The 288,358-nt window shown below is 45.9% G+C and overlaps 8 protein-coding genes, 1 long non-coding RNA gene and 1 other non-coding gene across 17 annotated transcripts; 5 read left to right on the top strand and 5 right to left on the bottom strand.

Annotated features, from left to right (window-relative positions):
- Positions 1 to 23,701: 23,701 nt before the first annotated feature.
- LOC112901637 lies at positions 23,702 to 26,346 on the top strand. Its single transcript, XM_025970590.1, has 2 exons — positions 23,702 to 23,742; positions 24,334 to 26,346. The coding sequence occupies exon 2, from the start codon at positions 24,365 to 24,367 to the stop codon at positions 26,246 to 26,248; it is 1,884 nt and encodes a 627-aa protein (XP_025826375.1). The 5' UTR covers positions 23,702 to 23,742; positions 24,334 to 24,364; the 3' UTR covers positions 26,249 to 26,346.
- Positions 26,347 to 103,338: 76,992 nt separating this feature from the next.
- LOC112900096 (cysteine proteinase 1-like) lies at positions 103,339 to 105,688 on the bottom strand. Its single transcript, XM_025968831.1, has 4 exons — positions 105,117 to 105,688; positions 104,918 to 105,037; positions 103,983 to 104,226; positions 103,339 to 103,896 (listed from the first exon to the last, which is right to left on the bottom strand). The coding sequence occupies exons 1-4, from the start codon at positions 105,618 to 105,620 to the stop codon at positions 103,607 to 103,609; spliced, it is 1,158 nt and encodes a 385-aa protein (XP_025824616.1). The 5' UTR covers positions 105,621 to 105,688; the 3' UTR covers positions 103,339 to 103,606.
- Positions 105,689 to 141,181: 35,493 nt separating this feature from the next.
- LOC112900052 (protein MICRORCHIDIA 7-like) lies at positions 141,182 to 154,008 on the bottom strand. Its single transcript, XM_025968777.1, has 20 exons — positions 153,583 to 154,008; positions 153,024 to 153,101; positions 152,866 to 152,900; positions 152,696 to 152,786; positions 151,715 to 151,807; positions 151,556 to 151,640; positions 150,831 to 150,906; positions 150,425 to 150,550; positions 148,498 to 148,596; positions 148,315 to 148,416; positions 146,601 to 146,759; positions 146,424 to 146,519; positions 145,946 to 145,997; positions 145,751 to 145,862; positions 145,337 to 145,410; positions 144,136 to 144,494; positions 143,335 to 143,432; positions 142,700 to 142,775; positions 141,751 to 141,873; positions 141,182 to 141,639 (listed from the first exon to the last, which is right to left on the bottom strand). Exons 1-20 carry the CDS (start codon positions 153,980 to 153,982, stop codon positions 141,571 to 141,573), a joined length of 2,403 nt encoding a protein of 800 aa, XP_025824562.1. The 5' UTR covers positions 153,983 to 154,008; the 3' UTR covers positions 141,182 to 141,570.
- Positions 154,009 to 156,793: 2,785 nt separating this feature from the next.
- On the top strand, positions 156,794 to 159,651 carry LOC112900573. Its single transcript, XM_025969420.1, has 3 exons — positions 156,794 to 156,818; positions 158,634 to 159,482; positions 159,596 to 159,651. Exons 1-3 carry the CDS (start codon positions 156,794 to 156,796, stop codon positions 159,649 to 159,651), a joined length of 930 nt encoding a protein of 309 aa, XP_025825205.1.
- Positions 159,652 to 176,994: 17,343 nt separating this feature from the next.
- On the top strand, positions 176,995 to 179,160 carry LOC112901377 (4-coumarate--CoA ligase-like 9). The gene is made up of 3 exons (XM_025970272.1): positions 176,995 to 178,596; positions 178,682 to 178,749; positions 178,839 to 179,160. The coding sequence occupies exons 1-3, from the start codon at positions 176,995 to 176,997 to the stop codon at positions 179,071 to 179,073; spliced, it is 1,905 nt and encodes a 634-aa protein (XP_025826057.1). The 3' UTR covers positions 179,074 to 179,160.
- Positions 179,161 to 182,354: 3,194 nt separating this feature from the next.
- On the top strand, positions 182,355 to 185,679 carry LOC112901540 (NADH dehydrogenase [ubiquinone] 1 alpha subcomplex subunit 2). Its single transcript, XM_025970471.1, has 3 exons — positions 182,355 to 182,544; positions 182,651 to 182,757; positions 185,364 to 185,679. Exons 1-3 carry the CDS (start codon positions 182,459 to 182,461, stop codon positions 185,468 to 185,470), a joined length of 300 nt encoding a protein of 99 aa, XP_025826256.1. The 5' UTR covers positions 182,355 to 182,458; the 3' UTR covers positions 185,471 to 185,679.
- A 581-nt stretch (positions 185,680 to 186,260) lies between these two features.
- Positions 186,261 to 192,403, bottom strand: LOC112900572 (wall-associated receptor kinase-like 6). The gene is given in 8 exon segments (XM_025969419.1): positions 186,261 to 187,328; positions 187,330 to 187,747; positions 187,829 to 187,987; positions 188,071 to 188,529; positions 188,627 to 189,214; positions 189,799 to 190,052; positions 190,262 to 190,317; positions 191,972 to 192,403. Coding segments are annotated over 8 exon segments (3,186 nt in total). The 3' UTR covers positions 186,261 to 186,508.
- A 4,075-nt stretch (positions 192,404 to 196,478) lies between these two features.
- On the bottom strand, positions 196,479 to 232,163 carry LOC112899604. 8 transcript variants are annotated; one of them, XR_003230079.1, is made up of 8 exons: positions 230,260 to 232,163; positions 230,101 to 230,180; positions 229,928 to 230,007; positions 217,953 to 218,083; positions 217,597 to 217,753; positions 197,352 to 197,519; positions 196,874 to 197,050; positions 196,479 to 196,790 (listed from the first exon to the last, which is right to left on the bottom strand). It is a non-coding gene; the product is annotated as an uncharacterized LOC112899604 (long non-coding RNA). The 8 variants fall into 8 exon arrangements; XR_003230078.1 differs by having other exon boundaries at positions 217,597 to 218,083; XR_003230080.1 differs by lacking the exons at positions 196,479 to 196,790; positions 196,874 to 197,050; positions 197,352 to 197,519; positions 217,597 to 217,753; positions 217,953 to 218,083 and adding exons at positions 228,810 to 228,875; positions 228,983 to 229,012.
- On the bottom strand, positions 200,585 to 200,691 carry LOC112901806. The gene has a single exon (XR_003230384.1). It is a non-coding gene; the product is annotated as a small nucleolar RNA R71 (small nucleolar RNA).
- A 36,094-nt stretch (positions 232,164 to 268,257) lies between the features above and the next one.
- LOC112900571 (wall-associated receptor kinase-like 8) lies at positions 268,258 to 281,790 on the top strand. The gene is made up of 7 exons (XM_025969418.1): positions 268,258 to 268,545; positions 274,811 to 274,839; positions 275,187 to 275,194; positions 278,852 to 279,457; positions 279,565 to 280,032; positions 280,141 to 280,296; positions 280,372 to 281,790. The coding sequence occupies exons 1-7, from the start codon at positions 268,258 to 268,260 to the stop codon at positions 281,595 to 281,597; spliced, it is 2,781 nt and encodes a 926-aa protein (XP_025825203.1). The 3' UTR covers positions 281,598 to 281,790.
- Positions 281,791 to 288,358: the final 6,568 nt, after the last annotated feature.

Here is a 288,358-nt window from a genome sequence, read left to right as displayed (position 1 = left end):
TCCAGGTTATCAAGGATATTGAAACAAGGTAGCAGAACATGAAGCTTAAATTACAAAACAAACTTAATACATTAGGATGGTTTGATTGCTATGGGTCAGACCATATGTACACATGCCACATATGGTACAACAAGTGGCTCCTCGCCTGGGTAGACTACCCACTACCTATGTCACATCTTCCTACACTAATTACATCTAGACTATCGACGATTTAGATGAACTAGAAATCATCGAGATCGCCTACGGAGGACTGACTGCCAGACGAGGAGTGATTTGGCTGAGGGTGAGGCTCTGGGTCTCCATGCTCGGAATCGAGATCAGAAACTCCCTCGATTTCTTCTGGATCTTCTTCTTCGGCTTCGGGTGCTACTGGTACATCAGGAGGTACTGGCTGCTGTTGGAGTTCATTGATATGAGCATGGGCGTCGTCAACCTCAAGGATAAGGTTGTGGATCTGCTCCAGGAGAAACTCAATGATCATGTTGCGTTGAGTGATCATTGCATCACTCTCATTGATCTGGTCCTCCCGGTGAAGAATTGTCTCCTCTCGTGCTGCGATAATTTCCTCCTTCTCTGTAACCAAAGCTTGAAGCTGCTCTATCTGCGCGACTTGTCGGTCAGCATTCCTATAGTGACCTTGCGCGATACTGGTCAACTGACCCATACCGCGGCGTAGCAGAAGTTGATAGTGATGCTGAACATTCATGAACCTGATAGTACCTCGAAGCATTTCTTCCGCTGAGCCTCCCAACCTGTGACTATCATGGGCTACCCTGAGATTCCACTCAAGATCGCTGGAATCAATTGCAGGGAATAGGCCAATGGGATGCTGGTTGCAGAAGAGATGGATGGCTTCCAGAGTTGCAGTCTCAATAGTGTCGAATAGATGGTAGCCCACCACATCGACCTCGATGGGCTGCCACTAGGAGCGGAAAGGATGTTGAGGAATAGTCATCTTGACTCGACATCGAGGGACACCTTCTTCCTGATACTCCACTCCGTCATACTGTGGGGGCTCGGTGTAGAAGAATGAACTTAGTGATTCCCATAGAAGACGGGGAAAACCCTCCCAGTGCAAGGCATTGGTGTGGAGATGACCTGTGTGATCCTAAAAGACGTTGGAAGGGGCCGCCATCGGCAACAAGAATGCAAATGGTGAGATATATTTACCCTGCTGAGAACTCACAAGGTAAATGGAACGAGACAATCGATTCTGATAACTGCAGAGGCTGGAAATCAGATGGGTGCTTAAGATACTCAACCAAAGCTACCACAAGAATCTTATTGACACCACATAAGAGATAAACGACTCTTTATACGTCCTTAAAAGAACAACACATACCATGCATTCACTTATTTGATGATGGATTATGCATGCACGTACTATACGACCTCAAAATCAAAACAACTGCCGAATATCTTCAGACTTACGTGGTTAATTTCGGTGGCATAACACATACGTCTCTCACTAATAACTAGTCGATAAGTCTTATCCATCTTAACCTCTTAATCTTGGTTAGTGTACCTGCAGAAGACCACATATATATAACATGAACCTTTCATAGCAGCATGACCTGAAAGCGTCCCCAAACAGTACTGTTCACCATAGAAATAGCATCCGTACCATTACGACCGTAAAGACAACGTTAACATACGTCGTCAAAACAACGTATTCACGGGGGTACCGCAAAATGCGGGGGTATGAACAGCGATCGCCATACCCTACACTGAACCATATACTCCCAATATAACCAACCTAAATTGATATATTGGCAGCATCTCAAGTAGGCCACTGCTTGAGAAACAGCGTTCGGTTCGCATCACCGACGAGAAGGTTAACTCCCCAGTTAGCTGAGGATCCTTACCTTCTTACCTTACCATCGAAGGTGTCGTTACAGAAAGTAAAGTTGAGTTATGCATAAATTTAAGTTTTGACAGAAAGTAGTGCTACAAGTTAGAATTACACCTTATACATATATATATATATATCAATAGCCACCTGATTATTCTCATATAAGTCCCTAGGTCTTTACGATCTAAACACCAACCTTAATGGATCCAACGCACTTTGTAAATTCATTTGTTTAGCAAATTTTTATCCTGAAAACACTTTTTAAGTGCTGCTGCAGTTGTAAGAGTAAACCTACAGCTCTGATACCAGTTGTGGCAGAACCGTTTGAATTATTCCGGCTCAAGTGCACTAGTCATCGCTATACAGCCGATACTAACTTAACGCACTTCAAATGGAACAACCCATTGGTCTATCGGGTCTCCGCCCGATACAACCACGGTTCAACAGGATCGAAGCAGGTTTACCTCGCACGAAGACGAGTTTACAATCACACATCAGCTCCTCAACTTTTAATTTATAGAATATTAAACATTATTACAAACTATTCAGATGTATGTAAACTTATACAAATATTGTTCAAATGACAAGCTAAACAGCTTGTCCAGGTCCACAGTGGAGGCAAAATTCACGCGCGACTACACTCGTCGCGGAGGGAACACCATACTCAGCCCGAAGTATGGAGTCATTCAGGAGGGTCACTGCTAGCCAGGGACAGATCCCACTCCACGGACCAGCCAAATGGAACAGAAGTTGGCCATGCGGAGCTATCCGTGGGGTTCTCAAAGGTCATACCTGAAAAATTGACTAGCAAGACTGCGTAGACTAATACTCAGCAAGACTTAACTGCTTCATGGTATATTTAGCCATGTAGCTAGACTCATGAAGGCTTGAAATGGTTCTGGGTTTAATTTTAGCGAAAAACGCAACAAGGAGTATGAATTAATTATTATATTTTAGCTTCTAGATTCTAGTTTCATTAACCATTCTAGGTAAGCACCTATACTAGACAAACAAAGTAGGGATTAACATTCATCAAGATTATTCTCACAATGGTTACTGTTCTTACTCTATGTGGCACAAGGAATAAGCAGTCTCAATATCCGTGAGAAACGGAGGATTCTGAATCGAATTTCATAACCTTGCAAGGCAAACCTAACTCACACGCTTGGAACATCCAACGATAATTTTGAAGCAACCGTTTGCCTTTCATTCCGACTCGTGGAACAGGGCCACCACAAGCGACTGTAGGACCGTACGCACACCAATTGTGCAGGATATATGTCTGTAGCGCGATTACATGACCGTACTCCTGTCCGCTGTGTGGAATGTACTCCCGCACGTCGGTGCATGAGAAAAACCAAATTACGAGTGGTGGGAGGTATGTCCACTCCTCGGGCTGATTGGTTACTAGGCTTACCGATTTACCATATTTCGCGGCATGTGGCTAGTACTTTCAAACGCTTAGCCACCACTCCCACACACTGCGACCTTATCAACTTTTATCAACACAGACGGGGTAATCCTCTGAGTCATGATACTGCACATGACCCCGTCTATCATCCTTATAGTGATTGCAGAATAGTAAACATTCAACTCCTATATCGTGCGAGTGACAGGAAATCACCCGACTTCTGCCAGTCCTATTAGCAGAGCATCTATGCGATAAGAACTCAGGTACAATAAATTGGATCCTAGTATCCATGCATCTAGGGTTTCATTTGAACTCCTAGACTTAATGCAATATATAATATATATGTATAAAACTGCATAAATGTAGTAATTTGAAATAATGAGTTATGCACCGGGGCTTGCCTTCTTGAGTGGGGTTGGGGGCAGGAGTGTCAAAGATTTCCGAACTTTGGTTCGGAGCTTCAGTTAGAGTCTCGACGATGCTCACCGGGTCTTTAGGAAACCTTTGTTCTTGTTCCGAGACTAGCTCGTAGTCTCCGTCGTCGAGTGTTTGTTGACTCTACATGATATGTAATGATTTAAGTGAGATGGTTCTTGAGTTAAGGATTTTACTTCACGATAAAGTTGCAATCCAAAAATTTAACAAACATAAACTCATGAAACAAGGGGATGGGGTGGATCCAATTCTACTATTTGTATGTCAATTTGATTATCATATTCATTTAATTACTTTGAAGTAATTTGACTAGTTGATTTTTATTTTAAAACCCTAAAGGTTCTAACCCTGGATTTTTATGGGTATGCTTATTCCTAGTGGATAGGCTTATTATGAATTTTTCGTAATTTTCTGAATATAGAAACTAGGGTATTTGAATTTTAGTTCACACTTCAAGTTTAAATGCAAACTTTAAGTAAAACAGTGTTGTAAAATCCTGACATATTTACTATGGACTATTCTACTGTAGATCATCACATGGTAAAAAGATCTAGGTATAAAATCCTTAGTAGCATGCTTAATTAAATTCAAACCCTTTCAAGCTTAATTTGCATAAGTTTAAACTAACTTAAGCTAGAGTTTAGTACTGTAGTTGAAAATTGCAGACAAGCTCATTCATAACATACTTAGGTTATACACCAAAAATCACAGGAAAAAGAGCTAGCATGCAAAAGTTATACACAAGATACCCTTTTACTAAGGTTTAAAATAAATCAAAAAGCATTTAGTTTCAAACTAGACTCTATTAACAAAAGTTGTAGAGTTAAACTTCTAGATTCCAACAAAACTGGTTTGGCAATTTTTAGATTTTTATACAAATTCCTATAGATTTTACAAGTTGGCTGTTTTGAATTTGAGAGGGGAACTGTTTTTTCACAGATAGACCCCTAGAAAGATTTGAACCGTTGCAATTAGACCCTTGGTCGGGTTTTACAGAGGGGACAGATCAACGGCGACCCAAATCCGGTGAGAGGGCTCACCGGCGGCGAGGAGCAAGTGAGGGGAAATGCTCACGGACTCACGGCGGTCACGTGGGTGGCCGGTGTCGGGGAAGAGAGGGGCTGTAGCGGAGTAACGACGGCGAACAAGGGCGGGCGGCGGAGGTCCGAAAGATGTCGTCGGTGTTCTGGTGGCCGGAAGGCAGGAGGGCGGCGGGGAAGTGGCTAGATAGCTTCTACGTGATGATGTGGTGCTGGCGGTGTGCTTGGCCGGGGCTAAGAGACAGTGGATCGACGGGACGACGACGAGGTCGATCGGCGGCGGCAACTCGAGCTCACCGGCGTAGTGGTCCGGTTGTTCCGGTGCACGAGAGCGAGATTGGGCGGGTTGGTGAGCTTCAATGGGTGACGGCGATGCTATTTGTGCACTGGATCGGGGATGGGAAGTGGCGTGGGTGGCTGTCGATGGTGAGCCGAGGTAGCGGCGGTGCTCCGGCGGGGTGTGGTGGTCGAAACAGAGAAAAGGGAGCAAAATGGGCGTGTGCAAATACAAGAGCGAGTGCGTGGGGAGCTCCAGGATGTGCCCGGGTCCAGAAGAAGGTGTGGTTGCGCGGGAGCAGGAGCTGGCAAGCCGGCGGGAGTCGTGGTGGCTTGGGCGGCGGCGGCGCGACATGGAGATGCAGGAGCAGGCCAGCGCGAGGCCGAGGAGCGGCGGCGCGGGTGCTGGGGTGGCACGTGGCATGGCTTAGGGCGGCGCGGGGGCGGCCGGTGCACGGCACATGGCCAGAAAGGGCGGCGGCAATTGGGCGCAGAGAAAACAGAGGAGGAGAGGGGCTGGAGGTAGACGAAGAGGGTCTATTTGCAATTTCCTAAAAGTGCAGGGACTCCTCTGTAAAGTCTAGATAACTTTGAAACCCTAGCTCAAATTAAAATGTGCCCAAAATAAAAAGTGTAGATTTTAACAAGATCTACAACTTTGCTTTAAGGTTCAGTTACAAAAGAGTTAAGGATTTGAAACTAACATAAAACTTGGCAAAGTTTTAAACTTTAATTAAATCCTATTTAAAAACTACAGTACACTTACATCCTATGTGTAGTTTCATCTACATTTACGATTTAAAAGCAAATTCTTGACTTTTGCAAAACAACCTTCATATATTTGGATTCTACCTCCCATTCTCACCCATTTAACACTAAAGGACCTATATTTTTCATAATTACATAAATGTTCTTTTTCCCCTTGGCATTAAAATTTGAACACACATACACAAAATCAAACATGCACCTTTTATACTAAAATTTAGTGTGTTTCAAAATCTAATACCTGACTGTCACAGCTAGCGCCCAGCTACACCACGTACGGCAATGTGGTACACAGGAGCTCAAGTTTGAGGTAGCTACCAGAGACAGAGTATGACATGGCATGAGACGTCAGACTCCTGTAAAGGAGTGCATCCTCAAGGTTGATGGTACTTGTTGTTGCTCATGCATGAGGCCAAAGTTGCTACACATACCTTGTTCTCATGTAATGGTTGCTTGTGCGGATATTGGACATCCTGTCGATATATATGTTTCCCATTACTTCAGAAAGGAGACAATTGCTAGCACCTGACAGTATGAGATCTATAGGTTCTATATGGTTGGAGCATTCACTGAGGCAGCGAATCCTGTGATCTATATTCCAGACCCGAGAACAGCTCAGGTTAAGAGAGGGCGCCGTCAGACACGGCGTATTCATAATGACATGGATGAGTCAGAGCTCCGTACGAGGATACAGCGCTACAGTGCATGTAACCAGAGTGGACACACGTATAAACATTGTCCGAACAATGATGCTGGGCCTAGTTCTACTGAAGCTGGCCCTACAGGTGATGCTACAGATGGAAGACCTCCGGTTGCATCAAGGAGTGGGAGACGTCGCCAATCGAGTGCTACTACGACATCAGGCATCGTTTAGTTGTAATTTTATTTGAACGTTGTTTGCTCATGTGTAATATTTATCGCGTTGAGTTTGTATCAGATCTGGATGTGTATTTGTAATTTTAACAGACCATTATGTGTATTTGTAATATTTGCCGCAGTGACTTTTAACAGATCATTATGTGTGTTTGTAATTATAACTGTGACTTGGCATTTGTATATTTAAACTATTTTTTGTATCATACTATTTTATTTTTAATGGCTTGATGTATCGTACTATTGTAATATTTGGATTCTACGTTGCAAAATGTTATGGCTTAACCATCTTCATACGAGTTTTAGATACCGTAATCTTCTTCGTAAAATTGAACTTAAATTTTTTATGTATACAAAAGAGTATGGCGAATAAATCTTGTATTTGAAAAAGTATGAATTTTAAATAGTTTATAAAACATAAATTCCAACAAAAAAAAAGAAATAGGGCACCTCCCGCCCGTTGGGCGGGCGGGATTCCTTAGGGGCCTCTTCGTAAATAAGAAAAGTTTCTTATTCGCAAAAAGACTCTCGGAGGGGCCTGGAAAATGTTTTGGCACCTCCCGCCCATTGAGGGCGGGAGGTCTCCGGCCCCACGCCTCCCGCCTGTTGATCGAGCGGGAGGTACCCATTTTTCAAAAATTTGCGAATCGGCACCCCTTTTTCAAAAAATTTTTTAACCGTTGATCGGGCATGATTTGGACATATGCAAGTCCAAGAAAAAAAAGAGAGAAGAAGGAAAGCCCACATCCAAAATATCAAAATAAAAAGAGAGAGCCATATAAAAAAGGGAGGTCTTACACAAAGTTCAAATATCACACACTCGCACATTTTGATCAGACTGCATGATTTGTTTCTTCTTGGATCTCATCTTTGGCTTAGCAACATGAGCAAAGCAAGCGTGCTTCTTTTCTCCTACCCTGAGCTCCACATAAGCCTGATTAGATGATAGAAGAAAAAAAAGGCAACAACATTGTCTTGGTGAGGGCTTAAAAATGAAAAGTGAGAGTTTCGAGAGAATAATTTGAGGAGCAAGACAATTTCTTGGTTTCAAAATCAAAAACCCAAGTTTCTAAACAAGAAGAGCTTGGAACCTGAAGTCTGCTTTGTTCCATTTTTCAATTATCCAAGTAAGCATGGTAGCCACTCAAAAGTTCACAAAGACAAGAGGAAGCTTGGAATGACTTGTATGCAGGTTACATCAAAGGAGTTGCATCCACCCTAGACCTCGCACCTTTACTCGAGGACGAGCAAAGGGCTAAGTATGGGGGTGCTATTGACGGTCCTTAAGTCCAAAATCAATCGTCAACTCCTGCATCTTTCATTATCAATTTAATGACCAACCTTAGCTATAGATTTTGATTCTAACAAGTTCCACAAGTTTTGGTGAATTGTGATATGCAAGCACCCATGAACAAAAATTAGGAGAATACATGCTTAGCACGCATAGAAACTAATGCACAGAAGATCTCCCTCGGCATCACATGTGATCGAAGGGGCCCACCGCATAGAGCACACCGACATAATATGGCGGAAACACTGCATGAACGGGGCAAGGACCCAACTGCTAGTGCACCATAGAAGGTTGATGGCTAGGGGGCCCACCTGGGGGTCGTACACTGTTGACGGTCCTTAAGTTGAAAACAAATTGTCAATCTTTGCTTCATCCAAAGATAAATAATCACCAAAACCTAAAGATAGAGGTTTAACTCTAACTATTTCCACAAGCTTTGGTGAATCACTGTTTACAGGATACCGTGTCTGCATACGAAGGGAAACAATGCTCAAGCAAAGGAAAATGTACATTACAGAGCATTCTATGTGAACATAAGAATTGGAGGGCCGACATCCCAAAGCAAATCAACCCAAGAGATCAAGAAACACACCTCCAACCAATTATGGGAGGCACACCGATTCAAGGGCCCACCTAGCAGAGCAAACAGCCTTGCCACAGCACGAACCACGAAGGATCAACATCACGGCCCACCTGCCAGCCAGTCAGAGGAAGGCAGTGCCGGGGAGGTGCCACATGGGGTCAACCGAACCCCAGGTTCGGCTGAACCTGGACAACCTCCCTGCATGCGCATCTTTGGCAGAAAGATTGCCCTTATGCTCCTGAAGGTGGTGCCTGGTGTTTCCATACTTAACTCGGCTGGGAACCGCCCTTGGAGGACTATATAAGGAGGAGAGCCCCTCATTCAACACACCACAAGAGAAGAAGAAGAGCTCCACTCCAAGGCGAAGCCTTACCTCCGTAGTGCTTAGAAAATCGGGAGAGAGTAAGGGGTAGTTAGGGGGGAGTGCCAGCTTGTCGGCAATCTCCCCCGACCTTGTACCTCAACGGATGTTTTCTTTATTAAGTAAGTATTCATGATCTTCTATGGTGGTGAGTCTCTTGGTTAAGTAAGTTTTACTCTTTACTTGCTTGTGGGATCATTGTCCGCTCTTGAGCGGTTGCTTCTAGCTTAAGGACTTGAGTCTTAAGACGGAGTCTGGCTGGGGTTAGAAGTAGTAATCGATAGCGTAGACATGGTGTCTAGGCTTGAAGTTACCTTTGTTTGCTACCCTTCCCCACGGTCTGTCGGGGTAGGTGACAGGTGGTGACAGTCCTGTCCATCCCTTGTAGTCCCCCACGTTTGGGTTGGGCATAGAGCTAATAGCCGGAGGCATTTGGCAGACCAGGTGTAAACCGATGCCCGAAGTAAGCCATAGAAACTCTTAAGCCATAGGAATCATCTCTATCCTCACCTACTTACCTCTTGTTGTCCTTAGACGAACCAGTAATAAGTCTAGTACCTCCATTCCTTGTGGAAATACGATATCCTTGAATACTTACAGGTGAAGTGCTACAGCGGTATCTTGTTGCGCTTGCAGATTATTCCGTGAACATTAAGATACCAACAAGCATTTCTGGTGCCGTTGCTAGGGGACGGTTGCTGTCTTACCTTCGAACCTAGTTCATCCTCGTATCTTTTCATAAAAAAATCAAATCATATCCTTTGTTTTTCCTTACCTCTACCTTCACCCAAGCTACCCAGTTCATCTTCATATCTTTTGTTTTCCTTATCTCTACCTTCACCCTTGCTACCCATGAAAGGTTATCCTTGTCCATACCTTTCGACCATTCAGGGCAAGTTCTTAATGCCACAACCCTCTTCTAAGCCTACCACAGCTTCTAGCTTGGAACTTCACCCTGGTTACATTGCCTTGGTTCGGGAACAACCCTTCTCCGGAGGCGAGAATGAAGATCCCCACGATCATCTGCGAGAGAACTATGTTCATATCTGGTTATCCCAGGCATAACACAGGAAACCTTGAGGTGGAAGTAGTTTCCTTTCTCTCTCATAGAGAGGTGGAGCAATGGTACACCCATAATGTGGGAAATGTGAATGGTGATTAGGGAAAGCACCGAGATGATCTTCATCACTCGTTCTCTCCTTTATCCCTCACACCTTCTCCATGGAGAGACATTCTCTTATTTGAGCAATCGGAGGAGTCCCTAGGAGCAGCATGGGCTAGATTTTCACGCCTTTCGGCAATTAGCCTAGGCATGCCTTTATCCGATGAAGTGTCATTAAACATCTTTTGCGCGAGTTTAGACATGACCTTTGCTCTAGATCTTGACATCGTTGCTGGAGGTTCGTTTGCATACAAAACCCCAACGGAACGAATGAAAATCCTCGACCACATCCTAGAAAAACACACTTCCTCCATCGTAGTATCCAAACCGCTCCTAGAGAAAGCCATATCATGCATCGAGGAGTCCTCATCAGCCAAATCCAACTCTGTATCTTCTCTATCCATAGATTGATCTATTAAGCCCTCACCTGAACCACGAGCTTCGAAGGAAGGAGTAGTTTTCCCTATCAAACTTGATAATTTTAGTAACACCTCAAACTATTCATGACACAAGAAGGCTACAACACCTCTTTCTCATCCTTCCAATCTTTCTAAGAAGGCTCTCCCCAGAAAGGAACCACCAAAAGAATGGTTAATGGAAGTGAAACGCTCTTCCAAAGCAATTCAGATTCATTCTCCTTCCACGACCATATCTTGTTCTATAAACGGAACTTTCATAAAAGCCCTTCGCAACCCCACTATCAAGGCAAGTATCATGTCTGAATTCCTAGCAGAAACTCTCTCAGGCAACATGCCTCTAGCCCCGGCTAACAAGCTCTTCACAAGTCCCTCGAGACTTATCTTTGAATGTCATAGGATCGCAACAGCTGTGCCATTTATCATAGACAAAACCGAGGTGCACTTAAATGTCCACATCTATCCTATCATCAAATTTTATCTTCTGCTAGGCTACTCGATAGAAGAACTTATTGGGAGCCTAGATAGGGAATCCGCTTCCGCCATCACTTGCTAAAAAAATCACATGGAGAAGCCTCTTTCCGAACCAATCCCGCTCGAGAAGGTGATGCGTGTATCTCTGTTCATGCCACCCTCCACCCACAAAGAAGACGATTCGGAAGAACTTCACCTTGGTGAAACTGAGCAACCTCCATCACCCTTAGTCAAGCAGCGTCCCTCTAGCCCTTGGAACATTGTTCTCAATGGAGGTCGGGAAACAACCTCGATCTTCCTCGATGAATGTCTTGAGAAGGAGGACCCTTGTGCCCTGGACATTCCTAAGGTAACGACTCCGGAGTCCAAGAAAAAGAATTCCACAAATGAGCATGAAAGCTTCTTTTTCGAAGAATCATGCTCACATAAGGAGTCTCCAGAGTCCGCCTCGCTTGGTGCCACATGCTCCTACAGGGACCACAACCACCTTTTGGTCCTTGTTTACAAAATGTTTAGAAGGATGGTTGTGGATGCTTTTGTTTATCATAAACATTGTAAATTTCGTGGATGCACTATGGCACTAACCTTATAGCTAAAGCTTCAATAGCACTTCTTCAATTGGTGGTAATAGGGGAATGTTACCATCGGTGATAGATGCAAGAAGAAGTTCCCCATGGTCGAGCTTGTGACCATAAACAAAGCACTGCCGAGAGATAGCTCAGATTATCTTTAAAAAATAATAAAAAATTAATAAATATATAAAAACTTTCTCTTGAACAATATAAGCAAGGACATGTTTTTAGGATAGTGTGTACCTTTGGGTATTTTTGGTCGTAACCATTTCAGGTTGAGATTAAGAATAACAAGGGTCATGCGATGCCCAAGAATATGGGTGTTGGCGTTTTTTATGCCCTATGAATATGAATTCCGCAAGCGCACAAAATCCACCATTGTAGCACTTCACCTTGGAGTATTCCAGGGTATCGTAAATTTCCATGTGGAAGCACTACGGTCTAAAGAGTATCAAATAAATGAGGGATAAACTTTACAGGAGATATTCACCAACTAACTTAGTTCGGGTGAGCCAGATCAAATATGCTAAGATAAATGGCCAGACAATGACAATTTGACACAGGAGAGACTAAACTTTAGAGCAGTAAGCAGCTAGGAGGACAATGAGCGAGAAAGACTTTCTAGACTAACAAGCTAGCCTCTCAGAACTAAACCCCTTGCTTCTAGCTAGCTATTGGGAACCAAGAACTTACTTCGGCGGCTAGAGAGGAAGGACTGCAGAAAGGGGTGAGAGAGGAGTCCAATGGCAACCTGCAACTACTGCTATGAAAGCACCCGAATGTGATGGACTACAAGAGATGGACAGAGCTGTCACCACCTACCACACCCCTAGCTAACACTAAGCTAGACACTACGTCTGCACTCGGTGTTAGGATTTCTCTTGAGGCCTTCGAGAGAAATCCCCCTCAACCTAGGGACCTAACTTGAGCTCCCTAGTCCGGGCTAGAAAACCCGTAAGGTAAGATCCCGATAAAACAAGAAAGAGAACAAAGCCTAAGCTAGAGGACAGAACTTCTGCGCACAAGCTGAATAACTTGGAAAGATAAATAAATGTGGAAAGTAAAGCTGACTCAAAAAGATAAAGAAGATAAATTATATTGATGAATGTCAAAGGGAAAGATAAAAGAGCTTATACCAGACTTCCGATTATGACTCCGGAATTCCAAGACAAGCTCAACTTTACTCTAGCTCCCAGACTACTAAACCTAACTCTAGAAAGTGAGATGCATAGAGAACTCCTTGGTATGTTACAAGTGGGATGTGCTGGTCTATTTATACTAAATCTAAGTTGGTTCTTAAAGCGTAGCTTGTTCTGGACGCAAGTATGACGGTTGAAGTAACTTCCACACAAAGTTGATCATGTGACGCTGCAGAGTGGGGCCGGCTAGCCTCTCTCAGGCCGGCCGGCCTGGGAGTCTGCAGAGTGGGGCCGGCTAGCCTCTCTCAGGCCGGCCGGCCTGGGAGTTGTGCCACTTGGCACCGCCTTCTTCTGGACACCTCTGATTCATTCCTGGTGTCAGTGGCAGTTGGCATCATAGTTAAATAACCGACTCTTGTATGCAGGTGGGCCCTCCAATCCATGGGTCAAGCCTTTCGGGTCTTTGGATCAAACCGAGTTCAAGTGCATGGCTTAGGATCAAGGTATATGTGTTTTCTTGCCCCTGGATCAGTGAGGTGGCATTTGGGTCTAGTGCCAGGCCAGCTGGTCTAGGGGAGGCCGGTTGGCCTGGGTTTGTCCCCAATTTGCCTCAATTTTGGTGCATTTGTTCCTGCATTCACAACTTATCCAAAACTTGTGAAACTTGATTAATTTGAATAAAATATGTATGGAACATGATGCAAAGCTCTATTTATTCCTGAAAAGTTGACGGACAATGTGTTTACTGGCCATCAATAATAGGAACTGTTTCAACTAATAATGACAGTTCTGGCTTGCTTGTAGAAAAGAGAGAGAAGAAAAAAAGAAAGAAAAAACAAAAAGGGGGAATAGAAAAAAAAGAAAAAGAAAAAAAGAGAGAAAGGAAGAAGGAAAGAGTGAGAGAGAGCCGGCAACCTACACGTAAACCTTCATCCGGTCCTAGCTCCACACAGCTTCACTCAATCAACTCATGCACGCATACAATCAAGAGGACACTCCTCTCCCTTTCCAAGCCTTTGCTACTCCACTCCGATTGGCACTAGCTCGCATGCACAAAAGGAGATGTATTCTTTGTCTCCAGACCTACAGCATTGTGCCAACGGATCATGCCTTCAAGGAACATGGTTCCCACACACAAGGCATGAGGACCACTCACCTGAATTGGCGTGGTCAAAATACCTTCCTCTGCTATAGTCCATATCAAAATGGAGGAGCAATCAACCACCATACGTGACCATGCCACCGCTGCAGCAAATTTTAGATCATCCATCCTCATATGCCGCCGGTAAGAATACTCAGGTATGCAAAGGTAAGATTCACCAATCCCTTGCTCATATTTATCTTCAAATGAACAGAGCTTGATCATGCAAAAACCTTGCTTCCTTAGTTTATGTTTGTATGCTTTGATTTGGATGTATTTGTATGGTACATCCATAGGCTTTTTAATTAAGCATGGTGCTTAGGTTAAATAGCCTTCTTTAAACAAATTTGACATGGCACCGAATTTTGGTTAATAAACTTTAAAGTTATTACTCTCATAAACTCTAGATGCATATCTTTTGTGGACTAACTCTTGCAGGAAAAAAATTCAAAATTGATGGGCAAGTCCTCAAGTTCAATTCATATGGGAGATAAACCAAGGCCCGGGACACACTTCAACAAAGGTTGCATGGCATGCAAGGGAGGCATAGATCACCTTACAAGGTTCACCATTGTGAAATGCCCTTTTGTTATGTTCATGCAATTTTATCTCAGTCTTGTTTGAGTTATGCTAAAAAAGGTTAAAAACCCTTTTGTAATAAAATCTCTCGAAAAAAATGATGATGAAAAAAAAATAATGGCAAGCAACTTGGGCTCCATGCTAATTGAATCTTTGAATTTGATTTTTCTAAGCATGGATTTGAACAACTAATCTCAAGGAAATAATGAGATCCTTTCAAACTTCTTCAGCGTCCTTCATTCAAAACCCCTTGTGCATCCTCTCTCCATGTTTTCTCCCTATTTTTTTACCTAGCTTGCCCAATTTGTCATGATAAAATATATATATATATATAAAACTTCCAAAATAAAAAGAATCTCTTGGAAACAAATATGGAAATAAAAGTTGGCAAACATGTTGGGATCCATGCCTTTTGAACTGTTTGAGTTTGTTTTTCTTTGAGCATGGATATGAGTTAACCTTCATGACCAGTTTGCCTTGACAAAAGAAAAAGAAAAATAAATAAAATAATAACAATAAAAGAAATTAGGGTGCCACAATCACTTTAGGCGCCATGAGTTTTTTCAATAAGGTTTGGACTCCCGAGTATTTGAACCGGTAGAATTTCTTTTTTGTTTCCACCCTTAGTTTCTTTTGATGAATAAAAATAGGTACAGGAATAAGTGTGGGGAGATCTCTCAACCATATACCCAGTCATTCGAGATCTCCTCCCAACATGTGGCACAACGTCCGACGGCCCAGCAAACTGAAGAATAGGATACATAGGAGCTAGGGAAGGATGGCTGAACCTCTGGTTCGACTAAACCACCTCTAACTCCCCTCAGTTTCCTCTTCTTCCTCTTCAATGATGGTTTGTGCAGCACAACCCTCTAAATCCCTAATTTCTTGAGTTTTAAATGAGCTCTATAAAAATCACTAAAATCAAACTCAATGAACCATGCTTCGCCCATCACGCTAGTATGCACTTCAAACTCACATACCTGCCCGATAAAAAAAGTTTAGGCCTTATGCACTCCATGCACTTCGTGATAAACATGCATACTTCTTATTCCTTGTCTTTCACCTTGCACTTGTGAACAAAAATTTTATAGGGAACCCATGCTATCTAATGATTGACTTATGTGATATGGTTGGATGAATGAAACCTAGCTCTTCCTTGCAAAGTACTTGGGATTCATTTTAGAAAATTATAAAAAAAATCAATAGCATGGCTCCTCAATTGTTAATAAAAGATCATGTAACTCATCCCCCCTTCTCTTCTTGTAAGTATTTCTAAACCATTGTAAATATTTGCTTCTTTTGGATGAAAATGATGTGGGGATCTCCCACACAGTTTTGGTTCAATTTTTTTAATAAAAGTCCTAACCAAGGCCATATGATATTCATTTTAAAAACTTTCTGCATATGCAACTTGTTCTCTCTTTGAGCTTTGTCAAATTGTTGTGATCCTTTATGAAATGCATTTCATACTCCCATGATCAAGATCACGTACATGTCTCACCCTTTTGCTAAGCTTCTACGCTAGAAGATAGCACTTCATTCATCTGCCCACAAAGTAAAACTCCATGATGTTATATGGCCACTCTCTTAAAAGTTATCGTTATAAAAAGAAGGACATGGGCTATGAAAAAAAAGAAATAAAAGACATGCTCAACAAAGCATGAAGAGAAAAAAGAATAGAAAAAAGGATAGTCCATGTCCAAAGAAAAAGGAAAAGGAGAGAGATGGTTCATAAAAGGGAGTTCGTACACCATCCCAAAAATATCCATACACATGCACATCTTGATCAAGGTTTATGACTTGCTTCTCCTTTGGATCCGGTCTTGGAATTAGCAACATATGAGAAACAAGTATGCCTTTGAACTTTTTCCCTACCCTGAGCTCCACATAAGCCTTACTAGAGGTAGGTGAAAAAGAAGGCATCACTTTGCCTTGGTGAGAAATTCAAACAAAAAAGAGGTCCGAGAGAACAATTTGAGGAGCTAGGCTATATTTGATTTTGAAAAGTAAACAAAACCCAATTTTCTAAGCAAGGGAAGCTAAGGGACCTGAAGTCTGCACCGTTCCAAATTTCAATCACCAAGATAAGTTTGGTAAACACTTGAAAAGTTCACAGGTCTAGGAAAAGCATGGAATAACTTGTATGCAGGTTACACCAAGAGAGTTGCATCTACCTTAGTCCTTCAACCTTTACTCAAGGACGAGCAAAGCGCTAAGTGTGGGGGTGTTCTTGACGGTCCTTAAGTTAAAAATCAACCGTCAACCTCAACTTCATTCAAAGACAAATAATCACCAAAACCTAGAGATACGGGTTTAACTATAACCATTTCCACAAGCTTTGGTGAATCATTTTTTACAGGAGACTGTGTCTGCATACAAAGGGAAACAATGCTCAAGCAAAGGAAAAGGTGCATTACAGAGCATGAGAATTGGAGGGCCCACATCCCAAAACAAATCAACCCAAGAGGCCAAGAAACACACCTCCAACCAATCAGAGGGAGGCACATTGATTCAAGGGCCCATCTAGTAGAGCAAACTGCATTGCCATGGATCAACATTAGGGTCCACCTGCCAGCCAGCCAAAGGAAGGCAGTGCCGGAAGGTGCCACCTGGGGTCAGCCAAACCCTAGGTTCAGCTGAACCAGGACGGCCTCCCGGCCCACGCATCTTTGGCGGGAAGATAACCCTTATCCTCCTGAATGCGGTGCCTGGTGTTTCCATGCTTACCTCGGCCGGGAACCGCCCTTGGAGGACTATATAAGAAGGACGAGAGCCCCCCATTCAACATACCATTAGAGAAGAAGAAGAGCTCCACTCCAAGGCGAAGCCCTACCTCTGTAGTGCTTAAAAAATGGGAGAGAGTGAGGGGTACTTTCGGGGAAGTGCAGGCCTGTTGGCACTCTACCCCGGCCTTGTACCTCGATGGATGCTTCCTTTCTTAAGTAAGTATTCGTGATCTCCTATGATGGTGAGTCTCTTGGTTAAGTAAGTTTTACTCTTTACTTGTTTGTGGGATCATTGTTCGCTCCTGAGTGGTTGCTTCTAGCTTAAGGACTTGAGTCTTAAGATGGAGTCTGACCGGGGTTAGAAGTAGTAATCGATAGCGTAGACGTGGTGTCTAGGCATGAAGTTACCTTTGTTTGCTATCCTTTCCCACGGTGTGTTGGGGGTAGGCAGCAGGTGGTGACAGTCCTGTCCATTCGTTGTAGTGTCCCACGTTCGGGTTGGGCGTAGAGCTAATAGCCGGAGGCACTTGGCAGACTAGGTGTAAACCGATGCCCGAAGTAAGCAAGTAGAGGTTGAGGTTAAACCTTTCTTTACCAGAACTCTTAAGCCATAGGAATCCTCTCTATCCTTGCCTACTGACCACTTGTTATCCTTGGACGAACTAGTTAGAAGGCTAGTACCTCCATTCCTAGTGGAAATACGATACCCTTGAATACTCACGGTTGAAGTGCTACAGTGGTATCTCCATGCACTTGTGGATTATTCTGTGAACGTTAAGAAATACCAACATACACCTTGGCGGGGAGAACGCCCTTATCCTCCTAAAGGCGGTGCCCGGTGTTTCCTTTTTTGCCTCAACCAAAAACAGACCTTAGAAGAGTATAAAAGTTGGAGAGCCCCTCACCACAACACACCATATTTTGGACAAGAAGAAGTAGAGGAACTCCACCATACTTTGTAAAATTGGGATAAGGAGTGTGTGAGGAGAAGGACCGGAGAAGAGCCGGACTTGTCGGCCTCTCTTCTATCTTGTACCTCAGTAGGTATGAATATTTTGAGTAAGTACTTGAGTTTACCTAAGTGGTAAAGTTCTTGGTTAAGTTATTCTCTTGTTGTTATTCATTTATGGGTTCATCATCCATTCTTATAGTGGATACTCTAGTGGAGGCCTCCTAATAAAGACGGGATAACGCTACGCAATGCTAGAGTAGTAGTTGATGGTATATACATGGTGTCTAGACTCTAGATTATCTATATTTGCTGCGAGCCCCCATGGTGTTGTAGGGTAGGAGGCAGGTGGTGACAGCCCTGTCCGTTCACCATATTCTAACGTGGTTTGTGAAATCCCTCACATTCGTGGTTTGTGAAATCCCTCACATTCGGGGTCAGAGTAGAGCTAATGGCCGAAGGTCTCTAACAGATCAGAATCAAAGCGATGCTCGAAGTAAACAAGTAAAAGCTAGTTTATCCTTCCTTGATCCTTTTTCTTCGACGAACCACACTACCCAAGGCCATTCTATCTCTTATTCTTCAAGGTAAACTAGTTAGAAGACCGTTACACCTCTGTTCCCTAAGAAAATACGATATCCTGAATACTCTCCGGAAGAAGTGCTACAGCTATATATTCGTGCGCTGGTGGATTCATTCGTGAACCTTAAGAAATACCAACACTCATCGGCAACGGCACTTGGAGGCTCGTTCCAACACTCAGTTCCAACAATCTAACAGGCATATGGATCTTAAAGCATAAGTCCCACTCTTACGGCACACTTGGACACCACAAAGCGCGTTGGGTGGTACGTGGCTTCTCTCAATGCCACAACATTGACTACGATGAGACTGAGGTAGGCTTACCAATCTGTTGTCCTTATTGTATGATTGATTTGTTTGAATCTGAGATAGCTTCACGTGATAATTTGTTTCTCATCCAAAATTTTAATGTTAATACTAGCATGAAACGCGTTTGACATCTATCTACAGGAATACAAGCTCCATTTGTCCATGCAGACGCACAAGACAATTGCAGCGCTACATAGTAGTTGACTCATTGTTAACAACAATCAGCGCCTTATTTATATTGGTTCACTGTTCTGTTATCATGAACACATGAATGAGATTTTATTTCGTTTTCATTCTTCCAAAATGTCGTACTGAAGACTTTGGTTCTCGTAATTTACGTACTGCTGTTTAATTTACCTCCTTTGGTTATTGAGCCCTGCAGAGATAGCCAGAAGCACCAGAATAATCATGCTGGCATATGTACTATTTGGTAATCAAGTCAATTGCTCTTAATAGGAAATTAGACCACATCAGTCAGTCAGACCAGTGGCGGACGCAGGACAACAAACTAGGTGGGGCGAAGAAGACCGGTCACGACAATCTCCTCATTTACGTATACAAACAAGAATAAAATTAGAGCTGCTCTAATTACGTAAACGTGAGGCTGCGAGGAAATAATCTAACCTCGATCGCGGATTGGGGTCGACGGACGGCGATCTGCTGTGAATTGTGCTGAATTGGGAGATTCAGTGCCTTTTTTTTTGTTTTGGGGGGGGGGGGGCGCTCGAACGGCGGGGCGGGGGGGCCTTCTGCGGGCAGGCGCCTGGCGGCGCTCGACCGGGGGGGGGGGGGCAGCGTCTACGGGCTGCGCTCGAACGGCGGGGCGGGCGGGGGGCCTTCTGCAGGCGGGCGCCCCCGGCGGCGCTCGACCGGGGGGGAGCTCCTGCGGGCGGGACGGGCGGCGCTGGGGGGGAGGAGGGGCTCTCCGCGCGGGCGGCGCTCAGCGGGGGCGCCGGGGGGGGGGGGGCGGCTGGCGGCGCGGGGGTCGGGGGAGGCCGGGAGTGGGCGGGGGCGGGGGGTTTGGGGCCGGGCTGGCTGGGTGGGGGGGTGGGGCGGGGGGCGAAGTGCCGCCGGATGGTGGGCCGAGGATGGGCCGTGGGCGGGACCGCGGGAAAGAAGTGGGCCGGGTGGTCTGCTGGGCCAAATTTAGCATAAGAGACTGTTTCGCCCCACTTGTTTAATTTTTTTCTAATTTTGCAGTGCACCAAAAGGATCTCAAAATTTGAGGTGGGGCGATGGCCCACCTTGCCCCCACTGTGGGTCCGCCCCTGAGTCAGACAACAGAGTTCTACAATGGTATGTCCTTTTAGGTTGTAGCAAATCATGTCAGGATCAATCAGAGTTCCTTGAACTTTTTATGGTTACAGATGAGGATGATGTGACTGTATTCTCTTTTGGTAACTTTTAAGATGGTTTTCTGTTTTCCGCCGAGAGTATGGAACTTGGGTGAGAATGTGGGCGTAGCGCAGTGGTAGGGCGGCTGCTGTGCACCCCGCAGGTTGGAAGTTCGACTCCCTGTAGGTCTCACGAAGTAAAATAGCTAGGCCACTAGCTGTGCTATTAAACAGGAAATGCGTGGTCAACTGGCGGTTGCAGCGTGATATGCGTCCGCAGGTGCGCCCCCGCCGCTAGTGGTACGTCCTGGATAGCCGCGGTTCATGGCCTTTTCTCGACCCTGCGGAAGAGGAAACTTCTATCTTTCATGTCAAACCTTCGAGAAGTCATCTAAGGGGTTGAGTTTTTTTATAAAATTTGGGTAGCTAGTAGAATGCATATATATACTTGTTCGCAACATCGCGTGTTTACCATTCTACTAGCTTATACAATTATGTGAACGTATTGAACAGGAGCTGAGCAGCTAGAGGAACGTACAGCTGTAGCATATATCTAAACATTGCTAACTCACATCAGGCATAAACGCACCCACTTACACCCCAGCATTATATGCTCAGGCTTACAAACTACACACAACCAGGATCACATCAATATTGAGATCGAGCGAACTCAAATATGGTGTCAAATTCCCAATATGTTATCTTCACATTTCAGAGTCAATGAAATTTATTTGGGGGCAAGCCTAGTAGGACACCAATGCAGCGGGCTTGAATGCTCTGGGAAGCATGCGTAACCACCGATCCTAGCACTTGGTACCAGCTCGAACTCAGTGATGTGATTGATACGATGCAAACAAAGACTCTGGCTTAATTCCCATCCCAGGAGTATGGCTACTTGGCTAGTCTCATGTGCTCTTCATGCGCGTGCGTTTTATGTATTTGATCTGATCACATTCTCATGCCCACACAAATCTGTTTTTCTTGTTTTGGTTTGGGCCGGGGTGGGAAACCTGTCCTCAAGATTGAATGCCAAAGAGTCCCCTCATCATATATAAATTATAGATAAAGCAGAGCAGTGTTGAACGCAAGCAAGCAGCATTTTTGTCCTTCAATATATAGCAACTTATGATATATCTTGGAGGATAATAGTTTCTTCACATGTATAATGTTAAGAGTTATTTATGAGTACCTCCGTAATTGTCTTGATAAATTTTATTGTTGCCAAATATTCTAGTAAGAAATACTATTCTTCTCCCATTGTATGCAACCATCACTGTTCTGCTTACGTCGATTGCAACATGAACAGGTGAGGCTGAGCCATTGGTCTATCAACAACCTAAACGAAAAGAAATAAGACTATCCCACGACATCGCTGTATATTTGTAAACGATACAGGTTAGTAGGAAAGGCATTTGGCGCCAGAGCACGCCTCACTCTGCGAAGACAAAGGGGAATATGTAATTCACATGTGGATTAGCAGATTGATGATGATGCGTCGACAGTAATGTGCTGAAGCTGTCATGTCATTCACAAAGTAAAACAAGGCATCATGTGTTAGCTTCTTTCCTAGCACCTTCCATTCTCATTGTCAATTTCATTTAACCATGAAATCGTCGTTTGTGTATATATATTAGTGTTTGTTTTCTCTCCGTCATATCTTCCGTCTCCTCTGCGAATGGTAGCTCATGGAGTATATATATACATTCAAGATGATAGTGGCCGTGTGGAATAGTACTACCGAAACGTTATGCATCACCTTTATTTAGTGGTAGGTGCCGATTTTCAATTTCATTATGTGGAACCAACAGAAATTTTAAAGCATTATTAATGTTTGTTTGCACGAAATTAAAGTTTCTTTTACGCATGCATGTTAATACGAGCTCCTTGGACATAATTTCTAATCGGCAGTTTAATTTACTTCCGAATACTAAGAATCTATTTGATCCTTCGAATATTGTTTCCTAGCAGGTTCTTTCAGCTTCATGGATCAGTAAAGCAGGCACTCGACTTCACAACCAGTGATCGGTGAATCCTGGGAGGCCCGGGGAAAATATGTGGCAAACATCAGGCTTAGAAGCTTCATGGGGTATATGCAAGAAAAAAAATTTCGCGAAAGCTTTACAAGATCAAATTAGCACTGCCAGCATACTGCGCCCGACCAGCGTGAGAAGTTCCCTTTTAATTTTCTAGCCATTTAACCTGCCAGGAATTTTGCCCAAGAGCGGTTCGAAGCCCACCCTTCTATGTTTCCTAATGTGCAGACGCAAACCAAGATATATGGAGGCAAAATTCCCTAGCTTTGCTGAGAAAGCTTGGAGATCCGTTCTCTAGTCCTTCACATCGAATTGGATAAATAGATTTCTCAAATTTTTTATGGAACCATCTAGCTATGCCATAGAGATCTAGAAATGTTTCTAATGGCACTAATAAGTGCGTCTATCTTGAGGATCTGCAAAAATAGCAGCGTAATCGTCGTACAAAGAAACTCTGACAGGGCAGGCCAATGTTGCTGAGAGATGGAAACATGAAGAGGGTGTTGCGAGAGGCGCACAAAACTAGTCTCTTCACTTTTGGCCATACTTTGTATCAGATTTCGGTCCCTTATCGCACCACAATGCAAGTATCAGTTCGTCCTAAGCATTTTGCTTTGCTCCATCCTATGCGAAAGGAAAAGTTAAAGAGTTCAAGTATCCAACTCACTCATAAGAAAAGCATCAAGTGTCTTGCTCTTTACTCTTTGCTGTCCTTGCAAGAAATGAATCAAAGGACGACATTACTAACATGAGAGTTCAAGTTTTCATTTACACCTTTGTTCCTACAGTACAACTATGAGCATCATATGGGGCATACTTCTAAGCATGTAAACAGATCATGCAAGCTTCACATGCCACAGCAAGTTAGAAAACGCATATCATCAGACATGCTGTGTGAATAATGAAAGCATTCATATAGCTAGTCCAAGGTATGAGCTCTTTTATTTCAATATATCCAACTAATAGGGGCTTGTTCTTTGCATTGTTTGATCTGGATCACATAGACTAAGCTCACTGTTGTTTTCTCTTCTCTTCATGTTTTGCACTCGGTTTCTAACTTGTTTTTGTTTCTAAATTTCGATTATGCATGTGTATCGCTCGTAAGATATGACTTAAATGAAACATTATATCTCTGTTCAATCAAAGAAATATCTATAATCTTCTCTAGACTCTGGAGAAGATTAAAAAGTGAACTGAAATTTTTCTCATGAACAAGACAAAAATATATATCAGCATAAAATAGGTTGATTATTAACGCAAGCCAACCTAATAAGGTATCTGCCATTTTTCCAGTCGTTCGATCTTCCAAGGGCAGAAGCGTGACACCTTATTGACTTGCTTAATCGAGCTCATCAATACTAATCCAAGGACCCAAGAATCCAACCATCCACTGGCAAGCAGGCAACGATTACTCTTTTTCCTCTATTTTAGTTATCCTTGTGAGTCTTTTTTATAACTCGTCTATTTCTCCCTTATTGCTATTGAGGAGGGTAGATCCTCAAATTGTATTTAAATTCAGAGAAAAAGTTCAATTTCAAGTTTATTTCAGTTGGATGATATTTATAACTTTCCTATAATCATATAACAAAATCTTGAATTTATATTCATTTTTTAGATTTATTTAAATTTAGTTATAGCTCATAACTCGAATGTATGTGCATTAAAACCAATTTACCTCTGAACTATATATATGGGAAAGATTGAAAAAAATTTAGAAGACAGAATATCCCCAATGTTTATCAAATTAATGGTTGGATATGTTTCGATTTTTATGAGATTTTCTTGTATTGATCTTTTTGCTAACACACTTAACATGGACCCTCCAAATAGTAACATAGAGCTTCTTGAAAGCTTTCACCTAGTAGAAAGGACATATCAGGTAAAATTAGGAATGAAAAATGAAGTCCTAAAATAAGGCTTGATAACTTTCTTGTTGTAAAGGCATAAAGGAGAACCAACTTTTTCTTGAGTTATAGGATCATGCTGTTTTCCAAAATGTGCAGACTCTTACATAAATAATATTCCACCAGGCAGTCTGAGATATACAATACAAGTTTTATCATGCCTGTAATGGAGAGTTTGATCAAACTATTCAATGAGTTGGAAATCCAGCTACTTGTGCTCCTCAGCTTCACACTACAACTGTTTCTCTTCTTTGCTGGCAACCTTCGCCGCAGTAGCAGCAACAGTCTCTTAAGACTCTCCCTTTGGGCAGCTTACTTGGGGGCCGACCTAGCAGCAGTTTATGCACTCGGCTATCTCTCACGGCATGAGCAGACCCAACAGCTAGCCTTCTTTTGGGCGCCATTTCTCCTCATCCATCTTGGAGGGCAGGACACTATTACTGCTTTTGCTATGGAGGACAACAATTTGTGGTTGAGGCATCTGTTGAATCTGGTGACACAAGTTAACCTAGCTTTATATGTTTTCTGGAAGTCCATTGGAAGACACAATGTCGAACTTTTAATTTCCGGCATCTTTGCATTTGTTGCTGGAATTATAAAGTATGGAGAAAGAACATGGTCTCTCAAATGTGGCAGCCTTACAAACCTTGAAAGCTCAGATGCATATCATTACAGAAAAAGACTGCCGGAAGGAATTGGGAGTGATTGTGGCTTTGTTCGTGCTGCTCTGCAATCTATGCCATCTGTCATTGATGTTTTATCCGAGCGCAGCTTGCTTGATGTACCAACCGATTTAGTAGACACCATAGATGATTGCGACCAAATGATTGGGATGGTGAGACTTCAGCTTGGCATGATATATGATGATCTCTACACTAAGGCTCTTGAGCTCAGAACTCGCAATGGAGTTATACTCAGATGCATCTCCCAGGCCTCTGTTATCATTGCTTTTGCGCTATTCTATGCAAGTGACAAAGAGAGGTATAAGAAAGCTGACATTGCGATCACCTATTCATTATTTGTCGGATGTTTTTTCCTGGAACTCTGTTCAATGTTTATTCCCATGATGTCACCATGGACATGGGCATGGTTGAAGGTTCAAAAATGTGATGGACTTGCCAAATTGTCGTGGTTTATTTTTTGTTGTGACACTGGATACCCAAAGATCAAACAACGGTGGCCAAATTTGATTGGACAGTACAACCTGCATAGCTGGCTGACTGACAGTGACCTGCAACCAAAGACATACAGCAAACGAATAATGATATTGTTCAGAAAGTTGTTTGTGGATTTCTTCGGTGTTGGAAAGAAGAAAATATTTTGGCTGAGCAAGATATTAGACATTGAGTACGTGGATGTGGATAGCATGATTGTGGAGTTCGTCGGAAAAGAGGTTAGACTATTACTGTATGAATTCCCAATTGATCAACCCCAAGAGTGGCGACATATTGGCCTCCTGCTTAAAAATATACAGAAAGGCTTTGTTAGAGATTTTGGCCAAGGTATTATTGCCATGCATCACGCCACTGAGACATTCTTGAGAAAATATGCTGCTTCTCATTCAGACATGGAGGCAAATGCTACAAGGGCAGAGGTACCTTCTGGTCTGATGGACGTATGCCGGAAACTATCAAAGTACATGATATACCTTTTGGTTACCCAACCTTCCATTCTGCCGCTCTCCATCAGCGCAGCAGCTACCTTAGATCAGTTTCAGGAACCTAAAGTACTTGGAGAGATCACGGGGATAGTCGATGAGCTATGTCAGTTGGATCCAAGCAAGGAAACACTAGAGGAGTTAGCGCGCATGTGGACGCGGCTCCTCCTTTACGCTGCTGGCAAGTCGAGGGCTGCGATGCATGCTGTGCAGCTGAGCAGAGGAGGAGAGCTCATCACATTCGCCTGGTTACTCATGGCCCACTGTGCAATGGGCGATTCCCATGTTAGAAGGATCGAACTGACCAATACTGATACTACTTTAGCTAGAGATGTACGGTTGAGGAAGACATATGCCTTCCTTGTTCCTCAAGACGAGGATTAGCGGTAACTGAAAATCGGTCCTTGTTTGTTTATTTTTTATTTGCCTACTAAACTGCTAGTAGCCAACTAACCAGCAGCTAGAGCAATACAGAACATTTTAAAGCAGGTCGGATGAGTATGTCAGATTCATCGTGCTTGTTTGCCATGCATATTGTTCGAATGTCCGGGAGCACGGGAAGCCTTCCTATCCCCTTCCGTTCGTGACCATGTGTTTTTCTTCCTTGGGGTCATACTCTTCATTGTGCAATTATCCTTCTGTTTTTGTGGAGCCTGTCATACCTCACTGCATGAGTGGTGATGCCAAAAGGTATATGAATGAAACTATGGAGAGCATTGTACACAAGTACACAAATGCTCACAAGTTTCAGTTGGAAAATCTATGTTGTTCCGGTTTCTCAACTGGGGTTGTTCCGGTTTCTCATCTGGGGCCGCCAATCCGGGACTAAAGGCTCGGGCCTTTAGTCTCGGATCTAGCAACCGGGACTAAAAAGGCTCCCAGCCGCAGCGAGACATGTCTATGGAGAAATACTGTACCATACTGGATGGTTGCGTATTCATGTGTAATATCACGTGTTTATATATTTTCATAGAAATTTTATGGCTTCAATAATTTTCATGTTCCGTGACTGATTATCTTCCTCTCTAATAATAAACGAAATTGAGGAACAGAAGACATGATTGCTTGATGCATGACCTGAGAGAGCATGATGAAGACATGAGAGTGGTGGGTTCAGAGTCTTCGGATACCTTCGGCAGTGAGTGCCCTGCTGCCATGAACTGTCTGTCAATCATAGAATAGTACTAAACTTTAGCCTTCATATAATCTACGGATACTCATCTGCCAAGACATCTGAAGAGCCCCACAAAGCTTTAGAGCTAGCATTCTACCCAATGTATAGCTATCTCTTGACCGTACCTGCCCATCCGATTCCAATGCATTATTTAGCGTGTTCTCTACGCTGTTTGCTGGCTGCGCTCTGAAGCTAGGTCGCTTCTTGCTTCGAGCAGCGGCTTCTGATTTGTATGACACCATTATACTGTGCTCCTACTTGCATTGTCATATCCGAGGCAGCAACGAAATCTTGATCTGATCCACTAGTGGGAAATGGCCTAGACCCAGACAAAAATACCAGTTGCAGCTGAGCATCCGTACCGGCTCCAACGGCGGGGTGCCCTGGGAGAACCTTTGGCACCGGGTCGTGGCATGACCCGGTTTCGTGGATTTGTATGCCACGACCCGGGTCATCAAGCAATCATGTGGCATGACCCGTTTCCTGGATGATCCAGCATCGGCACCATGTTGTGCCATGACTCGGTACCAAAGACTTCTCGAGGCCGTAAGCATAGGGTCGTGGCATGACCCGGTGCTAATGGAGCGTATATTAGCACCGTGTCGTATCACGGCCCAGTGCTAATACCTCCACCGGTACTAGTACTGGGTCGTGGCATGATCCGGTGCTAATGATTGACCATTAGCATCGGATCACACCACGTCCTGGTACTAATAGCGCCCTCTATATATATCAAACCCCCTCCCTCTTCCCGAGCTGCCATGAATTTAGCACTGTTCATGGCAGCCGAGTGATGGGAGGGAGGGGAATTTTGCAAATTTTTTTCTAAGGTTAGCAATTTACTTCATGAGTTACCAATTAATTTTTGTAGATGCGGTTAGCACCTTGTCGGAGAAAATCTCCAGCCGGGTGGCGGAATGCACCCGCCTAATCCTAGTTAAGGATGGGTTTGGAGGAGATCTAGGAACGCTCGATCGTTGGGCTAATGGACGCAGGAAGAACACGAGTATTTTAGAGTGGTTCGGGCAGCCGGAGCGTAACACCCTACGTCCACTTGGGAGTTGTATTGATTGTGCAAGCCTGTCTGTGAGACCTTGCGGGAAAACCTGTCTTCTAATGAGTGCACTCTCCCTTTTATAGTCCAAGGGGAGTGCTTACACTGGGCGGTGCCATGACAGGCGGGCCCGGCCAACAAAAGCCTGTTCTACGGGAGATATGGGGGTCTTCATCCCGGATACGGCCGTGTGTAGCCATGCCTGAACAGTGTCTGCTGTCAGCGTTACTCAACAGTGAAGCCGTGCTGTCACTGTTGGGATGGAACCTTCCGCCAGGTGATGGTACAATGCTGACCCGTGGCGTGCGCACTGTTACAGCGCACGCCGTGGCCCTTTTGTCGCAGGCCATCATCACGCACGCGCGCAGCGCCGTAACGGGACTGTACGCCACTTGCGCACAGTAAACGGTAACACGACGCGCCGCCTTGGAAACAGGCGGGCTTACCGTGGTGTCAGCCTACCTGCCCCGTGTGTCAGTGGCAGGCCACGCCTTTTGACTTGGGCGCGCTCGGCCCAACTACCGCATTAAATGCTGGTAGGTGGGCCGGAGACCCGTGAAGTGCCTCCCTCCACGGGGTTGGCACGTGGCGGCACTGGACCTCTCCCCAGGGGGAGGGGGGTCCGGGCCCCCGAGGCCTGTTGGAGCGGTCAGGCCTGCGGAGGCCAGTCCTCCGCGCGTGGCGGCCCCGGACCTCCCTGGGGAGTCCGGGTCCGCGGGGGCCACCCTCTGGCTTCTTGGGCACGCGGAGGCCCCGGATCTCTAAGAGCACGGGGAAGGTCCGGAGACCATGGTCCCAGCTATCAGGCCCGGGCCGCACGCCACGTCACCCTGACGATGAGGTGGAAATTATGGATGGTGGGACACTAAGGGCCTGCACACCCTAGCAGGAGGTACCCCTGTCCGTATGTACCGACAGAGGCCCCCGGGCCCACCTCGGGTGAAGGATGAACCCGCAGGTGGGGCCAGATCCCAGCATTGCGCCGGGTGGACAGCTTGTTCCCGCCGAGAAAGGGCATGGATGTCTTCCCCCCCATAGCGGGATCCCCAAGGGGCCCGTCCCCCGCCCGCGCCGTGCGCGTCAGGCGGTTCAGATTCTTGTCTCATTCGAGCCCGTCCCGCGGCTCGAGCGGTTCGGATTCCGCCTTTCCCCCTTTCCTCCAGCGACCACGCCTTTGATTGGCGGGCCCGAGCCCACCGGTCATTGGGTGTGAGAGGGGGGAGCCTGGTGCAGGCAACCGTTCGACTTCTTCTCGGTCGCCGCGGAGTGCGAGAGGGCAACAGCTTTTGCATAAAAGGTAGGCACCGAAAGGATCGGCTACCTTTTCGCTCTTGCCATCAACAGACGCTGTAGCGCCCCTTCATCTCCGCACATTCCTTGCGATCTGCTTCCTTGCGCACGGCATCCTTTCGCCTTCCTGCTTCCTTGCGATCCATCCCCCGCCATCGCTGCGTTCATCGCCATGTCTTCACTTCCTTTTCTGCGCCGCTTCCAGAGCCAGGCCCAACTGGACCTGGTGCGCCGCTTGGTGGGATGGACCTCGCCAGAGAACGCCAAGAAGATTAGGGCTGGCAAAATCCCCCTCCGCGACCTTGCCGCGGGGGAGTTCATTCTCTTCAACTCGTACGCCATGTGCGGGTTGGTCCCTCCGTTCTCCGCGACCTTGCCGCGGGGGAGTTCATTCTCTTCAACTCGTACGCCATGTGCGGGTTGGTCCCTCCGTTCTCCTCCTTCTTCCTTCTGCTCCTGGAGGAGTTCGGCCTCCAACTGCATCATCTCACCCCCCCCACTCCATCCTCATGGCGGTCTTCGCCCATTTCATGGAGATGTTCGTGGGGGTACGCCCCTGCACCACCATCTTCAGGCATTTCTATGCCTTGGTTGGGACTTGGAGGAGCAGGCGCGAAGTCGGCGCGTACTACTTCCAGCTCCGGCAGGGGGCGGCGAGCTCCTACATCAGCGCCTTCTCCAGCTCCAAATGGGAGGACTGGCGTGAAGGCTGGGTCATCACGGAGGCCAACCCCCACGACCGCCTGGAGCTGCCAACAGAGGGTCCCCAGAGTAACCGGAGCACCTGGAAGGCCAAGCCAACGGTACCAGCGGAGCTCGGCCCGGTCCTGAACCGGATCAAGGAGCTGGCGAGGAGCGGCCTGACATCCATGATGGTGCTGGGCGACTTCCTGAAGCGGCGAATTGCCCCCCTGCAGCAGCGGATGAGGATGGCCTACATGTACACAGGGCTAAATGACTGCTGCAGGATCGCGCGCGGGCCTGGTGCTGACTTCACCAGGGCGGAGCTGGAGGTCGCGATCCGGGGGATGACAGGCGACGCATTCACCTCAGAGTCCCTGGTCCTCCCGAGCGGGGTGAAGGCCCTGTGCGAGGACCAGGCGCTGCGGGCGTCGGTCCTGGCATCGATGCCGACCCTGGACGAGGGCGGCCTGGCGGTCCGGCAGCTGGGAGGCGACCCCAATCGCGGGCTCCACATCCCCGGCGCCACTCCGGATCGCCAACAGCGTTCCAGCCAAGGTCCTGGGGGGCCAAGACCCGGGGGTCCGGCCCCCAGCGGGAAAGGAAAGGAGAAGGTGCCGGTGCCAGAGCACCGGCACAAGGATGATACGGGTGCCGCCCCGGCCCGAGGGAGCGACGAGGCCCAGGGGGCGGCGCCCGCGCGGGGCAGCCAAGCCGAGGGAAGCAAGTCCCGGAGGCTCCAGCGTGGCGACGGCTCCTTGGTGGGGGAGCCGGCCCCCAAGCGCAAGAGGATGGCAGAGGCGGAGAGGCCGAGCGGAGCTCCAGCACCTCCGCCGCAGTGCCAGCAGCCGGAGAGGAGGCCAGAGGAGGCGCGGTGGCCTTCTCCGAAGCGGCCGAGTCCTCCGCCGCCTCCACCGAAGCCGAGGCCGCAGACCCCACCCCCGCCACTAGAAGCACCAACGGCCAGGGAGCAACACCAGAGGTCCGGGGGATCCTCAGCAGGGAGGAAGGTCCCTCCATCTGCCCGGGGCAGGTGGGAGTGGTTCGACTTCGCATAAGTAGTCTCCTCAGAGTTTTTCATTATTCCTCTTAGCTTCTGGGCCCTAACGATATGGGTGATACGGCAGACCCCAAACTTCTGATGCTCCAAGCGCGTCCTCCGAGGCCGCTTCAACTGGGGGAACCGGCCCCTAGCCAGCGCCGGAATCCTCGGCGTCGACACCTACAGGGCCCCCGCCAGGGCCAGCACCAGAGGCCTCCGGACCCAGAGGTCCGGAGCCGGAGGCCACCATGCCGCCACGACCCGAAGCCACCCCCTAGGAAGAGGCCGCCGGACCTGCTGCGGCGATCGAGGCACCGGCAGCAGCGCCGGGCGTCGAAGCCAGGCCGCCTCCAGCTGAGCCGGCAGCAGAGGAGGCCGCTGCAACGGCGGAGGCTGCAGCGCCTGAGGCAGTGGAGCCGGAGGCTGCAGAGCCTGAGGCAGCGGCGCCGGAGGCTGCCGAGGTCGTCAGCACCACCTCTCCACCTGCGTAGGAGGAGGAACCGGAGGTGGTGCTGGGAAGGCGCCTCCTCCCGAGCACAGCGGAGATCCCCCTCCCCCGACTCTTAGCCAAATGCCAGCAGGCCCAGCAGGAGCTGGAGGCTGGCATTCGCCAGGAGTGGGAGAAGCTGGAGGCGGAGCGTCTCCGGCTCTCCGACTGGGAGGACCGTCTGGGCGACCGCATCAAGACCGTCTCTGCCCGCTACGCCAAGGAACGTGTCGAGCTCGTGCTGGGGCGCGAACTCCTGCAAGAGCAGCTGCAGCAAGCTCTCAACCAGGAGCCGGCGGCCGCAAAGCAGGAGAGGGCGGCCACACGGCGGGAGGCGCACGCCCTCGAGCGGGAACTCGCGGCGGAGAAGCGGGTGCAGGCGGCGGCGGAGAGGGAGAAGATTTCCCTGGAGCTAGCCAAGGAGGCCAAGGTGGTGGCGGAGGCGTCCAAGGCGCAGGAGGCCGCCTTTGCGGAACTGGCGGCGACCACGGTGGAGAGAGAACGCAGGCTCACCGCCCGCGAAGCAGAAGAGGTGGCCCGGCTCCAGGAGCTCCAGAGGTGGGAAGAGGCCGTGGAGGAGGAGCTGGCAGCCGGGACCCGGAGGCTCCGGGAGCGCGAGGCGGCCCTCCAGGAGAGGGAGGCCAAGGTGGAAGGACTCCTAGCGGAGCGGAGCGCCAACATCGGCCGGATCATAAGATGGGCCGATGAGGTGAACCCTTCGCTGGAAGCAATCGGAGCAATCCCCATCCGGGTGTCGGAGGCTCCATCTCCACTTGGCACCGCCTTCTAGGTGCTGGACTCCACCGCCGAGCGGCTGCGGGACCTGGAGGCCGGCATATAGGACCTCCTGGAGACAGAGGGGCAGACCGTTGCCCGGGGGACGGCGGAGTACATCCTTACCTCCTTCCGGAGCCACGACCCTGCCGTGCAACTGACTCCTGTCCTGGTCGGATCCCTCCGGGCGAAAGCGGCCGCCGCGCAAGGAGTCCAGGAGGCGGCGGACATGGTCGTGGCCCGCATCCGGCGCTGTCCCGAACCTGCAAGAAGTGGGGACGCTTCCGGACCGCCAGGACTATAGGACTAGTACCTTTGTTATTATTTTTGTAATATAACTTTTGTTATTGCGATGTAATATAACTCCATGTACATTATCAGTAATGTATTTAAGTATTTCGTGCGTCTACTTTTTTGCGAAAAACTTAGCTATTTTCCTGATTGTCGATCCTGTAAAGTGTTTCTCAAGCGTACCGAGGCCCCGTGGCCCCCTGGGAGGTAGTCGCGATAGGTCGGGGCTAGCTGCCATAGAACCGAGGTCCTGCACACATCTTAGGATCGACGCTTAGTAGACGTCCCCACGAGGTCCTGGTCTGGCCAGCGAGGACCTTCTGAGTTGCGTAGCGGGTCAGGGCGCCAAGGCCTAGGTTCGGGGATTAAAGGGGTCCCGGCCCCCGGGTCCATGGTTTAAGGTACAACCGTACTCGCTCTAAGGGGGCAGGGCATGTAGGCTTAGGGTACGGAACCAGGCTAAGTGGCTACATGGCCCCGGACCCCAGCGAAGGACGAGCACGTCTCCCTGAAGCCATTTTCCCGATGGCCAGTTCCTTTTCTCCTACGAAACGGAGGTCCTGGGGCAGAGACGCAGCGTAGCAATACAGGGGAGGTCTCGGGCACGGCACAGACGTAAAAGGCCACGTGGGGGGTTAGAGTAACGAGATGTAAAGAAGAATAGAATCGTACGAACCCTTCGGACACACTGAGAATAAAAATTTTTCCTTAATGAATTGGTACAAAAGAGTTGTGCGATGTACGCCAGGGGCCGGATTTACGAGGGCGGACCTCCACCGCCCTGGTCCGCACGGTGATGCTACCAATTACAAAGGAAAAATTTTCTCTCAACTAGGTCCTAGGGATAGAACTTACGGAGGTGCTCAATGTTCCATGGATTGGGTAGTTGCATGCCTTCCTCTGTAGCGAGACGAACAGATCCGGGTCGGAACACCTTTGTCACCTTGAAGGGCCCTTCCCAGCTGGGAGAGAGTTTGTGAAGGCCCTCCCGGTTTAGGATTCACCTTAGGACTAGGTCCTCGACCCGGAGCTCCCTACTACACATGAACCGTTGGTGATAGCGCCGGAGCGCTTGGTTGTACCATGCATTTCGGACTGCTGCTCGCCATCAGCGCTCGTCGATGAGGTCCACATCTTGGCGACGCTGTTGTTCCTGTAAATCCTCATCAAAAGCCTGGACTCGTAGAGAGCCCATGGTGATCTCCGGGGGAAGGCACGCTTCGGCCCCGTAGATCAAGAAGAAAGGGGTTTCCCCTGTTGCCCGGCTGGGTGTGGTCCGGTTTCCCCACAGCACACTCGGAAGATGGTCAATCCATCTTGCGCCATGTTTCTCAAGATCGCAGTAGGTCCGGATCTTGAGTCCTCTGAGGATCTCAGCATTAGCCCGCTCGACTTGGCCATTGCTCCTGGGGTGCGCCACTGAGGCGAAACAAAGCTGGATGCCAATGTCCTCGCAGTACTCTTGAAAGTATTGGCTCGTGAACTGAGTCCTGTTGTCGGTGATGACCCGGTTTGGGACCCCGAACCAACACACGATTGACTTGAGGAAAGCAGTTGCTGACGCCTTGGTGATGTTGATCACTGGGGTTGCTTCCGGCCACTTGGTGAATTTGTCAATGGCGACATAGAGGTACCGGTACCCGCCGACGGCCCTAGGGAAAGGTCCCAAGATATCCAACCCCCACACAGCAAAAGGCCAAGAGGGAGGGATCATCTGCAGCGTCTGAGCTAGAGTGTGTATCTGCTTTGCATGGAACTAGCACGCTTTGCAGGACCTTACCAACTCAGCTGTATCCTGGAGCGCTGTTGGTCAGTAAAAGCCATGCCGGAAGGCTTTACCGACTAGCGTGCAGGATGAAGAATGACTTCCGCACTCGCCTCCATGGATCTCCGTGAGCAAGTCATGGCCCTCTTCCTCCGCATGAGGATGCCGTTGGCGCCACGGCGGTAGAGATCCCCTTCTACCACCGTGTATCGCTTAGCCATCCGGACTATGCGCTCAGCAGATGCTTGGTCTTCAAGAAGGAAATTATCTTTCAGGTAGTCCCGGACCTTAGAGATCCATGCATTGGGACCTTCCTGAGAAACTGGGCATGGCTCCCTGAGGTCTTCGGGACCCTCGAGGGAGCACACGACCCTTGGCGGGCTCCACGGATGGAGCGCCGTTGGGACCGCTAGCTTCGAGGTGCTAGTCCGACCCCCATCGCCCAGATCGGCAGGCTGGGCAGAAGGCTTCAGCAGGCATCTCTGGAAGACGCCCTCGGGCACGGGTGCCTGAGTCGATGCGCTCGCGGAGAGCGCATCGGCTACTGAGTTGCCTTCGCGTGGAACATGTTGCAGTTCCAGCACATCGAAGTCCTTCTCCAGCCTCTTCACATGAATGAGGTAGGCTGCAAGCTGGGGATTGTTACAGCAACATTCCCCCCGGACTTGCCTGATGACGAGTTGGGAGTCTCCTGTGACCAGGAGCTCCCGGACCCCTAGGGACAGAGCCGCCGTGAGTCCAAAGATTAGGGCCTCATACTCCGCCATATTGTTGGTGGCCTCAAAGTCGAGGTGCACCATGTACTTCAGCTGCTCGCCACGTGGGTCGATGAGGACCACGCCAGCCCCTGCCCTCTTGCTGCGGGCGGACCCGTCAAAGAATAGCGTCCAGTGGGGTCCGGTGAACACCAGAGCCCTGACTTCCGGACGTGGGGGGTCCGTCCCATGGTCCGGACCCCTAGGGACACTTGGTGCTGGTGTCCACTCCGCGATGAAGTCAGCAAGGATCTGGCTCTTGATGGCATGGCGTGGCTAGAAGTTGAGTTGAAATCCAACGAGCTCAGCTGCCCACTTGGCGATGTTGCCCGTGGCGTTGGAGTTGTGGAGGATGGCCCTCAAAGGATAGGTGGTTACCACCACAATCTTGTGAGCCTGGAAGTAGTGGCGGAGTTTTCTGGACGCAACGAGTATAGCATAAAGGAGCTTATGCATCTCTGGATACCTGGCCTTTGCTTCGTGAAGGACCTCACTGACGTAGTAGACCGGCTTCTGGACGGTCCTGACTCTGCCAGGTGGACTGGATCCTTCTGCTTGAGCTAGGGACCCGTCGGACCCCCAGTCGCTTGGTGTTTCTCCGGGTCGGGACCCGGTCGGACCCCCCGAAGTAGGGCCGGTTGTTGGAGTGGTGGAGGCCGGACCTACTTCTCCTGCAGGGCGAACCGCAGGGGCCCCCTGCGGGAGATGCTCGGGCCTCTCAGTGACCAGCACCATGCTGATCACTTCGCCCGTCGCTGCAAGATAAAGAAACAATGTCTCACCTGGGTCTGGTGCGACCAGGACCGGCAAGGAAGTGAGGTACTGCTTCATCTCCTGGAAGGCACGTTCTGCCTCTTTAGTCCATGTGAATGGACCGGACCCCCTCATCAGCTTGAAGAAGGGGAGTGCCCTCTCCGCCAGCCTCGAAATGAAGCGGCTGAGGGCGGCAAGGGACCGCGTCAACCTCTGGACATCCTTGAGGCGCGCAGGGGGTCTCATTGCCTCGATCGCCCGGACCTTATCCGGGTTGGCCTCGATTCCCCGGTGGGAGACCAGGAAACCAAGGAGCTTTCCCGCCGACACGCCGAAGACGCATTTCTCGGGGTTAAGCTTGGTGGAGGTCGCACGCAGCTTGTCGAAGACTTGAGCTAAATTTTCTAGGAGGGAATTTGATTCTCTAGTCTTAACAACGATGTCATCAACATACACCTCAACTATATCTCTAACTAAATCACCTAAAGTGATGTTCATTGCACGAGCAAAGGTGGGTAGAGCATTAAGCAATCCATAAGGCATTACTATATAACAATAAAGACCATCCACTGTTACAGAAGTTGTATGCTTCTTATCATCCCTAGCCATTTTGATTTGGTGAAAACCAGAATAGGCATCTATGAAGGATAGCAAATCACACCCGGAGGTGGAGTCTACAATCTGATCTATACGCGGAAGTGGATAAGGGTCTTTTGGACATGCCTTACTAAGATTGGTGTAGTCGATGCACATTCGAAGCTTCCCGTTAGCCTTCGGGACCACGACTGGATTGGCCAACCACACTGGGTGGTAGACCTCCTCAATGAAGCCAGCCTGCAGCAGTTTGCGGACCTCTTCATGAATGAAGTTTTGCCGCTCGATGGACTGCTTGCGTGGCTTCTGCCGGACCGGCCTGGCGTCGGGGTGGATCTTCAGATGATGCTCAATCACCTCCCTAGGGATCCCGGGCATCTGTGACGGTTCCCAGGTGAACATTTGCCCGGAGGAAGGCGATGAGCGTGCTTTCCTATTTCTCCCCCAGATTCCCCCTGATGCGGGTGGTCTGGGAGGTCTCCGCTCCGACCTAGACGGTCTTCACGGGAACATCGTCCGTATCAGATGGACGGACCTTGGGTGCCTTGGCCAGAGCCTTGGCACATGAGGTCGAGGGGTCGGACCCCTGGGCGCCAGCTGCGGGGGCAAGTCCTGTTGCCAGCGCGTGGAGTTTTTCAACTGCCACGACGGCAGCAGCCCGGTCACTCTGGACAGTGAGGATGCCTGCCGGAGTAGGCATCTTCAGGACCAGGTACCCGTAATGGGCCACGGCCATGAACTGGTACAGGGCCGGTCTGCCAATGATGGCGTTGAAGGGGAGGTTAACCTCCGTAACCTCGAACTGCACGTTCTCGGTACGGAAGTTATCCTCTGTCTCGAATGTAACTGGCAGGGAGATGGTCTCCACCGGGTACACTGGGTCCGGACCCATTCCGGAGAATGGGCGCGAAGGAGTCAGTTTGGACTCCGGGATTTGCAGGTGTTTGAACGCTGCATAGCTGATGATGATGAGGCCGGCACCTCCGTCGATCAGCATGTGGTGGAGGCGGACGTTGGCGATGGTGGGCGCCGTGACAATCGGCAGCACACCAGCCCCGCCATGTTCTCCGGGCAGTCTGACGGCCCGAAGGAGATGGTGATGTTCTTCCACCGCTGGTGGGGCGCCGCCTTCGGCATCGCCGGCTTCACCAAGAGGACCTCTCGGCGAAGGGTCTTGACGTCCCGCCGGGAGACGAGCTCCGAACTACCGCCGTACATGACATACAGCTTCTTGCGGCGCTCGTCACCACCGGACTCGGAATCGGACTGGTGGAAGAGACCCTTGAGGTCTTTGTTGGGGGTTTGGTACCCCAACTCCCTCTCCGTCGCAGCCGTGTCGGCGTCGGAGGCCTTCGCCTTGCCGAACCACCGCGGAGGGGAGGAGCCTTCCCTTGAGGCTTGGTCACGCCTCTTGCTAAGGCGCTCCGCCAGCTTCTGAATCTCGCGGCACTCGGTGGCGCTGTGGCGAGCCCCAAGATGAACAGGGCACGACTCGAGGTCGGTGCGCTGTTGCCGCGGGCGCTTGCCACGGGGTTTCTGGCCCCCGGTTGTCGCAGCAGCAACGTCCGAACCCCCGATCCGTGGCCCTTCATAACCACGGCTCTTCTTGTTCTTCTTCTTGCCACTGCCAGGGGCAGCGACGCTGGGCCCGCTCGTCTGAGCAAGTCCTGCCTGGGTTGCAGAGTGCCATGCACGGCCTTCTGCAGCCCTGGCGCATTTGTCCGCCAAGGCGAACAAGGTGGTGACGGTTTCCACCTGATGAGTCGCCAGCTTCTCCAGCATCTTTTCATCACGGATCCACTGGCGGAAAGCCGTGATAATAGACGCATCGGAGATACGTGGTATGGTTCCACGTACCTTGGTGAAGCGGGAGATAAAGGCCCGGAGTGTCTCTCCAGGTTGTTGCCTTACGGCGTGGAGGTGGGCCTCCACACCATGCTGCTGGTATGCACTGGCGAAGTTTGCTGTGAACTGTGCGCAGAGCTCACCCCAGGACTGGATGGTCCCCGGAGTTAGGTTCATGAGCCAAGTTCGGGCCGGCCCGGTCAAGGCTACATGGAAGTAACTCGCCATAACGGCTTCGTTACCTCCTGCCACTGTGATGGCGGTGATGTAGACCTGCAGGAACTCTGACGGGTTGGTGGATCCGTCATACTTTTCTGGCAGGTGAGGCCGAAACTTGGACGGCCAGGCGACCGCGCGAAGGTGGTCCGCGAGCGCTGCGCAGCCCACACCCGACATCGGCGCCTGAGCGAGTCCCTGCGGCCTGGCCGCAACCGCATCGAGTTCGGGCGCAAGATCCCGACCCTCAACATTGTGTCGTCGGTTGCGCGCTCGCTCGATGGAGATCCGAGCGTCCTCTCCCGCATGTCTGCGGTTGAGCTCCGCCCGGTGGTCTTCGGTCCGTGCACTCCTCACTGATGGTGAGTGCACAGAACCGGATGCGCCGCACTGACGACGGCGCTGCCTGGACACAGACCCCCCCCCCCCCCCGTTGAGCCTGGGGAAGCCTGTGCCAGGTTGAGGAGGCGGTCGACGTCGTCACGCCACTACCTCTATGCGTCTGGCGAAGCCGCCTCACCAGGTGGGTTGCGGAGCAACTCCCTGGCTGCCATGAGGGGCCCGTTCGGTGCGGGCATCGATTGGGCCACAGAGGCCCGCTCCGCCGCACGCTGCGGAGCAGCACGCACAGCCACCCTGGAAGTGGGACGGCGCGAGGCGTGTGGCGTCGAGGACGCCACTTCCTCACCAATCAGGAGATCGTGGTGACCATTTTCCTGCGCCATTGCGGTTTTGAGGGTCGACCGAGCGCAAACCAAACCTAGAGCCCCTACTTGGCGCGCCAAATGTTGGAGGAAATTTCCTGCCGGGTGGCAGAATGCACCCGCCTAATCCTAGTTAAGGATGGGTTTGGAGGAGACCTAGGAGCGCTCGATCGTTGGGCTAATGGATGCAGGAAGGACATGAGGATTTTAGAGTGGTTCGGGCCGCCGGAGCGTAACACCCTACGTCCACTTGGGAGTTGTATTGATTGTGCAAGCCTGTCTGTGAGACCTTGTGGGAAAACCTATCTTCTAACGAGTGCACTCTCCCTTTTATAGTCCAAGGGGAGTGCTTACACTGGGCGGGGCCCTGATAGGCGGGCCCGGCCAATAGAAGCCTGTTCTACGGGAGATATGGGGGTCTTCATCTCCAGCTCCTCCCTGTAGTCCTCTCTATCGGGAAGTTGATGTGCGTATCTTCAGCCCGGATACGGCCGTGTGTAGTTATGCCTGAACAGTGTCTGCTATCAGCGTTACTCAACAGTGAAGCCGTGCTGTCCCTTTTGGGATGGAACCTTCCGCCAGGCGATGGTACAACGCTGACCCGTGGCGTGCGCACTGTTACAGCGCACGCCGTGGCCCTTCTGTAGCAGGCCATTGTCACGCACGCGCGCGGCGCCGTGACGGGACTGTACGCCACTTGCACACAGTAAATGGTGACACGACGCGCCGCCTTGGAAACAGGCGAGCTTACCGTGGTGTCAGCCTACCTGCCCCGTGTGTCGGTGGCAGGCCACGCTTTTTGACTTGGGCGCGCCTGGCCCAACTACCGCATTAAATGCTAGTAGGTGGGCCGGAGATCCATGAAGTGCCTCCCTCCGCGGGGTTGGCACGTGGCGGCACCGGACCCCTCCCTGGGGAGAGGGGGGTCCGGGCCCCCGAGGCCTGTTGGAGCGGTCAGGCCTGCGGAGGCCAGTCCTCCGCGCGTGGCGGCCCCGGACCTCCCTGGGGAGTCCGGGTCCGCGGGGGCCACCCTCTGGCTTCTTGGGCACGCGGAGGCCCCGGACCTCTAAGAGCACGGGAAAGGTCCGGAGACCGTGGTCCCAGCTGTCAGGCCCGGGCCGCACGCCACGTCACCCTGACGACGAGGGGGAAATTACGGATGGTGAGACGCTAAGGGCCTGGACACCCTAGCAGGAGGTACCCCTGTCCGTATGTACCGACACACCTAATTTAGTTTATAATTATTATACATTTGATAATTAATATTTGTAGATGCCGTTAGCACATGATTTAGTTAATAACTATTATACATTTGATAGTTAATTTGTGTAGTTGTAGTTAGGAGGTGATTTAGTCTATAATTATTATACATGTGATAATAATTTTTTTAGATATAGTTAGTGGGTGATTTTATTTATAATTGTTATACATGTGTTAATTATTTTTTAGATGTAGTTACCAAGTGATTTATTTTATTATTATTTTATACATGTGTTAATTATTTTTCTAATATAGTTAGCAAGTGATTTAGTTTATTATTGTTTTATACATGTGTTAATTATTTTTTTAGTGTAGTTAGCAAGTGATTTAATTTATTATTTTTACAAAAATTGTTGCACATGTGAGATAGTGTATTCAACTTTAGTTCTAATTTTGTATTCTGAATGAATTATTTTGACACTCTAATGATGTATATAATGGACCCCGTGCAAAGTTGTGAATCCTGATTGTTCAAGAATAATAGACTAATGTGAATGTAGCGACTCATTCTGAATTAATCCATTATCATTGAACGGTCAAGGTTCTCTTAAAGTCTAGACAAACCGAAGAGTGTCAAAATAATTATATTGACTTGTGTACTCAATTATCAGTTAATGAGTAATTAATATTTAATCTATAGAAATAGCTTTGCAACATGATGCATTAGAGCATCGTGCGTCCGCTTAGGCGTCGGTACGCAATCATTTGGAGAGGGCGTCGGTACTCAATCATTTAAAGTGCACCGGATATTCCCTTCAGTACCACATTTAAGAGCATCTTGAACTTGTTAGCGAGAATTTGATTGCCTCGCGCCATGTAATGCAAGGTGCAAATTTGAGCTTGTATTTGATGTCGAGTTGAATGGTACGGATGATGATCACAATTTGATGGCTTGACATAGTGTAAAGGCACGAAGTGTTGGGACGGTAGAAATTGACCGTTCGGTGTCAAGAGTTCGTGAGGTGGTTCACGAGGCATCGGTCAATATTTCTCTTGAGTAGTTTGTATTAGCATGTATCTTATTCGCTATTTTAGAATTTTTGTTTAATCATGTTGTGTAATGGATAATTTTGATCTTTTAATTAATCATGGTGCGTGATGGATATTTTGACCTTTTAATTAATTCACGTTGTGTAATGGATATTTTGGGTCTTTTAATTATTCACGTTATTGTAATTATGAGAATTTATTCATTTTTTTGCATTTATTTGATAATTGTAGTGAAGTCTATCCATTTGAACATAAGCAATTAGCAGATTTACGCTTTATTTTTTCAGATAAGTCGGCAATGGATGTACAACGCCGATCGGTGTTCAATGGAGTTTATTAATAGCATGCACAAACTCATCGATGTGGCCAAGAAACATAAGCATGACGGTTTCTTTCGTTGTCCATGATGAATCTGTAAGAACGAGAACGATTACTTATCAACAAGAACCATTCGCAGTCAGTTGTTCCAAAATGGTTTCATGCCCAACTACAATGTTTGGACTGAGCATGGAGAAAGAGGAATTATGCTGGAGAATGATGATGAAGAAGAGAATGCCATTCATGACTTTGGGGACTTTGGGGACGATAGCAGTGCCTTCTTTGAAGATACTACGTACAATGGGTGAGCCTGAAGAATATGCTGAGGCACAGGTTGTAGAAGATGATCTTGCTAGATATTGCGTGAAGCAGAGGAAGTCTGCGAAACAGAAAAGGAATCTAGGGATTTGAAGCGTATGTTGGAGGACTACAAAATATTGTTGTACCCAGATTGCAAACAAAGGCAAAAAAATTGCACATTGGAATTGTTGCAATAGAAGGCATCAAACGGTTTGTCTAACAAGGGATTCGAGGAGTTGCTCTTATGAAAAACCTACTCCATGAGGATAATATATTGTCCAAAACAACGCACGAGACAAGATGTGTTGTTTGTCCTCTAGGACTAGAAGCATAGAAGATGCAAGATGCATGCATGTTCTAATGACTGCATCCTCTATCCTTGTGAGGAGTATAAAAATTTGGATGTCTATCCGTTTTGCAAAGCATGTCCATATAAGATCCCTCAAGTTGATCTAGGTGATGTTGAGGGGTGCTTACCAAGAAGAGAGTGTGTATATCACACCCTAAAATTTTAATTTTGGGTTGTGAATATCTTCTTGAATAAATTTATCCATCTTATAGAGTTTTAAAAATATTTTCAAATTTTGCTAGCTTTTATTATCAATTTTTCTAGAGTAAATCCAATTCTTGAAAACAGCCAGAGTCCTCTTCGCGAGCCCAGAATATATTATTCAAGATTCTTGTGTCCTATATGCGAATTTGGTTCCAGAATTTTTGAGTTAAAATTAACTAATCTTTTTTCCCTCAGTTTTTTCTCTCTTCCGCCCGCAAATTCATTTTCTTCCACTTAGTCGAGCCAGGTTTTCCTTATCAACGAAGATGTGCCAACCCAACTTTCTACTCACTTCTCTCTCCTTTAACAGGCCAACCTAGCTCAGTTTGGGCCCGACCCGACCCGCCACAGCCTGTCTCTGCCTGCTCAGCAGTCCAGGACGGACTCGGCCTGGGTGCACCGCGCCGTCGCTCGGCGTGCGTGCCATGGCTGCCGCGGCAGCACGCCGAGTTAGGGTCCCACACACTCGGTCCCGCGGCCCAGCCCTGCTCCCGTGCGCCTGGCGCATCCGCGCGCTGCCCTCGCTCGCACGACGCGCCGCCGCGGCTCGCACAGCACCGCCACACCCAGCGCTGCCTCTACTCGGCTCGTGCACATCTTCTGCCATCGCTGCCTCTGCCCGCCTGTGGAGCAGATGGCAACCCCGCAACACCCTGCGCCTCCGTTCCCCTCCTGCTCGCGAGGCACCAGGAGACCGGGTGCCAAGCCTAGCGCTGCTGCTGGCCGCCACCCCTGCGCAGACCGTCGCCGCCTCCTTCCTGACGAGGTTCCAACCACCCTGATGCATTCCCACGGCGAGTAAGATATAAAATGGAACACCCTCGTCGTCCTTTTTCGTTTCCTGCACTCCCCGTGACCTCTCGTGCGCCGAGTCGACGGGAATTTGATCTATAGTACCCGCCGGCCTCCATTGGAGCTGTTCTCGAGCTTTTGCTGATTAGCCCCTAGGATATGTTGTTTTGTCGCAAACAGGTCCCTGCAGCCTTGTTTCTTCAATAGTTTCCACATTATAGCTTCATTTTAATCCGTTCCTTTTGCGTTAGTTTTATTTTAGCGTGATTTATAGTTTAGTAGCATTGTTATTTTGTAGCCCATATTTTATAATTAATTTGATTAATATCTATTTCAACTAGCTTTTTGAATTAAAAGTTAATTAGAGTTCCAACTCGGTTTTTATGATTAATGTTAAATTGATTAACATCAATATAAATATGTCTTTTAATATAACTAGTTTGAGCCACTCTAGTTGTGTTCACATGTCTTTTATTTGCTAGTTAAATAATTAATTGGCTTAATTTGTACATAAACTTGATAAATAAAATTTGACTAAGTTTATCTCGTCTTTACTAATATAAATTAATATGAGTTAATTATAGTAATGGATATTCCTTTTAGATATCCTTTACATATCTTTTCTTAATTAAAATAAATTCAGCTTATAGATTTCTTTTCTATTATAACATAAAATCTTCCTATAGCTGTATCTTTTTAACCGTAGCTCTGTTTTTAACGTTTCTTTTGCTCTTGCGATCATAGTTTCGAGCCCTCTCCTTTAGTACCTTCTTGTAATACTTTTCTTTTGTTTGTTGCCCTATCTTAGTTGTGCTTGTTTGCTTATTTCTTGTATATTTGTGCCCGATATTTGTTGCTAGTAGAAGGAACGCAGTTCAAGAGCTGAAGGTTAAGAGTTTCAAGAGCGAGTGTTGAAGACTCTAAGCAGCTTTTCTTGGAATAAAGGCAAGTATATTCCTTGATCATACTTTCTTTCTAAAAATCTTTATTTATTTTATGCTTGCATGCATTAACTTGACGGGTTCCTACTTTATCCCTATTTATGATCCATGTCCTTGAAGCTGGATTCTTTCAAAATAATGGGTAGCTTGCTTAGTTGCTAAACTATGGTTTCGAGTTGTTTATGAAAACAATACTTGAAACATGATTTACATTTTTTAGAACCACTGTGATGAATGATGTTAAATGATTAATTTCAACCATCGAGCGACCACGTAAGAAAACAGTGCATCCACAAGAAGTATATGGCTCTGGTCTTAGCTAAGTAATTAGATGTCTCTAGCTTGTTAGTAGCTTATCGAAAGGCGCATGAGGGGGGCCTATGATAAGGGATTCGCTGCCTGCCAAGGGTGTACTCTTCTGTTTGGTCTTTGTCACGCCTCGGGGAAGGTTCACTCATGTAGCTGCTGAAATCTTAGCGGGCTATTGGCTTGTTAGGGAGTCTTTGGAAAGACTTCGTAGTGAATTTCTGCCACTCACCTTGAAAGTGTTTAAGAGGCTAGCTACCTCGGGCATCAAGGGAGACATGACTTGTGGGTAAAGTGTACAACCTTTGCAAAGTGTGAAACTGATATATCAGCCATGCTCATGCTTAAGAGCGGCACAGACCCTCACATGACAACTTAAATTGAATCAATGGTAAATTCAACGGTTATTTGTTCCAAGCTCCATTTATTTATCAGTTATCTCTTTTGTTTCATAAATGTGGGATAATATTCATTCATTGCTTACTAAATAGTTTGTTTAATATTTAACTGTTCATTAAAATGCTTACCGCTTTATTCGGCCAGCCTTTATCCTTGTTTAAGCCTTGCATGTCATTTATTTCCTAATATACTTGTTGAGTACCAACCATAAGTGTACTCATACTTGCTAAAACTGCTGCTCAAAAGAGGAAGTTGCTATGAGGTTTGTTGAAGATGTTGCTAAGTTCTAGGCGTACGCAACCCCCGATCCATTGCCTGTAAAGTGTGAAACCATCGTTTCCAGGATAAGCTTCTGATAGGCATTTTGTTGCAGTAAGTCTCTTTTTCATGATATTGTTGCTCATTTTTCCATAATGATATCACTATATGTATGGAATTTGATCCTACCATACATATAATTATGCATTCGGTTTTATTTTAAAAACTGGGTTTGACAGAGTGGTATCAAAGGCATGTCAACCATAGGACATGAGCCTAGATAGCAATGGTCGTCTTCTAAGATCAACCTTGATCTAAAAGACATTCTTGACATAACTGTGACCTCCTAGTTCACTATTCTCATCCCTTGGGCTTTTATCTTTTCCTTGAGCTAATCTCTTGTTCTAGCCTATTTATCCCTTCCTCAACTTTTTTTTCTCTCCAGTATCTCAATTCACTCCAGTACATCTCATAGTTGACCTAAAGAATAGGGGCACCGATCATCTTAAGAAGCCAAGCCTAAAGAAGCCGATCACTCCGATGAATGATCTCAAAGACGTCAGTGAAGGATGCTAACACCGTGAGACATAACCCATGCTTAGGAGGATCCCTTATAGCTCTAATGACAACTTTAGCTTCGTTTCTATGTTTGTGTGATTAACCCTAGTTAAGTGTGCTTGTGTGACTAACCTTGGTTGAGAATGCTTGTAATAATGTTTTGTGTTTGACCTTGATTGATCTGACTCCTTGCTTTTAGCTGTTGATGTGCGTCACACCCGGTTTTTAAAGGACAAAACCGAATGCATAACTATATGTATGCCAGGATCAAATTCCATACATATAGTGACTTCATCGGTGAATAATCAACAACAGTATCATGAAAAGAGAATTAAAAGACTATAAAAATTATCAGAGTTATACAGCTTATCCTGGAAATGAAGACTCCAAACTTCACAGGCAATCAACCGAGGGTTGCACAGGCCTAGAACCCAGCATCATCTTCAAAAGAGTTCACATCACTTTCTCCTCTGAGCAGCAATTATAACAAGCGTGAGTACACTTATGGTTGGTACTCAACAAGTGTTGGAAATTATATAACATGAAAGCTAAAATTAAGGAAAGGCTGACTGGCTTACTACGATAAGCAATTTTAGTTGGTCAAATTTTATTAGCACCTGATTACTATGGTATAAGTTCATACCAAAATCCATATTAAAAGAGATAGAAGAGATATAGCATAACCATAACCATAACCATAACCATAAACATGGTCCACGATTTAATTTATCTTCAAATTCAATTATCATATGAGGGTCCAAGCCGCTCTTAACCGTGTTTTCCAATTCGTGTTTTCCAATTTTCCCGAGGTAGCTAGCCTCTTAAATATTTCCGAGGTGAGTGGCAAGGGATTCACTACGAGGCTTTTACAAAGATTCCCTAACTTATGATAATCCGCTAAGGTTTCAAGCCGCAGTGATCATAACCCTCCCTAATGAGGAAACGCCTTAGCCAAGGACCACATATATCAATATGTCTCAAGAGGACCGGGCTATACCCCATCAACGCACTCCCCTCTTGCCCTTTCGGTAAGATCATCACAAGTTAGAGTTTCTAATTAATTAGCCAAGACCAGAGCCATATAGTATTGTGGTTGCACAGTTTTCCTGGATGGTTCTTCATGTTTCGATTAAAATATATGATCTTGTGATTAACAACACAAAGAGCATGAACATGGATAAAATAGGTGTAGTATCATCATCGTTATCATCATGGTTATATATTATTCCCAAACCATAACCAGTTATAGCAACTAAGCAATAGTTACCCAACATAAAGGTAAAACCTAGGTTGACAAGGAATGATCATAAAGACTAGGCATATCCTTAATTAGGATCCATCAGGTTAAGACACATGCATGCATATAGAAAAAAGTTATATTTATTGTGATTATTAGGACAAAAGCATGATCAAGAAAATACTTACTTTCTTTTAGAGAATAGCTGCTCAGAGTCTTCAACTCTTATTCTTGAAACTCTAAATCTTCAAAGCTCTTGGATCACGCTCCTTCTAACGTCACACAAGCATCAGGCCGAAATCATACAAGCAAACAAATAAACAAGAACAACTAAGAATGGATAGACCACATAAAAAGAAAGCTTTAAAATAGCATACTAAAGGATAGGGCTCGCTGCTACGGTCAAAAGGGCGCAAGAAATGCGGAAAACAAAGCTAGGGTTGAAAAGAAATAGCTACCGGAAGATTTATGTTAATAAAGAAATAAAAGAACGATAGGATTTCATTTATTTTAATTTAGAAAACTAATGTAAAAGATATAAAAGAGAAATATCCCTAATTATAATTATCTCCAATTATATTTGCATTTATAAAGATGAGGTACAACTTAGTCAAATTTATATATAATTGTCTATGTACAAATCACACTAATTAAACAATTAATTAGAAAACAAAACTTGTGAGAACATCTAAACGCATAACTTTATGATTCGAGTTAAACTAAACAAATTAAATTACAAATACATTTAAGTTGATATAAACCAATTTAACATTAATTATGAAAATCGGAGTATAGACATAATTGGATTTTATTTAGAAAAACTAGATGAGAGGATATTAATCAAACTAAATCTATATTAAATTTGAAAAATAGGAGCTATGGTACAACAATGCTACTAATCGATAGCTTAGGGTTTTAGAAGACTAACACAAAAAGAACGGATCAAAACAGATCTAAAACGCGGAAACTGCGCATGAAACAATACTGCAGGGACCTATACGTAATTAACTCTAGACTTCAGGGGCTATAACTTCTATGGTGGGGCTGGATTGAGAGGATGTAATAGATCTAGGGGGTTTTCTACAAATTTCGCAAGATACAAAAATTTACACGATAATTACAGAATCTTCCAGGGACTAAATTAAAAAAGCTTCACAGCAAGGGTCGTGTAGGCGCGGCAGGAGGCGCGATGCTGGGCAATCCTGGGCGCACGGGATGCAGGAGGGTGGCATCCTGGTGCCTGGCGGCGGCGCACTACAGGGGCGGCGCGGTAGATGGGGCCATGGGAGGCGGCGGCAGGAGACCACAAGGGTGGCGAGCGGAGTAGGGGGCAGGGCCGGGCGCACAGGAACCAGGGGCGGCAGGGGGATTGCAGACGCGCAGACACGCAGGGGGAAGGGCGGCTGAGGCGCACGCGGTACAGGCAGCAGGGGCCAGGGCTGGCGGCGCGCAGGGAGCAATGTAGAGGGTCTCATGTAGATTTTATATGGGCGCAGGGACTTGCGCACAGGGGAAAGGCGGCAAGCAGAAGAAGCAGATTGGAACTGGGGCTCGACTCGCGGATTTTTATTGAGTGAAACGCCCTGGCTCGGCGTGATAGATACGCCAAGAAAAGGGGATCATCATGCAGCACCTGGACTTGATCGAGCCTAGCTAGCGGAGGGTTCTGGGCTCAGGGTTTAGCGAGCAGAGGGAGCGATAAAAGACTGAGGGGTGTGGCATGCAGATGGGCGCGAGGCCAAGGGGTTCAGTTATGGGCCGAAACAGGTTCGGATGAGGCTGAACATAAAAACATGCTGACAGAGCTGGTTGAACGCGAAAGGGCCATTCGAGAGCACGATACAGAAGATATATATACAGAGAGGAGGATCGGCCTAGGTTGTTCGTGGTCAGACCGGGTCTTGCAACGGCAATGCAGGTCGCCAGAGCTGGCACTTACGAAACTAGAGATATCATCGGAAAACACCGAAGTCGGCTACAACTCCATTTCAAGCAAGGTTTGATCGAGAAGAAAGGTCAGAGGATGGGTACCACGATGGGGCATCTGATGGTCTCGGATAGGATAGAGGAAAAACGACGGATACTGAGGAAACGAATTGGTCCGTCTACAATGAGAATTTGAACTTCGGGAAGGAAATCTACTTTTTTATGGCGGAACTCGAAACACGATGAGATTAAAGCGGTGGTCGAGCTCAAGCTTACGCGCAAGACGATTTCAGGATTTAAGACGGAATAGACCCAAAATGAGTTGAATCCAGCTCGAGAGAAAAGAAAACGAATTCATTTTCCAAAAGATATTTCCAGGCCTAAAAATAAATCTAGAAATGTCAGATAAATTTTTAAACCACGAAAAATATATCCAGAAGAATTCCCCAAAAATTTCGAGGAAAATTCGGGAGGTAATTTGGGTCACGAGGAAATCCAAATAAAATATTTGGGACTCATGAAAAAGAATTTTAGAGCTTTCCAAATAAAATAGAAAAATGGATCTAGCTCTAGGATAAATAGAATAATTGCCAGAAAGATCTTTAAAAATTCTTGAAAAATTCCATTGATAGATGAACATATTGTAAAAGATATTCACATCCTAAATTGAATATATTTTAGGGTGTGACAATATGATACAGAGCTTGTGCCTACAGTAACTTCACCCATCCTATCGTTATCTGATCAATGTTATCTTCTTTCCAAAGGAAAAGCAAGCGCAGAAGACTTGAAGCCAGATCTCTCACTCTTTACCAGTCCTATTTCCTTCTTATTGGAACCCGTTTTGCCCTGTTGTTGCTGCTTACCCCTAGACCTTGCGAATCTCGGGTTCTGTTCACGGGTAGTTTTGTTACACCCTAAAATTTCAATTTTGGGTTGTGAATATCTTTTTGAATAAATTTAACTATAAAAACAAGTCAAAGTGGATTGGAATATTTCCAAATTTTCGCTGGCTTTTATTCTCAGCTTTTCTAGAGCAAATCCAATTCTTGAAAATAGCTAGAGTCCTCTTCGCGAGCCCAAAATATTTATTCAAGCTTCTCGTGTCCTAAATATTATGTGGGATTTGTTTCTAGAATGTTTGGGTTAAAATTAACCAAGTTCTTTTTCGTTGTCTATTTTTCCCTTCAACTCTTTTTCTCTCTCCCGTTCCGCAAATTCCTTTTCTTCCACTGAGTCGAGCCCAGTTTTTCTTATCAATGAATATGTGCCAAGCCAGCTGTCTTCTCCCTTCTCTCTCCATTAACGGGCCAAACTACCCCAGCTTTGGGTCCGAGCCGACCCGCCACAGCCTGTCTCGGCCTGCTCAGCAGTCCAGGACGGACTAGATTTTTTTAAAAAAAAGGTTAAAAAAATTAAAATTCGAAAAAAAGGTGGTGGCTTAGAACAATTCGAAAAATAGGTGCCTCCCACCCAATCAACGGGCGGGATGACACATCCCGTCTATCCAACGGGCGGGGGGCCGAAAAAATTTTCGCAGGGGCCTGTTCGCTGGGCGGGGGGCCGAAAATTTTTTCCCAGGGGCTTGTTCGCGAAAGTTACATGACATCGCGCCGTTCCAACGGGCCGGGGGTCCTCCGAGGGGCCTCCCGCCCGTTGGAACGGCGGGAAGTTCCCCCGAGGGGCATCCCGCCCCCCCAACGGTCGGGATGTCCCCCCCTCCCACTATTTAAGCCCGCCCACCCACCCCAAATTCTCATAATATTCATCAAAAATTAACAAAAAAGAAAAGGAGGAGAGGAAGAGAGGAGAGGAGAGGAAGCGGCAAAGCCTTGTCCACACGTCGGTTTGGAGGTATTAATCGTATAATTATTAATTATTTTTACGAATATTTGTTAGGGTAGTTATACGTAGAATAGTTTTCAGTATTTTTAATAGCTTTTAGAAATATTTGTTAGGGTAGTTATATTTTAAATAGTTTTGAGTATTTTTAATAGGTTTTAGATATATTTCTTAGGGTAGTTATATTTTGAATAGTTTTTATAATTTCAATAGTTTTCAGATATATTTTTAGGATAGTTATATTTTGAATAGTTTTTAGTATTTTTAATAGCTTTTAGAAATATTTGTTAGGGTAGTTCTACTATAAATAGTTTTTAGTATTTTCAATTATTTGGAATATGTCTTACGGTACTTATATTTTTCATGCAGATATGGTGCAGAACCGGAGCTCCTTGACGCGCACGTTGACGAACGGCACAGGTCGTACCTGGCAGCGGTGGAGGGGCAGGAGCTTCACGAGTTGCGCCCTCGTGTAGCAAAGAAGTTGTTGCACCTGGACGACCGCTGGCTTGACAGGTGATACTTTATATTTTTTATGAAACTAATGTATAGCTTGTACGATAATTGTAACCACAATGCAAAATATACAGGTTACGTGAGGCTGGTTTGCTGCCACTCGCACGTATACTTCAGGCCGGCGATGGCCAAGACGGTGGCGCCAAGAAGCGGATGCAGCTGGACCGCTCTCTACTTGCAGCGTTGGCGGACAGGTGGTGTCCGGAGACGCACACGTTCCACTTGCCGTGCGGGGAGATGGCCCCCACGTTGCAGGACGTGTCGTACCTGCTCGAGCTTCCCATTGCGGGTGAAGCTGTTGGCCCGGTTGCCGTGCCACCTTTCTGGAGGGCGGAGCTGCAGGAGCGGTTTGCTCCAGCGAACCCGCCACTTGTTTGTGAACGTACCTGATTTGCCCGGCCCCGCCAAGAGTTGGATAATACAATTTAGGGTACATCTAATTATTTTTTAATTAATTTAATTGAATCATATGTGACTACCTCTAAGTATTGAACAAATATATTTCAGGCTCAGGATCTGCACCCTCTGGCTGGGCAGTACGAGGTGTCGCGATGCCTGGAGGCATATCTGTTGTGGTTGTTCGGCTGGACTCTTTTCTGCAACTCTACCGGCAATTATGTGGACAAGGTGCTCATGCAATACGCGCGCGCGATTGCGGATGCGGAGCCGGGCCAGGTACCTGGGTGGAGCTGGGGATCGGCAGTGCTTGCTGCCACGTACCGAGGCCTTTGCCAGGCCTGTTTGAAGACGGAGAGGACCGCCGTCATCACAGGCTGCCCACTTCTGCTGCAGCTATAGTCGTACGAGCGATTCGCCATAGCATGTCCCCTAATTAGCGAGGAGCCTTATCCACCCGAGATGTATGGGATGTGGGACGAGGATAGCCCCACGATGGGTTCGCTTTGGACCGATCGACGGGTAAGTTCTTTTAAGCTCTTTAATTTACTGTTGTACGTTTCTGTATATGAGGAGTACCGATGCAGTTGTGTAATTTTGCAGATGAGCTGGGCACATCGGCAGGTCCGAAAAGCATACCCGCAGTTCGTGTCCGAATTTGATCGGATGCGGCCACAGGATGTCATCTGGACACCGTACACCGCTGCGGCTATCCAGACACGTGCGCCGCACGGGTTGTCTTCCCTCTGCACGCGTGACGAGAAGTACTGGCTGACAAAGGCGAACCTAGTGTTCGATATTCTCGTCGAGCCATACTGCGTCGAGCGTGTGATGAGGCAGTTCGGGCGATGACAGCACTTTCCTCTCCTACCTCGAGCGTTCCAGACCGTGCTGCGCAACGTACACGAGTAAGTTTGTGATAACTCGTTTTGTATTAATTATATATTCGTTATCATAAAGCAATGTTGTCTTTCAAATGTTTGCAACAGATATTCGTGCAGGGGATGTCATGCCAACGAGGTCAACTGGGTCGTCAAGATGCAGGAGTACGTACAAGGGTGGCTTGACGCACGTGACGATGTGTGGGACAAGGGGCAGCCACACACGGAGGCGTCATACGGCGCATACCTCCGCTGGTACCTCCTTCGCACGTGTCCGTACGTCACTCTTTCACGTATTGATGACGCGGAGCATCAGCACCAGCCGACCATCTCGGACATGTATCCCTCGTACCGTGATCAGGAGCAGCGTGGCGCGGTACGTCTTTCGCAACTTGAATTATTAAATCTTTTTTATAAAAGATCAATAACAATATTACTCTGCATCCCATTAAAATCTGATCAACTTCGCGGAGGTCGAAGCTACATCTCAGATCACGTTGCTTGAACGTAGAGTACGTGTACCGGAGGCACAGTATAAGGACAGCTTGCGTAAGATTCAAGACAACTTGACGCGAGCGTTACGTGCACTGACGTGTCGCGGCAAAGACAACGTGGGGGCCTCCAGTTCATCTCATGTGTCCGCCCACGTGTGCACAGCTGGCCCGTCGACCTCTGCAGCACCGCACGCAGCGTCTAGCGGTACTGCCGCTAGTTCAAGCTGTAAGTCCTTTATAATTGCCATTTCGATCACCTTTGAGTTACACGACTAATTTCATTTCTTTTTATAGTCATGCACTCGACGGCAATGGGACCTCCTCCTGCAAGAATGGAGCCTCAGACGTTTGGCGCCTATGCTCCAGAAATGTCTCTCCCGTCGGGTTCGATGCCAGTTGCACCAGCTGCACCGTACTCTCAGGGCTATGCTCAGCATGCATGGTCAATGGGAGCTCCTGCATACGGTGGTCCATTCGGTGTGCCGGACTGGGACGACTGGGAGGGCGGCTCCGCCACTTGGTCGGAGCTGGTGGGCGGCAGCGCCGAGCCTGACATCATTGGTCCATCCCAGACGTATGACGCTCCAGGTGCACAGTCCCAGGATGACCCGTTCACGCCTGCACCTCCTCCGCCTCATCCTCACCGTGCTCCAGATGCATTTACGTACTCGGAGGACCACATACGCCGACGGGCTAGGACTAGGGGCGGGGGGCAGGACCAAGAGAGCGCGAGGTCCGGGACAGGCGGGGTAGATACTCCTGTTTCGGTGGACTTTTTATATTTAAACTGTTTTTGTATGATACTATTTTCTTTTTAATTGGTTGATCTATCATACTATCGTGATATTTGGATTCTACGTTGCAAAACGTTATCGTTTAACCATCTTCATATGAGTTTTAGATAGAGCAATCTTCTTCGTAAAATTGAATTAAAATTTTATATGTATACAAAAGAGTATGGCGAATCAATATTGTATTTGAAAATAGTCTGAATTTCAAATAGATTGTAAATCATAAATTCCAACAAAAAATAACAAAAAAAAATAAGCAGTGAACATCCTGCCCACTGGCCGGGCGGGATGCCTCCCGCCCTTTGGCCGGGCGGGTTGCCTGCCTCAGGGACCTCTTCACGAATAAGAAACTTTCTTATTCGCGAAAGGGCCCTCGGGAGGGGCTTGCAAAAATTTTTTGGAATATCCCGCCCTCTGGGTAGGCGGGATGTCCCCGGCCCCACGCCTCCCGCCCGATCAACGGACGGGAGGCACCCATTTTTTAAATTGTTCCCAACTGGCACCCTTTTTCGAATTTTAATTTTTTTAAACCATTTTTAAAAAAACTCGGACGGACTAGGCCTAGGTGCACCGTGCCGTTGCCCCTTTTTGGGCGTGCGTGCCATGGCTGCCGTGGCAGCATGCCGAGTTAGTATCCCACACCCTCGGTCCCGCGGCCCTGCTTTGGTCCCGTGCGGCTGCCGCATCTGCGCGATGCCCTCAGTCACATGAAGCGCCGCCACCGCTGCCGCTCGCACAGCACCGCCATGCCCAGTGCTGCCTCTACTCGGCTCGTGCACATCCACACCACCTGTGGAGCAGATCGCACCCCCGCAGCAACCTGCACCTCCGTTCCGCTCCTGCTCACGAGGCACAGGAGATCGGGCGCCAAGCCCAGCGCTGCGGCTGGCCCCTGCTAACCGGCGCCCCCCTGCACGCGTCCGCTTCCTGCACCTCCTACAAAACTGCTCGCCACGAACAGAGCCACCGCCACCCTGTGCAGACCGTCGCCATCTCCTTCCCGATGAGGTTTCGGCCACCCTAATGCATCCCCGCGGCGAATAAGGTATAAAACGGAACGCCCTCGTCATCCTCTTTTGTTTCCTCCGCTCCCCGTGACCTCTCGTGCGCGGAGTCGATGGGAATTCGATCTACAGTACCCGCCGGTCTCCAGTGGAGCTGTTTTATCGCAAACAGGTCCCTTTAGCCTTGTTTCTTCCATAGTTTTCTCATTATAGCTCTGTTTTAATCCGTTCTTGTTATGTTAGTTTTGTTTAGCGTGATCTATAGTTTAGTAGTGTTTTTGTTCCGTAGCTCACGTTTTATAATTAATTTAAGAATTAATTTGACTACTATCTATTTCAACAAGCCTTTTGAATTAAAAGCTAATTAGAGTTCCAACTCAGTTTTCATAATTAATGTTAAATTGATTAACATCAATATAAATATGTATTTTAATATAAATTTTTTAGCTCAAACATGAATCATAAAGTTTCACGCTAGTTGTATTCACATGTCTTTTATTTACTAGTTAAATAATTAATTGGCTTAATTTGTACATAAACTTGATAAATAAAATTTGACTAAATTTATCTCATCTTTACTAATATAAATTAATGTGAGTTAATTATAGTAATGGATAATTCTTTTAGACATCCTTTACATATCTTTTCTTAATTAAAATAAATTCAGCTTCTAGATTTCTTTTCTATTAGAGCATAAAATATTCTGATAGCTGTATCTTTTTAACCGTAGCTCTGTTTTTAGCGTTTCTTTTGGTCTTGCGATCGTAGTTTCGAGCCCTCTCCTTTAGTACCTTCTTGTAATGCTTTTCTTTTATTTGTTGCCCTGTCTTAGTTGTGCTTGTTTGCTTATTTCTTGTATGTTTGTGCCCGGTGCTTGTTGCGAGTAGAACGAACGCAGTTTGAGAGCTGAAGGTTAAGAGTTTCAAGAGTGAGTGTTGAAGACTCTAAGCAGCTTTACTCTAGAATAAAGGCAAGTATATTCCTTGATCATACTTTCTTCCTAAAAATCTTTATTTATTTTACGCTTGCATGCATTAACTTAACGGGTTCCTACTTTATCCCTATTTATGATCCATGTCCTTGAAGCCGGATTCTTTCAAAATAATGGGTAGCTTGCTTAGTTGCTAAACTATGGTTTCGGGTTATTTATGAAAACAATACTTGATACATGATTTACATCTTTTGGAACCATTGTAATGAATGATGTTAAATGATTAATTTAAACCATGCAGCGACCACCTGGCACGGATGAAACGTGACTCAGTAGAAGTAGGCAATTTGTACATTCCAAGCCCTAGAAATGTCCTTAAGGCCAGAATATTCTTAGAATATTCTAGGTAGGTAGGGGCATAACAAGGATCATGTAGCGAGGGTAGGGGGTATAAATACCCCCTCCTTTTACTGTAATCTGGATGATTCTTTAAGATTTTGAAAGTGCATATAAGGTTATTCCGTTGAGTCAGAACAATATTTTTATTTTTCTGTTTGGGGAAATATCCTTCGGATCCAAACAGAGACGCCCACCATGTTCTCAGCTTGAAAAAAACCTACGATGGCACCACCAAAGAAGAAGGCCATGAGCTCCAGGACAATCACTGAGCTTGAGCCAATGGCACCAAGCACTAGCCGCTCGAATGAGGAAACCCTACCTCCGATACAAGGCCAAACTCCTAGAGCCAAGAACTGAGACCCTCGAAGACACTACCCAACAAGAACTAGTAGTAGAGCCCACACTGATGGAGGTCCTAGCACAACTCAAAGCCATGGAGAAAGCAAAGGGCAAAATTACCACTCAAGTAGCGGCTAAGAGAAAAGAAGCCCAAGAGGCCAAGCAGCTGGCAAATGCCACGTGCAAGCTAGCAGAGATGCAAGCAGAAAGTCGATGACCTTTTAAGAGCTCAAGAAGAGTTCGAACAAGAAGAGGAAACACCTTTCGATAACCAAACCACCAACCACTGCACAGAAAACCATGGCTCTCACCACGAAGGATACCACCATCATGAAGATCGTTTGCAATGGAAAACCCACCAACCATCAACCCTACCACAAGCATTTGATCCTAGTTCACCACTGTTGGTGACACTGCACCAAGTTCCATGGCCTCAAGGCGACAAGCTTGTCCAACTTCCAAAATACAATAGCTTCACAATTGCATCTACTGGAGGGGATGATCCTATCATGGCTAAGTCATTCATCATGGCTTGTGAAGGTCCAGTTGCTACCTGGTACTCCTATCTGCCACCAAGGTCCATCACAAGCTGGAGTGATCTTAAAAACAAACTCAAACAAGATTTCCAGGGATTCAGGAGGGATGACTCATCCGCAGCTGATAACTACCACTGCCTCCAGCAGGATAAAGAACCCTTCTATGACTACTTGCGATGGTTTGTCCAGAAGAAGGCACATACCCCAAACTTCCCATAGCGCATGGCAATCAAAAAATGCATCAAAGATTAACAGCTAGGGCCACTAGCATCTCATTTGTCAAGAGAACCTCCGAAAAACCTTCATGAGTTATATACAGAGATGAAAAAGTATGCAAGATCGACGCAAATCACAAGAAGAGGGTAGAAATGAGAAAATGATGAGGCAGAACCCTCGACCACAGAACCCACAATACATCCTCCCAGTTCAACCTCAACAAGAGGACGAGTCCCAAAGCATCTTGTTATCGCCATAATTCAGGCAGGCCAGAAAGCTGGGCCGAGGAGCAAGATGGGCTCGAAGGATAGCCATAGTGGGCTTGCGAATCGGACCTTATGCAGGTGTTTGAGGCCAAGGATTGGCCATGTATCTAGATGGGCATGTGTGTTTAAATAGTTAGATAGAGATAGTTAAGATTTGTGTCATGTTTAGTTAGAATTGGTTAGGGAAGTAAAGTCTACGAACTATAAATATGTACCCTGGATAAACAATAAAAAAGAAAGGAATCAATCATTCACCAACAACTCTCGGCGCATCGCCACCCCTGTTCTAGGGTTTTTCGGGTAAGTACCGTGCGGCCCCAATCACGCCCTGCGTGATCGAGGCGGTATCGTCCTTGCTTATTTACCTTTCGTGTTTCTCGTTCTAAAGCATTGTTGATAGCGAGTAACACTAGTTATCTTAGCATTTATAGAGTAGCATCGGCTCTTCTATGCTTTAGAATTGTGCATTGCTTGTTACCTGTAAACGTCCGGCTGCCCCTATATTCGATTTCGGGTATAAGGGCAGTGCTTTGCTCTGTTCTTGTTTAGTCGATCCAATCTGTTATGGTTAGTCTTCATCGACCGAGGATTTAGTTTAATATCTGCATGATTAGACCCTTCAAACGGGTTGAATGATCCGGTAGTGTGTTTGGTGCTTTCTAACAGCTTAAAAAGGGATTGTTTCGGGAATCAGCTTTTAGTTGGTTTTTAGGCCTCTGTTTAGGTTGTTGTTTCGTTAGGCTCAATTACGCGTAGGATGTTCTGATTACACAGTGAAAGCTTTAATCGTCGTAGATTGGATTAGCTTAATATTTACAGAGCAGTATTTATATTACCATTGGACATATTTGTTTTATTTATAGATCTGATCCGGTACTGAACACAATCGGCTCTTTACAACCGATACTGGAAATCATTTGATGAGCCGATCATGGCTCGGACTAATGTTTATACGTGTCTGTGCATGCAGAAAACTAACATATAGCACCTTCCTGATCAGGTACAAGATCAGGTGGCACGCCTAGCAACTAAGAAGCCAAGACGTGTGCCGGATCTCGGGCCGTTGACCGACGGACCGGGGCCCACCAGCAGTCCCGGGAGCCTCCCGGTTCCTCGTGTTGCCTGTCACTGCTCGCTGGCGGGTTTCGACCGACAACACATTCTGGCACGCCTAGTGGGACCGTCTTTATCATCTTCATCATCTTCATTAACTTCATCATCTTCATCAACTCCATCGACTTCTGTTGGCGAGATGACGAGGGATGATTCGATCACCTACGAGGAGCTGCTTGCTGAACACAAACAAAAATACGACGAGATTAAAGCTCTCTTCGAAGCCGATCTCATCGGCTCTTTCGAGAAGACCCGCCACCATGGCGTCAGGTGGAAAGGATTTTCACCCGAAGGCACCCTTGATGGCCTGGATCTGTCCACCCCGTCAGAAGATCATACCAGAGCTCTACGTTAGGAAGTAAACTACGTGGTGGCCCACTCGCTACACCGACATTCCAAGAGCTTGGTTAATGCTTTCGAGCGTGTTGTGCTGCGCGTGGTCTAGGAGATCATGAAGCATCAATACTCTCCAACGGGACCTATCTTGGGGAGTTACAAGGGAGAATTGCCATTCCAGGCTAGGCCACCACTGCCTTATGTGCTTGCGGCTTCAGAATCACACGGCTCTCCGGCCTATGTTGTCTACAAGGTGGGAGGTGATCCTGTCGATCACCAGTTCTTCAGCGAGCCATCCAAGGAGATCCCGCATGGATATATGTGTGCTTATATACCGGATAGCAATAATCCGGTACACTCAGTACAGAGGGCGGCTGGGGGAGTTTCTGGAGCGGATGCAGACAAACAAGCGTGGCTAGCTGCCTATGCCACCGGACCGAGTCATGATAGTGCGCACTCGTCCCTAGGAGCACAGACGGTAGATCAGATCAGCGCCATCCTAAGAGATCAATTTGTTATTCTACCAAAAAGAGGAGGGCGATCGGCTATACTAAGCCGTATCCTAGCGACTATGATTTAATTCCCCTACCGAAGTATCGGCTTCCTGAGTTCACCAAATTCAGTGGAGCAGAAGGATCTAGCTCCATCGAGCATGTGAGCCGATACTTAGCGCAATTAGGGATGGTCTCAGTGTCAGATCCCTTGCGAGTGAGGTTTTTCTCGCAATCTCTCACAGGGCCAGCCTTTGGATGGTATACATCATTAGGCCATGATTCGATCCACACCTGGAAGCAGCTGGAGGAGCAATTTCATATTCAGTATCACTCGGAAGCTGCGGAAGCAGGAATTGCTGACTTGGCGCAAGTGCGGCAGAAGCGTGGGGAAACTGTGGCGGAATATATCCAACGCTTCAGAGAGGTGAAGAACTGGTGTTACTCGACCTGGATTTCGGAGAAGGAGGCGGTCGAGTTAGCATCTTTGGGATTACTAAAGCTGATCAGGGATCTGGCTTTCCAATTGGAGTTTAACTCTTTGGTGCATTTGGTGCAAAAGCTAAAAACACATGAGCAGCGCCACCCAGAGCTATACCAAGATAAGTTCAAGCGTCAAGTGACATTGATCGACATAGAGGAAGCTGAAGACTCTTGGATGATCAGGAAGTGGCAGTCGCAGAATAGACTCGGGGGGCAAACCCTGTATCCTGTAAGTGGGTGAAACAAAAAGGGCCTGCGAAAGGTTTTGACTTCGACGTGAGCAAAGTTGAATAGATATTTGATCTGTTATTGAAAGAAAAGCAGTTGAAGTTACCTGAAGGATACAACCCTCCTACAGCGCAAGAGCTAAAGGGGAGATCATATTGCAAGTGGCATGACTCGTTCACCCACAGCACAAGCGACTATTGAGCAAGGCCGATTGATCTTGGGTCAAACCGCCATGAAGGTCGATACCCAGCCCTTTCCGAGTGTGAACATGGTGGAAGGTCATGACCGGTCTGCGAGGCGGCAGTTGGATTTCGCGCTCGGCATTAACATGATAGGGTTCGCACCACGTCGCCAAACCAAGAGTGAAGAGGCTGATCCTTGCGATCGGCCCCAAAAAGGAGAAAAGGGATATATCACAGAGGAACAAGTGAGGCATGTCAGGAATTAGCGGCCAGCTTCTTCTGATCTCCTCAAGAAGTATGAGTACCAGTACCAGCAGTGTCTCCGGCATGAATCAGAAGAAGAGGAGTATGAGCGCCGTACTGGAAAGCGTTTGAAGAAATAGAAAGACGCACATGATCATTGGCATTGCCCTTCAGGTATTGTTGGGATTTCGGCATGAGTCGATTGCCTACTATCAAGGACTGCCCGGAGTGCGAACCCGGAAAGCAAGATGCAAAGGGGTCTCGGTTTTCCAGCATTTGGGACCTGTGCCATCTCAGCAAGAGCAGATTCAACCATCACAAAGGAGGGTGGACTTCGAAGAAGAAGAGGATAAGTATCACCGTCTGCGCTGGTGCCCTGATGGACTTAACTGTTCTCAGAAACGCAGGGTTCAGCGGTTGCGCAGCCTGGAAGAGGCTGAGGCTAGATATCTTGAGTCGCTGAGGAAGGCGCGCCCAGATTTGGCGGACAAAGTCCACTACACGCAGAAAAGGGAGTCGCGCCCTCCCAGGAAAGAGTGGCGGCCGAAGTCAACAAGAGCCGATGTGAAGACATCGACTGATATACATATGGTGTTTGTGCTCCCTGCAGAATTCCATGCTAGAGCCCATGAGGAGTTATCGGTAGCCCAGCTTGACTTGGGGCCACGGCCGGTAATATTTGAGAAGCCACAAGCAAAGAACTACAAGCATTTGAAGGCTTTATATCTCAAGGATTACATAAACGGTCAGCCTGTCAACAAGATGTTGGTTGACACAGGAGCAGCAGTTAATATAATGCCGTACTCAGTACTTCACCGCTTGGGGCGGTCCGCTGGAGATCTAATCAAGACTAACGTCACGCTAAGCGATTTCAACGGGCAGACATTAGAAGCTCAAGGCATCCTTAGTGTGGATCTGACCGTCGGAAATAAGACTTGGCAGGGATTAGATCCATACCAACTGCTGCATCCCTTCCACAATGCATCAATGTCTAATCCAGTGGGATAGAGATGAGGTAGTGGTGGTTCATGCAGATGACTCGATCGAGATCTCACATGCTTCTATGAGCATTTGGGACGCGGAGGACCAAGAGCAGATCTCAGGGATCAGTTTGGAAGGCTGAGAATGCATTGAAGCTACAAAAAATAGGGTGAGGCTGTTCTTATCCACTGGCCTTACAGAGTAGATGAGTCATGAAGAACGAGCTGCTCTGACGCATTTGATGAGGCCGATCCCCGCGATCGGCCCCAAAAAAATAAAGTGCAAACCTTTGATGTCAAGTGTTGTACAGAATCATAGCAGTTACAGGAAGGCCCGCTTTGACAGCCAGCCTTACTCTTGTTGTAAAGTTTCAAAAAAGTAATGAAGGATATAAAGCGGCCAATCTCGACGATCGGCCAAAATTCTTTTTATTATCTTCTTTGTCCATCTGCAGTGTTGATTTAACAGATGATGGAAAACTAGGATTTGGGTTTACATCGGCTGACGAGCTCGAAGAGGTAGATATTGGTCCTGGGATAAGCCACGATCAACATTTGTCAGCAAAAAGTTACGCCCATGTTTACGAGAGCTGATGATAGCTTTGCTAAAGGAATACGCAGATTGCTTCGCTTGGGATTACACGGAGATGCCTGGGTTGGACAATAATATAGTCAAGCATCGGCTCCCTCTCAAGAATGGATTTCGGCCGTTTCAACAGCGAGCTCGAGAACTGAAGGCTGAGGTTTTGGTTGAAGTTAAAAACGAAGTGGAGAAAATGCTAGAAGTAGGATTCGTCAGGCCTTGTAGGTATGCCGAGTGGATTTCAAGTGTTGTACCTGTGCAGAAGAAGGACGGTTGATGGTGAGTTTGCATGGACTTCAGAGACCTCAACAGGGCTACTCCAAAGGATGAATATCCGATGCCTGTTGCAGAGACGTTGATTAACGTGGCTGCCGGTCATAAAATCTTGAGTTTCATGGATGGCAACGCCGGTTATAACCAGATATTTATGGCTTCCGAGGATATAAACAAGACTGCATTCAGAGTACCTGGGGCAGTGGGACTGTTCGAATATGTGGTTATGACTTTTGGGTTGAAGAATGCTGGCGCTACGTATCAGCGTGCCATGAACTACATTTTCCACGACTTGATCGGCAAGCTGGTGGAAATTTATATTGATGATATCGTGGTGAAGTCTATGTCGGTTGAAGGGCACTTGGAGGACTTACGACAAGTTCTGGAAAGAACTAGAAGGTTTGGGCTTAGAATGAATCCGAAGAAGTGCGCCTTTGGAGTTTCGGCCGGTCAGTTTCTGGGTTTTTTGGTTCATGAAAGAGGAATCGAGATCAGCCTAAAAAGTCAAGAAGCTGTGCGCACCATGGTGCCACCTACTACGAAGACAGAGCTCCAGCAGCTCATCGGTAAGATCAACTTTGTTAGAAGGTTTATTTCCAACCTCTCCGGGCGAATTGAGCCTTTTATGGAGTTGGTGAAAATCAAAGCCAATGAAGAGTTTCGCTGGGGGGCAGAGCAGCAACGGGCATTTGAAGAGATCAAGGAGTATTTGTCAAAACCACCTGTGCTTGTTCCACCCCAACAAGATAGGCCATTTTACGTGTACCTATCGGTAGGTGACACCTCCATTGCTTCAATAGTAATACAAGTGCCTAACGACAAAGAGAGGGTTGTGTTCTACCTCATCAGAAGGATGCTAGATGCAGAGACAAGGTATCCTGATATCGAAAAATTATGCCTTTGTTTATTCTTTACATGCACCAAGCTTCGTCATATCCTGCTATCAGCCGAGATAATTTTCATCTGCAAATCGGATGTCATAAAACACATGCTATCGGCTCCTGTGTTGAAAGGCTGACTTGGAAAATGGATGTTCGCGTTGTCCGAATTCGATATCCGGTACCAACCCGTGAAGGCGTTCAAAGGGCAGGCGTTTGGCGAATCTTATTGCAGAAAGGGTTAATACTGACATAACAGCACTTTCCATACGTGCATGGGCCATGTACTTTGACAGGTCGGTTTGCGGAGATGGATGTGGCATAGGTATCCTGCTTGTGTCGCCTCGGGGGGCAACATATTCTTTTTCTATTAGATTCCCTACTGCTTGCACCAATAACCTCGCAGAATATGAAGTGGTGCGTAAAGGTATGGAGTTGCTTCTGGAGGCCGGAGCTGAAGCAGTGGAAATTTTCGGGGATTCAAAATCGGTGATCTCTCAGCTCACATAAGAATACAGGTGTGAGAGTGAGTCGCTTTTCTCGTTATGGGTGCAGTGTCAAGAGCTGATGGACCAATTCAGGTACATAAATTTCTATTGGATACCTAGGGCTCGAAATTCGAAGGCCAATGATTTGGCACAGATGGCTTCGGGATACAAGGCTATAGCAGACAGAACTGTCGATGTTTAACCAGCTGCCCACCGAGGGATATACCCAAGGTGGTAAGTTTTCGGTGAGGAGACGCCGAGATCAGAAACTCGAAGGTACAAGGAACACAAACTTAGACAGGTTCGGGCCGCAAGATGCGTAATACCCTACGTCCTGTATGGTGATTTGTATTGCCTTTGGTGTAGAATGATCTGGAGATCGTGTTTTGAGAGGATCCCTGTCCTCCCTTATATATCCGAGAGGCCAGGGTTACAAAGATACTAACCAACACCAGCTAAGGAACTGTACCAGAACATATCTCGAGTAGATTCCTCCTGTATCGGTTAGCCTTATCTCTTATTTAAATGGGATAAATAAGAGATAAACGAGATGAAGAAGAGATAAGACGGACTTAATCTCTTAAACTACGCTATGTATACAGCCCCGTGGCCCCGGGTCTGACAAGCCCCCGAGCTCTTCGTAGCTGAGATCTGCAGGCTTATCGAGTACTTTCGAAGTAGTCTTCGACTTCTTCCTTTGAAGCTTCGTCTTGAAGTCCTTCTTCGAGTACTTGCTTGGCTGCATCGAAGCTATGAGGTGCTCATGCCCTGAAATTTTGTTATGGTGTGCGATTGAAAAATCGCACTCCATATGGAGTAGCCCCCGAGCCTTAGGTTGAATCAGAGAATCAGGCTGAGGATCACATTAGTCTTGAATCTTCCTTACTTACTTTTCAAATAAATTTGAAAAATAATTAGTCGATGCCACGTATCCCGCAGCCCCCGAGCCTTGAATCCAAATCCCTCAAAATTGGAGATAGGGATCCGAAAACCGTGGCATGCAGGCTGAAAATGTCAACTTGTTAAATTACCAAAATGATGATACAAGTGATGCAATTTAGATCATAAATGCGAAAACCCTCTTTTTTCGGGCTAATTAACCCTGAAAAAATGATTAATCGGATATTTAATCCAAACAGTCCACCAAATGACCCCTCATCTTCGGAATATTTCCAAAAACGACTCTTGAACTTCGGAATAGTAAACTTTTCCCCAACCACTGGTTATTTAACCCCGCGGCAACAGTGAGAAAAAGACTGTGCTTCCAATCTGCAATCTGCCAAGAGCCGCAAAAATCCCCAAACAGAGCCACACTCCGCCGCAATCTTTCTGAAGAAATCCCCCCACCCCTAACTCCCCGCCCCTCTCCCCACAGCCCCCGAGCAACTCGTGGCAAACAGATCTGGAGATGGCGCCCAAGAAGTCAGAGATCGAAGGAAAAAAGAAGGAGGCGCAGCCATCAACCGGAGAATGGACATACAGTAAGTGCTCCCTCACCGATCTGAATAGGCTAGCTTCCGAGGGATTGCTGCAAGAGAAGAACCTTGTCAACTGGCACCCCTCTTACCGCGAACCTTTCCCCATGGAAAATGTTGATGAAATCGTCACATTTCTCCATTTTGCCGAATAGGGATTGGCCCTCCCCTCTTGTTCTTTCTTCCGCGACCTTCTTTATTATTACGGGCTTGAGCTCCATCACCTCAACCCGAACTCCATCTCACACATTTCCAGTTTTATCCATTTCTGTGAAGCTTTCCTCGGAATCGAACCCCACTGGGATCTTTTCCGCTTCCTCTTCCGTGTCAAACCACAGCCCACCACGAAAAATCTTTCCGTTTCAGGGGGCGCCGGCATCCAGCTGCGTCAGCAGGCCGGCGATAAGTATTTGTCATACAAATTCCCGTTCAACCTTCTCGGGTGGAAAAATTATTGGTTCTACATCCAAAACCATGCCCCCAACTCCCAACAAAGTCAAACAATCCACCAGTCGTGAGGCCGGATTAGAATCTTGAACTGTCCAGGGGGGACATGGATCAGGTTGAGGAGCTCCTAGACATCATAGAGGCACACAAGATGATGGGAGTGACCGGCGCGTCCGTTATGTTCTCCTTCTTCAAACGCCGAGTACAGCCGATCCAACAACGCCACAAATTTGGATTCGAGTACTCAGGCGCTGAAGATCCGTCTCATATGTGCGCAGAGGAACTGACAAATGAAGCCGCACTCCATCGAGTCAGATGAGTACTTCTGGATGTGGATGCAGTTCCATATGTCCCGCAGCTATTCACTGCCCAGAACCCTCCAAAGCCAGTAAGTGTTCGACTACTTTGTATTGGAAACGAGTTCTGTTTTGCCCATGCTAATTGAAATCCTTCTTCAGGGACACACGGAATTGTACCGCAGTTACTCGCCACAGCCTGACATCCCTCGGCCAGACCACCTTCTCCCCAGCACCGCCGTCGAGGCAAAGAGGGCTCGCATAGCTGCAGCTCAACGCGACAGCGAGTCTACAGAAAGCGAGAGCCCCTAGGCGGAAGGGGAAACTGAAGGAGAGGCGAGACGGGACAGCTCCTCCGGGCCAGCCGTGGAGTTGACCTAAGCTCTGCCTTTGGTGCCGCAGGGTCATCGGGTGGTGAACAAGCGAAAGCCGCAGGAAATCGAATCTTCCGGGTACTAATCGCTGCCTTGTTGTATTGCTATATGTTGATATTGTGATGTGCTAACAATACCCTCTTGTAGTCCTTCCGCCTCCTCCTCCCGGACCGTTCCCGAAGAGGAAGAGACAGCTCCATCGGCCACCGCAGCCATCACCATCACCGTGGCGGGGACCGCGCCATTGACTGGTGAAGCCCCGCCGCCAACAACGGAAACGCCACGACAGGCCTTGCGGGTGAAAAGGGCCATCAAGAAGAAGTCTACAATGTAAGTTTGCACCTGGTTGCACGATAAACGTTCTTATTTTTTGACTTGTCTGATGACTGACTCGACTTCATTAGGGCTGCAAGTGCCGCGGACCTCCAGCTGACGCTGGCCTCGACTACCCCAGCCCCCGGGTCTTCGACCCAAGAATAATCTTCAAGCGCGGGGCCAGTCAAGGCAGCTCCAGCCCCCGAGCCGTTGGCCCCCGAAGGGTCGACGCCCGCGGAGCAAGCCCCCGAGGCGGACGCGACGCTGCCCGACTTGCCGCCTCCCGAGCTCCAACAAGTCAAAACCGGAGCTGGTGGCGGGGAACAAGTCGAGGCCCCCGATGCCGCTCCTACGGATGGCACAGGTAAGCATCTGACCGCCCCGGCTAGCTGCCGAGATCCGCGCGCTATATACTGAGAATATTTGTGATTGCAGGTGCTCAGCAGTCGCCTTCTGAAGAAGCCATGGGAACCTCAAGGAGACCCGTTGAGCTGCTCCTGAGCGGGTCTGGTTATCGAGATGCCGTCGCCGCCGACCTGGCGGATGACCCGTTGCTGACAGACAACAACAAAGAAAACTTCAAGAAGGCGTGTGACTTTGCCATGGTAAGACCTGAGTACTTTCCTGCTGGTAACCATGTCGAGTTGCTTATCTGAATTTCCCTCCTTATGCAGAATGTGATCGCCCACTCCCAGAAAAAATCAAAAAAAGCTGAAAACTATTGTGAGTGATCACCGAGAGCTCGCCGCCCTGGAAAGGCGCATCACCGACGACAAAGCAAAGATCTGCTCCCTCGAGAAGGCGAATTCCGAACTCCGAGAACAACTCGAGGTGCAAAGGAAAGCGCACCAAGAGCAGCTCGGAGAGCAGGAAAAAGTGCACCAGGGGCAGCTCAAAGATCAGAAGAAGGCGCACCAAGGTAAGCCATTGCTTCACTCGAGTACTTGCCTTTATCAAATTGTCCTGGATTCTAAAAAAGCTCTGCACCACAGAACTTAGGAAAATGTTAATATATAAAGAAGAGCTGCTTACTGACATGAAGAACCTGCTGTATCAGCGTACAGATGATGTCGAGAGATTGCAGAAGGTGATCGGCGACACTGAACGACAGTTCGTCGACTGCCTTCAGCAAATCAAGACGCTGGGCGAGGAGAAAGAGCAGCGACAGAAAGAGCTTGAAGACCTCAGGGGGGCTACCCAGGAGCTGGTGGATATGGTGGATCCACCGGAGGAAGGGGAAGCAAACCCTCGGCCCCTACTAGAGCGACTCCGCGAAGCCCCGAAGAAAGTACTCAAATTCCTCTCGGAGGCTCCTGTCGCATGCATCAGCAACGCCCTCGCGATTGTGAAGTCCTTCCTGCCAAACGCGCAGCTGGAAATATTTGCTCAAGGGATGGCAGCGGACTGCACCGAGGATCAATTCGACAGATACCTCCTAGAAGCCCAACCTGTATCAGAACGAATAGTTCAAAGTGTAGTGCAGGATTAGAGTGTAAAAAACAAGTACTCATTCCCCTGCATAAATATTGTATGAGATGTCTCTTCTTGTGTTTGTGCCATGGCTAAATTGGAAACCAGGCTTAAAGGCTAAGTAGTAGACACTACCCTGGGTGCAGCGACCCGGAAGGTAGCCATAGCTCCAAGTAGGAACTCATCTAATAATTTAGCCGCAACTCGATCGAGTGGGTCTAAACTGTTAGGAAAGAACGCGAGCATCGTCGCGGAATTGCCGTGCTTAAGGCAAACAAAAGTACCCCGAGTGCATTGACTCTGGATGTAGTCGAAGTCGCTCCTCATATGAGCGCGCTCCTTGAGTTAGGTAAGAACCGGACGGACGGTTCGAACTCGTTGGGAGCAAACGCGGGCATTACCGCGGTTCTGCCATGTTCATGGCCAAAACAAAACTACCCTGAGTTCAACGACTCAGGATGTAATCGAGGTAGCTCTTCACGCGAGCCCATCCAACAAGCTGGATATAAACCAGTCGAACGGATCGATTTTGTTGGGATAAATGCAACTACTGTCGTGTGCGACCATCCAAGGCCGCGGCGGAGATCGATTCGTAGATGATATGAGCGGAGCCGAGGGTTCCGTCAAAACGTTCAGTCGATAAGTTATAGATGTGGCCGTAGCCCCCATATAATTCATGACAAGAAGTCGATTTATATAAATAGTGTACGTGGCCATAGCCTCCGTGTGTTCCTGAAGGAATTTACAACCCGAATCTTGTGGCACGTAGCCTCCAAATTGTTCCGGGTAAAGGAGACTGTTTGAGCCCCCAAGGATTCAGCTATCACCGGACATCTTCTCATGGGTAAAACTTGCGCAGGTTCTGGATGTTCTAGGAGTTCGGAACGTCTTGACCCTCGGGGTATTATAGTCGATATGACCCCGGTCTTGTAATCTGCTTGACGATGAACGGACCCTCCCACCATGAGTTGAGCTTGTGTAGGCCGAACTCGTCTTGAATGCGACGCAAGACCAGGTCACCGGTGCTGAATGACCGCTCCCTCACGTTGCGATCATGATATCGCCGAATCCCCTGCAGGTATCAGGCTGACTGGACAAGAGCGGTGCAGCGACCTCTTCAACAAAATCGAGCTCTAATTACCTCACCTCGTTCGCCTCGCCTTCATTGTACATTTTAACCCTTGGGGATTTCCACATGATATCGGCCGGTAAGATAGCCTCAGATCCGTATACGAGGAAGAAAGGCATTTGTCCTGTGGCTTTGGACGACTGAGTCCGAAGCCCCCAGACGACATGTGGCAGCTCATGTACCCATTTGCCCCCCTTCTTGCTATTTTCATCATAGAGTCTCTTCTTGAGGCCGTCGAATCAAACTGTTCGCCCTTTCAACTTGTCCATTAGCCCTTGGGTGTGCAACAGAGACATATTTAACCTCGATGCATGCATTCTCGCAAAACTCCCAGAACTGGTTGGCCGTGAAATTCGATCCCAAGTCTGTGATGATTGTATTGGGGAAACCGAAGCGGTGCAAGATATCAGAGATGAAGTCAACAACCCGATCTGGTGTGAGCTTAGCTATCGGCTTGTACTCGATCCACTTGGTAAACTTGTCGATAGCCACCAACACATGGGTGAAACCGCCCGGCGCCATCGTGAAGGGCCCAATCATGTCGAGGCTCCAACAAGCAAAGGGCCAGGATGGCGGTATGGTGATGAGGCTATGGGCTGGAACATGAGACTGCTTGCCGAAGAATTGACAATTTTGGCACCTGCGCACGAGATCCTCCGCGTCGGATACTGCAGTGGGCCACCAGAAACCAGCCCTGTATTCCTTCCCCACCAGCGTTCTTGAAGCTGCGTGGTTACCGCAGACACCCTCGTGGATCTCCCGCAGTATGTCGTAACCCTCTTCTTTTGTGACGCAGTTCATGAGAACACCTGACCGAGCGCCGCGTCGATAGAGCTTGCTGTCGACCAGAACAAAACCCTTACTTCTGTGTATGACGCGTGCCGCCTCTGCGCTCCTGGCGTCGATTCCTGCTGGTAGCTTGTGATCTCGGATGAAGTCGATAAAAGCCTCTCGCCAGTCCTCTCGCAGCACCATAACCTCTCGATCGGGTTGTTGGGACCCGCGTCGATGGTTACCTGCAGAGAAGACTTGATGGATGGCTGCTTGAGCTCCTGGACGAAGACTCCCAGTGGGACCTGAGCATGTGTCGACCCCAGTTTGGACAAGGTATCTGCGCCAACATTGTGCTCTCGTAGCACGTGATGAACCTCCAAGCCAGAAAATTTATTTTCCAGCTTGCGCACTTCCTGCACATAGGCGTCCATCATCTCCTTGTTGCAGTCCCACTCTTTGTTGACTTGCTGCACAACGAGAAGAGAGTCGCCATACACAAGTAGCCGCTTGATCCCTAGTGATATCGCCAAACAAAGCCCATGAAGCAAGGCTTCATACTCGGCTTCATTGTTGGATACCGCCCACAGGATCTGAAGGACATACTTCAATTGTTCACCTCATTGAGAAATAAGCAGATTTCCAGCGCCGCCGCCGTCGAGCTTGAGGGACCCATCGAAGTACATGGTCCAGTGCTCTGGCTTGTCGATCGGAGTTGGGACTTGATTCTCCCTCCATTCAGCCATGAAGTCGACTAGAGCTTGAGACATGATTGTAGTACGTGGCTTGAAGTTGATTGACAAAGCCCCCAGTTCCACTGCCCACTTTGATATACGCCCCGTGGCATCTTGATTATGAAGAATATCCGCCAGCGGAAAATCCATAATCACAGTGATCTTGTACTCGTCGAAATAATGGCGCAGCTTTCTTGATGCGATTAGAATTGCATATAAAAGCTTTTGAACGGTGGGGTATTGTACCTTGGATTCGGAGAGTACCTCACTGACGAAGTAAACAGGCCTCTGCACTCCAAATGCATGGCCTTCCTCGCCAGGCTCGACTACAATGGCACTGCTGACAACATGAGTTGTTGCCGCGATGTAGAGTAATAGATCCTCCCCCGGTAATGGTGTTGTAAGGATCGGAGGAGACTGAAGGTGATGTTTTAGATCTTGCAGAGCCTGCTCAGCCTCCTCCGTCCATTGGAACTTATCTTGGCGTTTCAGAAGCTTGAAGAAGGGTAGTCCTCTCTCCCCGAGTCGGGAGATGAACCTGTTCAGGGCTGCCATACAGCCTGTTAACTTCTGCACATCCTTGATTGTGGCCGGAGCCCCCATATCAGTGATGGCTGTGATCTTTACAGGGTTGGCTGCAATGTCCCGGTTGCTAACGATGAACCCGAGCAATTTTCCTGAAGGTACTCCAAAAACGCACTTGGTAGGATTGAGTTTCCACCGAAATCTACGCAGACTGCTAAATATTTCCTCCAAATCTGCAATCAAGTCATCGGAATCCCTGGTCTTGATGACCACATCATCCACATAGGCTTCAACATTCCGGTGCAGCTGATCCACGAAGCACATCTGGATCGCGCGCTGATAGGTTGCCCCTGCATTCTTCAACCCGAAGGACATGGTTTTGTAGGCGTATGTCCCGTACGGGGTGATAAATGCAATCTTGATTTGGTCCTCCTCCTTGAGCGCAATCTGATGATATCCTGAATAACAATCAAGAAAACAAAGGACACAACCAGCCGTCAAATTGATAACTTGGTCAACGCGCGGTAGCCCAAAGTGGTCCTTTGGACAGTGCTTGTTGAGATCAGTGTAGTCGACGCACATTCTCCATTCATTGTTCTTTTTCTTTACAAGAACGGGATTACCTACCCACCCTGGATGGATTACCTCTTTAATGAATCCAGCCGCGAGAAGTTTAGCTATCTCCCGTTTGATGGCCTCACGCTTATCGTGGGCAAACCTTTGCAGGCTCTGCTTCTTAGGCAAAGCCTTTGGGTGTACATTCAAAGCATGCTCGATCAACTCCCTGGGCACCCCTGGCATATCCGCTGGTTTCCACGCGAATATGTCTCGGTTGGCCCGAAGGAAGCTGACGAGCGCGAGTTTCTATTTGTCACCTAAGCCCGCGCCAATGACAGCGGTTTTAGATGAATCTCCCTCCTGGAGCTGGATCGTCTTGAGGGCCACATCGTCAGTCGACTGGATGCTCGACTTGCTAGCCTTCTTGGAGGGCATCTCCAGCCCAGACTGGGAGAGTTGCTGCACGTCCGCGAGTACTTCTCCGGAAGCATCTGGCACACGAGTAGTCGAGGCGTACTGAATTGCCTCCTGATTCAAGTCGCCTCGGAGAGTAAGTACTCCACTTAGCCCTGGCATCTTGAGAAGTAGATAAATGTAATGCGGCACTGCCATAAATTTGGCAAGTGCCGGACGGCTCAAAATTGCATGATAAGAAGATTCGAAGTTAGCTACTTCAAACTTGATAAACTCAGTACGGTAGTTCTCCCTCGTGCCAAAGGTGACTGGGAGGACAACCGTACCAAGTGGGTGTGCTGCGTTACCTGGGACAATGCCATAGAAAGGGGACTTGCTGGGAACCAGCATGTCTTTGAAATCCAGGCCCATCTTCCTCAAAGTGCTGACGAAGATGAGGTTGAGCCCGCTCCCGCCGTCGATGAGGACCTTGGTGAGCTTGACCTCTGCCACCACAGGGTTGAGGACCAAGGGGAACTTTCCGAGTTCCGAAAAACTTGTCCACTGGTCATCGCGAGAGAACGAGATGGGGACCTCCGACCAACGGAGTGGTCGTGGTACCGCCGGCTCAATGGACATAATCTCCCGAAGAAGTAACTTCTGGTCTCGCCTGGAGCCAAAATCCTCATCTCCCCCGAAGATGACGTGGACAACCTTCGAAGCATCCTGGAACTTCGGATTGTGCCCGTGGTCCTCTTGGTCTTTATCATCGGGTTCTTTGTCCGCAGGCTTCTTGTTCTTCTTACCACCACTGGAATTGCTAAACATCCTCCGAAGGTGATAGCAGTCGATGGCAGCATGGTTGGCACCTGGATGACATGGGCACTTCTTCTGCAGGAGTTTCTCGAGCTCCTCCTGCGTAGCTGACTTCTTGCCCCGTGAAGGACGATCCATAGCCGCGATGATATCATCTGGCTTACGTTTCCGGGGCGGACCCGAAAAGTCCCGCTGGCCTTTGTCGTTGCGGTTGTCGTTTGGACGCCTCAGATTGCTGTCTTGGCGCCGCGGGAACCGCTCCCGCATCTTTTCCTCCTGTTCGGACCAATCGTGCATCATATCACAAAGGCCCGCAACAGTCTTCGGCCTGTTCTGCCCAAAATCTCTGTAGATGCCTGGGTCGGTGATGCCGTTGTAGAAGCGGTCGATGATGTCGTCCTCCGAAATATTCGCGATTGTGGCACGAACGTCGAAGAAGCGACGTGTGTAGGACCGCAGGAGCTCGTTACGTTCCTGTTTACACTAAGCAAGATCGTGACGAGTACCTGCACGAGCGATCGCTCCTTGGAAGTTGTCGATGAAGACCTTCTTGAGATGCTCCTAGGAGTCGATGGAGTTACTGCTGAGGCTCTCCAGCCATGTAAGCGGCGCAGGGTCCAAATCCATCGGGAAGTAGAAGACCTTGGTGATGTTCGAGCCCCCTGCAACCTCAATGGCCGTGGAGTAGCAACGGAGCCACTGCTTAGGAGCCTGCTTGCTGTCGTACTTGGTGATGCCGATCGGCTTGAAGCCCTCAGGGTACTTATAGCTGCTGAATCGCATAGAGAAAGCTGGGAACCGATCACTGCAATCAGTCCCTTCAGTCTCGACTTCTTCATGTACCTTACGCCTGGAGGAGATCACAGTCCGCGCATCGCGGCCTTCATTAATGTGCTGGCGCAAGTCTTCTGTAGGAGACCGATGATTGGCCTGTCGTGGGTTACCCCCTGGAGGTGGCTGTTGCCACCCGCCAGGAGCCTGGCTCCCGCGAGCGTTGTTGTTGTGGCTGGGCTGAAGTCGAGGGCGACCACCAGCCGTTCGACTGTGAGCTTGGCTCTGACTCTCACCCACGCGCTCCTCCCTGATGGTGGACGCCGGGTTTTGCTGATCTAGCTGGATCCAAGCCCTCTGCGCATGAAGAAGTGCTTGACGCACGTCGGGATCGTGGCTGCGCTCGAGGATGGCCGTTACCCTGGCAATGTTGGCCACCGGGGTCCTGAAACCCCGTTCACTTATGGTGACAAACTCAGGGTCAAGCTCGCAATACATAGATCGCCTACGCTCGTTGGCCCTCCTTTGCCGGATTGCGCGGGCCCTATTCCTGGCCCTCCGCACCTCGCGATCGGTGTCGTTCTCTTCGCCGGTGTTAGTAGTGGCCTCATCTTCAGAGACCGCTTCGGAGTCAACGATGGGAAGACTATCATCATCCTCGCCTTCTTCCACCATTAGCTCCTGGCGGGAGGTGAGCTCGTCAGAGCTTGCGTCGACTAGTTCAGTCGACCCCTCCGCCACGGTAGCCAACGGCCTGCCCTCTTGAAAGGGCAGGGGCTCGAGGTGAGCCACAAGTCGACCCTCGGCCTCGAGTAAATTGGAGAACTCCATGCCTTTCCAGTGCACAATGCGCCCCTCCGGCGTGGAGGTGACCATCAGATCACTGGAGCCGAAACAACCCGAAGCCCCCCGACACGCAGTGGCTTCAGGCCTTCCAATCTGGAGCAGAGAGTCCAGGTCCTTTTCTAGCATGGAGAGGGACCCAGAGACGTTGGCCTCCTGAAGATCAGTGGCCGGATTGCGTGAACCGAGCTGGGATCGATTATGCGAATCCTTAGATTGGAACGAGTCCAACCCAAGGGAAGTTGCCGCAACGTTGGATGAAGTTGAGGCTGGAGCAGACTCCATCTCGATCTTTGTTGCAGAAGCGTGGGTCGACAAGTCGTCGAGATCATCGACGAACTTGTCGAGGTCGCTGCGGAGATCCGCAGCTGAAGTCTTTGGCTTCAAGTTGATGAGGAATTGCCGGAAATTGCCCGCACCATCTGCGATGCAGACCCACGAGCCAAAAACGAATGTCGTGCCCTGGGAGGGAACTGACCTGGTGAATTTGAAAGATGCCATCGAGCTCGCCGACGTACTCCCCTACCGGCGCACCAGCTGTCGGTGTTTAACCGGCTGCCCACCGAGGGATATACCCAAGGTGGTAGATCAGGAACTCGAAGGCGCAAGGAACACAAACTTAGACAGGTTCGGGCCGCAAGATGCGTAATACCCTACGTCCTGTATGGTGATTTGTATTGCCTTTGGTGTAGAATGATCTGGAGATCGTGTTTTTAGAGGGTCCCTGTCCTCCCTTATATATCCGAGAGGCTAAGGTTACAAAGATACTAACCAACACCAGCTAAGGAACCGTACCAGAACATATCTCGAGTAGATTCCTCCTATATCGGTTAGCCTTATCTCTTATTTAAACGGGATAAATAAGAGATAAACAAGATGAATAAGAGATAAGACGGACTTAATCTCTTAAACTACGCTATGTATACAGCCCCGTGGCCCTGGGTCTGGCACCGATCTTCAGGTACACCTACTGGACCAAGGAGATTGGAGAGCCGATATCTTCAATTATTTGAAGGATTCGGCTCGGGGGGGCACCCAAGAGGATACGCTACAAAGCTATGAGATACGTCCTGATAAACATGTTCTACAGGACTTTAGAAGGACTGCTGCTCAAATGCCTGGGGCCGGTTGAATCCAATCGGCTCTTACATGAAGTCCATGAAGGTACCTATGGGACTCACCAATCGGCTCACAAGATGAAGTGGCTGATTAGGCGATCAGGATATTACTGGCCCACCATGCTTGAAGATTGCTTCAAATATTACAAAGGATGTCAAGCATGTCAGAGGTTCAGGAAGATTCAGATGGTACCAGCGTCAGTGATGAACCCTATTATCAAACCGTGGCCGTTCAGAGGCTGGGGCATGGACATGATCGGCAAAATTAATCCTCCATCCAGCAAAGGCCACTAGTTTATTTTGGCCATCACAGACTACTTTACCAAGTGGGTAGAGGCGGTCCCCATGAAGTTGGTAGCATCCAAAGATGTTATTAATTTTGTCAAGGAACATGTCATTCATAGATTCGGGATCCCTCAGACCATTACAACAGATGGAGGTTCGGTCTTTATTTCAGAGAAATTCAAGAAATGCACTGCTGATATGGGCATCAAGCTGATCAGGTCCTCTCCATATTATGCCCAAGCAAACAGACAAGCTGAAGCATCCAATCAGAGCCTTATCAAGTTGACAAGAGAAAGATTGATGAATATCCTAGGCGTTGGCACGAGGTCTTATCAGAGGCATTATGGGCATACCGTATCTCTTGCCATGGAGCAACGAAGACTTCTCCTTATCACCTAGTGTATGGATAGGAGGCTGTTTTATCGTGGGAAATTACGGCCGGCTCGAGGCGCATAGAGTTCCAGAATGACTTAATAACTGAAGAGTATGCTATTCTGATGAATGATAATGTGGAGGACCTCACAGAGCTTAGGCTTTGGTCACTTGAAAGGATCAAAGAAAATAAGGCCAAAGTAGCCCACGCGTACAACAAGAAAGTCAAGCTGAAGGAATTCCGAGTTGGAGATCTGGTTTGGGAAGCGATGCTACCATTGGGGACTAAAGATGCAGCGTATGGCAAATGGTCTCCAAACTGGCACGAGCCTTACAGGGTTGACCAAATCCTATCGGGGAACGCATATATGCTATAAGAGTTAGATGGCGTGAAGTTCCCAGTAGCGGTCAACGGTCAACATCTTAAGAAGTACTTCCCGAGCATGTGGGATGGCGAGCAGTAAAGCCGATGCTACACATCAGGCTGTAAACCAATATGATCAACGGGCCCGAATAAGAGAGAGCTGAGGCTGTGCGGAAGGATATGAGCCGATAGAACCCGATGGCTCGTACAGATGGAGCTGGTGATATGTGCCAAGATAGGAACAAGGAAAGAAGGCCGATGCATACAGTCGGCCTACATATATAAAAGAGAGATAAAAGTGCTTTGTACCAAACACATTGAGTCGATCGAATAGCCAATGTCTAACCATCGAATTTAGAGTCTTAAAGTACCTAACACATTGAGTCAATCGAGTAGCCGATGTGTGACTATCGACTTTAGAGTCTTGAAATAAATACATGTAGGTTTATCTGTCAGAAGTAAGCCTACTGAAGGAACTCGTCGATGGCAGCAATGGCCTCAAGACGGACACGATCAGCTTCAGCAATCACTGCTTCGTCTTCCTTGTCCACTCCTAGCACCACCTGCCTACTCAAAGTGCTCAGCTCCGCAAGGTCCACCTTCAGTTGAGCGGTCAGGGCTTCTACTTCCCGTTTGGAGCTGGCAATAAGGTCTTTCTCTTCTTGGATGTGGTGCTCGGTTGCCCGGACCCTAGCCTGGAGGTCTTCTAATTCCTTCTCCAGAAGATGAAGCCATTGAGAATGCACAGATGTATCAGCCTTGGCATCCAGAACCGCCTTCTTCTTGTTAAGTGACCGGCACCTCTCGGCAATGTTGGCCTTCAAAGGAGCTTGAGAACGACGAGTCTCAATCCTATGACGAGCCTGTTCTACTCTTGCCCGAATAAAAGGGAGGTGCCCGGTCAGCCAGAGCTTGATTTGAAGGACTGCAGGAAGTTGAGAGTTGATCTCTTCAAGAATCTGCCTTACTGCACTGGAATCCTGGACCAAGGCGTCGATCGGAGCTAATAGAAGGCCCTTCATGCGGAGAAGTTGACTGGCGATACTGGTCGAATCTGGTTGAGGATCGTTGACTTCTAGTATGGCCGAGCCGACAGATGCAGGATCAAATGCAAGCAACTCTGAGAGGTTCAGACCCTGAAAGAAGGCATAAGAGTAGGGCAGCACAGGGAAAAGATGTAAACAGTGTAGTGATAAAACATACCTGTTCTGGAGGAGGAGTAACGACACCCGATGACGTAATGATCGGTTCCTGAGGATGCGCCCTATCTGGAAGAGGAGCAATGACAGCTGGTGAAGCGATGATCAGCTCTTGGGGACTTACCCTTTCAGAAGGAGGAGCGACAGCTGAAGAAGCAGCGGTCGGCTCTTGCAGGCGCGCCTCTTCCGGAGGAAGACTGACACTCGACAAGGTGACAGTCGGCCCCTCGAGAGAGGGACCAACGTCCAACGCGGCGATGACCGGCTCCTGTAGATCCTGAAGGGTAACCAAGGCGCTGACCGGTGCCAAAGAATCTTCTAGAGCTTCTGGAGCTGGTTCTTTTGGGCATGCGGGTTCTTCCCCACTAGAAATGTCTACAACGTCGGATTGCAAGAAAGGGAAGAGCAATCAAGTTAAAATATATATATTCAGAGGATCAGCTACAAGAGGGGCGATCCAAACCTGGCTGGCAATCGGAGCTTCTTGATTGGTGGAAGACGGCCCAGTTTCCTTCCGAATTTTTCTGACAAGCATCTTTCTCACCTTAGTGTGGGCTCGGGGGGCAACAGCGTCAAAAGACCGTTTTTGCTTGGGGGTCAACTTCGCGGTGCTGGGCTGGATCCGCATGATGCCTTTTGAAGGGGGAGGTGCGTTTTTGCCAAAGAGAACCACAGGGGCAACTGCCGAAAACTGAAACTTAGAACCATCATCGTTCTTAGGCTCCGGGCCATCCTCCTGCTGCAAAAAGAGCAAATGGAATCAGAAAAGGAATTCAGTGAAATCAGAAGGAAGAACGATGAGCTGACAGTAATACCTCTTCCTCAGGGATTTCATACTCAGCATGAATCTGCTCCAGCATCGGCCCCAGGGCTTTCTGGAAGACATGGGTCTTCCACATCGACCGCCAGTTCTCAAAGTCGATGGCCGAAGAGGTGAACATGAGGTCGATAGGGATCGGGATGAGAAGGTCTGAAAACAGGCTGTAGCATCTTTGGGTGGTGACGGCGTCAGGCAGGTCGATTCTGTTGGATGTTAAATGATGAAGGAGGAAGTGTGGAGGAACTTGCCCATGCCTAAACTGCTGGGCTACTACAACCGGCTGATAGAACTCATATCCTGATTCGATGATCCAGTTGGAAGTACTCATGCCGACCGGGAGGAGGCAAGGGTGAATCATGACAGAATACAGGCGCCGAGTGTTGACATCATCAGTAAAGTCAGCCAACCTGAAGGTGGCCGGGTTCTCGAAAATTTCAGACTCAGTGTAGGGGAGGAAGATTGGGTTGTCCAGGCTCTTATAGAAAATCCGAAACCATTGTGAAGCATCTGAAGGATTCAACTTGCCACCAAGGAGGCTGTATAAGGCCTGGCCGAAGCTGGTGCATCGGATCTGCCTCCCACTTTGGTTCGGGAAAGAATTATTGGCCAAAGAGGGGAAATTTGGGATGAAATCCTGAAAGTAAAGGTGAGCCCACAGTTGGATGAACCACCAGGGACCACCAGTCCTAAGTTTCTTCTGGGAAAGAAGGCTCAAAGACATCAGATGAAGGTATTTGTAGATTTCTCCAAGGAATAATTTACCAAGGCCAACAGTGTGACCTTTGGCCAGCTCATAAGCTAGAGGGAGATAATTCTTTGTTGGAGCAAGGGAAGTACCGCAAAATAGGAAGTGCTCTAACCAAAGATTCAAGAAAGTTGTGTGTTCCTTCTCTGTCACAGGACCTTTGGTTTTTAGGTGCTGATTTAGGTATGCACCCCAGTTTGTGCACTCTGTTTTGGAAGATAACTTGAAAGGAACTTCAGATAGCCTGTAGGCAGAGGGGCAGGTTGATGAGATATCCAGACCAGTGATCATCATCACATCCAGAAGGGTTGGAGTCATCGGCCCATGACCAAAGGGAAAACAGTTCAAGGCATTGGACCAAAAGTAGCCGATAGTCTTCAGAAGGTTCTCGTTCTTTTCAAGAGAGGATAGAGACAGGGACAGAGCATCGGATATCCCTATGGACTCCCATGTGGGCTGGTAGGTGTTCGCCACTCTGTTATACCAAGTTACCCAGCCCTCGGGAGGGTTCGGCCAGGCACGGAGGCTGTCGGGCTAGGAGTCTAGATCTATGTTTTGGCTTACGAATGGAATTCGATTAGCCTAGCAAGAAATAAGATCTACGGGTTTCTCATAAGAACGAGGCCCGAGACAAAAAAAATGGGGGAAGAAGGATGCGGCAAAAGGATATCGAAAGCCTGAAGGAATCCATGAAAACCAAATAATCAGAGAAAGGTCATTTAAGGGCCCAGGGGATCTCGTAATTGCTGCATTAAATTAGCAAAGGTCAGAGTCTTACCTTCAGACCAAAGATGTTCGCATCGGTGTTCGAAAACTCCGCCATCGGAAACCCTGATGAAGATCGAGGACTTGGGGACTAGATCTAGGGTTGGCGGTGCAAGATCAAGTTCATGTTCTAAGGCTCAGGTGCGAGTCTTGTGACTAGGGTTTATGAGCAAAGGGTTTTGGAGAATAACTTGGATTCGGGGAATCTTCGGAGATCTGCTTTGGGGAAGGTTCCGGATTTAAGCGGAAAATGAAATGAATTGAAGAACTGGTTTGGATCCGGATCGGCATATTTTGAGGAAAGGAACCGATGCATTGCCATCGGCTCTTAACGGATTGGCTTTTAAATGAGTCGCGGTTGAAAGAGAAGATTTTATTTACAATAGGGAGTAAGTACAAAAGAGGAGCCGATTGCTCCTAGAGTCGATTCTATCGGTTTAATGCTACAGTCTACCACCAGTAGACGCCGGAGGTCTTGCGGCGCTTGGTTGGTGGAGCCGTGCTGACATCGCTATCTCTGCCGCTGCCGTCGACGTTGCTACCATCGTTTCCGCTGCTGCTACTGGTGAAGCCGTTGTTGTCTTCGGTTTCTTCGTCGTCGTCATTGTCATCATCCTCCGACGATCCACCAAGGAGGAAGTCTCTTGCTACTGAGTCCTCCTCGGATGAGGAGGAATTGGCTTTTTCTTCCAAGGAAGAGGAGAAGTCTTCTTCCCAGGATGCATCATCTTCGTCTTCTTCCTCCAGCTCATCACCAAGGAGTAGCTGGAGGTCTTCGCCGTCGGTCAGCGATTCGTCATCCTCTGACCAAGATTGGAAGTCCCATTCCTCTGCATCCCAATGCAGGGGGGCAAGGACTTCGTAGGTAGCTATAGGTCGTATTCTGGAGTAGGCTCTCGAGTGGAGTCAGACTCGAAGGAGATGGTGGAAGAAGCAGAGGAAGAGGAGGAAGCCATTACGAGAAGAGGGAAATCGAGTTCGGTATTGTTGCTAATGGCTGAAGGGAGAAGACGATTAGAAGAAAGTGACCGGGGATAGGTTTATAAGGATGAAGTGGAAGGTGAATTGGCACCATAGCAGTTTCCAAGGAGCCTGATGCAGAGCAGTCACATCCCCTGCAAGTTGAAGAGGCATGCCTGTACGGATTTCAGAAGTCAAAGAGGCGAGGCGATTAAAATAAAAATGGGTTTGGAATAATTATTGCTGAAACTAGGGGGGCATGTGTTATCGCCATAATTCAGGCAGGCCAGAAAGCTGGGCAGAGGAGCAAGATAGGCTCGAAGGATAGCCATAGTGGGCTTGCGAATCGGACCTTATGCAGGTGTTTGAGGCCAAGGATTGGCCATGTATCTAGATAGGCATGTGTGTTTAAATAGTTAGATAGAGATAGTTAAGATTTGTGTCGTGTTTAGTTAGGATTGGTTAGGGAAGGCAAGTCTATGGACCATAAATATGTACCCTGGATAAACAATAAAAAGAAAGGAATCAATCATTCACCAACAACTCTCGGCGCATCACCACCACTGTTCTAGGGTTTCTGGGGTAACTGCGTGCAGCCCCGATCACGCCCTGCGTGATCGGGGCGGTATCATCCTTACTTATTTACCTTTCGTGTTTCTCGTTCTGAAGAGTTGTTGATGGCAAATAACACTAGTTATCTTAGCATTTATAGAGTAGTATCGGCTCTTCTATGCTTTAATTGTGCATTGCTTGTTACCTGTAAACGTCTGGCTGCCCCTATATTCGATTTCGGGTATAAGGGCAGCACTTTGCTCTGTTCTTGTTTAGTAGATCCAATCTGTTATGTTAGTCTTCAACAACCAAGGATTTAGTTTAATATCTGCATGATTAGGCCCTTCAAACGGGTTGAATGATCCGGCAGTGTGTTTGGTGCTTTCTAACAGCTTAAAAAGGGATTGTTCCGGGAATTGGCTTTTAGTTGGTTTTTAGGCCTCTGTTTAGGTCGTTGTTTCGTTATCTTCCATATCTGTTAGGCTTAATTACGCGTAGGATGTTTCGATTATGCAGTGAAAACTTTAATCGTCGTAGATTGGATTAGCTTAATATTTACAGGGCAGTATTTATATTACCATTGGACATATTTGTTTTATTTATAGATCTGATCCAGTACTGAACACAATCGGCTCTTTACAGCCGATACCGGGAATCATCCGATGAGCCGATCACGGCTCGGACTTGTAACATCCAGGTATTTAGGATCTTGAACACTAGATCTTAGTGTTAAGTGTGCATGTTTGATCTTGTTTATGTGTGTTCAAATTGAGGTGCAAAGGTAAAAAGGGTGTTTATGTAATTCTGAAAAATATAGACCCTTTAGTGTTATTTGGGTAAGAATGGGAGGTAGCATCAAAACCTAGGAAAAATATAAGACTAGGTGTCAAGTTCATATCACCATAGGAAAGAAACTGCAATAGATATGCTAAATCCTAAGAAAATAGGTCTTTATGTGAAAATAGGGACCTAGGTGTGTTTAATGTAAAAACATGGGTCCTTTTGTGCAAAAGTAGTGGAATATAAAAGTAACATTCAAAGTTTACTTAGGGCCAAAATGTAAGAATGCAAGTCATCATGACATCACATGAAAACTTGTAAACATATCCAAAGTTACATCAAATCTATCTTGGTAAGGACAAAAGTAATTCAAATTTTACCTTTGTTCAAAATTTAACAGGTAAAGCTATAAGATTTGGCTTTTTGAACTTAAACCTTAAATCAAAGTTGTAGGGTTTGAAAAACTCTCCAACTTTCATTTTGGGCATTTCCTCATTAGACCTCTAGATCAGTGGGAAATTTTACTTTACCGAAAGGTCCCTAGAGTCATTTAGTTTTGCACATAGGTCCTTTGGACCTCCTCCCTCTCTTCTTCTTCCTCGGGCACGTGTTGCCCTGCTTTGTTTTCCCTGCCGCCGGTGCAGTGCGTCACCCCTGGCCGCCGCTCTGCCACCGCCACGCGCTCCACCTCCTGCTTCCCCTCCCTCCACACGTCGTTTCCCTTCTTCCCCGGGCTTGCTCCTCTTCCCTGACGCCCTCCTCCGCGGGTGCCACGGCCCCCTTGAGCTCACTGCCGATCGAAACCTCGCCGCCGCCGTGGCACAAGCTGAGCGCCCTCTCCTAGCCTCTAACCTCCTGCCCTTAGGCTTCTTCAGTTTCTGCCCAACTCAATTGAGCTCTTTCCTCCTCCTACACAGCACTCCGAACCCCTAATCATCGCCGCCGCCCGCTCCTCCTTTCCGGTGAACTACTGGCCACCGTGGGCAGCAGCCATCAGCCACCCATTGTCTCCACTGACTCCTAAGCAAGCTTTCCCAACCTCTACTCGTGCTCCCCAGCCCCCAGCCACCCTCCAATTTCGACCGGAGCACCCTTGCCGACGATCGTCGTCCGCCGCCGCCTCCTGCTCACCGTGGACAGTCCACCTCCGCCATCCCCGCACCACAACCACCCTTCAGCTAGCACCACATCTACCCCGTGAAGCTCTACCGCATTGACTTCCCGACGCTCGCCGGCGTTTACCTCCGCCGCCATCGTCACTGTCCCCGCCGGTCGCCCCTAATCCGAAGCTGATGTTCCCAATTGACGGCACCAATACCTTCCCCACAACAAACTGGTGTTCCTCGCCGGTGTTGGCCGCCGGAGCATCGCTGTCATCGTTGACCCCTCCGCCGCCGCTTCGGGCTTCCGTCGAGATTCCCCTTTCCGGTCACCTCAACCCTCGACACGTGGCCCAGTCAAACCGCCGTGAGCCCCTGAAGCTTTCCCTCCCCTCGGACCTCGCCGCCGGTGACTCTCCTCGCCAGAACACGGCCGTCTAACCCCTGTTCCCCTTCCTCCTCTGGCCAAGGACCTCGGGTTTGAAAGAAGCAAAAGCCCGAGGGGCTATCTGCAAAGCATGTGACTCATGTGAATAGTGCAATAGGGACCCCCTTTTGTTAATTGTGCTGTTAAATTTGAAATTCTATATCAATTCAAGGGAAAATCATAAAAATGCAAACTAAAATTTGTTGGATTCCTTATTCCAAGAACTACAACTTCCATTATAGGTTGACATTCAGTTTCTGAGTGGTGTATACTCTAATTTAAATGCTAAGTTTAAGTAGTTGTAAGCTAAGAAAATGCATAATAAATGGCAGAAAAATGGTAAAAATGTGAAACCAATTGTGTTAGTTTTTTTTTGACATGTAGTATTTAGGAAAAATAATTAACCTACTGTTTGTATAATATTTTCATAATGTGTAAGTTTAATTATGAATAATGCCTATTTAACCTTGCATATTTAATATCTATGGATTTAAAGGTTCAAAAATCATGAAATTATTTTAAAATATTAGACTTGAGTAATATAACCTATGCACAAAAATCTAGGATAAAGTCTTGCATGTATATATATAGATCTAAATAGACCTATTAAATTAACTCTATTAATAATTATCCTTGTGGCTTAGTTTCTATAGAAATAAAATCTTGATAACTTTGCAATGACTTAGGCATAGCTTAATCTATAGCTAATAAAAATTTCAATCCAATGCTATAGTAGCTTATTTGGGCATGTTGCCTAATGAAGCTAACTAAATTAATTTACACCCGATAAATGACTGCCCAGTGGAGAAGAATACGATATGTATGATGAGTAAATTTATATTTTCGTTGGATTGCAACTTTATCGTGAAATAAAATAAAAATATATGCATCCCTTAAACTATATATTTGCATATCATATAGACTCGACTACTCTCGCCGACAGAGACTACGAGCTGATCCCGGATCAAGGAGTGGAAGTTTCTGAAGACCCCGGGAACGCCGTCGGAGATTTAACTGAAGCTCCGAACCAAAGTTCGGAAAACTTTGACACTACTGACCCCAACCCCACGCAAGAAGGCAAGCCCCGGACATAACCCCTACTTTATTTACACTGCAATCTATATTATTTATACCTATCTATGCATTAAGTTCTTAGGAATTGTATGAGAAACCCTAGTTGCATTTTCCTAGGAACCAATGTATTGAATATTAGCACTTGAGTTCGAATAGCCGCTATGCTAATAGGACTGGTAGAAGTCGGGTGATTTCTTGTCACTCGCGCGATATAGGAGTTGCAATGTTTATATTCCTGTTATCACTATAAGGATGACGGACGGGATTTATGTGAAGTATCATGGTTGAGATGATACCCCGTCTGTGTTGGTGAATTTGGTTAAGGTCGCAGTGTGTGGTAGTGGTGGTTAAGCGTTTGAAAGTACTAGCCACATGCCGCGAAATATGGTAAGCAGTAAGCCTAGTAACCAATCGGCCCGAGGAGTGGACATACCTCCCACCACTCGTATTTGGTTTTTCATGTTACTCGCTTTGACGTGTGGGAATACGTGTTGCAGGGCAACCAAGAGTATGGTCATGTAGTCGCGCTAAAGACATACGTCCTGCACATTGGATGTGCGTATGGTCCTGCAGTCTCTTGTGGTGGATCTAATCCACGAGTCAGAATGAAAGGCAAACGGTTGCTTCGGGACAATTGTTGGATGTTCTAAGCGTGTGAGTTAGGTTTACCTTGCAAGGTTGAAATTCAATTCAGGAATCATCCGTTTCTCGCGGAGATTGAGACTGCTTGATCCCTTTACCACATAGAGTAACAAGAGAAATTCTATGGTTATCAAAGATGATGTTTGGCTAAAGATTCTACCATGCTTGAATAGTTATAGGTGCTTATCTAGAATAATTAATTACGTAGAACTGGAAAGCTAAAATTTGAAATTAAGGATCCACTCTTTGTTGCTTTTCAGCTAAAAACTTTACCCATAACCAGTAAAGCCATCATAAGTCTAGTTACATGGCTAAGTATACAATGAACGGGTAAGCCTTGCTGAGTATTAGCATACTCAGTCTTGCATTGTGACTTTTTGTTCAGGTAATCCCCCTGACGACTCCGCTCTGCCTATGCCATGGCCTTACCCTCCGCCTGATGGTTGGTCCGTGGAATGGGACCCGTCCCCAGCCAACACAGATCTCACCGAGTGATATCATGCCAGGGCTAGCATGATATCTGTACTGACGACATGTACAGTGCCCGTGTTTTAAACTCCGCTGCCGTGACTTGAAACTTAAACTGTTTTGTAATAATTTCCCTTCGTTGGGAACTGATGTTACTTTTAAACACTCATGTAATATACCTGCTTGTGATGTAAAATGTGATAGCATTTGTATCTCTGGACTCGCCTTCATGCGAGGTACCTTGTTTGATCCTGCATTCGGTGGTTTATCGGGACGTTACCCAACAGGCCAAGGGATTATACCATTTGAAGCACGTTGGAGCCCTCAAGAGTGGACTCACGTACTTGAGCTGGTGTAATTCAGGTTGGTTCTGCCACAGGACTAATGTTTATACGTGTCTGTGCATGCAGGAAACTAATATATAACACCTTCCTGATCAGGTACAAGGTCAGGTGGCACGCCTAGCAACCCAGAAGCCAGGACGTGTGCCGGATCTTGGGCCGTTGACCGAGGGACCGGGGCCTACCAACAATCCCGGGAGCCTCCCAGCTCCTCGTGTTGCCTGTCGCTGCTCGCCGGTGGGTTTCGACCGACAGCACATCCATCCCTTCATCACCCCACCACCGACCCAACAAAGCACCACCTTCGATCAACCCTCACATCGAGGAGGGCGATCCAATAGAGCTAGAGGAAGAGGTCAAGGCCGGGGCCGCGGCCGAGGACCCCTCGCATCAAAACAACAACCCCAACGAATCTAAAAAGTTCTTCTGTCACTTCCATGGAAGAGACTCGGACCACACAACCAATTATTGCCCCGAAAAGAAAAACCTTAGAGAGAATGGAGGCAGAAAAGAATGCCCAAAAACTGGTCAGCCATACCACCTGGGCACCACAACCTTCATTCCCATCCTTCTCCCCAAACCCAAGCTACAACTACCAGCCACACCCGTTCCCTTGGTAGAACCCCCTTCAATCCACAAGCTGAGCACCTTCGCAAGCTGCTAACCACGCTCCACACCAAACACCCAAAGAAGAGCTACCCCCACCTCCGCAGATGCCTGCTCCCAAAGAAGAAAAGCCAAACACCCAAAATGCCTTGCCTACCTTCGGTATGATAATGCCCATAGTCGGCGGATCCTCGCTGGAGCTCGAGAACAAAAGGTACAGGTGTGACTACTTCAGACAAGTCCACAGCATCCTAGTAGACGGCCCGGTGGTCAAAACTCAATGGTCACACATGCCAATAACCTTCTCTAAGCAAGACATCAATCTCATCAGCTACCCACACTCAGATGCCATGGTCATAGAGGCAAATATTCAGGGATGGTCAATTGGAAAAATCCTTGTGGACACCGGTAGTTCTGCTGACATCATCTTTTCCAGCACCTTCGACAAGATGAACATTGATAGAAACCTCCTACAGCCAGTAGGAATTCCACTAATAGAGGTAAAAGAGTCAACCTTGGGAAAAATCCCACTTCCAATACCCTTCGGGGACCTAACTAACCCAAGGATGGAAAATATCATGCAAAGGTGCAGTGGAGATGAACTACCCTTCTCTCGCCATCTTTGGGCGAGGATTCCTGAACAAGTTCAAAGCAATCGTACACCAGCTGTACCTTTGCATGAAGATCCGTGCAGCCAAAAGAATTATCATAGTCCACGGCAACCAGCAACTGGCTAGAGATATAGAGAGGGATGTCTCCCCAGGTCAAAGAAACATGCATCACGTCGAAGCAAACACCCAACCTCCGCCATTCTTAGATCCCATAAGAAACAAGGAGAAGGAAAATTTCAAGGATGACTGCCAGATAGAAAAAGTCCTCCTCGACAAGCATATGCCTGGCAACATGGTGACAATAACTGCAAAACGAGAGGAAGCAGAGGAGAATGATCTCCCTGAATTCTTGTGCAAAAACAAATATGTGTTCGCATGGTCCGCCAGTGACCTTCACGATGTCAGCAGGGACATCATCGAACATAGACTCAACATTGACCCTTCAATCAAGCCCAAGAAGAAAAAACTACGGAAGATGTCTGATGACAAAGGTCGCAGCAGTTAAAGTGGAGGTTCAGAGGCTGCTAGATGCCAACATCATCAGAGAGGTCAAGTACCCAACATGGCTGGCAAACACTGTGCCGATCAAGAAAAAAATGGGAAGTGTCGTATCTGCATAGACTTCACTGATTTGAACAAGGCATGCTCGAAGGTTGACTTCCCGCTCCCAAGAATCGATAGAGTGGTTGATGATGTGGCCAACAGTCGGCTCATGTCACTCCTGGACTGCTTCTCTGGATATCATCAAATCTGGATGAGAAAGGAAGATGAGGAAAAAACAAGCTTTATTACCCCCTTCGGCACCTACTGCTTCGTCAGAATGGCCGAAGGTCTCAAAAATGCCGGACAATCATTTTCCAGAATGTCCTCGGAAGTCCTGGCCCCCCAACTGAGAAGAAATGTATTGGCTTATGTGGACAACATTATTGTAACTAGCAACAAAAGGCAAAATCATGTAGCAGATCTAGCAGAAACCTTTGCCAACCTCCGAGCTGCGAACCTTAGCTTAAATCCAAAAAATGCATCTTCAGAGTACACAAAGGGAAAGTTCTAGGATGCCTTGTCTCCACCAAAGGCATCGAAGCCAACCCAGACAAGATGAAAGCATTGGCCAGCATGGAAGAGTCACAATCCATTCGAGATGTGCAGAAGCTTATAGGAAGAATAGCAGCCCTGAACAGATTCATCCCTCGCTCCGCGGATCGAAGCTTGTCATTCTTCAAAGTCCTTCACAATGCTAGCAAGTTTGATTGGGGAGAAGAACAAAGGGAAGCCTTCAATTCCCTTAAAGACTGTCTCACCAAAATGACCAAGATGACAACACCAGATCAAAAAGACACACTCCTACTATACATTTCAGCTTCACACTTACCAGTCAGTGCAGCACTTGTGCTGGAAAAAGAGATCGAAGGATCCCTCAGACAAGTGATGGTATACTTTGTTTCGGAGGCACTCACGGGCTCCAAACTATTCTACTTGGAGCTCGAAAAAATTGCATATGCTATCATCATATCATCAAGGAAGCTTCACCATTGCTTCGAAGCTCACAGAATCATGGTAGTCACCAATCAACCACTACATGATATCTTCAACAACAGAGAAGCTTCGATAAGAATAAGCAAATGGGCTTCGGAGCTCTCAGAGTACTATGTTGATTTTGAAAGAAGAAGCACAATCAAGTCTCAAGTCCCAGCAGATTTCATTGCAAACTGGACATCACCAACCTACAAAGCAGAAGCACCTATAGAGCCCTGGGCCATGTACTGCGATGGAGCTTAGTGCAAAGATGGTGTAGGGGTCTAAGCCATTATCAAGTCACCTTCGGTGGTCAACTTAAGGTATGCAGCTCGCCTAAACTTCTCCAAGCCAGATCCAAGCACAAACAACACAACTGAGTACGAAGCTCTACTGCTGGGGCTCTGCAAGATGAAGGCTCTCAGCCACCCAAACTTCACAATAAAGTCTGACTCGAAGGTCATTACAGATCATGTCGAGAAAGAATCTGAAGCCCAAGGCCCAGAAATGGTACAATACTTGGAGGTAGTAAGGGTCATGGAGAAAACACTTCCACGGCTTCACAGTCGAGCACATACCAAGGGCATTGAATGGTGAAGCAGAAAAACTGGCGAAAGCAGCAGCCAGAAAACAACCATTGCCATCAGATGTTTTCTATGAAGAAATCACACAACCTTTGGTAAAGCAAAAGAAAGAAACTTCAGCACAAATAAATGCAATTTTCAGCGAACGCTGGAGGTCACCAATAATGGCATACCAATAATAGCATAGGCACGAAGGTCATGTTCACTTCTGTCTATCACCCGCAATCCAACGGGGCAGTTGAAAGAGCAAATGGGCTAATATTCTCTAGCATCAAAAAATGCCTCTTCGATCAAAAGAAGGGAAAATGGATAGATGAACTCCCGAAGGTTATATGGTCACACAATACCTCCGAGTCCAGAACAACAAGGTTCACTCTATTCAGATTACTCTACAGAGCAGAAGCTATGAGCCAAGAAGAGCTCAAAATCAAAAGCCTACGGGCCCAGTCACAAGAGAACGAAACACATCCTTCGAACGAAGCTGACCTAATTGAGCTTGATATCTTACAAGCAACAAACAACCTAAGCAAGTGTAAACAAGAAACAAAAAAATGGAGGGACAAAAAGGTAGTGAGAAGAGACATATCAGTAGGTGATTGGGTGCTCAAGAGGAAGCCCAACACTGAAACCATTGGAAAGCTACACGCCAAGTGGGACGGTCCATTCCTCGTGGTGAAAAGCTACAGATCAGGCTCCTTCTACTTGGCGGATAGTGAAGGTCATGAGCTGCAGCATTCTTAGAATGTTGATAGCCTAAAGAAATACTACATCTATGACCCTTGTAACAAGCCTGGGCTATAGAACTATAAACAGACCCAAGCTTGGTAGTCTACATTGTTTTCCTTGTAAACTTTTAAGGACCATACTCTTTTCCTCACAAAGGGGACTCCACATTGGCGGTGAGATTTTTAGCGAGGCGGATCTGATGTAATAACTTTCCAAATGAATAAAGAGTTACTTTCCCCAAACTTGACCCCCGAAGCAACAGTGCTGCGAATATCGACTATCGCCTTACGAAGGCTACAGCTATGTAAGTTAGCAAAGCTCGCATGCCTCCCAAGCTTTGCGTACTTATCTAAGAAGTGCAATGTTCACTAAAAAGCCAAGGGGCTATCGAACCTAAGGGTATCGAAGCCAAAACATCTTTAGCTCAAAAATAAAAAATGCAACGTGCACTAAAAGGCCAAGGGGCTATCAAACCTAAGGGCATTGAAGCCAAAACACCATCGGCTCAAAAAGAAAAGTGCAACGTGCACTTGAAAGCCAAGACGCTGTCAACCCCAAGGGGCTTCGAAGACAAAACACCTTCGACTAAAATAACGTGCAACACGCACTTGAAAGCCAAGGGGCTCTCGACCCTAGGTGGCTTCGAAACCAAAACACCTTCAGCTCAAAAAGAAAAGTGCAACAAGCACTAAAATGCCAAGGGACATCAAAGCCAAAACACCTTCGGCTCGAAAAATAATATCACAACAAGCACTAAAGCCAAGGGGCGGTCAAAACTAAAGGGCAAAATATTTTCCCCGCGCACTGTAACCTCCGAGTCACAAAGGTTGTATGACATTATGACTCGAAGCAAACGACTGCACGAAAAACATAATATACATACACCAGTTGACACTAGGTACTAAAAAGTACGAAAAGCACTAATAAGCCAAGGGCCATCGAACCTAAAGCTATTAAAGCCAAAACACCCTTGGTTCCAAAACAGTAAGCACTCAAGCGCAAAGACGGTAGCCTTCCAACAAAGACTAGGAAGGGGGGAGATGTTTTTCCTCAACCCAAAACCTTTTTAGTCTTCATTGCAGCATCGACCAACAGTCAAAACTTTACACCACAGCTACCACGCAACCTTCGCACAAAAGAGACTTGGAAGGGGGGAGATGTTTTTCCTAATTAAAATAGGTGCCAAGTCTCTATTGCGATGAAAGTCTATAGTACAACAAACTCAGTTGCCCAAAACAAGCTCCGAGTCACAAAATACTAGGGAGGGGGGAGACATTTTTCAAACGCAGAGCATGAGTCTTTACGCCTCGATGGACACAATCAAAGAAGCATTACATCACAAACATTCCCACATAATTCTTAGTTTAAGGGTTAGAGGATCATCAGTCTTCACACTCGAGGGATTAATCGCACACGCATACAAGAACTCACTAACACTAGCTCCGGGATGAGCAAAACTTTCTAGTACCTAAGCAAACTTTCTACTAACGTTTTCCAGGGAATGTTTAGACTTATTCTTAACTTATCTAAAAGATTGTGGTGCACCAGATGCCCATATGTTCAATCCCAAGGCTTCCATGCTACAAATTCCTCTACTTGATTGCAAGCCATAGTCATTTACTAAATTGTTATGCAGTCGGTGAAAGTCCTCCTCATTGTAAACATGTCATAACAATCATTACTATATTCTAGTTGCTTCTATAGCCACTGAAATCACATCATAAGTGATACTTTCCTAGGTTTCTTCACTATACCTGATGTCACACCCAGTTTCAGAAAGAAACTACATGCATCTTATATATGCGCCAGGATCAAGTTTACACACATATGACAGACGTCATAAGTGAATATATCAAAGACAATGTTCGAAATATAAACAAGAGAGTAAAATAACATTATTAAACTCCGAATAAAATAGACACAAAGGTCTTAAGCGTTTCACCAAAATCCTAAATGACATCTGTAACAAAGCTTCTTCCACAGGCGATTGACTGGTGAACGCATGCCTAGAAGTCCTCGAAGTCGCTGTAGTGTTCCACTTCCACATTCTCTTCTGAACAGTAGTTAGGCAAGGGTGAGTACTCTTATCGTTGGTACTCAGCAAATGGGGGAAAGATGCAAGGCCATCAAAGAGAGGCTGGGTCATAGCAGTTAGCATTCTTAGTTGATCATATTTTATTAGCAAGCACCTGTTATCTAGGTATAAGTTTATACCAACCCACTTAAGCATAAAGAAAACAACATTATAGCAAAACCAAGGAACCACAGATTAAGTTATTCTTTAAGTTCGATTACCATGTGAGGGTCCAAGCCGATTGTAACCAGGAGCACAGCTAATATATCAGTTGTAGTTGTACACTTTCACCACAAATCGTGTTCCCCTGAATCGCCTGGGTTTGCAAGGCCCTTAAACACTTCCGAGGTGAGTGGCGAGAGGTTCACTATGAAGCCTTTACAAAGACATATAGAAAACTAGATATCCCGCTAGAGTTTCAGTAGTGGTGTGAACCATAACCCTCCCAAGTGGTCAGCACCTTAGCAAAGGCTACTACCCCAGGAGGGCCAAGCTATACCCCAACACCGACCCTCTCCTTGCCCTTTCGGTAAGGCTATCAGTTAACCATATGCCTAATTATTCAGATAAGATCAGAACAGTGTGACAATTATGGTTGTACGGTTTTCTTGTGTGGTTCTCCATATTCCAATTAAATAAAGTGATCTTATAAATTATCCAGGTATAACAACAAAAGACATGATTAACATTCTTCAAAAGATTGTGACAACACTATTTCCAAAGTTAAGCAACTAAGCATTTCTACCCAATAAAAGATTAAATCTGGTTTTCAAGGCTTGGGTGAAAGAACTAGGAAAATCCTTAGCAGGTATCCCATCAAGTTTATGCAATACAACAATAAAGTAAAGTGAATTATCATGCTATTACTGGGACAAAACAGAATATGCAGGTGGAGAAGGCCACTTACCTTCCTCACCAAACTGATGTGTCACTTCCTCAAACTGCTGCTCTTGACTTTCCTCGAACGGCGCGTCGTCTATACGATCACACAAGCAAAACATATAACAAATAAGAAATAGCACAACAAACAGTGCAAACAGAGCAAGATAAGGTGATAAAGCTATAGAGCATGATGCAAGAATCGCGTGAGCACAAGAATTGATGAAAACGGATGAGAAATGCTAAAGGTATGGCTAAAACATGGTTCAAGGGATTTATTTGTGAAAAATTTGAACTTCCAGGGGCTAGACTGAAAGAAACCAAGGGCTAGAACCCAATTAAACCTAAAATATAGGGGTTAGACTTGAAAATAGAGAGGGCTGGATGGCGGGTTCTATTTTTAGAAAGATCAGGGACTAAAACAGAAAAGAGAGGACTACTTTGGAATTACTTTTGAACGGTGGTGGACTGCGGCTTGATTTTGGAAAAGATAGGGGGTTCTTTGGCAAAAGTGCCAGGATTGACCAGTATGAGGGGGAGTTGACTCAGGTCAGAACTGATCCGACCTGTCGGATCAAGATCTGACGGCCAGCGCCGGTTGGGGGGGCTCGGGCGGCGACGCAGGCGGGAGCAGGCGGCGGCTAGCGGCAGCTCGCCGGAGTTGGCCGAAAATGGCGCTCCGGTGCTCGGTTTTGAGCACGGTTAGGCCTGGGAGAGAGAGGAGGTGATGGGGAACGCGATGGAGGGGTCGATGCTGCAGTGCAGCGGCCAAAGAGGGCGGTCGCTGACGGAACGCAGATCGTGGGCGGAGGAGCTTGCCCGGGCGAGCAATTGCGGGCGAGGGAGAGAGAGAGAGACAGAGAGAGAGAGAGAGAGAGAGAGACGGAAAAGGGGGCTGCGGTGGTCCTCACCACAACACGGAGCTCCGGCAGTAGTTGTGGGCGACTAGAACGTGGTGGAACGGCGAATCGACGGCAAGCCCGAGAGCTTGGCGACGGTGGTGACGCGAGCGAGAGGAAGAGCGAGGCACGAGCTGGGACGAAAGGCAGGGTGGACGGCGGGGCTCGGTGCACCTTATATAGGCCGAGGGAGGGGAGAGGGAAGGCATGCAGCCAGGGGACGGAGGCGCTCGGGTGCTAGCCATGAACGCAGAAATGGCAGCAGCCATTACTGGTTGGGGGAGGAGGGAAGGCGATGGGGTGTGGCGGCTCGTCAAGAGCATTGAAGAGGGCGGCGGGTGCACAGGGAGGGAGACGAGCAGGCGCGGGAGAGGGGTGGCCGGCGGCATTGCGCCGTGGGAAGGTGGGCGGCCTGAGGTGGAAGAAGGCTCTGATAGGTGGATCCCACCTCAGCGGCAGGAGGGAGAGGGACGGATCGGGCCGGGGAGGAAGCTGGGCTAAGCGGGAGATTGGGCCGAGCGTAGGAAAGGAAGGGAGGGAGAGAAGAAAAGAGAGTTGGGCTGGACCGAGAGAGGAAGAGAGAGAGAGAATGAGAGAGAAAGAGAGAGAGAAGATGGGCCGGATGAACTTTCTCTTCTTCTCCTTTTTTTCTATTGGGTGTTACACCTGAGCCTCCATGATGGTTCATACATTCCATAGCAGCATATGCAAGAAATCATCTTCACTACTGTTGTCACCACGGTTAACATTTTGTGTATTGGCACAAAAATCATCACGTAAGTCTTCATTTTGACTAGAAGAGCTCATCCGCATACATCATCATAATCATCCCTAAGTGAAAATAGACAAAAAAAAAAGTGGTCTCATTACATAAATAAACCACAATGGTTTCAGTAAATAAACAAAGGGTGTCCCATTATTAAACAAATAAGGCATAGAACATAAAAAGTTCGAAAAGACATATCATAAAAGGAAATAATAGTAGTCTACACACTAACGCTTCCTCTCCTCCTATGCTCTCCTCAGCCAGTTCAATCTACCATTAGGTACCTTCAACATGATAAAGACATTATGATTCTTCTCTCTTTTTTTATGAAGAAGTTGTGTGGCGTAAAAGTGTTAATCACTACACTCTTCCACCCTGTCTTGAATTACCAAATTCAACATGTGACGTATCTCAACTCTATCTAGATCAACAGTAGGAGAAGTTGCAGAACTACTCTTAGCCTTCAACTAATATGCTTGAACCAATCGTTTCGTGTAGTGATCTTTCAAAGTCTTCTTCTTTTTCTTGGGAGAATCATTGGCTGGCCTCTTTCCCGTGTTGCATCTGAACGATGGGTGAGAGGACATGGGTGTAAGATCCCCTTCCTATGTCTCACCATCAACAGCATCCTCACCTGCAGTGTTACCATCACCTTCACCTGTACACACATCTCTAGCAGCCTCTGGGTCAAATGAGCTCTCATTTGTACAAATAATTGAATGAAACATGATCCGGAGATCATCTTCATGCTCAAGTGGTGCATGTTTAAACTTAATACAATCTGGCAGAGCCTAAAGTTTTGATAGAACAAATATATATTTCAAAAATAAATAATGTGGTAATTGCTATTATAGAAAGAAAGAAGCTGACAATTGTATCCAGATAAACAGTGCCCTCATGTTCAGATAAAGAATTCCTGCCCAAACCAATCATCATCAGCACTAATGCATCCAGATAAAGAATTCCTGCCCAAACCAGTGCCCTCATGTTCAGAGTTTTCCATTATGTTTACATCCACTTCAAACCTATTCTTCATTTGCACCTGTGTGTACTGCTTCTTGGTCCTTTCATGAAACTTTTTAATCAGATTTGCATAGCCTACATTATTCTGACAGTGCACACAATCGGTGGGATTCTGCCACAAACGTCAGCCAGCAGTGATTTCTCGAGCACGTTGTTTTGCTCGTTCTCCAGAAAATCGATTCCCATAGAATCAGACAGAATCATGGTATTTTGGAGGGTGGCTTGATTTTTCTTATAGGAAGCCGCTCAAAATCGTAAACAAACAGGGCCAAGAAGCCATTGAATTATGTTAGCTAATCCTAAAGCACTAGATTCTCGTATGGGGTAATAATTTGAGAGTCTAAACAGTCAAGTAAGGATGCGTATTCTTAGGACATATAACTACCGTTATATCGGTTGTCGAATCTTCAAGCAATGGTTCAATCATAGGCTAGTATCATTTTTTTACCTTGTATACAAGTTTTATTTAAACTTAAACTTTACATGGTCTCAGATGATTGTTGCTTTATGTACCCATATTTTTGCTGAAATTTTTAAGCACTTGTAAGGCACATTTTGTGTTTACTAACATGGTAACACCACATCGTGACTTCTCTTACACTCAAGACACACTCTATATCAACTTATTCTGCCCGACATTCATATTTAGATTGAAATTATTCATCACGAAATTGTCTTAGATTGCAAATGTATTTTCGCTGAAGGATGCTCTCCAGCCACATTTCAACGGATAAGTTATAATATATGAGCTTTATAAAAACAAACTAGTCGTGATTTAAAGAAAGAAAAATTCTAAGCTTGAATATTACTGACCATGTTGCATTGGATTCATATAGTCGGCCCTCTATACTTCGGATCCACTTCCCGGAGGAACTATACATTGCTTGTGCAACAAATCGTAATTCTATCATCCGAAAAAATCCCACCTAGAATCGGCCAATAACTTTTCTGCCAAACAGGCCCGCATATCCTGCTACGTATGGGTAGGTTGCTGATGCTAGCATCATACACTAGGCAAGTTTGCTGCACTTACATATGCACACGTGACAAATTGACGCATGCGTGCTGCATCGGTGGCAGTTTTGCTGCGCAATATTTTTTCCATACTTTTTATTTCTCCTTCGCTTTTCTTCTTACAGTTTTCATTTTCTTTTCTTCTTTCTCTCCGGTCATGCTAGTTATTGATGTAGTATTTTTTTCTTTTTTCTTTCTCCTGCTCGTTTTCTCTTCTTTAATATTTCTTTCCTCACTATTTTTATTTTTCTATTCTTCCACATGATTCTCTTTTTTATTTTATTTCCTTTTGGTTAAATCTCACATTATTGATTTGTTAATAATTTTCTCTTAGTTTGTCCTATTTTATACAATTTTTTTCCTTTTTTATTTTCTTTTCTTACTTAGTCTTTCTTTTCTTTTTTCTTTTCTTTGTATACAACATGCTTTATTCTATTTTGGTTTCCTATTTTAAATTAATTTGCTTATTTTTTATTTAGTTTTCATAAATATTTGTGCATTTTCTTTCTTCCTAATTTTCGTCGTTTTCGCTTTTGTCATATATAAAAATAATTTATTCGTGTTGTGTACATATTTATTCCTCATATATAAATAATATTTTATTTATCTTTTAGACTAATTTTTTTATATTAAATTATTTTTTTGATTTGTGGACTAAATTGTTCCGTGATGTTAACTTATTTTTTCGTGATATATAGTTTTCAAATGTTCGCAATGTGCAACCATTTTGTTCGTCTTGTTTAATTATTTTATTCATATAAAGCAATTTTTGTTCTAGTCGTTAAAGTATTTGTTCGTAATAGTCAAAATTAATTATCTTATATATTGTAAAAGATATTCATCCAAATATAATCAAGTGTGGTCTTGATTTGAAGATCTTATCATAAGAAATATAATGGTGAAATTGAAATTTAATTTAGATACTCGGTTTGTGATTTATGACTTTTTTATGTTGAATGTGTGTTGCACATGAAGCCACGATTTTATATACTTTTACTTTGCTAATATTTTGCTTTTATTGGACAGTGCATGCTCTATGATCATGATTATCGTACGGCGGATAGATTCTTTTACCGTGAAGTGCGTTGCGCGCGCAGACGGTCCATACATTGGATTGTTGGGCTGACAGCCCATTAAATATAATTAGTGGGGGAGTCTACAGGTGCAGTTGGTGAAATTATCACCTCTGGTGACCAATAACCACACCCTCCGCTCCCGGCCCAAGTCTAACTACAATATATAAAGCCCAACACAGCCAGCCGCGAGAGTTTTTTTAAAAAAGGGGATAAAAAAATTAAAATTCGAAAAAGGGAGCCGGATGGGAGAAATTAGGAAAATGGGTACCTCCCGCCCACTGAACGGGCGGGAAACGTGGGGCCGGGGACCTCCCGCCCACCCATAGGGCGGGAGGTTTAAAAAAAAATTTTAGAGGCCTCTTCGCGAATAAGAAAAGTTTCTTATTCGCGAAGAGGTCCCTGAAGCAGGCGTCCCGCCCAGCCAGCGGGCGGAAGGCTTCCCGCCCGACCAGTGGGCGGGAGGTCCCCTGGTTATGGTTTTTGTTATATTTTCTTAGAATTTGTGTTTCACAAACTATTTAAAATTCAGACTTTTTTCAAATACAAGAGTTATTCGCCATACTCTTATGTATGCATATAAAATTTTAATTTAATTTTACGAAGAAGATTACGGTATGTAAAACTCGTACGAAGATGGTTAAACGATACCATTTTGCAACGTAGAATCCAAATATTACGATAGTACAATACATGAAGCCATTAAAAATAAAATAATATGATAACAAACATTACAAATATTACAAATACATGAATCCAAATATTCTATCTTCAGTCAATGCGGCAAATATTACAAATACGCATCCAGGTCTGATACAATCTCAACGCGGCAAATATTACATATGAGCAAACAACGTTCAAATAAAATTACAACTAAATGATGCCTGATGACGTACTAGCACTCGATCGGCGACGTCCCCCACTCCTTGATGCAACCGGAGGTCTTCCATCTGTAGCATCACCTGTAGGGCCAGCTTCAGCAGAACTGGGGCCAGCATCATTGTTTGGACAACGTTTATACGTGTGTCGAATCTGATTACATGCACTGCAGCGTTGTATCCTCGGACAGAGCTCTGACTTATCCATATCATTATGAATCGCCGTGATTGACGGCGCCCGCTCTTAACCCGTGATGATCTTGGGTCTGGAATATATATAACAGGATTCGCTGTCTCAGTGAACGATCCAACCAAATGAAACCCATAGATCTCATACTGCCAGGTGCTGGCAATTGTCTCCTTTCTGAAGTAGTGGGAAACATATATATCGACAGGATGTCGAATATCCGCACAAGCAGCCATTACATGAGAACAAGGTAAGTGCAGCAACTTGGGCCTCATGCATGAGCAACAACAAGTTCCATCAAACTTGAGAATGCACTCCTTTACAAGAGTTTGACGTCTCATGCCACGTCGCGCTCTGTCTTTAGGAGATGCCTCAAACTTGAGCTCCTGTGTACCACATTGCCGTACGTGGTGTAGTCGGGCGCTTTCTGCCTTCTTAGTCATATATTCTGTTACCATTTTCCCAAAATTTCTGTCAGGATCTTGCATGAATACCTGATTTTTAGTGAACCGCTCCCTAAAGTAATCGGTACACCCGCGGACGATGAATTCCACAATTGCAACCAGTGGAAGCCCACGAACACCTCGCAGCACCCAATTATAAACCTCGGCGAAGTTAGTGGTCATTATGCCGTACCTTGCACCATCGGTATCGTAAAGTAACGCCCACTTCTCCTTGGGTTCATTCTCGATCCATTCAGAAAAGGTTTTCACTGCTGACCCAGACCTTCTGCGAGTACGTGCAGTATCTGTTGGCAAAGGACACAAAGCCTCTGCTTCATCCTGTGCAGTTATGTTTTTTGATGCGTCCTCGGCTCTTTTCTTCCCGGTCAGTTCATCAAGTTTCTGCCACTGCTTGTTAAATTTTTGCTGATTTGTTTCCTTGCATAGCCTTTTAAACATATCCATAAGGTGCTTGTTCTTGAATTGCCTGAAAAAGTTTACACCGATATGTCTCATGCACCACCTACTGCGAACATCACGCCACTTGGGCGGCTCTCCGGTCTCCACACACCCCTGCTGCAAATCTAGTATTGCCCTCAGTATGCTGGCGTGACGATCATGAATCAGGCAGACATCTTCCCTATCCCGAACGACTGCAAGCTTAACCCGTTCCAGGAACCAGTACCAACTGTCTGTATTCTCACTCTCAACAAAAGCAAAAGCAACAGGAAGCAATTGATTATTTCCATCCACTCCAATAGCTGTCAGCATTTGCAATCTATACTTTCCTATAAGAAAGGTCCCGTCGATGCACAGAAGAGGCCGGCAGTGATGGAATGCGTTAATGCATGGACCCAAGCTGAAAAAGACCCGCTGCAATGTGTAGGGCGGACCTTCTCCTTTGTCTAGAGTTTTCAGGTCATAATAGCTTTCAGGATTTCTTTGATATAGGACGGCCAGCAATCGAGGAACATTATCATATGCAGCCTCGAACGTACCAAACCTCATCTCCAACACCTTTTGTTTTGCACTCCATGCCTTGCTGTACGAGATGGTATACTTGTACTTTTCCTGAATATACCTGATAATAGACTTTGGTTCATATGATAAGTTCTCTACTATCGTCCCGTACATCTCATTTGCGATGTATTGCGACGTGAGGTTGCGATGGGTCTTCTGCACCCCCGGCAAATGACAAGTGTGCTGAGTGACAATGGAGCATTTCCAATAATTTTTCCATTTACCCTTATAGGCATGCACCCGCCATGGACAGCCCTCCTTCACACATACCACATCGTACTTACGAGATTTGCACTCGACTGTTTTAAACTCTCGCATAAGAGAGAGAGACCAGCACTTAACAGCTTCTTTCACCTCTTCAATTGAGTGGTACCTCGCACTCTGGATAATTTCATTCTCCCTGCAATCCGAAGGCCAGCTAGATCCGTCATCTACGACAAGATGACTGAAGTCGCTGCTTACCCATTCTTCAGGCACATCATCGTCATCATCAGACGAATCGGCATTCATTGCTTCGTCCAATTCACGTTCTTCGTCTTGTAGCTGTTCAACAATGAAGGGTATGTTCCTCCCTCATCAACCACGCATTGAGGTGCTGCGGTGCCACCTGCCTCAATGTTTCTCTCCTCAACTTCTTCATCAATATTTTCATCCCCCGGAGCAGCTTCAATGTTTATCAAAGGGTTCTGGTGCACACTGATAAGGAGTACCAGGGGCCATTGCCAATGACTTGCATTTTGCAGATAAGTTAACCAGTCCTCGTTGCTTGCAAGAGGCATCAGCTCCCAGATCAAAGTGTGAGTGGTACAATTTATGACGCATTGAACACTCACAGTGTGTGTCTCCTGATTAATCCTTAACCCCCTCATTAACCAGTTGCATAGGGATTCAAATGTCCTCTCGTGCGGTCTGGTAATTCCTCAAACCGCACAGTTGAATTCACTTAAATCTACCCCATTTGACCCATAAATCACATTTCCTTCTCCGTAATATATACTGAAAATACCCTTCTCGGAAGACATATCTGAAAATACCGCACAGTTGAATAAACTAGTTATACTACATATTAAGACACAATGACGACCCTAAGTTTCAGCGATTCTCAAATTATATTTTACAAATTCTAAACTATTCAGAATATAAATTATACTAAAAACAAATGAAAATACTAAAAACTATTCAAAATATAACTACTCTAAGAAATATTTCCTAGATTATAGTTATTTTCAAGTAATTAGACGGCTAGAATGAGAATATACCTCCAAATCGACGCGTGAACAGGGCTTCGTCGCTTCCTCTTCTCTCTTCCTCTCCTCTCTTTCTTTTTTTCTGATTTTTGCTGGATAAAATGAAATTTTTGGGGCAGGCTTATATAGCCGGGGGGACCTCCCGCCCGACCAAAGGGCGGGGTGCCCCTCAGGACAACATCCCGCCCTTTGGGTGGGCGGGATGCCCCCGCAGAGACCTCTTCGCAAATAAGAAATTCGCGAAGAGGCCCTCGGGTAACCTCCGCCCGCTGGATGGGCTGGAGGTCGTCTCCCGCCCGATCAGCGGGCGGGAGGTACCCATTTTTCAACATGTTCCCCACCGGCACCCTTTTTCCTAATTTTATTTTTTTATCCTTTTTTTAAAAAAAGTCCCAGCCGCGGCGTAAAGCGAACGGACTCCCCATTTCTCAGCACACTCTTTCCAATTTCTCTTGTGCCAAGTTTCCCAGGTCAGCAAGACTGCAGAGTCTCGTTACGCCTTCCCTTCTACTCCAGCTGCTAGTGTCCCCATGCCGAAGAGAAGAGGCTTCTGAACGAGGCCTGCAAACTGTTGGTTTGTTGCTGGAAAGAGAGCAAATTTGCTAGGGAGCGTGGCTCACTTCTACAGACCGCGGACTCTGAGACATTCTACAGATTAAAAATAGATGGATTGTCATTTTGTGGGACATTACAAGGACGGAGGACGGGAGTTATTGCTAGGCCATTTAACCTGTCTGCTGTGAAAATTCGCATACTCTACAGTACCATATCCGGATTTGAGGGGCTGCTATAAATCAACAGTCTAATATAATAGATCTCATGAACATGTTCATCATTGGCATTTCCAATTCAGAACCACAGGCATCTTGATTTTTTTAAGGTCCCTACATATCTATAGCACATTTTTGGTAACATGTTCATATATTTACCATTACAAACATTACCAATGGTTAATGTGCTGGTGTGACAAGCATCCACAATAACTTAATCCAAACGTACAATACATCCATCGAAAACAGTTTCAGATAATGCCATAGGATAGCCCTCACTGGCAAATGTTCTAGCACAAGATCACATCATATGGAATGGTATATACAGACGAGGACAAATCAGAATCTATTCCTTCTTAGAGGCGTGGATGGCAGTGACCGTAGAAACCATCGAATCAACACCGCATTTGTTTTGCATATGCGGACCCCTGCAGATCTTGTAGTAACCATTCTCACCCCAGTTCTCGCCCCAGGAGTTCTTGATGATCCAGTAGGGCTTTTCCTTGAAGCGGATTGGTGCGTAGCCAGCAGATCCGTAGCCAACTAGGAGAACACCATGGTCAAGATGCCTTCCACAAATGTATGGGCACGAGACACCCCCGATGTATGTCTGCATGAATACTGCATTGATACCGACTGCAGGACAGAAAGCATGAATCAGTATATTCATCATATTCATAGGCTAATTTTCGGACCTGCGACGATCAAATGTTTATCCTTACTTGCGAGTGGGCCATGTTTCACCAAATTAGCAGCAATTTGGTCTTCATCCACAGATACAACGCTGAAGTTTTTTACTTGAGCTACAATTTTGGACTTGTCAAACTTGCAGGTGCTGTCACTCCCAGTGTAAGGGTAATCTTTCTCACTCTCTAGGCCACCAACTTTCTCGAGATAGCTGAAAGCTGTAGTCATCAAGCCACCATTGCATCCTGCATCGCATGAGCGTGGGTCTGATGCATCACACTGCAAGTTCATGATACCAACAGAGCACAGAAATCAGATATGGGAGACAGCAGTGATAAAGCTAACGGTGTCCTAGCTTTCAGTCCCTTTAAATTATTTCTCTCAATCATCTAAAAGTTACAAGTATACGTACAGACTAAAATTATAATACTGAGTTATTGGTCCGAAAAAAAGACCAAGAAGTAACATTTTCAAACCATTGAAAATTAGACACTTCCATTCATAAGAAGTGAACTGTTAGAACAACTGAAACAAGAGTTTAGATGATGTTTGATACTGCTGGTACCTTGACTTCTAACCAAGGAGAAGTTTCTTGCGGCCATCAGCCAACCACCAGTAGTTGACTTTATGCAACCACAATGTGGATAAGATCGAAGCAAGCAATTTGGTGCCTAAACAAATCGCAGCTTTCTTGTAGTCCTCCATAGTCAATTTTTTGTTTCTCTTTATCAATTATCTTCATATTATCTTTTTTTTCCTACTTCTGAATTCTGATCCCCACCAACCAGAACAGAGGAGACCCAGAAAATGGCATCGCAGCAGAAGGCAACAAGACAACCCAGAGGGCCAGAGGAATATTATCGCATCATCCTTTTAGTCCAATAGAACAAGAATGAAGAATTCAAAGTGGAATTTTGCTACTTGATAACGAAAGTGATTCTACGAGTAGCAGTTTTCTGCCGGTGGATACCTCGTGGTCGCAGTCGACCATCTGCTGCTCGCTGAGCACCTCGAGCTTGCCGGTGGCGAGGTAGTGCGCCCCCTCCAGCGCCCCCGACGTGCTGAAGGACCAGCACGACCCGCACGAGCCCTGCAGCCGAAGAAATCCAGATCAAGTCAACACACGATCAATCGGGGAACGAAACCAAGGCGGGCGGGCGGCACCGGACCTGGTTCTTGACGGGTCCGACGGCGCCGTGTTCGCGCCAGTCGAAATCGGTCGGGAGGCCGTCGGTGGGGAGGATGGGCGCCTTGTGCGCGGACGACCCCTTGAGCAAGTCCCGGGCGGAGGAGCTTCGGAGGCCGAGGAACTGGCGGCGGAACTCGGCCGGGGTGAGGTCGGAGAACTGGGTGACCCCGTGCACCGCCGTGGGGTCGAGCCGCTGGTGGCGCCGCGCGCGGCGGAGGTTGGCCTTGAACACGGACATGCGGTGCGCGCGCTCGTCCTCGTCGCGGTAGGACTTGCCGAACCGGCGGACGAAGCTGGCGAAGTGGGCCTCCGCGTTCAGCTCCAGCTCGTCCCCGTCCGCGCCGGCCCCCACCACCTGCTCGATGAGCGGGTCCTCCGCGTCGGAGGCGTCCTCGGGCTCCGCCGAGCAGAGCGCGGCGGCGGAGAAGAGGGCGACGAGGAGGAGGGCGGCGCCGGCGAGGGGACGGAGGCCGCGGCGAGCCATGGTGGTGACCGGCCTGGCCCGGTGGGTTGGGATATTTTTTGGCGGTTGTGGTGTGGTAGTAGTTGGTTACCCGGCTGGGGGTGTTATTTATGATTGAGCTTGCACTGGTGTGTTTGCTTGCGTGGTTGCCGTGTTGGATGCGGTTGCGTGGAGACGATAGCCATCAAGGAATTTGTGTAGTATAATTGTTGTATCAAACTATTGGTTAGTGCTGTGATAAGGATGTTAATGCTAATTTTTAGGTGTAGCGTATTGGATTGTATATCAGCAAGAGGATGATATTCTTATCTGCTATTCTTATTGTAATTGTATGTACTATAGGAGGATATAAAATAGTTGTTGTTTTCGCGAGAGATCAACCTTACGTGCAAATCATTTTGTTATCAACCATGAGTTCTGTTGCTCATTTGTGAGTTCATTCTCCATGACCATGAATCGGTCTAAACAATATGAGAGGGGAATAGAAGAAACTTGCACAATGGAAGACGTGCTGTCACTGTTGGGTCAATTCCTGCTAACAAGCGAAGGAGCGATCTCGACCTGTCGTGCTGTAGCTTCCGCACACACTGTGGCAGTCGACGCCGTAGTCCTTCTACAGCAGACCATAATTACCCTTTGCTCACGCGCGCGGCGCCGTGATGTGACTATACACCGCTTGCCCATGCGCAGAGCGCGGTGTTATGACGCGCCGTCTCGGTAACAGGCAGTCTACCGCGCGCGTCAGTCATCCCTGCCCAGCGTGTCAGTGGGCAGCCCATGCCCTGTCATGGGCACGCGCACCCCAACCACCCGCATTTAATGAGGTAGTTGGGCTGGCGTCCGGCGGAAGACTGGAACCCTCCGAACACGTGTTGGCGCTGGTATGCAGGCGCTCCCGTAGGGTCACGTGGCGGCACCGGACCTCCTCCCTGGAGGGATAGGAGGTTCGGGCCCCCTGGCAGGCCCAGGCGCTCAGGACCCCTGGGGGTCCGGCTTCTTCACGTGGGGGCCCATGACCATCCCGCGGTGGTCCGGCCTCGTGATAACCGTTCCTAAGCATATTGTTCTTGCGGGTACGCAGAGGCTCCGGACCTGCCAAGGCGTGAAGGGAGGTCCGGGGACCGTGCCCCCAGCCATCAAGCCCGGGCTGTACGTCCTGTGGCTCAGAAGTTTAGCGCGTGGTTACGGATAACCTCACGCTCCTCGGACTGGACACACTAGCAGGAGGTACCCCTATCTGTATGTACCTAATATATGAGTTTGAATGAACAAACGGATATGAAGCGGGTGACGTTCCTAAGAGGTGCTAATACGACCAGTGGATAGAGCACTAAGATGGCACGTGGTGCAAAGGAAGCATGAAGGCATGGTATTGACTTTGCCTCACCTCCATTTTATTATTCATACGATTAAATATAATATTTACAAGGACAACAATGGGTCCTGTAAGTGTTGTTCTTTATTGAGAAATCAAGTAGCTGTGCTAGCCTCTCTTGAGAACACATCCTTGAATTCAATTTCAAGTTATCCTCAATCATCAATTTGTCTACTTCCCATGCAATAAAACATGTATCGCTTCAAAACCTACCGTTGTGGAAAAAAAAATAAAACAATCACATGTTCCTTCAACACCTGTATTTGCTTTGGAAATAATGAAAAAGTCTAAATTACTCCCCTCAACTATAGCCAAAATCTGGATAACCCTCTGAACTATCGTTTGGTTCATTTTATCCCTAAATTATATCCTTTGCTTCAAATTACCCCCTAATACAATTTGCCGTTTGTATTTCTCCATACAGAAGTTGAATTTTAATTTCAAATTTTGTAGGGTAGTAGTGGACATCACAATCATATTACAAAAAATGTTATAATTTTTTATCGTTATTTTTCATATAATTTTGAACTCCAATGATTAATTTATTATTAAATATTCTAACCTATCAAAATAATGATAAAAAATTATGATGTGTTTTTTTAACATGTGTTATGATGTGTACTATCATCTTGTAAAATTTCAACTTAAAACTCCACCTATGGATGGAGAAATGAAAAGGACAAATTATATTAGGGGGTAATTTGAACCAAAGGGCATAGTTTGGGCGTAAAATGAACTAAACGATAGCTTAAAGAGTTATCCGAACTTTAGCAATAGTTGAAGGGAGTAATTTAGACTTTTTCCTTAGAAATAACACCAAAGTTTGTAGCTTTTGTTGACCTCATTTGATGCGCTTCGCAATGTTTTCAGTTTGAATTTGAAGTTGCTTAATTAACTGTGCATGCCGCACACGGCGACTTCGTAATGATTTGAGGTTGTAGAGACGTCAATAGGCTTCCAAAGAAGCTCACGACACATGACTACATGGGGTGCTATTAGGCAGAAAATCCTGATCCACCAGGACATCATCGCCAGCCACAGTAGCATACAAGTGAGAACTGCTACATAGAGCCTGTGACAGGTGGGCCAGCTTGTTGTTTGTCCCTTGTGCCGGTCAAAAGACAGGCAATAATAAGACACAAAAGAAGCCAAGAGAAAGATGATTCCCCTGGAGTCCGGGAGCTCGCGGAATCGATCGGACGGCTCGTGCTGCTCCGGCCGTGTGCGGACGCGATCCACGCGGACACGTGTCCGCTCGCTATATATCGTTGCTTGGCACACCTGCTGCCTGCCGGGCTGTGGGTCCGGTCCACAGCGAGCTAGCCACGTAGGACGTCGACGTTCCCCAGGCTTTGCTTGCTTGTGGCCTCAACTGGCCGGGCCCACATTGTCATCCACCGCCACGCAACGCAACGTTGCTTTGCTTGTGGTCATCGTCAAGACGTCAACTCAGCAGCTCATCATGGATCGAGATGGAAGCTGGGCGAGCGGTACGGTTGCTGGCACTCCACTCTTCCTGCGACTCAACGGCCCTGCCTCCTTGACTGGAACGTCTCTGTTAGGAGGAGCCAGCATTGTTGCCGCAGTCACTTCAACTAGTTGACTCGTTTTGGCATGGTTCTCTATCTTTTATAGGTCATATTTGAGAGAAGGATTCCCATATAATTGAATACTATTCTCTGCTATATACAAGAGCAGCTCCGGTGTGCAAAAAGTTACACCTTAGCACCAAACAACTGAACAAAGTATACAGTGTAGGTTAACCATTATGTGTCGTATCGGAAATCGAAGTCGAAATAGCACTTAAACTCAAGTGGAATAAAACAATATATTACGGTATGGTTGTTGGTTACAGTGCACTCACCAACCATAAAACTAACCAAAATAAATTTTATAGTGCTGTAAGGTGCATATGACCATTAGTTTTGAGTTGTTATTCATGCAAGTAACTGTTGCTTGTTCATACAGACATTTGACACACCGCATATTTGATCCTAAATATCCACATCTAGTTTCATAGCTTTTCTTAACTCTGCAGCCTCAAGTCCAGATCCTGAAAACCCAAAAACAATCAACAACACTATAGGTTCCCACTCCATTTTTCCATGAATTCCCATCCAGTCGGTTTGGCTCCAAGTTTCACCCTCAGTATTATCTACCAAATTTTAATCCATTTGGAGTTCCACCAGATTACCCGCAATTTCCATCTTCAAGTTATCAACATGGCATTCCTTTCAATGGCAATTTTTATGGTGATAGTACCGCTACTGAGCCATCATCGTCGGTTAGTTCAGCGGCTTTGTTTGTTCAGTTGTTGTTGGTGGTGATTGTTCAAGAATTGAGGATCTCAGTTTCTCTAGTCATATCCTTAACCACTCTCCACAAATACTCAAATGCAAAGTGCTTCTCTGTTTGCTTCACTTTTTTCTAATCTTCACGAATCATATTCATAATTTTCTGATATGGGAATCCACAGCGATATGTCTTTTATTCCTGTCCAACGCCTATGGAACTTTGAAACAAGGGTGTTGGTTGAATTCCAATGTTTCTTGCAGTTCATAGCTTTCCTTTAAGGGCACACATGTTGTATTTTTCTTTGACTTGGTTCTAGCAATGATGCCCATTCTTGAAATTGCCATCAATCAGGTCATTGGAGTTGTTTATCCAAGAACTTATCAACTACAGATTGCCTTTTTTATACCAATGCATGCGCTCTAAATGGCTTAACCGATATGGCTGCTGCAATTACGGATGAGAAATAAGGTATATTCATCACACTTCATCAAACCGAGATACTGATGATGCAGCTGATACTGACCGTCGTCGATCACGAGGCCAGAAGCAAGAAAAAGAACAGCGGAAGGAGAAGGGGAAAGGTTGGCTGTAAGAGGAAAATGTGGGACAATTCAATAATATGTAAGAAAAATCTGAGGCAATAGAAAAGATGGTAGTTGCTGAATAGAACATCCGCAAGCCATTGCTGCTCAGGCTGAAGCTGATAATGATAACGTGAAGATGGAGAAAATCAAGCAGTTCAAGGAACTCATAATGATTGACATGGCACTTCAACATACAGCAAGGCACAAAAAGCATGCCATGAAAAGATGGTAGACTTTTATAAAAAATATGGTAGAGATTAAGTTGTATGGATCCTTGTTTAGGTCAATGATGTAGTGAAGTATTAGAACCCTCCCCTGCGTCATCTCCCCTGGGAGGCAACCCGGGCGGCACCCCACAGTCCACCGCCGCCACCCGCTCCCAGACCTCCTCTCCACCTCGCTATTGCCGGAGCAGGGCACCGGAAGCCTATGTGCCTGCTAGGAAGGCGGCGGGGGGGCTTCTTTCGTCGGCAGGTGTGCTCCTGCCCAGGTAGATGATGCGGTGGCGCCGGCCATGGAGGCGGCTGCGGCGACCCGGGCCGGCAGATCCGGCGCCCCGGGGACCGGATCCGGCACCTCCGGGGGCGGATCTAAGTGGTGCGGCAACGGAGGTGCCCTTTGACTGGCCCGGCGGAGTGCGGCACCGGCGATGGCCACATGGGGCGCGGTGGCGAGGCTCATTTGGAGGCGGCCGTGTGGGGCTCGGTGGCGAGGCACCGGAGCTCGTGAGGCCGGCACACGAGGATGCGGCCGGCGGTTGCAGACGCGTAGACGAGCAGCGTGTGTGGGCCCACAGGGCATGCGAGGGGCGTGGGCAGGCGCACGTGGGCCTGCGGAGGCGCATACGACGCGTAGGCACGCGGGAGTGGCGCATGCAGGCCCGCAGGGCAGCTGCGGCGCGAGCTCGCGAGCGCGCAGGGAGGCTGAAGCGTAAGCACGCGGCTCACGGTGGCTGCAGCGCGAGCACGCGAGCGCTCAAGCGGCGCGGCGCGTGGGCATGAAGGTGACCACGCGGCTCACGGTGGCTCGAGCGGGTGCGTTAGATAGGCAGCATCGCAGCGATGGCCCGAGGACTTGTCCGTGGAGTTACGGTGGCATGGCGCATGGAGGCGCAGCGGTGGCGACGCTTCGGAAGGGGCTGTGGTGCGGAAATGTCACGCCGTGCGCGTGTAGCGAGGGGTTGGGATGCTCCAGGCGAAAGACCTTGCCGGCGTCCTTGCTGGTGGGATGACGGCCGTGTATTATTTGAACGTTGTTTTCCCCGTTGGGGCTATCATTTTAGAGCTACAACCCTGCTGCACTGGGTTCTCTAGGTGAAAACCCTGTCCAGATACTGGACGAGTGACGGCAGCGCTTTTGGTGTCGTGCCCTCCTTGGAGGCATTGCCTCTAGAGGCCCAGCTCGGTTTGTGGCATCGCCGGTCCATTGTCCATGGCGGCTTTAGCCGGTGTCAACAATTCCACCGCGTGGCAAGCTGGAAGGGTGTTGTCGAGCCCACGCGAAGGCGGTCGCTGTCTTGGTGGCAGGTAGGGGTTGTCACATGGTTGCTGGCTGGCTTCTTGCAGCGTACCGTGGCGGCTGGCGTTGCTTGGCAATAGTCAGTGCAGCGTGGAACTGCATTAGAGGACGGCGCTTGCGGCAACGGCATCGTGGGATGACTAGGCTTGCAACGGACCGCGGCAGGTTGCTCAGCTTGGCTGGGCCCACCTGGTGCGGGACAATGTCAGAAGACGGCGCAAGTGACTTCCTTGGCTTGCTGCTATGGTGGCGGTGGCTAGGTGCGAGGGTGAAGCAGTGAGGCGAAGTCGACCTGCGGCGACGGCTTGGCTGTTTTGATGGAGATCTTAGGGAGTGGGGCATCTTTGCTCACCATCCCGACGGTGACATAAGAAACGGATCCGGGGCGTGAAGTACTGTGGCAGGCGTGGAGAGGCCCCCGTGCGCGGTGTTTCTTCGAGGCGATGAGAGAGAGGTAGAGTCCAACGGCGGATGCAGCGAGGCCCCCGCATGTTGTGTTGTCATGATGGCGACTGCGAGACAGCCTGCGAGAGGCCTGGATCCAGTGTTTTTCACTCTGTCGGGTGGAGTGTGATGTTGCAGTGGCTTCGCGGCGAAGGGTCCTGCATGGCGGTGGCCTTCTTGGTGTGGTGGTGTCTGCCTCCTTCGATTCTTATCGACGCAAGGTCACGCTTGAGGTTTCGACGACAACAAGAGTGTGGACTGTGGATGGGTGCTACGATAGTGCTTCGGCTTTGCTGCCGTCGTCGAGTGGTGTGGTGCGGCCGTGTTGATGTCCCAATCCAATCGGTTGTTTGTTGAGTAGAGTTTGAGTGGAGTTGCGTGGTGTAGGATCAAGGATACCGACTAGAGGGGGGTGAATAGGCGGTTTTAACTAAAATCACAAACACTAGGCAAATTTAATTAGTAACACAAGTGAGCTCCTACTTCTATTAAAACCTATCACTAGTGGGGTTTTGCAACCTAGGGTGACAAGTAGTAATTCAAGCTCTAGTAATATAAGGTGCTCAAAGTAATTTTCAAGAATAAATTGAGTAAAGAAGTAACCAGGCATGAGACAAGAATTTTTCCCGTGCTATTGATGACTTGTCGGTCACCCCTAATCCATGTTGAGGTGGACTCAAAGCTTCAACCGCTCCTCTATCAAGAACCTCTCTTGATCTTATGCCAGCTTGAATCAATAAGCCTCTCCAGACCTCGATTCCACTAAAGTTGCTCTTCACCACTCCGGCGAGGTGAGCACAAGGACCTCTCACAAACCAAACCGGGGCTCCTTCACACTATTCTTGAAGGGCTCAATGGTTTCACCTTCTCCAAGCCATCTAGGAGGCGGCAACCTCCAGGAGTAACAAGTTGATGACACTTGCTTGAAGACTCCCTATTTCCACAAAGCTCCAACTCTTGATGCAACGCACTAGGATGCTCTCACACTCTCAAGAATGCAACCACTGAGCAAAGTGAGCGAGAGAGAGGAAGGAGCTGGTTCAAATATGTCAAGGAAGCTTTCAAATGTGCCAAGAGACCTCACCCACGGCCGGGCATGAGGTATATATAACCACTCCCTCGAATCTAGCCGTTACACTCAAAACCTGTCGAAACAGAGCATTCGTGGACTATCCACCTCACAGAGACCGGACCGTCCGCCATTCAAACCCAACGGCTAGAACTGCAATAAATGCGTATCAAAGTCGACCGTTACAGCCCTGGCGGACCGTCCACCTCATAGAGTGCGGACCATCCGCAGTACAAAGACCCTGAGCACACAGAACCTCCCAAGTTCTATCCGATTTAAAAAGTTAGCTGGCGGACCGTCCTCACCCCAGGGGCGGACCTTCCGCCGTTCATTCTTGCGGTGCCATCAGAAACAACAAAGTTTCTGGACAAACTTTTGAAAGGCCGGCGGACCGTCCGCTCCCCCTGGGCTGGACTGTCCGCCTTCAGCATTTTGCACACCAAGGACTAACCAACTAAATTGGTCCAAGCACGAGCACACCCACCGAATCAATCGGTGGGCGTGGGACAAAAACTGTTAGGTGGCGGACCGTCCGCTCCCCCTGGGCAAACCGTCCGCCATTCACTTTTCAGCTCCCACCAGAAACTCCAAGTTTGTGTCCAAAAATTTTGCAAAGATGACGGACAGTCCACCCCACTAGGCCGGACCGTCCGCCTTGGCGTGTCAGCCCTCATTTTGAAAAAACAAGTTACCATTTCTCAAACCAAGTTAACCCTCATGCATGCAATGCAATTGTTTAAGCAAACTGGCAATATAGAACCGTCAAGCAAAGGCACAACGACCCCTCTTGATAGTACGGCGATCTATCCTATTAATCCGGTCATTTCTCATCCTCTAATCACCTTATGACCGGCAAAAATAGAAAAATCCTATCTTATACCTTTGCCTTGAGCATATCCCTCTATATCATCTCCAAGCCTTCTCATGGCATTAACATGTGCTCATTTTCTCATGGACCAACCTATACTCATTTCTTCTCAAGAAATTGTTAGTCCACAAATCTTGTCATTAATTACCAAAACACGAATTAGGAGCCTAGATGCTTTCAGTCTCCCTCTTTTTGGTAATTGACGACAACACTTCAAAGAAGTGATATAAAAAGGTTCAAGCCAACTTTATCCACAAGGCATAAGGTAGACTTGAGACTGAACTCCGGTTTTACTTACCCATTATCTTGAAATATTCGAAGTAATGTATGGATAAATTTCACCAAAGTTCGATGAGTAGAGAGAACTCCCCCTTGATATGTGCATATTGAATTCCAATAATACCAAGAGCACACATATATATTATTTGAAATTTTGACGGAGCTTCCCTACAAAGTGGAGATCGAGGCATACAAGATATATACAAAATAATATGGAGTTTAAGCTCAACAAGGTTAGCACCACCTCAAATAACCACAAGAACTAGATCGGCTCACAAAATAATAAGCGAGATAATGAACGAGCCAACATAGTTCACCACATATTACAAACCAAGTTCAAGTTCAAGCACACAAGTTCATGCAAGTGAAATAAAACATGCCAAGTCCATGCAAGAAGTCCAACAATCCAACACACATAAGGTTCAAACACAAATGCATCAAATAAACATGAGCTCCCCCTAATTCACTCCTCCATGATTCTCCAAGATTCTTCTCCCCCTTTGGCATCAAGTACCAAAAACTAATCATCCATCTGCGGCGGAGGCGGTGGTGGAGGATAGAATGGCTGATGTGGATAGAACTGAGGAGGAGGCACTGGAGCTGGATAGAAGTGATTTGAAAAGCCCGAGAAAGTAGTATTGAATGTGTTGAAGTCATTCTGAAGCTTTTGCTGCCTCTCAACTAGCTCCTGATGCTGTTTTGAAGTGGGAAAATCATCAATCCTTGAATCAACGGCTGCAATGTCACCGTGCAAACCTTGCTGAATATTTTGCATGCTAGTCATTAGGGGCTGATACACCTGATTGTGTAGCTGCTGCCCAAAAGCCTCAAAGCCTGCATTCAACTGCCCTTGAAACTACTGGTTCATATTCTGAAAGCCCAAGTTCAACTGCTGCTGCATCTGAGTTGCCAAACCATCAAACTGAGTACTAAAGCCCTGCTGCATAGTGGCAAAATATGGATCAAAGTAACCAGTGGGAGGCACCCATTGTGGCTGCATAGGAGGTGGAGGAGGAGGCATAGCTTGTGATCAATATTGGCACCCTCATTTCTAGCCTCACCTTCATTTGCATTTTCTTCCTGATCAACCACATCATCAGGCAAAGGAGTCAAAGGCCTCTCGAGAAAAGTTATGTCATTTTTGAACGGCTTGAAAGGTAGGTGCTTAACCTCACAAATTCCTCTAAATCAGGTCTTGGCCTTGATCAAAGACATGATATATGGAGCAAAATAAAGGTTCATCTCAAGGTTGACCCTCAAATCAGCCAACTGATCTATGATAACAGCAATAACATCCACCTTGTTACCATTCATAACATGAGAGATCAAGTTCCACTACAAACCTCTAACTCTATCCTTGTTCCCACTCTTAGGCATGACAGTCACTCTAGCAATTTTATTGACAACCGTTGGATGATGCCTAAGACCTTGCGTACCACCAAACACACGAGGAATACCAATGCGAGCAGGCTCATAGAATGCAGGGTAATCATTCTCATCAAGTGGGTTTTTAGCCATCATATTGGTACTATGTTGATCTTTGAGAAAATTGTAATCTAATTCATTTGCAGCAGCAAACTCAGCAAAGGTAGCATGATATCTCCTCTTTCCGGTCATCCAAACTAATGTTTCTTCAACCATATCAATTTTAAGAGTAGCATAGAACTGATGAATGATAGTTTCATTGCAATCACATCTATGCTGAAAGAAATTTGTAAGCCCATGTGCTCAAATCTATCAATCAGATCAATCATGAAAGGCTAACTCCCAACATATCCTAGGTCTATGGTTTGATGTCTAAATATTATTTTCTTGACCATATGATCAAAGAATACATCTTGTTGTACTTGAGTATGAAAGAAGAGAATATTTGTGTCCCTTGCAAGGTTGTACTGATTTTCTGATCTTGCATTTGAGTATGCTTTAGCTGTCCAATGTCTTCTAGGGAAGTTGAGAGCATTGATATCAAGTATTTCATCCTCATCACTTCCATCATCTTCGTACATTTCAGAGTCATCTCCTGCACCTCCCACTGAAGATTCAGCCGCTAATTCCCTGGCATTGGGTAGATAATCATCATCATTCTTTATCTGCCTCTTTGAAGTACCAATTTTTTTGATCTTTGATGTGACACTCTTGAAGATCTTTCTAGTAGGCCTGAGATCAGCAATAAGCATAATCAACATCAATATAGGTGTTCAATATTGATTAATCAAGAACTCATGCTATTCTGCAGAAAATAGTAGCTGGCAGACCGTCCGCCAGGGAGGAGCGGACCGTCCGCCCGTTACTATGCGCGCACAAGAACAGCACAGTCATCAATCCAATCTCATCCATGAATCTCAAGTTCTAGCCCGAATTAACCAACCAAAATTTAACCAAACCATCTCCTCAACATGAGCAACAAGTCCCCCCCAACCAATTTTATGAATCCATGGCCAAATAATAGATCACAACCTCAACCCTAACCATCTCCATTGATGAAAACCAAGAACATGAGATGGGGAATCAATGAAATACCGATCGGACATGATGGAGAAACTCGCGGAGTGTCCGGGGATGTGCTCGGACCATCCGGGAACCACGCCAAATGCCCTCCCCCTTTGGAGCTTCTTTTCCACGTGCAAGGGAGAAACAAAGAGTTTGTGGAGACTTGTGGCTGGTTTGGTGGGGAAGAAAGAGATGTGGGAGAAGACAAGCCACGGCTACCTTGGGCCCACAGAAATCCCGCAGGGGTGGACCATCTGCATTCCACTGCCAGACCGTCCGCAAGTCAAAATATGGACCCTAATAGAACCACTAATGTTTCTGGTCATTTTCAACTCAACAACCGCGGACCGTCCGCTACCCATAGGCGGACCGTCTGCTTCACAGTCTTTCTGCCCAGTGTGTTCTAAGACATTTCTATCTGATTTTATCAACTGCGTGCGGATCGTCCGCCATGTACTGTCCAGACTACCTAGAATTTCTGTGATATTTCTCAAAGTTGAATTTGAATTAGGGATCATTGCTCATAAACACCTTCAAAACTTTCAACAAAAGTATGCAAGCAAACAATGAAGTACCAAAAGCATGTTGAACCAAGACAATAAGATAGAACAAGTAAGATCAAGGATAAATCAAAAATACCTCAAAAATACACCAAAAAAGCGAGAAAGCCATGCTCAAGTATGCACAAGAGAGATGTATGTCACATGCACTAGATTTCAAGCCACATTTGAGAAGTCAATGGCATTTAACTCATTTCTCAACTTGCAAAACCGTTTTTCATCCAATGGCTTGGTGAATATATCTGCCAATTGATCATCGGTGCCAATCATCAATCCTGATACCACCCTTGTTCACATAATTTCTAAGAAAATGATGCCGAATATCAATATGCTTGGTTCTTGAATGTTGAACCGGATTAGTTGCAATTTTTACAGCACTTTCATTATCACATAATAAGAGAATTTCCTCAAATTTCACACCGAAATCAAGAAGTGTTTGCTTCATCCATAACAATTGAGCACAACAACTTCCGGCTGAAATATATTCCGCTTCGGCAGTTGAGAGAGCAACTGATTTTGTTTCTTTGAACACCAAGAAACAAGTGACCACCCAAGAAATTGACAACCACTAGAAGTGCTTTTTCTATCAACTTTTCAACCTGCATAATCCGAATCCGAATAACCAACCAAATCAAAATGAGCATTCTTGGGATACCATAAGCCAATATTTGGAGTGAATTTCAAATATCTCAAGATGCGCTTGACAACAGTCAAATGACATTCTCTAGGAGCAGCTTGAAATCTTGCACACATGCACACACTAAACATGATGTCGGGCCTTGATGCGTTTAGATAAAGCAAACTACCAGTCATGGACCTATAGAGTTTTAGGTCTACCAGATTACCTCCCCCATCAAGATCAAGATGTCCATTTGTAGCCATAGGAGTCTTGACAGGCTTGGCATCTTCCATGCCAAATTTCTTCAATAAATCCTTCGCATACTTAGACTGGCATACAAATGTGCCTTCCTTGAGTTGCTTGACTTAAAGTCCAAGTAAGAAACTTAATTCACCAATCATGGAAATCTCAAACTCCCTAGACATAATCTCACAAAATTCTTCACAAAAACTTTGATTAGTAGAACCAAAGATAATATCATCAACATAAATTTGATAAATAAACAAGTCATTTCCGATAGTTTTAGTGAACAATGTAGTGTCAACCTTCCCAATTTTGAAGCCCTTAGAAATGAAAAAGTCTCTTAGTCTCTCATACCAAGCCCGAGAAGCTTGCATAAGACCATAGAGAGGTTTAGAAAGCTTGTACACATGATTAGGCTTCTTTGGATCTTCAAAACCGAGAGGTTGTTCAACATACACTAGTTCACTAACTCTACCATTTAGAAAAGCACTTTTTACATCCATTTGATAGTGTTTTATGTAATGTGAGCATGCATAAGCTAGCAAGATTCTAATTGCTTCAAGTCTAGCTACGGGAGCAAAAGTTTCACTGAAATTCAAACCTTCGACTTGAGTGAAGCCTATTAGACCCGGGCCTACGGGACTGCGCACATGGCCTACATCTTAAAGGATAAGGGGTGGGACATGGCCCACGCCCTACACCAGTTGTAACTACTCATAACATAGTAGAACTAATCATACCGTAGTAGAACTAGTCGGAACAGAAGGAGATTACCCGAAAAGTACTCGGGTAGGACTCCTGAGCTTGTATGTGGTTAGGATTTCCATGTCAACTTGTTCCCCCAGACTATATAAGGGTGGGCCCCCTCCAAACAGGAGACAAAACGTCAACACCTAAGGTAATACAAATCACACACAGGATGTAAGGTATTACGCTCTCTGCGGCTCGAACCTGTCTAAACTTTATGTTCCTTGCATCTTCGAGTTCCTGATCTCGGCGACACCCTACCTACAAACTCACCACCTCGTGGGTATCCCTCGGTGGGTGTGGCGGTGCACTCGGTGCACTTTCGGCAGCTCCGCCAGGTCCTAGGTTCAGGGGCTAGACGCCGCTCAACCCGGGCGGCTGCCCACGTGAAGACTGCGTTCCGATTCAAGGAGGTTTTCCGGATATCTTTAGGGAACTTATGTAACCATTGTCTTGAGTTTTATCTCGAAACAAAGGGTATTTTCCCAAAGAACCCGTTCAACCACTCGGTCAGGGAATCAATGAATTTACACAAGACAGGGCTTTTGTCTGTTCATCCACATTTCAGTGCCATCTTGGCCCGCCCAAGGAATTCCTTCGGGCTAACCAAGTCATCTTTGCACGACGATCACTTCCGTAACAACGCATGTGAAGGACCTCATCGTCACTTCCTTCGGGCCAACCGAGACATCTTCGCATGGCAACATACGACTTGTCTTGGCCCGCCCAAGGAACTGATCAAGATCAAGTGAAGGACCTCATCGTCACTTCCTTTGGGCCAACTGTGATATTTTCGCCTAGCAACATGTGAATTCTCATGGTCCGCCCAAGGAATCGACTAAGCTACCAGCAAGATTTTGTTTCTCTCCTTGGCTAGTTGATCTCCAGTCACCTATCTCTACTTCCAGTAACGCTCAGATTACTAGTTTCCGACTAATATTCTTTGTTACTGAAGTGGCCTCGCTCCCATACTTCCAGTAACACTCCGTTTACTAGTTCATGACTAGTACTATGCGTAGTTTACTGACGAGGCCTCGCTCCCATACTTCTAGTAACACTCAGACTACTAGTTTACGACTAGTATTCTATGTTACTGAAGGGGCCTCGCTCCCATAATTCAAGTAACGTTCAGATTACTAGTTCTCGACTAGTATTCTACGTTACTGAAGGGGTTTCGCTCCCACAATTCCAGTGGGGTTTCGCTCCCACAATTCCAGTACTACTCCGTTTTACTGGTTCACGACTGGTACTACGTGCAAGTTTACTGAAGGGGTATGGCTCCCATACTTCCAGTAATACTCCGTTTACTATTTTATGACTAGTACTACGTGTAGTTTACTGCATGGGCCTCGCTCTTCCAGTAACGCTCAGACTCCTAATTTCCGACTAGTATTCTATGTTACTGAAGGGGCCTCGCTCCTATAATTCCAGTAACGCTCAGATTACTAGTTCTCGACTAGTATTCTACATTACTGAAGGGGCTTCGCTCCCACAGTTCCAGTACTACTCCATTTTACTGGTTCACGACTGGTACTACATGCAAGTTTACTGAAGGTGCCTCGCTCCCATACTTCTAATAACACTCTGTTTACTAGTTTACGACTAGTACTACGTGTAGTTTACTGCATGGGTGTCGCTCCCATACTTTCAGTAACGCTCAGATTACTAGTTCTTAACTAGTATTCTATGTTACTGACGGGCCTCACTTCCATACTTCCAGTACTACTCCGTTTACTAGTTTACGACTAGTACTACGTGTAGTTTACTGCATAGGACTCGCTCCCATACTTCCATTACTACTCCATTTACCGGTTCACGACTCGTACTACGTGCTAGTTTACTGAAGGGGCCTCGCTCCCATATTTCCAGTAACGCTAAGATTACTGGTTCTCGACTAGTATTCTATGTTACTGAAGGGGCTTCGCTCCCACACTTCCAGTACTGCTCCGTTCTACTGGTTCATGACTGGTACTATGTGCAAGTTTACTGAAGGGGTCTCGCTCCATATTTTCAGTACTATTCCATTTACTGGTTCACGACTGGTACTACGTGCAAGTTTACTGAAGGGTCATCGCTCCCACAATTCCAGTAATGCTCAGATTACTAGTTTTCAACTAGTATTCTATGTTACTGAAGTGGCTTCGCACCCACACTTCCAGTACTACTCTGTTTACTGGTTCACGACTGGTATTACGTGCTAGTTTACTATAGGGGCCTCGCTCCCATGCTTCCAGTAACGCTCAGATTACTAGTTCTTGACTAGTATTCTATGTTACTGAAGGGGCTTCGCTCCTATACTTCCAGTACTACTCCGTTTACTAGTTCACGACTAGTACTACGTGCAGTATACTGAAGGGGCCTCGCTCCCATAACACTGCGTTTACTAGTTCCCGACTAGTTTTACATGTCGTCAGCTACTTCGACTATTCATCTCGCCTACTAGTCGGAATCAACTCCGACTAGTCGGCTTCATCGACAGTTCAAGATCTAGCGGCCACTTGGCCAATGCCTAGGCTCGGGGGCTGGCGCCACCGACTACTAGGTGTATCTCGTGCGACTCATCTAGCTCCCAAGCTTGGGAGCTGGGCTTGACAGAGCACTCAGCGTGTTTTCGGCAGATTGTTTAAGCTCTCACCCTTTGAGGCTGGACGCTGCAAAACTACTCGGAAGATCCCGATTCAAGAGGCTTTTAAGAATTTATCTTGGGAAGATAATTGTTTAACTATTATTTCAGGGTTTTATTCCGAAATAAGAGGTTTTTCAAAATTTTAACCCAGAGGTCTTATGTAGCCTTTGACTCACGGAACAAGGTTTGATTTGAGTGGTAATTTAGGGCGCCTTTTGGAGAAGTTATTTGTTTAACCATTTTTTCAGGAAATTCATCCTGAAAAAAGCAGTTTTCGAATTTCTGAACCAATTTGCCCATCTTAACCATCAAATCTTTACCATCATATATTGCATGCCACGATTCTTTGGATCCCTTATTCAAAACCTTGAGGATTTGAATTCAAGGCTCGGGGGCTGCAGGGACATGTGTCATCAGCAACTTATTTTTCGAATCTTTTGGAAGATAAGGACAGAAGACTCAAGACTAAATTGACCCTCAACCTGATTCTACGAGTCAACCTAAGGCTTGAGGGCTACTCCATATGGAGTGCGAGTTTAATCACACCCCATATAAAAGAAGACTTGACAACTACTCGGAGCATGAGCACCTCATAGCCTCGATACAACCAAGGAATTACTCGGAAGACACCTTCAAGATGGAGTTCGGGAGAACTCGAAGACGCCTTTAGAAGTATTCGGAAGCCTGCAGTACTCGACTACGAAGAGCTCGGGGGCTTGTCAGACCTGGGCCCACGGGACTGCGCATGTGGCCTACATCTTACAGGATAAGGGGTCGGACATGTCCCACGCCCTACACCAGTTGTAACTTCTCGTAACGTAGTAGAACTACTGATACCATAGTAGAACTAGTCGGAACAGAAGGAGACTACCCGAAAAGTACTCGGGTTGGACTCCTGAGCTCGTATCTGGCTAGGAATTCCATGCAACCCTATCCTCCCAGACTATATAAGGGCGGGTAGGGACCTCCTCCAAACAGGAGACGCACTGTCAACACCTAAGGCAATACAAATCACACATAGGACGTAGGGTATTACGCTCTCGGTGGCCCGAACCTGTCTAAACTTTGTGTTCCCTGCACCTTCGAGTTCCTGATCTCGGCGACACCCTACCTACAAACTCACCACCTCGGGGGTATCCCTCGGTGGGCCTGGCGATAAAACATCGACAAAGCCTTGTGCCACCAATCTTACCTTGTTCCTCACAACAATTCCATCTTCATTTTGCTTATTTCTAAAGAACCATTTTGTACCAATAACATTATAATTCTTGGCGCTTTGCACTAGTTACCAAACTTCATCCCGGGTGAAATTGTTCAATTCTTCATGCATGGCATTCACCCAATCTGGATCTCTTAGTGCTTCATCTACACTGTTAGGCTCAAGAGAAGATACAAAGGAATAATGTGCACAAAATGAAGCAATGCAAGATCGAGTTTGAACACCCTTACTAATGTCACCCATGATTTGATCTACCAGGTGATCTTTTGCAATGGCATGATGAATTCTTGGTTGAACACTAGGCTCTTGAGTTGATGTAGGTGGTGAAGTAGAAGAGTCCGGTTGATCTTGAACTTGAGAATTATCATCATGACTCTCTTGCTCAATTGGTTAATCTTGATTGTTTGAAGTTGAGGTAGAAGGATTCACCCAAACCGAAGTAGATGGACCATCTTCTTCCTGATCTTCTTCTCTTGGTCTAATATCACCAATTGACATATTCTTGACTGCATTTCTCAAGCCATCATTTCTCACATCATCTAGATTTTCTTGCTCTTCATGTAATCCATTGGTCTCATCAAATTCAACATCACATGTTTCTTCAATAGCACCAATGGATTTGTTATAAACCCGATAAGCTTTGCTATAAGATGAATAGCCAAGAAGAAATCCTTCATCACACTTGCTTTGGAACTTTGATAACCGAGTTCCGTTCTTGAGAATATAGCATTTACAACCAAAAAGCCGAAAATATGAGATATTTGGCTTCCTTCCAATCAGCAGCTCATATGGAGTTTTGTTGAAGAACCTATGACAATAAAGCCTATTTGAAGCATGACAAGCGGTGTTTATTGCCTCAGCCCAAAAACTGTCCGAGACTTTATATTCGGAGAGCATTGATCTTGCCATGTCAATCAAAGTCCTATTCTTCCTCTCAACAAGATCATTTTGTTCCGATGTATACTTGGATGAAAATTCATGCTTCATTCCCTTCTCATCACATAATCCTTCAACTCTCGTATTCGTAAACTCACTTCCATTGTCACTTCTCACTTTCTTCACTTTGAGATCAAATTCATTTTCAGCCCTTGTCAAGAATTTCCTAAAAATGCCATACGTGTCAGCCTTATCATGAAGAAAGGAAACTCAAGTGTATCTTGAGTAGTCATCCACTGCCACAAGACAATAGCAATTTCCTCCACTTCTATATGTAGTAGGACAAAATAAATCCATATGCAATAATTCCAATGGTCTTGAGGTTGACATAACACTTTTGGAGGGATGAGAGCTTGCAAGTTGTTTTCCGACTTGACAAGCACTACATAATTTGTCTTTCTCAAACTTCACATCTTTCAACCTAACAACTAAATTATGTTTCAAGAGCCGGTTGAGTTGTCTCATACCAACATGAACAATCCTTCTATGCCATAACCAACCCATAGATGATTTTGAGAATAAGCAAGTAATCAAGTTGGCATTGCTAGAGGAGAAATCCACAAGATATAAGCTCTCATGTCTAAATCCTTTGAATATGCAATCATTTCCATTCATGCTAGTAACTCCAACACTATCACTAGTAAAGGTGCACTTGTAACCATGATCACAAAGTTGAGCAACCGACAAGAGATTGAATTTGAGAGAATCAACTAACAACACATTTGAGAGTGAGTGATCATTTGAGATAGCAATTTTACCCAATCCTTTCACTTCACCCTTGCTATTGTCACAAAAAATGATATCATTGTAGCCAATAGTATTTTCATCAAGAGAGGAAAACATATTTGATTCACCGGTCATAAATTGAGTGCACCCACTATCAAGCGTCCAATGTCTTCCTCTGGCCTTGTAATTTACCTACAAAAGGAAATTAGCCCTTTTAGGTACCCAAACTTTCTTGGGTCCTTGAATATTAGTGACCAAGGCTTTAGGCACCCAAATGGCATTCTTTTTAGCACTATCTATAGGTAACCCAACAAATTCTGCACTAATACTACCATTAGAATTTTTCATACGAACATATCTATGATCAAAGGATATAGCTTTCTTATTTGTGCAGTTTTTCTCATCATGACCAACATTTCTGCAATTTTCACAAAAAGGAATGCCACTATCCTTCACAAAGGTAGTCTTTGTTTAAACAAAGGTTGCCTTCCCTTTCTTGGGGATATATCCAAAACCTTGTTTGTTTATTGTTAATTTTTTATTTGCCCAACAATGATTGAATTGAGCTCTTTTACCATAGTATTTTCTCAAATCATTAGTCAAGCATGCCACTTCTTCAACAATTCATTCTCCAAAAGAAGAGACTTATCACAAGATTCATCAATCAAGCAAGACAAGTCACTAGAGCTACAAAATGGGTTAGTGAAAGTAGAAGCACAATATTTTTCATTAATTAATTCACAACTAACACCCACACTCAATTTTGCCTTGTTTTCATGAGCAAGCAAGGTGTTGTGAGCTTCCTCAAGCTTCTCATGAGTTTCTTTTAGATTCTCATGAGATGTCTTTAGCTCCTCATAGGATGCTTGAAGAGAATGGTATTTCAACTTCAAGTCCCTCAACTTTGCCTTTTCTTTACTCATGAACGCATCGGCATCATTGAGCATGTCAACAAGATCATCATAAGTAAGTTCATCAAGTTCACCATCTTGTAATACCTTTGCACCACCTTTTGCCATAAGACAATGTGGTGTGGAGAAGAGTGAAGGAGCCTCCTTGATAGAAATTCCGGCAACTCCCTTGGATGGCTTGTCATCATCATCATCATCAGAGCTTGCATCGGAATCCCACTCAACACAACATGCTTGTCCATTTCTCTTCTTCTTGAGAAACTCCTTCTTCTTCTTATAATCTTATTTCTTGTCCTTCTTGTTCTTGTTATCTGTCTTGTTTGGACAATTGATGATAATATGACTCAATTCACCACATTCAAAACATTTCTTGTCACCAAAAGGATTCTTCTTTGATGATTGCCCTTTCTTGCCATAATTCTTCTTCTTCATGAATCTTCTAAACCTTTTCACAAAGAGAGTCATCTCTTCATCCGACTCATCACCATTGCAATCATCATCACTATCTTCTTTTGAACCTTGTGCCTTGAAAGCCACACTCTTTTTCTTCTCATCATTGGCTGCACCATGAACTTCATCTTGTGACTTCTTGAACATGTCATGAGTGAGTACTTCTCCCAAAATTTTAGTAGGAGTAGTAGCCTTCAAGTTAGACCTCACAAGCAAAGTCACAATAGTGTCATATCTCTCCGGAAGGGACCAAAGAAATTTGTGAGAGAAATCCACATCCGGCACCTCAAAACCAAGCCCCTTGAGCTCATTGACTATGTCATTCAATCGGTTGAACATGTCGGGCACACTTTCATCCTTCTTCATAGCAAATTCACTAAATTTTTCTTTAAGCACATACATCTTTGCTTCTTTCACGCTTAATGTGCCCTCATGAATTTCCATAAGTTTCTTCCAAATTTCATTTGCGGTCTTGAGATTCTTGACCTGGTTCAACTCACTCACATCAAGGGAACTATATAAGATATTCATTGCTTGATCATTGAGAAGTTCATTTTCTTCATCACGAAGTGTCAAATTCTTATCATCTAAAATAACGAATCTATCAATCACAATTGTCCATATATTTCTACTCATGGCCTGTCAAATCCGGGGCCACAGAACTGCGCACATGGCGTAGATACTCTAGGATAAGGGTCGGGACATGGCCCACACCCCGCATCTATTGTAACTACTCATACAGGAGTAGGACTGGTTGGAATAGAAGGAAACTATCCAAGTAGTACTCGGGTAGGACTCCTAAGCTAGTATCGGGCTAGAACTTCCATGTAACCCTGTCCCCCAAGACTATATAAGGGCAGGCAGGGACCCCCTCCAAATAATCTAACATCTAAGAAAATACAAACTACCACACAGGACATAGGGTATTATGCTCTCGGCGGCCTGAACCTGTCTAAATCTTGTGTTCATTGCACCTTCGAGTTTCAGATCTTGGCGACACCCCACCTACAAACTACCACCTCGGGGGTATCCCTCGGTGGGCTTGATGGTAAAACACCGATAGCTGACGTGCCAGATAGAGGTGATCATCGACAATCCCTAGGAGAACTCGATAGCATCTTTCAGCTTCACCAGCGCTGTGCACGACGAGGGCACCACGTTCACCTTCGGCTCCTAGGTTTGCGTCGCCGACGGCTTGGGTGGTTTCAGCAACCACCTGGCCAACCCCAAGAAGCCGGAGGCATCTCCTTCGACATCCAGCCGCGACATCAACGGCCTTGCCGACGTTCTCGGCAAGATCAAGCTTTCCGATCTAATCAGAAACTACGCAAGCCATATCAGGGCAAATCCTCACCCATTGGTTGCCCTGGCGATCTAATCGTCAGGATAAATCAGGTGGACGACAACATCGCCAAGTGCATCGAGCTCATGGAAGTTGCTCTCCATCGGCCTGATAACCCGGCACCCTCGACCCGGAACCGCGCTGGTACTCCTCATCACCCTACCGTCGCTATCGGCAATGTCTTCTCCGGCATTGATCGAGTCGACCAAGGTATCGCAGACTGCATCAATCTTGCAGAAATCACCCTTCAGCGCATCAACCCCAGGGAGCCGAAGGCATTCGATCTCGACTTCGATGACTTCATCAGGAAACTCAAAACCCCCAGACCGAACTCAAGTCGGTCTGAGGCTGTTCTGCCCAGGACCCTCTCCGCATCGGAAGAGGACTTGGATCACCTACTACAAAGAAGGGGAAGCCACCGCAGGTCGGGGGGCTACCGTTTCCGACGACCACTCGGATTCAGCCACTCACGCAATGCCTTTAATAGGCAACCGTCAGGGTCTGGTAAAAGGATCAACTCAGTCGGGTAGGCTTGAGCATCAGAAGGGTGCGAAACCCTCCAAATTCCTCAAATCAAACCCACCAGGATCCATTATCGACTCCGGCGAACTCCCGTTCCAAGAAGTCAGACCTCTCACCTCATCCAACTAAGAAAAAGCTTAGGCTGCATGGAGTACCAAGCACTTTGCGCTGGATCGAGAAGTATTCATGATCCACGCCGACGAAGGTAGTGGAGGCCTGGAGCACATCCCCCTAGACGACTACCGCACCGACGATGATGACTATATCTCCGATACGCTTGACCAAAGCATGGACATGACGATGAGTTTCGACGTTACGAACACCATCAAGATAGAAGATGAAGATGACATCCAGAAGGAATGCCGCCAGCTCAGAAATGCAAAGCGCACCGAACGCAGGCACCATGTAGTCGAGCAGCACCAACGGGGGCAAAGCAACCTCTACGACTGTTCCACGAGTGACCTCCGCACCATCATCAACGTCGGTCGGGGCACATGCAATGTCATCATCGCCAAGCAGCAGGAGCGCGACAAGGTGGAAGCCTACAGTCGCACCAGCTACCATATCCCCCTTGAATACCTGGATACAACTCGGAAGCGCAAGCTAGAAGCCGGAGAACAGCCGACCCGAAGGAAGAAAACCCTCAGCTCGAAGGAAAATGCTTCGAGGAGGCTCTCCACAAGCGATGCCCATGGGACCCGAAGAGCAAGCATTCCACCATCGAATGCCAAACCCTCTAAAGGGCCCTGGGAGCTCCGCCATTCAATGAAGACTGCGAAGAAAGGCGACGGGACTGCCCGAATAATAATTTATTCATAAATTAGTACCCGATTCAAGAAGGTTTTAGAGGGTCTTTTAGGTGTTTCGGTTGTTCAACCATTGCTTTCAGACTTTATCTCGAAACAAGGGGTGTTATAAACCTAAAAGCACCCCTTTTTAGCCTTAGTCAAGGTCACCATCTATGTTTCTTATTATCTATCGGGTTAATCATGACTTCCTCGCTATATTCGCCCAATGAATGTTCAATCCAATTAGCGCAATTTTTTCCATCTGATCTCTTGTCACTTATCTCTCACCTGACGAGCCTTTTCTACCAACGCTCGGGGTTGAGGATAGGGCCAGCAGGGATGGGCTCGGGAAAGGAGAAAATGATCCAACCTTTTCAAGGCTAAGCTCGGGGAACCATGTCACAGCCGAGCCATGCGAACTACCAAAAGTGGTCGCGTCGTTTGGCAATGACTGATGGAACCCGTTAATTAGCCAAATAAAGCATCTACGTGGCTATCTAATACTTCCAGTAATGCTATGATTACTAGTCCCCGACTAGTACTCTATGTTACTAAAGAGGCCTCGCTCCCATACTATACTAATGCTGTGATTACTAGTCCCGACTAGTACTCTATGTTAGTGAAGGGGCCTCACTCTCATACTTCCAATAATACTCCGTTTACTAGCTTTTGACTAGTACTACGCGTAGTCTGCATTACTGAAGGGGCCTTGTTCACATATTTCTAGTAACACTCCGTTTACTAGTTTTCGACTAGTACTACGCGTAGTTTACATTATTGAAGGGGCCTTGTTCCCATACTTCCAATAACACTCCATTTACTAGTTTTCGAAAGTACTACGCGTAGTTTGCATTACTGAAGGGGCTTTGTTCCCGTCTTCACAGTAACATTTTGATTACCAGTTTCTAGCTAATGCTCTATGTTACTGAAGGGGCCTCGCTCCCATTCTCACAGTAGTATTCGGTTTACTAGTTCCCGACTAGTATTACACGAAGTCTACGCATGAATACTCCGTCAGCCGCCCGACTCATCCACGCCGACTACTCTTTCAGCCGCCAGCTCAGCCACGACGACTCGGCCACGCCGACCACTCCGTCAGCCGCCCACTCGGCCATGACAACTCAGCCACGCCAACTACTCCCTCAGCCGCCCGCTCGGCCATGACAACTTGACCACGCAAACTACTTCGACGGCTGCCTGCTCGGCCATGATGACTACATTGACAACCGTCGATCTACTTGGTCACAGCGGCTTCGTCGACAGTCACCCCACGAATCAAGGTCGACAACTCTCCATGCTCGTCTGGCTCCTATGCTCGGGGGCTGGGCGTGACAATGCACTCGGTGTGCTTTTGCCAGCTCCGATAGCTCCCAAGCTCGGAGGCTGGACGCCAATAACTACTCGATGTGGTTTCTACGGCTTGTCTACCTTACAAGCTCAGGGGCTGGACGACGCACAAATCGGATGCCGCACAACTGGCTTACAAGCTACCTGGCTCATGAATCAAAGCAAACCTCTGTGTGTGAAACCAAGTTGAATAAATAGCACATGCTCAAGATGGAGCAGAGCATCGGCTCACTGCTCATGCCTGTGTGGTTGGAAATTCAACTTGCTGATACACGCACGCGAGGGCAACCATGAAGCTTCAAGAATCAAGATTCTTCGATCAAAGTACACAGAAGATGTACGCGAGCACTACTACACCAACGCCCGGCCGCATCGACTCGCCGGCGACTACATCAACTACTCATTTTGGCTAGAAACTAGTCGAGGATGGGCCTCACATTGGCGACAACTAGTTGGGGACAAGTTCTGACTAGTCGGCTTCATCAACAAACCACCACAACTCCATCGGCGACCGCTACGGCTTCGTCGACAATCGCCTACGAATCAATTCAAGATTCAGTGACAACTCGGTCGATCCCTAGGCTCGGGGGCTGGTGCCGCGGACTACTCGGCATACCTTCGGTGACTCGTCTAGATCCCATGCTCGGGGGCTGGGCGCAACAAGGCACACGGCATACCTTCGGCGGCTTGTCTAGCTCCCATGCTCGGGGGCTGGGTGCAACAAACAACCCGGCGTATGTCGTGTGACTCATCTAGCTCTCATGCTCGGGGGCTGGGCGCGACAGGGCACTCGGCGTGCTTTCGGCGACTCGTCCGGCTCCTTGGCTCAGGGGCTGGGCACCAACAACTACTCGACATGGCTGTTACGGCTCACCTAGCTCATATGCTCGAGGGCTGGACGCAGCAAAACTACTCGGAAGACTTGTAGAAGAACCCGATTTAAGAAGCTTTTGAGGATTTATCTTGGGAAGATAATTGTTTAACCATTATTTCAGGGATTTTATTCCAAAATAAGTTGATTTCAAATTTTTGACCCAGAGGTCTAATCTAGCCATTAAATCAGAGATAAGATTGGATTTGAGCAATAATTTAGGGCTCCTTTGGGGGAATTATTTGTTTAATCATTTTTTTAGGAATTTCATTCAGAAAAAAGGGGTTTATGAATTTCTGAACCAATTTGCCCACTTTAACGATCAATTCAAATTCTTAAGCTTTTACACAATCCATGCCACGATTCTTTGGATCCTTTTTTCCAAACCTTAGAATTTGGATTCAAGGCTCGGGGGCTGCAAGACACATGTCATCAATGGCTTATTTTTCAAAAAATTTGGAAGATAAGGATAGAAGATTCAAGACTAATTTGACAATCAGCCTGATTCTTCGATTCAACCTAAGGCTCAGGGGCTACTCATATAGAGTGCGAGTTTAACCGCACCCCATATAATAGAAGAACTCGAAGACGCCTTCAGAAATATTCAGGAGCCTGCCATACTCAACTACGAAGAGCTCAGGGGCTTGTCAGACCCGGGGTCACGGGACTGTGCACATGGCATAGATACTCAAGGATAAGGGTTGGGACATAGCCCACACCCCGCATCTATTATAACTACTCGTACAGGAGTAGGACTGGTCGGAACAGAAAGAAACTACCCGAGTAGTACTCGGGTAGGACTTCTAAGCTAGTATCAGGCTAAGACTTCCATGTAACCCTGTCCCCCCAGACTATATAAGGGCGGGCAGGGACCCCCTCCAAATAATCCAATATCTAAGGCAATACAAACCACCACACATGACGTAGGGTATTACGCTCTCGGCGTCTTGAACCTGTCTAAATCTTGTGTTCCTTACACCTTCGAGTTCCAGATCTCGGCGACACCCCACCTACAATCTACCACCTCGAGGGTATCCCTCGGTGGGATTGGCAGTAAAACACCGACATGGCCTTGAGATGAACTATCGTTCTAGTCTTCCAATAATTATAATTATTCCTATCAAAGAACGGTGGCTTCCCAACATCAATACCATTATCACTAGTCACTATCCTTACTCCAGGATGATTAAATCCTTGCTAAAAAGGAGTCCTCGGATCTAATACCACTTGTAGGATCAAGGATACCGACTAGAGGGCGGTGAATAGACGGTTTTAACTAAAATCACAAACATTAGGCAAATTTAATTAGTAACACAAGTGAGCTCCTACTTCTACTAAAACATATCACTAGTGGGGTTTTGCAACCTAGCGTGACAAGTAGCAATTCAATCTCTAGTAATATAAAGTGCTCAAAGTAAATTTTAAGAATAAATTGACCAAAGAAGTAACCGGGCATGAGATAAGAATTTTTCCCATTGTGTCGATGACTTGCTGGTCACCTTTAATCCACGTTGAGGTGGACTCAAAGCTTCAACCGCTCCACTATCAAGAACCTCTCTTGATCTTCAGTCGGCTTGAATCAATGAGCTTCTCCAAACCTCGATTCCACTAGAGTTGCTCTTCACCACTCCGGCGAGGTGAGCACAAGGACCTCTCACAAACCAAACCAGGGCTCCTTCACACTCTTCTTGAAGGGCTCAACGGTTTCACCTTCTCCAAGCCATCTAGGAGGCGGCAACCTCCAAGACTAACAAGTTCATGATACTTGCTTGAGGATTCCCTAGTGCCATAAAGCGTAAACTCTTGATGCAATGCACTAGGATGCTCTCACACTGTCAAGAATGCAACCACTAAGCAAAGTGAGTGAGAGAGAGGAGGAAGCTGGCTCTAATATGTCAAGGAAGCTTTCAAATGTGCCAAGAGACCTCACCCACGGCCAGGCATGAGATGTGTATAACCACTCCCTCGGAATCTAGCTGTTACACTCAAAATAGAGGATTCACGGACTGTCCGCCTCACGGAGACCGGACCATCCGCCATTCAAACCCAACAGTTAGAACTGCAATAAATGCGTGTCAAAGTTGACCGTTACAGCACTAGCGGACCATCCGCCTCACAGAGTGCGGACCGTCCGCAGTACAAAGACCCCGAGCACATAGAACCTCCCAAGTTCTGTCTGGTTTCAAAACTTAGCCAGCGGACCGTCTGCCGTTCATTCTTGCGGCGCCATCAGAAACAACAAAGTTTCTAGACAAACTTTTGAAAGGCTGGCGGACCGTCCGCTCCCCCTGGGCTGGACCGTTCGCCTTCAGCATTTTGCACACCAAGGACTGACCGACTAAATCGGTCCAAGCATGAGCACACCCACCGAATCAATCGGTGGGCCTGGGATAAAAACTGTTAGGTGGCGGACCATCCGCTCCACCTGGGCGGACCGTCCGCCATTCACTTTTCAGCTCCCACCAGAAACTGCAAGTTCCTATCCAAAATTTTTGCAAAGATGGTGAACAGTCCACCCCACTAGACCGGACTATCCGCCTTGGCGTGTTAGCCATCATTTTGAAAAAACAAGTTACCATATCTCAAACCAAGTTAACCTTCATTCATGCAATGCAATTGTTTGAGCAAAATGGCAATATAGAACCGTCAAGCAAAGGCACAATGACTCCTCTTGATAGTACGGCTATCTATCCTATTAATCCGGTCATTTCTCATCCTCTAATCACCTTGCAACCGGCAAAAACAGAAAAACCCTATCTTATACCTTTGCCTTGAGCATATCCCTCTATATCATCTCCAAGCCTTCTCATAGCATCAACATGTGCTCATTTTCTCATGGACCAACCTATACTCATTTCTTCTCAAGAAATTGTTAATCCATAAATATTGTCATTAATTATCAAAACACGAATTAGGGGCCTAGATGCTTTCACGTGGCCACGTTGATGTCCCAACCAGCCGGTATCGTTATCGTTTGTTGTTGCCCAGTCTGGGCGTTGTTCCTTCTTTTTAATATAATTAGTAGCTCTCCTGCCTGGTTCGTTTAAAAAAAATGTAGTGAATTATTTATTGTGTTGCTAATGTAGCTATGTCATTGATATAGTGTACCCATCTAATTGTATTGTTGTAATGAATGAGAATGTAGCCCAATGTTACCTTAAGTGAATCTTGTGACAGTTCGTGTACTTGCAATGCTAGAAATATATTTTGTTAATGTGAACTATGTGTTTGTTAGTATAAAGCTCATGTGTGTTTGTGTGAAGCTTTTAAAAATTTAAAGTGCAAGTGAAAAAGGGGTATTTTTGTAATTACAGAAAAATCTAGGGATGTTTTCGTAAAATGTATTTGGATTAAGGTAATTTTAAAATAAGTAAAAGGTGGTGTTGTAAATATGTTTTCTTTATTTTATCCCTTGTAAAAATATATATTTATTTATTCAAAAGTTGCATTAGAAATGCAAGTGTTGAAGTGTGTAAAAAATTTTGGGTAAAATGGTGAAAATAAGGGTGTTTATGTAATTTTATAAAAGTACAAGTCCTTTTATGCAAGTTTCTAATTTACAAAAGTAACTTTTAAAATTACTCAGGACTAAAGTGTAAAAGTGCAAGTCATCATGACATGTCTATCCACTCATTATGACGAGTCTATCCCGTCATCATGACGTGTCATAAATGCTTGCATTTAGGTCCTGAATTTTATAAAATTTTATTCTTTAGGACAGAAGCAATTCAAATCCGACTTTTGCTCAAAACTTCACGTGTAAAAATATAAGTTTTGAGTTTTTGAACTTGAGCCCTAAAGCAATGTTGTAGAGTTTGAAAAACTCTCCAACTTTCGTTTTGGGCATTTCTTCATTAGGGTTTTAAATCAACGGGAAATTTTGTTTTACAGACAAATCCCTACAGTTTTTTTGAAATTGCGTATAAGCCCTTGGGGAATTTCATCTGTCCTTCTTTTCCCATCTTCCTTATCCCTGGCGCCACCTTTTGTTTCAGCCAGTGGCGTTTATTTTTGCTTGACCTCCATTCTTATCCATTCCCCTCTCTCTCTCTCTCTTTCTTCTCCTTCATACGGTTCTGCTGGGCGGCTACAGGGCGGCGCAGGGGCCCGTGCGGCGCGTGTGCAGGCGAGCGCGCAGCCCCACGCGATGCTGCGCGCGCGGGACGGCTCGGCTCAGCTGGTGGCGGGCCGGCGCGCGGCTGGCGGGAGCAGCGAGCGGGGCGGCGCGCGCAAGGCCGAAGCGCGGCCGTTCGGGGATGGCGGCGGGGCATCGCCAGGGCGGAAGCTGGAGCGGCGCGCGCGGCAGACGGGCCTGGGCGGCTGGCGCTGGGCGGCTGGCGGCGCTGGCTCGGCCGGGCGGCGCGCGGGTGAGAGGAGCGAGCGGAGGCGGCCTGGGCAGAACGGCGGGCGGCACGTGAGGCGCGGGGGCTGGCGCGTGGGCGGAGTGCGAGCGGCAGGCGCAGGGAGCGGCGGCCAGGCGCGCTCGCGGGCACGCGGTAGCAGGCCGTGCGGCGTGGGGAGCCGGAGCGACGGCGGCTCGGCCCAGGAGCAGGCACGGCGCACGGCGGGCCCAGGAGCGGGCGAAGGCAGGCGCTGGCGGCGCAAGTGGAGCAGGCATAGGCGTGGAGGTGAACGTGGTTCGGTCTAGGAGAAGACGCGCGCATGCCCAGTGAACTGGCGGCGTGAAGCAAAAGCGTGAGCGGCGCTGGGGCGAAGCTCGCGGCGTGGCGGCACGCGAGCAGAAGAGAAAGAACCGGTGTGGCAGCGTGCGGTTGCCTCACGGATATGCTGGATGTGAGCGGCCCCGAGCGAGCAATGGTGTGCAGGACGCGTGTGAGCGCAGCAGGTGCGAGACCCGGGCGGAGGCGAGCAACCCGGAGTGGGCAGTGACGTGCGGAGTGGCCCAGGCGCGCGGGTGAGGCAGCAGGCGTGCGCGGCGGCGGCATAGGAACGGTTCATGGGCAGTGCCGAGCGAGTGGCGCAAGCATGCGTGTGGTGGCGCGTGGGAGTTGGCGATATGGGCAGGTGTTGAGCGGCCGGAGCAGAACGAACCCACGGGCACGACCAGATAGTGTTGGAGTGCGACGTGCCGAGCAACGGCACGCGCAGGAGGAGTGGCGGCGGAGAGCTGTTGCGCGAGATGCAGAAACGCGGTAGCCGAATCGAGGACGCAGCCAAGGTGTTCGACGAAATGCTAACCGCGGGAGAAGTGAAGCTGAGCCTGCAAAGTGGGAACGGGTCAAGGATGCGCGCGGCTTGGACATATGCAGATGTGATGTGGCAAGGCCGAGGCGAGTGCGGGCTCGGCAATAGGAGGAAGAAGAATAATCATGCAGGGCGACGACGTGCAGGGCGATGATGCGTGGAGGTGGCGACCGGTTGCGGTGAGCTCAGAGGAGCCACGCACGACGAGCTTCCTCGAACCTCGTGGAAGCGGAGAGGCGTTTATGGCGCGGTGAGTCGAAAGGAGGAGTTACGGAGCGAAGATAGTGGTCGGGCGTGACGAGCTCGGAAGAGATGCGGTGCAGCCAGGCACGACGAGCTCCCTTCATCTATACGGAAGTCGAGGCGGGAGCAACGTGATGCGAGTTTGACGTGCAACGCATGACCGGCAAACTTCTTCATCAACCACGGAATCTCGTCACCGTCGAACTTTTCTCCGCGCCAATCCTGTTCGCCACGGAAAATCACCTTCCGTCTGTTCTTCTCCATAACCAAGGTTTGCCCTGACCTGCTGAACCTTTCTAATGCCGGCGATTCCTTGGCCGGAATATTGTCGTTAACTTCCTATTAATTGTTTTCCCGGACCAGGGACTTGATTGCTATGTTTTAGAAAGTTCTAGGGTGCCCTTTGTAAAATTTTCAAAACTTTCTTTATTTCAAATCAGGGAACATTTATAAGTTTGTGTTATGCTCTTGAATTGAAAATCTTGATCTGTGGTCTAGGTTAAATGTTAGGGAATGAATGCTTTGTTTGTACCATATATTGTATGCATGTGTTTTAGCTGAAGGATAAATCATAGGATGTATGTTTCAAGTGGAAAAGTGTGGTAATTAGTTAATACATCACACAAACGCTCATATCCCTGCCATCAAGACATTGTTCTCGTCTTGATTGCAACCTTCTTAAGACCCTTTTTCGTATAAGGATTCCTGTTAGTCCATGTGTATCTGCTGCTTAGCTAATACGTCTCGACAGCTATGCTTCAGTGTCAGGTTATCAACCCAACCGCTAAACATCCGTTTCCTTTGAGTTTAGAATACTTCTGTGTAACAGTTATCGGCCGATGCATTTCTTTCGGTATGCTTCTACCATCGGCTGGTTAACTGATACGATTGTTATCTTTCTAGTATCGGCTATTGCCGATACAATTCTTTTGTTCTGTCCTACATCGACTGCACAAAGACGATGTATCGAAAAGACACCCACAATCTTAGGGTTCTTGCTATCGGCCGATCCAAGCCGATTCTAGTCGTTTTCCGTATCGGTCAAACACGGCCGATCGATCCTTAGTTTTCCCACCCTTATCTATACACTTCTATCAGTCGATTTACAACTGAGAAATCGGCTACATATCTATCGGTTCTATACCCTTAACCATACCCCATCGGCTGTACGTCACTCAATAGTTGTGCTGACGTAATTGAGTCGATACAACCACACCTAGTTATCTAGGATAACACTTAAGCACATCTCAGCTAAAACACAACTTCTTTAGGAATCACCCCTCTGCTGAAGTACTCGATACTTTCATCGATCGTCTAGGAACCCGATGCACCTCTCAATCGGCTAAACCCTTGTTGTTTCAATCGGCTCTATTGTGATCTTCAACAAGTAGCCGATCCAAATTAGTTGTTCTCCTAAAGCTCTGTCTAGGTTTAGCTCAGATCTTTTTGATTGTTATGTGAATAGTGTGTTATAAAAGTACTGGATTACAACTTTGCTGTGAAATAAAATAGTTTTGTGTGCACGCTTGAATGTAATGTTGCATTACATGTAGATACGACTACTTCGGCAACGTTACCTACGAGATCATCCCGGAGTCTACGGAGAATGTTCCTGAAGATCAAGTGGACGTCACCAAGGAACTGACTGAAGCCCCGAACCAAAGTTCGGAAGATGTTGACTTACTGACTTCAGACCCACCAGTAAAGGCAAGCCCCGGACATATCCCATTACTTTATTTACACTGCAATCTATGCTTATTTATATTATATATTGCATTAAGTCTAGGAGTTGAAGTGAAACCCTAGATGCATGAATTCTAGGAATCCAATGTAATGCTTCCGAGTCCTTATCGGTTAGATGCTCCGCTAATAGGACCGGTAGAAGTCGAGTGATTTCCTGTCACTCGCGCGATATAGGAGTTGCATGTTTATATTCCTGCAACCACTATAAGGATGACGGACAGGGTCATGTGCTGCATCATGACCAGAAGTTTTACCCTGTCTGTTTTGTTAAAAGTTGATAAGGTCGATCCATGTGGTAGTGGTGGCTAAGTTTTTGAAAGTACTAGCCACATGCCGCGAAATATGGTAAGCAGTAAGCCTAGTACCCGATTGGCCCGGCAAATGGACGCGCTCCCACCACTCGACTTTTATTTTATGTTTACACGCACCGACGTGTGGGAGTACGTTCTGCAAGGCAGACAGGAATACGGGTTTTGTAGTCGCGCTACAGACGTATGTCCTGTACACATTGGGTGTGCGTACGGTCCTGCAGTCGCTTGTGGTGGCCCCGATCCATAACCCGGAATATGAGGGAAACGGTTGCTTCGGAATGCCCTGTTGGTATTCCAAGCGTGTGTGTTAGGTTTACCTTGCAAGGTTAAATTCGATTCGAATCGTCCGCCTCTCACGAGGAATGAGACTGCTTATCCCTTCTGCCACATCGAGTAAAAAGTGTAATTGATGATGAGATAATCTTGACGGATGATAATATCTATCATGCTTGTTTAGTATAGGTGCTAACCTAGAATGGCTAATCAAACTAGAATCTGAAAGCTAAAACTTGAAAGTAAATTATACTCTTAGTTGCTTTTCCGCTAAAATAAACCCAGAGTCTTTACAATGCCTTCATAAGTCTAGTTATGGGCTAAAGTATACCCAATCCCGGGTAAGCCTTGCTGAGTATTAGTATACTCAGCCTTGCTAGTTTTATGTTTTTCAGGTTAAGTTTTTGAAGACCCTACTCTTCCCTGGCCTTGGCCCTGTGCTCTTCCAGATGATTGGTCCGTGGAATAGAATCCGTCCCCGACCAACATTGGTGATACCGAGTGATGTCGTGTCTGGGCTTAGCATGACATCCGTCTTAACGACGTGTTGTAATCGTCGCGTATGTTTTCCGCTGCCAAAACCATAGCTTTAATGGTTTGTAATCTTTTCTCTAGATTTGAAACTTCATACTTCTTTTGGAAATTCTTATAATGTATTTCTCTATGATGTAAAATGTGATGGTGATTGTATCTCTGGACTCACCTTTGTGTGAGGTAACCTTATTGGATCCTGTGTATCGGTGGTTTATCGGGACGTTACCCGACAGGCCAAGGGATTATACCGTTTGAAGCACGTTGGAGCCCTCTGGAGTGGACTCGCGTACTTGAGCCGGTATAATTCAGGTTGGTTCTGCCACAAATCTCATCTAATATTTTAGCTTTTGCATCTAGGCTGCGGATAGAACTTTAAATTGGACTAACATTTTGATCCGTAAAAGAGAAAAACATCAAATGGTATGTTTGTTGAAAAATTTAGCCATAGTAAAACTAGCCGTTGTGAAGCTTGTCTACGAATGGAGGGTGAATGTCCCTTCATCCCACCACATTCTCTCTATTCTAATAGGTTCTTGCATCCACTATACACGCCACTAGATCCAAAAATGGCCACAACCTAGCTCCCAACATGACAGCTCTAAGTTAGCAACCCGATATATTTAGATTCCGCGGTGGATTAACTTGATCTGCTCCTCTCTGTGGCCTAATCGTGAATCCATCACTAGATTAGAAGACTTCAGGAGGGAGACGAGAAAGAAAGGGGGAACAAGAGATGGGTGGAGATGGTGGGGATCTTTACATGGCCACCTGTAATCGATAGAGTGGCACTGGTGATTGGGAGTTTTTTAATCATATGTAGGGTCCACAAATGAATGTCGACACTCGATGAATCAAATCGTAGTTTTCTTCAAGGTTTTACATGGCCACCTGAATGTCAACTCTTGTTGATTGCACGAGACAAGCCAGCACTGGAGGTGCCCTAACCCCTATGTATGATTAAAGCATGAACAATAGTGAAGTAATGAAACAAATATTAAGATTGTTCCTCTCTGCGAGCTCTTCTGCAAGCTCATCGTCGTCTGCCTCCCCATCATCGAGGCGCAAAAGTTCATTGTTCCTCTCTCTCGCTTTCCATTTCACAACCCGTAACTGCAAATGCTATTGTTCATGCTGTCAGCTGTCGATATAAGCATCATGTGCATTGCAGTCTAAACTAGTTGTAGCTTGATTGCCCCTTGATATGGCATAGTCTGCTGGAGCAGCAGTGCGCTTGCTTGGGATTTCTACTGATTTTTTCACTGTTACTTTTGTTGCCCAAGGACTTTTGAGGTGTTTTTGTATTGTCTAAAGTTTGATGCGTTGAGACCACCACTTTAGCACCAGCTTCACTGTAATCTCCTTTAATAATTTTAAGGTTTTACCTTACCAAAGTAGCTAATTCAGATGGAAGCTCTCCTTAGATGAATTTCCCCCCTTACTTTTCAGCCTATGGGTGACGGATTTCTCTCTTGCTTTTTGGCCTATGGGTATTAATAACAGTTTCAGTTGCCGTTCCCACCTAAGACCACTAGGAACATTACTTCACATTCGACTTGCATGTGTTAAATAGCGGCTAGTTTTTGTTCTGAGCTAGGATCGAACTTTTCAAGAGATTCATAGTTGCATTCTTCAAGAGATTCATAGTTGCATTACTTACGGTTTCTTTGTTCGTTGACAAAGAGGGTTCCTTATTTGGACGTCGTATTGCTGTGGTTTGATTTTTTATGCGAGATCTACCGATGTTGACTGAAGCTAGCCTCTACCGTATCTCTAAGAATTAAGAGGCGCTGCAACAAATTATCAATTCTATTCCTAATATCAAAACATTTTTTTGTAATTACTAAAACACACCTCCCTCCTACTCAAATGTAGGGAATTTCTTTCTCTAGCCTATCTCTACCCTACCCTATCCTTTAAGTAATCAGCTAGCCTCTACCGTATCTCTAAGAATTAAGAGGCGCTGCAATAAATTACCAATTCTATTCCCAATATCAAAATATTTTTTTGCGATTATTAAAACACACCTCCCTCATACTCAAATGTAGGGAATTTCTTTCTCTAGCCTATCTCTACCCTACCCTATCCTTTAAGTAATCTGCTACACCATTGACTATTAAAACTACAAAACGTGCTATTGGTTATGAAGAGAGAAAATATATAAAACATGAGAGATAGGTAATCTGTTGAAGATGCTCTAACCCTGTTATATAAGGCAAAGCATGTTCATGCAGCTTCAGGCTTGACAAATGAGTTCCTGGCGAAATGTAATTCACCCGTCTTCAAATCTTAGCGTAAACTACGAATCTCTACATTATCTAGCAGCATTATTTACCGTACGTGCACTTCTCCGTGAGGTGTAACCAATCAACCATTGGCAACTGCTGGTACAACCGTACAAGTAAAGCCCAAAATAAGCCAGCAAACAGAGCACAAGAAACTGGCAATGACACAACACATAAATGATTATTAACAGAATGAATTGTGATGATTAAGCAAGGGTTTCCTGCAAGGTAACCGCCGACTGCCGATACACCATGATGTTTCCTTTAGTTGTCACTACTACTTGGCTGTACACGACACGGGATGATCCAAACCATCTGGGGCACGACGACGATGCGGCTAATCCTCAACTCTAAACAAACTAGGAGTGAGCTAAACATGGAGTAAAACCCTACCCTAAGCTACAACAGCTTCAACTTGTCTAGTTGCAGAGGCAACTAACTATTATGCCTCAGGCCAGCATATATGCAAAAACTGAAGCTGGCCCCGGTTGGTAAAAGGGCGGCGATGCTGCTAGTATATTTCCTCAAAACTTTGCGGCCTGTTTATTTCCTCAAACTTTGCGGCCTTTCCTGGCGGCGTTCAGTTGCTCCAGCAAATCCTGTATGGTGGCAGATGCGTCCTGCCAAAGAGGAAGTTGAACGAAATGTTTGGAGCAGCAATAAAGAAAAGGGTCGTGCGGTGCTGCGACATGCCACACAAAAAACTGTTGTCACAGTTTGTTCACACTCACCTTCAGCTTCTTCCTCAGGCTCTCCTCTTCTTGGTCTCGACGGTTTCTTTCTTCTGAGAAGATGTCAATCAATGCTTCTTGCTCCTTGGTTGCAGACTCAAGTTGTCTCTGCAGATCCTCCACCTGGAAGATAAAGGGAATAGAAAAGACGCAAGCATATATTTATCCCAGGAACACAATGTATTCTTATGGAGCAAAGTATATGATAAACATGAATGCTCATAGGTGCAGCAAGCAGTCACCGGTCATGGCATGCATTTAGGTATCATAAAAGGATATACTGTTATTTTACTGATCAAACACGCATAAACAATGAATTTGTAACATGGATGAGCAATCTATGGTTAGAAAACACATGAGTGTCGGGCATATAAACACAGAATTCAGTGGTACTCCCTCATTTTAGTTTTGTTAAGTCAAACTTCTCAAATTTTGACCACGTTTATAGAAAAATGCACCAACATCTATTGCACCAAATCAGTTTCATTAAATCCACCACGAATTATCTATTGTTCCGAGTGTTATTCTAAACCCTAGGTGTCGCTACACCTAAAAAATACTGCACCCAATTACTGATAGTCAAACTGAACGTGATTCAGTAATATGGCAATTCAGTTCAGTAATTTCTGATCAGTTTGGCCAGTAATTTAAATGTTGGTTGTAGAATATCCGCTACACCTAAGGTGTAGAATAGGTGTAGAATAGTGTTGCCGTTGTTAGTTCTTCTAATTTTAGATATTAATATATTTTCCTATAAACTTGGTCAATGTTAGATAAGTCTGAATGGGGACAACTAAAACGACATACATATTGGAAGGGGGGTATAGAACATCTCCATACACTAACAGGCAACAAAATTATAATTACAACGAAACTAAACCCACATTCACTGCAATAGAGTGGGCAGACTTGTTTTTTTAGATCAAGCAGAAAAGACAGAAGTGCATACCCTCTCTGTCAGAGACTTAATCTTGTCACGCTCCATCACAAGCTCTTGTGACATTGATTCTTCCACACCTGATAATCTGAGGGAAGAACATCATTAACAAGCACCTTACTGCAGCTAGATAAACTAGAATATTGTTAATACTTAATACATTGCAAGCATGCTCATTTGGTAGTTCCAGAAGCGTGAAATTTGCTTACTTTAAAATTCGCTTTTAGGTAAGTATCACAACGTTCAAGCAACTATCTCATTACCCTCATCTCTTTTTTATAAAGTACATTCCTCTCCTAAGTTCTAACTAAGAGATCAGAATAAGACAAGTGGTAGACAATACAAATCCATCGTCAAGTCTCAATTTCTGAATATGTCATGTGGACCATCAAAATCTCTTAATCACAACTCTTGGTACCTACCCTATTTGAGCAAGCGATCCCTTAACACAATTACACAAAATTGCTACATTTTGAAATCATTCTCTCAACATTTGCACAACATGAAGTATGGTGAGAATGTGACAATGTGATCAATCTGATGCTTTGGATTTCAATTAGATCCCATCAACTGTCATCAACATACTAACTATAATGGTTGCCCAATCGTAACAGAAAAAATAGAAGCTGGATCCTAGTGATATTTACCTTTCCTTTAGTGATGAGTTTTCATCCCTTAATTTCTTGATAACAATCTCATACTCATCAATAGCATGCAGACCTCCATTACTTGTTCCATTTGGGTCCTGGGTAGTAAATATCAAATAGATAAAATTATGATGCCTTGACAAGATATTCAACAAGTCTAAAGCAGGCAAATAGCAATGTAGTACCACATGCAAAATTTGAAAGCATGGTGAATATTATCAGCAGTTAACTACAAATAAGTTTTATATCAAGCAGGTTATGTAGGAGTGCAACAGCATTAATGAGGAAAACAATGCACCTGCAACTCATTAATTTACATGGTATATAACTATATAGGGCATCAATCCATATTTACTCCAGTAGAAATTTGATATGGCAACTATTCCATTAGAGGAATGCTACATGTTGTTCCAGAAATTTTCTATGATCTTTTATGGCAAGAATAGTAGCGTTATAATGTACGATTCAGCAAGAAAAAATACGGGCCACCTGAAATTATAATTTACACTTCACTGTGCAGTTTATATTACCAAACTCAAAGAAAACTAGCATTTCACCAAAACCCAGCTAAAGTAATGCTAGAAGGTAAAGACCACAGAGTGTATCAACAGAAAGAAAGGACAAACAAGGATACAGGTTATTATGGCAAACAGTGGTAAGAAGCTTAATACGATATAAAAGACACTCTTGAAAGCTGCATAAATCATAATGCTCTAGCACAGCACGGCCGCAGTTATCATTTGTGAATAGGAAATTAAGCATGTAGGTAAGTATAATTGAACATTAACAGAAGGAAATTACCATCGACTGTGATTTAGTTCTGACCCTCTCTCTTTCTGTTAGTCCACTGGATGGTGTTGTCAAACCAATACTTCCATTTTGAAACGATTTTTGGTTTGTATTCAGGGTGTGAGATCTTGACCTAGAAGACGGAGTGCCCACAAACTCAGAATCACTGCTGTCGCTATCTGGTAGCCCATGTAGTATTGACTTAGTAGATCGTTTAGTCTTTGCAGACTTCTCAGCTCTCTGCTGGATACCAAATGATGTGCCTGCCTTCCCGCTCTTTTTACTATTGTGGAAAACTTTTGAATGTGTGTAACCTTTCCCAGAATGATAGGGTGATGGGTGTGCACTTGCGGTGTTTTCTGGAGAATTTTCTGTCCAAAATAGAAGAGACAATTGGCATGCTTGCGATACCTTACGCATATGTAAAACAAATTCAAACGAAAATGATGAAGATGTCATACAAAACATATTGCTATGAAGGTTGTTTTTGGATTTTGCTGATAGTGCACGAATAGAAGAACCATTAATGCAAACTCTAAAAAATGGCAAAGATAATTCATTCAAAGAAGAAAAAATAGTTCTGATTACAATGGTCCACAAATAGCTTACCTCAACTTGCTTGGGAGTTAGGACTAAGGGTTTTGTTGTTATTTTAATTATTTGTTGCTTTACAAGAATAGTTAATGTTTTACAATGATCCTCAAAACTCTCTTGCAACTTTCAAATATTCAGCCATGTGGGCAATAATATTTTGGAGTGGTATCTCTATTTCATACCCTTTTTTTTTACATGACTGGTACTACGTTATTATATTTTAAGGATGCAATTTTATAGTTTATGTTTGGGCAACTGTTTCTTTTCAAAACATTCGACAGGAGCTAATTTGGTAGCTATACGTGCCCCTGGTCCAAGAGAGCTGTCTGTCACAAACAGGTAGGTCTGAGCCCACTTGTGAGTGGCAAAAAGTCTCTGCAGATAAGACCAAGACAAAACAAGATATGAAAGTTGAGGAACCAAAAGAGGACCAATGTATTTGCACCCAAAAAAGGAAGCAGAAAAAAGCTAAAAGTTTAGAGGCCAAGACAAGTTTCTAGAAAAGCCAAAACAACCTATAATTTGGAATGGGAGGAATAGCAAGTATGCAGAGTTAGTAAGCTAAAATGCTCCCAACAAGTCACAGCATAGTCAAATCCAGCGTTATCCCGATATTTACCTCCCTCCTCTCCTGCCTCAGAGTTTCTGCCAGGTCGCGGTGCAACATATCCTATTCGATGAGCATTCCCAGACCTATCAGAAAGAAACAGAGGAAGATGAATGTTGAGAATTAGACTGAAACTTCATACAACTTGGTCTGCCAAAAGGTGCTAAACCAGGAAGTTAGGGCATGTTTGGAATCACACCCCTACTTCGCTGTAGCTAGTTGCCTGTGGTTTGACCAGAAAACACCTAGCGAAGCCAGCGCTGGTTCAGGGAACCCAATAGTTGGCATTAACCCAAACGACCTCCTGAAGACATGGCCAATGCATTTTGGCTGGCACTCAAGCGTCCATCCAAACGTTCCCTTACTACCAATATATATTATTATGCCAAATCAAGATGAACGAAAAGAAACAATGACAAAACGTACCAGTAATCCTTCTGCATTTGAACTAATCGTGTTTCAAGTCTTGCCAGAAGTGTTGTGCGCTCAAAGTCCTGCTTATCATGAGCTGGCTCTATGAAGTTTGCCTCAAGTACACCTGCATTGTAATTGCTCGTTACTAGATTTTGAACTCAATATACATAAAAGACTATAGAAACCAAAGCAAGGAAGAGGACCTACCTATGACACCGCGGCCACCGCTTCCAGCAGCAGTCCACACTCTCCAGAAAGGCTAAAAAACACTCATGTTAACTAATTGATAAACATCATGTGAAGTACTACCAAGAAGTATGACAGAAACAGAATACAGGTAAACACCATTGAGTGAGGCCAATCAATAACTACTATTGGAAGTAAACACTAATTAGTAATTTCATTTTTCATCTTTACTAAATGACACGCCAACTTAATGGAAAATGGCCACAAAGATGGAACATTCAGTTTATGAAGCATAGGCATAGGCCAGCATGAGTTATTCAGTTACATATGGGAGATTTATTAAGTGTATTGAAGGATTTTTTTTCTTTTACAAAATACTGATAACTAACAAAGTATGTGTTCTACCAGCATTATTAACCATTGATACATCAAAAACATACCAAAGCAGTGGGAAAGCAATCGTTATAGTGGCAGCAGAAGTACAAAAGAAAAATAATACCTTTATCAAACGGTTCTGGTGGTATACATTAAATCCTTGAACATCAATGTGATGTTTTGCATCCTTTACAAACCCAATTGTAACATCAGCTACCATCTGCACCAAAGAAGATCTCCAATCAGTTACCTATACATCATCAGCATTAAGAAAAAAGGTTTTCAAGTCATAGCTGTTTACACTTGAATCCTTTGGATGTCCGTTAGGTGCCACTGGCCTGTATGTAACCTCTTTTTTCAGCATCATATCAGTCACAATATTATGGTGTTCAATCTCTTTTCCACGTAAAATCATTTGGAAGTAATTTGGAAGTCGCAGATACAAAATTGACGCATAACTCTGCAAAAGTGTTACGAGCCATTCTTACCAAGCATATCTAAATGCAACATCCATTAGAACTGAAACTAACATTCTTTTAAATAACATGCAGAAAATTATGATTTGTCAACCAAGGAGAATGCAAACCAGGAAAATAGTTCTGGATTGTAAAGATTCACTTAAACCATCTCTAAGTATCCTGAAAACAATGTTGATCTGCAAACTTAAGGGGCTACTGTGATACTATATTCTAGATAGAACTGCATAAACTCAAGAGGTGCTGCTTCTAAGAAATCTGCAGTACTAAGAGATTTTTTCAAATTGATCAAATGCAAACTCATCTATTCATGTTCTCGGCTGTGCATTAACACTGACATTTTAGTTATGTTTAATTCCTTTATGCCCAGAGTGATTATTAAGGATCAATTAGGTGTCCAGGGTCTCTTGCCATGGCCCTGGCTTGCCTTGGATGCATATTGTATCAACCATGGGCAAAATGTATCAGTAAGGTGTGCTAAGGCATGGCCTCAGGGCAAAGGCAGTTCCAGATGCCGAGCAGGAGCATGAATGTAAAAAAGGTAGCAAAAGTAGGAAGCAAAGGAAAAGGAGGAAGCAAAGGAAAAGGGGGCCAAAACTTTATTAAGAGTACAATAGGAGGAGCGAAAGTGTTAAAGAGACTTCGAGAGTGAAAGGGTTAAAGAGAGAGACTGCAGGTCTTCCTAAACTGCTCCAAGCCTCCTTCTGCAGTGCTCAGCCTCATCCTCATGAAGCCATCCTCGTGCTCAGCTCCTCTGCCTCTGCATTCAAATCTGTGTATGCCTTTCCCTCATACAAAAAAGTGCGTGCATACGCATCGTATCGTTCCTCTGAGTTCATTTTTCTGCTTCGCTTTTTATTTGCTTTGATTTAGTGGTGCTACAGTGTGATACTGATGATAGATAGTTAACTATTGTGCTTACTACAACATTAAGCTACTGCTTGGTGAAATAAACAGATAACTACTTAAGCATCATCATATGCAGTGGTGCTATGTGCTGACTAAATTTGCTGTCATGCCAGGTTGAAATGTATGTCTGGCCCCAACACGAACATGCCTTATGCCCTAGGCAGTATGATGGTGATTGGGGACCGCGTGCTGCCTTGTCACCTTTGCGAACATACCAGAACACATCAATAAATTCAATAAATCAATGTACATAAAATGCCATGCACAGCATCCTAAGTCTTCTTATTTACAAGATACCATAGAAGGAAGAAATTATCAACACATCAATTTGGGCAGAAGCACTAGGTATTCATAATTTGCACACACCAGAAACATAAGCTGAGCATTTTATGTCCAGTTTCATTTGATCAGAACTGAACTGTCAAAGTCACTGCTAAATCAGTTAAGAAAGGGGATGCACTAAAGAACAATTTTCCATGAAAACAAATCTACATAACATAAATCTTTAAACTGAAGATACTGTTTCGTGATTAATAGCAAAAGGTGCTGAGGTTATGACTACCAGACATCAATTAAATACATGACTTCATCAATTTACTAACAAATACTGTACGCATACATCAAACTTACCCTCAAGGAATGCCTGTATGTGAGGTAATGTTTGGAATTTGGGAACTGCTTTGCCATCTGGATATTTTTCTCATCACGATTACCACCTCTGAGTTGAATATCCTGCCATGTCAGACATCACCAGAAATCACAGGGGAGCCACTTAACTAGAATGGTGTACAGCCTTTGGACACTGGAACTCACATGTACATCAGCATCAAAATCAAGCTCCAAGTCCCCTTGGTCATCCTCCCAAAGATTGTAAATAATAATACGCGTCCCTTGTTCTTTCATTAGACTAAACTGCAGTGGCCATTTGGAGTACTATAAAATGTAGTGCATTCTAAAAGTAAAATAAGATACATACAATTAAAATTTAGAGGATGGAAAATTTTGATGGATCGTGGCACTGCAGAAATCAGACAGACAGTTTTCCATATGAGTTAACTTTTTTACAATATTTTGAATTTCCAAATTAATCTTAAAAATGCATCATAATATACAACGAACGAGAAAATAATATGATGCTTCCAATGAAACAAAGCGTGCTCTAAAGATAATGGAAATAAAATTCAAGGAAAATTGCAAATATCTCGTAGATGTCACTTCAAGATTCAAATACCTTGCTACAAGTATGTTTGCGGCACTTAACATTCTACTCCCTCTGTCATAATACAACCTCTTAAAGAGTTCAAAACTGTCCCAGAATACAAGCATTCGTGGGGTTTTTGAGTTTGTGGGAACTCAACAACCCCAACACCACTTATAATTAATTAATCCTGGGTCCCATCTTATCATTCTGTCTGGCATGTGAATCAATTTGCCGCATACTTATATTCTGATTGACTGGAGCAATTTATGGAGCAAAAAGAGAAAGCATGTAATCTGTGCGATCAAATTTAAACCTGCTATTGATCGCCTAGGGACTAAACAGATGGGTGATTAATGAGGGGCACATTTCACTTTTACCTTCCTGCTTAATCTGTCCTCAAAATCCTACAAGTGCTTATATTCGGGGATGGAGGGGTACAACTTGACACCAGTTCAAAACCTCCCTGAAGGGTAGATGTCACTTCCAGTCCTCCACATAGGATGCCAGTATGCCAACATCAAAAGGAAATCGGGGAGGATGTGAACTAGAGCCCACTGTATCAGATCTATAGATTCAGTTCCCTCCATAACATCAAGTGAGAAGTCTTGTGGAACCTAGCTCATAGTTAAATCCCCAACCGAGTTAGCTTCCATGTTGGCATATTACATGAGCACCCAAGGTAATCACAGCTGATCTACTGACACTGCATCACCTAAACACCACCACAGGGATTTTGCACCAAAGTTGGAGCTTAAGTTTGCATTTGGTCATGTGCAGCCCATTAGGACCATGTGATGGAGCAGCGCCAACCCATTCTAGGGCAGGCGCACTGTTCATGTGCGGCTACTGTTCACTCGCACAGTAACTGCTTGGTGCTATTCACGACGGCCCTAGGATTAGATTTGTTCTTTAGGGATAAGATAAGGTTGAGTTGGTTCCTTAATTCTAGAGATTGGTTTCTTATAAGTCAAGTCACCCCATCTATATAAGTATAGGATTATATCTCTTTTAATTAATCAAGAAAGAAGAATATCAATTTATTAGGGTTGGCCCTTTTATCACTGGCCTTGTGATGTGGCCACCGGGCGTCGGCATGATCGCATTGCTTGAGTTCAGGGCCATCTAAACTATGTCCATGACACATTTTCTCTAAATACAATTCCACAGCCTATGTACATCATGAATCCACTACTTTTGACTTGCAGCAAGCACATTTATAGTTTGCTATAAGGTTCTTAAGGCACTAAGGCATCCTATGGCAACTTGGGTGCAGGTGACAAGGTGTAACCAGGCACTTTTGGCGAGATATACTAGTCATTTAGGCGACACCATACGAACCTTGGTTTTCAACATTTTTCTATTATTTGACCATGAATGAGGACAACTACTCATAAATACCGTTGTGCCAACAAGCAATTGATGTAGTACTTTATCCAACAAAGTTAGATAGACAATGTTCTTTTTCTCTAAAGCAAGCACTAGGAAAAGGTGAAGCCTTGAGAAACTGCACAGTATAATTGTACATGTCCTCAACTATACCTGTTCAAGTAATTCTGCTTCAGTTGAATATGGAGACCATGTAATGATAGTCTGTAAGCTTGTATTCCAATCATGAAATGTAGTTCGGACCATTCTTTCCCAACCTTGTTTATATTCGTAATCAATCTGAAAGTGCGCAATAAAATATGTCAGGTTGTAGTGTTCTGTTTAAAGGTCGAGAAGCTGATTGTGTGCCTCAAAATAAAAGGACTGCCTGTCAACTTCTAGATACAACACACTGAATGTCCAGCAAATTATTCTTCACAGAAAATAATAATCGAACAACGACCTAGGTCTGTTAAAAATATATATTCTGTTCAGAAGACAACTAATATAGTGATTGTTCAGAACATATGATACTTAAATAATTCAAGAATTAAGAAATTCATGACGGGACAGAAACTACCATTGGAACAAGTATGTCCTCTTTGCCTGTGCTCCTAAGAAATGTATAAGATAGCATGCCAATGCTTTGAGTAGGCCTTCATGTCAACCAGAAGTAAAAAGTAGAAAGGTGTCAGTTTGTTGACAAAACACAAAATGTGTCAAGGTATAAATAAAAACACAAGTCCATAGAAAAACTTAAAATAAGTATAACTCATTACTTTGAAAAGGAAAAGAACCACAAGTCGTTTATTAAAATCCCAACCATTTAAACACAAGCCATGCCATATGAATGCGGTCTACATATTCTTCCAACTACAAAGTATGTCATCCTTTCCTCCTATGTGTTGTCTTTGACTCTGTCTTACCACTGCTTTTTATCATGTGTTAGTAAAATTAAGCTATTCAAGTACTGATGCCATTTTTATATAGCCAATCTAAGTTGCTTCTAAGTGCATGTGTTAGTCATAGGAGCTGGAAAGTTCTCCAAAACATGCTATTTGGGATAGTAAAATCTACCATACGTTTTACTAGGAGGATATCAATCTTGAACAACCAGCTAATTTAAACAGGTATATTTCTGTGCTATCAAGATTATATATACCATCCACAAAGAAAGATCATATAAACCAAACAAACTAAAGTGATTTGTATCTCCTATTTTGTCTAAATACACAGTAATTGTGAGAGCAGGGATCTTCAAGAATATGTTGCTACATTGCAAGGAGGACAAAACTGGACCAGAACCTTTTGCCTGATTTTCCACGACTACGAGAGAAGACTAAAACATCAGCACCAAGCCTCATCGTACTTGTCTTGAAACCATTACCATCTACAAGGCAACAAATTAAGGACACTGAATGCATCAAAATTCAACCAAATATTTATGGTTTTATGATAACTTACATTGCCCAATAGTACTAGCAATTTTGCTCTTAACTGAATAACCCAAGGACATGCACTGCCTCATTTTATCGGGGTCCATGCCACCACCATCATCTACACAGTAATTAGCAAGAACAACATCAGTTATAGCATGGTTACCTGAATGCCATCAGTGGCTCCACTAGTCTGCTCATATCTTCTGATAGTTGTATTGAAGACTTTGTATGTGCCAATCTGAACATTGCGTACAGGTTCAAAAATACCAATGCTGATTGTTATTTATAGTGAGTTCATTCAAGAAAATGCCTATTACAGTGTTCTGCAGAAGTAATGAAAGTATAAACTCTTTATGTGCTAAATTTAGCTTATTGCTACTTAATTGGTAAGTAGGGAAAATCTAGAATAGCATTCCATGTACACTTCTAACAGTGAGGTACGAAATATTGTATAGCTGACTCCACATCAACATGTCAAACTAATGCAGAAGGACAGATCAAGAGATCTGCCAAAGTCAAAGGATAGGATCTTTGTCTTTGGTAATAGATAATTGGTAGTAGGATCTACCAACTCCACATTGGATGATTTTGCAGATTGGTTTAAGCACACATATGCATGTGCATTGTCTAATGGAGGATCCCTTTGCTCAGGATGAAATCATTGGAACACATGATATTCATATGGCCTTGTGATGATTGTTTATTTAAATGCATTGCTATACGAGCACCCTGCTAATATGAACTAAAATCCAAAAACATAAAAGATCAGTACAGTCTAATGCAATTTGCTCAACTTTTAAATTACACTTATCTCAGCAAAAGTTGATGCTCAGTTCTTGTTTAGCATAGTTTATATTCAGTACTACCATGAACGGAACTTAGAAAGAGGCATGTTTATTTTTTGACTTGTTACAGGTGACAAAATTGTTACTCCTAGTCAGGTTAATCAAGCCAACAGAAATAATCATGCCAGCGACATATATGTCAACAATGCAACTTAATGCACCTTCAACAAGAAGCATTCTGGACTTCTCTTTGTCACTGTCTTTGCTGTTCTCTAACATGTCTATGTTCACATAGGTAGCTCCATTTATGACCTTCAAAAGAACAGATACTCAATAACCGTAAAAGGATTCAGTAATAAAAAGAAGAACTAATATTTCTATTTAACCTTACCTCATCAAGAGAATTGTCCAGCAGCTCAGCCAAAGCTGTAATATCATACACATGTTAACCAAATAATATAGCAATACATTGCTGAGTGGTATGTCTGGACTCTGATTCAGCATGTTATAAGATAGGAATAAGGCAAAAAATGAAGAGGCAGACCATACCCCCTAGAGCCCACTTGTGACTTGTTGCATTTGAGTGCAGAAATCTAGGATGCACACGAACATGATCCATTCCAGATGCTGAAACGAGAAATTGGTGAGAACACAAATAACCACTGAAAGACAACTAGAAACATCACACAGACAAACACACAAGGAACAGCAATGATAGCGCACACCACTCAATACAAGTGAATCATTGCATTTCACCATGGAAATCTAATATCAGGAAAAGCAGCAGCCATAAATCATTCTTTACTTTGCATTTGGAGACTTATGATCCGACCTGGGATTCCGCGCACATGACTAGCGAGGCCATTACTCATTCCGCATTGTCATTAAAAGTAATAAATCCATTGCAAAGCTCTTAGATACAACGTTATTATTTCTTTCCCCACTCATTGCCGTTCAGAAGCAAATTAAGAAAGCAGCAATGTTGCAAAAATCTGAAGACATCGGATCGCATGATTTTCTGGATTAAAGAACCGACTCGAATTCTTAAGAGGAACACTAATTCCAGGAAAGGGGGTGAATGCCGAAGGGTTTTAGTATCAGATAGTACCTGACGGCTGCGGCACCCCATCCCCGAGCGGCTTGCCGTCGTAGTCCCCGGCCTTCCAGAACTGCTTCGTCGCGAACGCTGCCGGAACCACCGGCGGCGGCGGCGGGATCGGCTCGAGGAACCCTCGGGGCACGGCGATGGCCGCCGAAACCCTAGCCCGCTTCCCCGCCGAGCCGTCCCCTACCGCGCCCCGCACCCTCTTGCCGCTCCCGCCGCCGCCCTCGCCGTCGGAATCGGAGTCGCTGCTGCTGAGGTCGATCACCGCCGCCGGTGCCGCGCTGGGCACCCCGCCGTTGCCCCCCGCCGCCGGCGCCCGGGGCAGGGGGCCGCGCTCCTCCGCCGCTTCGGTTTTCACCACCGGTGGGCTCATGAGCGATCTCGAGAAGTTCGAGGTATCCATCTGTAAATTTCCTGCCCTCTTTTTTATTGCAATTTTCCTTTTCCTCTCCTCGCGCACGGGTTTGTATTTGGCACCGGCACGCGGTACAGAAGCTTACCGGATTTGCGTACGTTCACCGACATGTGGGTCCCCGGGTTGCAGTTGCCCTGGGGCCCACATGTCAGTTGGTACACTGATAGGTGCAGTGGAAGTCTGGAAAGCGCATTTGGAGGGGGAAAAGGATAGAGGATGAACTTTTCTTACCTTTTCTCGTCCACCTCGGCTTGGTAATGCGAGATGTGTCCCCACTCGGGTTTGGTGGGCCATAGATGTCAATGACGCACAAACATAGTGGGCGGAGATGACCGAGCTGAGTCAAACGAATGACGGGGCGCGGCACCGTAGTTAATGCTGGTTGCCACTTGCTATGTGCAGCGCTGCCATGTGGCATGAAGAGGGATGCATGGGAGCCACCTGGCTTGGTGTTCACTCTGTCACTCAAGCAGCACAGGATTGGCAAGTTATAGTTTGCTCGCTGTATATATTATCTTGCTATATTATCATCAATTACTCATTATTGTTGGTGCCGATTTGTACATCCCGATATCTTCATTAGAACGTATATGTATGATTGCTGAACCTCCTTTTAATAATATGGAGGAGAGAGAGGAAGGTGAAGTAACGAGGTGTTTGTTACGCGATAGATAGGAAATAACATCCTGATAAGCTAAAATTAAAGAATTTAAGATCGTCCTTCATCATTGAATGTGTTATTGATATTATCTTTTATATGCAATTACTATGAGACAACTTAAAATAGTGGATTATGTATTCAACTAACTCAATATTACATGGCAATACATGAGACCATCTATTAAACAGCAACAATAATCTAATCTAATGTAATAGTGGAGTGTTTTACTTAGGGGAAGGAGATACCAACTCAAAGTAATCTACATTCGGTACTTCTATCTGGTTCTGATGTGGCTGTCCAAAATCATTTAGGATATCGTGACATGGTGATACTTTGATCAATAATTTCTCTACTAAAACATGATATTTTAAATAAAGGTGATAAATATTTAGAAATATTTTTCATGGTGAAATTAGTAACATGTATCTTACATTTTCAATCTATACGAAATTTTTTATACTGATAGTCAAAGATTTACAAGTTTATCCAACAAGAGTTTCAAAATGACATGTGCTTTGAATAGTAGAGTACAACCTTACTTATCGCAACTTACTGATCGACTATAACCGAATCGCGGTTGCTTATATTGTACCTATTCTGATAATTTATCTTTTGGCTGCAAAGAACTGTTTTTTTTCATATATACCCCTATAGCCAGTCCAGCTAATCAGAAGTAGGAGTAAAGCAATGCAAAGGATGACTCTCAAGATCAAGTATCTAAAGCTATTGACAATGCAGCGTAGGCAAGCAATGAGGAACGAAGTGGCCTATAATTGCATTTTCAGGGCACGAGTAATTGAGAATTACGCCCATTAGTTTCAGGAATGAATTTAAGAGTCAAGACTGATCCGACCATCAAGGTAATAATTGTGAATGGCCAGACAACCTGAACTCTTCAAAGATCTTGCCCCTATGAGTGGTCCATCAGCAACAATGATTAGAACAATAACCCAATAATGATTACTCTGTAGTTCAGGTATTGGCTCGCTTGTGCTTATGTTGCGGTTGTGGCTATGCACAACATAGTACCAGTCGACCAGTTACAAAGTCCGATGGCTTGTTGCATCTGCTGGCTGGCTGGCGATTGGCTGCAACATAGTTGCCGCTGCTGCAACTGCTAGCCGGCTGCAAGAGTTACAGCTGCAACCCAGTCGCAGCAATCACAACTGAACGATGCCCGAGTGATTCATTTAGCTAGATAGGTTGATCTATAGCTTGTGCTGTTTCATCACCGTTTTTATATGTAATTGGCAGAGACTTCTTGACAGACAGTCTTTTATTGAACCTATCAGATTTGAGGTACGCTGCTAGCTGGTGTTAAAATATTCAGCTTCAGAAGTTTCTTATTATCTCTTGATGGAGTTCAATCATTGTAGCTTCCACCGTAGCATCAGGTGATAACAACTTTTCTTGACTAATTTTACTTTCTCACTATCATATTTTTTTTTGCAATTTATCATTAGTTAGAAAAATTATACCCATAAATTGTTGCTTAGGTTCGTTGTGGAAAAATCTTCCGTACATGTTTTGTAGAGCACATTCTGCTTTCTGATTCACTATGGTAAGATTCTCTAGGAGAAGTTATTCTAAGTCAAGAAGTTTTTCTTTAGGTTAATTTGTATCAAGTGGTTTTGAATGAAAAGTGAATTTTTTTATTTTCCAACTTTTTAGTAGACTAGAATCGCCTTTCAGAAAAAAAATTGTTTGGCAGTTTCTTCTAGATTTAGCCTGGAGGCTGCTGTAGGTGCTCTACCAAATAGGAGACTAGAATCTGTTGGAAATAAATTCTGTTAAGATATTGTGATCTTCACTGTTAAGAAAAACGTTTAAACCATCTAAACGTGATTAAAGAAACCTAATGATAAAACCCTAATGGGCTGTGATCAGCAGGCCCATTAGGCCTGTTTCCACAGGCTGGCCCCCAGCCCCACAGTGCCTATAAACATAAGGTCGTGGTTAGCACCCTAATGACCTAATTAATCTCAATCTAAAACCCTAGCCACCGCTAGTCTGATCGCTAAGGGCATTGTAGGGGTTTGGAAGGCCAAGCACTCCCGTTGGCGCCCGGAGGACGCTGATTCGCCGCTGCATCTCCTACACCGACAAGAACGCCTACTTCCTCTATGGATCAGGCGTAAATGGCTGCTGCAACTGCTAACGCTGGTATAAAAATTACCGTTTATTCCGCATTAGATTGATTTGTCATGAACTAGGTTATGTTAAGATTCTGGATAATCTTGCCGTTAATTTTAAGTTTTGGCAATTCTAACAATCGGTATCAAGAGCCATCTTAACCTAGTCATGCACGGTCAAATTTTGAGCCAAGTTTATGCCTCTGTTTCGTCGGTTTTAAGATGCAAAGGTGCTGTGCAGATTAGATCCTATTGCACAGTTAAGGTTAATTCATGTTTTAGACGCAATTAGTCCCTGCAGAAAGATTTTTATGTGTTAATCATGCTTGATTAGATCTAAATCATGGTTAATTAGTTTTCTGATCACGAGATTAGATCTAATCTAATTCGGTTTATGTCAAATTTAAGTTTAATCTTGATCTGTTAATGCTAAGTGTCTCGGATTAGATGCAAATGTTTAACATTTATTCTAATTCATGATAAACCGAGACAAAATTGATGATTAGCTATGCAATTAAGGTTAGGGCATGCTGCTAATTAATCTGTTCCTAAATTAGATCTCTGTTCATGTTTAATTTCCGTAAAATAAGATCCAAAATCATGAACAAGATGCATAAGTAAGCATTGAGAGGAAGGGGAATACAGATCTTAGATCCCGTTATGAATCCTAACTTAAAAAAAAAGGAAATTACTCAGCTCCTGTGCGCCCGCGCACCAGAGGCCAGTGCCGCCCGCGCGCCGCAGCCCCCTCGGGCGCGCCAGCTGCGGTGCCGCCGCAGCACCGCCGACCCCACCTGCGCCGCGCATCCCTGCGCGACGCATTGCAGAGGCTGGCCGCCACCTGCGCGCCCGCGAGCGGCAGCCCGCTGCGCCGCCCCGCGCGTGGCGCCCCGCTCGCCTCTGGGCCTGCGCGCAAGCGCGCCGCTGCTGGGCCCGCGCCCGCGCGGCAGCAGGCGCTCGCCCGCGTGGCAGCCCACGCGCCTACCCGCGTGCCCCCGCGCGGCAGCCGGCGCTCGCCCGCGTGGCCCCGCGCGGCCGCCCTGAGCGCGCCGCCCGAGCGCCGCCTCGCGCGCAGCCCCGCGCGCCGGCGCCGCTGGGCCCGCGCGTGTCTGTGCGCCCCTGTGCTGCGCGACGCCGCGCGCCAGCGCCGCCCCCCAGCGCTGCCTCTGAGCGGCGGCTGTGCCCGGGGGTGGGAGAGGATGAAGTGGAGTGAGATTTTAGGGTTTCATTCCGACCGAGCTATTTTATACGAGCTGCCATGAGTTTCGGACCGTTCGATCGGAATGGAGCGTCCAGATTCACCCGCATTAGGGTTTCCGCGGGATGGGCCAAATGGGCCTAATGTGCAGATTGGGCTGCGCGTATAGAAGGGATTTTGGGCTGTTTTACGAGTTTTAGCCCAGTTAATGTTTACAGTAATTTATTTACTGTTTCTTATATTTAAAGCTCAAGTTAATTGCTGTTATGTTTAAAGTTTTAATTATTTCTGTTGCACTTATTATTACCAGCATTATGTTAATTAATTTCCATGAGTTATGTAAAAAAAATTTATTCTGTTTTAATTACATTTATTCGCTGAAAATTATGTTCATCCACCATAAGCAATTAAGATGCACTCTATTTAAATGGAACCATCGGGAAGTTTATTTAGAGCACTTATAATTAATTCTAACCATCGTTGATTTAATTATGAGTTTAATGATAAATTTTGTTTGTTTTCCCCATCGGTGATGCAAATTGAAATTTATGTATGATTTTAATCAGACCATCGTAGGGTTAATTTCATACTTTTTATGCGCATCTTAATTGTGAGTTTAATGAAGTTATTGTTCTCATAATTTTTCAGTGAACACTGTGACAGGCTACCTGAAATCCATTGAGCCACTGAATGGCACCAACTATCCAAGCTGTTATAAAGATGTTAATGTTGCCATTGCTGTGTGCGAGTATGATCTCGCCTTACGTCAAGACAAGCCAGCAGAGCCCGCTGATCCCGATGGTGATCGTACCGCCATTGAAAAGTGGGAGAGATCAGACAGGATGGCCAGCATGATCATTAAGAACACGATCACTCCGGCCATCTGTGGTGCTATTCCTGATAAGGACCAGGATGGTAATGATCTGAGCGCCAGGGCATATCTTGCCAAGGTGGAGGAGAACTTTAAGAGTTCTTCCAAGACTTATGCTAGCACCCTGATCATGAAGATGCTGACTTCACAGTATGATGGGCAAAGTGGAATCAGGGAGCACATTATGAGCATGTGTGACATGGCAAATAAGCTGAAGACACTGGATATGGCTATCTCTGATGGTTTTCTGGTGCACTTCATCATGACTTCTCTGCCAGTACAGTACAGTCCCTTCAAAATAAGCTACAACACTCAGAAGGCGACTTGGAGCATGGCTGAGCTCATTAGTTACTGTGTTGAGGAAGAAGAAAGGCAGAAAGCTGAAAGGATGAAGGATGCTGTCAACATGGTCAGCGAGCGCTTTGGGCGTGTTAGCATGAATAACACTTCCAAGCATCAGGCTGAGTCTGGCAGCAACAGGCAGCATAAGAAAAAGTTTAAGGGCCATAAGAGCAAGGCCGTGTCACATAAGAAGACCTCTAATGAGAGGCTGTGCAAGTTCTGCAAGTCACCTAAACATGAGCAGAAGGAATGTCATGGATTTAACGAGTGGCTTAAGAACAAAGGTACAATTACTGATTATGTATCTTTTATTGATGAATCGTTCTTAGTGAATTTTTCTCCTAATACTTGGTGGATTGACTCAGGTGCCACTGTGCACATTTCCAATTCACTGCAGGTATTCAGTTCGATCCGAACTATAAGAGAGGGGGAGCGAAGCCTAAGAGTGGCTGATGGCAATGAAGTGAAGGTTGAAGGCATTGGGAGCTTCGTTTTGGAGTTACCAGGCGGCTTTAACCTTAGTTTGCATGATGTTCTTTATGTTCCCAGTTTGAAGAGAAACCTTATTTCTGTTTCGCGTTTAGATAAGTCGGGACATATTTGTGAGTTTGGCAACTCTGTGTGCAACATTAAATTTCATAATTTAAGTGTGGGTTTTGGTCATTTGCAAGGCGATCTTTATTTGCTCTCTCTTGATAATGTTTATTCTACAATGAATGTGGATGATGTATCGCATAAGCATAAGCGTGATGATGAGACTTCTTCGAAATTGTGGCATTGTCGTTTGGGCCACATTTCGAGGGGGAGAATTGAGCGTCTCATAAGAGAAGAGATACTCCATTCATTAGATCTCTCAAACTTAGATCAACAATGCGTTGATTGTATTAAGGGGAAATTCGCTAAGACAATTAAGAAAGGAGCTACTCGGAGTTCGGGCCTATTAGAAATAATTCATACTGATATTTGTGGCCCGTTCCCAGTAAAGTCTGTTGATGGTTTTGACTCGTTCATTACTTTCACAGATGACTTCTCTCGTTACGGTTATATTTACCCCATTCGTGATCGATCCGAGTCATTAGATAAATTCAAAATATTCAAAGCTGAAGTGGAAAATCAGCATAATGTCACTATTAAATTAGTGAGATCGGATCGAGGTGGTGAATATTATGGGAGACATACTCCATTCGGCCAAGTACCTGGACCATTCGCTAAGTATCTTGAAGAGAATGGCATAGAGGCCCAGTACAGTATGCCGGGCGAACCTCAGCAAAATGGAGTTGCTGAGCGTCGTAATCGTACACTAATGGATATGGTACGTAGCATGCTTAGTTATTCTACTTTATCTGTGGAGCTGTGGATGGAAGCATTAAAAATAGCTGCGCACATACTAAATCGTGTTCCTTCCAAATCTGTGCCAAAAACACCTTATGAGTTGTGGTTTGGGAAGAAACCATCGCTTAATTATTTACGTGTGTGGGGCTGTCCAGCCGAAGCTAAATTATTTAATCCACAGCAAAAGAAATTAGATAATAAGACGGTGAGCTACTATTTTATCGGATACCCTGATAAGTCCAAGGGATACCGATTCTACTGTCCTGATCGCCTCACTAAGTTCGTTGAGACCAGGCAGGCTGTATTCCTAGAGGATGCAGGAATCAGTGGGAGCTTTCCGAGGAGGGAAATTAATCTTGAAGAAATACGGGCTGAGCTTCCCATCCCCGTAATTCAAGAAACAGTAACACCTCAGTTAGTGCCGCTGTTTGTTCCTTCCGTTCAGAGTACACCATCTGATCAGATTACGCCTTCTGTTCAGAGTACTAGTGCAACTCCGCCTGTTGAAGTAGCTCCTGAGCCTGCGAGCGAACAACAAGCTGAGCAAATGGCGCCTAATGCTGAAGATGAGAACCCTGTCGAGGTGCCTCAGGCTGCACCTCAACCAGCACCTCAGCCTGTAGAACCATTAAGAAGATCACAGCGGGCTAGGAAAAAGACAGTTTTCCCTGATTATGAGACATACTTAAGTGAAGATATGTATGATATTGGGAAAGCTGATGATCCGAACACGTTTAAAGAGGCAGTATCATGTGAGAACTCTGCCAAATGGGTTGAGGCCATGGAAGAAGAGCTTAAGTCCATGAGTTCTAATGATGTTTGGGATCTGGTAGATATTCCTAATGGAGTCAAACCAGTAGGCTGTAAATGGGTCTACAAGACTAAACGTGATTCTAAAGGGAATGTCGAACGATTCAAAGCAAGGCTTGTAGCCAAAGGTTTTACACAAAGGGAAGGGGTCGATTATAATGAAACTTTCTCCCCTGTGTCTAAGAAAGATTCATTCAGAATCGTTATTGTAACGCCCTGAAAATTTACCCAAGTAAACCACGCGCTAGAGTGTTCCAATTAAAAACCACTTGTTGTCGAAATCCTAACCCTAACCCCTTCTAACCGACACTAAAACCCTACCGCCGTCCTGTCCCGCGCCGCTCGGAGGCCTGCCGCCTACGCGCGTTCATCCGCCGCGATTAGCGCCGGCACAATCCTTTCTCGCGCAGCGCGCGAATCCCGCACGCGCGTGGCCGACCGGCCACGGACGTCGCCGTGACCGGCGCCGACACGCCCTCCCCCCTCTCTCTCCCATTTCCTCTCTTTTCTTCTCTTTTCTTTTCCTTTCTCCAATCTCTTTTCCCTTTCTTTCTTTCTTTCTTTCTTTCTTTCCTTCCTTTTCCCTTTGATGGCAAGTTCAATTCCGCCCTTTGATGCATGTTTTTGTCCTAGTTTTTATAAACACAACCCGATGGCCTGTTTTATAAAATTGCATGGTTTTGCGTGCCGTAACCATGGTAGGATAGCCACCCTTGTTGTGACAACCATACCTTGACCACCTGATTTTATAAAGAAAATGCGTGTGTGTGGGAAAGGGTAAAATGTGGATTTGAGAAATGAGTCGGACGGGATGGATGGCATTTCTGTGTGAATTGCCGTTGGTGTGCTCGTACCTGTGTGGTTGAGCGTGGAGGGGAGATATCCATCTTGTCACCCCTAAGGACCGAGTTGATGTGTCGTCTCACCTAGCTTCCTGTCGTGCAAACCACTTGACCGTTGTATGGGCAACGGCTTGGCCTAACCCCACTAGTTAGTCTGATAGCCATCAGGAGAGCTGGGAGCAACGGGTGATCAAGGAGACGGGATAAGCTCTGTGTGACTTATGCCCCGGTTAAACCTCGGTGGTAGGTCGAATGACCCCTTGATAAATCCCGTGGTGGCTAGTCAGGTCTAGCTAAGGTGGGTAAGGGCTTCGATGGGATCTGCACCGGCACTAAGGTGTTCGTGCTGTGGTACCCCACCTGTGGGTAAAGTTGCACACCTCTGCAGAGTTGAAAATCTATTCGAATAGCCGTGCCCACGGCATTGGGCAAGTTACGGTGTGGTCACATAACTAGTGTTTCTCTTTGGGAATGGTTGGGATGGTGCGAGTTGTTTGGAAGGTGTCCGGCAGTTGTGCCGTGCGCTACGGCGGACGGGGAGTCCGGTAGCAGTTTAAAACTTGGATCCCGTGTGGATCAACACTACGTGCTTCTTGGTGTTTGAAAACTAGTTTTGAAAGTATTTATAAACGAACCTTTGCATATAACCGAGATTTCCGCAAACAAACCCTAACCGTACCCTTGGATTGTCCTTTGCATTAATTTCTGTTATACCCCCCCTCCGTGGGTGTGATTGGACTTGCTGAGTACGTTTGTACTCACCCCATTCTTACTTTTACAGTGGAAGACCCAGACTACGTCCCCGAAGACAACGAGTAGGGTTTCGTCCTGCACCCAGTCTTGCCTGTGGTTGAGGCCACCGTTGGATTCCGCATGGCGCAAGACTCTGATGATCCCCTTTTCGTAACTAGTGTAGTGGTGTGGGTTTTAGTTGTAATCCTCGCGATAGTGGCGCTTCACTGCCCATTACCGCGAAGAGTTGTACGGTGATGTACCATCTATTGTAATAAAAGTGTTATCAGCCTCCTGGGACTGATAAATTCACACTTTTAAGTCTTCCCTGATGGGGGGACGCTTCAGGTGGTATCAGAGCCGTAGGCTGGCCGTAGGACGTGACCCTAGGAGCGAGACCCCTTTTTAGGCCCTAGAGCTTGTCCGGATTTAGAAACTTTCTGCACAAACACTCACCACGGGTCTTTTGCCTTGTTCCAGATGGCTGGCAATGTATGGGTTAGCGGAATCTGCCACGCAGAGCCCGGCCTCCCCAAGTTACTATTGCTCAGCCTGGAACGCGTCGGGGTCATGGAACCACCGGAGTATGCCTACCGTGAGTACATCGCCGGAGGCACCCTTCGGTGCGACACAATGGTTTTTGTGGAGAAAAGCACCCGCTACCCGGATGTGGACCCTTGGTTCATCTCCACCACTGGTTTCCGTTTCCCCGACACCTATCGAAAGGCCGCCCGTAAAGCCCTGCGACGGCTGCGTGTACTCTACAGGCACCACCTTCAGCGGACTCCTATGGGATTTTTCCCACCCGCTGAGGGAAGAGGGCGCACTTGGATTGCCCGAATGAGGGGACTTGGACGAGAAGAAGAAGACCTGGAAGACACGGTCTCCCACCTGTCCATCTACCTCACTGGCTTGGATGCACTCTACCGCGAACAGGCGGCACAACTGAAGCAGCTAATCCATGGGGTTGAAAAGTTAACCCAGGAGCTGGAGGAACAACGGACAAGAGCCGCAAGCGCCAAGTATTCCTTAGCCGCCCTCCAAGCCCAGATGCAAGAATATGAGAACCGCAGCGGAATAGGTGGATGGATCGAGGAAGAAGAAGAAGAACCCATGGAAACCCATTGGGATAAGGGTACTCAGACCGAAAACGAGATGGATCGGTTCCTTCCAATAAAGAAGCGCTCTATCAGGACCGAGGAAGAATCCCCATGATAGGATTAGCACCCCTAGCAAAAACCCTACCCTAATGACCACGTATCCATGAAAACTGTACCACCCTTGTTGTAATAACAAATATCATCTACTCGCTTTTGCACCTGTACCAGGTTGTTTACCCTACTTCTGTTTCAGATGGCTGAGGAAGGATGGACCCAGGGCGATTGCCAAGCTGCACCTGGATTCCCCAGCCTCTTGATCAACACCCTGGAGGACCTTGGCGTTACGGAGCGCCCAAGGTACTACAGCCGAGAGTACGAGCACCATGGTACCCTCCGCTGCAGGGTGATCCTGGTCATCGCCAGGAGCAACCGCTACCCCGACATCCAGCCCTGGCGGGCGACCGCCACAGGGTTTAGACACCAAGACGCCTACCCCTTGGCCATCAGAAAAGCCCTCCGTTATTCGTGCCGGATTTTTGAAGAACACCTCGCCCCTACACCAGCGAAGTTCTTTCCGCCGGCCATCAGAACCCCAGTCTGGGAAGCGCGCATGAGAAACCTGGAGCGACGTCGCCACGAAGAAGGCCCCCTGTACCAAGTGGCTACTTACCTAGCCGCCCTGGACCAACTCTTTGACGAGCAAGCCAACCTTCTGAGGGAGCAGACTCACCGAGCCGAGCAAGCGGAGCTCGCGGTGAGGATACAGCAGATCCGAGCCGCCCATGCCGAGGCGAGAGCCGCAGCCGCGGTCAGTAGCGAAGCTGTCGCCCAAGAAAGCCTCAGGCAGGCCCGAGACCGGCGTATGCAAGATTGGATCCAAAGTGGAACACCAGTCCCGGCGATAGGGGAAGACCACGTTTTACTCGGGACACCCGTCATAGGGTGGGGATCACTCTTTGGGAGCACACGAGCCCCACCCGAGAATCCTGAAAGTTCTGCTGCCGCCGACGAAGGGGATGCTGCAATGCAGCCCCTGACCGATGGGAACCCAGAAGACGGCGAGCGAGAACCTCTCACCCTGTCCGCCCCGGAAGAAGACACACCACGCAAGTAGAGTGACCGACGCCATCCCGGTGATGCCCTCCCCAGCCTTTCTGTTTACGCCGTACCCTTAAGACAAGACCCTGGATGAGTAGCACGAGGCCTAGCCTTACCCTAAGTTGTACCCCCTCGCAGTAATAAAATGGTTCGTACTTGTTGTGATGTTGTGTGCCGGTTTGTTGTGTGCTGATTATTTATACAGGCAGAAGGTAGATTCTGCCCTATATACGAATTAAACAACTTAAACATCACATAATCATAACCCTAACTTACCCAATCAACAGGTGACCCCCCGGAACGTTGCGAGGGCCTCCCGTGGCCGGAACCCCGTAGCCGCTAGTGTCGGAGCACATCCCGTTGAACAAGATCTTCCCCAAGGAGAACAAGAAGTAAGCCAGAACCGAGGGGGAAGTCAAGAAGGAGAACAACTACCACCACCCCCACCCCTCGGAGACCTGGCGCAGATAATCCATAACCAGACCCTCATTCTGGAGACACTGGCGAATGCCCTCATTAACCGGCAGCCACGAGGGCAGAATATGAACGACAAGTTGACGGCCTTCCTAAGGACCAAGCCACCTACCTTCGCCGGATCCTGCAACCCGTTGGATGCTGACGACTGGTTGCGAGTAATTCAGAGGAAGCTCGAACCATTCGAATGCCAGGACCGGGATAAAGTCCTTCTGGCAGCCCACCAGCTCACCGGAACAGCATTATCCTGGTGGGAAAACTATTGTGCCGCAGCCGAAGATGCCTCTACCATCACCTGGGGAAAATTTGTAAGGGAGTTCCGCCGCTACCACATCCCTTCGGCCACCATGAAGCGCAAGGCGGATGAATTCCGTGCACTACAACAAGGGAGCATGACGGTGGAAGAATACACCCACCGGTTTATAGAATTGGCCCGATATGCGCCGGAAGAAGTGAATGACGACGACAAAAAGCAAGACATGTTCAAGAAGGGATTAAGCCCAGAGCTCCGAACCTTGCTTACTCCCCAGATCTATCCGGACTTCAACACCCTGATGAACAAGGCCATCCTCACAGAAAGGGCCAAGGCCGAAGAAAGAAAGGACAATAAACGCAAATTCTTGGAAAGTAAGGCTCGCCAACAGGACCGCTTCCAAAAGCTGAGGAACTCCAACTACACTGCACCAAGATCCCAGGCCCCAATGCAGTATAGGACTCAGTCCCAAGTGACTGGATCACGAGCCTCTGAAGCACAGCCCAAGAGTCAGAATACCATGAGGGCCCCGCAGAGCAACACAAGTCTGGCCGCCTCCGATAACAACAATGCTAGGGCCTGTTTCAACTGCCGTGAGACGGGGCACTTCATCGCCAATTGCCCCTACGCCAAGAATAAGCCGGCCACGTCAGCCTTCTCCAACACAGTGAATGGGCCCAGACCAGCCCTGACCGGTGCCAACCGAGTGCCCGTCCGCAACAACGACGGCAGCCAGCTGGTGAAGCAGCAATCATTTGGACGAGCCTGCGTCAACCACATCGACGCGCAGGAGGCTCAAGAAGCTCAGGGCGTAGTGCTCGGTGAGTACTTAGTCAACTCAGCTCTGGCGACAGTATTATTTGATTCTGGAGCATCACACTCGTTTATATCCTCGAGCTATGTGGAGAAGCACAAAATACCTACAGTACTACTAAAAACACCCCTATTAACCCGGACGCCTGGAGGCGACATCAATTGTCAATTAGGTTGTCCCCGGGTAAGGATCAATTTAAGTGGGGTAGACTTCCTAGCAGATTTGGTAGTACTTAAGCCTGGGGGAATAGACGTGATCCTTGGAATGGACTGGTTAAGCCGACACAATGGACTCATAGGCTACACCGACAAAGTGGTACACCTAACAAACCCCGAAGGAATACAAGTGATCTGTCATACCCGGGATAGTAAGTTTGACCCAATGGTGTTTAGCATGGAAGCCAAGCCCTTAGAAGGAGTTCCGGTAGTAAACGAATACCCAGATGTCTTCCCCGAAGAACTTCCCGGTATGCCACCGGATAGGGATATAGAGTTCGTCATTGACCTTATCCCTGGAACCTCCCCTATAGCCAAAAGACCCTATAGGATGGCGGCATCCGAGTTGACAGAATTAAAGAAACAACTAGAAGAGCTGCAACGAATTGGTTTCATCAGACCAAGCTCGTCACCATGGGGAGCCCCAGTTCTGTTTGTCAAGAAGAAAGATGGGAGTATGAGGTTGTGTGTAGACTACCGAGCACTGAACGAGGTTACCATTAAGAATAAGTACCCCCTCCCCAGGATTGATGACCTTTTCGATCAGCTAAAAGGAGCCAAGTACTTTTCCAAGATCGATCTAAGGTCAGGATATTTTCAGCTTAAGATTAGAGAAAGTGACATCCCTAAAACAGCTTTTGTCACCCGCTACGGGCAGTTTGAGTTCACCGTAATGTCCTTCGGACTAACTAACGCCCCTGCCTATTTTATGAACCTCATGAATAAGGTATTCATGGACGAGCTAGATAAGTTTGTCGTAGTCTTTATAGACGACATACTTGTCTACTCCAAGAGTATCCCGGAACACGAGCAACACCTGCGGGTAGTATTGGAAAAGCTAAGGATGCATAAGCTATATGCCAAATTTAGCAAGTGTGAATTCTGGCTGGAAAGAGTAGCTTTCCTCGGTCACATTCTAACCGCAAAAGGCGTAGCAGTGGACCCAGAGAAGGTCGAAGCAGTTTCCAACTGGCAGCGACCAACTAACGTTAGTGAAATCAGAAGCTTCCTAGGATTAGCCGGGTACTATCGGAGATTTATCGAGGGATTCTCTAAGATAGCTCGACCCATGACAGAACTCCTTAAAAAGGGGAAGAAGTTCGCTTGGACGGAATCTTGTGAGAGAAGCTTTCAGGAACTAAAGCAAAGGTTGACAACCGCCCCAGTGTTAACCCTACCGGACATTCATCGGGATTTTGTCATTTATTGTGATGCATCCCGACAAGGATTAGGGTGTGTTCTGATGCAAGATGGGAAAGTCGTTGCATATGCTTCCCGCCAACTCAGGACTCATGAGCAGAATTACCCGACCCATGACTTGGAATTAGCAGCCGTAGTACATGCCCTCAAGATGTGGAGGCATTACTTGATCGGGAATAAGTGTGAGATTTACACTGACCATAAGAGTTTGAAATACATCTTCACCCAGCCAGATTTGAACTTAAGACAAAGGAGATGGTTAGAGTTAGTCAAGGACTATAATTTGGAAATCCATTATCACCCCGGGAAAGCGAATGTGGTAGCCGACGCCTTAAGCCGGAAATCCTATGGACCCAAGGATGACAACCTGCGCGAGGAAATGGTGCGATTAAATGTGCACATTGTTCCTCAAGGTTCCAGCCATGTGTTAAGCGTCCAATCAACCCTAGAGGATAGAATTAGAGGGGCTCAAAGCTCGGATCAGGAGTTAGTAAAGATCTGCAAGCAAACTGGAGAAAACAAAGCGCCAGGTTTTAGAGTGGACGATAAGGGAACATTATGGTACGAGGATAGGATTTGTGTGCCCCAGAATGGAGACTTCCGGCAGATAATTATGGACGAAGCCCATAACTCGGCCTACTCCATCCACCCAGGATCCACCAAAATGTATATGGACATAAGGCAAAAATATTGGTGGAGTGGAATGAAAGCGGATATCGCGCGATTTGTGGCGCATTGTGATACCTGCCAAAGGATCAAGGCCGAACATCAAAAGCTGGCAGGATTATTGCAACCCTTGCCTATCCCGGTTTGGAAATGGGATGAGATAGGAATGGACTTTGTAGTGGGTCTGCCTAGAACACAGAAGGGACACGATTCCATATGGGTAATAGTGGACAGACTCACTAAGTCGGCTCATTTCATACCTGTACGAACCACTTACGGTGGAGAAAAGCTGGCAAAGCTTTATGTGGAGAACATAGTAAAGTTACATGGAGTGCCTAGCAGAATTGTCTCAGATAGAGGGACCCAATTTACGTCTAGGTTTTGGAAAAGCCTGCATAAAGCTATGGGTACTAAGCTAGACTTTAGCTCCGCATACCACCCACAGACGAATGGTCAAACCGAAAGGGTGAACCAGATTATGGAAGATATGCTGAGAGCATGTGTCCTGACCTATGGAAATGATTGGGAGCAAAGTCTGCCTTATGCAGAATTTTCGTACAATAATAGTTACCAAGCCAGCTTGGGCATGTCGCCATTCGAAGCCCTTTATGGAAGAAAGTGCAAAACTCCCTTGATGTGGTCGGAAGTTGGAGAACGTGCGCTAGTAGGGCCCGCACTAATAAAGGAAGCAGAAGAAAAAGTAGCGGAAATCCGCGAGAAGTTGAAGGCGGCTCAATCCCGACAAAAGAGCTACGCAGATAAGAGAAGGCGAGAAATAAGTTTCAATCCGGGAGAATTTGTCTATCTCAAAGTTTCACCCATTTGAGGAACACGAAGATTTCAGGTACAAGGGAAATTGGCCCCTCGATACATTGGACCGTATCGAGTTCTGAAGAAAGTCGGAGCAGTGGCATACCGACTGGAGTTACCGGAAGAAATGTCAGATATACATCCAGTATTCCATGTCTCGCAGTTAAGGAGGTGTCTAAGAGTGCCCGAGGGAGAACATGTGCCTGCGGAAACGATCGATCTACAACCGGATCTGCGATACCAAGAAATACCGGTCAAAATCCTGGACACTGTCACTAGGAAGACAAGAAACTCCGAAGCACGGATATGCAGGGTTCAGTGGAGTAGACATGGGGTAGAAGAAGCGACATGGGAACGCGAAGAGGCGCTAAAGAAGGAGTTTCCCCATCTATTTAGAAGCCAGCCGAATCTCGAGGACGAGATTCATTTAAGTGGGGTAGGTTTGTAACGCCCTGAAAATTTACCCAAGTAAACCACGCGCTAGAGTGTTCCAATTAAAAACCACTTGTTGTCGAAATCCTAACCCTAACCCCTTCTAACCGACACTAAAACCCTACCGCCGTCCTGTCCCGCGCCGCTCGGAGGCCTGCCGCCTACGCGCGTTCATCCGCCGCGATTAGCGCCGGCACAATCCTTTCTCGCGCAGCGCGCGAATCCCGCACGCGCGTGGCCGACCGGCCACGGACGTCGCCGTGACCGGCGCCGACACGCCCTCCCCCCTCTCTCTCCCATTTCCTCTCTTTTCTTCTCTTTTCTTTTCCTTTCTCCAATCTCTTTTCCCTTTCTTTCTTTCTTTCTTTCTTTCTTTCCTTCCTTTTCCCTTTTTCCTGTTTCTTCTTTCCTTCTCCTCCTCCCTTCCCCCTTCTCTCCTCCCCTCCTCCTGCTCCTGAGCACCGCCGGCCCTGGCTGCACCTCGCCGCACCAGCCACGCCGCCTCTCCTCCCCCCTGCGCGCGTGCCCGGGCGCCAGCCCCTGCCGGCCGCGCACCGCGCCGCGCCACGCCTGCTCCGTCGCGCGCGCGCCGGGCCCGCGTCCGCCAGCACACCAGCCGCGTGCACGCCCCGTTCCCGCCGCTGGCCGCCCCTGTGCGCGCCCACGCGCGGTACTGCCGGCCGCTCTCTCCGTCGTCCGGCCACGCCAAGTCACCGCGCCGCCCGCCGCTGGCCGAGCCGTCCCGTCCACCTCGCCGCTCGTGCCCCGCTCCGCGACAACCACAAGCGGCCGAGCGCCATTGAAGGCACCCCGCACCGCCCGCCGGCCGCCATCATCACGTTCTCCTCCGCCCCGTCGCCCCCGTCCTCTATAAATCGGCTCCCCGCGCGGCTCACCCATTCCACGACCCGCTCAACCACCCGGCCCCTCGCCTCCCCGAGCCCACGCGCCGCCCGCCGAGCTCCTGCGGCCACCACCACTGACCTCCGCCGCCCCACTCCCACACCTCGCCCCGGCTCAAGGTGAGCAGGGGAATCGGGTCCCCTTGGCCCCCTCTCCCTTTTCCCCCACGCGCTCGAGCTGCCCCGGGCCTCGGCCGCCGGAATTAGGCCGGCGCCGTACCCCCCCCTCCCCTCCTCTGTTCTCTACTGGCAAGAGGAGGAAGAAAGGGGCGGTTTTACCCAAAGCCCCCTCCCCTTCTCTATTTCTCTCCAAAGAAACCCCTTTATCTATCCCCTTTTGCAAAAATAGCCCTACCCTTTCCGTTAATTCAAATCAAACCCCTCGGAACATAAACCTAAACATATTCGACACCTTTTAGCATGCTTAGGGTATTTCTAGGATTTACAAATAGGTCCACACTCTTTCCGGATATTTAGGAACAAGCCCTCGAACCCCCGTTTAACCACTGAAGCCATCTTTGGCTCGTCATTTTATGTGCGAAACGACCTCCGATCGACCCGAAACTTTACCACACCCTTTCTAGTATAGTTTTAGCCATGCCATTAAGAAACCACCCAAAGATATCACCCCTAACTCCGTAACTAAATTATTTCCGATTCAAGCCCAACGATAAAGACTTTTAGTTCTTACGCTTGATTGTATGTCTGTTTGTTTGCGTCGTAGGACACGGAGTGAACGAAGAAGTTCCCGACTGCAACCAAGCAACCGAGGACCAGTACTGCGACCCCGAACCCGAGGGACAGTGCTTTGATCAGGACTTTCCGCAAGGATTTGACGATGGCAAGTTCAATTCCGCCCTTTGATGCATGTTTTTGTCCTAGTTTTTATAAACACAACCCGATGGCCTGTTTTATAAAATTGCATGGTTTTGCGTGCCGTAACCATGGTAGGATAGCCACCCTTGTTGTGACAACCATACCTTGACCACCTGATTTTATAAAGAAAATGCGTGTGTGTGGGAAAGGGTAAAATGTGGATTTGAGAAACGAGTCGGACGGGATGGATGGCATTTCTGTGTGAATTGCCGTTGGTGTGCTCGTACCTGTGTGGTTGAGCGTGGAGGGGAGATATCCATCTTGTCACCCCTAAGGACCGAGTTGATGTGTCGTCTCACCTAGCTTCCTGTCGTGCAAACCACTTGATCGTTGTATGGGCAACGGCTTGGCCTAACCCCACTAGTTAGTCTGATAGCCATCAGGAGAGCTGGGAGCAACGGGTGATCAAGGAGACGGGATAAGCTCTGTGTGACTTATGCCCCGGTTAAACCTCGGTGGTAGGTCGAATGACCCCTTGATAAATCCCGTGGTGGCTAGTCAGGTCTAGCTAAGGTGGGTAAGGGCTTCGATGGGATCTGCACCGGCACTAAGGTGTTCGTGCTGTGGTACCCCACCTGTGGGTAAAGTTGCACACCTCTGCAGAGTTGAAAATCTATTCGAATAGCCGTGCCCACGGCATTGGGCAAGTTACGGTGTGGTCACATAACTAGTGTTTCTCTTTGGGAATGGTTGGGATGGTGCGAGTTGTTTGGAAGGTGTCCGGCAGTTGTGCCGTGCGCTACGGCGGACGGGGAGTCCGGTAGCAGTTTAAAACTTGGATCCCGTGTGGATCAACACTACGTGCTTCTTGGTGTTTGAAAACTAGTTTTGAAAGTATTTATAAACGAACCTTTGCATATAACCGAGATTTCCGCAAACAAACCCTAACCGTACCCTTGGATTGTCCTTTGCATTAATTTCTGTTATACCCCCCCTCCGTGGGTGTGATTGGACTTGCTGAGTACGTTTGTACTCACCCCATTCTTACTTTTACAGTGGAAGACCCAGACTACGTCCCCGAAGACAACGAGTAGGGTTTCGTCCTGCACCCAGTCTTGCCTGTGGTTGAGGCCACCGTTGGATTCCGCATGGCGCAAGACTCTGATGATCCCCTTTTCGTAACTAGTGTAGTGGTGTGGGTTTTAGTTGTAATCCTCGCGATAGTGGCGCTTCACTGCCCATTACCGCGAAGAGTTGTACGGTGATGTACCATCTGTTGTAATAAAAGTGTTATCAGCCTCCTGGGACTGATAAATTCACACTTTTAAGTCTTCCCTGATGGGGGGACGCTTCAGTTATGGCGCTAGTAGCTCATTATGACTTAGAGCTACATCAGATGGATGTCAAAACTGCGTTCTTGAATGGTGACTTGGATGAGACCATTTTCATGGCACAACCGGAAGGTTTTGTTGTGAAGGGCAAGGAACATTTAGGATGCAGACTTAAAAAATTTATTTACGGGCTTAAGCAAGCGTCACGACAGTGGAACCTTAAATTCGATCAAGTGATTAAGAAATTCGGATTTAAGGAGAATGATATAGATAATTGTATCTATACTAAGATAAAGGGTGGTAAATTTATAATTCTAGTGCTTTATGTGGATGATATCCTATTAGCGAGCAGCGATAAGCGTATGCTGCATGAGACAAAGGGATTTCTTTCATCCAATTTTGATATGAAAGATCTTGGTGAAGCCTCTTATGTTCTGGGCATTGAGATACACCGAGATAGGACCAAAGGAGTACTAGGATTGTCTCAAAAGGCATATATTGAGAAAATGCTTAAGAGATTTAATATGGATAAGAGTAAGGCCACACCTGTTCCATTAGCGAAGGGCGATAAGTTTAATGAAGCCCAATGTCCTAAGAACCAATTGGAATCAGATGAAATGAAGGACATACCTTATGCTTCAGCTGTCGGAAGCCTGATGTATGCACAAGTCTGTACGCGTCCTGACTTGGCTTTTGCTACCGGAATGTTTGGAAGATATCAGAAAAATCCCGGAAAGGTCCACTGGGTTGGTGTCAAGAAGGCATTACGTTACTGCCAAGGCACTAAAGACTTCATGCTCACATACAGAAGATCAGATAACCTTGAAGTTGTGGGTTATACTGATGCTGACTTTGCTGGATGTGTGGATAGTAGAAAATCTACGTCAGGATATATCTACACGTTAGCTGGTGGAGCTATATCATGGAAAAGCTCTAAGCAAAGTTTAGTTGCAACGTCGACGATGCAAGCTGAGTTTGTGGCATGCTATGAAGCAACTGGACAGGCTGTTTGGCTTAAGAATTTTATTCCGGGCCTCAAGGTAATTGACAGCATTACGAAACCTATAACGTTATACTGCGATAATCAGTCTGCAGTATTCTTTTCGAGTAACAACAAGTCAAGTGGTGCTTCCAAACACATTGACCTTAAGTATCGTGTTGTGAAAGAAAGATGCCAGGATCGAACCATTAAGATTGAGCACATAAGAACTAATTCTATGTTAGCGGATCCGCTCACTAAAGGCTTACCACCGAACGTGTTTAAGCAGCACGTTACTAATATGGGTTTGGTGGATAGTCTTTAGGTCCTGGTTTAGGGCCATTATAACTCCCAACTAATGAATAAGCGTTCTACCGAGGTGTTTCAGTGAGACTGTGGGTAATGGGGTCCCAGTAGTGCATCAAGCTACTGACGACGCATTGGTCCGGTACTTTCTGTTACTACTAAGGATGAACATTAGTATGATACGAACATTAGCCTTAACCGTTCGATCAAGTGGGAGAATGTTGGAAATAAATTCTGTTAAGATATTGTGATCTTCACTGTTAAGAAAAACGTTTAAACCATCTAAACGTGATTAAGGAAACCTAATGATAAAACCCTAATGGGCTGTGATCAGCAGGCCCATTAGGCCTGTTTCCAGAGGCTGGCCCCCAGCCCCACAGTGCCTATAAACATAAGGTCGTGGTTAGCACCCTAATGACCTAATTAATCTCAATCTAAAACCCTAGCCACCGCTAGTCTAATCGCTAAGGGCATTGGAGGGGTTTGGAAGGCCAAGCACTCCCGTTGGCGCCCGGAGGACGCCGATTCGCCGCTGCATCTCCTACACCGACAAGAACGCCTACTTCCTCTACGGATCAGGCGTAAATGGCTGCTGCAACTGCTAACGCTGGTATAAAGATTACCGTTTATTCCGCATTAGATTGATTTGTCATGAACTAGGTTATGTTAAGATTCTGGATAATCTTGCCGTTAATTTTAAGTTTTGGCAATTCTAACAGAATCGCCTTTCAGAAAAAAAAAATTGTTTGGCAGTTTCTTCTAGATTTAGCCTGGAGGCTGCTGTAGGTGCTCTACCAAATAGGCACACATAACTTTCATCGCAGTTTCAGGTCGTGATAACAACTTTTTTTGTTCAATTTACCCTTGTCACTATTATCTCTTTCTGCAATTGTTCATTAGTTGGAAAGATTATACCCGTGAAACCTACCTAAGTGCCTGTTTGGATCCAAGGGAAAGAGAAAGAGAAAGTGCAAAACTTTTGCTCTTTTGCACTTTTTTTGCACTTTTGGATCCAAACACCCCAAAGTGCAAAAGGGCAAATGCTACCGTAATTTTGCTAATTATGGATTAATTAGGCTTAATAGATTCGTCTCGTCATTTAGTCCTCATCTATGTAATTAGTTTTTTAATTAAACTATATTTAATACTTCTAATTAGCATCCAAACATCTGATGTGACAGGAGCAAAAATTTTACCATTTGCCCTTTTGCCATTTGCTCTTGGATCCAAACAGGCCCTAACTAGGTTGGAGTCTTTGACTATTCTAGAGGTACGCAAAGATGCGATGTACATGTAAAACAGTGAAGTTGCGTACATGTAGACCACATCAAGGGATGAATGGTTAGCAAGAGTGTTAACTAGACCACAATAGAACCTTTTGGCTAGTTGGGTGGTAGCGCAGGGTAAAATCAATGATGGTGTATCGAGCTCTTTTCTCTAATTGCCTTGCCAATAGCAAAGATGCATGTTGCTAGCCTTCTTCAGTCCAATTCATCAGGGGGCGAAGCCAGCCGAAAATGGGAACAGGGTCTTTCCTATTGCACGCTAGGATCTTTGCCTTTAAGAAACAGTAACCAGCAACGATTTCCACTGATTTTGCACAAATTTATCAGGGTCCACTAACCCCAATAAGCAAAACGTAGCTCCGCCCCCTGCAATTCATTGTTAACTAGTCGAACAGTATGTGATCTTTGAAATTCACTCACAGGCTAGGGACGACTAGGAAGCTATGAAATTTTTGGAGCTGTAGTCCCCACTCCCCAGCGTCCTCCTCCATGGCCTCCGATGAAGAAGAATTTGAGGGCGCGTCATCGAATAAAATACCAAGGGCGTTAGTGCCACAGCAGCGGGTTGCTGGCCACCATCTTGAAGGAGACAGAGAACTGCAGGTCTGCAGCGCGGCGAGCTTCTATTGGTTCGCTGCCCTGCCGCGGAGCATCTTGGAGAGCAGGAGTCTGCTTGCCTGCTGCTGATGCTGCGGCTTCTCCTTTGCCATCTCTTCCTACTGCTGGTGAGTCGCCGGGTGGTCAGAGGACGACGGCCGCGGCGTTGCTACCAGCAGTGGTCCAGCAGAGTTCCTCGACGAGGTGCAGCTCCAAGACGAAGGGCGGCCCCTCTGCTTCTCTCCAGCAGCTTCGACGGGCGCTGGCCGGCTGGTAACAGCGACAGGCATGGTTTTGGTGCATGCTTTGAATCGCCAAGCTTTGCTATTTTGGGTAACCCATTGGGTCATTTGGGTAACAATCGTAATTGGTCAGTGTAACCCGCCAAAACTTCAAAATAATCTTCACGGGTTGTACAGGTCAATCACGGGTTGACCCAATTTCAACCCACTTGCATCCCGAACTGTAGAGGAAATTAAGATAAAAAGTGGAGACACATACAAGGCAGTTGTGATTGACAAGGTAGATGACAGAAAGCCACACATTTCCTGCGAACAAATGCGTAATGGCACGCATACATAATGCATTGCAGGATAACAGTTGTGCTTAACTACTGTTAGTTTATTTGTTAAACACGATGTTAGAGCCCTGAGGGTCATCTAGATGTTCTAACAACCTTTGTTTTGGAGAACACGCAGTTGTAGTTACTGCACAAGATTACGAGTTTAGGACGAGAAGAGGGGTGTTATAACAGCCAAATGCAAGCCGAAGTCTTTGGCGAGAGAGCTCAGCTCAAAGGCCATGACCCAACCAAACCTCACCTGCACACCACTTGCCCTGACACCACACAAGAATTGTGTCACCGCCGCGAGCCGCATGCCTTCACCTTCCTCCCGTCACCACCCCTCGCCAAGACCACCTCTCCTCCTCTCTACAAATGCCAAGGCCGCACCCTTCCTCCTGCTCGCCACCGCACTCGCCACCAACACCCGAGAACCAACCAGCAGCAGCCTGCAGCTCAGGATGGGCGACGCGGCCATCGCCGCCGTGCGTGAGGAGGAGGAGGAGGAGCACATCTTCCGGAGCCGGTTCCCGCCGGTGGCCGTGCCGGACGACGTCACGGTGCCCGAGTTCGTGCTGGCGGGCGCCGAGGCGTACGCCGACAAGGTGGCGCTCGTGGAGGCCGCGCCAGGGGGTCGGTCCTACACCTACGGCGAGGTGTGCCGGGACGTGGCGCGGTTCGCCCGGGCGCTGCGGTCGGTGGGCGTCCGCAAGGGCCACGTGGTGGTGGTGGCGCTCCCGAACCTCGCCGTGTACCCGGTTGTGTCGCTCGGGATCATGTCCGCGGGCGCGGTCTTCTCCGGCGTGAACCCGCGCGCCGTCGCCGCGGAGATCAGGAAGCAGGTGGAGGACTCGGAGGCCAAGCTCGTGGTCGCCAACGAGGTGGCCTACGACAAGGTGAAGGGCGCTGGCGTGCCGGTGATCGGCATCGGCGACGTGGAGTGCATGCCCGGCGCGATCAGTTGGGACGAGCTCCTCGCCGCCGCGGACCGCACGGGCGCGCCGGTGGTGGCGCTAGATCCCGTGCAGCAGTCGGACCTGTGCGCGCTGCCCTACTCGTCGGGCACCACGGGGGTCTCCAAGGGCGTGATGCTGAGCCACCGGAATCTGGTGTCCAACCTCTGCTCCTCCATGTTCGCCGTCGGGCAGGAGCTGCTTGGGCAGGTCGTCACGCTGGGCCTCATGCCCTTCTTCCACATCTACGGCATCACCGGCATCTGCTGCTCGACGCTGCGGCACAAGGGCACGGTGGTGGTGATGGACCGCTTCGACCTGCGCACCTTCCTGGGCGCGCTGGTGACGCACCGCGTCATGTTCGCGCCCCTCGTGCCGCCCGTGATGCTGGCCATGGTGAAGAGCCCCGTCGCCGACGAGTTCGACCTCTCCGGCCTCGCCCTTCGGTCCGTCATGACCGCCGCCGCGCCGCTGGCCCCGGACCTCCTCGCGGCGTTCCAAAACAAGTTCCCGGGGGTGCAGGTGGAGGAGGCGTACGGGCTGACGGAGCACAGCTGCATCACGCTGACGCACGCCGGCGGCGGCGACCCGCAGAAGGGCCCCGTCCAGATCGCCAAGAAGAACTCGGTCGGGTTCATCCTGCCCAACCTGGAGGTGAAGTTCATCGACCCGGACACGGGCCGGTCCCTGCCCAAGAACACGCCCGGGGAGGTCTGCGTCCGGAGCCAGGCCGTGATGCAGGGCTACTACAGGCAGAAGGAGGAGACGGAGCGCACCATCGACGACAAGGGGTGGCTCCACACCGGCGACGTCGGGTACATCGACGACGACGGCGACGTCTTCATCGTGGACCGGATCAAGGAGCTCATCAAGTACAAGGGCTTCCAGGTACAGCCAGCCACCAGCCACTCGGAGCTTGCTGCTCTGTTCGTCACGCACTGATCGAGATGGATTGCTGACTGACTCGTTGCAGGTTGCTCCTGCCGAGCTGGAGGCCATTCTCCTGTCGCACCCGTCGGTGGAAGACGCGGCCGTCTTCGGGTAAGCAGCCAGCGACCGATATATATCAGATCAACATGAGTTACACATGCATGGAGCGAGCTTGACCGGCGCCGTTGGCCGACGTGCAGGCTGCCGGACGAGGAGGCCGGCGAGGTCCCGGTGTCGTGCGTGGTGCGGCGGCGCGGCGCGGCGGAGAGCGAGGCGGACATGATGGCGTACGTGGCGGCGCGCGTGGCGTCGTACAAGAAGCTCCGGCTGCTGCGGTTCGTGGACGCCATCCCCAAGTCAGTGTCCGGCAAGATCCTGCGGAGGCAGCTCAGGGACGAGTTCGTCAAGAATAATGCAAAGACGGCCACCGCGTAGGGGGGCGAGTAGCCACGCTTAAATTTCCTAATTGGAGCTTCGTATTTAATCAGATGAAACAAATTGTAAGATGAACTAGTACATGTGTTGGCCAATTAATTATGTACTTGAACAACTAATATACGAGCGTACAAGCAAGAGAAGCTGATTCGACACGTTTCCCTCTCCCACACGCACGTTTCCCTCTCGTGATAAGAAGAAGAAAAATGAGGAGGCAGAAGAAGAAAATGAAGAGGGAGAGGAAGAGAGAGGTGGATGACCCCCACCACTGTTTCTTTTCTACCTCAATCGGCTGTTTCCCCTTCTCATTCCGTGCCCACCACACTGACCACTCGCGCAGAATGTACGAGCACCATTTGGTTGGTAACGGACAAGTGACATTGCTTGGCCATCTTTTACTGGGCTATTTGGTGCAAAAGTGTGGGTCACAGTTGGAAATTGGTGTCCAAATTTCTATTTAGGCGTTCGCGTGCAACCAGTTGGATGTTTTAAAAAGCTTCTAGTCTTGAGTTAAACTTTCAAGCTTTTCTTTAAAGTCCATTCATCTATATGGGTATGCTCTATCTCATGACAGAGAAGAAGAAAATAGAGTGGGAAGGAAGAGAGAAGTGGATCAGCCCTCCTCTGTACTGTTATTTTGTATCCACAACTGTTTTCTCTACCTCCATCGGTAGATCCCATGTTTTCCCTTCTCATCCCATCTCTCTACACGCTCACTTGGTTTGTAATGTAAAAGTAGGGATGAAAACAGATTGAATTCGGATAGATATTTACAAATACGAATATAGATACTTATTTTTATTCGGATACGGATTCTGAAATGAATAGTATGAAAAGTGGCCGATATTGATATCCATCTTATTCGCATATCATATATCCCACTTGAATATTCGGATACGGATATAGTACAGATATTGAATATCCGGTTATAGATATGGTGCATTCCATTTAGTCTCCACTACGATTTGCAGAAACGTTTCGTTTTTTCTAGGGGCGGCCTAAGAGGCAAAACCGCTTCTATAAAAAGAACGAGATTATTGTAGCATCCGATCCGTCCCTAGAAATGTATTTTTAGGGACGGATATGGCGTCACACGTCCGGTGACTATTTCTAGGGGTGGATGACGCCATCGCCCATCCCTGGGAATGGTTGCCATTTGTAGAAACGGATGACGACGTGAACCATTCCTACAAATTGATTTGTAGGAACAGGTCATGGCATCATCCATCCCTAGAAATCGATTTTTAGGGGCGAGTGATGGTATGACGCGCTCCTACAAATTGCCCCACGCAAAAATTTATACTTTTTCATTGATCTCGGATGAAGTCAAACTTTATATCAAAATTATAGAGGATGGCGAGACCTAAAACTTTGTAGTTAATAACTTTTTCATTAAGGTCATTTAATAGTCCAAAAAATTATTATAAGTATCTTATGGCTATGACTATATGGTATCTCATACAACTCAAGTTATACTTTGAGATTTTCACAATCTTAATCTTTATATACACTGGACTGGAATATACTTGGTATATTTTTTATGTATCTATAGTACACAATAATCATAGTGTAGAAGATTCAGTTTTTTAATTTGTTTTGCTTTATTTAAAAATTTAAATAAATTTTCGGAATAAAATAGAAAAATATTTTTAGAGGCGGGTGACAGCTCCTACCAATCGGTTTCAGAGTTAATACAAAAGAATAGCATACCCCATAGAGTCACAAGTCACTATGTTGTACGGGGGAAAGGGTTCGCGCGAGGATTAATGTAAGCGGTTCGAATCACGGTTGATGCAAAGTGTATATATTTTGTCAATAAAATTGTACCTTATAGTAGAGGGGCTCGTGGTGGTGGTTGGGATATTTTTTTTATTCTGCTGTTTTTGATTTTTTTCTAATTTTTTTATTTTCTAGAAAATGACATGTAGGAATAGGTCATGACATGATCCATTTCTAGAAATGGATTCGTAGGACGGCCATGATATGTTTCTAGAAATCGATTTTTAGGGACATGCACGTTACCTGCTTCTACAAATAGCTATTTGTAGTTGCGAGAATTAGGAGCGGATACTGCATCCGCCCCTACGATTGATGTTTACCCGTCTCTAAAAATTACTTTTGTGGTAGTGCTCTAATATACTCTGAACCCTTCAACCGGTCGAATGGATGGACGGTCGAATGGATGGAAAGACGGAAACTGTACTACCATTTTTATCCCTATATAAAAGTATTGCTTGGTTGGTCATGGGCAGGTGCCATTGCCTAATTATGTTTCACTTTCTGTGTCATTAGGTGGAAAAAAAGCAGCTCATACTTGAAAAATAGGTCTCGGGATCAATATTCCAGTGTTCGAGTTTTGGGTTAAACTTTCAAGCTTGCCTTTAAAGTCAAATACATTCAGGCAGGATGAAAAAGGCAGTACTAGAGATAGCTTATCTGATCAAGAAAGAGGTACAGCAGTTTACCACAAGCTCTTTATTTTAGGAGGCTTTTTTTTTTCATAGTGGTGTCTCTCTCCTTTTTCTTTTGTCTGTTTTGCTGCTTGCTGCATTTTTCTTTTTCTTTTGAGTGAAGGCCGTACGTAGTGGTGGAACGAGTGGAGTTGTTTTAGTTGTTTCTTCTTTTTCTTTTTTTGTCGGTGTATTTCTTTTTGTCTAATAAAAATTTGGCAAAACTCTTGCTGTCCTTTTAAAAAAGTCCAATACTCCAAATATAAACTTTAATATATTGATGGAAAGCTAAAAAATTTCAAGTTCAAATATTGATTTTTATTCCTTTCATGGAGTCTTTGATTTCTTCTCCCAAAGTTCATAATCTGAAGTTGGATTTTTTTCTTGTGAAAGACAGTAAACAAATATGGAGGATCGCATACACGCATGCGCGTACTCTTATTTCGGTGTGAATTTTGAATACGTTGCTTAATACACATTGCTGATGGCACATTAGGAAGGTAGAACCATGCATGAGGGACCATATTGTAAATATATTATTTTTATTAACTATAGTGCAATCTTTTTCTTTGCTTACAAAGTATTTTGTACCTTAGCTGCGGTGAGAAAATGTCACAAATTTAAAATTCACGGACCACATCATTTCTGTCCACATCTGCCATTTGAACCAGACCACGTTCGAAACCGTGCAATTTTTTGAGCTGCAATTTTTGGGACAAGTGTAAAATTGCAAATAGGCGCGGTACCAAACCCTTGTGACCCAAATCTCGAGGCAGCCACCTCCTGACCACCGACCGGTGATCGAACGGTGTGGAACCGATCCAAACAATCCAACGAGCCCGGCTCCAGTCCGTTCCCCTTCTCGGCTTCGGATCCTCCCATTTCCCCCACAGCCGGCGGCGAGAAATCGAATCGAGCGCGAGCAGCCGGCGGCGATGGCGTGGCGTGGCACCCTGTCCAGGAGCGTGAAGGAGATCCGCGTCCTCTTCTGCCAGTCCTCCCCGGCCAGCGCCGCCGCCAGGTAGCGACCGACCCCTCCTCCCCGGCTCCCCCATCTCTCCCATCGGATTCCCTCTTGAGCATGGATTTCCCTCACGCGGCGGTGTCGCCGATCTGGTTGCCCGCAGGGAGTTCGTGAAGAAGAACTACGGGGACATCAAGTCGCGCAACCCCTCCCTCCCCTTCCTCGTGCGCGAGTGCTCCGGCGTCCAGCCCCAGCTGTGGGCGCGCTACGGTACGCATCTCTCTTTTCTTCCTTCTCGCCCTTCGGCTCAAGGTCTGATTCGGACTGGTTTGGGACGTTTCTACGGGTCCGCTTCTAAATATTGCCGTGTCCCTTGTGGAATGTTCCGATCTGCACTGCTGGATCTTGTCTTTGTAGGTTTAGCATTGTTCATGTTTAAGGCAAAACGGTAGAGTTACTGAAACACCTGCCAGAGATTTGTTGAGAATAATTGTGCAGGCTAGTTGGTGGTGTATTCTTGACGGACAAACCCCCTCGGATAGCTGTCCTGGATGGTAAATTATGGTGTTGTACCAGGACCATGTCGAATCCAACTTCAAAAACTAGTGTTACCAATGTATTGTGGTATGTGACGGCTAAGTTGATTCTATGGCTCCCTCAGCTTTATAGTTCTGGACAAAATTTTCTTCCACGGTTCTTCTATTGTAACGGTTGCATTCTGTTTCATCATTTTGCTTGCAAGTAAAAGCAATAGAGCTGTCTCATTAGTAACGTTTTGATTTAATTTCAGAATTATTTCACAGTTATCATAAAGCTGATATGCAGTCAAAAGGATTATAGCATGCTATGGGCTATGGCCATATGCTCAACTTAAAATCTAGATTCATTTGCATCATGAGCTAATTACAGTAGGTTTACTATGTGAATACTCCACTACATTATTTCTTAGATGTTCAGGGCCCTCACAATGTAGATCCTGCCTGAAGCTCCATCCCCCTGCCACATTCCGCAGAAGGTAGATTTACCTCTTACCCATAGTGGTTGCCATCTCATCCCTCTCCAACAACTCACAGCTAAATAAAATGTCATCATTACTTATTTCATCCACCTCACTATTCTCAAGTGGGGCTGCAACAATTTCATTTTTCATTTTTACCTGACACTAGCGTATCATGCATGAAGGGCGGACCTGGTGCAGTGGTAGAGACTCTCCGCTTGTGGCCTGGATGTCCTTGGTTTGAACTAGCCATTTTGCAGAATTTTAAAAGAATTTTTCAAGGGTAAGGCTGTCTAGGAATTCCCTTCCCCAGACCCCACCTTGTGTGAGACCTTTCAGCACCGGGTATGCCCTTTTTTTACTAGTGTGCCTTGCATCTACTCACTCCAGTTCCACGGAATTCCATTATTTTGCATCTCTTGATTCGCTCATTGCACCGGTAGCCATCAAAGCTACGATGCTACAAACCAGCTGGCATTGTTTTCACTACGGGTGACCTTAATGTTTGATATGAATATTCTGTATTCTCTTGGGAAAAGGTGGTGTGGTGGTGGGGGGTTTTTAGTATGCCAATCTCGCCTTAGCCAAATAAAACCTAAATGCCCGCTCAACTATGTAAGCTGAACCAAGCTCCGTCTTTAGGCCTCCAATTAAGTTTATTTTGCCAAATGCCTCCTAAGCCCATTGATGTGCAAGCAAATAATTTGACAGAAATGGGATCAGCACCATGTCCTTAGTAATGTTATTCTTGTATAATTACTACTATTGACCCTATTTTGGATACATGCCTATGGCATTTTAGGCTATATGGAAATACGGACATCTGCAAGTGGGACCAAGGCTTTCAGAGATGTAGAAAATGGCACGTTTCAGATTTTGATCGAATTGTAATGGCACCTATCCTATTACGCGAGTTGTAGTGGCGTTAGTCAAAAACTTGAAAATTGTAATGGCACGGATCCAATTAATCCATTATTTTTCTCATTTATGTCTGCTATCTTAATGGAATCAATATGGAAAGACAAGACAATGCTTTAGGTTATGCTAAAGAATTTTGTTTCATAAATGGACCAAGCTTATGTTGATGCAGTTTCGATGGAATAACTTTATTTTAAGAAAATAAATTATAGCTTGGGACACTATTGATGAACGTGGAGCCATGCTTTCTGCTTTACAGAGGTGCAACTTTGTTTCCATAGGGCACCACTTAATCGGAAATCATATTCTCATGGTCAGAGTTCTTACAACCTAACTGTTGACCATAACAAAATATTAAGGCATATCTCCTGGGGTCTTCCAAGCTACTTGTTTTCTTATCTTACAAGGCGAAATGCTCGGAGACTTGATAGCATCATTCTTTGATATGAAACAAAGGAACCTAATTATACTGGAAACCTGTTGTTGGATTTTAGTTTGTTTTGTCATTCAGCAAACTGCATAGTGCAGTACTTTAGTATAAGTAATGTTAAACAGAGAAATGCCCTCCAGTTCAGGGTGTTCAAGTATTGTATTATATCATCTATTGGCACTTGTCTGTCGCATTGTCTGTTTAAAAGAATACGGATTTCATGATTGAAATTATGTATATAGTTCAGTATTGAATTCTCTTATACTTACAGTGGAGTGTATTTCATATTTTGTTTATTTAATCATGGGTGTTGAGTATTTTAATTGACGACAAAATGATGACAAACTTGACATGGTATTAATAACAACTCGACCACAGGGGGAAGATAGTCATGGCCACAGCACGTTATGGTTGCTTTAGATTCTTTTATTCATGGAGGATACATCTGCTCTGTTGTGTGTCTTCATCACTGCATTGCTATATGGAACATATCGTTTGGTCTTAACCCTCTGCTATTATTTAACTGGTCAGAAATGGGTGTGGAGAGATGCGTGAACTTGGATGGCCTGACGGAAGCGCAGATTGATAAGAAGCTGGAGGAGCTCGCCAAGGCCGGAGAGTCTGCCAAAGCCAAGTAATATTGGAGGTCCCACAATCTCTCGCCATAATGTTCACAAATAAGTGAAACTTTAGCAGTGGGTTTCCTGCTGTCATGACTTCGGTGCTAAGAATGAAATGAAATCTTGGGTTTGTATAACTTAATGCGAGGAAGATAGAATGTTATTCACATGTTTGCTACACATTCTTCTTGAGTTATGCAAATTTCATTGGTTCACCAGTATCTATATACTGCTTAGTTCTGTACCGTATTCTTTTATATTCCCTGAATTTAGAAGTCGCTACTGATTTCCTTCTTGGATCATAGGACTAGCGTACAGTCTTCCAGTCACTCTAGATGAGCTCCCAGCTGGAATTCCAGGATGTAACTATCTGGCTGAGACGAATCCTTTCGATTTCTCCCATACCCACAGTGAGGCAGCGTTTGGTTTTTTTATAAGTTAAACGAATATGTTTCATTCCCCAAATATGAACCATATTTTCATCCTGATAGGTTGTGTCAGTTCTTACTAGAGAATGCCTCAACATCGCTGGCAGGTCACCTGCCGGACAACCACGACTTTCACCTTCCCAAGCTCGTGCTGTTGCCGTAAGCAAGTAGTGGTGTTAGCCAGAAAGAACACCACAGCTTCCGTCAATTATTTGTGCAACAGGGATCGAATAAAGCTAGACTTCATTATATCTGTCGAAGTATGCAATAAGTTTGCAGATGACAGATCATGGAAATCTTTCAGATTAAAGTAAACAGTGGAAAGGATTGAAGATTTTGCGAATTGATGAACACCACAGTGACTTGGTCGAGTATGGAATAGCAAGTGTGCAACTGGGCTTACCTGTCTTGATGGCGTGTTGCATCTCACAGCAAATTAGTGCCAAAACAAGGTAAGAATACAATACATCACGGGGTGCTTAGCTAGGAAAAAAAATAATATACTGTACAACATATCCAAAAGGACAACCAAAGCAGATACATCAAAGTACAAAGGGCAATGCACTTCAGTGGGATATTGTGGATTAATAGCTGAAAGTGGACCACATTCAGGAGTCCACGTATGTTTCTATCGAGGTACCCCCCCAGATGATATGAACTCTTGCTCCAAACTGCACCACCTTTGGCTTGGTTGGTCCACACTATAGCCAACTTGAGCAAATGAATGATCACTACTATCTTTAGCTCTTAAACGTATCAACCCATGCATCTCTTTACCATTCTCATGAGCGGCTTGGTATGACTTGAACCTTTTTGCTCGCATGGTTTGCAATGCCATCTCAACTTCCTTCATTGTAGGTCTCTCTTCACCTCGAAGCCTCAAGCACATCTCCGCAAGGGAGGCGACACTTTTAATCTCTTCCTCACTTGCTTCTTCTCGAACTTGAGTTGCAGCTATCTCCTTGATTGGCCTTGTCTTGAATTCCCAAAGAAAGTAACTAGATAGGTTGTGTTTTGAGCCTGACTCACTTGTAAAAATAGGCTCCCTCCTGAGCAGCAGCTCTAGAAGCACAACCCCGAAACTGTAGACATCACTCTTTTCATTAAGGTGTCCAGTATGGTAATATTCTGGATCTAAGTAGCCCAATGTGCCTTGTACAAGCGTAGAGACATGTGTTTGGTCAATAGAAACCAATCTTGAAGCTCCAAAATCTGAAACTTTGGCAGTGTAGTTTGCATCAAGGAGTATGTTAGATGACTTAACGTCACGGTGGAAGACTGATACTGAAGCTGAGGAGTGAAGATAAGAAAGAGCTCCTGCAGCTTCTGTTGCAATTCTTAGACAATCATCCCAAGACAAAAGGAAGCCACTACTTGTAGCCGAATGAAGAATTTGGTATAGTGAACCGTTGGGAACAAAGTCATATACCAATAGTGGGAACAAAGTCAAGACAACAACCAAATAGTTTTACGATATTTCGATGGTTTATTTGGGAAAGAATGGCAACTTCATTGATGAATTCATTGATCTCACTCTGCTTGATTATCATTGACCTTTTTATAGCCACCACACGTTGATCAGATAAGATGCCTTTGTAAACCATACCATGCCCACCACGACCAAGGATACGTGTGTTATCAAAGTTGTTTGTGGCTTTTTCGAGCTCTTGCAAAGAGAATATCTTTGTCTTGTCACTAGCATTTTCATCTGATGATATTAATTGCTCTAATAGAAGTCCCTGGTTCTCCAGGAAATTCTTCCTACGCTGCTTCTTTTCGACTTCTCCTCTCCATCTATTGGCAAAGAGTAGGGTAGACAAGCCAAGAAGTAGAATTCCGAAGCCAGCACCAAACCCAATAACAATACCTATCAAGAAAAGAAATATTTGATCTTGTACGTAGGACAAAATCCTGGTGAAATTTAATTGAGTACTACAAACTCACTTACCAAACAGAAGACTTGGTTGCCTTTTTGCTTGAGTGCACTGCTTCTTTGTTGTGTCATAGTATTGTGTTTTGCCAGGGCATTTTGTACAGTAATAACCTCCTACGGTATTGCGGCAGGGCCCTCCGCAAATGCCTGGCGTTGTTTCACATTCATCAATATCTGCAACCACATGAAGTTTATAAGATGGAAAAAAAATCAATCAAAAGAATAGGTGTTTTTAGTTTTTGTATGCGAGCGTGGACCTTGGCAACCGTTCAGGATATACGGGTTTCCATCAAAGCCATCCACACATTTGCATCGATAGCCAACGTAGGTATTACTAACGAATTTTTCTGTTGAGTTGACGCCCAAGCATGTACTGTTTGCACTAACACATGCATATGCATAGATATCCTGTTGCGCCTGTTGGCAGCTCTGATTGGCTACCGCCCAGTGCAAATCTTGAGGGGCTGTAGACTGAGCGTAGAGAGTACCGAAAACTGGAAAAGCATCAGAACTAATGGCCATGATGCCTTTGCCAACATTGATTTCCGACACGTATTGATCCCAACCATACATAAGCGTGGAGGACACCGCGTCAGTGCAGTTGAGCAGAAATTCTTCCCTCGCAGAGCAGCCTTCTTCCAGACCGAAAGGGAATGGAACACTGATGTTCCCACATGATCGGCTACAGTTCACCTTCTGTGGATTTGGATTGTACCCTGTGGTTTGGAGAACAAGTTGATTTTCTAACTGCTACTAAATAAAGCAACAGCAATTAAATGTGCCAATGCTTAGACCAAGCAATTGTGTACTCACCAGGCAAGCAGCCACCAAGCACATGAGGATTGCCATTATACCCATCACGGCACTTACACATGTATGAAGGGTACATTCCATTCAATTCATATGTGCATGTGCTGTGCTCACTGACACAAGCATAGCTGGTTTTGTTCTTTGCCGCCGCGGCACAATCTGGTTGTTGATCCAACACGACACCCCAAGAAAGCAACATAAAATAGGTTTCAACGCTGATTCTGTCCCATAGAGAGCTCCGATTAGTCCTCCCTTCAGTTCTTGCGTGACCTTCAACCTTGCTGTTGCGCCTGACGAACTGGAACTTCAAGCTTGAAATACCACCTGTTGGAAATGTACTACTGCAACACCCGATGCCATCGCAACTTTGCCTTGCAATGGTCTCCGTGATCCCTTCGCTAGGGCAGGTAACCGCACATACCAAAGCCCTTGAGTCAATGTCACGCAGCCAATATATATCGAAGTCACAGCCAGTGAAGTTTAGTTGTATTTGCGAGGCGACAAAAGATCGGCCAGGTGCTGTCCATGACACGTTGTACACATCGATGTCGGAAATCATGGGGATTGACCGAGAAAAGGCGACGTCTAAACCTGTTATGAAATGAGCCTTTTCTTCAAGGAAGTGAAGATATAATAAACTAACGATGCCTGCCTTATTCAAAATGGGACTTGACTACAAATATATGTTGCCAGGTTTTCAGAAATATTTGTACAAGTTTGTAGGATTTTTTGACTGGTTTCAGAATACAAGGCTAGGTTTGGAAATACTGCTGCGCATTCAAAAGGTGTTGCTGCGATATTTCAGGAAATTACTGAGCTAGTGTCAAGGGCGTGATGATTAGGGTTGGGCGTCAGTTCATGGCAATCCCATCTAAGTCAAGTTACTACGTCTTGTACTCTTCCAAAGAAAAAACTTTTCAAAAACTCATTCTAATCGCCTAAATTGCCCTCGCCAAAAGATATGCGCTCCCTGGGCGCTGTGGGCATTGCGTGGTGCGTGCTGGTTTGGGCCCTGAGGGTCTTAACCCCATAACAACTGGTTTCATAAAACTTCTGCATGGTTTTCAGAAATGTTGATGTATCTGTTAATAGATAAGGAATTCCGTATGCACATAGCTAGAGATGCCGTACTATGTACCTAGCAGGACTACGTACTAGTATGAACTTACCAGGACTATTAGCGGGTAAAGAAAAAGAGATGCCGTCAACGAGCTCGGTGTCGCCGTCGTTGAGGAAGAGCCTTGGGGGCTGAGTGCTGTGGTTGCAGATGACCTCAAAGTCAGGGTCCCGGAAACAGCCGGCGCCGATGCCGAACGGGTAGTCAAAGATAATGTCGCCACACATCTTGGGACAGTGGGCAAGCGTGGCGGCAGACGGAATGGTCACATTGCCGGATGCTTGCACAGCTGCAGCCCCGCCCCCAGGGCACCTGAAGACGAGTATGAGCACAACAATAAGCAGCGCAGCGTCATGAGCAAGGAAACCCATATCATCGAGCTTCCCCTTCAGCTCACTAGTGAATGTGTTATGAGCAGCTCAAACTCGAGAAATCTAGCTCCTCGATGCTAGCTTCGACATCCGGATCGTAATGTATACATAATGCATGTGATCCGGAATTAAGGACTTGTTCAAACAGACTGGGAGTTGACATTCCTCGTCTCCTTGAGACGCGCTGGGTACCTTGCATTGACATTCTGCAAACACGGCAACAATGGCAGTTGCCAATAGAGGAAGGACATATTCCTGCTGGCATGTATAATTTCGAAGAGAAAAAAAAATGCCAACTAGTGAAAGCGTCATTCATGGTCCCAAGCGAGGATGATGGAATAGTCGACTAGCCAATAATAATCATCAGAGACAATAGAGATGAACATATCGGCGCATGTACTTCCTTATTTGGGACCTGGGGTCCATGCTTTTATATATTGCGATGGGATACAAAATACCCGAATCATTAGTTGGTGCTTATTGCTATTCTTCACCCACGAGGCCACAAAAGCATGAGCTGATAGGCGGTAACTAGGCATGGGCACACATTTGTGTAGAAAACACAAGTGGACCTTGACGTTGTCAATATTGTGGACTTACAGCTTGGCCAGGCTAGCAGCCAGCTGCAGCAACTGCACAATATTGCCACTAAACCACGGATGGGACGATGTGCAAACCACATCCGGATCAAACTTATTCTATTTAAGCACATCAACATAATTATTTAACCCATCCATCCAACCAATCTGACTCAAAAACAAAACCAATCCATCTTGCCATCAGTTTCGAACCAAACCAAATCGGCCTAGCTTCCTCCAAATGGTTCCAAACTGTGATGTTTAACTCATAAATTCACCATTTAAAAGCCAATTAGCTTATTTGTAATGCAACACATTGCCTACTGGAAAAAGCTTAAATTACTCCCCTCAAGTATCGTTAAAGTACAGATAACCCCCCAAACTATTTCTTGATTCAGTTTACCCGCTAAACTATATCATTTGGTCCAATTTATCTCATAACAAGATTGATCTTTTTTATTTATCTATGTACAAGCGAAGTCTTGGATTAAAATTTTGCAAGATGATAGCAGACATCATAACACATTATAGAAAAAAATATATTAAGAATTTTCCATCACTATTTTGATAGGGTATGATATTAAATAATAAATTAACCCTTATGATGCAAAATTATAGAAAAGAAACAATGATGAAAAATTTATAATATATTTTCTGACATACATTGTGATGCTCACTACGACCCTACAAAATCTTAAATTAAGATTCGACTTGTATATGGAGAAATAAAAAGACATTGTATTTGAAGGTAAATTGAACTAAATAACATAGGCTCCGTGAGCTTTCAAGGTGCTTTTGCTTAAAAAAAAAATCTAAAAGCTAACCAAAGGAAACAGCTCCCTCCCAGGTGCTTTCAAAAAAGCTGCTTTAACTCTATACAAATTTGACACCACCTCCTCCTTGCTTTTACCCGCTGTGAGGGGCAACTTTTTCTTAAAATTACTCGTATGCCATCGGTTATGAGTGTACCGCTTTAGTTTCTTTCACTCCCCCGTTATCTCTCTCTCTCTCTCTCTCTCTCTCTCTCTCTCTCTCTCTCTCTCTCTCTCGCGGCGGCACCTGCTTCCCACTCTAACTCCACTCTCCGCACGGCGTTGAGGATGCAGCGCGACACTTCTCGGATGCCATCTCGCTCGCCTCGGGCAACCACGTCCTCTACTCCAACCGCTCTGCTGTTCTCGCCTCCCTCCACCGCTACTCCGACACGCTCGCCGACACGCAGAAGACCGTTGAGCTCAAGCCCAACTAGGCCAAGGGCTACTCGTGGCTCGGCACTACGCACATCGGCCTTGGAGACGCTGCCAGCGCCGTCGCCGCCTATGAGAAGGGGCTCGCGCTCAATCCCAGCAACGACAGCGTCAAGGTGGGGCTTGAGGACGGTAAGAAGGCCACCGCCGGTGCACACACGAGCTCCCCCGTAGGCGGCCTCGTTTTGGGTGAAGGAGGAGAGAAGGGGGCAGAGAGGGGCGCGCTTGCTCCCATGGCGGGAGGAGGAGAGAAGTGGGGCCGTGGGCGAGTGCGAGAGCGCGAGCTCCGCAGTCGCCAGTGCGCGCGAGATGCCCTGCGGGCATCCTCGGTTTGGGCGGAGGAGGAGAGAGGGGGGTGGAGAGGGGCGCGCCTGCTCCCCCGCCAGGAGGAAGAAGATGCTGATGAGTGGGGTCTGCTCATTAGTGAGGAAGGGAGAGAGTTGAGTGGGGTGGATTGTATATGACATGTGGGGTATGCTCGTAAGTGTTTCCAAAAAGCTATGGCTATTTCACCAAATGGAATTTAGCTTTCTCACAGCCTACAATCTACGATAGCTTTTCCACAGCCCATACCTCACATCTACTTGAACCCATAGTTTATGGGCCAAATTGAACCAAAAGATAGTTAAGAGGGTTATTCGGACTTTGACCATACTTGAGGGAAGTAATTTGGACTTTTTCCTTGTGTGTACATGTGTGCTGAAATTGGAGGTTGCCTATGGGTGCAAACACTACGGATATTTTCCGACCAATCCAAGAGCGTCGTATAGCACAACCAAGAATCCTTTCAAATATCGCATACATACATATAAATATATATATATATCCATAAGAGTATCTAAGTATTATTTTATTTTAATAAAAGTATATAGGTATTATTATTTTATTCTTTCAAATATCGCATATCCATAAAAGTATCTAGACATAAATAATAATATTTTATTAAACCAACGTAGTAATTTGTGTGGACACATTATTGAAGCAAAGTTTAAATTCGCTAGCCTACTGCACTTAACCCAAATAACACTACCATGGAAGCTGCATCAACTTGCATCATCAAGTTTAAATTTACCGCACAATGAAATGCGGCATTAGTTGCTTCGGTAAGGGGAAGTAAATAAAACAAAAATGGTTCATGTACAACATAGTGAACTATCGTTTTTCATGCTTCTAAGACATCCCTGTAAACAATATCTTTGGTTCTTTTCTCAGTTGGAATAACATTTTTGTTAGGTTTGGCCAAAACACATGTAGTATTTTGAGACACCTCTCTAGACAATGCATCGTATTGCTAGTAATGTGAGAACACGTTCAGGAAGGCATATGCCAACATTTGGTGTAGCTTACTCCCAAGCTTTGTTAATGGTCATTGCAAAATTCAATCTAACTTGAAAAATCAAAACTGCTTCCTTTTGAACTTGATGGGAGTGTAATAATATCCTTTGAAGGTGATAGATGTATCCTTGGTATAAAAATCCTATTTCCACCATATTGGCCATTCACAATTTCAGCATCAATTGCGTTGTCAGCCCCCTCACAGCAAAGCAAATGTTTGAAATGGTCGCTGCCGGAAATTGTTTCTTCTACAACTAGGGGTAGTAATGGCTCTAGTGCTCTATTCACAATCCAACTTGATCCTTAATATTAATATTTTTAGCTTAAAATTATATAAGATTAGAGCCCGACTCTTAGATTATCTAGGCTAAAAATTGAGACCCTTTACCACCCCTATCTACAACCAACAGTGCCAGAGCGAACTCTTCTCTTAGCCTCTTACAACTTACGACCATGAACAGATAGGTTTGTTGTGTTTCACTACTAGAATCTGAAAAGCTCCCTAAAGTCTAGGACTCTCATGTGTTTTCAAGAAACACTCACGAACCTCCTAATATTTCCTATGTGTTGTCAATGGACACACTATTTCAGCACATGGGGTCACATTTACCTTTCCTAGTGTTGCAGTTGAATACATGTGATGAGTTATGACGCATGGTAAACACTACTAGAGAATTGACAATCCTTCCTGCACATATATACCGTCCTTTTGTTGGAGCTGGTACGGAGGTTGTTGACAACAACATGTACTAATGTGATCCCACTATATAACATGTTTTCCTAGCTCCCCGAGCTCGAGCACCATGAACAGAGCACTTGTTCATGGAGCCTCGGGTCTAGTGGAGGTGCTGCCCAACTTTTTTCAAAGTTTTTGAAGTTTTCACTCATCCAAGGGGTTAAAAAGGTTAGCAACGTCATCCTCAGAGTTTTTATAGTTAGCATGGTTTGTTTTTTCTTTAGATATTGAGAAATTGTGATTTTTGTGAAATGGAGAGAATGGAGAAATTCTTGATTTATACATCCATTTGATTCCTATTATTTTTGGTAGTTTGCATGTATAGATGGGGCTCAAATTTAGATGGGTAAGGTAATTCTGTTTATAGATCTTTTACATGCAGTAGTTCCTTTTTATATGTGCCTTTTCCCCCCTTCTATCATCTCCCCAGAATTTGCACTTACCAATCTATCAACTTAGCTAATGTGAGCTTCTTCAACTTAATTGTTGCTGTACATGGCTGTTGACACTTGGAGCGGTGTTGGACTATTGCTTTGTTTTTTAGTGAGGCAACACATGGAGTTTATGTGACCACACTGTTGTATGGTTACTGGTTACAGATTGCAATGTTTAGTAGGCTCTGTCCACACACATATTACTTACTTTATCCTTGCAAGATGTTTTCTGATATGGTTGCTCCTGGTCTTGGCATATCTTCTTCTGTTGTGTATCTTCAGCCTATTATGTGATCGGCTTTGCTGACCCTTTAATAATGATTATATATAAATTTTTCGTCTTCTTTTGTTAGTTAATCTTGGAGCTACTGGGCAACTGATTTTTCTCTCTCTGACCGTTTGTCTTGTGTTGAATCTATTTGGAGCAGATTGGGCAACAGTAGGTGATAGATATTGCCTTTCATGTTGTCTAATGTTTTCTTGGTAATTATCATGAAGCTAGTTCCTGTATCATGCATGCCTGCATCTGTAGAGAGTAGAGGAAATAATAGCTATTTCCTAGTAGAAAATAACACCTATGCATTTCTGTTATAGATACTTTCTACTAGATAAATTTTCTATCTTATAACTTCAGAGATAATTTATGCCTTGCTTGATTCATTTCCCAAAACGAATGGCTATCACTGAATATTTGAAAGAGCTATTTCTTAGCATCAGAAATGTGTAAATTAATAGTGCAGAGTGAATGGTTTAGCATGGATAGGAGCCTAATAAGCACTACTAGAAATGGGGAGATTCCTGTCGGTTTGATCTATTCCTGTCGGTTTCCAAAAAACCGTCAGGGAAGCGGACCAACGCCCGAGAGAAACCAGTGCACAAATTCCTGTCGGTTTGAACCCAGCCCACGGGAATATCGAAAACCTGTTGTCATGTTGACCTTTTCTCATTATGTGCTGGATTTGTATCTCCCTTTTGATTCTTATCACCTTGCAGGTTAGTCAGTCATCACATGCTGAAAATGGTGGTTCTGCTAATGGCAACAACAATGCAGACAAAGGTTCTCCTTGAGTACTAGTGTTGGAGTTGGACATGCTGGATGTGCATGCTACTGTGTAAAGTCCTAGTTGGACATGGTGGATTTGGATGACTTAATTTATATGTGATCTGTAGTGCCAATTGAAATGTGGTGACATATATATGTGATTCATGTGTACTGTGACATGCTGGATGTATAAGTGTTGTGGTATGAACATCTGATTTAAGTTGTAGTATATATTTATATACTAAATGCAGTATTAAATTACCGTGAACATAACACATCAGTTCCTGTCGGTTTATGCCATTTTAGCCTGACGGCTTTGTAGTAAGAGGAAAGGTTACAATTCCTGTCGGCATATCCTGACGGTTTCAGAGGCAGGTTCAGGAGTTGACTGGTCAATCCTTCTCCGTCAAGAATTACCATCGGGAATTATTTCCTGTCGTCACCCGACAGGAGTTAAGTGGCTTTCCTGACTAGCGGTTCCTGTCGGCTGATTCCTGATGGGGAGCCAACAGGAAACGCAATCCTGATGGTATTTTAGTCAGGAATCTCCCCAATTCTGGTAGTGAAGTAAAAGAAATAAATTCTAGGTCATCTATTTTGATAAACACGAATGCTACTATAGAATATTTTTCACCGCCGGTCCTAAACCAATTTTCACCGCCGGCTTAGGTGTCGGCGGTAAAATATCGGCAGTGAAAAATCTGAACTGGCGGTAAAAATGGTTTATCACCGCCAGCCCGTCTTACGGGCCAGCCGTGATAAGGATTATCATGGCCAGCCCGTGTTACAAGCCGGCGGGAAAAATAGGATTATCACCGCCGGCTTGTAACACGGGTCGGCGGTGAAAAAGGATTATCACCGCCGGCCCGTGTTATGGGCCGACGGTGATAAACCATTATTACTGCCTATTCCAGCATCATTTTCAAAAATCAAACAACATTTCAATAATTTTATACAATTCACATGGGTGCAGAATTTCATTCAATCCATTCTCACATAATAAATACTTAAAATCTCACATAGTAAATAGAAATCAATCTTACATAGTGTTCATACACCGATTACAAACACTAAGTCCATATGTCAATTAGAAACCACAAGTCCATGTATCACATGGAGTCCATACCATGAGTCATATACATAATACAATGCACAAATTTGAAACAAAATCCTTCAAGCTAGATGAGGTAGAACTCTCCACCAGTATTCACTACGTGGTCCACGATAAATCCAGCAAGCTCCTCTTGAAGTGCTTGAAGTGCTAAGATATCACTTAGTAGCAACTCTGAAGTTCCAAGCTCAGCATGCTGCAACAAAAGAATGAGAATAGAAAGGATGTATTAAAGCACTAAACATATTTTTACATTGTATATACTCAAGTTTTACTAACCTTTCGGTTACTGATAGTCATATCATCTCCGCTGTGGACATGCATAAAATGCATTACATAGAACCCACAGTGATTATTGCCCGAGGCTGTCTCAGGACATATTTGGCATCACATACAATGAAATCTGTCCAGAAAGGTCTATATACTTTGCTTTTTTTATGATACTTCGCAAAGGCCCTAAGTGACAATAAGAACAATGATTATAATTAGATGTGTGCGTATCTAGCGAAGTTATAATAGCGAAAGGTTGATTATCTTTGTTGACTTGTTTAACATGTTGCTGCAAGGCTGGATTAAATCATGACTTAGTCTTTTGGAATCCAAAATGCGGATCTTGCTCTTGTCTAGGTTAATCCCAATGAGAATATAATGGTTACTGCATTTAGAACGTCCAATATGAAGATTACTCTTATGATTGTTATGAAGATTACTCTTATGATTGTTAAACAGAAATATATAGGAGTTGGGATACACGTACTGATGGTTGTAGGGTAGAAGAATCCATTTCTTGTCTTGCATATCAATTAAGGCATCACACATAGCGTCGACAGTGCTCCTGAATCCAACAGTAGCTTCATTTATAGAAGTAGGATCGAAGAAGCCTATATCATTTATTCGTCTTTGCTTGCATTTTTGTGCCTCCATCCTACAGAAGAAGAAAGTCAGACATGCTAAACATAACCATTAAAACGAATGTTGGAATTCACTGATGATACTTATAGACACCACAAGGCAAGGATGTGTACATCGAGGGCAGATTGCGTGTAGAACTCATAAAGATACTCGAATCTCACCCACAATATGCTTGCTCCCTTGTGAAAATGTTCATGCTTATATCTTGCCCCAAAACTCTCACTATCCTGACTTTTATACCACTGGTGTAATTGCCGCAACCTTGTTGGTAAAGTTGGCACTTGTTCTGGATGCACAAGGTCATTCTCCAACCTAAATGGCCGTAGCAATGGAGGCGGTGCAATGCCATGACCTTCCTCAATTTTTTTAAGATCTTCCTCTATTAAGTTGTTCTCTTCTCGAAATTGGACCCTTGCCCTATATTCAACATCAGTAAGATATTTGGCTTTGCCCGCTTGTTGCACAGACCATTTCGAGGCTGTTTGTTCAAAATCTGACGGCAGACCTTGCGGATTCCCTGCCTGTGGAACTGAAGCCATCTTCAGAAAATGCTCTACTGCAACTTTGTTGACCGGTGGTTTTTCTTTCCCTTTGACAACCGGTGCTATTTTACCACTCAATTTTTTCTTTGCAGGTGCTTCGGAAGCTTTCTTCTAAGATGATCCAATTCTATTAGATGAATTAATCTTTCGAGTCTTTGGTGGTGGCGATGAACTTTGGTCCCTTTGAGGCAGCGGAATTGTGCCCCTTTGAGGCAGCGGACTTGGATCCCTTTCAGACGCGGAGGAAGGAGGATGTGTTGACGGCCAGTAAATCACACATTGTCTGTCAACTTCTCGGGAATAAATAGAGCTTTGCATCATGTTCCATACAGATTTTATTCAAACTAATCAAGTTCCACAAGTTTTCGATAAGTTTTGAATGCAGGAACAAGTGCACCAAAATTGAGGCAATTGGGGACAAACCTAGAGCGGCCAACCTCCCCTAGGCCGGCCGGCCTGGCACTGGACCCAAAGGCTACCTCACTAATCCAGGGGCAAGGAAACACATTTACCTTGATCTTGAGCCGTGCAATCGAAGTTGGCTTGATCAGATGGACCGAAAGGCCTCAACCATGGATGGAAGGCCCCACTTGCATGCAAGACTGAGGCGAATACCTGAGAACCTCCTTCCTGGGTGACATGCAAGCGTTGATCAGCAAGACGGTGCAACGGAGGGACAACACGCGCCAAAGTCAGGCCGACCAGCCTTGACCAGGCCAGCCAGTCTCCAACTGTGCTGCTTCAGACATACGCTACCTCCACCGACACTAGGAGAGCATCAGTACCAACCAGGAGAAGGGCGGTGACACGTGGCCACCATCCCAGGCTGGCCAGCCGGCTCCCTTCTGCAGCGCCACATGTTCAACTTCGCATGGAAGTTACTTCAACCTTCATACCTGCGTCTAGGACAAGCTAAGCTGCAAGAACCAACTTGGAAGTAGTATAAATAGACCAGCACATCCCACTTGTAACAGACACCAAGGAATTCTCTACTCATTTCACTTTCTAGAGTTAGGTTTAGTAGTCTTGGAGTTAGAGTCAAGTCGAGCTTGTCTTGGGATTCCGGAGTCGTCATCGGAAGTCTGGTATAAGCTATTGTATCTTTCCCTTTGATATTTATCAAAATAATGTATCTTCTTTATCTTTTTGATTTAGCTTTACTTTTCACATTTATTTATCTTTTCATGTTATTTAGCTTGTGCGCGGAAGTTCTATCCTCTAGCTTAGGCTTTGTTCTCTTTCTTATTTTATTGGGATCTTACCTTGTGGGTTTTCTCGCCCGGACTAGGGGGCTCAAGTCAGTACTCTAGGTTGAGGGGGATTTCTCTTTAAGGCCTCAAGAGAAATCCTAACACCGAGTGTTAGCTAGAAAGTGTGTTCCGCCCCACGGAACAGTGTGGTAGGTGGCAGGTGGTGACAGCCCTATCCGTCCCTTGTAGTCCATCATGTTCGAGTGTTTTCATAGCAGTAGTAGCAGGTTGCCGTTGGACTCCCCTCTCACTCCTTTCTGTAGTCCTTCCTCTTCCAGCCACCGAAGTAAGCTGTAGGTTCCTTATAACTAGTTAGAAGCAAGGTTTAGTCTAGAAGTGTTCTAGGAGAAATTCTCGCTCATTGTCCTCCCAGCTACTTACCGCTCTAAGGTTTAGAGTCTCCTGTGTCAAACGGTCATTGCCTGGCCATTTATCTTATCATATCTTTCTGGTTTACCCCCACCAAGTTAGTTGGTGGATATCTCCAGTAAAGTTTATCACTCGTTCATTCGATACTCTTTTTAGACCATAGTGCTTCCCTGTGGAAATTTACAATACTCTGGAATACTCCAAGGTGAAGTGCTACAGCGGTGGATTCTGTGCACTTGCGAAATACATATTCTAATGGGCATAAGAAACTCCAACAAGCATTTCTGGCGCCGTTGCCGGGGAAGCAATTGGCTAATGATATCGTTGAATGGTTTGATAAAGATTATTGTTTTATCGCTGCTAAGTTTAGCGGGCTTACCATTGCTCTCTTGTCTTTGCGATATATGCAGAGCAGTGTATGACCGGTTTCGATCTACCATACAACTTCAACCCGAATCCAGAAAGAATTGGGCGAATTGTTCGACGCAGAGTTGTCCCACCTTAGAGAAGGCTTTCTTTGGGCCAAGGTTCGACAACACCAGCTTCATCACCCATGGATCAAAAGACACTCCATCAATTCTCAGCCCTGTCCAGCAGCCATATCCCTACTAGACTGAACACCGACCAAGGCAATGATGGCTTTGAGCTGAAGACTGGCTTGTCAACATGGTCCAAGCAAGTCCCTTCTGTGGTAAGGCATTCGAGGATGGCAACGATCATCTCCAGAACTTCCTGGAAGTGAGCAGCACAATCAGCCCAAAGGCACTAGAATGGAAAATATTCATCTTCAGCTGTTCCCATTCTTTCTGCTTGGGAAAGCAAAGACATGGTTCTACACCAACAAGGATGCATTCACCACATGGGTTGCCTGCTCTAATGCATTCCTGGCCAAGTACTTTCCGGTGGGCAAAACCAATGCCCTTCAGAATAGGATTTCTAGTTTTCAATAACTCCAGGATGAAACCATCCCGGAAGCTTAGAAACGTCTCCAGGAATACATCGCAGCATGCCCACACCACAGCATGGAAGAGTGGATGATCATCCCAAGCTTCTTCCATAGCCTGAGTCAGCGAGCGCAAGACCACATAAATGCAGCAGTGAGATGAGCATTTCTCTGCCTCGACATTGCAAGAGCTAAGGTGCTCATGGACAAGATTGCCTTCAACCAGAGTTAGAAGGGAGATAGGCAACCGGCCGTTAGAAGGGAGATAGGCAACCGGCCCGTGCTAAAGGAGTACACCAAATTGATGGTGTAGATATGCTGGCAGCCAAGATGGATCTTCTCATGAAAAAGCTGGAATCTCCGCACCAGGAGGTCAACTAGATCATGGAGTCTCGGATCACATGTGAGACATGTGGCGATACTGGGCACTCGGGCAACAGTTGCCCGATGACTCAAGAGGACGTGAACTTCATTGGGAACAACAATCCCAATAACTCAGGCTACCATCCTCAGCAAGGTTGGAACTCCAAGCCCAACCTCCCCTTCAGCCAACAGCAAGGTAATAACTTTAATAACAATTTTCAGCCTTCGTTAAAAGACCTAGTGCATGGCCATAAACAAATTAATGATAACATTAGCAAGAATTTTCAAGCTAATGATAAAATTTTGAAGTGTTTGGCCGCACAACTAGAGGGGGTTTAACTCTGTTATTAAAAATCAGCTGAGCTTCAATAAAATGATAGAAACCCAAGTAGCTCAGCTGGCCTCATCTTACCCTAACCATAACTTGGGAAAGCTACCCCGGCAACCGAAAGTGAACCCCAAGGAAAGTGTGAACGCGGTGACTATGCAGATTGGAAAGTCCACGCAGGATCCACCCCATCTACAGGATGCAGGTACACGGCGGAAGGCTGTAACCACTAGGGATGCTGATGTTGAAGACGAAGTGCAGGAGGAGGCCGACGAATCCAACACCACTGCTACCTAAGGAGAAACCGAGGAAGTCCCAAGGGCTTCCTGAGAGTACCTTTGAATCGATGTAAAATCAACCGAAGAACCATGCCAAACTTGACATCAGCCACAACAACCTTATATATCTAATAAGTCAACTCGCATACATGCACATCTTTCCATGCATGTTGAACTTAATTAGTAAACCCATAGTAAACCCATTCGTCCGTGCGCAACAGTACTTGGCCCAAAAGGCGATAGACCGAGAAAAATCAGCAAGAAGATAGAAGGCCTGGAATCACGAGGGCCTGACATGTATTCCGTCAATACTGTTGTGCTTCTCAAAACGAAGAAGAAAAAGGAAAAATCTCGGCCGCCGGTTTAGAAAACTAAGCCCAGTCTTGTCGATGACCCTCCGCGGCTACTTCGAGTCTACGGTCAAGGACCAAGTGAAGGAACTAGAGACCAGTCTGGAGAGGAACAAGTGGAACATCGCCAAACTGACCCACATTGCCGTCTTCCTACACAACAAGGCTGCTCGTGCCATGCAGACATGGGAGCTGTCGGACTCGATCCGCATCGACGAGTTCCATGAGTTGTGAAACCAGCTACCCGAGGAGAACCAGCCTGCGGTAAGAAAGGAGGATTTCAAGCTGATCCCCATCGAGCTTCGCCTACAAGAGTGCTCGCACGAGGAGTTGCCACCTGCCATCGAGACTGAGGAGGTGGTGGAGGTTGTTGCCGCCATCAACGCCATCTTCCTAGAGGACTACCCGGAGGACTTCAAGCGTGTGCTTACCTACAAGAAGCCACAAGTCACCTTCTACTAGGGAGTGAGTCCGAGTTGAGGAATAATGGTAGGTTGTAAGATAGGTAGTTTGATGATGGTCCATTCCGGCATGAGTCTTCATGAGTCTTGTAGTGAGCCGATGTCATGTTTCTGACTGGGTTGTTATGTGTTGTCATGAGTAGTTCTTGTAGTCCTTTCTGTAAGCTTTCATGATGTATTCCTAGTGCGTGAGTTGGGTGTGAGATCTCCGAGGCATAGGAGTTGGCCTCCAGATAACACCGGTGTCTCTTTGTACTACTTGCATGTTGGATGAATGAATGGATGATATATCGCTCTTATATCGTGTTTCATGGATGTTGTGATAACTGTGTGTGCTTTACTTCTTTATGGTGAGTGACGTTCGCTAACGAGTTAGTTCCCTCCTTCCCCTTCCGATTGCTCTAAAGATGTCGATCCGGAGGTCCAACTGTTTGATCACTCGCCTCGAGGATGCTGCTCGTGAGGAGGCTGCAGCCACTGCACGCGGACGCGGCTGACCACCTGGCCGTGGACATGGGCATGCTGCCCAAGCACCAGCCCAAGACACTGGTCGCAGTAGGGGCCGAGCCCCCGCTGCCAGTGCTGCACCGTGTCCTGTTGGGCAAGGACCCGTGGATGAAGAAGATGAGGAGGACGTCGATGAGGAGATTGAGATGGAAGCCCCACCTCAGCCTGGGCTGAGGGGCAACAGTAAACCGTAACCCTGAACAACTAGCAGCAGCAGGCACCACCACCACCGCCACCAAACCTCGCTTAAGTCATGGCTGCACAGACCCAACTGTTGCAGCGTTTGGCTGAGGTGGCTGAGTAGAGGAACAATGGGGGCCATCACCAAGGCCCGCTGGAAGAAGACCTCCACGCAAGATCGAGAGGTTCATTCGTCTGAAGGCACCAACCTTCAGCAACTCGGATGATCTGATGGATGCTGACAACTGGCGAAGGGTGATCAAGACTAAGCTGGATCTTACTAACTATACCGATGAGGAGTGTGTCACACTCGCCGTTCACCAGCTTGAGGGACCCGCAAAGTCTTGGTGGCATAGCTACTGTGACTCCCACCAGGACCCCACGCACACTGCCTGGGATGAGTTTGCCAGGGCATTTCACGAGCAGCATGTGCCCCGGCAGGTGCTCATCCAGAAGGTCCAAGAGTTCCGTACCATGACTCAGGGTACGATGAGGGTGGAGGAGTACGAATGCCACTTCACCAAGATGATGAGGTACGCTGCCGATGACACCAACACCGATGAGAAGAAGCAGTTCTGGTTCCTCCACAACCTACACTATGGCATCCGTCAGATTGTGATGAGGTGCGAGTACACATCACTCCGCAGCTTGGTCAACCACGCCCTAGCCATGGAGAGAGAGAGGATGGTTGGGAAGATAGACAGCACGATAAGAAGCACAAGACCGACCACCAGTTATGTGATAGGCCCTTTCAGAAGCCAAGGAATGCACCACCCTTCCACCTAGGAGTAGTTTCCGATCCGGCTCCAGCCAGCCGAATAGGAAATACAATGGGGGTGGCAGCCACTACTCTAGCAACAAGACCTTCGGAGGACAGAACCAGGGAGGAGGAGGCTACTACCACCAACAGCCAGCACAGAGGACCAATAATGGCTCGACACCGTTTGTTTGCTTCACCTGCAACAAACCGGGCAACAAGACAAGTCCTACGACTGTCCCAAGAAGAAGACCAAGACTTCGGCCCGAGCACCTGGCCCTGCTGGCAGGCCCGCTCAGGCTCCATGCTCCTCCGACAGTGGCTGTCTCACTCTGCTGATTGAGAAGGAGGCCTGGGATGCTCCCGACATCGTGACAGGTGAGTACCTTATCAATGGCTCTAAGGACTTGTTTTATTCGACTCCGGAGCCACTTGCTCCTATGTTTCCTCAAGGTGTGTCGCACAAAAAACCCTTCCAATGACCCCAAGAAGCCGTCCCATAATCACTAGCTGTCCGCTGGGAGATCTTAGGTGCACTCTAGCTTGTGAGGGGGTGAAGATCATGATTCAGGGGGTACCGTTCTTAGCTGATCTGACAGTGCTGAAATCAAATGGGATTGATGTCATTTTGGGTATGGACTGGTTGGCCGCACACATGGGGGTCACATCTTGCTCACCCAGAGTTGTGACACTCGAACACCCTAGTGGGAGGAAGATCAAAGTGGTTCCCTTGAAGTCCCGAGAAGTGCCTCAAGTGTACAACCTGAACAACCTGAGCAAGAAGACACTTGATGAGGTGCCCGTGGTTTGTGAATACCTAGATGTGTTCCTAGAAGAGGCAGTGTTACCTCAAGATAGGGATGTCAAGTTCGTGATCGACCTCATGCCAGGTACGGCCCTGATCGGGAAACGACCCTTTCGCATGTCAGCAGAAGAACTCACATAGCTGAAAACGTAGCTGAAGGACCTTCTAGACAAGCAGTACACCAGGCCTAGTGGTTCACCGTGGGGATCGCCCGTGTTGTTTGTGCGGAAGAAGGATGAAACCATGAGGTTGTGCATTGACTACCACTCCTTAAACGCGGTGACCATCAAAAACAAGTATGCGTTGCCTAGGATATATGATTTGCTTGATCAGTTGAGGAAGGCCAAGTTCTTTAGCAAGATAGATCAGAGATCCGGTTAGCACTAGATGAAGATATGAGAGTGTGACATCCTGAAGATAGCTTTCGTGACTAGATATGTGCAGTATGAGTTCAATGTGGTCTCCCTCGGACTTACCAATGCACATGCGTACTTTATGAATATGATGAAAAAGGTGTTCAATGAGGAGTTAGACAAGTTCGTCGTAGTCTTCATTGACGACATCTTGACCTACTTGGAGACCGCCGAAGAGCATGCTGAGCTTTTGAGGATTGTGCTTGAGAAGTTGAGGCAAAACCAGCTGTATGCCATGTTCAGCACGTGTGAGTTCTGGCTAGAGAAGGTTGCCTTTCTAGGCCACGTATTGACCGCAGACGGTGTTGCTGTGGACCCGGAGAAGATCGAAGCCATGTTAGAATGGCAACAGCCAAAGAATGTCACCGATATCAGAAATTTCCTAGGATTAGTAGGTTACTACCAGCGTTTCATTGAGAATTTTTCCAAAATTACCAAGCCAATGACCAAGTTACTCAAGAACAATGTACCTTTCATCTGGCCACCCAAGTGTGAAGCCAGCTTCCAAGAGCTCAAGTCCAAACTCACTACCACCCCCGTCCTCACACTTCCAGATATTCAAAAGGATTTAATGGTGTATTGCGATGCTTTTCGTCAAGGTCTTGGTTGTGTTTTGATGCAAGATGGCAAGGTTGTTGCCTATGCCTTGCAATAGTTGAGGAAGCATGAAGAGAATTACCCCACCCACGACCTTGAGCTCGCAATCGTTGTACATGTCTTAAAGATTTGGAGGCACTACCTAATTGGCAACTGTTGGTATTTCTTAATGTTCACAGAATAATCCACAAGTGCACGGAGATACCGCTGTAGCACTTCACCCGTGAGTATTCAAGGGTATCGTATTTCACGAGGAATGGAGGTACTAGCCTTCTAACTGGTTCATCCAAGGACAAACAAGAGATAGGTAGGTGAGAATAGATAGGATTCCTATGGTTTTAGAGTTTCTAGTAAAGATAAGCTCAACCTCTACTAGCTTACTTCGGGCATCGGTCTGACCCTGGTCTGCCAAGGACCTCCAGCTATTAGCTCTACTCTGTACCCAGACATGGGGGACTTCACTAACCACGAAGCAGCTTCATAGCGGACGGACAAGGTTGTCACCATCTTCCGTCTACCTCACAATACCGTGGGGCTCGCAACAAACAAAGGTAATCTAGAGCCTAGACACCACGTCTATGCTGTCGACTACTGCTCTAGCATCGATCAGGGTTATCCCATCTCTATCAGGGGCCCTCTATTAGAGCATCCGTAAGCAAATAAAGAATATAACTTACTTCACTAAGAGACTCACCACCATAGGAGATCACGAACACTTACTTAAGAAAGAAGCATCCGTCGAGGTACAAGACTGAGGAAGAGTGCCGATAGGCTGGCACCTTCCCTGAACTACCCCTTACTCTCAACCTATTTCTAAGCACTACGGAGGTAGGGCTTCGCCTTGGAGTGGAGCTCTTCTCTTCTCTTCTTGTTGTGTCCTCAAGGGGGGGGGGGCTCTTGAAAGTGCATCTAGGCCTAATGACCTATTTTGGTGATTTATAACAACCTAAATGTGTATCTAATGTTTCAATTGAGAATAATGAGCAGGGGTCAAAGAAACCAAAAAGGAGAAAAGAAGAAGAATCAATTCCGACGATTCGTTAAAATTGGAGAACGGTACCGGTTCAAGAAATGTGGTTCAAGCGAAGATAATTCTTTGTTTTATATTTTCTTGAGTCTAGATATACCGTACTATCAAGGGGGATGTGGAAAGTATGTGGTAGAACACAAATAAACCAAATCCGGAACCCATGCCTTGAACAGAAGATTGCAAACCCGAGTGTTCCTGGCGGACAGTCCGCCAGGCCTGGCGGACAGTCCGCCAGGACACTAAAAACAGCATAACGGCTAGTTTTTAGAGAGGCTCTATATATACCCCTTCGACCCCCAACGAAAAACAACCGGTCAAAATTGCATAAGCTGAGCCTCAAGCACATTCTAACCACTCCAAAGCTCCCCAAAGTAAAACCCTAGCTTCTCCACTCCAAATCCTTGGTCTAGGGTTGGGTTTGAGCAAGACCCAAGCAAGATTCAAGCTTTCCCCAAGAGATTCACCTCTCTTGGGCATCTCTTGGCATTCTCCATCGCTTTCCACATCTATTACTCTTGGAGCTTGGCTCCTAGACGGTTAGAGGTGCTCAAGAACAACCAACTCGTGGTGTGGTTGGATTGAGAAGTTTGTATTACCCTTGTTGCTAGTGAAAAGCTCAAGTTTGACCTTTGTGGTTGCTTGAGAGAGGAAAGGGTTGAGAGAAACCCGGTCCTTTGTGGACTCCTCAACGGGGACGTAGAATCCTTGAGTGGATTCGAACCTCGGGTGAAAAATCTTGTGTCTCTTGTGTTTGATTACATCACATCATCTCTTGCACATTTGTTATACTTGCTTTTTGTACCTCCGTGTAGTATTCTTGCCCGATCTACTTGTATACCTATCTTGTGCTAGATTGCTTCCGCATTTAGTATTCCTAACTTGTATTAGAGCATTTCTATTCAAATAGATTTTGTATACAAGTTTTAGTTTTCAATCGGTTACATTTCTTACCCGAGACGTCCCAGCGGACATTGGAAGTGCCCAGCGGACAGTCCCAGCGGACGGTCCGCCAGGCAGCCTCGGACTGAATTCTTGTGTGCAGGTTTTAAGCAACGATCGCCTATTCACCCCCCCTCTAGGCGTACTTTCAAGTGGTATCAGAGCGTGGTTCCTCAAATTTGAGTCTAACAACTCGAGGAGATCATGGCCGGAGAAGATTCACACAAGAGTCTTGAGAAGAACAAGGGCAAAGAAGGTGAGATGCACAAGGAAGATGACAACGCCAAGTTTGATGTATCCGATTGCTCCAAGAAGAGTGGAGATCACAAGAAAAAGAGTAAGAGCAAAAGCAAAAGCAACAGGATAGTGATTGAGTCATCCTCATCCTCAACATCAAGTAGTGATGAAGGGTCCATCTACATCAAGAGAAGGAAGAAGAAGAAATCGGTTACTTCTAACTACTCTCGCACTCCTTTCAATTATGATAACATGAGTTCCAACAACAATTTTCTTTCCGTTTCTCTTGGAAAACCCCCACACTTTGATGGAACTAACTACTCCCAATGGAGGACTAACATGAGATGGCACTTGTTTTCTCTTCACCCTAGTCTTTGGGAGATTGTTTGTGTAGGTATTGAGCAACCGGATAGCGATGATGAAAGTTTTGGACCAACCATGCAACAATTATTCCACCGCAATGCTCAAGCCGCAACCATCCTCCTCTCATCCTTGAGTAGAGAGGAATTTGATAAAGTGGATGGATTGCAAAGTGCAAAAGAGATATGGGATACTCTCAAAGTGGCACATGAAGGCACCAAGACCATTCGGAAAGCAAGAATTGAGATGCTTGAAGGAGAACTTGGGAGGTTTGCCATCTTGGATGATGAAACTCCCCAAGAGATGTACACAAGGCTCAAGAAGATGATCAATCAAGTGAGGAATCTTGGAAGCAAGAAGTGGACCGACCATGAAGTGGTCAAGAGGATGATTAGGGCCTTCTCGGTAAGGAACATAACCTTATGTACCTTGATAAGGGAAAGCTCCAACTACAAGAAGATGACACCGGAAGAAGTACTTGGCAAGATCATCAACCATGAGATGATGGAAAGTGAAGCTAAGTATGTGAAGAGCTTGTCCAAGGGAACCTCAATCTCAAAAGGGCATGACATTGCCCTCAAGGCAAACAAGAAGGAGAAGAGCAAGAAAGTAGTGCAAGAATCCTCATCAAGTGACAATGATAGCGATAGTTCAAGTCTTGATGATGATGACATGGCTCTTCTCATGAAAAATTTCAGCAAATTGATGAGAAACCACAACTACAAGGGCAACAAGGGGCATGAGAGCTCCAAAAGAAGGACAAAAAGAAATTGCTATAATTGTGGCAAGAGTGGGCACTTCATTGCAAATTGCCCATATGAAAAGAAAGAGGACAAGGAAGAGAAGAGAAAGGACAACAAGGAAAAGAACTACTTCACCAAGGACAAGAAGTTCTTCAAGAAGAAACAAAGTGGTGAAGCACATCTTGGCAAGGAGTGGGACTCCGATGATGAGAGCTCCAACTCGGATGAAGAAGAAGCGGCCACACTCGCCTTTAACAAGACTTTTCTCTTCCCCAACCTCAAGCATGGGAAAAATATCACTCACACTTGTCTTATGGCAAGGGGAGGTAAAAGAAAGGTAAAAGCCATCCCATGCTCTTCTCCTAAATATACTACTAGTGATGATGAAAGTACATCTAGTAGCTCTAATGAAAATGATAATGATATTGATATGGTTGCCATGTTCAAGAATTTAGATAAAAATGCTATTGCTAAGTTTAATGAACTCATAGAAGAGCTAAATGAGAAGAATGATCTCCTTGATAAACAAGAGGACTTGCTCATTCTTGAAAAGAAGAGAAACCTTGAACTCAAGGAGATCATAACTAAGCAAGAAGAAAAATGTAAGGCCTTGGACAAGGAACTTGTGGAAAGCAAGGAGACTAACACTAATCTTAAGAGTGCAAATGTTGCACTTCAAGATGAACTTATTTGCTTAAACAAAAGCCTTGAATTACAATTTGATACTCTCTTGTCCAATGCCTCAATATCTCAACATGACTCATCAATTAGTCTCTCCAAAGCACAATCATGCATTAGATGCAAGGATATTGATGTTGATGCTTGTGCTACTAATATAAAGTTGATTGAAAGCTTGAAAGTTAAGATCACATCCTTAGAAGGTGAGGCACAACAAAAGAAGAAGGATCTTAAGGAGGAAAAACTCAAATATGCAAAAGGTGCATACTTGAACTCAAGACGCCCCAACATCAAGGATGGTATTGGTTTTCAACATTTTGAAAAGCATAATGCAAGAGTCAAGATCAATGGGCATGAGTTCCCTAAGTTTGTAAGGGAAGCAACAAGTGGGAAAATTGCTTCCGGTAATGGGCACCCGAGAGTGCCTGGCGGACAGTCCGCCAGGCCTGGCGGACAGTCCGCCAGGACCCAACGGACGGTCCGCCAGGAACCCTCGGGTGGCAGATTTTCAGCCTTTCGCCCCACTTCTCCCAATGCATCAAAACTTCCTATTATGCATTTCCATGAGTTTAATGCATCATATGTAATTATGAGGAACAAGTTTGGTAGAGTATTTGCTAAATATGTTGGGCCACACCACAAGAGTCCAAAGACTTGTGTGTGGGTGCCCAAATCACTTGTGACTAATGTAAGAGGACCCAAGCAAGTTTGGGTACCTAAAAACAAAGTCTAAATCTGTTTTGCAGGGCTATGCCTCCGGTGGATCAAAGTGGATCATTGATAGTGGATGCACTAACCACATGACCGGAGAAAGAAGCATGTTTTCAACTTATGAAGAGAACGACGACCCTACCGACTTAATCTCTTTTGGTGACAATAGCCAAGGAAGAGTATTGGGTTTCGGTAACATTGCTATATCTTCCGAGCACTTCATTTCAAAAGTTTTTCTTGTTGAAACCCTAGATTACAACTTGCTATCCGTGTCGCAACTTTGTAACATGGGTTACAATTGTATGTTTACCGATGAAGGAGTGACCGTCTATAGGAGAAGTGATGGCTCGGTTGCGTTTAAGGGTGTATTAAAGGGAAAGCTTTATATAGTGGACTTCACTAAAGATAAAGCTCAACTTGATACATGCTTAATTGCAAAATCCAACATGGGTTGGTTGTGGCATCGCCGCCTAGCCCATGTTGGTATGAGAAATCTTCACAAGCTCCTAAAAGGTGGTCATGTCGTAGGACTAACAAATGTTGTATTTGAGAAAGATAGGCCTTGTGGAGCATGTCAAGCAGGAAAGCAAGTTGGATCTAGCCATCCCACCAAGAACATCATGACAACAAGTAGACCATTGGAACTACTTCATATGGATTTGTTTGGTCCTATTGCCTACATAAGCATCGGCGGTAACAAATATGGCTTAGTCATTGTTGATGATTATACACGTTTCACTTGGGTATTCTTTTTGCATGATAAAAGTGAAACTCAAGGGGTTCTCAAGAAATTCTTAAGGAGAGCTCAAAACGAGTTCAACTTAAGGATCAAGAAGATTAGAAGCGACAACGGGAGTGAGTTCAAGAACACTCAAGTAGATAACTACTTGGATGAAGAAGGAATCAAGCATGAGTTCTCCGCTCCCTATGCACCTCAACAAAATGGGGTGGCGGAGAGGAAGAACCGCACGCTCATTGAGATGGCAAGAACAATGCTTGATGAGTACAAGACTTCCGACCGGTTTTGGGCGGAAGCGGTCAATACCGCTTGTCATGCCATCAACCGACTTTATCTTCATCGTCTACTAAAGAAAACTTCCTATGAGCTTCTCACCGGTAACAAACCCAATGTTTCATATTTTAGAGTTTTTGGGAGCAAATGTTATATTCTCAACAAGAAAGCTAAGAACTCTAAGTTTGCTCCTAAAGCTATGGAAGGTTTTTTACTTGGTTATGATTCAAACTCACGTGCATATCGAGTATTCAACAAAATCTCCGGATGTGTTGAAATCTCATGTGATGTGGTGTTTGATGAGACTAATGGCTCTCAAGGAGAGCAAGTTGATCTTGATGAACTAGATGATGAAGAAGCTCCAATTGAAGCTTTAAGGAACATGTCAATTGGAGATGTACGTCCTCAAGAATCAAGCAATGATCAAGGTCAACAATCTTCAACCAAGGCATCTCCTCCAACTCAAGATGATGATCATCAAGGAGATGGCAATGATCAAGGGGGAAGTGTTGAACAAGATGAAGAAGAGAGAGATGATGAACAAGAGGAGTCAAGAAATCAAGTGCCACATCCTAGAGTGCACCAAAGTGTTCAACGAGATCACCCCGTGGACAACATTCTTGGTGACATTGCAAAGGGAGTAACTACTCGTTCTCGTATTGCTACTTTTTGTGAGCATTACTCCTTTGTTTCTTTTCTTGAACCTCTTAAGGTGGAAGATGCTCTACAAGATGCGGATTGGGTAATGGCCATGCAAGAGGAACTCAACAACTTCAAAAGAAATGAAGTGTGGTCATTGGTGGAGCGACCCAAGCAAAATGTTGTTGGAACCAAATGGGTGTTCCGCAACAAACAAGATGAAAATGGTGTGGTGACAAGAAATAAAGCACGACTTGTGGCAAAAGGTTACTCACAAGTTGAAGGTTTGGATTTTGATCAAACTTTTGCTCCCGTAGCTAGGCTTGAGTCAATTCGTATTCTTGTTGCCTATGCTACTCACCATAATTTTAAGCTCTATCAAATGGATGTCAAAAGTGCATTCTTGAATGGCCCAATCAAGGAAGAGGTATATGTAGAGCAACCACCGGGGTTTGAGGAAGAAGCGTATCCTAACCATGTTTACAAACTCCATAAGGCGCTCTATGGGCTTAAGCAAGCACCTAGAGCATGGTATGAATGCCTTAGGGATTTTCTTATTGAAAATGGTTTTAAAATTGGTAAAGCCGACTCTACCTTATTCACTAGAAAAGTTGGTAATGATTTATTTGTTTGCCAAATATATGTTGATGACATCATATTTGGTTCTACTAACAAAGGTTGTTGTGATGAGTTTAGTCAAACAATGGTCAAGCGATTTGAGATGTCTATGATGGGAGAGTTGAACTTCTTCCTAGGATTTCAAGTCAAGCAACTCAAGGAAGGGACATTCCTATGCCAAACCAAGTACACACATGACATACTCAAGAAGTTTAACATGGAGAATGCAAAGCCAATCAAGACCCCCATGGGCACAAATGGACATCTTGATCTTGATATTGGAGGTAAATCCGTGGATCAAAAGGTATATCGATCCATGATTGGCTCATTACTTTACCTTTGTGCATCTAGGCCCGATATTATGCTTAGCGTTTGTTTATGTGCAAGATTTCAATCAAATCCTAAGGAATGCCATTTGAGAGCTGTTAAAAGAATCATGAGATATTTAGTTCATACATCTCACCTAGGTCTTTGGTACCCAAAAGGTTCAAATTTCAAACTAGTTGGCTATTCCGATGCGGATTATGCCGGATGCAAAATTGATAGGAAAAGCACATCCGGGACTTGCCAATTTTTGGGTAAATCCCTTGTATCATGGGCATCCAAGAAACAAAATTCCGTTGCTCTTTCCACGGCCGAAGCGGAGTATGTTGCAGCCGCACATTGTTGTGCTCAACTTTTGTGGATGCGACAAACTCTAAAGGATTACGGTTACACCTTGAATCGTATTCCACTCCTATGTGACAATGAGAGTGCCATTAAAATAGCCGAAAATCCTTGTGAGCATTCTAGAACCAAACACATAGATATCCGGCATCATTTCTTGAGAGATCATAACCTTAAAGGAGATATAGAAATCTCTCATGTGAGAACAAATGACCAAGTTGCCGATATCTTCACCAAACCCTTAGATGAGAAAAGATTTTGTGCATTAAGGGATGAGTTAAACATCATTGATTCTAGAAATTTGGAATGAAGTGTTGCACACCTGCTTGTCCAATGGTAATCCGTTTAACAACAAAATGATTTTCAAAATAACATGGTCTTCAAAATCTTGGATTCTTTTGATCGTTTGAATCGAATTGGTTAACATGGTCTCTTTAGATGATGAGTTATTGCTGCTCCTAGTTTCCGTTTGTCTTTTCTCTTTTTGGTGCTTGATGCCAAAGGGGGAGAAGATTGTATCCTAGCATGTGTTCTTAGACTCATGGTGAGCTTGAGTGTCGTCAAAAACTTATTTGGATATTTGGATGTATGTGAGACTATGTGTTTATTGCTTATCTCGTATTTGAACTAAGTTGGGTTGTAATAACCTATTTATGGATGATGCTATGCTATGATTGTGAACCTATTGCTTATCCTTGTTTATCTAATCTTGGTTTTATCCCATCATGATGCTTTAACTTTATTTGGTTTGCTCATTATGAAATGGAGTTCATGAATATCTTGTGGATGCATGGATTTAGGGGGAGCTCATCACATATTTATTTCTTCAAGCTCTATTGAATTCATTGTTTTTATTGATTCATTTAGGTTGTCATCAATCACCAAAAAGGGGGAGATTGAAAGTGCATCTAGGCCTAATGACCTATTTTGGTGATTTATAACAACCTAAATGTGTATCTAATGTTTCAATTGAGAATAATGAGCAGGGGTCAAAGAAACCAAAAAGGAGAAAAGAAGAAGAATCAATTCCGACGATTCGTTAAAATTGGAGAACGGTACCGGTTCAAGAAATGTGGTTCAAGCGAAGATAATTCTTTGTTTTATATTTTCTTGAGTCTAGGTATACCGTACTATCAAGGGGGATGTGGAAAGTATGTGGTAGAACACAAATAAACCAAATCCGGAACCCATGCCTTGAACAGAAGATTGCAAACCCGAGTGTTCCTGGCGGACAGTCCGCCAGGCCTGGCGGACAGTCCGCCAGGACACTAAAAACAGCATAACGGCTAGTTTTTAGAGAGGCTCTATATATACCCCTTCGACCCCCAACGAAAAACAACCGGTCAAAATTGCATAAGCTGAGCCTCAAGCACATTCTAACCACTCCAAAGCTCCCCAAAGTAAAACCCTAGCTTCTCCACTCCAAATCCTTGGTCTAGGGTTGGGTTTGAGCAAGACCCAAGCAAGATTCAAGCTTTCCCCAAGAGATTCACCTCTCTTGGGCATCTCTTGGCATTCTCCATCGCTTTCCACATCTATTACTCTTGGAGCTTGGCTCCTAGACGGTTAGAGGTGCTCAAGAACAACCAACTCGTGGTGTGGTTGGATTGAGAAGTTTGTATTACCCTTGTTGCTAGTGAAAAGCTCAAGTTTGACCTTTGTGGTTGCTTGAGAGAGGAAAGGGTTGAGAGAAACCCGGTCCTTTGTGGACTCCTCAACGGGGACGTAGAATCCTTGAGTGGATTCGAACCTCGGGTGAAAAATCTTGTGTCTCTTGTGTTTGATTACATCACATCATCTCTTGCACATTTGTTATACTTGCTTTTTGTACCTCCGTGTAGTATTCTTGCCCGATCTACTTGTATACCTATCTTGTGCTAGATTGCTTCCGCATTTAGTATTCCTAACTTGTATTAGAGCATTTCTATTCAAATAGATTTTGTATACAAGTTTTAGTTTTCAATCGGTTACATTTCTTACCCGAGACGTCCCAGCGGACATTGGAAGTGCCCAGCGGACAGTCCCAGCGGACGGTCCGCCAGGCAGCCTCGGACTGAATTCTTGTGTGCAGGTTTTAAGCAACGATCGCCTATTCACCCCCCCTCTAGGCGTACTTTCAGCTCTCCTCCTCGTTCTATAGCCCTCCAAGGGCGGATCCTAGGGGGAACTTTTAGGGTGGTACCATTCGAAACCAGCGTAGGGAAAGCGGTGTGAGACTCCAGGAGAAAGATGGGCCTAATTGGGCTCAGTAGGGGTTCAGCCGAAATAGGGGTTCGGCCAACCCTATTTTGAGGCCCTTTGGCCCCATCTTCGGTCCGTGCACTCCTTGTGGGCTCCTTATGTGGATTCTGGGTGTTTCGCCTGAAGTTTAGTTGGTTTCCTACTATTTATGGGCCTTGAATCCGTATGCCAGCCTTTGATTGGTCGGAGGTGTGTTTCTTGGCCTTGTGGGTCGAATTTCTTTGTGTTGTGGGCCCTCCAATTCTCATGCTCGCATAGGATGCTCTGAATTGTACTTTTTCTCTTTGTTTGAGCTTGGTTTTCCTCCGTATGCAGACACGGTCTCTTGCAAATAGTGATTCACCAAAACTCGTGGAAATGATTAGTATTAAACTCCTATCTCCAGTTTAGTGTTTGTTTTCACACTGTTCTCTGCAAGAGTTGACGGTCAGATATGACACTTCAGGACCGTCAAGAACACCCCCACACTTAGTCCTTTGCTCGTCCTCGAGTAAAGGTTTGAGGAATAAGGTGGTCCATCTCCTCAACTGGTTTGATACCTGCATATAAGTTATTCCAAGCCTCACCCTTACTTATGAACTTTGAAGTGTCTACCATGCTATCTTGGGTAGTTGAGGAATGGAACGGATCAGAGTCAAGTCTTTTCCTTACTTCTCTAGCTCAGATAACTTAGGTTTTTGAAAGATTTTCAAAGCGAAGCACAGACTTGCTCCTCAAATGATTCTCTCAGATCGCTCATGGTGTATGGTTCCTTACCAAGGCAGTGTTTTTCATCCTACTTCTAATAAGGTTTTTGTGGAGCTCAGGGTAGGGAATGAAAAGAAGGCATACTTGCTTTGCATATTTGCGAAGTCAAAAACCGGATCTGAGAAGAAGCAAATCATACACTCTGATTATGATGTGCAGGTGTGTGGAAAATATGTGGATGTATGGAAACTCCTCTTTATATGATGTCTCCACCTTTTGAAATATTTTTGAGGACATGGCTATCTTCATTATATATATATATAATGAAGATAGCCCATGTCTCTTTTGTAACAATAGATGGAGAGAGAGATTAACACATATTATGGAGTTTTTATTTTGTGGAATGAAATGGATGGATGGGCGAAATCTTTTTGCACAACTTCCAGTGTAGAAGTTGGCATGTATGGGTGGAGTGTTCGTGATCTTTGTCATGAGAGTATGAAAAGTTTCTCACAAAGGTCACGAACAATTTGACAAAGCTCAATGCAAAATCAAGTAGCATATGTATAAGGTTTTCAATGAGATCAACATATGGCTTTGGTAGGAATTTAGCATCATCGAGGAATCAAGCTATTGATTTTGAATTTTTTGAAAGATAAAGTTCCCAAGTGCTATGCAGGGAGAAGCAAGGTTCCGTTCATCATACCATATCTCATTCATCAACTACTTAGATGACATGCTTTCCCTATGATAGATTGTTCACAAGTAAAAGGAATATAGGCGAGGAATAAAGAATATGCAAGCTAACCATAGGAAAAGGCATGTTTAATATGAGGAGATTGGCAAGGTTCATCAAGTTTAATTTTAGTGGTCATAAAAAATTTCGTTTAAAACTCGAGAAGTTAGGGAGTTAGAGGGTTATGTTGCACAAACGATCGTTTAAGAGGAAGAAGAGGAAAATGAGGTGAGTCAAGTTAGTTTGGTTGAACCAGAGGTTCGACCATCCCTCTCTGGATCCCATCTATCCTGATCTTCAGTGTGCTGGATCACCCAATGTTGTGCAACATGTTGAGAGAGGATCTCAAATGAGTGTGCATTTGGTGAGCTTGAGAGATTTCCCCCACACTTATTCTTTTACCTGTTTGTATTTAACAAAACAAATAAAGGGTGGAAACAAAAACTCTACCAGTTTGAATACCAGGGAGTTCAAACTTTTATTCACTTTAGGCGCATGGAGTGATTGTGGCGCCTCAAAAATTATTTTTGTTAATATTGTCATTATTCATATATAAATAGACTTATTTTTCATGGCAAGTTGGGTATGCTGGGTAACATAGCAGGGTGGAAACATGAGGCGAGGATGCACGAAGTGTGTGGGATACTTACCTGATCAACCTTTCCAAGCGTTGAACATAAATGCAAGAGTTATGCATGGAGCAACTCTTGCATTTGTTCTGCTTGGTTCCTCGTACATTGTCTTCCCATGGGACCAAGGAGCGTTGTATGAGTGTTGGGGTTATTGTAAGCTGCTCCTAGGTATTCCCTGCAAAAGGTTAGTGAACAACAAATACTCGAGGAACGTTTAAGGAATTTTGAAAGGATTTCATTTTTGCCTTGAGATTAGTTGTTCACATCCATGCTTAAGGAAAATCAAATTCAATAATTCTAGTATCATGGACTCAAACAACGCTGAGATAAAAAACTGCACGAACATACAAAGGGGCATTTCACAATATACTCACAGTAAACCTTGATAGGTGATGTGTCCCTCCCTTGCACGCCATGCAATTTTCATTGAAGTGTGTCTCGAGCCTTGGTTTATCTCCCATATGAATTGAACTTGAGGACTTAAACGTTAAATTTAAAAATTTTCCTGCAGGGGTTAGTCTATGATAGTATTAGCTCGGCGGTTCATTAACCAAAATTCGACAGCATGTCAGATTTAATTAAAGAAGGCTATTTTAACCAAAGCACCATGCTTAATTTAAAAAGCCTATGGATGTATTGCGCGAATACATCCAAACCAGAGCAAACAAACATAAACTAAGCAAGCAAGGTTTTGCATAATCAAGCTCCATTCATATGGAGATAAACATGAGTTAGGGATTGGTGAATCTTTACCTTCACGTACCTGAGTGTTCTTACCGGCAGCACATGACGATGGATGATCCGAAACTGCTGCAGCGGTGGCGTGGTCACGCATGTTTGTCTATGACTCCTCCGTTTTGATATGGATAGTAGCGGAGGAAGGCACTCTGATCACGCCAACTCAGGTGAGTGGTACTTATGCCTCATGTCTAGGAACCATGTTCTTTGGAGGCATGATCTGTTGGCACAATGCTTTATGATTGGAGGCGCAAAGTACGTCCCCTTTCATGCATGCGAGCAAGGGCCAAATGAAGTGGAGCAGCAAAGGCCTAGAAAGGAAGAGAAGCATTCCTCTTCCTTGTATGCACGCAGGAGCTGCTAGAGCGAGGCTACACAAAAGCCGGGAGCGGATGAGATTTATGCCAAGGCTTTGCAAGCGTAAGTGAGAGCAAGGCTAGGTGGAGCCAGGCGACAGAATGATATCTATCAGGATGCAATGCCATGGCTTGGAGGAATGCGTAATGCGGCCTTTAATCCATTGGAGCATGCTGGCTCACTCTCAGTCTCATCTTGTTCCTCTCCCTTTTTCTCTCTCTTTCTTTCTCCCTTTTTTCTCTTTTTTTATATTCCCTTTCTCTCTTTTTTTCATCTCTCTTATTTTCTCTTTTTCTTTTTCTCTTTTTTTCTTCCCCACTCTTTTTTTTCATAACCAAGCTAGATTAGACACCTTATAACCAGGATACTCCTTGGTACGAATAGAACTTGCAGTGAGATGCTCATCAATTTCCCCCCACATTTGGACTGTTGTGTGTTAGGACACCGAGAGTCAAGTGTGTGGTGTCGTTGTCTCCTTCGTAGTGTGTTCCATCACCAAAGAGGACTGAGTGTATAGTTGAAGCAGCTCCCATGTTCTTGGACATCGCACGCCCCTTGTTCTTTTTAATCTTAACCTGAAATGGTCAGCGACCAAAAATACCTGAAGGTGCATAGTATCCTAAAAACATGTTCTTGCTTTTATTGAATAGAAGGAAACTTTATTGAAAGGGGAATGAAAGTACGGGCCATCTCCCGGCAGTGCTTTGTTTATGGTCACAAGCTCGACCATGGGGAACTTCTTTCTTGCAACTACGATGATGATGTAGTTCCCGGCTTCACCATCATTTGTTGATTCATCGTTGTTCAAGCTGCAAGTTTAGTGCTGCAGTGTGCCCACAAAATTTGCAATGCTTATGATAAAAAATGCATCTATAGCCATCCATTTAAACATTTTGCAATGGAGGACTTTAGGGTTGTTGTAGTCCTTGTGCGTGCTTACGGCACAAAGCGAGGCTGACTCTAGAAAGGCACTATGCGAGCATGGTTCTTGAGGTGCTTCAAGAATGAAGTTCCCATGCTTGCGTAGGGAATCCTTTTCTTCAGATTCTAGAGTCAGTTCCTCATAAAACTCCATGGCCCATGAGTTCTCCGTCTCAAGAGAATCATCATGAAAGACTGATGCGGGGCCAGCGGAAGGAGGCTCAAACCCGATCGAGGGTGATGATGGTCGTTTGTTTTCAGAAAGGTCTTCCGGGTCATCCTTTTTGGGGGGCAGAAGGTTCTGAACCCTCAAATGAGGTTAACTCGGCTGAAACGAATGGAGAAAAAGGCATCGCCGTGTCGAGTGGGTTTTGCTGAAGCTTTGGCATGGGATTTTTCAAGCAAGAGGTGGTGGAAGTGGTTTCCCTAAACTTTTCATCTAGGCTCCCTTGAGATGTACCAAGGAGTTCTGCTAATGGGAAGCCTAGCAGAAGATCGAAATTGATGATTGGATAGATGTGGATATCTAAGCGCACCTAAGTTCTGTCCATGATGATTGGCACGACTGTAGCGATCCTGCGACATTCGAGATAAGTCCCGAGGGATTTGTGAAGAGACTGTCGGACAGGGCTAGAGCCATGTCGCCCAAGACAGTTTGGCTAGGAATTCAGACTTGATGCTAGCCTCGATAGCAGGGTCGTGAAGGGCTTCTACGACAGTTTCCTTTATAGAACAATGTATGGTCATGGAAGGAGAATGAATCCGAATTGCTTTGGAAGAGCGTTTTACTTCCATTAACGATTATTTTGGTGGTTCATTTCTAGGGAGATTGGAAGGATGAGATAGAGAAGGTGTCCTAGCCTTCTTGTGCCAAGAGTGGATCGAGGTGTTCCCAAAATCATCGAATTCGATAGGGAAATCCGAAGGGTAGAGTACTACTCCTTCCTTCGGTGCTTGTGGTTCGGGCGAGGGTCTAACAGACGAATCTATGGATGGAGAAGGTACGGGGTTGGATTCGGCTGATGAGGACTCCTCAACGCATGACATGGCTTTTTCTAGGAGGGGTTTGGTTTCAACTATGGAGGAAGTGTGTTTTTCTAGGATACGATCAAGAATTTTCTTTCCCTCCAACGAAGTTTTATATGCGACCGAACCTCCAACAGCGATGTCAAGATCTAGAGCAGAGGTCATGTCTAAACCCGCACAAAAGAGGTGCAAGGACACTTCATCGAGTAAAGGCATGCTTGGGCTAATTGCTAAAAGGCGTGAAAATCTAGCCCATTGTTGGCATTTCTTATGCCCAATAGAATAGATATTCTACAAGCGCACATAATCACCGCTGTAGCACTTCACCTTGGAGTATTCCAGGGTATCTGAAATTTCCATGGGGAAGCACTATGGTTCTGAAGAGTATTGAATGAATGAGTGATAAAATTTCCTAGAGATATTCACCGGCTAACATAGTGGGCGTAAGTCAGATAAGATATGATAAGATAATGGCCAAGAGAAGACCGTTTGACATAGGAGACACTAAACCATAGAGTGGTAAGCAAGTGGGAGGATAACGAGCGAGAAGGACTCTTAAAACACTTGTAAACTAATGAGCTAGCCTCACTAGACTAGACCTTGCTTCTAACTGTTATCAGGAACCTAGAGCTTACTTCGGCGGCTGGAAGAGGAAGGACTGCAGAAAGGGGTGAGAGGGGAGTCCAACGGCAACCTGCTACTAGTGCTATGAAAACACCCAAACATGGTGGACTACAAGGGATGGACAGAGCTGTCACCACCTGCCGCCTACCACACTGCTTCGTGGGGTGGAACACACTTCCTAGCTAACACTAAGCCAAACACCACGTCTGCACTCGGTGTTAGAATTTCTCTTGATGCCTTCAAGAGAAATCCCCCTCAACCTAGGGACCTGACTTGAGCTCCCTAGTCCGGGCGAGAAAACCCTCAAGGTAATATCTCGATAAAACAAGAAAGATAACAAAGCCAAAGCTACAGGATAGAACTTCCATGCACAAGTTGAATAACATGGAAAGATAAATAAATGCGGAAAGTAAAGTTGACTTGAAAAGATAAAGAAGATAACTTATATCAATAAAATGTCAAAGGGAAAGATACAACAACTATACCAGACTTCCCATGACGACTCCAGAATCTTGAGACAAGCTCGACTCGACTCTAACTCCTAGACTACTAAACCTAACTCTAGAAAGAGAAATGAGTAGAGAACTCCTTGGTGTGTGTTAAAAGTGAGGTCTATTTATACTACTTCAAGGTCAGTACTGAGGTAGCTGCTTGTCTTGTACGTAGGTACGTCCGTTGAAGTAACTTCCACGTGAAATTGAGCATGTGGCGTTTCAGGATGAGGCCGGCCGGCCGGCCTAAGATTCTTGCCAAACTCCACCGACCTTCTCGTGTACGCTACTGATTGCTCCTGTTGGTCGGTAACGATTGCATTACAGGTATTTTCCCGAGTCTTGCATGTAGGTGGGCCTTTTAATCCATGTGTGAAGCCTTTCGGGTCATTGGATCAAACCGACTTCAAATGCGTGGCTCAGGATTAGTTGGAGTCTGTTTCCTTTGCCCTGGATCAATGACATGGCATTTGGCGGAGGTGCCAGGCCGGCCGACCTAGGGGAGGACGGTCAACCTGGGTTTGTGCCCATTTTGCCTGAAATTTATGCATTCACAACTTTATTAGAATAAACAATATATGCATGGAACATGGTGCAAAGCTCTGTTTATTTCTGAGAAGTTGACGGGCAAAATGTGATATAATGGCCGTCAACACACCCCGAAGCTTAAACTCTTGCTCGTCCTCGAGCAAGGCTAAAATCTAGGCTTGACGGATCAGAAGTTGCATCGATGTTCACACCCTGCAGGTACCTTGTGCACAACATATTACTCTAACCCTTATGTACTTTGAAAATGCTAGCTCGTACCTTGGTTCAGAGTGTGGGGCTTATTCGCATTTCATCCCTGGTCTTGAGCGGTTGAGAGACTGAACAGTTTCCACTAGAGTTTTCCTGCTTCCTGTTCAGGTTCCTTTCTCGGTTTTTTTTGCATGCTTTCAAAACAGGTTCAAGATTCCCCCAATGGTGCTCTCAAAGTCGCTTAAGGTGTATAATCCACACCATGGTTGGAGATTGACCATCTTATTTCTATTTCTAAGGCTGATATGTGGAGTTTATATGTAGGAAGAGTGTTGCATACCTTGGTTACCTTTGTTGCCGAGCTGAAGAGTGGTTCGCAAGAGGTTGGTACCTGAACAAATCCCGATGTTATGGAAGGTATGATGTTCAGGGGAGAGGGAGAAAATGGACTCACATTTGGGAAATTTTGGTTTTTTATTTGTACTTCTTGATTCTTAGAAATTGTAGAGAGATATGGGTCTTATCTCCTCTTTCTTTTTACCTTGTTTTTTTCTTCTTTTTTAAAGAAAATAACCCATATTCTCATGACAGCCAACATATATTGAGAGGGAGTGTTTATTTGAGTAGACCTTTCTTGGATGGATAGGTTCACTGTGGAGATTTTGGGCTGTGGTATGAATGGAGTTTGTCTGGCAAAGGTGGATATCAATACCCGGAGTAGGTGATTGCTAAGCCAGATATTTTTGAGGCTAGCAGAACAATAAGTACGCAAAGGAGAAAGATCGGTAGATGACAAGTACCTTTGCTTGAACGGACTCTCCATTCGGCAAAGCTCAAAGCAACTCAAGATAGCATATTATAGCTCAAGAAGTAAAACTTTATGGCTCTGGATAGGACATGTAAACCAAAGGGGATTTCTTTACTATGATTTATTTTAAAGAAATTCCGAGAGGTTCCTTACTAGAGCATGCAGTTTTACTCTGGCTTCACTATCTCAAATTTCCCAACAACTTAGACTTGGAAATCAAGCTCATGCTCCCAACAAGATCAAGTACTAGGAGAGTAAAAAGTTATGTACGAGGCACTTGCAGAGCATGAACAGAGCAACTATTCATCATTTCCGAAAGTAGAGTTCACATGGATTTCCACACATATAAGTTGGGAGTTTCTTTTATTTGAAGCATGAAACATTTTTTTAGATATTATTATTATTGTTGTTATTATTATTATTTTCTTCTTTTCTTTTTCATTGAGGCATGGCGTTTCTTGGAACGAACAGACATGTCAGACGACTTACCTGGATACACCCCCAAGCTTAGATGAAGCTCAGTTCTGCCGAATGGGGTCATGGTGCTGCTGCTGGTACGGGTGGTACCGCTGCGGATTCGGGTGGTACCGCTGCGGATACGGGTGGTACTATTGCGGGTTGTGTTGTTGTGGCGGCTGATGCTGCTGGTTGGAGCCAAGGCCCAGACGGGTGAAGACGCCGAAAATGTCGTGGAGCATGGAAGTGTTCATCCCCCAGGTTTGCTGGGTGAGGTCGGTGTTGTGTGCGAGGTCCTAACTGATTTGGTCTTGTTGCTGGCCCAGGTTGTTGACCTGGGTCGTAAGGTTCATGATCCCCCGCATGATCAGATTCTCATAACCGTATCGTGTCGAGCTTGAGGACCCACCTGCGGACCATAAGAACTATGCATACCTGGCGGGTAGTAGGGTTCTTGATCGTCGCCATACTTGGTGCTGCCTCCGGCGGCACTCGAGCCACCTTCAGTGTAGTGCTCGTAGGTCTCCTCGAAGTTCATTTGTGCTGTGGGGCCCTGTTGCTGGGAAGTACCTGCCTGGTGTGATGGTCCTGCCTGCTCCTGCTGGGTACTGAGCCGAACCCGCCCTCATGTCACCGGACCGGCAACACTACGACGTGCAGGCTCCTTCTTCTCCATCTATAAGAGTAGTCGCTTGACCGAGTAGAGAGATAGTTTCGGGCATGGGAGCTCGATTTCTCTGTCATACTCGGGTTAACACATGATGAGAGAGTTACCTAGCCCCTCGCGCATCATATGTCCCTGCACAAAATGCTCTAGGCCTACTCGGTATTGGTACACTTCCATCAAAGGTAGGTAAGTGACTTGGGCATTATGCAACGCACCGATATGCGTAGCAATGCGCGTAACCAAGGAGGTTATGTCGATGGAGCTTTTGCCCGCGATCATCTTTTGCCAATGAGCCAACATGCTCATGATGGGAGAGAACTTTATCTTTTTGGCCATAGTTAAAAGACACTGCAGCTCGGGGAGACTACAGAGGCACAGGTCGGAGCGCGGGTGGACAACCATGCAGAGCCATTTTTTCTAGCTGTCTAAGCGTAGGATTATGGATTGACACTCTACTGTTTTTGCTGCTAACAGGCTCTTTAGAAATATCATTCTACCAGGTTGTGCGATCAGTTGATGGTCTTTTATGAGAGCATTAGGATCTAGCAAACACTTTTTACTAAAGCCAAGCGCAACGCTAAGCTCTTTTGCCATTAACTCATATAGCATTAGCTCTTTTATGAAAACACCCGAACGTGATGGACTATAAGGGACGGACAGGACTATCACCACCTGCCGCCTACTACGCTGTTCTGTGGGCTGGAACACACTTACTAGCTAACACTAAGCCAGACACCACGTTTGCACTCGGTGTTAGGATTTCTCTTGAGGCCTTCAAGAGAAATTCCCCTCAACCTAGGGACCTGACTTGAGCTCTCTAGTCCGGACGAGAAAACCCGCCTTTTTAGTCCATCTTTTCCAAGAGTCTCCGCTAGTTGAACCGCGTCCAGTAGACGACCTCTTCCGTCTTGGCACGTGCCCCTGCTCCTGGTCTTCGAACTAGTCATTAATGGTCGGCAACATAGGTACCATTCTGTCGGATCGATGGTAGTCTCAGAGATCTGGTAACCTCCGATATTTTTGACAACACGCTTCCTGCTTCCGTTTTGAGTTGCGCATCTTTCTCCAACTGGTGACCCTACCCGAGCAGTTCAGAAAGTTCCTCTTCCGTCTTCTCCCGAGCAGACAAAACTTGGGTCAACTTCTCTTACAAAGCCTTTTGCTCCCAATGCTTATATATGTAGTGCCCCATAGTGATGAGGTAAGATCCCGATAAATCAAGAAGCATAACAAAGCCTAAGCTTGAGGATAGAACTTCTGCGCACAAGTTAACTTGGAAAGATAAATAAATGCAAAAAGTAAATCTGACTCGATAAGATAAAGAAGATAACTTATATTAATAAAATGTCAAAGGGAAAGATACAAGAGCTATACCAGACTTCTGATGATGACTCCGGAATCCCGAGACAAGCCCGACTTGACTCTAACTCTCAGACTACTAAACCTAACTCTAGAAAGTGAAATGAATAGAGAACTTCTTGGTGTGTGTTACAAGTGAGGTTTGCTGGTCTATTTATACTACTTCAAGGTTGGTACTCAGGTAGTTTCTTGTCTTGTACGCAGGTACGTCGGTTGAAGTAACTTCCACACGAAGTTGAGCATGTGGGGCTTCAGGATGAGGCCGGCTAGCCTCTCCTAGGCTGGCCGGCCTAAGATTCTTGCCAAACTCAACCGACCTTCTCGTGGACGCTCCTGATTGCTCCTAGAGGTTGGTAATGGTGGCATCATAGGTATTTGCCCAAGTCTTGCATGCAGGTGGGCCCCTTAATGCATGTGTCAAGCCTTTCGGGTCATTGGATCAAACCGACTTCAAATGCACGGCTCAGGATTAGTTGGAGTGCGTTTGCTTTGCCCTGGATCAATGACATGGAATTTGGAGGAGGTGCCAGCCCGGCCGGCCTAGGGGAGGCCGGTCGGCTTGGGTTTGTGCCCATTTTTCCTAAAAAATTTTCCACATGTTCCTGCATTCACAACTCAACCAAAACTTGTAACACTTTATTAGAATAAACAAAATATGCATGGAACATGGTGCAAACCTCTATTTATTTCCAAGAAGTTGACGGGCAAAATGTGATATAATGGGCATCAACACCCAGGCTGCTCCTAGGGACTCCTTGTCTGATTGCTCAAATGCAAGGATGTCACTCCATGGAGAAGGTGTGAAGGATAAAGGAGGGAACGAGCGATAAAAGTCATCTTGGAGCCTTTCCCAATCACTACTCATATTTCCCACGTTGTGGATGTACCATTGCTCCGCCCTCTCTGTGAGAGAGAAAGGAAACAACTTCCACCTCAAGGTTTCCTGTTTTATGCCTTGGATAACCAGACATGAACACAGTTCCTCGAACTCTTGCAAATGATTGTAGGGGTCTTCATCTTTGGCTCCAGAGAAGGGTTGTTCCCAAACCAAGGCAATGTAACCAGGGTGAAGTTCAAAGCCAGAAGCAACGGTAGGCTTAGAAGAGGGTTGTGGCTCTAAGAACTCACCCTGAATAGTCGAAAGGTATGGACAAGGATAACCTTTCATGGGTAGCGGAGGTGAAGGTAGAGGGAAGGAAAAACAAAAGATACCAGGGTAAACTGGGTAACGGGGGTGAAGGTAGAGGTAAGAAAAACAAAGTATATGATTTTTTTTAATAAAGATACGAGGACGAACTAGGTTCGAAGGCAATACAGCAACCATTCCCCAGCAACGGCGCCAGAAATGCTTGTTGGTATTTCTTAATGTTCACAGAATAATCCACAAGTGCATGGAGATATCGCTGTAGCACTTCACCCGTGAGTATTCAAGGGTATCATATTTCACAAGGAACGGAGGTACTAGCCTTCTAACCGGTTCGTCCAAAGACAAACAAGAGATAAAGGCGAGGATAGAGAGGATTTCTATGGCTTTAGAGTTTCTAGTAAAGATAAGCTCAACCTCTACTTGCTTACTTCGGGAACCGGTCTGACCCTGGTCTACCAAGGACCTCCGTCTATTAGCCCTACTCCAAACCCAAACGTGGACTTTACTAACCACGAAGCAACTACATAGTGGGCGAACAAGGCTATCACCATCTGCCGTCTACCCCGCAATACCGTAGGGCTCGCAGCAAACAAAGGTAATCTAGAGCCTAGACACCACGTCTATGCTGTCGACTACTGCTCTAGAGTCGATCAGGGTTATCCCATCTCTATCAGGAGCCCTCTACTAGAGCATCCGTCACAAGAACGGACGATGATCCGAGGTAAGAGACTCACCACCATAGGAGATCACGAACACTTACTAAAGAAAGAAGCATCTATCAAGGTACAAGACGAAGAAAGAGCGCCGACAGGCCGGCACCTTCTCCGAACTACCCCTCACTTTCTCCCTATTTCTAAGCACTATGGAGGTAGGGCTCACTACTAGAAATTTAGGATTTTGCAACGCTGAGTAATTGTGGCAATAAGGGCCAAATCGTGGCAATATATCTCAATTGCCACAACATGATGGTCGTTGGCAGCCGTGACAAGTACTTGCATGGTTAAAACTTTGGGCCACGTTTTTTTTCATTGCAATAGCTATGGTATTTGCCATGTAATGAAGCATTGCATTAGATAGTAGTTGCAATGACCAATATCGTAGAAAATAGTATGTTGATATTTGCAACAAATGGTAACAATTACAACAAACATAATCATGGTAATAAAAGTGTTATAACCACCATATTTTTATAAATGGTGGCAATAAAGTATACTTGCAACGATATATTTTTGTGGTAAAAAAATAATTAGAAGTAAAAACTATAAAAATTGCTACTAGTTAGCTTTGAACCTTGACCTAAAGGATTACAAACCTTCACCACTACACTAAGCAACTTTTGTTGTATACTAGGTTCACGCCCGTGCGTTGCTATGGACAGCAAAGTATTATCAATGTAATACACAGAGCATCAACAATAATCTACTGATAACAAGAAAATAGTTAATTCAAGAATATAGTTTTATTATTAGATGAACCAACCTATGTGCACCATAGTATCCAACCTACCAACTATATTTCATATCTTGGTTACGATGCGGTAAAGATAATATTTTACATTGGCCGAAAGCAGTTATAGATATGCAATACACATATTTTTCCATTAAATTCACTGCTGCATGATCGAATGCAAGGAGCGCATGAGATAATTTTTTTATCCAAATTTCAGTTGTTTTCATAATGTTGACTGAACTCCATGCCATGAAAGCAGTAGCATTGCAAGCTTATAGAGCTTAGTGAGGTTGAACAATGGCCATATTGTGCCCTCGTATTGCTACGGATGGCAAAATTTAGAGTGCAATACATAGAACATCAATAACGCAATGGAAGGGAGGGAAATTTGACAAAACGGTGTTCCTATTGCATAGAAATTCTTTTGTACTAATTATTATTGTCCTTTTCTTAACTGTTAAAACTGGATGTATATACGCGGTAATCATTTACATTTCATTTTCCCACTCTGGACACCTACAAAACAACACAATAACCATTGCTGGTTCAAGTAATAATCTCAGCTGCATCATCATGCAAACAGTGGAGTTGGCAATGATCTCTATATGGTTAAAACATCGCACCATTATTCAGTGCTCCTCCCTCTTGATATCCTTCAGACACAAAGCAAATAAGCTTGCAACCTCTGATCTCTATAACTAACAGCCTCATACATTTCCAGAAAGCACAAAATCTACGATTCTAATTAAGAACCTGGATCGGAATTAGATATATTTGGTCTATTTGTCCATTGGAGTTGAAATTGGTTGACCTTCATAATAAATGACCAATAAACTATTTATGTCTTCCTTTTATTAACCTTGGTGCCATCACAATTTTGAATGGCAACACAATGTTAACCGAAATGAGTTTGCACACTTTCTCAAAAGAAACATAATTTATTGCTCAAATTTAGATCTCAAATTAATGAGAATTTTCAGCATCAATTGACAAACATTTTTTTTAAAAAAAGCATAAGTGTGCATGCAGAGAATGAAAGGGAGAAGGGAGAAAAACATATATTTTATGCTGACATCTAATATAATGGCATGTCTAATGGACAGGTATTTACCATTAAATCATACTTTAAAGATCCCAAGTTAGAAATCTGATAAGCTGTGACTTTCTAGCATAAAGGAGCATGGCCAAAGAGAAAGACTACAATACTATGAAGTCTGAATGAAATAAAAACCAATAAAAATATCAAATGTGTAAATAAAGAGCAACATTGTTGGTATATATATATTCATATTTAGCATAGTATAAGCAATGTATTTATTTGTTCAGAATACTCAAAAATCTATGTTAAACAAGTGACAGAACAATTCTAAAAACTGGGAGAGTAGCAGATTCAAGCAAACAAGTACCAGGACCAGTTCTACCCAAGTCAATTAAGTTTTGTGGAGACAGCATGGTAATTAAGCAAGCAAAGAAAGTAAATTCATTATAATTGAGCACGGTAATTGGAGTATGTCCTAGAAATGGGTAATGTAACTGCAATAACCAGAAAAATAAGCAGTCATGCTGACCTTCTTTTCCCGCTGAATCTCTGATACAACCCTATGATGCCGACAAATGACTTGAGCTTGTCAAATGAACACTAAGGATGCTGCAAATACCAAGTAATACAAGCGATTTTAGATGGGCAAAAGCATTTGATGAAAGTTCTGTTGAGGAGGAACAGCATGGAGAAGACTCCTACTCGAGCTTCTTCTTGACAGCTGACTCGACAACCCAATCACCTACGCAGTTCAAATCAATGTCTCTAGAAAGGAGATCAACCTACAAAAGAAAAATAAGTAGTTTTGGTTGAGTGACTGGCAACAGAAACGGAAAAAAAATGAGTGCATAAAACAAGCACCTTTGTCATGACAAGTATAAAGGATTAGCACCAGCAAGGTCGCGTATTGGTGCCAGGAAACTCCCATTAAAGTCGCATCATAGAGTCCTAGGGGCAAATACCAAAATATATGGCCTGTCAAAGCTAGAGATATCAGCAGCTGCCATATGGGCGTTCCTGAGACAGTTTAATTGTTTGGCCATGAAAACAATAAAAAAAGATTGAGCTCCAAAGGCATGTGAGATAGGACCAGCATGTAACCGACAGAAAACATGTCAGCCTTTCATCTACGACAATCAAATAAATCTGTAGGGCATTGATCTAACAGAAAAATAAGATGCCTCGGCTGGCTTATCTCCTTGAGGCTGGAGCGACTCAGCAGTGTCAAGAGGCTTTGTTCCAGGACAGTTTGTATTTGGCACTGCTTCTTCCTCCTTTTCAGCCTCATCATTGTCACTCTCAACTCCAAATGGTAGGTCTGGTTTAGTTGACATTACCACCGGCTGTCCATTCATCTTGGCAGTCGTACCCCCATGCTATCTTCATTGTGGAGCTGTTTCAAGGGAGACAATCAGATTCAGAACCAGAAAGGCAAAGCTGGACTCGTGCATACTCAAGCAACAGAAAAGCATGACAACATTACCAATATCCCCAATTAGAAATGCACTCAGCATCCACATGTGAACCATGTAAGATACAGATGCATAACTTGACAGACAGTGACAAACGATTATGAATAGACTGTTTGACTTTGCTCTTGCAAAACAAAAGGCAATTAAATTGAAGACCTTAGCATACTCTACTTTACAATTCTCCCCTGACTTGGATTCATTATGCAAGCTACTGATATCAGGACAGAACACAGAAGAATCAAACTCCTGCCAAGAAAAGGCATAATTTTTTTTTCTAAAACTAATGAGCCACAATTTGGAGCAGAATGTTTTTATTTCCACTCTCGCAGGCATCACTCCTAAGGCAGGTCACAGCACCTAAGAAACAAATCATCAAACACGTTGTGAGCCCTCGGGCACCAGCCCACCACACGCATCATGGACTGATTAGTAGCAGCAAAGTTGAGGATGAAGAATGGGACAATGGCGAGGAACAAAATTTTATCACGGAGATGAATCTCGCGACTCGTGCCAAGCCCCAGCCGCTCGCGTAACCAAAGAAAAAGAAAAGCTAACATATAAGAATCTATGATGACATAGTAATCGACAGGATGGGTGGATGGAGTAGGAACTCATGGGAGCAGCCGGCGGCGGCAGCCGGTCGACGGCCTTGTCGTAGGCGTGTCGCCGCTGGGGCAGGACTGCGAGGACCCTGCCTGGAAAACCTCCGGCCGGCCCATCAGCACGCGGCATAGAACAATGTGTGCCTCGCCGCACCCGTCTGTCTTGGCCAGCATCGCACTGATCAAACACAAATTCAAAAGGTTAGTTAGCTTACATGATGAGGAGATGAGCTGCGTAATTAACCAGAGGGAAGGGCGAGGTGGAGGGCGTCGGGGGAGGGCGAGGTGGAGGGCGAGGGGAGGGGAGGCCGGCGGTTGGTGGCGGCGGAGGATCTGCGCGGAGGAGGGGGGCGGGTTTGGTGGCGGCGATCGACGCGGATGGACTCCACCGGCTCGATCCGCCAGCGCCTTGCGCCCTGGCGGTGCAGTGGAGGAGGGGGCGTGGTTGGTGGCGGCGAAGGATCTGCGCGGAGGAGGAGTCGGAGAAGAGGGGGAGCGCCCCGGCGTCGCGACGGAGGAGGAGTCGGAGAGGAGGGGGAGCGCCGGCGGAGGAGGAGGGTGTCGGGGGCAGGCGAGGTGGAGGACGTCGGGGGAGGGCGAGGTGGAGGACGTCAGAGGAAGGCAGCGCGAGCGCGTTCCGTGGTGGCGACGACGGACAGGTCGGACGACCCATGGAGTTTTGCGGCTGGACAAAACGGTCTAACGAATCAGGTAGATTAGCGGCTGAACAAAGATGCTTAAGCGGGCGATCGCACCGTGGTGACACACCCTGGAAAGAAACATCCTGCTTAAGTTTTTTTATAGTAGAGATTTTGCTAATAGTCTACTCTTATTCTCTCGATTCACCACAAAAATAAATATAAAATGCTACAATAGTTAGAAAACATGGTAATAATATTCATATATTGCAACGCCACTTCACTCGTGGCAATAATAACCTTTTTATTGCAACTATTTTTTGAAATATTACCACACTAGTTTAGTATGGTAAAACAATCATCTCAATGCAACAATATAAGCTAATGTTGCAATAGATGTTAACCTGTTGCAACGAAAGTTGAACATATGGCAATGCAATAAAATTCGTGGCAATACAACAGATATATTGCCACCAAATTTCAAATTGTGGCAATAACACCTACTTATTGCAATAATTTATATGTTGTTGCAATATTTTTTACATAGCCTATTTTTCTAATAGCGGCTTCGCCTTGGAGTGGAGCTCTTCTCTTCTCTTCTTGTTGTGTCCTCAGTGGGGGGCTTTCCTCCTCCTTTATATAGCCCTCCAAGGGCGGATCTTGGGGGAACTTTCGGGGTGGTACCATCCGGAACCGGCGAATGGAAAGTAGCGTGAGATTCTAGGAGAAAGATGGGCCTGATTGGGCTAAGTGGGGTTCGGCCGAACTAGGGGTGCGGCCAACCCCATTCTGAGGCCTTTTGGCCCCATCTTCGATCGGTGCACTCCTTGTTGGCTCCTTATGTGGATTCTGGGTGTTTTGCCTGAAGTTTAGTTGATTTCCTACTGTTTGTGGACCCTTGAATCTGTGTGCCAGCCTCTGATTGGTCGGAGGTTTATTTCTTGGCCTTGTGGGTTGAATTGTTTTAGGTTGTGGGCCCTCCAATTCTGGTGCTCGCATAGGATGCTCTGAATTGTACTTTTTCTCTTTGTTTGAGCTCGGAGAGAGTGGACCAAATACTCGAAGACTTGCTGAGGACATGTGTACTAGCCTACGGGAATGATCGGGAGAAGAGTTTGTCTTATGAGGAGTTCAAGTGCAACAACAGCCATCAGGCCAGATGTCACCGTTTGAGGCACTTTATGGCAGAAAATGCAAAACGCCGCTGATGTGGTCGGAAACCAGAGAAAGACCGTATTTTGGCCCACATATGATTGTGGAAGCTGAGGAGAATGTCACTAAGCTCAGGGAGAACTTGAAGATAGCCTAGAGCAGGCAGACGAGCTACGCCGACAAGAGAAGGAAGGACCTCTCGTTTGAAGTCCGAAGATCATGTGTACTTGAAGGTGTCACCACTTCGAGGCACCAAGATATTCCACATCAAAGGGAAGCTAGCTCTTAGGTACATTGGGCCGTATCCGATCATTCAAAGGATCGGGGAGTTCGCTTACAAGTTACAATTACCGGAAGAACTTGCCTGAGTGCACCCAGTCTTCCATGTTTCACAGTTACGCAAGTGTTTGCGAGTACGAGATGAGACGGTACCGCTAGAGGCAGTGGACTTGCAGGAAATGCTTAAGTATGTTGAGTACCCTATGAAGATACTAGCCTGGGTAGACAAAGAGACCAGAAGGACCTCCATTCCCTATTGCAAGGTCCTTTGGAGTAATCGTACAGAACGAGTAGCCACTTGGGAGAAAGAGTCCGATTTAAAGGAGATGTACCCTCACCTTTTCGAAAACCAGGTAAACCTTTAATCTCGGGGACGAGTTTCTTGTGGGGGGGGGACTGTAACATCCCGTGATTTTCATGAAGTATTATATGTCGAGAAGTGCAATTTTCAAAAGGTTTTCATGTTATGCTACTAGCTAGGATTCACCATGAGAGTGCCTTCACTCTCTCTGTGAAATTCCTAGTAATTTAAAACCTACCCACCTAACGATATATTTGTTAGTGTGAAATGTTTGGTTCTTATTGAACTTGGCTTTATTTGGATTCTATCTGATTGTTAGAAATTGTGTTGAATTTAAATTCAAATGGGCCATTTGAATTTAAATTCAAACCTAGCCTCTCTAACAAACCTAGTCTACTAATCAAACCCGGCCCACAACCCGACCTAGCCCGCCTAAACACCTCAGCCCAACTAAACACACCCGGCCGGGCCAAAAGCCGGCTGCCAAGCCAGCACAGTCCAGCACCACCACCTGCACACACACCCCATGCTCCCCTTTACCCCTTGTGCCGCTGACCCATGGGGCCGGCAACGCTTTCCCCTTCCTCTCGTCAGCGTCGCACCCCGCTCATCGCCCATGCCCGCACGTCCGCCTTGCCCCCACGGTGGCCGACAGGCACACGCGTCTCAGAGCCTGCCGGCCCCCGCCTGCATCATGTGCCCGTGCCGCGCCTCGCTCCCGCACTACGCGCGCTAGCTGCCAAAGCAGCGAAACCACCCGGCCGCTCCTTGTTACCCCGCCAGCCGCCACGTGTCCTGGCCTGGATGCTGAGACCTGCTCCAACCGCGCCAAACCCTAGCCTTGCCTCGCCTATAAGAGCCTCGAGCGCCGTGCGAACCCTAGCCCTTAGGGTTCCCCCTTGTCCGCCGTCACAACCTGAGGAGGGACAAGCCAGGAGGGAGAAGGAGAGAAGGAAGAGGAGCTCGAGGAGGAGGACCGGCCGCCGGAGCTCTGCCGCGCCCATGCCTGTACGACGACATCGACGCCACTACTCCGCATGGCGCGGCACCAGGCCCCCTACTTCGCCTCCTCGCTGCTCCGAGCGTCCCCTCATCAGACCTGACCGGTGAGTGTCATCGCCATTCCACATCACCCTCTTGCTGGCAGCCTCCGCGCCGATGAGCCTTCCCTAGTGTAGCCCTAGGACCACCCCATCTCTTGTTGCCTTGCCTACAGGAGGCCTTCGTTGTGCACCTTTTGCACAGAAGCCGCCATCTTCGTCTCTCGTAGCCCCAATGCTGCCGCGACCCGGTACACCGGCACCCTGCGAGCGCTGAGGCCGTGTCGCGGCCTCGGCCAAGTCCGAGTGCCCACGCACATGCTCACCCAAACCCGGCCGGCCGCAAGGCCAAGTCTTGGCCTTGCTGTACTACATTGCCGCCGCTGTTGCCCAACCTCGCCGTCGTGGAGCACTAGAGCCCCACGCACATGCCTGCGCCTGCGCCGGGCGAGCCAAAGGGTGAGCCTTGGCCCTGGCATGTCCAGACCGCTGCCTTAGCCTCACCACATCTCGCTGCCGGTGCGACATGGCCACGCCACGGCCATGCTGACCGCGCGCAACACTCGACGCCGCGCCATGGAGCTCGCGAGCGCCACTACGGCATTTCACTAAGCGCCTCTCGTGTGTCCGCCACGCACGCACCCCCGCTATCAAACACACGCGCACACACGCAAGCACCTGTCGGGTTTTATCCGGCTGCCCACCAAGGGGTATACCCAAGGTGGTAGGTTTTAGGTTGGGATGCGCCGAGATCAGGAACTCGAAGGTGCAGACAACACAAGATTTAGACAGGTTCAGGCCGCAATATGCGTAATGCCCTACGTCCTGTATGATGGTTTGTATTGCCTTGATGTTGATCTGGTGATCGTATGTCTTGAGGGGGTCCCTACCCGCCCTTATATATCCAGGGGGGACAGGGTTACATGAATCCTAGCCTGATACTAGCTTAGGAATCCTACTCAAGTACAACTCGAGTAGTTTCCTTCTGTATCGACTAGTTCTACTCCGCATGCGAGTAGAATACAACATAAATGAGGTACAGGACATGTCCTATCCCCTAACCCAATACGGACTCCTTAATGTACACAGCCCCGTGGCCCCGGGTCTGACAAGCCCCCGAGCTCTTCATAGCTGAGTGCTGCAGGCTCTCCGAGTACTTCTGAAGTAGTCTTCGACTTCTTTCGCAACTCTGTGTTGAAATCTTTCTTCGGGTACTCCTTTGGCTGCATCGAAGCTATGAGGTGCTCATACCCCGAATTCCTTCTTTTATATGGGGTGCGATGAATAATCGCACTCCATATGGAGTAGCCCCCGAGCCTTAGGTTGAATCAAAGAATCAGGCTGAGGGTCAAATTAGTCTTGAGTCTTCTTTTCTTCTTATCCTTCGAGTACTTTCGAAAAATAAGTAGTTGACGCCACGTGTCCCACAGCCCCCGAGCCTTGAATCCAAATCTTTTGGAAAAAAGGATCCCAAAGGTCGTGGCAAAAATGTTCCCTTCTGGTAAAATATAATCTAAGAGGATGTAATCGGCAGAAATTGAACTCGAAACTTAAAAAACCTCTTTTTTCGGGACAATTAACCCTGAAAAAATGATTAGTCAAGTACCGGCCGAAAAATCCACCAAAAAACTACCCGTGACCAATTAATCCCATTGCGCGACGCTTCATCTTTCACACAGTAAACCACTGCCTGAACGCTGGTTATTTAACCCCGCAGTCAGTTAGGGTTTTTCCTGTGCCTTCAGATCTAACGCCGTCACCAGAGAAAAAAAAACAAAACCCCAACTAGGGCTTGTCCTACCGTCGCCCTCTCGCCGCCCTGCGTAGTCGAAAAACTTCGATCCCACCACCGTAGCCCCCGAGCGTTGTGCGAACAACTCGTGGCAAAAAAAAGGGTGGAAATGGCGCCGAAGAAGATCAACCAAAAAGACTTGAAGGAAGCGCAGGCGGCGACCAGCGAATGGTCAATTAGTAAGTGCTCTCGCCAAAATCTTGCAAGTTTAGTGCTGGGAGGTTTGCTTCAAGAGAGGGATCTCATTAATTGGCGCCTTCCTTTTCGTGATCCCTTTCCCATGGAAAGCGTCGATGAGATTGTTTCTTTCTGCTCTTTTTCTGAACGGGGATTCGCCCTCCCCACTTGCTCATTCTTCCGCGGTCTTCTCTACTTCTATGGGATTGAGCTGCAACACCTCAACCCCAACTCGATCTGCCATATCTCCATCTTCATCCATTTTTGTGAAGCCTTCCTCGGAATTGAGCCCCATTGGGCGCTTTTCCGCTATCTTTTCCGCATGAAGCCCCAACCCACCTCAAAAAATCCTTCTACAATTGGGGGTGCTGGAATCCAGCTTAGGCAACACGCTAGCGACAAATACATTTCTTACAAATTTCCTTCCAATGTCCTTGGGTGGAAACACCAATGGTTCTACATTACGAACCATGCCCCCCAACTCCCTGTGCGGTCCGGCAGGCCTCCTGTTCAACGCAGCGAGTGGACATTGGAGCCCAGTGAAGCCGAGATGGACCAAGTAAAAGAGCTGCTTGAGTTGATTGCCGCACACAAAGAGATGGGGGTAACCGGGGTGTCTGTGATGTTATCATTCTTCAAACGTCGAATTCAACCCATCCAACAGCGCCATACCTTAGGATTCGAGTACATGGGTACTGAAGACCCATCCCGTATGTGCGCAGAAGAGCTTGGAGATGATGCTGCGCTTGTTCGTGTTAAGCGAATTCTGCTGGATGTGGATGCCGTCCCGTATGTTCCAGTGGGATTTACAGCCCAGAATCGACCACCAGCAGTAAGTGTTCGACTTCTCGACTTCTTCCCTTGATCTGAAGAGTTGATACTAACTGATTGTCTATTTGTCTTAATACAGGAATCATCAGCATTGTATCGGAGTTACCCGCCACACCCCGATCTGCCCCGGCCTTACCATACGCTGCCCAGTGCCGCCAAAGCACAGAAAGAACAAATTGTTGGCAGCGAATCAGCCACGGGCAGCCGGGCGGCTGGGGAGAGGGTGCAAGCCGACGACTCCTCCGGATCATCCGTGGACTGGTCGGACGACGCACCTCTCGTTCCCCGGCGACGTCGGGACATGAGGAAACACAAAGCCAGCGCCACTGACCTTGCCGGGTAAGTGTTTGTCGAACTATAAAAACTGTCGAGTTGTTTTGCTGAACACTGATGACAACCCTATCTTGCAGCCCCTCGTCTTCCTTACCCGGCTCCCAGCGCCAAAAGGTAGCGGAAGTGCCCCCCAGCAGAAAAGGTGCACCAGAAGTCGAGCCCATAGAGGGCGAGAGGGCCAATCCATCACCTTCTGTCGCAGACGATGTGACAATTGCCGTGGCAGGCACAATGTCGGGGCAGCTCACGCCCTCGACTGAAACAGCGCCGCCGCCGGCAATAGGTGTCACGGACATCGCCGTGCCCGAGCTGCCAGCCCCCTCGTCCTGTACACCAACTCCTCCAGCCACGAGTACCGTGATAAAGAAGCCGTTGAAGCTGGTATGGAGGAAGCCGACAATGACGCGATCCCAGATGTAAGTAATGCCTTGGACCTTGCCCTTAGCCATGTGTAAAGATCACAGTAAAAATGTTGTGCTTTTGTCGTAAGCAGATCAACAGCTGCGGTGACGCCAGAACTCGAGTTGGCGCCACCAGCCCACGAGCTGTCGCCTGGGCAACCCGATGCGCAGGAGCCAGCAGGGAGGGCAGATGTAATCATACTTGATTCACCACTACCCGAGCTCCAGCACACAGAACCCGAAGCCCCCAGCAATGAGCAAGTCAAAACTACCACTGCCAGTCCCGCCGACGGTGCAGGTAAATGATCCCACTGCCTTGTGCTACAATCATTGCTATATTAACACTTGTCCTTTGCAGGGACCTCGCAGCCGTCAACTTTGGAGGGTGCGGGTGCTTCTTGCGAGGCACCCGAGTTGCCGACCCCTGTAGGGGAGAACACCAATATACTCCAAGAGGTGCACCGCCCAGGGGACGATCTGAGCCGCCTGCGCCAAATGATCAAGGCGATCGACTCATTTGCTCTGGTGAGTCTTGACTAGACCACTGGTAACTGTATGATGAAGTCGATATCCTCTGACGCCCAAAAACATGTAGGACATGAACCAGAGAACTTCAACGAAGCTGGAAGAGTCCACCAGGCGTATCGACGAGCTGCTGCAGGAGCGAGCCGGCTTCGAGCAGAATATCATCGAGCTCCAAGGCCGACTCAAGGAACAGCGGAAAGCCCATCAAGGTATGTTGAACTCAATTCTCGGAGTCATACCCGTAGTCGATAACTCCATGATCTGAAACCTGCTTATCATCGCAGAACTTAAGCAGCTATTAAATTATAAGGAGGAATTGCTTACTGATTTGAAGAACATGCTATATCGCCGCGCAGATGAAGTCGAGGGTCTGCGGAAGGTGATGGCCGACACAGAGAAGCAACTAGTCGACTGCCTCCAGCAGATCAAGACTTTGGGCGAGGAAAAAGAGCAGCGCCAGAAGGAACTCGATGATTTGAAGGTGGCAGCTCAAGAACTCGTAGAGATGGTGGATCCCCAGGAAGACGGTGCGGAAGATGGGCAACCACTACTTGATCGTCTTCGCGGGGCGCCACAAAAGATCCTTAATTTCGTCACCGAGGCTGCCACATCTTACGTGGGCTATGCCCTAGGCCTTGTAAAGTCCTTCTGGCCAAAGGCTCGGCTAGAAGTACTCGCGGAGGGTGCAGCTGCAGATTGTTCTGATGAAAATTTCCGCGAGTATTTGCTAGAGGTCCGGCCTGTAGCTGAAAAAATTGTAGGAAACATGGTCCAGGATTGAACCGTTAGTACTTAAGACTTTTGTAATATAAGAAACCACCTTTGTTCCTTTGTAGCCTTATGTGCAGACTAAAAGCCCCATCTGCTTTGAAGCATAGGCGCGCTACCTCTGAGTGCAGCAACTCAGAGAGTAGTCGATTTAGCCCGTCGCGAGGGCTCATCGGGTGAGCTAGATAAGATCCTGCCAAAAAGGATCCACTCGGACCCGGAACGCGCAGGCTGTGGCGCGACGACTAGGATGCTCATGGCAAACAGTCAAAAACTACCCTTAGGCGTAACCACCGCAGGAGTAGCCAAACGAGTTAGATAGAACCCAAGCCAGACGGGCCTAACCAGTTTGAAAGAACACGATCAGCATCGTGACGACTTTTGTGCCGACGGCAAGTAGTCGATTTTATATAGAACTTGAGCGTGGTCAGAAGCCGCCACCGTTATATTCAAGAATTTACGTTTTCGGGCTGTGTGGCACAAAGCCGCCAAATCGACCCAGAAAAAGTAAAACTTGCCATGAATGCATACATAAATTGGACACGAGTCTGCCTAGGGGTAGAACCGTCGCAGGTGCTGGATGTTCCACGAGTTGGGTACATCCTGACCATCGGGGTGCCGGAGTTGATAAGATCCCGGTCTTGTAACCCTCTTGACGATGAACGGTCCTTCCCATCTCGAGTTAAGCTTGTGCAAACCCGACTCATCCTGAACGCGACGAAGGATAAGGTCGCCAATGCTAAATGACCTTTCCTTAATGTTGCGATCATGATATCGCCGGATTCCCTGTAGGTAACGGGCTGACTGAACGAGAGCAGAGCAGCGAGCCTCTTCAACAGAGTCCAACTCCAGCTGTCGTGCTTCGTCCGCCTCGCCTTCTGTATACATCTCAACCCTTGGGGATTTCCACATGATATCTGCTGGAAGAATCGCCTCGGAGCCGTAGACGAGGAAGAATGGGGTCTGCCCTGTGGCCTTTGAAGGTTGAGTCCTGAGCCCCCAGATTACGTGTGGCAACTCGTGAATCCACTTCCCGCCCTTTTTGCTGTTGGCGTCGTAAAGTCTTTTCTTGAGGCCATCGATAATCAAACCATTCGCCCTCTCGACTTGCCCATTTGCCCTTGGGTGAGCCACTGAAACATATTTAATCTCGGTGGATGAGTTTTCACAGAATTCCTAGAATTGGTTGGCCGTGAAATTTGAACCCAAGTCAGTGATAATAGTGTTGGGGAAGCCGAAACGATGTAAGATGTCGGAGATGAAGTCGACCACCCTGTCTGGAGTAAGCTTGGCGATCGGCTTGAACTCGATCCACTTGGTGAACTTATCGATAGCCACCAGAACATGAGTAAAACCTCCTGGTGCCGTTGTGAAGGGCCCAATCATGTCGAGGCTCCAGCAAGCGAACGGCCAGGAAGGTGGTATGGTGATGAGGGTGTGGGCCGGGACATGAGTTTGCTTACCGAAGAACTGGCAGTTCTGACATCGACGTACCAGATCTTCGGCGTCGGACACGGCGGTAGGCCACCAGAAACCGGCTCTGTATACTTTGCCAACCAGTGACCTTGAGGCGGCATGGTTACCACACACGCCCTCGTGTATTTCTCGCAATATGTCCAGACCATCTTCTGTTGTGACGCATTTCATGAGTACTCCGGATCGTGCGCTCCGCCGATAAAGTTTGTCTTCGACTAGGACAAACCCCTTGCTCCGTCGCATGAGGCGGGCGACAGCAGCGCTTTTGGGGTCCATCCCGGTCGGTAAGACGAGATCTCGGATGAAGTCGATGAAAGGTCCTCTCCAGTCCTCACCGACCAGCAGTACCTCCCGTTCTGGTTGTACGAAGCCAGTGGTGGTGGCAACCGGTGGTGAAGGGCTAATGGACGAATGCGTCAGCTCCTGAACGAATACCCCTGCCGGGACTTGGGCTCGGGTTGATCCCAGCTTGGATAGGGCATCGGCAGCAACATTGTGTTCCCGCAGCACATGATGAACTTCTATGCCAGAAAATTTGTTTTCTAGCTTGCGGACCTCTTGTACATAGGCTTCCATGGTCTCCTTGTTGCAGTCCCACTCCTTGTTGACTTGCTGAATGACCAAAAGTGAATCGCCGTATACAAGTAGCCGCTTGATCCCTAGTGATATCGCCAAACGAAGCCCGTGAAGCAAGGCTTCATACTCGGCTTCATTATTGGATACCTCCCAGAGAATTTGGAGGACGTACTTGAGTTGTTCGCCTCGTGGGGAAATGAATAAAACTCTGGTGCTGCCGCCATCGAGCTTGAGGGAACCATCGAAATACATGGTCCAATGTTCTGGCTTGTCAACCGGTCTTGGAACTTGATTCTCCCTCCACTCTGCCATGAAGTCGACTAGAGCTTGGGACTTGATTGCAGTGCGTGGCTTGAAGTCGATCGACAAAGCCCCCAGTTCTACTGCCCACTTTGAAATACGCCCCGTGGCGTCCTGGTTATGTAGGATATCCGCCAGCGGGTAGTCCGTGATAACGGTGATCTGGTACTCATCGAAGTAGTGACGTAATTTCCTTGAGGTGATCAATATGCCATAGAGAAGCTTCTGGACCGCCGGGTACCGCTCCTTAGACTCCGAGAGTACCTCACTGACGAAGTACACAGGCCTCTGCACGCCAAAAGCATGGCCTTCCTCGGAACGTTCGACAACAATGGCACTACTGATAACATGGGTAGTTGCCGCAATGTAAAGTAAAAGGGTCTCACCCGGTAGTGGAGCCGTGAGGATTGGGGGCGACTGTAGGTGTTGCTTGAGATCCTGCAGAGCCCGCTCGGCTTCCTTTGTCCAGTGAAACTTGTCCTGGCGTTTTAAGAGTTTGAAAAAAGTTAATCCTCTCTCCCCGAGCCGGGAGATGAATCTGTTGAGAGCTGCCATGCACCCTGTAAGTTTCTGTACATCTTTGATTGTGGCAGGTGCCTCCATATCAGTGATGGCGGTAATCTTTTCAGGGTTGGCCTCAATGCCCCGGTTACTGACTATGAACCCGAGCAGTTTTCCTGACGGAACACCAAAAACGCACTTAGTCGGATTAAGCTTCCATCGGTACTTCCTTAGGCTGGCGAAAGTTTCCTCCAGATCCGCGATGAGGCCCTCGGGACTTCGAGTTTTCACAACCACGTCGTCCACGTAGGCCTCCACGTTCCGGTATAGCTGATCAGCAAAGCACATCTGAATTGCCCGCTGATAGGTGGCGCCAGCATTCTTCAACCCGAAGGACATCATCTTGTAGGCATAAGTCCCGAACGGGGTGATGAACGCGGTCTTGATCTGGTCCTCTTCCTTGAGAGCAATCTGGTGGTACCCTGAATAGCAGTCGAGGAAACATAGCAGTACACAACCTGCGGTCGAATCGACTACCTGATCAATGCGAGGGAGCCCAAAGTGATCCTTTGGGCAATGCTTGTTGAGATCAGTATAATCGACACACATTCTCCATTCTTTATTCTTTTTCAATACAAGGACCGGGTTAGCTACCCACTCTGGATGGATTACTTCCTTAATGAATCCAGCCGCGAGGAGTTTAGCTATTTCCCATTTGATAGCCTCCCGTTTATCAGGGGCAAAACGACGAAGTCGTTGCTTCTTTGGTACAGCTTGTGGGTAGACGTTAAGGCTATGCTCGATCAGCTCCTTGGGCACCCCTGGCATATCCGATGGTTTCCATGCGAATATGTCTCGGTTGGCCCGCAGGAAACTGATGAGCGCGAGTTCCTATTTGTCGTCCAAGCTTGCGCCAATAATGGCTGTCTTGGAGGAGTCCCCTTCTTGGAGCTGGATCGTCTTGAGAGCCACATCGCCTGTCGACTTGACGCCCGATTGGCTCGCCTTCTTCGTCGGAATTTCCAGCTCGGCTGGAGAAAGTTGTTGTGCGGCCGCGAGTACTTCTTCGGAAACATCTGGCACACGGGAAGTCGATGCAAACTGGATGGCTTCTTGGTTGCAATCATAAGACTTCTTCAAGTCGCCTCGGAGCGTGAGCACACCGTTACGTCCTGGCATCTTGAGAAGCAAGTAGACATAATGTGGCACCGCCATGAACTTGGCGAGCGCCGGCCTCCCCAGTATGGCATGGTAGGAAGATTCGAAGCTGGCCACCTCGAACTTGATGAACTCAGTACAATAATTCTCCCTCGTCCCGAAAGTGACTGGAAGAACAACTGTCCCAAGCGGGTGCGCGGCATCGCCAGGGACAATACCGTAAAAAGGAGCTTTGCTCGGAGTGAGCTTGTTGGTAAGGTCCAGACCCATCTTCTTCAGCGTGCTAGCGAAGATAAGATTGAGTCCACTCCCACCATCGATAAGAACCCGAGTAAGCTTGACTTCTGCGACCACGGGATCCAGCACCAGTGGGAACTTCCCAGGCTCGAAAAAGCTGGTCCATTGGTCGTCACGGGAAAAAGATATGGGGACCTCCGACCATCGGAGCGGTCGTGGCACCGCCGGTTCAACTGATAGAATTTCTCGTAGCAGCAACTTTTGTTCCCGCCTGGAGCAAAAATCTTCGCCACCGCCAAAGATGACATTGACGGTTTTGGAGGCATCCTGGAACTTGGGCGTCTCTGATTTATCCTCCTGTTCCTCGTCTTCGGGCTCTTTGCCCGTCGACTTGTTTTTCTTGCCGTTTCCAGGAGAGCCGAAGGTACGCTTGAGCTGAAAGCAGTCGATCGCTGCGTGTTTAGAGTTGACACACCACGGGCACTTCTTCTGCAGAAGCTTTTCAAACTGCTCCTGTGTGGTCGACTTCTTGCCACGCGAAGGGCGTTCCACAGCCGCGACGAGATCGTCTGGCTTGCGTTTGCGGGACGAACCCGAAAAGTCCTGCCGGCCTTTGTCAGCCCGGTTGTCGTTGTTGCGCTTCTGGTTGAGGTCGGTGCGTCTTGGGAACCTCTCGCGCATCTTTTCTTCTTGTTCGGACCAGTCGTGCATCATGTCGCGTAGTCCTGCAACTGTCTTTGGCCTGTTACGCCCAAAATCACGATATATACCTGGGTCAGTGAGGCTATTGTAGAAGCAGTCGATAATATCCTCTTCTGAGATGTTGGCGATGGTGGCCCGCACATCGAAGAAACGGCGGGTGTAGGATCGGAGGAGTTCATTGCGCTCTTGCTTGCACTGGGCGAGGTCGTGCCGGGTTCCTGCTCGAGATATGGCCCCCTGGAAGTTATCGATGAAGACCTTCTTGAGGCCTTCCCAGGAGTCGATGGAATCGTTGGGGAGGCTTTCCAGCCAAGTCAACGGTGCTGGCTCCAAAGCCATTGGAAAGTAGACGACCTTGGTAGTGTTGGAGCCGCCAGCCACCTCAATGGCAGTAGAATAACAGCGGAGCCATTGCTGGGGGGCCTGCTTGCCGTCATACTTGGTAATGCCAATTGGCTTGAAACCCTCCGGGTACTTGTAGTTGTTGAATCTCGCAGTGAACGCGGGAAAATGATCGCTGCAGTCAGCATCGTCTCGCTCGACTACCTCGCGCTCCCGTCGCCTCGAGTCGAGGACTGACCGGGCATCGCGCCCCTCATTGATCTTCTGACGAAGATCAGGTTGGTGACGTGGGGGATTGGGCTGCCTCGGGTTGTTTGCCGGAGGTGGCTGTCGCCTCCCACCGGTGATCTGGCTTCCACCCACACCATCATTGTTGTTGCTGCGTTGGGGTCGCGGGCGATGACCCGTTGTTCGACTTGGGGCCTGGCTTCGGCTGTCTCCGACGTGTTCGTCCCTGACGAGCGATGCTGGAGCCTGCTGGTCCAACTGGACCCACGCCCGTTGGGCGTAGATGAGTGCTTGTCGGACGTTGGGGTCGTTGCTTCGCTCGAGTAGTGCTGTTACCCGAGCAATGTTGGCCACAGGAGTCCTGAAACCGCGTTCATCTGCCGTGGCGAATTCGGCGTCGAGTTCGCGCTGTGCAGAACGTATGCGCTCGTTGGCGCGCCTTCTGCGAACCGCACGAGCTCTGTTCCTTGCACGTCGCGCGTCGCGCTCGGCGTCGTTCTCGTTCTCGACTTCTGCGGTGTCTTTATCTTCCGATATGCCGTCAAGTGCGCCAATGGGGATGAGGGCGTCGTCGTCCCCTTCTTCCGCCATCAGGACTTGGCGAGCTGCGAGTTCTTCGGAAGGGGCTTCGACTAGCTCAGTCGAGCCCTCGGATATGGCAGCCAACGCCCGGCCCTCCTAAAAAGGCAAAGGCTCCAGATGGGCTACCAATCGGTCTTCATGTCCGAGTGGGTCGGACAAGTTCATCCCCCCCAATGAACAATTCATCCTTCGGAGGTGGTGGTGATCATCAGCCCGCAAGCGGCCAGGTGATCCTCAGCCTCCCGACATGCGGTGGCCTCGGAGCCTCCAGCCTGGAGCAAAGAGTCCAAGTCCTTTTCCAACGTGGAAAAAGGAACAGTAGAGACAGACGCTGCCTCGGTTTCCCTGGCAGAGTCAGAAAACGGCAACTCGTCGAGATTATCGACAAAGTCGTCGAGCCTTGCGGCAAGTGTTTTTGGCTTGAAGATGTCGTCGGCGATGTGCCGACGGAAACCGCCTGCGCCGTTGGCAACGCAGACCCACGAGCCAAAAACAAAGGTCGTGCTCTCAAGGAGCACGGGACTGGAGAACTTGAAAACTGCCATCGAGTTCTCCAGCGGATCTCTGATGCGCACCCCTACCTGGCGCGCCAGTTGTCGGGTTTTATCCGGCTGCCCACCAAGGGGTATACCCAAGGTGGTAGGTTTTAGGTTGGGATGCGCCGAGATCAGGAACTCGAAGGTGCAGACAACACAAGATTTAGACAGGTTCAGGCCGCAATATGCGTAATGCCCTACGTCCTGTATGATGGTTTGTATTGCCTTGATGTTGATCTGGTGATCGTATGTCTTGAGAGGGTCCCTGCCCGCCCTTATATATCGGGGGGGGGGGGGACAGGGTTACATGAATCCTAGCCTGATACTAGCTTAGGAATCCTACTCAAGTACAACTCGAGTAGTTTCCTTCTGTATCGACTAGTTCTACTCCGCATGCGAGTAGAATACAACATAAATGAGGTACAGGACATGTCCTATCCCCTAACCCAATACGGACTCCTTAATGTACACAGCCCCGTGGCCCCGGGTCTGACAGCACCCGCACCAGATCTGGGCACAGCCACACCAGATCCGCCTGAGGCCGACACCTGGACCCCACATGGTAGAGGAAGGAGGAGCCGACTGAGGCGTGGGCTAGCCATGTCAGCAGCAGAAGTGGAAGGAGGAGGAGAAGATCGACTGGGCCAGAAGACGAAGCCGTCCCCCACGTGAAGCCAGCCCGTCGGGCCTAGAACCGAGACGGTCCTCTGAGCCACAGACTGAGTCGGCCTGTTTAACTAGCCACACCCGCGAGCTGGCGTGGGAGTCGCTGGCCGACCTAGCCTCGCCAAGCCAAGCCAAGCCGAGCTAAGTTGGGCCAACTAAGCTGGCCAACACTTTCGGCCCAAAATCCGAGCCATGTTCCTTTTCCCTCTTTCTTTTAACCTAACCTGACCCATGGGTCCCACCTTTCGGTGAGACCTAGTGACTGACCTGTGGCCCCGCTAGACCCTTTGACCAGGTCAACGCTGAAGTCAGTAGGGCCCACTGCTGATGTCAGCAGAACTGACCCCTCGGTGACATCATGCTCACATCAACATGCCATGTGGCATGCTCTTGTGCTGCCAAGTGTCACTGTTGTGTGATTTCTTTTCCGATAATCTTTTATTAATTTCAGAAATAGGTTTTTCCTTAGAAAAATCATAATAAATCAACCGGGCCTTCGAAAATTTTGAAACCAGTTTCATAATTCTTCTAAAATCTTGAAGTACCTGTTAGAGTAGGTTTTGTGGTGATTCGAATCTTATTTGGTTACTTTTGTGCACTTTTGCAGTGCACTTTAGTCCTTGCCCTTATACGTATTTATGAATAGGTCCTGTCTACGACGAGCTGACCGACGGCCAGGACTACCCGGAGGCTCAGGAGGACTACGAAGAGCCACCAGGTTCATGCCCATCTTCGATTCGAATATCTATTAGGCATTGCTTGTTAGATATGCTTTTGTTCCCTAATATGTTATGATGAGATGAGCCTGCATAGCCTATTTTACTTACCTGAATTTCTTGCTATCCTATACACTTGCTAAATATGAAATCCCTTGCTATGCCTTGCATGTGTATGTGTGAGAATGGATGGATAGTCTTGGCGTGAGTGGAGATATACTTCTAAGGAGTTGGTGAATAGGGCTATTGGCGGGAGCGAGCGAGCTTAACTCGAACTTGGATCGAGGGCTTGGGGTGTGTATCTTGGCACACCCAATGGAGTACCTGTGATGGGTATAACTTTGTGGTTACTTGGTTGAGGAGTTGGTGGCGCCCGTAATGGGTGCAGTTGCAGACCTTTGTCGTGGATACGTATGTGACGAAGATGCTCGTTTCGGTAGGTAAAGACCGAGTTAGTGGACCTGGTGATGGAACTATGATAAGCGTGCACACCACTTACCCATTATGCGGGTGGGTCCGGTCCGAGGCTAGCAAGTGCGGTACCAAGCCGGTAGGAGGATCGAGTATCAGTGAAGGGGAAGGAGGTGCTGACCTCACGTTCCCCAAGACCCAAGGGAGGCTTCACAGTCCCGGGGTGACCTCTTGCGGGAGGATGCGCCCAAGACCCGGGAAAGCCGGATGGTACCGTGGCTCCTAGTTTCCATTCTCAGTAGAGTGGGGTCTCATCGTCCAGCTAGCTGATCCCCGACTGGCTTCGATTCGAGTGGGTCCAGGTGGACAACCTCTGCAATGTGAAAACTATATGTATAGCCGTGTCCTTGGTCATTGTCATCTCTTGAACCGGTTTCGCTATCTTGGACTAGTGATACTCATGCTTTCTACCTCCCTCTAGTGGTGACTTTCTGCCTGGGGCAGCTGAGGTGCGAGGAGCGGGAGTTCTCGCACCGACTTGGAGGTTTCGGAAGGTGTGTTTTGGACCAGGAGTCCGGAGTGCCGGAATAGCCCGAGTACGGAGTTTGGATGATGATATATCTTGATGTTGCTCTTGCATAGAAAACCCCAGCTTATCTCCTTGAATTTTATTACACCTTTAGTATAGTCCACCTTAAAGCTGGATACGGATGGTGATGTGGACCTATCCCATTCCTTGGGGATAGCCCGGTACGATGCAAGATCTGATCCGAAGCTCGACCCCAACAATGACAGATGGTACGATTGAAGCACGTGCTACGCTCGAGTTTGCCTGTGGTGGAGATTCAGAAGATGAAGGATGGGCCTGAAGCCTAGCTACCGTTTCTCGCTTTCTGTTTGCTCGAATTAGCCCAAGAGGCTTGTACTGGGATCATACTACATTCCAGTTGGAATATGTAATAATTAAACTCATGTTTGACCTTATGCGAAGTATGACTACGATATTATGCCTGAAACGAGTTTTGTATATGATAGCACTTGATCCAGGGACTATCACAATGATATAGGGAGTCGGATTCTCGATTTAAGACTCTGATTCATTTCAGTATCAAAAGACAACGATGAGGGGATTCTGTTTTGATACTCACCCGCAATCAGGATGGATGGATTTGATCGGAATCTCATCGGAAAGGAGGTGGGGCGGACTGCACAAACTGGCGGCTTCCTCATGGCGATGCTCGGGCGTAGGGAGGGCGTGGTTCGAGGTGAGCGGGGCAGGGGCGAACCACGGCAGGGCAAACACACAGGACCACCGCTGGTCTAGTTCCTAGCGACGGCGGTGCTGCGGGAGAGACAAGGGCGAGCGATGTCTTGCGAGTGTGACTGGCGGCAGCACTAGCAAGCAAGGCACGCGTGGTGCAGGGAGGGTGGCAGGGGAAATTGCGGGTTCGGAGGTGAGGGTTTTGCAGGGCGCGTGGCATGAAAGCGGCCGAGGCATGGACGCCAAGGAGATGGGGATGGCAATGCTTGCGCACGCTGCAGGGAGGCCGGGGTGGACGGGGCCGAAACAGTTTCGTGGTCTTGGCCCATTTAAGCAGACCCACCTGTAGAGAGAGAGAGAGGAGGGAGGATAGGGGGCTATTCCTAGTCGCAGGTGCGACTTGGAGCCGAACCTTCATAGAAGGCTCCACCACTGTGGGCCGTCATGGACCGGCACTGCTCTACAACCTCCACCGCTGCCTGGCGGCTCCGCGGCACCCGCCCACCCCAATGTTGGGTATTTTAACGACCATGAATAAATCCGCAATCGCACAGATACTGTTGTAGCTTTCACCAAGGAGTATTCCAGGGTATTGTGTCCATAGAGGAATGTGAGTATTTTATCTAAGGTTTTAATTCATCCAAGGACGCCACACTATGGAAGAGATAAGGGGTAGAAAGGATTTCTAAGGCTAGAATCTGAGACAAGATAGAACTATCCTAATTATTTACTTTGGGCTACTGGCTCGCCTGGATAGGACCGAGACAGCCCAGTAATACGGCACTGGGATATACACGAACGAGGAGGGTTACGCTGAGTAAACAGGGCTGTAACCACCTGTCACTTACCTCGTCAAAGTGTGGGATATACCACAACCAACAGGTAGAGTCTAGCCTAGACACCACATCTACACTGTCGTTTACTAACTCTAGAAGCATGCAAGAACATCCATCTCTATCAGGAGTCTTACTCTAGAGCATCCACTAAACTAGTGAACTATTGATCCAATAAACAACTAGGGGACTAGAACTATTACCTAACTAAGAGACTAAAGTACAAAGGAAATCACGAATACTTACTATGATTGATAAGCATCCGTCGATGTACAAGCTGGAGAAGAGCACCGAGGGCCGACAAACCCGATGCCTCCCTGACTTCCCCTCACTCTCTCCCTATTTTCAAAGCACTACCTAGGCAGCACTAAGCGTCTAAGGTGAGCCTAAAGCTCAAGAATGAGAGTGAAGAGTGTGGGATGGTGTGTCTCATTTAGGAGCCCGTCCCCTCATATTTATAGGTGGGGCACAGCACCTCTCGGGCGGCAAATGAGGCGAACTAAGTTGGAACTGACATTGGGAGCCAATGAAGAGTCGCCACATTGAAGCTTTAAGTCGGTGGAGCTGATCCTGGTTCGGTCGACCCACCTGGTTCGGCCGAACCGGGTTGGGCTCCAACTGGCTCCATCTTCAGGCAGGAGGCTGGTAGGTGGGCCCTCTGGTCCATGGCAGCTGAGTTGGCACTGTCCTAAGTCGGTTTCCTGCTCTGGTGGGCCCTTTGATCCATGTGAGGCCGAACGACGCATTCTGATTGGTTGGTGCTTTTGTGCCTTTGATTCAAATGTGTGTTTTTCCTCCATTTCTGCTCAAATTCCTGCATAGCTATATTTTCTAGGGGACATGTGGAATTGATATTATTTTGAATAAATATGCATGCAGGAAATGCTAGTTCTCCTATTTTTCTGATCAAATTGACGGTCGAAAATGGTCCTTAACGAGCGTCAACAAGATCCCCCACACTTAGTCTTTGCTCGTCCTCGAGTAAAGGTTAGGACTAAGATGGAAGACCACTTCCTTTTGATATGATTCCTGCATATAAATTATTCCGAGCTTCACCATTACCTATGAATCTTGATGTATCTACCACAATGGTTTGGGAAGTTGAAGAGTGGAACGGTATTGACTTGAGTTTCCTCCACTTCTCCGCTATATGACTGGGGGTTTGATAGATTTTTGAGAAGACTAACCATAGTTTTATTCCTCCATAGGATCTCTCAAGTCACTCAGTGTGTATGTATCCTTACCAAGGCATTGCCTCTTTTCATCCTATTTCTAAAGATAGATTATGTGGAGCTCATGGTAGGAGATTTGGAAGCATGAACTTGTTCCACATATATTGCAAAATCAAAAGTTGGATCCATGGAGATGACACATCATACGAGTTGATCAAGATTGTGTGTATGGAAGGTGGATGATGAAAATAAAACACTCCTTTTATGAAACTCACTCTCCTTTATTTGAAAGACATGAGGACATGGCTATATATTATTTTCTCTCTTTCTGTTTTTTCTTTACCATGCTTTTGAGCATGTATTTTTTTTCATCATTTTTTTCATCATTTCTTTATTGGAGAGGGAGATCATTGAACATGGAGTTTATTTTGTTGATGGATGGAAAGGAGTAGCTAACTTCCAGTGTAGAAGTTTAGCATAAGGAGTGTACGTGATCTTGATCAAGCAAGTATGAAAAGACATCTCACTAGGGTCACAAAAATTTGATGAAGCTCAAAGCAACAACAAGGCACATATGTATATGGTTTCTTTCATGAAGATCGACATATTGCTTTGGTAAAACAAACACAGGGAGTTTGTAAAGCTATGGAGAGTTCTCTGGTTGATATAAAATTTCCTAGACATAAAAGCAGAGAAAGCAAGGATTCCTTCATCAAACCATATCTCACTTTTCAACAACTTAACAATTATGGGTTCCCAAGGATATGATTCACAAGTTCAAGCTTAGCAAGGAATAAAATATATGTAAGCCAATCAAACTTGAAGTATGTGATCAGAGAGCACCATTGAGTTTAATGATTAGCAATGAATTTCATTTAAACTCATGCACACACCACCGCGATGGGGTCTAGGCCTTTTGTGTGCTGGTTCTTTCTGTCTTGTGCACGTGTCTGTGGGTGATCTCGAGCGTATGTGCGTTAAAACTCCAAGAGATCTCTCCCACACTTATTCTTGTACCTGGTGCTTTATTTAAAAACAAAAAGTGGAAAGAAAAGGGACTCTACTGGTTTGAGAACCAGGGAGCCTTACTTATTCGAACTCAAATATTTTTTTGTTTTTTAATTTTATTTTCACCAGGAGACTTTACTCAAGCAAGGCTGAATTAAAGTTGCATCAACATAAGCTAAAGAGGATATACTTACGATGGACCCTTGAAGGGTGATATGTACCTCCGTCGTATTTTGCGCAACATGAATCCAAAGCCCTGGCTTACCTTTCCATTTGAATTCAGCTCAATAACTCACTCGTTTGGATTTGAAGATTTTCCTACAAGGGTTAGTCCACATATACAACCAAGATCTATCCAAGCATTTACTCTAAGGTTCATCAATCAAACTTAACATCATGTCTAGTTTGACTGAGGAAGACATTTAACTTAAGCACCATGCTTAACTTAAAAGGTCTATGAACGTGTTATGCATCACACATTCACCCAGAGCATAGATAAAGGAAGCATGAAAATATCATCAAGCCATATTTAAACAAAGATAAGCATCAGTAAGAGTGGTGAACCTCGCGCTACCTCCTGGAAGGGCTTTGTTTAAAGTCAAAAGTGGGACTTACCTGGAGGTGCTTACCATGGCGTTTTGTTGATGAAGAACTCAAAATTGTCGCTGTGGTGACTCCTCTTCCTTTTTTTCTTTTTCTTTTTTGTTTTTGTGGAGCAAGATGCAAGAACAAACACCACCTCCAAACCCAGATAAGATTTGGCATGGAAGGAACTTACTTGGGATCCTTACATACCTCCCCCACACTTGGAGTTTGCTTTGCTGAGCATCATAACTCAAGTGTGTGGAGTTCAAGCTTCCCTTCATAATTGTTCCCTCACCAAGAATTATCGTGTTGTTGTAGTCGGTGTAGCTCTCATGTTCTTAGGCATCGCTTGCCTTTCGTTCTTTTTAATCTCCACCTATAATGGTTAGTGACCAAAAATACCCGAAGGAGAGTTTATCCTAGAGACATGATCTTGCTTTTATTCAAAAAGGGAAAAATAAATGATCATCCAGGCTATCTCCCGGCAGTGCTTTGTTTAGGGTCACAAGCTTGACCATGGGAACGACCTCTTGCAGCTATCTTTGGTGATGTGTTCCCCTCTCACCACCAATTGTTGATGTATTATGAAGCTTTAGCTGCAAGGTTAGTGCCACAATGCATCCACGAAATTTGCAATGCTTATGATAAACATATGCATTTACAACCAACCTCCTAAAGATTTTACAAGAGAGGACCTTAAGGTGGTTGTAGTCCTCGTGCTTGCTCAGGACACAAAGCACACCTGACACTAGAAAGGCATTGAATGAGCATGGTTCTTGTGGTATTTCAAGAATGAATCTCCCACGCTCATCAATGGAATCCTTTCCTTCGGACTCCAGAGTCGGCGCCTCACTAAATTCCATGGCCCATGGGTTCTCCATCTCAAGAGATTCATCATGAGAGATCAAGGTTGGATCTTGATCGTGGTCGAGAACAACATACTCCGGGCCAAGGGAAAAGGCACAAACTCGCTCAAGGGTGATGATGATCATTCATCTTCACAAAGGTGAAGGATTTCTTCTGAGTCGTACTTTTCAAGAGTGGTGGATTTTGCAACCTCAAAGAGAATAGGCTTGGATGATTCGAACTGAGATACATGCATCATCTTCTCGAGCGGGTTTTGCTTGGGAAGCGGCTTCGCCATAGGATTTTCTGAATAAGAGGTAGTGATGGTAGAAGCGGGTTCCCTAAGCTTTTCATCTAGGCTCCCTTGAGATGAATCAAGAAGTTTTTCTAGCGGGTTGCCTGGGAGAAGATCAAAATCAAGGACATTATAGATGTGGAAATCCAAACGCACATCGATTTTGTCTATGGTGATCGGCACGCCCCTTACGATCCCCCGACATTGAAAGAAGTGTCCCGAGGGACTTCTAAAGTATCTGTCTATCAGAGTTAGAGGCTTTTTACCCACAAGAATGTCCCCGAGGTATTCAGATATGATAGAAGCCTCAGCAGCAGGGTCATGAAGGGCTTCTACAATATTTCCCCTCATAGAACAGGGGATGGTTGTGGAAGTTGAGCTAATCCGAATTGCTTCAGAAGTACACTTTGCCTCCTTCAACCAATCCACTATGGTTGTATGGTGGAAATCTTCATCGAGGGTCTCATAAAGACACATTGATGCTGTAGGCTTCTCATGCCTGAGATGATTTGAGGTGCTTCTGATGTTTCTCGAAGGGGTCATCCTCGAATGCTGAAGAGAACTCCAAAGGTTGAATTTCTTCTTCCTTCGGTGTTTGTGGTTCGGGAGAGGGCTCAATAGACGAATCTTGGGATGCAAAAGGTGAAAGCTCGGATTTGGCTGTTGAGAGACTCTCATATCTCGACTCGGATTTCTCTTGGTGGGGTTTGTTATGATCGGTAAGGAAGGAAGAGTTTTCTAAGAGGTGATCTAGGATCTCTCTTCCTTCCGTCGGAGAGTTTTGTTTGCAAATGAATCTCCAGCAGTGACATCGAGGTCTAGTGCAGATTTCATGTCTAAACCTGAGCAAAAGATGTCCAATGATACATCATCGGGTATAGACAAGTCTTGGCTAGATGCCAAAAGGCGTGAGAATCTAGCCCATGCTGCACCTAAGCATTCCTTCTCTAATTGCTCAAAGCTGAGGATGTCAATCGGTAGGGATTCTATACGTTCTGTAAGGGAGAACGAGTAACAAAAGTCAACTCGGAGTTCTTTCCAATCACTGCTCATCCTCCCTATCATGCGGGTGTACCATTGCTCCGCCCTCTCTATGAGAGAGAAAGGAAACAACTTCCACCATAAAGTTTCCTGTGTCATGCCTAGGATTACCAAGCACGAGCACAGTTCCTCGAATTCTCGCAAATGATCGTAGGGATCTTCATTAATTGCTCCAGAGAAGGGTCGATTTCGAACCATGGCTATAAAGCCTGGACGGAGTTCATAGCTAGATGACAAAGATGATGGTGGCTCATAGAACTCGCCCCTTGGGGTAGAGAGCTGTTGAAAGGATGACTGCTCCATGATAGCAGGGGTAGAGGTAGAATCAAAGAAAAGGAAAAAGATACGAGGACGAACTAGGTCCGAAGAGAATATAGCTACTGTTCCCCGGGAATAGCGCCAGAAAGCTTGTTGGCATTTCTTAGCGTCATCACCAGGATTGTTAGTCCCCAGCAACGGTGCCAGAAAGCTTGTTGGGTATTTTAACAATCATGAATAAATCCACAAGCACACAGATACCGTTGTAGCTTTCACCTAGGAGTATTCCAGAGTATCGTATCCACAGAGGAATGTGAGTATATTATCAAAGTTTTAGTTCATCCAAGGACACCACACTATGGAAGAGGTAATCGGTAGAGAGGATTTCTAGGGCTAGAATCTTAGATAAGATAGAACTATCCTAATTGTTTACTTCGGGCTACTAGCTCCGCCTGGATAAGACAGAGACACCCCAGTAATAGGCACTGGGATATACCCAAATGGGGAGGGTTATGCTGAGTAAACAGGGCTGTCACCACCTGTCACCTACCTTATCAAACCGTGGGATATACCACAACCAACAAGTAGAGTCTAGCCTAGACACCACGTCTACGCTGTCATTTACTAACTCTAGAGGCGTACAAGAACATCTATCTCTATCAGGAGTTTTACTCTAGAGCACCCACTAAACTAGTGAACTATTAATTCAATAAACAACTAGGGTACTAGAACTATTCTTAACTAAGAGACTAAAGCATAAAGAAAATTATGAACACTTACTATGATTGATAAGCATCCGTCGAGTTACAAGCTGGAGAAGAGCACTGAGGGCTGACAAACCCGGTGCCTCCCCGACTTCCCTTCACTCTCTCCCTATTTTCTAAGCACTACCTAGGCAGCACTAAGCCTCTAAGGTGAGCCTAAAGCTCAAGAATGAGAGTGAAGAGTGTGGGATGGTGTGTCTCATTTAGGAGACTCTCCCCTCATATTTATAGGTGTGGCACAGCACCTCTCGGGTGGCAAATAAGGGGAACTCAGCTGGAGCCGACATTGGGAGCCAATGAGTAGTCACCACGTTGAAGCTTTATGTTAGTGGGGCTGATCCTGGTTCGGCCGAACGAAGTTGGGCTCCAACCCGCTCCATCTTCGAGCAGGAGGTTGGCAAGTGGGCCCTTTGATCCATGTGAGGCTGAATGGTGATTCTGATTGGTGATTGATGGGTGCTTTTGTGACTTGGATTCAAAGTTGTGTTTCCCTCCATTTCTGCTTAAATTCCTGAATAGCTATATTTTCTAGGGGGCATGTAGAATTGATATTATTTTGAATAAATATGCATGCAGGAATTGCTAGTTCTCCTATTTTTCTGATCAAATTGACGGTTGAAAACGGTCCGTAACAGCGTCAACACCCGGCGCCACCGCCGCCATCCCCTGCCACCATTGATGCTAACCCAGCCCTTGTCCTCATCATCGGCTGAGCTCCCTCGCCTCCATCACCACCCACCGGCTCCGGCGCCGCCTCTGCGCCTTCGCTGCCTCCCTCCGCCGCCGCCATCTAAAGCTTCTCCTCCAACTTCGGCCGACTTCCCTTGCCGCCGACCCTGCTCGGCCACCATCCCCCACCGCCTCGGCAGGCAGTGCCCCCTCCGCCCTGCCTCGCTATCGTCTCGACCGTCCCCACCGCCGATCCGGTGACCCCCCGACGATCCTCTATAGGTCCGGCAGTACAGCAGCCCTAGCAACCCCAAATCCTAACCCTGGCAGCCTTGGAACCCTAACTCCGGCAGCCTCAGCGGCACAGCGAGCGGGGGCAGCGGTGGTGGGCCGCCGGTGGGCCTTCTGCGACCGGTTGGATCCCTCCCGCGCATGACTCCTAACATTAGCGGGGAGGATAGGCAGACGTAGAGGGGGTTTTGGTTGGTCTTTGCCAGCCTCGTGCTCGGCCCGTTAGGGATAGTGGGGCCCATGAGCAAAGTAAGAGAAGAAATGGGCCGGCTGAGCTGTATAGGGTTTTTATTTTGATTAATTGGGAAAAGGATATTTAGATGAAAATAAACCCAAAAAGTCAAGATAATATTTTTTTAAAACTTGGAGAAATATATCCTAAAGCATCCAAAATTTTTGAGAAAAATCAGAGATAGAATTGGACACGACGAATCCAAATAAAATATTTTAAGCTCGTTGAAAGGTTGTCTAGGAGTTTTCAAAAAAATGGATTAGCTCCAGCGAAAATAGAATAATTTCCAGAAAAATCTGATAAATTTTCAAGAAAATCTAAATATTGGATGAAGTGATTCGAAAAGATATTCACATTCCAAAATTGAAAATTTTGGATATGAAAGTTATGCATGTTCAATTCAGTGTTCTGTTTGTTTGACTAAAGTACCGAATATTATTTCTTACGAGTGATCGTTGCAAAAAGTCAGTACGCATGGCTTAGCAAATGTGTGGATAAAGATTGTTCGATTCAGTCTCCCTTGCAATACTAAAATAACAGCTGCACCTAATTGTTGAGATGTATATATGATACCTTTGAACACTAGAATGTTGCTTTTTGTGTAGATTGCCGAGCACAATTGAATGGCCAAGTTAGTCATTGTATACTGATAGGAACAGATCCGATTGCGAGCTCAAGTAAACTAGGAAACTCAGTTGGCCGAAGCTACGACTATATCTGTATAGAGACAGATAACCCAATATTCGCGTTGGTAAAGAGGTACGCACAATTCAGGACGGTCCGTGCCAAACATTAGAAGTATAGGACATTAGTTTCGAGCTTTCAAACCTCCATCAGCAATGGTTGTTCTACTTCCTCCAATCTAAATTGAGGTCCATCATGACATTCATGCAGTTGATGAAATTTTGACCCTGAAGTAAAAGAACGACGAGGGCATCATTCAGCCCATAGGCGGAGCTCCCCCATACAACACGGTGGGGCAAATGCCCCAGTTACCACGGAGCAGAGATCCTGCAACCCATCATCCCACCATGGCGTTTAGGTGGCCGGAGCTGGAGATCAGAGCAACAACCGGCGTGTTGGCCGAAGGAGGAAGAAGTAGTCTGTATTGGGCCGGTGGCAGGGTCCAACCAGATGGCCTAATTTAGTTTCTGGCCCAGCAGCTGAAATAGCATGAGCCCGCTAGGACGGCTCTCGGTCGGACCCCGGCACCGCACTTCGCCGCTCCCCCGACGCTTCTTACCGTCCTCGCCGCTGCTCGAGCACGCCGCCGAAAGTCCGTACGGACGTAAGGACGGCGGCAGCGAGGCCATGCGTGCCTGCTTGTCCCCCTACACTCTTCCTCTTCCCAGCGATGCTCCTCGCTACAAGCCGGAGATGGTCATGATTGTCTGGGTTTCGTCAGATCCGGCAAGTACTTTGCCGGATCCATTGATCCCCTGACTGATTTAGCTGATGCGGCTCCCAGGGGTGGGGAAGACGGGCTGCGAGCATAGCGAGCTGCAGCCCGCCCAGGTGTTCGGCGGCGCGCAGATTCGCCCTCTACTGGGCTGGCTCTCACGCTCCTCAGACCACCCCCTCCCAGATCCGTAGTAGAGGGGGGCATCGGCGTCCTGGCTCTACGTTAGCTACGCGCCGATGGCTCGTGTGTTGAGAGTTGTGTCGGCGCTTGAGGACGGCACCTGCTCGCGAATACGGAAGGATCCAATGCTTGGTGCCAACGGTGAGTGGCTTGACTGTAGCAGGTAGCTCCCAGTGGGGGCGACCAGATCCCCACTGCCTTGGGCCATCTCACGCGGCAGTGGACTCGTGGGGGTGTGGCCGAGCCGGCGTTGAAGGTGACAGCCAAGTGCAGATTAGTTTGCACTTTGGGTGGCGTGAGGTGATGGAAAAAATAAGAGTTTTAATTTTAAATTAATCCGAAAATAAATCATGACCATGACCAAAATGCACATATGTAAATATGCTGATCAAGTGATTTAAGATAAAACATTATAGCAGCAAGATCAACCCTAACCAGATCATACTAGGTATGAAAGATATAATTAGGGATAGAAAACCGTATATTTCAAGGCTGACTGGAATAACCGGGTAAAGAAAACGACGGCGACAATTAGCACCTCCGCGTGCTTGACGACACCGAGTCGCACCCCACTGACGAGGAGGAAGACGAGCCGTGGCGACGAGAACGTAGCGAATGGCGATGTGGAAGTGTTCGAACAGTCGCGCAGAGCGCTTCCAAAAACCTTATTCGCCCTCTCCCGGTGCAGGATCACTGAGGACGAGGTTCCGGAGACCTGCTCTCCCGATCGCCGGTGCACACCGACGAACGGGATGAAGTAGCGTACGCGGCGGCGCAGTAGGCAGGTTGAGGCAGGTTGTGCGTCTTCTGTATCTTTTTTCTAGCCGGCACCCGTGCGTATTTATAGGAAGGAACCGCTAGGGTTTTGGCATCCCAAAAAACAAATCGGTTACGAGTCCTAAAATTCCGCGCGTGATATCCGTAACATATTTGAAGTGGCAAAACAAATCTACAAAAGGAAGCCGTGCGTATTTATAGGAAGGAACCGCTAGGGTTTTTGGCGTCCCAAAAACCAAGTCGGTTACAGAGTCCCAAAATTCCGCGCGTGATATCCGTAACAGATTCGAAGTGGCAAAATAAAGCCGTGTTCCCGCAAGGATTGGACCGGATTTTGACGGACCATTCACGCGCACGTCGCGCGCCCGCACCCGTCGCCTGAGCCCGGCCCGGCCTGGTGAGGCGAGGCAAGCTAGCGCGCGCGTGTGTTCTTCTTTCTTCCTCTCACCGACACTTGCAAGAGCATGAAGAGCATCCAACTATTTAAGTTGGATTTTCTCCACCTCCACTAGCAAGGTGGGACTAATTTGTTGCCATTCACCTTTGCACTACCTTTGAGATTTTATTGGAATTATTTGGATTTACATAGTGGGCATTTAGGGCCCAAATATTCCAACAATCCCCCACCAAATCTCAAAGTCTCATTATGACTTTGCCTCAACCCACTATTGTTTGATATACCAGTATTTCAATGGAGACTGTTAAGTTGAACTTCCATCTAGAACAACAAGTTATACTCATTCACAACTTGAACAATGGACTAAGCTTTGAATTGCAAGTTTTGTGCGAGTGAGTTTCACTTACAGTTAAATTGATACTTGACCTCCAGTAGGCTACTTCGCGGTTGGAGCATATAGGTCGTACTCCCTGGTCTCTTCATGAGCTTAATAGAGATCACCCGAATCTCACAAACTGCGACCGTCCAACAGTTGGGCTCACATAGGTGTATTCTTTCAAGAACGTTCTGCAGGATAACGTCTTTGCTAATTAAAGCCAACAGAATATATTTTGGCCAATGCCAACCTACCATGCAGTAAACGAGAGTATTGCATCCTTCTCGAGTGAGTTAAAAGGTTACTCTCGTGCTAACCTCTAGCTTGTTCTTCCCAAATCCTAATTCACGGGATCTCCGAACACATAGGTTGGGTTACCACTAGGGAATAGCTTATACGGGTCTCAAACCCATCTCCTTAGATGCATTGTCTATCACATTGCGTGACAGCCCCTTGGTGAACGGATCAGCTAGATTTTTCTCAGTGTGGACATAACCCACAGTGATAACTTCGGAGTTTCTTATTTTTTTGACTGATTTTAACCGTCTCTTGATATGTCTTGAAGACTTCATATTATCCTTTGAACCGTCTATCTTGACAATCATCGTTTGATTGTCACAGTTCATCATTATTGCCGGCAATGGTTTCTCGACAATAGGTAAGTCCATCAAGAGCTCACGAAGCCAATCATCTTCCATTGTAGCTGTATCTGGTGCTGTGAGTTCTGCCTCCATAGTAGATCTCGTCAGGATCGTCTGTTTGCATGATCTCCATGAAATAGCAGCACTACCAAGAGTGAAACGTATCCACTAGTGGCATACAACTCATTTAGATCTGATATCCAATTAGCATCACTGTATCCTTTCAGTACTGCAGGAAAACCGGAATAGTGAATCCCGTATTCCATAATACCCACCAAATAGTGCATTACACGCTCAAGCGCACGCCAATGATCATCTCCCGGATTACTGGTAAACCGGCTCAACTTGCTTACAGCAAAAGAGATGTCAGGCCTTGTTGCACTCGCAAGATACATGAGTGAGCCAATCATCTGTGAATATCTCAATTGGTCTCTGCCAATTCTTCTGTTCTTTCGAAGGATCAAGCTCGGATCATAACGAGTTGGAGTAGATTTGCTATTCTTATATCCAAAGCAATTCAACATTTTCTCCACATAATGGGATTGTGAAAGAGTAATCCCATTCTCTCCCTTCATCAGCTTGATGTTAAGAATAACATCAGTCTCACCAAGATCTTTCATATTAAAGTTTTGACACAGGAATGTCTTGACCTCGTTGATTACATCAAGTCTAGTGCCAAAGATCAGTATGTCATCGACATACAAACACAATATAACTCCTTGGCCCCCACCATATCGGTAATACACACATCGATCAGCCTCATTGACACTAAAGCCTGCTGATATGAGTGTCAAGTTGAATTTCTCATGCCATTACTTAGGTGCTTGCTTCAGGCCATACAAAGATTTATACAACTTGGACACCTTGCCCTTATGACCCTCTACTACAAACCCATCAGTCTGTGTCATGTAGATTTCCTCTTGCAGCACTCCATTGAGGAAAGCTGTCTTAACATCCATCTGATGGATGAGAAGACCATGCGAGTCAGCTAGGGAGAGTACAACATGAATAGTGGTCAATCTCGCAACAGGTGAGTAAGTATCAAAAAAATCTTCGCCTTCTTTCTGGATGTAACCCTTAGCCACAAGACGAGCCTTATACTTGTCAATAGTACCATCAGGCTTAAGCTTCTTCTTGAACACCCACTTGCAACCCATAGGTTTGCAACCATACGGTCTTTCGACCAGCTCCCAAGTTCCATTGGAGAGAATGGAGTCCATCTCGCTACGGACGGCTTCTTTCCAATCATCCGCATCAGGAGATGAGAATGCCTCAGTGATTGTTTTGGGAGAATCATCTATGAGATAAACAGTGAAATCATCACAAAAAGACTTTACAGTCTTTTGCCTCTTGCTCCTCCTAGGAGCATCACTGTGAATCTCCTCATGATTTGATTCAAGCGTGTGTTCATCATGCTCATAAAATTCAACAGATTCAGGAGTTGTATTCACTGTTTCATTCAGAGGTAATGAAGATATAACATGCGAGTCTTTTATAGTAAAAATATTCTCAAAGAAAGTAGCATCACGAGACTCAAACAGTGAATTTACATGCATTTCAGGCACCTCAGATTTAACTACTAGAAATCTATAAGCAATGCTATGATGTGCATAACCCAAAAAGATACAATCCACAGTTTTAGATCCCAACTTGCGCTTCTTGTTGATTGGCACATTCACCTTGGCCAAACAACCCCATGTGCGCAAATAAGAGAGTGAAGGTCTTCTCCCAATCCACTCCTCGTAAGGAGTCTTTTCCTTATTCTTCATGGGAACTCTATTCAGGACATGACATGCAGTCAATACTGCCTCCCTCCACCATGCCTTAGATAATCCAGCGGTGTCTTACATGGCGTTAACCAAGTCAGACAACATGCGATTCTTTCTTTCGGCAATCCTGTTTGATTGGGGTAAATAGGGAGGCGTCCTCTCATGAATAATACCGTGTTCCGCACAGAGTAAGTCAAAATCGTTAGAGAAATATTCACCTCCTCGATCGGACCTAAGTCGTTTGATCATTTTCTCAAGTTGGGTTTCTACTTCAGCCTTATAGATTTTAAAGCAGTTAAGAGCCTCATCTTTCATTTTCAACAAGTACACATAGCAAAATCTAGTTGCATCGTCAATCAAGGTCATGAAATATCTTTTTCCACCTTCTATTAACATGCCATTCATCTCACAGATATCTGAATGGACGAGTTCTAGAGGTGCCAAATGTCTCTCCTTTACCACCTTGTGAGGTTTTCGAGGTTGCTTAGATTGCACACAACTATGGCACTTAGAACCTTTGACTATGGAAAAATTTGGAATTAAGCTCATGGTGGAAAGTCGAAACATAGAGCCAAAATTCAGATGATATAAACGCGAGTGCCAAATAGATGCATCGCTCTCATTTATACCATCAGAAATTAAGTTCACAGACTTATTACAATAATCTGAAACTGAAAAATGGAACAAGTCTCCGCACTCATAGCCTTTTCCGACAAATTATCCACAGTTAGACACAACAAATTTATTGGACTCAATCACTACTTTAAAACCATCTCTACACAAAAGGGAGCCACTAACTAGATTCTTACCGATAGTAGGGACATGCTACATATTTTTCAGCTGCACGATCTTTTCCAAAGTAAGCTTTAGATCGACTGTGCCAACATCATGAACAGTAGCATGCGACCTATTACCCATCATCACGGAGAATCCCGAGCGATCTGGTAAGAAGAAAATAAGGTAGAATCAGAACACACATGAACATTTGCACCAGTGTCAAGCCACCAACTAGTAGATTGAAATACTGAAAAAACCAAAGGTAAAGAATTATACCCACTGGTTTCCACTCCAGCCATGGTGACCGTGTTCGCAGTCTTCTGCTCAGGTGAATACTTCCTTCCTTTGTAGTGTGGGCACTTCTTTGCCCAATGATCGGTAGATCCACACACAAAACAGTCTTGACCTTCCTTGAATTTCTTCTTCTTAAAAGTAGTGGTAGGCTGCGGCTTGATCTTCTTTCCCTTGCCCTTGCCTCTACCATGAGATTTTTGCACCATGTTGGCACTAGTCTGACCCTCAGCAGCCTTAGAGCGCCCATCCTTGGCCCGAGCTTTTTCCTCAACATCAAGAGATGCTATCAGATCAGACACTGATATCTCCATCCTCTTATGTTTGACAGTGGTGGCGAAATCCGTCCATGAAGGAGGCAATTTGACAATGATGCTACCAGCCACAAACTTGTCGGGTAGGTTGATCTTGAGGTGCTCAAGTTCCTTGGCCATGCACTGTATCTCATGAGCCTGCTCGAGTACAGATTTCCCATCGGTCATCTTGTAGTCATGGTACTGCTCCATGATGTACAACTCAGCGCCAGCATCTGTGCCGCCATAGTTGGCCTCCAAGGCATCCCACAATTTTTTAGCATCTGTGTGATGGAGGTACACATCCTGTAGACGATCTATAAGTGTACCGATCACGGCATCCACAAAAAGTGTGTTGGACTTGGTAAAGGCCTTCTCCTGCTCAGGGGTAAGAGGCCCCTCAGGTTTGCCCTTGGACACCCACAGCACCTTCATGGCAGAGAGCCACAGAATCACTCTCGTTTGCCATCTCTTAAAGTGCTCACCAGAGAACTTCTCGGGCCTCAGAGCATCAACAAATCCAGCTATGAAACTGAAATTCCTATAATAAGATTTTTGGATTGATAGAAAAAAATAAGAGTTTCAGTTTTAAATTAATCCGAAGATAAATCATGACCATGACGAAAATTGCGTATAGAAAACAAACATATGTAAATATGCTGATCAAGTAATTTAAGATAAAACATTATAGCAGCAAGATCAACCCTAATCAGATCATACTAGGTATGAAAGATATAGTTAGGGATAGAAAATCGTACATTTCAAGGCTGACCGGCTGACCGGAATAACCGGGTAATGAAGACGACGGCGACGATCAGCACCTCCGCGTGCTTGACGATGCCGAGTCGCGCCCTACTGACGAGAAGGAAGATGAGCCGTGGTGACAAGGACGTAGAGTACAGCGATGTGGAATCGTTCGAGCAGTCGCACAGAACGCTTCCAAAAACTTTATTCGCCCTCTCCCGATGCAGGATCGCTGAGGACGAGGTTCCCGAGACCTGCTCTCCCGATCGCCGGTGCACGCCGACGAACGGGATGAAGTAGCGTACGCGGCGGCGCAACAGGCGGGTTGAGGCGGGTTGTGCGTCTTCTGTATATTTTTTCTAGCCGGCACCCATGCGTATTTATAGGAAGGAACCGCTAGGGTTTTTGGCGTGCCAAAAACCAAGTCGGTTACAAGTCCTAAAATTTCGCGCGTGATATCCATAATAGATTCGAAGTGGCATCCCAAAATTCCGCACGTGATATCCGTAACAGATTCGAAGTGGCAAAATAAATGTGTAAAAGGAAGCCGCGTTCCCGCAAGGATTGGATCGGATTTTGGCAGACCATTCACGCGCACGTCGCGCACCCTTCGCCTGAAGCCGCAGCCCGAGCCCGGCCCGGCGAGGCGAGCAAGCGAGCGCGCGCGTGTTCTTCCTTCTTCCTCTCACCGAGGATGGAGAGCATCCAACTATTTAAGTTGAATATCCTCCACCTCCAATAGCAAGGTGGACTAACTTGTTGCGATGCACCTTTGCACTAATAGGTCTTTAAGATTTTATTGGAATTATTTGAATTTACATTGTGGATCTTTAGGGTCTAAATATTCCAACATGAGGTGCCTGGTGGATTCTAGGCGAAAGTCCTGCATGGCTCTAAGCTGGTGCCGGCTGCGATGCGCCCTCATGCGTCATATTCCTTCTTGAAGGCGTCGTTGAAGAACCACTTGCCACCATGCCGCGTGTAGTCTCTGGGTAAATTCTCCAAATCTGGTGTCACCGATGTGCGATGCCTTCTTGGAGGCTCGCAATGGGAGACCACCAGGACCTCGGATACCAATCATTCTTGCACACAGTCTAAGGCCATCTTCGGTGATCAAAGCCTCTTCCTCCCTAATGTTAGCACAAGTTACTAGCTGGCAAGTGTTCGCTATCGGTGTCCTTACCCTGTGGTCATTCATAATCCTTGATTGCATTACCTTACCAAATGTCGTGTTAGCGAAACCATGATCTCCTCTCTTATATCTCCTTGTTCTCCTATCATCGGCTCTCCCTTCTTTGAGGCTTCCTCCCCTCAATAGGCGTTGGTGGGCGTCGATTGGATCCCAGATGCACTTCAAAGACAATGTAATCACGACAATGTCTGTTAAAATCAACTCAAATCTTAACAGTCGCATGTGGAATAATGGAGATTGCTAGAGTAGTCACTTGGCGGTGGTATTAGTCTGTGTCGGTGAAAACAACATGCTTTTGTCGTGGGAGCTTTATTTTCTGCTTTCAGGGTGTAGTGTGGTTGTTGTTCCTCGCTCTCTTGTGTGTATTGTGTCTTTAATGTTGGTAGTGTTGTGTGCGTTCTCTGTTGTATCGGAGCCGTAATTTGTATTGCCACTCCAATGCAATATATTCTAGTGGGGAATCCCCCACCCCCCCCCCCCTAAGAAAAACATTCATGCAGTCTCCGGTATAACATATTGACCAATAACATTTACAAAAGTTTATCGTATTAAGTAAAAGTAGTGAGGTATAATTTATGCTATCATCTATGTGCCTTTTAAACTATTTATTGCAAAAATTTAAAAGACTAGACCTACGATAGACATGAATAAACCTAAATTTTTTAACCGGATTGAGTACTCAATCCGTCTCACCGGGATATGCATCTACTACTAGACAACTGACTTCTAGACTTCTAGTACCGGGTTAGAAACTCCTTAGTACCGGCTGTGGCAACCGGTACTGATTGGTTGGTACTAAATGGCCGGTTGCTGCAACCGATACTAAATAAGTCATTTAGTATTAGCTGGTAAGATTGACCGGTACTAAATAATTTTGCACCAAGAAAATAAAGAAAAATTTACAGACCCCGGGTCATAAGTCACGCGATTTTATTCACACATAATGCGCGTGCGCAGTTGTGGGACTCGAACCCACGACCTCAAGGCTCGCGCGAGCTTTCTTAGTATCCTACCTGCACATCACATATGAATGGGAGAGATGCATTTATTTTGAAGTACCATGGAGAACCATTTAGTACCGGATAAAAACATCATCTGGTACTAAATGTCATCCTTTAGTACCAGGTGGAGTTATTGACCGATACTAAATAGCCGATCCATTTTAGTACCAGCCAAGACACCAACCTGTAGTAAAAGGTGACTTTTAGTACCGGATAGTATTTTGACATGACAATAAAATAGCTCTGTGGTAGTTTTAGTACATACCAAATTATGTCCGGTATTGATGTGCGCGACGAAGTATTTTTCTAGCTGTGATCGCCATTCTTTTAATGGAGGGTAGAGCTTCTATATAATATACTGACAGAGAAACCTTTAGCAGGTTTCGAAAGGACCTTTCAAAGATACATTGCGATTGGTTTTTTGTTGTGTTAGGATGAGCAGTGACGACATATCAGACAAGGTCTCAAACATCCAAGTCCTTTGATCGCAATGTCTTGATTATTCTAGTGCCCTAGGAAATTCGGAAGCTGTGTGTGCCTTGAATGTCCGAGTGCTCTGAAATTTCTAAGCAGTGTTAGTTTGATTATCAGGGTTACTCTTCGAAATTTCAAAGCATCGTGTCATAGGAGTTGGTTGACTGACCAATGAGGACAGGGGGGCTATGGATTTATGCAGCAGCGATCAAGCTTCTGCCGGCCGAGGAGTAGACGGTTGACCTGTGTTAAGCATCTCCCTTACTCCGTAGACTTATCATGACAACACATCAGACCAGGCCTGAACCCAGGAAGATAAGATTTATTTGTTTTATATAATCTATCTATGTAGACACGTTCAATCGACAGTTCCTTCATTGACATTAGACAAGGAAAATGTCTTCCTATACAGTTCTTTGGAGACATATATATTCCGTTCCTTGGTGTGAGCATCATCATCAACTACATGTATCAGCATACACTTTTAGTCGCTATACTAAATACAGGCTCATGGCTGCAGTGAGCTAGCCGCGGCTACATATGGGGCGATGATGGGGCACCTTGCTCCTGACGCAGCGCTGATGGCTGCTCTGCTCCTACTTGGCTACGCTGGGGCTGCAGCGGCGCAAGGATCCGGTACTACGACAGTTCCCTCTGCATCTTCTCTCGCGGGCTGTCCCAAGACGTGCGGCAACCTGAGCTTCGCGTACCCCTTCGGCATCGGTGCTGGCTGCTTCCGGGTTCCCGGCTTCGAGCTCATCTGCAACCAGACCGCGCAACCCCCGAGGCTCTTCCTCTTGGATGGTGAAACGGAAGTCCTCTCCGACATCGATCCAGCAGATAATTTCGGCATAAATGGACCTGGTACGCATGTAGTTCATAAGTTCCGTGTAATTATAATAGCACCGTACCATATTATAAACCTTAACTGGATTTGACTAAATCTTTCTCAATGCACGTAGATAGCGCTTTGCTCTTTTAAGAGCGCACCAATATTCATCTTAGGAATCAATATGAACCGTCTTAGTTTGATCTCAGGCTTTATAGCACATGTTAAGTACATAAGTAGCCAATGATCAGGAAACATCTCAACTGGTCTTTCTTTGTTCTCTTATTTTTCTATAATATGATAGTAGAATCATAATACGTTGTAACACGGCTTATAGCCACAGTATCCAAAGTGACTTCAAAACTTTTTTTTTCTATATATAGTGAGACTGTGAGAGTGTAATCTCATCATTACCTGTTTTATATTTAGGATAACATCAGCATCTCCCCAATCTTTCATCTTAAAATTTTGAGAAAAAGGTACACGACTTCTTTAATTACATAAAGGCTTATCCTAAAAATCAGTATACGCACACAAATATAAGATCACTCATCTTGTCAAATCCGATTTTAAGGATAAAATTGAATGCTAAATAGGATCAAGCTCCATACATATAGCAATATCACTAGAAAATAATAAAAATAGTATCGCGTAAAAGAGTATTATAATGGCTTTAAAGTTTGTTAGAGATATATAGTTTATTCTTAAAACAAAGGCTCCAAACTTGACACGCAATCCATTAGGGGATTGCGTACGCCTAAGACTCAATAACATATGTTCAGAAAACTTTACAGCATATTCTTTTCTAAAGAGAGATTATAGAAGGTGTGAGTACACATATGGTTAGTACTCTACAGATGTTTGAAAAATATTACATGAAAAGCTAGACAACGAAAAGCTGACTGATTGACTACAAAATATGCAATTTTAGTTAGTGAAGTTTTATTAGTATCTAATTACTAAGCTATAAGTATATACCAACTCACACTAATAAAAAAGATAATATAAACATAAAACAAAACCATAAGGATGAACTATAATTTAATTCATCTTCAAATTCATTAATCATGTGAGGACCTAGGTGGCTGTTATCCATGAGAGTTGATATATTATTCTTATACACTCTACAAAAGGTCGCACATCTTTATGCCTAGGTCATGACACCATTATCTGGGGTGCCAGACATTGCCGAGATGTGTGTGCTACACGGTGTACTATGAGGCCTTTGCCAGACAGCTAAGACTAAGCTAGAGCTCCTTTAGTTTTTGTGGTTGCACTACTTTTATGAATGATTGCTCCATATTCTTAATAATACGTGATCATCTTGTAATTTAAAGTTGTGTAAAATAGAAGCAGGTGTAACATTGTTATCGTTGTCAACATGTTATCACAAACTACAACCAATTATAGCAACTAAGTAATAGCATCCAACAAGATAGATAAAATTTAGGTTGATAAGGAATTATGATTAAAGCTAGGTACAACCTTAAATAGGACCCATCATATTAAGGATATAACATGCAAAGGTGATTAATGAATAAAAATTATTAGGACGAAGCATGATGAAGTAACACTTTCAAAGGCATTAGCTCTTGTTCTTATAACTCTTAATCTTTAAAGTTCTTGGACAGCGTTCCTTTGAACTTGTCGCAAGCATCGGCATAGGCATACAAAGGAAACAAAGAAAACATGTGCAACTAAGAATAGTACAAAAATAAAAGTAAAAACTTTAAAATAGTGGATTAAAGGATAGAACTTATTTACTACGATCACAAGAGCGCAAGAAACATTAAAAACAGTTGAAAAGATCCAATCACCAGAAGATTTATATTTTAAAATAAAATAAAACAATATGCTAGATTTATTTGAATGACAAAATATATGTAAATGAAATTTAAAATAAATAAATTTAATTATATTTAATATATAAATAATCTTAGTCAAGTTTTATTTTTACATATTATAAATATAAATTATGCCAACTGATTATTTAGCTTTCAGAATAAAAGATATGTGGGAATATCTAAACGTATCACTTTATAAGTCATGTTTGGACTAATAAACAAGTTAAATGAAAACACATTTATGTGAGGCATTAATTAAGTAGTTCTAATTAGCTTTTATTTAGAAAAGCTAGTTTAAGTAGGCATTAATCAAACTAGTACTAAATTAAGTGTAAAAGATGAACTATATTACAACTGCGCTAATAAATTATTTCTTACACTTATAAAATATTAACACAACAAGAATGGATTAAAATGGGTTTAAAATGTGAAAACTATGACCTAAATAGAGTTTCAGGGACATAACACATAGTTGCCTGTAGATTTGTAGTGCTAACAGATAGTTTTAGCAGGATGGTTAGGGCTAAATCTGCAAAAGTACACAGATAGAGCTAGGTTGGAGACATCTAACAAATCTTGGGTGTTTACTGGAAAAACACCATGACACAGAATGCACATAAGAATAAAATAGGATTCTTCAGGGACTTTTTTATAAAAGGCTGAGGACGTGATCAGGGACGACCAAGCTTCTGGGCAGGCAGCTTTCCGCTGCTCCGGTGGCACTGAGAGGTAAGTGAATGGCGGCGGGCGTGAGGCTTAGTGCTAGAGCGACACCTTTACTCTAAAGACCACCTTAAGGATTCTCAAACCTTGGGACGTCCCTATTTGAGGGGTCTATGGTGCATGTTTTTTTGTGGGGGAGGTGATCCATATATAGGGACAAAACCCTTTACCTCCCCATCCGTAAGTAATATGGGACTAAAAGATGATGTACCTCGCTCTAATGATAATGAGCTTTGTGATTTGGCCCAATAAAACAATGGGATAGAATTGGGCTAAAAACGTGTGCATTTTGGCTGATCAACCTGGACCTAGGCCATGGATGGCTCATTATGGTTTAGGCTCTCTATTTTCAAACTAATAAATTTCCTAGTAAAAAATAAATACTACATAAATAGAATTTATATTTCAACCATGAAAAATAATCCTGAACATCCAAAAATCATAGGAAAATATCAGAGGTATAATTGGATGCAATCAACCCAAATAATATATTTAGAGCTCATTAAAATATTTCTAAATCATTTCCATAAATGGATTTCACTCTAGAAAATTGAAAATAATTGCTAGAAAACTGGAAACTTCTTGAAAAACCGAATCGATATCTAGCGTATTTTAAAAGATATAACACACATAAAACACATAATACCATTCAACATGAATGCAACACGCACAATAAATACCCTAAAGCATATAGTATACCATTCAACATGAAAATAGTTTTATTTATTAGTGTCATTTAATCACATTCTAAAATTAACATTTTTGGGGTCAAACACTTCCACCATTAGAGCGATAGTATACATATTTGGTAGCTTCATTCACAACAAATTTAGCATATGTTAAAGTTTTCTATAACATCTCATGTCATTCCTTAGGTACTTGCTTGAGGCCATACAAAGATTTCAACAGTTTACAAAGCATTCCTTCTTGACCCTTTGCTAGAAATATATTTGGGTGATCCATACAGATCTCCACATCTAACTCCCCATTTAGGAAAGCTATGTTCCTGATTTGATAAACAAGAAGATCATGAGAGGTTCCCAAGGAAAGTAACCCTCTAATTGTTATCAATCATACAATATGTGAATAAGTGTCGAGGAAATCTTGTCCTTATTTTTGGATATAACTCTTGCACACTAGTCTTGCCTTTACTTTTAAATAGTGCCATAAGTCCTAAACTTTTTCTAACACCTGCTTGCGCCCAGGGTGCGCTCGTAAGGACATTCAACGATTGACCAAGTACCATTAGACATAATAAGCTCCATCTTACTGTGTATCGCTTACTTCTAACAGTTGGTGTTAGGGGATGAATATGCATCTTCAATGGTTCTTGGTATGTCATGCACAAGGTATTAATAAAATCATCACGATTTGAGTGTGATAAATATGACCTATTGTACTACCTATCATTTGTTGAAAAGTCCTATTGTATCTAACATGGCATTAGCCAAATCAATTTGAGTGTGATAAATATGACCTTACACGATGGATCGTTCTATCAAGTTAGGTTTATACTTCAACTTTATAGATTTTAAAATAGTGCAATGCTTCATATTTTGACATCAACAATTATGTAGACAAATCAAGTACATTCATCTATTAAAGTCATGAAATGCATTTTTTCACATTTTTGGCAACACACCATTCATTCCGCACAAATTGAAATGAATTAGTTTTAAAGGTGTCAAGTCCCTCACTTCCCGGACCTTGAGAGGCTTGCGAGGTTGCTTCAACTCCACACTTAGAACCTTTGATTAAAGTGAATTCCAAAAGTAAATTTAAACTGGCCTGCGGTGTCATCATGCAACATTAATTTATATGATAGAGTCACCAATGCCAAACATTGGACTCATCAAAATTAACTACATGATTCACAATATTATTACATGCATTATACAAAGAATAGTGGACAACCTTCCGTAATTATAACCATTTCTAACAAAATCTTATGTTTAGACAAATACAAATATATAGGATTCAAAGATTACTTTAACACTATCTCTACATGATACAAAGCTGCTGATCAGAATATTCTTGGAGAGGTTATGTTGCACGTTCTTTAGTTGCAGGATCTTTCTTGGAGTAAGTTTCAGATTGATTGAACCAACACCAAGAACAAAAGCATATGTTCCGTTGTCCATTAACTAGGTGCAAGTCCCTTTGCCATGGTAAGATGAAACAAGGAAACTTCAGCACACATATGAATATAAGACTGGTGTCAACCCACCATTCCGGTGAATGACAAACTGATAGAAGTGTTAATAAATTACGATACCCTGATGTTCCAGTAGTACTGTTTCTAATAACAATATTTGCAAACATTTTATTCTTCTTCCACTCGTGGTCTTTGTACTCATATGTAGAGTGTACATGATCAGCAAAAACTATATTTGCATACATTCATCCTTATTCTTCTTCAGCTTCTCAAATGTGGTTGTTTGATTAGTCTTTGTAGTGTTCTCCTACTTATTCTTCTTCTTATTATTCTTATTGTCTAAAGCAGTGGAGTTTTGTTAAATACAAATTTGGCGCTTCATGATTTAACAAGTCCTTTTCGTGAGTATCTTTTGCCCTCGCCTTCTTTTCCACATCAAGACTCCTGATGAGATCAACAACACTTAACTCTTTTCTCTTCTGTTTCTAAGAAGTGGCAAAATCCTTCTAAATAGCTACTCGTTAAGTACCAAAATCGCTCGTCAATTTGATCAGAAAATAAATCAAATAAAGGAGAGCTAATATTTCTTACACGTATATTAGTTTAGAATAATATTTTCCACATGTCCCCTGGATTTAGTGGCATGTAGGGAATTGAGCAGATCTAAAGAGAGAACACACCAAGGTGGCAAGAAGCACAACTCCGACAAATCACACATTGCCCACTCAACCCCTCATGGATAAAAGGGCCCACAAAACTACCAAAATCGACTTAGGACAATGCAGTGCACGGGCAAACTACATAAGGGCCCACTTGTCAGCCTCCCTGTAAAGGTCGGTGTCCAGAGGCGGTTGCCCTGGTTCAGCAGAACCAGAGGTGGGACCTCTAGCCTCCACCTTCCACGTGGTAGCTTTTGGTTGCTCCCCAATGGTGGTTGTGCATGCATCTACCAATTTTACAGGCGAAACCGCCTTACTCAAGTCTATAAATATGAGAGGGGGGCTCCATTTAGAGACACACAACAAGTTGCTCATTCACTATTCTCTCTTGCTTTAGTTCATAGGCTAGTGGAGTTTAGGCTAAAATAGTTCTTCTATAGGTTTTGGGGGGGGTGCTAGGAGATCTTGGTATAGCTTTAGTATTTATCTCTCTTTGTAATTCTTGAATATCTCTAATAGCATTATCTTCTTTATCTTTGTGTATGTGTGGTTCATATTCTGCCTTATTAGATGTATGTCCATTATTTAGTTTCTACTTGTATTATATACCTTCCATGATTAGATGAGTAAATCTAGTGCCATGACATCGGTTCCAGTATTTGAATATTTGCTCGAGTGCAATGTCCGTCGATCCGGAGGGTCGGAGCTCCGCGCGGGGTGCTAGAGTATCTCTTATCAATGCAGGCATGGGGCCTAGGTTGATCGAGTATTGTTGGATGCGGCTTTACCCCATGATTTGTAGAGGTAGGCAGTAGGTAGTGACAGCCCTGCTCGTCCTCCATAATCCTCCACGTTTCGGTCAAGTAGTAAGAGGTCCATAAAGTAGCCAAGTTAGTTGGTGGCTCCTCTGCCAGTCATGTGTGGTTCTCTCGATAGTGCCTGGGAGCCTAAACCTGGGTCCTAATCATGTTTATATGCATGTGTGTATAATATAAGCTTGTATATTTAAATTTAGAAGTATGTATATCCCTAGTGGTTCTCTTCTTCCTATCTCCCTGCCTATATCTTCTTGATGAGCTTGAGTGAAACTTGTGTATTACCTCCATACCTATATTACACTTTCCCTATTTGTACATTGAATACTCAGTCAAGATTTAATCATCAACTTAGTTAATCTATAACTGCTGCCTTCCCAACAGAAATATAAATACAACGCTCGAGATATTCACGGGTAAAATGCTATGATAGTATATCCGTGCACTTGCAGATTTATGTGTGACTGTAAGAAATACCTACACTAGCAGCTTAGCAACCTCCTGCCACAAACTTGTTGAGCAACAAACACTAGAGTTTTTTTGCCGGTACATGAATCTCATGGGATGCTCTACTGCGGCAAATGGTCATCAACAATCTTCTAGTCATAGAATCATTCCATGATATATAGCTCACTCCTAGCATTACACCGAATTTTGCCTCAAGTCCATCCCACAATTCCTTACCAGACCACAATGACAATTAGACATCCACAAAGCTTTCAGTGAGTAAACTTATCATAACGCCTCGGAAAAGGCTATCGCCTACCAGGAAAGCCATCTTTGAGTACTATGGCAAAACTATTGTCTGTGAAGTGCCTAATTAACAGGTTTTGGGATTGTTAAGAACTCATGCAAATCACGGCATATTTTGACCATAATATACATAGTAAAACATGATGTTGTTTACATTGAGTGATCTTTGACAACAATAAACATGTTCATGTTTAATTTTCAATTTAAGATAACAAAGCTAAGAACTGTAGAAGGTTCAAGATGTATCCTTTCACACCCGATTTTGAAAGCAAAACCAAATGCATAGCATATGTGTGCCAGGATCCATTCTCACACATATATTGACACTATAAGTGAACACATCAAAGACAATGTTCAAAACGTAAACAAAATATTAAATAACTTTATTACACTATGATAGTTTAGACTTGAAAGTCTTTAAGCCTTCCATCGATATCCTAAATGAACTCGACAGCAACAGTTTCTTCTTCCATAGGCACTTGACGGGTGAATGCAAACTTAGAACTCCTCGAAGTCGCTGAAGTGCTCCACTTCCATATTCTCTTCTAAACAACAGTTTAGGCAAGGGTGAGTACTCTTATGGTTGGCACTCAACAAGTGGGGGAAGTATGCAAGGCCATCAAAGAGAGGTTAATAGGCTTATAGCGGTTAGCATTTTTAGTTGATCATATTTCATTAGCAAGCATCTAATATCTAGATATAAGTTTATACCAACCCACTTAAGAATAAAGAAAACCACATTACAACAAAACCAAGAAACCATAGATTAGATTATTCTTTAAGTTCAATTATCATGTGAGTATCCAAGTCGCTTGTAACCATGAGCACGACTGATATATCAGTTTAAATTCTACAAATGTTGTACACTTTCACCACAAATCATGTCTCGCTTGATATCCGAGGTTGCTAGCCTCTTAAACACTTCCGAGGTGAGTGGCAGGGATCCACTTTGAAGCCTTTACAAAGACACATGAAAAACTAGATAGCCCACTAGTGTTTCGGTAGCGGTATGAACCATAACCCTCTCTAATGGTCAATACCTTAGCAAAGGCTGCTACCCCAAGAGGACCGGACTATACACCAACACTGACCCCCTCCTTGTCCTTTCGGTAAGACTATCAATTAACTACATGCCTAATTAATCGGCTAAGATCAGAGCCATGTGACAATTATGATTGAACTGTTTTCTTAGATGGTTCTCCATGTTCCATTTAAACAAATGATCTTGCATTTATCCGAGTATAACAACAAATAATTCATGATTAACATTGTCAACAGATTATGATAACACCATTTCCAAAGTTAAGCAACTAAGCATTTCTACCCAACAAAATAGTAAATCCAGTGTTCAAGGTTTGGCTACAAAGACTAGGTAAATCCTTAGTAGGTGACCCAGCAAGTTATGCAATACGAGAATAAAGTAAAGTGAATTATCATGCTATTATTAGGACAAAATAGAATATGCAGGGGGAGAAGGCCACTTGCCTTCATCGTCAAGTGATGTGTCTCTTCCTCGAACTGCTGCCCTTGAACTTCCTCAAACGGCGCGTCGTCTACACGGTCACACAAGAAAAACATATAACAAAAGAAGAAACAGCACAATAAATAGAAAAAAAGAGAAAAACAAGATCATAATGTTACTGAGCATGTTGCAAGGATCGCATGAGCGTGAGAATCGATGAAAACGGAGTTGAAACGAAGAAGTTATGGCTAAAATATGGTTTCAGGCACTTATTTGCGAGAGATTTGAACTTCCAGGAGCTAGACTGAAAGAAACCAAGGGCTTGAACCTAATCAAACTTAAAATGCAGGGGTTAGATGGAAAACAAAGAGGTTAGGGACGCGGGCTCTAATATAGAAAAGCTAAGGGGCTAAAACAAAAGAAAAAAGATCTTTTTGTAAGCATTTTTGAACTAGACGGGGCGGCGGGTTGATTTTGTTAAAACTGAGGGGTTCTATTGCAAAACAAGCAAGGGTTGACTAGTACTGACTCAGTTGACCCGGTCAGGTCGGATCCGATCTGTTGGATCACGATGGCGGCAGCGGGTTGGGGGGCTGGTGGCGGCACTGCTCGCCGACGACGAGCAGAGGTAGCGGCGGGTCGCCGGAGATACGTGAAATCGCATTTCCTACCGGGTTTTTGGGTGCTGTTTGCACGGGGAGAGACAGCGCGAGGTGGGGAACTCGGTGCTGGGGTCGGGAGAATGAGCTGGTGCGGCGGAGGGGCTGCACAACGATACAACAGCTAAGGTGAAGTTCGGCGAGCAATTGCCATGGCAAGCAAGTGAGAGGGAGAGGGAAAAGAGGGTCGGGAGGCTCCTCACCACGTCACGGAGCTCCAATGGCGGTCGTGGGTGGTGAGAATGCAGCGGAGCGGTGGATCAACAGTGTGGCCGAGCGTGACGACGACGGCCGCGAGAGCGAGCGAGCGAGTGTGAGGGAGTGAGAGAGGGGAGAGGCAGGGAGCAGGGGCTCAGGTGCATCTTATATAGGCCAAGGAGAGGAGAGGAAAGGCCGGCGGCAGGGGAGGAGGTGGAGCTTGGTGGCTGGCCATCAAGGCCATTATGGCGGCGGCAGTTTGCGGCGAAGGGAGGAGGAAAGGCGAGGGGTTTGGCGGCTCATTACTGAGCCTTGATGGTGGGCTCAGTGGGGGAGGGAGGGAGAAGGCGAGTGGGCGTGGGACATGGGCAGCTGGCGGTGCTGCAGCGCAGAGGGGAGGCGAAGCGGCTGGAGGTGGGAGATGACCCTAATAGGTGGCGCCCACCTGTCAGTGACAGAGAGAGAGAAGGGGGAGCGGATCGGGCCGAGGGTGGAAGCTAGGCTGGGCGCACTTTGGGCCGAGTGGGGAGCTTGGGCCGTGTGGGGAAAGGAAGAGAAGGAGAGAAGAAGAGAAGAGAGAGCTGGGCTGGGTTGGCTTTGCAGAGAGAGAGAGAGAGAGAGAGATAAGGACTTCTATTTTTTTCAAAAAGGGTGTTACATATCCTGAGGTGGGACCAGTGCAGATATGGTTGTGCCGTTCTATGAATGAGTCAACATTTTGATTGCAGCTATCGGTGTAGTCGATCAAGGTGCAACATCCTATGAATCATTCAACATTTTGATTGCAGCTACTCGGTGTATAGTGGATCACTCAAACAGCTTACTCAGTGTCCATGTATTAGTTTCATTAGGATCTCCCTCAACTTTGGATTAATCAATTTCATCAACTGCCTACCATTAATGTCGGGCCTTGTAATTTAATTGATCTAATTAAATATAAAAATGGGCCTAGCCCAATTAAATCCAACATATAGTTGTGTTGTGTGCTTTGGTTTTTCCCTAAGAGCAAATACTTATATCATGCTCCACTAATTGTTAATAACAGATATACGTGTCGGCATTTCGTACTCCACACCAATCAGATCTGGCGTGGATGTTTACAACATGTCATGGAAAGTACCTCGCCAACCTTTTACTGGCGCGCTGTACACAGAACTGAACTTCACTGGCTGTGACTTTGATATATATTGGTTAGATGACGTTCACTCTAGGGTATTGATATGTACTGTTACTTGCCCTAGCGAAGGGATCGCAGAAAGCGTTGCCAGGCAGCACTGCAACGGTACTGGATGCTGCCGTTATGCCTTTGGCTACATGGTGGGTTTTTCCTTGGAGCTCCAGTTTGTCAGGCACAACCGCGGCAAAGGCGGCAGCATGCTCGAAGGGGAAATGCAACAGATCAATCCGACCTCTCTATGGGACAGAATCAGTGTCGAAACACGTTACATGAGGCTTTCTTGGGGCTTTTTACTGGATCGACGACCAAGCTGCGCTGCCATGGTGGACAACAAGACAAGCTATGCATGTATCAGCAAGTATAGCACTTGCACTAATAACTGGTACTCCGGGATCTTACGTTCATATCGTTGTGAATGCGAGAATGGATATGTTGGCAATCCATATGTGTCAGATGGCTGCTCGCGTGATCGAGGTATCATATGGACTTTATGGAACTTCATTGCTGCTGCATTACGTTTTTAAATATCGTCGCATTAATCATGTTGAATAAATCAACCTACCCTCAAATATAATGGACAGGGTATAATCCTGTTCCGCGGAAGGCGAATTGTGGCAGATCATGTGGCAACATCAGCGTTCCATTTCCATTCGGCCTAGAGGAAGACTGCTCTGCAAGGAAGCAATTTCAGCTCGAGTGCTCTGACATGAGATCCTCCAGGCTTCAGCTTATTAGTCTGAGCTACTACTATGTGCGGCAGATCAGCATCAACGAAGGGATTATTGAAACAATAGATACTGATGAATCTTATTATACGGGAACTAAAAGCATCTACACCGGTTCAATGGGCACTCAAGAATTGCACTGGGTGGTAGCCAATCTTAGCTGCCAAGAGGCACAAGAGAATTTCACTACATATGCATGCGTCAGTGCTAACAGTACATGCCTGGATGTCAGCTCAAGAAGTAGTTTCTATGGTTATCTTGGTTATCGATGCAAATGCATGGCTGGCTTTCATGGAAACCCTTATGTCCCTAATGGTTGCCGAGGTACTTCCCATACTCGAAAGTCGAAAAGTGCATAAACATTTTATAGGACTGACACATTTATATTCTGCTTTTATTGATTTCTCTCACCAAACTAACATGTGGATGCAGATGTCAATGAGTGTGAAACTACACCAGGAATTTGTAAAGGATTGTGCCATAATACTATAGGAGGTTATAATTGCACAAAATGTCCACATAAAACAGAGTATGATGCCACAAAAATGAGGTGCACTCCAACCAACAAGCAAAAAGGTCTTCTGCTAGGTGAGTTTGCAGCCTATTGATTTCACAATAATAATTAAAGAGGAAAACATTGATAACAATAATTGTGCTTGATAGGTATCGTGATCGGCCTTGGTGTTGGCTTTGGAGTTCCTCTTCTCGGCTTAAGTGCTACATTTATTGTCCTTAGGTGGAAAGAAGACGTTCGAAAGAAACAACGCAGGAAATATTTCCGGGAGAACCAAGGTATTCTACTCGAACAGTTAATATCTTTGGATGAAAATGCCAGTGACAAGACAAAAATATTCTCCTTAGAAGATCTAGAATATGCAACACACAACTTTGACCAAACACGTATACTTGGTTGTGGAGGACATGGCACAGTATACAAAGGCATCTTACCTGATCAGCGAGTGGTGGCCATAAAAAGTTCTAAGGTTATCGAACAATGTGAAATCAATCAGTTCATTAATGAGGTCATTATTCTTTCACACATAAACCACAGAAATATCGTAAGACTATTCGGATGTTGTCTTGAAACCAAGGTCCCGTTGCTGGTATATGACTTTGTTCCCAATGGTTCATTATATGATATTCTTCATTCAAGTTCACATAGCAGTTTCTCATTGTCATGGGATGACTGCCTAAGAATTGCCCTAGAAGTTGCAGGGGCTCTCTGTTATCTCCACTCTGCAGCTTCAGTATTGGTTTTCCATCGGGATGTAAAGTCATCTAATATACTCCTTGATGCAAACTACACTGCTAAAGTTTCAGATTTTGGAGCTTCAAGGGTAGTTCCTATTGACCAGACTCATGTTAACACAAATGTACAAGGCACATTTGGTTACTTGGATCCAGAGTATTACCGAACTGGACAGCTAAATGAAAAGAGTGACGTGTATAGTTTTGGTGTTGTACTTGTTGAGTTGCTTATCAGAAAGGAGCCTGTTTTTACTACTCCCTCAGGCTCAAAACAAAACTTGTCAAGTTACTTCCTATGGGAGTTGAAGTCAAGGCCAATAAAAGAGATAGTTGGTGCTCAAATCCGTGAGGAAGCAACTGAGGAAGAAATTAACAGTGTAGCAGACCTCGCAGAGATGTGCCTACGGCTCCACGGTGAAGAGAGACCTACTATGAAGCAAGTGGAGATGACATTGCACACGTTGCATGTGAAAAGGTCAAATGTATGCCGGGTTGCTCAAGGAGACAATCAAGATATACAGCAGTTGATGTCCTCTAGAGATAATGTTGCTCCTCTGGCTAGCTGTAGCCTAGACCAACAAAACCGAAGATGCTACAGCTTGGAGCAAGAGTTCATATCATCTGCCGAGATACCCCGATAAAAGTTTACCATCATCATATATAGATATATATATGACCATCCTAAAAGCGTCCCATTGAAGTTATTAGCTTCAACCTATCAGCTTCCTAGCTATCTATTAGCTATTAGTATCTGGAACTGTATCTGAATTGTGCTTCTATGTGTGCATGTCTGGCCCTATTTTGTACTTCAAACATGCAATAAATAAATTCAGTTTCAACCAAACATGGGGTTGAGCAGTAGCATGGATACTAACCAACTAACAAAATAAAATTACTAGAACTCACAATAAACCAGCACTACTAAAAACATTTTTTAGGACGGGTAAAAACATATTATTAGGGGCGGGTACGGTACCCGGCTCTGCTTCTCGAAGCTTGTCAGACCCGGGGCTACGGAACTGTGTACATAACGTAGTTTAAAGAGGTTTAAGAGATTAAGTCCGTCTTATCTCTTATTTATCTCGTTTATCTCTTATTTATCCCGTTTAAGTAGGAGATAGAGCTAACCGATACAGAAGGAATCTGCTCGAGATTTATTCTGGTACGATTCCTTAGCTGGTGTTGGTTAGTATCTTTGTAACCCTAGCCTCCCGGATATATAAGGGAGGGCAGGGACCCTTCTCAAAATAAGATCTCCAGATCATTCTACACCAAAGACAATACGAATCACCATACAGGACGTAGGGTATTACGCATCTTGCGGCCCGAACCTGTCTAAGTTTTGTGTTCCTTGCACCTTCGAGTTCCTGATCTTGGCGTCTCCTCATCTAAACTTACCACCTTGGGTATACCCCTCGGTGGGCAGCCGGTAAAACACCGACAAAGCTAGAAACACTATTTGCAGGGGTGGGTAACACAGCGGCCCATAGAAATCTAGAAAATGAAAAGATTAGAAAAAACTCAAAAATAGCAAAATAAAAAAGAAAAAAATATCCTTGCCAACCGGCTACCACCACAAGCCCCTCTAGTACCGAGGTATAATTTTTTTATAAAATATACACACTTGCGTAAATCGGGGTTACTTGTTACTCTATGAGGTATGCTATTCTTTTGTATTAACTCTGGAATCGATTCGTAGGAGCAGGTGACGCCATCATCTGCACCTAGAAATCTATTTCCAGGGGGCGGGTGACGCCATCATCCGTCCCTGAAAATATTTTTCTATTTTATTCCAAAAATTTATTTAAATCTTTAAATATAGTAAAATAAATAAAAAAGTAAAACTTCTACGCTATGGTTATTGTGAACTATAGATACAGAAAAAATGCCAAATATATTTTCGTGTATATCGAGGTTAAGATTGTGGAAATATTAAAGTATGACTTGAGTTGTGTAAGATACTATATAGTCATAACAATTAGAAAATTTATATAATTATTTGGAAAATTAAATGAGTTTAAATGAAAAAGTTATCAACTACAGATTTTAGGTGTCATCAACCTCTATAATTTTGGATAAAATTTGACTTCATCTGAAATCATATGAAAAAGTTATGAATTATTTTGTGTGGAACCATTCGTAGGGGCGGGTTATACCATCAACCGCCCCTGGAAAATGCATTTTTAGGGGCTGGTGACATCATTACCTGTCTCTGGAAATAGAGCTAGTATTTCCGGGAATGGGTAATGGCGTCACCCGCTCCTAAAAATGCATTTCTGGGGGTGGGTGATCAGTGTCACCCACACCTAAAAATGATGGTCATTGCCATGGACGGGTAAAGCCATCATCTGCCCCGAGCGGGAGAATTGCTACAGTAACACCACTCTATTTGTAGGAGCGGGTTATCCTTTGTGCCCCCTTAACAAAATGGAGCGCCCCTGCAAATCGTTTTGCAGTAGTGCAGCTTTCTGACTAAACTGGTCTTAAAATCGTTCATCCAAACAATTGAACTGTGGTGCAGCACGGTGGCTAGAGCATAGCGGTGGTCCAATCACGAGCAGAAGCACAGGCATGCACAGCGAGGAGAGAAAGAGAGCATTGTGTAGTACATTTTGTCCCAGCGCGTGAATCTCAATGATCGATATATGAGATAAAAGACGGATGACCATCAACAAATAGGAACTCACTCTAAAGACCCTGTACCGACAAACAACCCCGACAACTCGGCTCAATTGGCGAAACACCTTATTCATTGTTAGCCTAGCCACTACCTCTAATGCAATAACGTGCATGTCACCGTTTTTGCCAATTACAAATGCTGGTAAACAAACCTAGCATCCATCAACTAAGAAGGCAATGTTTCCAGTAAACCAATCAAAATTTTCAAATAGATAAATTAAAATTTACACGCTCTATCTTCTTCCATATCTGTTGTATCATCCTCTCACATCCTGGGTGCATATTTCCGCAAACCATGTCACCATGGTGATGTCACACTGCTTCACCTCCTATTTATATATGTTGCATTATTCCCCATTCTGTTTTGTGCATAAACCCTAGATCACCTACAACAGTAATAGAAAGGTTACACGAGGCTCCCTGTGTCCGTGAGACAATGTAAGCAATGGTCATATGTGTAGGGAGGATGGAGGATAGCATGACAAGGACCTGTGAGAGAATAAGCTAAGGCAGCATAGGAAACATGATGTTCATGTAACAGAGATGGTGGGACGGGAAAAAACTGTGTGCAGGTAGGAACGAAGACAAGAGCGGGAGGGGAATTACCGCATTGAGTGAGATTTGGACTTTGCGAGGACCAAGTGCACCAATAAGTGTGCGAGCAATACTTTGATAATAATATCATGCAGTCAGCACGGTCCGTCCAATAAATGAGCCATGGAGATCCCTTCAATATGATTCAACTTTAATTTTGCTCGACTAGACTTAGGGCAATCCTAAACCATAGTATGCATGAGCAGTGTCTATTTTGGCATATCATCAAGATACCAACTTTAGAAACTACGCTCTACAACCCGTGATATTTTGGTGTAGTTTTCTATTAAACTCACTCTCTCTTCTTCACCTATCATATTTATTCTCCATTTATTATGAAGATAGCACCTCACTCTCAATGCACAACTTAATAGTGTCTAGCGTATAGATTTTCGTGTCGACACTGGTCTTGCATGAGATCCAATTTTTTCCTCTTTCTACTCTCTTATTTACTATGATGCCACGTAAGCTAAAAGTCCTACGTGGTGGTATATTTAATGCTATGAAAACCATCCTACATGGAGGGTTGGGGATGCCCTTAGGGGGTGCTTGGATCCAAATGCTAATATCCAAATATACTCAACTTTAGCATTAACTCCTCGAAACAGGAGCGCTAATGGGTTGGTTGGACTAAATTTTAGTCAAGACTCAAAAACTTTAGCATTGAGTATGAATCAGGATGCAAGTGGGACTGGCTTTGCCGCAAACCTGCTGGGCCAGCCCGCGCCACAAACCCACAAAACCCGCATAGCTGGAGCGGTCCTCACGGGTATACCCGCGTTGCCCAACGGCGCTGCATTGGCCGCAAGCCCGTCGCCGCATAGCTCGATATGATGTTTGTGCCGCACGTGCGGAACACGCATAGTTTTTTGCCAGCGCTCTATGTGATCTGTCGGACTAATTGTTGGAATTATGGGCTTGGCCCATTTATTCTAATCAATACAATAAAAGAATTTAAAGCCCACTATTAAATGCTAAGGGAACCAATTGCTTAATTCCGTACCGGGATGTGAGGAGGATCTCAACCGACTTAAAGGGTGGACTTCGTGTATACCACTTGTGAAGCCGGTAAGAGGAGGTCGGTGAACCACACGCGCGCGCGCTCGCTCGCCTCGCCGAGCCTGTGGGCGTGGGCGTGGGCGTGGTGAGGCCGGACGGGCACCCCTTCCTCCTCTCATTGAAACACTTCAGCACTTGATCCAGGTACTCCTACTTAGGAGACCTCTCCCTTCTCCCTCTGCTGGAGCGTCTTGACACGACTGCTCGCTCCCTGATCGACTACTTCATCTACTTCCCGGTATGAACGAACGACTATTTCGTCTGCTTCCTGGTGACCGTTTGTGGAACTGCACTGCGAACTTCAGGCCGCACAGGCTGCTTGCACTTTCGACCGCGGTACTTCTGCCAATGTTCAATCACCTTAGCAACACTGCGTTTCTAAACTTCTTATGCCACGCAAACGATACTCAGGGTAGCAGGCGGCCATGCGGGTTGCCGCAAAGCACGCAGAAAATTGCGGACGCGTGCGGGCCGCCGCTTGAGGCCGCATATGCGTTTGCAGCAGGTGCGGACGCGGGGCAGGCAGCCGCAACCCGCCCCGCCTTCATCCTGAAGTAAAGTGCTAATAAGTACTAAAGTTTAGCATCCAATTTAATTAGATTAGCATTAAAACATATCTTTACTTTTCTACCTTCAAAGCACAGTGTGGAGTGAGTGAGTGACACGAAGGGCCATGGGAGTTAGAGATGGAAATTCATGGAAGTAGTTCATACGAGAGCTTGATTTTTAGTCTCAATCTTTTGTTTTGGACCGTATTGGGTATGCTGCCTGGTTGGCAGGAGAGGTAAGACGCAGCCCATACATGGTTCGTCATCTTGTCGAAGATTATAAGCTCCATATATATACCGAAAAGTGATCTTAGTCTATGCAATAATTGATGGATGTGTACTGCGAATGCAATTCAAGTCTCAAGCCATTAGAGAAGCTAAGCTTCCGACGACTTGCGTCACAATATGTTTGGGGCATTCGTCACAGTCCTAAAGATTTCTGCAACAAAAGTCCAAATCATGTGTGGGACTAGACTACTTCTCCAGTTTTCCAGTGATGTGCCTTGTCCATGCTCTAATGAGTTTGCCGGCCGGACAAAAGACACTGCGGGCCGGTAGTGCTGCTTGGTTGCTTGCTAGCTTAATGGCCGGCATTAGATTACGCAGCTTGCGGATGGGTCACGCACCTCGATTAGCTTAATACAATTAATAATAAAATTCTTTCACGTAGATGATGACGGTCTCAATGATGCCCACACAACTCATTTGTATGCAGAAAATCTACTAAGCCAAAAGTTGCATTTGCTCGTTTCAATTTCTTCAAGTTTGGACTTTGTTGTGTGCGTACATGCATCACTGATCTGTTGCACGGGTTGGTCCCGGCGGCCAGCTTGTCCCTAGTTACATACAAGTAGGGCAATTCATTGTTAACCTAGGTTAGTGGGTTAGGCGAACTACATAATGTTGTGCGTGTAGTACATATCATACTTAGGATCCCACCACCTCAAAACACTGAATGAGTTGTTTAATGGTAGTTCTAAACCTGAGAGCCATAAGCATAATTTATTATTATTGATAGGGGCTGCTTTTCTCTGTTGAGCGATATGGTTCACGAGGAATGGTACTGTATTTAACAAATGCAAATCAATTTTTTTTTGTAGGTTCTGTTTTGGCGATATGACTCCGTTAAGCAATGGAGAGAGAAAGAGGAAGAGAGCTCCGAAGGTCGAAGTGAGAGAGATAATGGTACAAAATATGTGAGCAAGTGAACGAGTGCTCAAGTGAGTCCCCTCCTCTTGACCCTTTGGGTCATTTATAAATTGGAGGAAAGGGGGTTCGCAATTTGCCGCCAGACCCCTGGTGGGTACAATATTCATAAATAGACCATCGAGCCTTTATATGAGGCCTATTTACTATATGGGTTAGGCCAGTCCCCCAACAGTAGCCCCTCAGCTACTTCAATTTGGCTGGTACAACAAAGCATAGTAGTTGAATATATAGGAAGTAGTCCAAAACCTATCTATGACATCGGCCTTGAGAAATACCCTCATGACCACCGCTCGTATGTCTCGCTAAAATTCCATCCGAAAACCTAGTGGGACAAAATAGATGGAGAAAAAAGCATGCACATCTTATGGGTCCACACATACATGACAACAATAAACCAGGTAGTGATTGACTCTGATCTTGATGATGAAGTGGGTCTTTGGTGATGAAGGCAGAAACTTTGTCACTTGACTTTGTCCCATAGGCTTCTGGGTCTTGTCTCCCGAGCGCTCGCATCTTCGGAGCTGATTGAGCCTCGTTGTCACCTCTTGCCATGCCGCTGTAGTCGAAGCAGGCGATTCCTCTTCATTGTAGCCGAAGTAGAAACCCCTCTTCAGCGTAGCCGATGTAGTCGAAGTAGAGGAAGCAGTGTAGTTGACGTATAGTCAAAGTAGAGGAAGCAGAAAGGAGTTGCATTGGTCCTGCCGAAGCCAACAACACCTTCGGGTCTCCGCTCGCGAGCACTGGGCAAGACTTGTCCGCTAGGAGGTGCTAGTCGTCCATGGCCCCGCCATAACCCCTCTTGTCCGGGGTTCACAGCAGAGGCAGCAAAGGTGCTTCACACGCAGTCGAAGCAGCTGACGTCGATGAGGGTGAAGTCAAAGGTTTTGTCGCCAAGGTAGAGGTCGAGCCTCTCGAGCTGAACTATGTTTACGAGGGTGAAAGCGAAGTAGTCATCACCGAGGTAGACATCGAGCACCTGGAGCCAAACTGTGTCGATGAGGACGAAGGCGAAGTAGTCCTCGCCGAGGTAGACGTCGAGCCCCTCGAGCTGAACTGTGTCGATGAGGACGAAGGCGAAGTATTCCTTGAGGTAGACATCGAGCCCCTCGAGCCGAACTATATCAATGAGGACAAAGGTGAAGTAGTCGTCGCCAAGGTAGACGTCAAGCCCCTCGAGCCGAACTGTGTTGACGAGGACGAAGGTGAAGTAGTCCTCACCGAGGTAGACGTCGAGCCCCTTGAGCCGAACTATGTCGACGAGTACGAAGGCGAAGTAGTCATCACTGAGGTAGACGTTGAGCCCTTTAGGCACC

The sequence above is a fragment of the Panicum hallii genome, chromosome 7 (assembly GCF_002211085.1).
Source record: "Panicum hallii strain FIL2 chromosome 7, PHallii_v3.1, whole genome shotgun sequence".
NCBI lineage: Eukaryota > Viridiplantae > Streptophyta > Magnoliopsida > Poales > Poaceae > Panicum > Panicum hallii.
Note: the sequence above shows the minus strand (reverse complement) of the source record. Positions and strands in the feature narration are given on the sequence as shown.

Coding starts and splice junctions, on each gene's coding strand:
- LOC112901377 (XM_025970272.1), top strand. CDS start 176,995: ATGACCCAACCAAACCTCACCTGCACACCACTTGCCCTGACACCACAC. Junction 178,597..178,681: donor TCAAGTACAAGGGCTTCCAG/GTACAGCCAGCC, acceptor GACTCGTTGCAG/GTTGCTCCTGCCGAGCTGGA. Junction 178,750..178,838: donor GAAGACGCGGCCGTCTTCGG/GTAAGCAGCCAG, acceptor GCCGACGTGCAG/GCTGCCGGACGAGGAGGCCG.
- LOC112900052 (XM_025968777.1), bottom strand. CDS start 153,982: ATGGATACCTCGAACTTCTCGAGATCGCTCATGAGCCCACCGGTGGTG. Junction 150,907..151,555: donor CGTGGAAAATCAGGCAAAAG/GTTCTGGTCCAG, acceptor GTTGACATGAAG/GCCTACTCAAAGCATTGGCA. Junction 146,760..148,314: donor CATACAGGCATTCCTTGAGG/GTAAGTTTGATG, acceptor ACACTTTTGCAG/AGTTATGCGTCAATTTTGTA.
- LOC112901540 (XM_025970471.1), top strand. CDS start 182,459: ATGGCGTGGCGTGGCACCCTGTCCAGGAGCGTGAAGGAGATCCGCGTC. Junction 182,545..182,650: donor CCGGCCAGCGCCGCCGCCAG/GTAGCGACCGAC, acceptor GGTTGCCCGCAG/GGAGTTCGTGAAGAAGAACT. Junction 182,758..185,363: donor CCAGCTGTGGGCGCGCTACG/GTACGCATCTCT, acceptor TTAACTGGTCAG/AAATGGGTGTGGAGAGATGC.
- LOC112900573 (XM_025969420.1), top strand. CDS start 156,794: ATGGCTGCTGCAACTGCTAACGCTG. Junction 156,819..158,633: donor TGCTGCAACTGCTAACGCTG/GTATAAAAATTA, acceptor ATAATTTTTCAG/TGAACACTGTGACAGGCTAC. Junction 159,483..159,595: donor CGAGTGGCTTAAGAACAAAG/GTACAATTACTG, acceptor AATTCACTGCAG/GTATTCAGTTCGATCCGAAC.
- LOC112901637 (XM_025970590.1), top strand. CDS start 24,365: ATGCCTGTAATGGAGAGTTTGATCAAACTATTCAATGAGTTGGAAATC.
- LOC112900571 (XM_025969418.1), top strand. CDS start 268,258: ATGATGGGGCACCTTGCTCCTGACGCAGCGCTGATGGCTGCTCTGCTC. Junction 268,546..274,810: donor TCCTCTCCGACATCGATCCA/GCAGATAATTTC, acceptor AAAGTAGCCAAG/TTAGTTGGTGGCTCCTCTGC. Junction 279,458..279,564: donor TGGCTGCTCGCGTGATCGAG/GTATCATATGGA, acceptor TATAATGGACAG/GGTATAATCCTGTTCCGCGG.
- LOC112900096 (XM_025968831.1), bottom strand. CDS start 105,620: ATGGCTCGCCGCGGCCTCCGTCCCCTCGCCGGCGCCGCCCTCCTCCTC. Junction 104,227..104,917: donor TGGTCGACTGCGACCACGAG/GTATCCACCGGC, acceptor ATGAACTTGCAG/TGTGATGCATCAGACCCACG. Junction 103,897..103,982: donor GAAACATGGCCCACTCGCAA/GTAAGGATAAAC, acceptor TCTGTCCTGCAG/TCGGTATCAATGCAGTATTC.